Source organism: Scomber scombrus, chromosome 9, assembly GCF_963691925.1.
Source record: "Scomber scombrus chromosome 9, fScoSco1.1, whole genome shotgun sequence".
Lineage (NCBI taxonomy): Eukaryota > Metazoa > Chordata > Actinopteri > Scombriformes > Scombridae > Scomber > Scomber scombrus.
This window is the reverse complement of record NC_084978.1, coordinates 6,606,449-6,877,624: the sequence shown is the minus strand read 5'-3', so window position 1 is coordinate 6,877,624 and position 271,176 is coordinate 6,606,449. Positions and strand designations below refer to the sequence as shown.

The 271,176-nt window shown below is 38.5% G+C and overlaps 4 protein-coding genes across 6 annotated transcripts; 3 read left to right on the top strand and 1 right to left on the bottom strand.

The window, feature by feature from the left end:
- Positions 1-73,295: 73,295 nt before the first annotated feature.
- Positions 73,296-238,498, bottom strand: pcgf1 (polycomb group ring finger 1). 2 transcript variants are annotated; one of them, XM_062425532.1, is made up of 9 exons: positions 238,412-238,498; positions 234,677-234,782; positions 234,403-234,555; positions 234,138-234,209; positions 233,441-233,546; positions 232,767-232,809; positions 229,893-229,979; positions 227,764-227,844; positions 227,336-227,470 (listed from the first exon to the last, which is right to left on the bottom strand). In XM_062425532.1, the coding sequence occupies exons 1-9, from the start codon at positions 238,496-238,498 to the stop codon at positions 227,420-227,422; spliced, it is 786 nt and encodes a 261-aa protein (XP_062281516.1). In that variant the 3' UTR covers positions 227,336-227,419. The 2 variants fall into 2 exon arrangements, with proteins under 2 accessions (XP_062281518.1, XP_062281516.1); XM_062425534.1 differs by lacking the exons at positions 227,336-227,470; positions 227,764-227,844 and adding an exon at positions 73,296-73,306 and having other exon boundaries at positions 229,881-229,979.
- Positions 81,746-83,457, top strand: LOC133986386 (cathepsin Z-like). The gene is made up of 6 exons (XM_062426207.1): positions 81,746-81,864; positions 82,117-82,280; positions 82,463-82,642; positions 82,718-82,868; positions 83,042-83,204; positions 83,350-83,457. The coding sequence occupies exons 1-6, from the start codon at positions 81,746-81,748 to the stop codon at positions 83,455-83,457; spliced, it is 885 nt and encodes a 294-aa protein (XP_062282191.1).
- nanos1 (nanos homolog 1) lies at positions 90,022-92,422 on the top strand. Its single transcript, XM_062425574.1, has one exon. The coding sequence runs from the start codon at positions 90,142-90,144 to the stop codon at positions 90,820-90,822; it is 681 nt and encodes a 226-aa protein (XP_062281558.1). The 5' UTR covers positions 90,022-90,141; the 3' UTR covers positions 90,823-92,422.
- On the top strand, positions 220,014-221,595 carry lbx2 (ladybird homeobox 2). Of its 2 annotated transcripts, none has more exons than XM_062426008.1 (2): positions 220,014-220,338; positions 221,132-221,595. In XM_062426008.1, exons 1-2 carry the CDS (start codon positions 220,014-220,016, stop codon positions 221,593-221,595), a joined length of 789 nt encoding a protein of 262 aa, XP_062281992.1. The 2 variants fall into 2 exon arrangements, 1 of the variants encoding a protein (XP_062281992.1); XR_009925496.1 differs by having other exon boundaries at positions 220,277-220,351; positions 221,132-221,156.
- Positions 238,499-271,176: the final 32,678 nt, after the last annotated feature.

Sequence of the window (271,176 nt, the reverse complement as noted above, 5' to 3'; positions counted from 1 at the left end):
AACAATCTCACAATGCGGTTCATGTTGTACCTCTTCTAGAGCTTTCAATTATACCACATTGATCTTCATCAGCAGATGGAGTTTTAAGTTCCTGTGTCCAATAACAAGCAAATCAGAGCCTGAAAATGAAACACATGAAAAGGTTTTTGTAACTTCACTTTACACACATTCACTTTGACTTCCCATTAGACCATTTTGTTTTAAGGTCTGCTGGTTATAAGATGTCACAATCTAGGTCCTTATTTCATAATATATACACCATATCCTTACACTAATGCTTAGTTTCACACTATGTTGGGTAGGATGATATTAGATTTCCTTTTACTATACCTCTGTCCCCTGTGGTCATTATGCCTTGTGAGCTAGCCGAGAGCACAGAAGAAAAAAAACCCTCGGATCCACAGTGTTCCCCCTTTTTTTTCTCCACAGATTTATTGTAGTTATTTGATAGGAAAACAAATGAGTCTATGATGTGAACGTGGCACTGGCACATTAAGTGGCTGGAGGTTGTAAATCAGACTCTGATTAAATCTGTCTGGGCCAGAGTTGTCCATTTGCCTTGAGTGCAAAACTGACCTGATTTGGGTGATTTTCCTGACAGGTCTGTGGGGGTGTAACTGCACTGTGGCACATTTCACGCCATTAAAGCTATCCGTGGGTCTATTATACTTCAAAGGTACAGTATCCTCAATAGCACTTATATGGCTTTGGGGGGACATTTTTACTGTAAATGGTGAGCATCATATCTTGTTGGCTGTATCTTGTCAGGATGAGGGGAATGTGGGAGTTGCTGACATGTTAGCATCTGCTTTTTACTGTCTATGTGGTCCTTTAAAAAAAATCCTGTCCTTTCTCTGTCGCAGAGTTTTTGGTTTTTCTGTAAAACACGGATTTAAATGAAAGAAAGCACCCCGTGCTTTGTTCTATTCCCTCTTGCAGAATTTCATCAGGCAAGTGCTTTTTCTTCCATTTGAAAAGTCAGACCTGTCAAGGCTAGTTTAAAACTGAATACTTTTTCTCCTATTTCTTCCCTCCTCTGCTGCTGGGAGGTAGAAGGTCATCATGCCGTAGTTTTTCAGGCTGTCCTTTAATAAAGTGGATGTACGCACACAAATAAAGGTTTTAATGAATTAACATTTACCAATGTGCAGTTAGTACTCAATAACATCAATCATCAAGTCATTTGTTGTAAAACTCTTAGTAGGCTGAGTGCAATTTCTGACCAAACAATACAGCCACTGTATTTTTTTTATGAGAATGAAGCATTGCTTATACAGCAACAATTGAATTTATGATAGAGTAGCCCAGGCAACCATTGTTTTGTTTTATGTTTCTTTGGTTAGGGTTTCAGCGTTTTACATCAGTGTTTCATCCTCCACAGGCAGTTATTACAACTTACAGTGAATAATTTCCTGGTACAATACAAAGGCAACAGATGGAGCGATAAGTTCAGCAGTAATAATAAAAAATTATATTCATAAATCACTCTTCAAGACATAGCACTTTTCTTTTCATTCATATTCATTCATTACACTCATTCATAACACATAATGACATTCTAAAAAGTACATCACTCTAATGAAATGAAATGGCAATCATTGCACTATGTGTCAATGAAATTTGAACAAAAGTGCTTTGATTGTGTAACAGCAATTTGGTCTTTTAGCATAATTTGGTACTGAAATTCTTTGAGTTCAGGCTCAGCATTGGACAAGTAAAGCAGTTTTATGACAATTCAACGATGAACTAAATCTTTATTTTATTCAGATTTGTATTATAGGCACGTCAAGTATAGCCAAAAGTCTCTACTGCAGATTTTATTTTTCAACCCTAACTATGGTAACCCCATCAGTAACAATAAAGCTGCAGGGGAAATTCAGATTGTTTAGCAGCAAGAATTACAAACATCTGATGAACCTCATTACCCAGACATTTTTTGATTTGATTCAAGTACACTGCACATGTAATATACGTGTTTAATGATAATGAAAACAAAAAGAAAAGAAAGACAAGATAAAAAAAAACTTTATTGGCCAAGTATGTTGAAGCACACAAGAGATGTTCTACTGTCCATTAGTCATCAATGTACTTATACACAATACCGATGTGAAGGAGTATACACATAGACATAAAAAATACAGTACAGGGTCCTATTCAGGTCATATTTTTTACTGTAAATTGCAGTTTATTGTAAAATAACTAACTGTATATACAGGAATAGTGCAAAGAATGCTAAAATAAATAGTAATATCACAGTTTATTTTATATACTTACTGTAGGGAGTTAGTGTACATGTACGCACATTATTATTACTATTACATGCCATTGCACATTATGTATATTACACTATACCAGACGTAGTGATATTATAGGGTTATTGTACAGGCATTGTTCCTCTGCTCTCAGTTTTCATTTTTATCTCTAAAATTGTGTTTCTTCACCTCCAAATAAATAAAGGTGACAGTGTTCAAATGCAGCCACCTTATGTAAGAGAAATGTAAAGCTTGTCTCTGTTGCTGTCCCCGTTTGTCATTCAAGACAATAACACACACTCTGTGTCGCGATGCTACAGCGTATAAACCAGGTTACAGTTGTTTTGTTTCTCAGTTCAGCCTTTCCGCCTCTTGTAAAAGTAGCTTCACTGATATACAAACTGGCCTTTTAACATAACAGGTTCACTGGAACCATGATGTTTTTCTGCTGTGGCTTGTAAGCTTTCCATTAACCCACATACATATTCGCTTTACAGCTCCTGAAAGGCAATTGTGAAACTGTGATAGGGGGCAACTATATGAATCCAATCAAGTGCTCATTGTATAGCAGCGTGTTTAGTATTCACAGAGCATTTGGTATCAAACCGCATCCTGCTGTCACTAGTAGAATATGGGGCTCGACCTTGTTTTTCATATTATTCGGTGTGCTACACATTATCATATGTTATGTAGCCATTCTTGTCAAGTGCAGACACCATTATAATATGTCGATGTTCAGGAAGACAGAATTTACTATAATTAGACCAATCTGCATGCAAGCTGTGTGTTTTGTGCTGTTAGTCCTTACATTTTAAGATGCAATTCGAATCCCACAAAGCCTTAAGAGTCACCTAACGAACCTCTTAATGAAAGCTTTGATTACGTTTCACTTGTCATAAAAACTGATTTGAAAGCTCCTCTGTCTGCTTTAAATCTCCATAATGAAGCACGACAAAAAATGCTATGGCCATTAGCACATGGATTACAATTTTTAATCTGCTGAAGCTCATTATTGAGCCTCATGTGCAGGAGGGAGATTATTCAGAGGATAAATTGCCGTATTTATTTTAATATTGGACTAAACATCTGTTGTTTACTAGCATAAGATGGAACGTTGCTGTGTGGTGCAGTAACATACAATATCTGGCAAACTGCAATTAATGGTAAATGAACGTTGCAGCATGTCAGTATTCTCTGCAACAATTTACACAGGGGGAAATTCTTTGATCCAAAATCCATTTTGGGATTTTAATATTCTAGTTGAAGTTTTGCTAAAAAAAGAATAGAAGAAAAAACATTTTATTGATCGAAAAGCCACATGAAACACAAACATTTCTGAGTATTATGCAGATTACCTCAAAGGGGGGTTCATTCTTGTACATTTGCACCACTTTGATTTTACAAAGACTTGATGATCTACACTTTCAGTAAATAGACCTATCAAGTGAATTTAAGGGGGAAAAGTACTCTTCGCTTTAATCAATTAATTGTAGTTTCTGTTAAACCCGGTCAAAGCTTGAGCGTATGTAAAAATCTGCCCCACAAGTCAAAACCCAGGCTTCAGCCTGCTCCGGAGACTGGTAGCAATGTTACCCCTACTTTCTTGCCCTAATGATGTCAGTTTGTTGGTGCATGCCTTAAAATACAGGAGCTACTGCCTGTTTCAGACAGAAGCCAGTGTAAGATAAATAAGGAGTTTCTTGATGCAAAGATATTCCTGTAGAACCCAAGACTACGGAAATATGCATTGTATGTCCCTTTTACATAGTTTTAGTGGAGAGATATTGTTTATTACAATTGATTTACAATTGCACATCTCTAATTGACGTTAAGCAGAAAAACAAACAAACAAACAAACAAACAAACAAAAAAACCCACAGCAGATCAATACAATGGATGAGAGTGACTCTCTCCTACTGCAAAAGATAATTTCCAAAAAATGTCCAATAAAAACTTCTTATGAGTCCATTTGTGTGTAAAAATGTTGTTGCCTCCAACCTTTGTCCATGACACATGGACCATAACAAATTATTCCAAAACATAAAGTGAACTCTTCCATCATGGACCAAAGAAAAGGAGACTAACAAGCAAAGGAACTGAGCCTTAGCCTCCGCATATTTTCCATCTAAACTTTTCTGTCGAGTTTTCTTTTTTCTTCACTGTCCCTGTGCAGCAGCTGCAAATATCCAGCAGTAACAACAGCTGACCTTGTAGGTCTTGCCTCTTGACTGTGTTCTGTGTTTGTCTCTGTGTTATTCTATAAATACGAGATAAGGGCCATGGCAGATCCCATGTGTAGCTGTGTGGTTAATTGAGACCTAGCACTGGTGACCCTGGTCTATCTCCAGGCCTTCCACACCACCACCTATCACTCATGCTAGGTAATTGGTAGCAGTGCTGCGACAGCGAGCTAACATCTGCAACAACTGAAGAGCAGTGACTGACAGAGTTCTGTTGAAGAGTCTCTTTTGGACAAAATATTTGCCTTTGGAGGATGTTTCATTAGGAAAGCCCAGAAACTGTTTAAAATGGCACCTCCACTTTCACAGGCACAAAGCAAGACTGTTTAATCAGTCAAAATCACACGGTATACATGAAAGATTATCATTAATAGAGACAATGTAAATCCTCCCCGTACACCAAAATGAAAGGCCTCTTACTCTGCCAGCGGAAGTGAGGAATCAAGATGTCAGAGTGAGCTCCTAAGCAGAGCATCTTGCTTCTATTATATCTCTGGTGTCAATATTATTGAGAAGCTTTCAAAAACTAGTTGCTAGAGATAGTTCACCCATATTACAGTGCATGATTCTTTCTAGGTCTTTCACCTTTTTAAACTGTCATATCTTACTCACATTTCAACCACAACATAAGAAAGATTGGCATAAGAAAACACATTTTAAATGACATAATGCCACCTGGGTTACTATTCTATCAGCATAACATGGAAACACTGATATTGAGTACATAACTGTCAGCATGTTTCATTTTTCCTCCACAATATTGACTCCTGGTAACTAAAGCTAAAGCTTGATTAACGTTTCTATGGTTACTGTTGCAACTCACAGCCCTTGTTTATGCCTGGGGAAAGATTGTGGTCTCTGCTAAATGCTAAAAAAGTCACAAGTGACATTGCCTGCTTTTTTAAACATCCAACCAAAACCACAATATTTTCATAACCTTAATCAAGCATTTGAATATCTAAACCTAAAAACACATGGGATGAAGCAGACGAACCCTGGTTGGGGAAAAAAAGTGTCAGACGGCAGTTATGGTTCCTTCAAAATCTATTTGGCAAAAAAAATCTAAATGTATTCTGTAGGAGACAGGGTTGGCTATTTTGTGCCACAAAATTGCTGTAGATTTGAATAAAGGTTTAAAGAAAATACTGTTTGTATGAGGTTGTGTATTAGGTCTATGCAAACATTAAATTAGCAGCGCATTCAAACATTTATGAATTTAATTTGAAGAATGAAAAACACCACCGCCCCCCCAATCATAATGTACCTCCTCCTTGCATCCCATATTCATAAATCAATAGTTAATATCTTCCTTTAGATCTCCACTTTCCTTTGAGTACAGCGATTTATTTTTTTTCCATTCAATTAGCATGACCCTCAAAAGAATTTGCCCTCCTTTCTGAATGCCATTTTCACCCATGGAAGAGGTGACACAATGAACAGCCCCCAGGTATTTTTTCACCCCTCCTGAGCAAAGGGGGGAAGGTGGAGGGTGTGAGTTTATATGGAGGGGAGATGAGGGGTTGAGTGGGGGATGCAGTATCCCCAGGGAAGGGCAGCACAAATCCAAGGGAACAAAAACGCATCCATATTTGGCAGGGCTTTTGTCTCCCCTGACAGCTGAGTGTACAGAGGGGGGCCCACAATAATGAATTGGATTATATGTGAAAGTAAGAAAGCATAGCTCCTCAAAGGCCAGGATGTTTGTGTGTGAGTGTCTGTGTGTGTGTGTGTGTGTGTGTGTGTGTGTGTGTGTGTGTGTGTGTGTGTGTGTGTGTGTGTGTGTGTGTGTGTGTGTGTGTGTGTGTGTGTAGGGGGGTGCGGTATGCTAATGTGTGTACACTTTCAATGGATCAAAGATGCATTTTTTTTTCTAAAGTTAGCACACCAATAGAGATTAGTGATATAAAAAATAATTTCCCTATTTCTATGCTTGTTAAACGAGCTTTCTGGAAAATGATTGCCTCCTAAGTGCTGTCAGTGCTCCCCTTGTTGTCTCTTATATGGGAGCATGTAAAGACGCCTAAAGAAATTCCCTCCCTAATGAGAAAAGACGAGCATGGCGTTTCAGTAAATCATATATACAGGAAGTGTGTAAATCACCAGTCACACATAGACCTCTAAGCTGATTAAAACACCTGATACCAAACAGCATAGTGCACCATAGAGAGCTAATTTAATCAGCCATCTCGCTCATTCTATATTCCATTACTCTACACTCTTTCAACATGACCTTAAAGCGCAGTGGATTCCTTTTATTGCTGCACTTTAATGTATAAATCTCCCGAAGAGGGAACAGCAGTGATTGTGATTTGCATTTTATTGAGCTTTAGATTGCACTGGGATAATGATGAGATGTGGGGGCAGCGTTAATGCTCTTAATGTTGACCACCACGGTGCACCCTCTTTGTCTTCCATGTGTAGTCACTACTAGTTCTGCAGCTTGTAATTAGTTTCAGATATCTATAGCTTGCTAAAGGACAAGGCAGGGTGACCTCGCTGTGCGCTGCTGACAAGGAAAGAACACAAGGATACGAATAAAATGAATGTCTGTGCGAGTGTGCAGTCATAATAATGGAGGTGAAGTACTGTGAACCAAACATGTTTGCAAACCCATTTGAACTGCTCTAATGTGGAAAAAAATATCTGTCTGTATTCTAACACGTGGCTAATGTGTAAAGCTGGGCAAACAGTGTATGGATTAAGCCCATATTCAGCTCTGAACTCACTATCTCCAACAAAAAAACCTCTAAAATCATCTGCCTCCCTACCCAAAATCTCTCAGACGTGAACAACAGAGCCATCACACGCCTTGCACTGATAATAGCAAATGCTCATGATCAGTCCCTCAATCCACAAATCACACTGCTGTCATCTGGTTGTGGATGAAGGACTCTACAATAAAGAGAGCTTGTTTTGGCAGAAGATTTGTCCCTCTGCCATCAAAGTCCTGAACAAACTGTCTCAGTAGATGCAGACTATACGTATATATTCAGTATGTGTTTATGGCTTGGGATACAGGCAGGAATTTGATTATGTGCGAATGTATTATATGGATATAGTGTTGTGTGTATATCTACAGTATTTTTGTACAGGCCGTGAATACAAATCTCTGCTGAAACAATAATGGCTGTACAAGTGTGCCAAATTTAGCAGAATTGTCTGCCAGATCGGCTGTTATTTGACATTCAGTTGTAAGGAGGTTGCGACACCTAATTGCCAAAATGGCATTTGTGTGGATTGTTTTGGATTTCTGGCATGTCAGAAATTTTGGTCAGCAGTCTTTCACTCAATTTCTACATGGCTGCTGTCAAAATATTTGTTATAAAGTGTTGTGAGGTTGTTTTAATGCCATCAGAGCAGTGTTTTACAAACGGTAGCCTTGAAACTGTGTTGAATTTATGGTCTGCATCTTTCCAGGCATCTGCAGACACACATTCTTCTTTCTTAATCTTACTACTTCATTATTGCTGTCTTTCTCTTCTTTTTTAAACATTGTTTTTTATAATGCATACCATATTTTTGACAACCGTATAACCCATGGTTATCATTAGAATTACGATATTTCTGTCTCTCATAAGTACTCAAAATGTGATGCTTCATCCAAACAAACACTCAGCTCTTGCAGGCTTAAAATTGTGGGCTGTTAGAAGTGGAGAGTTTGGACCTTCATAGCAATTGTAGTCACCCTGAAATAGTATCAGATACAATGGATTCCAATTGTGACAAGTCCCCCCCCCAAAAAAAAGCCACATATCATATTATATACAACAGCTCATGTAGCTGTCCATTTGTATGCTCACCATGTTCTTACAGTTATGGTTTTGCATGTTAATTTTGTTAGAAAGTTATAGAGGGCAACAGAATGTTTAGAGTGCTTATTTCCTGGTCTTAGCAGGTGTGCTTTTTGATTGACAGTAAGTGAACAAGGATTTAGAGCAGCACTCATATGAAAACAGTTAACAGTCTCATAATCAAATAACAATAAAACAGGAACTCTTACCTAACCAAATTATACCTTAATGTTTCCTGTGATGAATCATCTCACTTTGTGGAAGTTGTTTTTCATATAGCACAAGAATGAATGGCAGCTAACACCCTAAGAAACTAAGCTGGAAGACAGCATAAATTATTGGTGCAAACTTTCATGAAAACTTGAGTTACCGCTTAACGCTATCCATCATTTTTTTTCAGTCAAATGTCACATATTTTAAATGTGTGAGGAAACATTGAATTAGAGCTCAGCCTCTCTAATGGCCTGTCTGGTGGAGTTTTTTTGACATTGAGCATGTTGACACTGAGCCATTTAATAAAGGAACGATAAAAGGAGAGGGTGAATACTGCTGGTTGTAAAACAGAACACTATACTTGATGTTTGATGAAAAAAAAGTCTACTAATCAGATTGAACTGGTTGTTAAGCAGTTGGTTGCAGCTGAATACCCTGTTACTATAACAACCCCTAGTGTCTCAGTTACATGGTGGTAAAACTGACACTGTTAGCTAAAGATTATTTCCACCAACATTATTTTTGTTTTAGATAGTCAGTAAAGTGCATAAACTATGCCACTGAACAACTGGTCTGTGATGGCTGGAGTTCTGGTGATAGATGTGTTCAGCTAGTAATTGTTTTGTTCTACGTTATACCAAAAGGTGATGGGCCAATGCACTATACGACAAAGGCGGGAAGTGATTTGTGTTGTTGTTGCAATTACCAGAATGCCATACTTGAGTATATACCTTGCTTCTGTTATTAAAATCTGTAACTATCTTACCTGAACCTGACTTATTCTACTGATAAACACTACAAACTGGCGATGAGATGGACCTACACATTTTTTTAAGTGACAATGGACGAAAATGTACCATTTCCAGACCTTTTTCTGCTGTGCCTGGGAGAACCGGCAATTCATGGGTGAGGATGTTTGAGAATTACCTTGTTATTGGTGCAAGTGGAGGTGCATGGCCAGAGTCAAGGAGATGAGCACTGTTACTTCATTGATTTGAATCCGAAGGACAGTAGAACTTTCATGTTCTGCCAGACACACTTGATAACCTAGCATCAGCTGCATTAAGAGAACACTTCACGCCTACAGTGAACATGGTTGTAGAGCGTCATGCTTTTAGAAAAAAAAGAGTCCAGGAATCCATAGTGCAATACATTGCTCCATCAAGAGAATTGAGAATAAAAATAGGATATAATTCCCTTATTGTCGTTGCACAGAGTACAATGAATGAAATACAATACAATGTAAACCTGATGGTTCACACATAACAAACAGCAATAACAATAGAAAAGGGTTCAAAGTAGGTAAATATATAAATACTATTAGATACATCTAACTCGTAACACCTTCAGTTTTTGGTAAAGAGATGTTGTCAGGTGGCATCCAACTTTCCTCAGGCATTTTAACCATGAACCACATCATCCTTCAGTTGGTGGGTTGGCAGTGATAGGCAGTCGTTGTCCATCTGCCCCTAGCTTCGAGTTCAACTCCTTACACCTGTTCCAGAGCCAACAAGAGGCTCTTCCCACTGCCTTCTCCAATCTGTACACCAGACTGCACCGGGAAACCCCTGCAGTCAACCTCAAATGGAAATAGACAGGCCTGCCACCCTTTGTTCCTGCATTGTAGGACAGGTCCTGGTACTTGGTGCCTTTCTTCTCCACTGCATATTCACATCAGTCTTCCCATGGGACCATTCAATCAGTATGGTCTTCTTTGCATCCTCAGACCATGTGACCAGACCTCAGGGATGTTTGGACGATTTGGGGAAAGCATAGTTTTTTCCCCAGGTCTACTCTTATCTCCAACAATTATGCTACATGCAGGTCGCTCTTCTTGGTGTTCCTGGCGGTGTCTGGCTTCTCCCCATCCCTGATGATCTGAATGGATAGGTTTGGTCTCTTGTGGGTCCGATGCTTTTCCTGTCTTTTCTGCTCCTAGATGTCAACCAGTGCTCTGAGGACCTCGTCATGATGCCATCTGTAAGTGCAGCTTTTCCACCTTGCCAAAGGTATAGACAGGGATGTCTATACCTTTGGTCTCTTTATCGTTGGAGTTTCTGTACATCATTAAAGCCCTGCACTTTGAACTCTTCGACCACCGATGACAGGGGTAGCTGTAACTGACCCGACCTGATGTATAGCTCTACTGACATGAAGCTTGATGGGGTTCCAAGCCCCCTGCTGAGGTGTTCGTTCACTTGCCTCTCGATTCATTCCACTGATGTGAAAGGCACTTAATAGACTGTCAGTAGCTACATGAGTCTTGGTAGGAGATCATGCTGAAAGATCCATGCTTTGAAGTAAGCCTGATCCCTTAATCTTTCTCAACCATTACTCTGCCTGTTCTTCTGTCTTGGATACATTGCCTATGTCAGTGAGAGAGGCATCACCACTTCCAATTTATTTGATTTTCCACAATTTATGGTATAACCCCATCCCCCTGGACTTGGTATTGGAACTTGCTAGCCACTTCCCCATTTCTGATCACCATGCTTCTTGACTTCTTTGGTTTGAACTTCATTCTTGCCCATGTTGCCATGTCATTAAGTGCCTTCAGGATTCACCTTGCTTGTACGTGTGTTGAAGTTGTTTTGGTCAGGTCATCCATAAGGCCTCTTATTGGAGGTTGGCAAGTGTCGGACTCCATTATCAGCCCTCTGGATTCCCTGTCGCTGTTGTGAGTAGATTCATTCTCATGATAAACAAGATGTGGCAGATAGTGCAGCCTGTTCAGATTCCCTTTTCCAGGTGTGCCACTTGGTTGTAAATGGGAAGTCTTGAACCATAACTTGAATCCTCCGTGAATGTAGCTAATAACATGCTATCGTAGACTGTTTAGGTATTTTATTTTATGTTGTAGGGACATTAATTGTCTTGACAAAATTTGATCAGCTTTTATTCCAATTCACTTTTAAAGTGGAGTCTCACACTACAAACCTTTTTTAAAACTACTGTTTTGTCACAATTAAGCAAATATTGACAGCCATTATTTATGTAATCCCTAAATGCCCTTCTTAGAGTATATTTTGATATAAAGGCAAAGTGATTTTTTTTTTTTCAATTGTTAATTTTTTTAATAATTTGGATTATGGATGCTAACACGCTTTAGGTAGCTTTACTGTTAATTTGATGTTGGGTTAGCTGTTATGTATTTTACTCTTTTTTTTAATATATTTTTTTACTTATACCCTTGTGGAAATAAGTTGTTTCTTCTTGATCTGGGGTACAACGTAACTAATTTGACAGTCAATTATACATTTGTAAATCCATTTACATTATTATTATTATTATTAGGAATTATTACTACTAATTCCTTTTTGCAATATTTTGGTCTGTCTCTTATCTTTTTTTTTGTAAACACTAGCATTGAATTTTTTTGTGGCACGAAACACTGAATTTGTTTGTGACACAAAACACCTCTTTGTTCAAGGAGTAATACCAGAAATTACACACTCAAGGCCTCCCTTGACACGGTTAAACTACACTGGAATTGCATATTGTCCTCAGGCTGTAACGCTCTTGAGAGCCCCGGGGGGAGCTCCTCTCCTCTGTGAATTATAAAGGTCATGGCAGTTTCACTCTCTCTCTCTCTGTCTCACTATCTTTGTCACTCTCTCTCGCCACTGAGAAAAGAACATGAGCTGATGGCCTATTGAGAATATTGTTTTCTATCTCTGGGCCCCTATAGAGCATTTCCAACGCTGCCCTTGGATATGCATTGAAAGGCAGCTCACAGCATGGCAAAACACACAACACGCTCTTGTTGATGCCCTTGGTGCCTCTCAATATGCAGACCATAGATAATGGCATTCACTGCACAGTTGGTACTGACTTCCTCGCCCATCTTTTGAACGGGTACACTGCCTCATACTGCGCTTTGTGTTACTCTCTCTTGGTAAACAATGGTAGCTGCATTGATGGAGAGGAAAACATGGATAATATCTACCCACAAGTAACCCCAGGGAGGACGAGCCTGCGTCTTTCTTAAGCAATATCATCATGTATTTTTCAACAGGCAGAAGTAAAGAGACACACAGGACACAGTTTGAATAGATTGAAGTTGTTGTGCCACAGATAACAAGCTCACCGCTCACCCCTTGCTGCATCTCAGCAGAGGAAACAAGATATTTTCTCAGTTTGTTGACAGTCAAGTGAAATGATCATTTACAGAGAACTAGCCAAAACAGATGGTGTCACATTTGAGAAATACACTCTGGTTATATTTGCTTCTTGTTTTTGTTTATTTTTCATTTCTCTGAATCAAATGAGCAGAAATAAAAACAAACAGGGAGTAAAAAAGGGTGGATTGATGTTTTAATCCGTGAGGATTACTGTTGATGTTTGATCTTTGCTTCATATCTGTGGTCTCAACAAGCGCATGAGCTGCAGTGGCCACTTAAAGCAGGCTTCAGTTATCTTGATATTGCAGCTTTTAGTGAATTATACCTGAATATGGATGAGAAATATAACAGTATAAACCATGATACAATATAAAGTTGTCTTGTATCAGAGATTTGATACATCACTTATGCTGTGGTAACCATCTTTTTTAATACGTCTGGGTGTATTAGGTAACTGTGGGCACTGTTGTAAATCCTGTATGTAATATTAGATTTTAGTGTGACTTTTATATTAATGTAATTATGTTTCTTGAAGTGTCATATTCATTAAAAACAGATTCCCATCTTATATTGTCCATGAATAGTTTCTCATTTGATTTTCCAGAGAAAGTAATTACAAGACACTAGTTTGTAATATAAAATTACATGGATGGTGATAGAGGATTTTCCTTTAGGTCAATGGAGTAGTTCAATATTCTGGTAAATAGAGTTACAATTGGAGGCAAATGTTGATACCACTATCATTTCTGTGCTTCAACCCTCCTGGATTTTGCAGTTTTGCAGAGTTTTTGCAGATAGTTGTGATCAATAATGCTTGATTTTGCAGCAGCTTTTCTCAAAAATGGCAATTTGCAAAGTTTTATATATATATTTTTTTCTTTGCACTAAAATTACGGGAATGCAAGTTGAAGAAAAAAATTGGTAAGACCACATTTCTCATATACCCTCTCACTTCCTGCTTTGCTCTGTTTTCTAATCTCATGGCATGGGGTTTGTTTGATGATGAGAGGAGAGGTTGAAGAGCCTTGCTAACTGTAAATGAGTTATTTTTGTTGATAAAGTAAGTTTTGTTTGGAAAGGCTTACTCTGCAGTTGTGCCTTCAGCTAAGCTCCTGTGAATCCGACTCAATCGCACAAAATGTCTCAAATCAAAGCAATTGCCTTTCATCCTTATTGCAAGCTATGGAGATTCAAATTATATTTATATTGTTGATGTCAAATCTTACTTGTAGCACCTTTGATGCAAAGAAATTGCAGGAATTTTGTGAAATTGCAAGCTGCTGCTGCAAACATTGTGGAGATTGGTTGAATTCACATTAATTATTGTCACGGCAAGATTGCAATTTCCTGGAGGGTCTAATTAGCATAATGACTTGAATCATAGGGAAACAGCTAGCATGGCTCTATCCAAAGTGAAGAAGTACAACTCGTACATCTAAAGCTCACTTATCAACAACTTTTATCTCATCTGTTTAATTTGTAAAGTAATTAAGCACATTTCACAAAAAATATTCACCTATTCAATTATCTGGCTTAGTCAGGCTTGGTTTCAACAAATGTAACTCTTTTAACTGTTAAGTACATTAAATCATGGCCCTATGTTATTAAGTAATTGTCAATGCATCCATCAGGAGCAGTTATGATTCCAAATTCATCAATACCCCTAAAGGCGACATATTGTGCACATTTCCAAGTCTTTATTTGTATTTTAGGGCTCTACGGGGATATATATATGTATGACCTACAGTTGAAAAAAAACATTTTTATCTGATATTGACTCTTTATTCTACTTCTCAGTTTAGCTTCTGTCTAAAAGGGGCTGTTTTAGCTCGTGTCTCTTCAAGCCCCCTCCCGAAGAGCCCACTCTGGTCTGATTGGTAAGGTCCTTTAAGCTCGCCCTTGGCAATTTTCTAGCAGCTCCAGAGGCTACGTAAACAAACAGTAGTAGAATTTTACTTCTTTTTCTTGTTCTTTACTTGAAGTGGAAACTTCTCAAATACATCCGTAAAAGGTCAAGCTTGAATCCGATCCAAAATATGCAAGTGGACACAATGCAAACTATGGACCAGATGGCCATTTGACTGGATTGAAGTCAGTTCAATGGGGAAGCAGAGGTAATCTGCAAATGAAGCATTCAGAGCGGGCTGAGGCTCTTGTTTTTAACTTTTAGCGAGCAATTTTACATAATTTCACATCAAATTATGGAATTTTGACCAAGTTTAACTCTACATTTAACACCTTAACAGTATAGAAATTACATGAAATCACACAAAGAATGTTATGTCCCCTTTAAAACGTGCTGTTTTCTCAAATATGTTTATAACTACCTTTCAGCATGCTACTAAGCATTTATAGTGCTTCAAAATTCCAAATGGGGGAGTTATGGTACTATAAAATAAAGCCAACTGCAGTGTTGGATGGCCTGCAGGCATACTGCTATCACTATGTGCTGTATGTCAGACAACAGATATAAGTAGTGTTTTAAATTCTAACCGTTGTTCAACCAGGCAGGTTGACTGAAGAACTGAGTCTTATTTGCAGCAGCAGCAGCCTGGAGGAATAGCTCCACTGGGAGAGAGGGATAAACACATGCATACATGAAAACTTTGATGGCACTTGTTGGGGAAAAGTCAGTCTGCTGTTTATGGAAACTAGCACAAAAAGAAAGATTTACATCTAAAGAATGATCTATCTGAAGGCTAAGAGGCTTTAATAGAGAAAAGCATCACACCCCATTCAACACCATAATGCAAAGGAAATTTGGATGTTTGGAATGTACACATCATTTCGATTCATTTCAAAAATGTATGTCACTGCACTTTTCACATAGAGCGAGTCTACACTGTATATTCTTTATTTTACAGAGATCCAACATTCCCTCACGAGCAAACACTTAGCAACAGCAGAAAGGAAAAATCCCCTTTAACGAGAAGAAACCTCAAGCAGATGCGGGCTCTAGGTGGGCGGCCATCTGCCTCGAACAATTAATCATAATCATAACATACTCATACGGCAAATTATAACTTTAGAGCTGAAAAATGTCTACTGCAGATATGTTTGAGATCTGGATGTGTTGGATCTGTTGCCTTTCTTTTTAGTTTAGTGTCCGTTGGTGTGATAGTTGCTAAACACTTGCTCCATGCAATTTACTGATGAATTGTTCCATTTTTTGTGTTCATGTTTCAGGAGCTGTACACTTGTGAAGTATGCCTACAACAGTTTCATTTTGAAGAGCACACAGTAAATAACAAGACAGAATAGAAGTCTGCTGTTCTGCATGTCAAATGGTAATCACATTAGCAAACAGGGTGAAGGCACACAAAGAAACTGCAGTACACACAGAAAACCTAAACAGACAGTTAGCACCAATATGAATAATATAAACATTATCATGGTAAAGGCAGTAAAAATAGAATTCACAGTTTTAATAAACATAATGGTGTGGATTTACTGCAACATAATGAGCAAATTAGCATAATCAATTAATCATGTAAATCAATACATTTGCTATTGTGATATATAACACGCTCTGTGGGACATGAAATAGCAGATAATTGTGACAAGAACGCTGCTTGTTTATATCCTAAACATGCCTTGCTCAAGGGTCTATTTACACAGTATGTTACCCTCAGCAGCTGCAGCACAGCAGTAATTAAAGTATAAGCATGTGATTGCTGAGAGAGTGAAGGTGTGTAACTCTGTGAAGGTGAACCTGCTCAGGGAACAACACTATGGATAAATAAATAATTAATAAAGTGTAATAAAGTGCAGTTATACTTTCCAATACAACTGAGACCACAATTAATTTACAACTCAGTTATCCAGCACATTGCGCTAGAATATGCTGATGAGAGTACATCTACACATTTAGGAATCTTGCTTGGCTACGGGGTAAGCAGGTTCACAGTTAAAGATTCATAGTGACTGACACTGGCTAAATAGCTGCTGCTTAAATTTGGATCTCCCAGGCTGATTGTTGACTGCAGTTTCATTTAAATATTTATCATATGCATATTGGACCCCTAAGGGCAGCATTTGAAATTACAACAGTCAGTCCGTTAATTGCCAAAAATGCCACACAAGCTTTTGGATCTAGATGTTCCATTTTATTATTAATGAGCCAGAGAGTGCAGTTTGACATTCATGTTTGGCCTGCAGATGCAAATGAGTCTCTGTATAAGAGTCCAAAAATGAAAGCACATGCAGGGGTAATCTGATTTATGTTAAAAGAGGACTGCTGATGTATAGAATGATAGATCCTTTGTCTGATTTTGTTTTCTGCTAAATGTTGAGCTATCTATAAAATCTAGTATTAATTCAGCATTTCTCTCAAACTCTAGAGCTACAGAAAAACACGAGTTTGATTTATTTGAGAGAAAAATGGAATAAATGTAATTGATATCAAAGTCAAACATACTTTAAGGGGAATTTTTATTGACCCCTTACAAAAATCTCTTTCGTAGAAACTGTGTTGCTTGGATTTACCAAATCTTCCCCAAACTTAAACACAATCACAAAGGCATGTATCTGCAATTTGAAATGTAATATTAATTGTAATGAATTGCAATGAGCTCATATCTGCATCTGGCATAAATCATCTCTTCCTATTGGATACTAATGTTTTCTATAAAAAGTTTGCATATGTACACAAGTATTTCCTTTAACCTTAACTCTGCTCCCTATGACTTCAGAATCCATTCCTCACACATTTACAAACATAATGTCTTTCTTTTTGCATTTCAACATGGAAAAGACAACTTGTCTGAGGTTTTTCCTTCAAATTCAGACATCAGTAGACATCCTAATCCACTGAGACTCAAACCGAGTCCAATGCCTGTATGCAGGTAATGTCCAAAATGATGAAATATAGAACACTCACAGGGCTTAAAAGGTTGTTTCTAATGCAGTCTCTAATGGGCTTTCCATATGTTCTTAGACCCTGCCACCTGAATTCCATCACGGCAGCTGAGTGGGGGGAAGCGAGCCCGTTTCATAAACATCTGCCATTACAGTTTAGGCTGTGGAGGGCAGGATGAAAGTCTCCCAGGGTCCCTGACAAGATAACTTGTAAAACCTTGGCTGAGGGTCAAAGGTAGCAGATATCAGAAGAGGTGCATTCCCCCGGCGATCTGTCCTGTAAAGATATATAAATCACCTGGAAAGGTGCTGCCACACATTTGTATCTGTCCATCTCTGAGTCTTTACTTTTTTTTTTTTCTTTCCTATCGTTAGCCTGGGAGATTCACACAGATAAATCCTCCAATGTAACTCCCTGAACTTTGCAGCTTACTGAAGGGAGGAAATGAGGACAGGACAGCTGCTGCTGACATAGTGACAATGATAAAAAACTCCGCCAAGGCCTTAGACCACTACAGCTTAGGAAAGATTGATTATCTAATTAACATCTGGCATGGTGGGGTACTTCACATGTTTGGAGCAGCACTAACAAGATGCAACTGTCTGGTCATGCTTCCTCTGCACATTATGCAATTCTTTACCAGCTGGAAAAAGTTATGCACCGTAGAGAATAAAAACAGCTTTCAAATTGAGTGTTTAGGACACTTCATATTTTCATCATCAAATTGCTATCCAATGCCAATTTCTTATAGCATTATAGCTATTAGCTACTGTAAGAATCTAACGTAGAATCTGAATCTGAATAGGAATGTAGTTAAATTATGTAAAAGAATCACATTCAGAGATTTAAACACACCATGTAATGCATTCCTTCAGTTTACTGCTAAACTCTAGGTACCTTAACTTTATAGTAAAGTCCATCAAGAGCCAGATTGAAGATGGAGTTCTCAAGTTCAGATCAATACAAAATTGACTTTTGGCTTTCTGTAGAGTATACTGTGCACATAAAACATAAATGTTATTCATCTCAATAAAAACACAGTGGATGCAGGCTGTAAAATAGTGGACAGTCTCATCTTGGACTCTACTCAAAGGGCAATTCCTCAACACCAGCTGCATCTTCTTGGTGTCCATGCTTGTGTCTGAGTGAAAAATGAGATTAAGAGTACTCCTCATTGTCAATATCCATGGTCGTAATGTCACGTTACACAGGTCATTAAGCTAGCAGGATAACAAATGATTAGGAGGAGACAACATTTGATCTCCACTCAGCTCTACTGTTGAAGTAAATTTGTGTCAACACAATGGCAATAAGCCGCCCCATGTCAAGTCAGCTGTTCAAAAATAGGATTTAAAGTCTATTGTGTTTCAGCACGCTTGATGTGTGTGAGGGAATTCAGTTCAGATGCTCCTAATGGCTCCCTGTGGTGAGTGCATGTGTGCACTTATTGATTTTATGCTTGCCACTCTATGTCTTTACATAAAACCTTTTAATGGTGGAATCTTTTACCACTGCTGATGCTTTGATTGTAATATTGATTTGTTTTGAATGTTCAATAACTACATACGTTGCATGTTCAATGAAAAAAAAAAACACATTTATTGAACCTGGGAAATAAAGGCAGGATGATTATTTTAACTTTTATTCATTCCAGACATTGTTTGCTGTATATACACTGTATGTGTGTTTTCATTCCTGTAACACACGCATGAAGATTTTTTAGTTTACAGTCATTGATCATCTGAACTGGAAAGTTGCATTCCTTGCCAGTGAGAAACTGGGGAAAAGGTGACTTGTTTGAGGTTACTTTGATGGTTGTTATTGAGTATGTGTTGCGCATTATCCAGTTAAGATTTTCTTCAGCTGTTCTGGTCATTCAAACTGGCGACAAGCCCTTGTATACCTACATATGGGTAAAATTAAGGGTGCTAAACTAATGGGGTGCTGAAAACAAACTCAGTAACACAATCTGATTACTTTTAGTAAAATTTTTACCCTGCAGATCCCAAAGGATACAGACTTGAAACAGCACATGCTAGCTCAGGACAGAAGAGATCAGTCGGAGAAAGAATTTCTTACAGTCCCTAACAGATTACAGCTGCCAATATTTTGTATTCAGATAACTGTAATCCCCTTTACATAGAATCTGTTACTCCTTAACCATTCACCTCTTTCTCTGGGAGCAATTAAAACAAGCTCTTGAAGCTCCGTACCAACAGGAAGCATTAGCAGACTTATGACTTCAAAGGCTAGGCTCAAATATTACACAGTGAGATGTGCTTCGGCCATGGCACTTACACAACAGACAGGTTTTCCTTTCTTCTGAATAATGCACAATATTGGTTTGGTCTCTATTGTTTTCAAAGAACATGGAGGAAAAAACATTTTAAAAAATTAACAATCTCATCTTAAAGAGATTCAACAGCTGAGAGCAACACATGCTGATAAATGTGTACAAAACATGAAAAGGAGACATGAAGTCAATCAGTGGATCCTGAGCAGTTCCCTCATAGGACTGCTAGCAATGTTTTCTTATACATGTGGTTGATATGTAACATAGTAAGTCATTCATGGATTGTGAATTCCTACAAGTCCCTGAAACCTCTCCTGAAATGCTCATAAATGGTAATTCTGGTGGTCTTTATATCCCTTACTACTGGCTGCTTGTAATTATGTGGATAAAAAATAAATTACACTTCCTTTATTAAACTTTTTTTAATGACAAATGTTTAAAATCTACAAGTAGAAATGTTTTAACTTTGCCCTGCCAGCCATAGAGTTTACATTTCCCACTTAAAGCTCTGATTAGTAATTCAATGCTATTTCAGTTATTTTCATTTTAATGCCATAGTACGCTTTGAGGGAGCAATTACCATACTTTGGAAAGTTTCTTATGAGCAAAGGAAAAACTTGGCATCTGCAAAATACAGTCTATGATGTTAACAAAAACTAGTCAGTGGCCCCAAATCACCCCAGCTATTTCCTCCCTTCAATGTCTTCCAGTAAAACACAGAATTGACTCCAAAATTGTACTAATTGCTTAACAAGGTCTTGCATGATTTAGCAGAATTGTTGAGCCCCTATTCTAGCTGTCAGCCAATCCAATCATCTGATCAAGGCCTTTTATTTGGTCCCTGTTCCTATTTTAAATCCAGAGTTGATCGAACTTTTGGGGTTGCAGCTCCTAAACTTTGGGACAGCCTTCCCAATTCAGATCAGATCAGATCTGCTGAATCTGCGGTTTGTTTTAAGTGGCTGCTGAAAACTAATTTTATACGCTAGCCTTAATATGAATATTCTCTGTTTGCCTTTGGTTTTGGTTTTGTTTTTTTGGTCATCTGCTTTAATCCATAATGTGTATCATGCATATGTGTTTGTGTATATTCATGCACGTATGTAGGTATAAATGTATAATGGTATTTGCATGTGTGTTTTATTCTATTTGTGAAGCACTTAGTAACTGTGTGCTTTAAAAAGTGCTAAATAAAATAATTATGGTTATGATTATGAAAATTATTACTACTGTTCTGATCCTAAATTGCAGATGGTAAATGGTAAATGGACTGCACTTATATAGTTCCTTTCTGGTCTTCCAACCATACAAAGTGCTTTTACACTACAAGCCACATTCATCCATTCACACCCACATTCACACACCGATGGCAGCAAGCTACCAAGCAGGGTGCTGGCGCAGTCATTGGGAACAATTTAGGGTTCAGTATCTTGCCCAAGGACACTTCGACATGTGGACTGGAGGAGGCGGGGTGAAGAGCTTTTGTGGGAATATATGATGGGAAATGATCACCAGAGCTTGGCTTTGACTGGTAAAATATTCAAATACTTCAGCCAGCTCTGATCTGGGGTATTTTTCTTTCGACTGGACCGATTATGGACCAGCCCCACAACAGTGAATTTCTGTTGGTCACTGACTGACTGAGCGACTCATTGAGTGATGATCTTGTTTCTTTCTTCTTGCTAAAAATCATATGTGACTGGGAAAGAGCCAGCCTCTGTTGTATCGTGGGCTCTATCAGCTATTGTGGCCGCACAGATGAAAAATGAACTTTCTTTGCTCTGATCTTTTGCCACAGTTTGCAGTTTACAGAGGAGGACAAATGCGCCATTTCCTTTGTTGTATGCCGCCTCTCGCTAGGTTGCTGCATTGCATGCCTCCATGCCACTTGAGACATCCCACCACTGATTAGGGTAATTGCCTGTCTCCCCATCACCCCCACCACCCCCACCCTCCACTCCCATCTTCCCCTCCCCACTCCCAAAATTCAGCTGTGGATCATCCATTTGTCTTTGTGTAATAAAATCCCAAGGGCTCCACAAGCTGTAGCACCCCGTTGCAGGAGCTATTAAATACAGAGACCCAGGTTTCTGTTGCACTCTTATCACTGGCCTTGTTAATCCCAGACCTCTTTCACTCTGCAACCCAGTTGCCACTAAGGTAATAAACATAAATCAATGAGACAGGCAGTCGGATTTAACTGTGAAGCGATGGAGTGGGGGGGAAAAAACTGTAAACAACCTGAAGGAGGTTTGATTGTGTGGGTGAGCTTATGCATTTCAGGTGTTCTGTGTATCTGCTCTCCTGATAATTTGATGCTATTACTGGACCCTGGTGAAGAGACACTTGCAAATGTTGTGTGAGTGGTGTGGACTATACAAGCACAATTTAGGAATTTACTTTTCAAGTAAACTTTCAAACATCTGCTATTTGAATTAATTGAATAAAGACCTCTATGTTTGTATGTAAAGTTTTATTTATCCGCAGCGACCATGTACCATGTAATAGTTGGGGGCGTTCATTTGCTGTTGACACATTGTTGAAATTTGAATTTTAGATTTCCACACACAAAAAGTGAGAATAATTCAGTTTGACTTTAAATTGAATTTCCCTATTTTACTGGATATTGTTGAAAGTAGATAGGACAACCTGATCTGCCCTTGATCTTATTAATGATCCATACATGTCCTTGAGGAACAGTTAGCCTTTTCCCTCTATACGTAATATCCCTGATTAGATGTTAACAATGATGATTGTAATGGACTGTCTTCACTTCACTAATTACTTTGTGCCATTAATATACAAAAGCTCTTACAATCAGCAGCAAGAGCCAGGCAGAAACTTCTAATTGGATTTGTAAAATCCATCGCTTCTGTTTTTTTTTTTTCTGCAGAGGCACAAAAGATTGGATTCACTTCATCAAGTCAGACACATTACTCTCAACATAAACAAGATGATGTAATGCTGAGGATTAACATAGTCATACCATTCAGCTTAATCTGCACCAACAGAACATTGAGAAACAAATGGAAATGTGAGCATGCAGTGGGAGTGGTACGATACAGTAGTTTCTGGTTCACTGAGCTGTAGTGGCTTTTGGTGTTATGTGAATGCACACCATGAACCACCAATATAACCCCTGTTTTCTCACATCAGGAAAACCCCTCTGCTGTGCAAAACATGATGAATGGCACTGTAGTCTACAAGTGGCATCATTTCACCACCTGCATAAGCAGAAAACCAGCTTAGCCCAGCACTTTGAAAATTAGCTTTGCCATTAGGAGGATGTGCTTACAGCATGTTGTAATTCTATTAATTAATACTGTATGTGTTTTCTCATATGGTGGAGGCAGTGTGCATGTCACAGAATCATAATGAATGCAAAGGGTGCCAGTGGTCAAGAGGTCTTTATTTCATGGGCCCCTGCCCCACTGACAGTCTTTTCATATCTGGACATGATATAGAGTCCTGACCTGGGGGACATTTTGCTTCTGGAGTGCAAAGATAGCTCTTTCTTTTGAAATCCAGCAGACCAGCAAATGCAGGAGCCGTGAAGCGGTTAACCCCTCTGTCTTGTGTTTCAGTTCAGAAAAAAAGGGGCTGTAGGTAAAGTGTCATCAAAGCGACACAAAAGAGTCAGAGATTACTGTGGCCCAAATAGGTCAAGCTTGCTTGACAGAAGCAGGAGTGTTGGGAATCCATATCTCATCCTCATCCTCACGCAAAGCGAGGTGATTTATTTGACAATGCATAGGACCTACGGAAAGGAGTTCACTGGGGGGGGAAAGAAGGATTTGACTTTCAGAATTAAAGGCTTTGATGCAGATACTGTATAAAAATTACATTTATATCCTACTAATTTGCTTTGCCCATTACATTTTCAGGGAAATGTAATTGGCTGCCAGGATTATGTTCAAACACATTTTTTCGACTGAAAGAAGTGCTATGTTTAGTCTCATGCTTCAAGTTCAATATTTAACCAAGACTGCGTTCTTCCCTTAGCCTAACCAAGTTCCTAAACATAACCATACAAAAATGTTAATTACACTTTAGTTGCTGTGAGCGGATATTGTAGGAAAACAAATTAAATACATTGTCTGAACATTTTGCAGATGTGTTCAGTATGAGCATTTCAAAACTTTACAGATAGGTCCAGTAAAATATTTCTGCATTATGTTAATAAAAACATAAATATTTTCTGTTTCAAATTAGTAGAATATGATGGTAATTTCAAGTTAGACAGGTTTGTGACTCTTTAAAGGCTAAACTGATCATACTGAGACAACCCAGTCTCACAGCAGTTTGTGAAACTATTCTATAATATAATCTATCGATTTGTGCCCATGGACACGAATTTCCATTTTTTTTCATGTCACTCAGCATGACTTTTAAACTAATGTATTTCAATGGGAAGTGCATTTCTGACTGAGAACTTCTCCAAGAAACTGACAGCTACTCTGAAAAAAATATTGCTGGCTTCAAAAATATAATATGGGGTCACTCTTAACTTATATTTATTTAATAACAACTATGTTCTGTTTTCTTTAAACTACTGTATATGTAAGCATTTCACAGCAAATCAGCAGTAGACGACAGTCCACACTGCAGCATGCCATGCACTCCAGTGAAATCATGTCAAATCATGAAACATTCTCTTTTTTTGCAACCCATCCTCCCGGCTCTCCCACCAAACTTGTAATCCAATATCCATTACAGCATGGAAATGAGAAATAACAAGATTAGGAAACAATTTATATGAATCGTCTCATGTTCACTCACTATTTACGCTTTCTCAGGAGGAAAAAAGGAGACTGTGGTCTCCATGGAAACTGTAGCTGGCCAATGGTGAGTGTTTTCTGCCTGACCGTATGACGTGCTGCTTATTGAGATGGGTATTGAAGTTGGCAGTCGGAGTGTCTGCCCATAATTTTCACAGCAAAGAAAGTGGGAACCTGGAAAAGTGCATGGCCAGAAGATTATTTTTACTCATCTTGCACAGGCTGACAATGTTTGCTTTTTTGGATGTACTTGTTGTTCAGGTTTAAAGTTATGAGTTTGTTTAGACACCAAATTCAGCCAGAGTTATATTTAAATAAGTAGCTGCTGTCATAATCTTTAATAATAACCATAACTTCAAGCTGAAATTACATTTGAAATGTTTGGTTTTATGGTTTAAAATGTGCTGTGGTATAGTCTTACAAAAGTATATCAGTATTAATATATCCAAAAGTGCATACATCTGTGATTTTACCTATTACCTCCCTGGGTTTATTGTCTGTAAAGCACACTGAAACTGCATTTGGAAAAGTGCTACACAAAAAAGTTTATTATATAATGTAACAGGCAGATACAGCTGAGCCCTCAGGAAAATGTGCTGCTCCCTGTTCTAGGCAATATGAGCAGCGGCCTTGAAACTACCTGTCGACATTGATCAGTCACGCGGCGGGCTTTCACTGAGATGGGACTTGCAGTTATTAGAGCGAGAGGCTGTTAGATGGAGAAGCCTGTCGTCCGCTGCATCTGACGGCTCAGGTAAGCCCAGAGGAAAAATGCCCCCCGAGCACATCAGACCTTGCCATCACTCGAATTTCAAGTCAGCAGGCTGGTGTGATGTATTGGCTTTCACCAATGTCCTCTTCAGAAGAAATTGTATGGCTGTTCAGTGACATAGCTGTGAAAATTAGGACATCAAACCATACTGTAGATGCAGTTTTTTAAGGAGACAATAGTAACATTTAATAAAGAAAGAGCACAATTTATCCGTGATTCTGATTTGATTAACAAATATAGCTTAATGTGCAGTGTGTAGGATTCATTGACTGTATATAAAGATGAACATCGTGACAGCTCCTCGAAAATGAAGCCAAAATATTCCCATCGCCACCTGGTGGCTGGCTGCAGTAATTGGTCAAAAAACATGTCAAATACATTTTTCCCAAAGATGATTTATATCTTTTTAGGTAGCTCTTGTCACATCTAACTGCTCATTCTTCTGGTAAGTTCATTTTTAATGAGTTATTTGACGATAAAAAGACACGTCTTCCATATTTATATACAGTCAATGGTAGGATTTAGTGGCATCTAGTGGTGAGGTTGCAGATTGCATTAAACTGATTACCTTCCCCCTCTCAACTTCGCCTTCCAAGCATGTAGGAAAATGTAAGGTGGCTGTGAAACTTGCGAAAAATGCATGAGGCCCTCTCTTCAGCCAGTGTTTGGTTTGTCTGTTCTGGGCTACTGTAGAAAACATGGTGGGCTCCATGGAAGAGGACCCACTCCTGATGTAGATATAAAGGGCTCGTTCTAATTTAATTACTTTGCTCGCTGGATATCTAATCAAACTCATAATCTTTCTGCGCACACATTTTTAGTTTCAAACATTTTAGCTACAAAAAGAAAAGAAAAAAGTCAAAACACATGGCAGCCTTATATTACTCTATTTTTCATGGTGACTTATTGCCTTTTCATTAGACATTTATGTTGGATTCCAGCTTGTAATTAGCTTATAGCTCTGTTGTGAACATATGACTTTATAATGTGCATCTATTACAGGCCATTATAGCTCAAGGGGATGCAAGGAAGTGTTAGGGCTGGAAAATAAGCTTGTTTAGGGGTGGAAATGTTCTGTCGATGCTATAAAAAATTGATAGAGGTTATAGATTGCCTCTATAATATAAATGCCCTTTTAAGTGACTTTTGCAATCTGGTGGACTTCAGTGTTAGACTTTAAGGGAAATTGTTCACAAAGTGTTCAGTGTTGTAGCCCTGTTTTTTTCCGAAATGAGATAAAGGAAATATGCATCAGTTGGTTTCAAATGCATCTTGTAATATTGTTGCTGAACTGTGGTTTTCACAATGCTTCTACAGTTTGATGCAGATTTTGATGTAGAAAATCCTTTAAATCAAATAACAGGCAAAAGGCCCAAAGTTAAATTTCACTGTCCAGTTGAGCAAGTCAAACATGCTGTATCAAAGTTGGAGCTGAACACAATTGTTCAATCAAGTATGTTATTATTTTTAAGCCAAAATGCCAAAGGTTTACAAAGTCCCCGCTTCTCAGTTGTGAGAATTAACTACTTTTTTATTTGAAAAATAGACTATTTGGGGGTTTTGGTTGGTATTACTAAATTAATCTTATTTTCCCTGCTTGTTACTCGATCTCTCAGATTTACCATCTGACCCCGTGTGGTGGTCCCATTTTGCAGGTTAAGAATCACTGCTCTACATAGATATTGTCAGACTTAGATATTTGATTTGTTATTTCATTTTTGCACCGACATTGGATAAGAGAGCTGTTCCCATTTCTCTGTTTTTTTGCTCATCTGTCAATACCAGTCAAGGTATTCAAAGGAATTCAAAATATTCCTTAATGGCTGTGCAGAAAGGCAACACCCAGCAACCCGTTCCTATGCTTTGTCAGTATTTCTCTAAACCTCTTTTCATACTACCCATCCAGCCACTGTCTTTAGAAATCCCCCTGTCCTATAGACCCACACAGCAGGTAATATCTCACTGGGGGCTGCCAGCGCCAATGTCTTTCACACCAACAGCCCCACCAGACAACATTAGAAAGCAGCCTGGACATGTTAGCCTTCATCCATTTGCCAGGCCTCTCCGCTGTGGTCCCAGTTCATCAGGAGGCAGATACCCCCTAAGACTTGGGAACCTATTTAATCAATGGCAGAGATTACAGTAGCCACGACCAGCTGGCGCCTGCTCCACACAAACGTCTTTAGTGTCCATGCAGGAGCCTGTTACCCCCACTGCCTACCCAGCAGCCCCCTTACTATGAAGGGGCAAAGACCACCAATGGACTGCAGTCAAACACTGCCCCTTATGATTGACGGCGCTGTTGTGTCACATCTTATTGTGCGGAGGTCACATAGTTTGCCCTCACAAAGCCGTCTTACAGTGCATTGTAATAGTAAAGTCATGAACTTTTGTGTTTACTTTCACGTGGTGAGTTGTTTATGATTCTACATGTTGTTCAATTTGTTGTTGAGTTTGTTTTTGCTGCATCTTACACCAACACGATCAACTCCACAAGATTTTATACACATCAAATTTGTGATTACATGCAGCCTTCAGTCCTGTTGCTTTGAGATTTTCTCTCGCTGGCATCCTGTCGACCAGCTTTCCATACTTCCCAGCATGCAGCAAAATAACATTCTGAAAGAGACATCTTTATGTCTCGGTGTTACTTTCCAGCAGCAGTGATTCTTAAAATATTCATGGTCATATTGGGCAAACCTTGTGCTCCAAGGTTGTCAAGGAAGTGTTATTTTAGACTCTGAGCACCATACAACATCTCATCTGGACACCATCAGATGAGTCATTGTGAGTTTTTTTTTTTAAGTGTCTTGTTTGTGTTCATTCAGAAAAAAATCAAACAAATTAATTTTTAATGACATCCTGCTGAGTGCTATTGATTTTGCAGGAGGTTGATTCGAAATCCGTTAAAATGGAAATCCATAGAAAAACACTAAACTGTACTAAGTTTACTTTTCAGTCTACTAAATTACTAGTTTTATCGCAGTGTAAGAGTATACTTTGAGTATACAACCAGTTTAAGTTTGGTAGTTACAGTTAAGGATTGAAATTAGAGTTATACAGTTTTAGTATATTTAACTTAATCATAAATACTAATGATTTATTTGAAGCTTCTATAGTTGTTATAATCATATTCATAATGCAGCAAATGACGATGAATGATGATGTGTTGAATGTCTTTACAGAGCATTTAAACATCAACCAGTTTGTTTAAGTTTTATGAACCACAACTTTACAGTTTACATTGTTTCAAGGTGTAGCTGACAACTGCTTCAGTAAAAACTGTATTAAAAAAACAACTGTCAAACATCAAATGGTACATAAACAATGTTAGAGGCTAGCTGGTGAATCCAGAGGAGCATGCAGCTGATAAAGTGTCAGATATTTACCTCAAGAGTTGGTAGAGCTGAAACTAGAGAGTGTTGGACTTTAATTCATCAGGTGTCGAGAAATACAACTTCTAATTCATTGTGATGTTGTGTAAATAGATTGTTTCCTAACATGTTCACCATATCAACTTTTTCTAGTGATAATATTTTAGTGTTGTGTTTACAGCTTGTTTACGCTGTTCCCAACAGCAGGTGTTATTATGCACACTGGTTCTATTATTTACTCATTTCATTCATGTCAGTTCAGGGTCATTGAGTCTAGAAGGAAATCCTGTGAAGGTTGCCACTCATGCACTTGTGAAATTTTCTATAGACAGACACAAAAGGGCTGAGAAGTGACTATGTTTCTTTGCCATCCATTTTTCTATTGTTAGTGAAATGTTCATTTTCTGTATTGTAAAATGTTTGTTTTTTTTAAAACAACAAATAATCCTGTCATCAAACAAAACAAATGTACAACTCTCTTATATTGAATTATAAAGACACACTGAAAAAAGTTTTTATTCAGCAACAATTAGAAGCAGAGTGGCCAAAGCAGAAGTAGCATGAAATTATAAATTATATGGGGCAACTGACTTTTCATGGCCCTACTAAAAATGACCTTGACTAATCTAACGAACTCTCCAGTGGGAGTTTTCTGGTTGGGGAAACATGCAGTGAGGTGAAAGAGTGCCTTGTCTAAGCAGTCAGGTATGAGCTGTTCAGCTTCATGAATGTACATGTTATATCCTCAGCCAGGTGAGGGTACAATCCACAGGCTGTTACCTGGGAGTTTTCTTTGGCCCTGAGGTTGCAGGAGAGCAACAGGCTCAAAGGCATCATACAGCTCTTGTTGGCTGCTGCTACCACTTCACCAAATGATGATAGAGAGCAGCTCCTCTGGTGATGCTTTGAATTTTTATAGGACATTTATTTTCTTTGGCAAAGAAACAGAGGGTACAAGAGAGGCTCGTTTGGTTGTGCTGGTTCAATTTGCTCTCTGACTGCTGGCATCATGTCTCAAAAGAGTGGCAGTCTTTTTTAATTTGAGTTGTGTTGATTATGCTCTGTGCCTTTGCTGTGTACTTTATTTGACCTTTCTTGTACTTCAGATGAAGATTCATAGCAACATGTTGCATGACTCATGACTTCTACATAAACTGGGCAACTATAACACTGCCCATTTTAATTTTGCCCACACATAGAGTATTTGTTTTTGTCAACAACAGAAATCCAGCAAAATAAGGAGGATTTTCTGTCTCATAGTGACGACCGGCTTCAATTAAATGCGCAAATCCAATCGATACTTTATAAATCTAGAGCTTTTCGGGGCCCACAAAGATCTAGGGCTCTGGGCAGCTGCCAATTTTGCCTGGTTGGTAATCCAGACTCAATGATACTGTATATTATTATCATACAGTAAACACAGAGTCTGTTTTAGCTTTCTAGCTCACTAAAAGCAGAATGAATAAAACAAACACTATATATAATCATAACCCATACATTTCTTCTCAAGTATGCAAGAGCACACCCTCTAAATGTCAAAATGTCACAATATTAAGTAATAGTCATAAGTCATAAGTTTTGCCAGTTACTCCTATTGGCAGTAACAACAATGTTAAACATTGAGAACATGACTAACACAAAGTCAGACAGACTGGTCAACAAACATAAGTTGTCACACAATCACATAGGTCTCAAAAATAGCCTCCAGGTTAGCCAAAGTTCCAAAAATCACAGTTTTCAGACCAACGTCATGGTTCATGTCGTACCATATTTGCACACAGCTGTCCTGTGCCATGAAGAATTATTACCAACACTTTCAGTTTTACTTCCAAATACAGTGGTTTATGTAATTTGTCTGAACTGTGAGCTCATGATTCTGTTGGACTTTGTTGTGAGATGTCAACATACAGATATAAGCAATTAACTGAGTACAGTTTTATGATAAAATTAATGAAAACAATGACAACAAATATAAAGACATTTTTGTATTAAACAATAAGTATGCTTTATCTCTTTAACAATTTCACATTTTACTTTTATGACAGGAGTATATTTTAGTTGGAATCCCAGTTTGGCATTAAACTCCTACATTATCAGCTTTATACATTAATGCATTTTTTTGAATGTCATGCTGTGTGATTTATGATGACCACACTTTCTTTATATCCTAAATGCTGAAAGGCAAAGCGCAACTCCCACAGGAACTGGACTCCGCAGACCCATGTGTACATGAACTAAGAAACTAAGGTTACTATCATAAATATTTCATAGAGAAAATTGCGTTTAGTCATAAATACATCACATGAACAGGGGCGACTGGAGCTCAGCCAGACCTCATGTAACAGGGCAACATGATATGCATCACCTCATAAAAGTCACCAATTAACCAGCCCTCGTATATCAGTTCCTCGTCACTTACAAAGTCATTGCCTTCCTTCCTGCTCTCATTATCATCACATACAGTAGGCACCCACAAGAGCGCACTTCACAGTAGTCAAGGGGAGAAGGAGGTATTGTTTTTTATCAGTGAGGGGTTTCCTCCTGTGTTCTCCAGGGGATCCGGGGCAGAGAATGGGGCTGTAGCTTTCCACATATCCCTGTGTGACATCTCCATTGTGCTCGGAGAAAACACCATGCAGCGCAGTGCAGACAGCATTCTGAAGGGTATGAATTTTGACAGGGAGACATATATCAAAGCACCTACTCTGCATATCACAACGTCTTTCCCATCAGGTTCACTGGTTTGAAACAATACGATGGAAAGTAACAGGCTTTTCCGAAAGTGTTTGTGATTTTCATTGACTTCAAGGGTCAGACAGTATTTGTGTCAAAGGTTGCAGAGGCCTTGTGCTCTGTAGAAGTTTAATACCTCAGCAACTACAGTACAATAGTGCTGAGAAAACACATGAAAACTTTACTCTGAATATTTACAAGGCTTAAGATTTTTTTTTAAAACTGTTAAGTATGGCAAAAAAATGCATTCCTGATTTTTCTACCTACAGTGTCTCAAGGTATTTTCCTCATTTCTTCACTGAATAAACAGGCTTTTTAAGAAAATATGCAATGATTGGTATCTAGACTTTTTGAAGGTGCACAGCCAAATTAAATGTTTTTAACTCTGCCCTCCCAGCTGTTTTTTCTATTATATTGTAATGTTTTTACTATTTATTATTGTGGACAAAGCAGCGTTAAAACATGCCAAAATCTCAAAGAAATCTCACATACTGTAAACTTCCTTTACCTAATATGAAAATATTGGGCAAAAAAACATCACAAAGCGGAAACAAAACATCTCATTTCAACACATTGAATATTTGGCTCACTGAGTGGAGTTTTGCTGAAATGCTGGTGCAGTGGCAATCAGGAGAGTGAAGCAGCTCAGATTGAGACAAACAGTGCTGCTGTATTTTTATAGCCTATATCTCCACACAGCAAATGGTGCTGTGCACCATATCTGCTCCCTGCATTATTTACACCTCGTTTTTATTAGGGCAATCTTGACATGTGTGCCCGGTGATCGATGGGAGATTTTTTTTTCTTTTTTCCCACTAGCCCTGTAGGGTAGCCAAAAGTGGGACATGGGCTTGGGACTTGTAACAAAAAAAGAAAAAAAAGAAAGAAGAAAAGGGTAAAAAAAAATAATGATGGGGCTGGGATTTTTACTGCCTTTGTTTAGTTTTTTTCTTTACAAGAAATACTTAGGATGGAAAATGTGTCAGACAAGGAAAAAGCAGATTATAGTGTAGGTGGAGTGAGTTCACCCAGATGGGGTTTGAATGTTTGATATCACTGAAGCAAAGAGCAAATGTAAATACACTTCTTATAATAGCAAATGGGTTGACCCAGGAGTCAACATGCATCCAATTATTTCTTAATTTTAATCACATACAAACCAAATCCCAAAACTGTTATTCATCCATGACCTCAGTATCTAATTTGCAGTGGGGTTAAATGGTTGTTTCAACAATTCAGACTCAGAAACCCTCCGTTTGCAAAGTGCATTAATTACATTTCTGTCAGAGAAAAATGTATACACATGCAGACAAAAAAAACATGCTCTAATCAGCAATACTGCTCAATTCAAGAGGTGAAATACACCACTCATTATGTAGTCAGTGAATTTTGCTTGTTTTTTTCGTTACTAGCATACTTTATGATTGACATATGTGTACAGTAAAAAGGAAGAGAGGAATACTGAAAACCTCACCTCAATAATACATATTTATATTAGTTGTGGTTGAAATGCTATCCAAATAGATCTGACCTTGCCTTAGCTGGAGAACAAAAATGAATTATATATAACCTATACAGACTTCACTTGGCAAATAAGGGGGAATAATACATACTATGAAGCGCTGAAGATGCACTTTTCAAGCCGATAAGCCAGGGGGACATTCACATTGGTGAAATGTCAAAGCCTGAAATCCACATGAGATACATTCCTGGATTTGTAAAGGGATTTTCTTTGAAGCAGATACTGGTGAATATTAATGTCCAGAGGAACTGCGGTTGTCTGGCTTTGTGTAGCTCAAAATAGTCACGACAGCATGGAGAGAAGATGCAATGCAGGTTGTTATTCTTAATATTAATACCAACATTAACCTTGAAATTAATTTTTACTTGACTATTTTCCTTACATGAGGTACAATTTTCTTCACTCCATTGAATCCATTCAGAAATTCTTCAAACGTCCTTGGCAATATTAGTTTATAAAGCTTCAGGGAGGCAGAAAATGAAGTGAAAGGTAAACTCGGTTCATTTCAGTTCACTAAACATTTTATTTGCAGGATAGTTTGTCCATTTTTTTTAGGTTATTACAATTCTTGCCATGATTGATGTGTATAGTTACACAAGGACAGTATATTTAAAGTTGCAATCATTTACTTTTTTAGGGCAGTTCGGGTCAGAAGACCTTCAACAACAAACTTAAAGCACACACAGCTCTAAAACCCCATAATTGCCCTTTAAAGTTGGTACGGCTACTGTGTTAATGTTATGTGTATATAATGTGTGGTATATTTACATTCAGCAACATTATTATTCATTTGGAGTTGTGTCTCTTTCTACTCATTTGTTTTTTGTTGTATTTTGTCTTTCTCCAACAACATCTGATAAAAACACCCATGATAGCTTTACTATGTTCACCTTTCTACACCAGCTGCTCACTAAATTATTCTCATGTAATTAAATGGGGTTGATGAGAACAAACTTTATGGGCCTTGCAACTAAACCAATGAGCTTAAAGAGGCTAAAATGCTACACGTAGCTGCAGAGTTGAGTGGTTAATTATTCTCTGTCATCTCCTCACACATAGTTATTTAGTCCATTGTTAACATAAGAAAATGTGAGGTGAAACTTGCAGTGTTGAAATCATACATGTACAGATGGATTGCATTAGATTCATTACATCAATTTGGCCAAATATGCATCAGATTGTGTTTATCAGATTTCAGCCGAACACATTGTACAATATGGCATCTGTATTGAACTATATTTCAATTCAATTCAGTTCAATTTTATTTAAATAGCTCCAAATCACAACAAAAGTTATCTCAAGGCACTTTTCACATGCAGCAGGTCTAGACCGTACTCTGATTTAATTTAAAAAGATCCAACATTCCCCCATGAGCAAGTACTTGGAGCAAAGGAAAAACAAAACAAAAAAACTCCCCTTATTTGAATGTGTTGATGCTGATGTTGAAATATTCCATACAGAGCTCTTCTATTTCCATCGTGGTCTAGCTATACCAGAAGTTAACACGGATTCATTGAACCTCCACTAAACTGCTGCAGAATATAGTTCAACTATTTGTTGACCTGTGAGCCGTTAACATCCTTCCGACACGGCTCTGTCATCATTTTCTTCTTCTTGTACAGTATGAGCAGCATGATGAAGGTGAAGGCTTACCGTGAGGTGACTGAGTGTGACTCCCACACCTATAATTTCAATCAGATGTATTATATTCTTGCCTCCATCACTTTTGAAACAAGTCACAGGGTCACGCTGCAACAAGGATGAAGTCATGACTTTGATTTCCAATCCCGTCTCCTTTGATTCAGTACTATCCACTGATGGTGATAGCTCAGCTACGAAGCGTCCAAATTAAAAAACACGAGGCTCCTCAGTATGACTGTGTAGTCTTTTATAGTTAAGAAATCCAGTAGAATGGATTCTCATACTGGTAGCGCTGATCTTATATAGATTAAAACCATTATATTTTAATGATGAGAGCTGTGAATTTTTCCACTGTGATCAATGGCTTCTTATCTTATTAAAAAATAAATAAATCATAGAATACAGTAAATGCACCTTGAATTACATAACAGAAGAACTTAGGAGCTGCATGGCATACTTGCTGATTGTTATTACAGTAATGAATAATTGATGTTAATGATAAAACGGCAATATCCTTTCACATAATGCACAGTAAGCTGATGCAGAACTTTCTCACAGGGACTAAGCATACCTGAATGCTCTCAATCTTTCTATCTTGCTGCTCTGTGAGCTCAGTCTCCTAATTAACTTGATATTTAAACTCATTTGTGGTGTTTTAAAAGGTGAGATAAATGACAAAAACTGCCACTGTCGAAGGGAGGATTGTGGAAAAGACAGCTAATCTCCTTTTGGCAATAGGTGGTGATAATGCTATAGTCCCAATGTGAAAGTAAATGGGAAAAAGAAGAATATGCATTTCACATTTCTGTCAATTTAGCTATTATCAGTTCTACACATACACCAGTTCTTACTGTGGCCCTGAGGAACAAACCACTACCAATATTGGACTAAACACAACAGCATCTAAGGCTGTTCTCAAACCTTTGTTGTTTAGTCTAGTTGAATTGGACTTTGGTTTGTTTTCCTCTGTGACGCGATTTGTTTGGACGGAACAATAATTGCACCGAGAACCCTTAGAGGATGTGGTCTTACTCCAGTCCCAAACACACTCTGGAGTGGTTCGTTAGCTCCCACAGCCAGGTGTACTTTTCCTACTTTCGATGCACTCTACTTTTGACATTTGGCAAATAGGAGCTTCTTTGTGTTTCTTCCTTCCCACTGTAGACATAACTAACCATTGAGTGAAGTGAACTTTCTCTTGTGGCTTGTAGTGACTCATTTCGGTTCGCTTGAATTTGTTTTTGTGTGAAAAAGAAACCGAACCATAGAGAAAACACACCTCATCCACTGATTCATACCAGAGCAAACAAACTATAGGGACATAACAGAAAAAGTTGTTGGTCCAACTGAACCCAAGCCAATTCTGAGTTTACGTTATCAAGATTGGTCAGTGATATTATAGCATTTACTTATAGTAGTATAACTGACAAACCTTGATTTTACCCTCAATTTACTTGGATTTGGTCCAATCACAATTCTTGTCCCTACATTTTCCATTTTGTGAAATATTGTATGTTTAGTTTTTCATCTCAGGGACACTGTAAAAACAGTTCAGTTATTGCAGTATCAATCATTTACTGTAAACAGTGACTGAAATCAAATACAGTGTAATGCAATGCAAATCAATATGAAGTGATATCTTGTCTTGGCTTCATGCGAATAATAATACATTTTAAATGGAGGGCAGGATAATTAATTTGGCAGTGGTAGACAAGGGTATTTGGAAGTCAAAGCCTCGCAGATATACCGTACAACAAGGGCAGTTTTTTTGTCTTGAAATTTGAAATAAGACCTTGAAAGCCTTTAATCATGAGCTGGGCACTGCTGCAGAGAAAGAAATAATGATCAAGACGAGTCTCGGCAGACATGAGGACGGTGTACTGCTGCATGTCTGGGCTAATAGTAAGAAAACGGACAGGAGAGAGAGAGACTGGGAGAAGAATTTCAGTGATTTCTTTTCAACTGGGGGGAATTGCAGGAGAACACCATTTTATATAATTGCATCCATATGTGCAGGGGCTCTTGAGATAGCTGTGGTGCTGGGTTCCTCTCCCTCCATCAGATACCAGTGTCTAAAAAATCATTTCTGTTGAGCACAGAGACCCGAAGCCTCCTGCCTCTCCAAGTCATGTCATGCTGCCGTGGATAATAGTGCTACCATGTGGACCTGGTTCAGGAAAAACACTTCCATATGTTGTGTGTGCATGCTTTCCTTTCAAGATTTATGAATGAATAAGCTTCAATCGCTCCCAAGTCCGTACAGCCGGTGACAAGCTCATGTTTTGGATTTCACAATGAAATCCATTCGCTCTTTTGCAGTGTGTTTGTTTGTGGTTTTGCCAAAGTACTTTCTTCAGCCGCGTATAAACGATAGTGTAACTGATGTTCTTCCTCTTTTCAAATTACCCTAAATATGTGGTCGCACCGTGACCTGGTTTTGATTGTTTACTGCAGGGAATGCAAAGGCGTGCACATGGAAATACCCTCAGAAACTTTTACTTCAAACACGCTCATGTATTTCTTGATTGTTCCAAAGATTTCTTTATATTACTTTCATTTGTTTCCACATTTATCAGAGACAGCACACAGATATTGACACAATGAGGTAAATGCTCCAGACTTAACTCAACTCAACATCAACAAGTACTCCGAACTACACTTTGAAATATGTCATTTTGTAATTGCCTTCCAAAACAACTTACACGGTACAAACTTTATGGAAACTACTGTTACATTAGATTTACATCAGGATTTTCACATCTGTCACCACTATGGTTAATATTTGGTTATGTAGAAAGACAAAAATAACCTCAGGGAATGATCATGGTTAAAAGAAACTAAGGTTAACCATGGTGGGAAATGTGAAGCGAACAGTGGTGTCCCATTTTATCAATCCATCCAGCCCGCCCTTTTTCTCTACAGTATAAAATGTTTTGTCTGTACAAGAACATTGTGACAATTTCATTATTGCACCACACAGTGGACTCGTAATGTACATAACTGCTGAAGGTCTTTGTCAGTTAAATGTAAGAGTTGTTCTTGAGCAAAAAAACAGCTGATATTTAACAAACAACTGATGCTGTCATTTTTCTTGGGAGGACACCTTAGCAGGATACAGCCTAAATGCAAAAAAACCCCTATTAAAAATGGTCTATATTGTAAACTATCTCTAGCTAGGACAAATATCATTAACAATAATTAATTTCAAGAGCTAATAACATGATCAGCAGACAGTTCTACTTTTCAGCAGGGCATATTTATTTTAATTTTAGTGTGTGTAGCCTATCATGTGTTTTCTACTTGCTTAAGAGCCATGCTAATGTTGCATTTTAAATACATGGACTGAGCAATTTTTCCTTAAAACTCTCAAATCAAGAGCAACAGCTTGCTAATTTTGAATTCTACCCTTCTTTGTAAAATCCAACCCAAGGTTTATAAGTCTTTTTTTGTCTTCATGAGGGATTTTGACCCAGCCTCACCTTATCAGTTTATTTTAAGCACAGCACAGATGTCCCCAATATGTTTTGAACCATCATTTCAAAGGGAAGTGATGCACTTCCTGTGTCTGTAACCTTTGCTCTTGTGGCTGGACGCTGCTTTGCAGAGTCGCCCTGATCCTCTTGAGGGCAGTGCAAACAGCGAGGTCCACAGAGGGATGGCCTCAGCAGATGTAAGCAGGCTCGCCAGTTTTCTCCAATTGACATTTCCCATCATGCCCACACAGCCTGCATCAGTATTCACAACCTGAGTGGAGGAGGCCACTGGGGAGAGGAGGAAAGTGAGAGAGAGAAAGAACACAACACAGTACAGGAATACAGTGAGGCATTGAGCTTAGCTGGGTCGTTTAACTCCCTATCTGTGCTGTTGGGGATAGCAGTTATCTTTTGGCTGAAGTTACCTCTTTTCCTGTGAATACAAAAAAAATAAAATGTGAAAGACTGGCCATTCAGTTGCGTAAACACAGAACTGGGAGTCAAGGCTAGAGGATTAAAAAAGAGGAAGGAAGACAGACATAGACAAATACAAATAAATGAGTCAAACAGACAGAGAAGTGATTTTAAATGCTGAAGCACCATCTTGGCCCGGGTTGGCCTGACAGCCCAAGGTCTCAGGAAGTGATTAACCCTGCACAGATACCACAGGACGATGAGTACACACATGTGTGTGTATTGGGAGGAAAGCTGGTGGGAGTCGAGTGTGGGCAGCCAATCTCTGAGCCCTTCTCCTGAGGCTCTCCCTAAAAGTGGGGTCATCACCCCCTGATCTTGAAATTGAATTCCAATGATTCTGGTCTCCCCAGTGTAAATCCTCTTCCCTCAGGGCCTTCCACCCACACACAACTGCAACAGACCTACATTGCAGCCTCGAACTTCTCAGTTTCATCTAAAATTTAATTACAGCTGGATTTTTAGTTTGCTAAAATATTGAAAGTTTTGTAAAGGTTTTTCTCTGAGCAAAGATCCGCATTTCTTGATTATTGTTTAATGTAAATCACTCTCCACAGCCTAAAATCCTCACCAAACCTAACCCAGCAGCGAATCAAATAACTTATTTGCAAGTCAATGTTTCTGGTGTTTTGCACAACAGCTCAAACTGCAATTCAATTTAAGCTCAAAGGCAATTTAATAATTTCCGAGATGAAACCAGCAGTGGCCAAGCTCCAGTTCCAATACCTAATTTAGATTCTGATTTTGGATTTGAACCAGCAACAGTGAATCTTAGGGTGCTATGCAGACAAAGCAGCACATTTGTTGGCTGTCATTCACTTTCAGGGGAGAGCGAGGCAGATGTTTCTGCCAAATGAGGCAACCCAGCCAGTGAAGCGAGTGAAGAAATGCGTACATCAGTTTGGTGTTCACCACAGCCCCAAACACACCGGATGCCAAGCGTGAAGTACCACATGCCAGAATGAACACAACAAAGCAGATGCAGCAGAAGTGTTTGCTTCAAGCAACACCCCTGAGCATATTTTGACCTATACTGAAAATCTCCAGTGAACATAGGAGGGGATGTAGACACTTTGAGAAGATAAGTGGTGACCAAATCATTATAGACAGATTTATAGATTTTAAACTGACATAACTACATATAACAACAATAAAGTCAGCCTGCACCTTAAAGTTAGGTTCACATGGAACCAATTTGTACTAGCAAATACATTTAATAGGAAATGTACTGCTGCCCAGATTCTTTCCATTATTAATATAACAAGGACACTTTTGAACTTGTCTGCAAACAGCTGTCTGCCAGCACAAACTGTTTTCATACTGAACATAGTTGCACAACATTTACTTTCAAACTTCTCCATTTGCTTCTCGTTCAATATTCATTCATAACAACTAAAGCATGAGAAACATCGTTATTGTTCTTTTTACGAAGCTCAGAGTAGTTGCTTAAAGTGTCATTTTTACGTGTATTTAAAAGGAAGATAAACTATCATCAGACTCTATATTTCCCCTCATCTCAGCAGTGTTTTAGCCTTTTTCAGCACATCATTTTGGCCTGCCTACAACTTTAGCCTATAATTGTGGTCCACTCTCACCACTCTCTTCAGTATCATTCCCCGCTGCAGAGGGCAGCTGTTTTCAGGGAAACATATGAAGAAAAAAAGATGCTACTTGCCCATGACCAAAGAGGAGACAAAGTTTGTGACTAGCTTTGTGTTTCTCCAGATATTTCACCCAGGAAGCCAAAGCAGAGCTAAAAGGAGAGTGAATATTGGACTTATATTCATCAATTGTGCAGAGACATGACTCCAAATAAGTACAATAACTACCAAGTGTGCCACATCAGATTATGAAAAACGATCTGTTTAAATTGTGTTTACAGCTTCTTTCTGCTGCCCAAAGTGACCTAAAACTGCAGGATTAACAAACCTGCAGCCTAAACCAAACACATGTCAGACACAGAACAGAAACCTGCTTCTAGTGATATAATCCTGTGTTTTATTGTATTCTTAACTCCCCACCCATACCCTCTCCTTTTGACTTCTTAAGTTGTTAAAAACTTAATGGGCAGGTCCATTTTTTGAGGTTTTGATACCATTCTGTAGATTTCCAGCAGTGTTCAATATTTATTAAAATCCTAAAATTCTTGTGGTACGTGTGGTTTGGCATCAAAATGCCATTTTCCCTAGACCTTCTAAAAGTTTTTGTCCATGTGACCTGACTTAGGTTTCAGCATGATTGATGTTTAAAAGATCAACTCTGAGCTCCGAATATCTGGACAATTTTTCATGCTCTAACATACAGCCAGCAAATATGTTAGGAAGGCGCTGTCAGCATGGAAGGGGGGGCATAAGTGCTTTAACCCACATCACTGCATTTTGCTAACAGCTGAGAGGGCGTTTCCATTTCAACAACCCCGGAAAAAAACACAGAAGAAGCTGTCCTTTAATGTCAAGCTTGTTCTTTAATGTTTCAGTACATTCACATAGAGTTGTTTTCAGCAAATGCAAACACAGACACAGAGGAACACATGCCCGAAATGTCGGTTCCCTGCAGTTATAATTATTACACCAGGATCTCAATTCATGAGCTTCAACTGCAATTAGTTTAACATTAACAAAAGTGAACCACTTGTTTCTCCATGGGTGGTGCATTTTGCCATGGAAACTCATGTCACTGGTTGCTTTTAAAAGGAAGGATAATGGCAAAATAGCACATTAGCCAGTAAAACCACGACTGTGTGACATATTATCTTGTATATTTTAAATATTGTCAAGATATCAGCTTAGCAATGTGTGTGATATGAAGGCCCACAGTGCACATTGTCTTTGTTTAATCTTGCAAATAGTGTATCAGCTGCTGTTGCCGTCTGAAAGCTCCTCTAACTTGAACTTTAAGACTGAAGGGACTAGCTGTTTGTTTTCACAGACATCGAGCTCTCTTCTTGATACTCAATATTCCCTCATGGATTTACCCGAGTCATGGTGGAGCACAAGCAGTAGCAGTGAGGTTTGATGCAAGGGCTCACATCATTACACCACCGTGCTTAAAAAGGCGAGCCACAGGCTTAACAAGAGATTTTTACTTCACCTTTGACATTTAGCATGTCAATGAACCGCTCAGTAACTCTCCGCTCTCTGCAGCTCCTCTCCTCATTACCCTCTTTGGCAGGAGAGCATGGTGCTCTTCAACTCCGTCTCTCTGTTTCTATCTCATAATCTCCCCCCCCCCACCACCCAACTCCCCTTCACCTCCTCCCCACACATTCCCTCTCGCTCTTTCTCTCTCCAGCAACACAACCGATTCATTCTGCAAATGACTGCCCCTGAAGTCAAGTGGAAAGGAGAAGGTCTGCTCACGTAGTTGGACCGCTAGGGCTCCGTCTGCAGAGTCAGTAGTGCTTTGCTCTTCCCCCCACTGGCTTGGTATCCTAGGGGCTATAAGGCTCAGCCCCATTCTATTCCAACCTGGATAAAGTATGCTCACTGTCAGCACTTTCTCCAGTAGCCTGGCACTCTGTTTATTTTTGCAAGACACAGAGCTGAATAGACTTTAATAAATACCGTGGCCTGAGAGTCAGGGAGCCATCTGAGCTTGTCACAACTTGTAACTTAGCTAGTGCACCAGCTCAGACCCGCGATTGGGTGTTCACTTAACGGATGAGTGAGTGCACAACTCTCTCACCCGGGCCTTTTGGAAATTGCACCGGTCAGGATACCGCAGGGGAACCACTGCTGCATGCATTCACTGAGCTTCAGATGTGCACAGACAGGCACAGTTGAACCTCTTGCATTTGATATAGTGTAACAAGCTTTGAAAGGAGGCTGGGGAGGATTCGGCAATATAGATTGATTAAGTGCTACATCAGAGGTGTAACTTGTTGAATGCAATCCTGAAATCCATTAGCAGGGGATTTTGTTTCTAAATATAGTCACATCCTGCTGTGTTTTGAATGGATTCAGGAACCTGCAGAGGGTCAGAGAAATTAAAAAGAGCCTAAAATTAGTAACAACACTCACAGAGCACAGATGTGATGACGAAAGATGAGAAAAAAACTTCACAAAAATAAGAAACACTATGCACACCAGAATTTCATAACCTGGTGATTTAATGACTTTTTTTTCATTTACAATGTTTAAAACTGTGAAGTCTGCACACAAAAACTGATAAAAGTTATGTTTGTAAAATCTGTTAACAGAGTATAACTAACCTGTTATGGTAGATCATCTGTCTGTCAAAGTCTCAATAACATGGAAAGATTTTCATGCTCACAGTTTACAGATTTTTTTGATCAATATGTATATATTATCAATATAGTACTGGAAACAAAGTAAAAAGTCACTGAAAGGCTGAAGGTGGGCCTTCAGCCTTCAGTTTGCTGAATGTCTGACGCACTAATGTAAAGATTTGCTGAGTTTGTCAAGTAGTCACAAATTGTGATTTTATAGATTTGTGTACATGGACACACATTTTACAATTTTTGGTGACACTCATGTATTTCAGTTTCAGTCAGTATATTTCGTGCTTACACATTGTTTGACTGACATACACCATCTATGACATCATTATAAGATACACATTTCCATGTTTAGAGGTGGCAGGTTAGGCAGATGGCTCGATAATTAGGTGGCAAGAAGTGGACTTTGCTGCAGGAGCCTGCTGTCATGTTTCCAAACAGAAGTCTGAAAAATGATGGGCGGCCTAACTTGAAGGAAGTAACATTAGTAACTTTATCATTTAAGGGATCATTTTAACCCAAACCATAATCTTCCCTAATCCTAACCAAGTGTTTTCTTGTGCCTAAACCTAACCACACCATAACAAAACACTGTCACATCATAAAACATCATTATTTTTTAACAGTCATTTTTAAGTTTCCAAATCCTGACTGACAGGGGAACAAAAAAACAGAAACGTGGCTTAGGCACAAAAGGTGCTTCCAAAGTAGATAGATAAAATTTCATGACTATTTAACAGACTGCAATGAGATTCTGTTTTATTATAATGTGCTTATATTAACTATACAAATATCACCACCCATATCCAAGTGACCCGATCATATTATCACTGGGATTGTTCAATAACAAATAAACAACCAAAATAACCAAAATATAAACCATCACAAAATTACTCATTTACAATTTATTATAAATGCACAATAAATCCACTCATAGCTCCTTCAATTATGTGAATGTGACACAGTATAATTACTGTTTAGTGGATCCTATTATAGTTGTGACTTTAGATAAATTAAAATTGTCATTTTTTGCCATCTGAAAGTCAATGTTGACTGGGTGCATCTCAGTATGTTCAGTGGTTCTGCCATTTATTATTCCTCTCAAACTACCCGATTGATAAGAGCATTATAAAAGTGTTTTTTAGTGATGATTGATGTTTTATTAAAGTACGAGAAAAAGCAAAGTTACAAAAAAAGTAGTTAAAAGTGAACAATGTTACAATACATATAATGAGCAAATGCTTCAGGAAGTGCAGACATGAAATGAATGAAAGTGCAGCTAAATGTCTTTGAAACATGAAACAGCATTAGGTAAAGGGAATACGGCTATTTAGCTTAGCACTGGAAGGGTATATCATTTCAAGTCGGCCTCTGTTGCTGCTATTGACTTCTCTTTTTTTTGTCAGTGGGTTTCAGGGTTTAACTCAGAGTTGCTGAAAATTCCACAGTGGTTTCATCCGGTGTTAATCTTTAGAGATTTGCATTAGTGTCCAGAGACACCTTTGATCTTTCTAAAGACTTTGATTGGATGTGTGAACGAGGGGGCCACTTTCCCATCATGCATCCACTGGATTAAAGGAGGGGAGGGGGGGTTATTTATAATTTTGGAAGTTGTTTTCAGGTCAGTGCAGGCTTTCAGAAGCAATCAGACAAACACATTTCAGTGGCAGTGGCGCAGAGACAGAGGAAGGGGGCGGGCGCCCGGGTACGATTTCAAACTCAATGAACTTATGACGACAACGCTCAGTGTTTCAGTGGTTTGTCTCTGTAAACTGTGGTTGGATGAATGAAAGTCAGAAAGCACATGGGATATACATGGCAGGGGCAGGGGAAAACCATGACATTTTAAGGCATTTTAGATTATTATAACCAAACAAGATATTTCAAGTCAAAGTTGAGGTTTCTGTCACTCAACAATACATTACAAGATTGTCAGATTTAAAAAAAATAGCTTCATAGATTATATTTTTGACTTCAAGCCACATGTTGTTACCACTGATTGTCACCTTCTGAGGTGTGAAACCATCCTTGAGAGCAATCATTAACAGCCAAGCTTCTTTGCTGACTCAAATCCACCGGGCCTAGCCGACAGCTGGTCTCTGCTCCCCCTCCGTCCATGCTTCACCTTTCAGGAGAAATCAGAGCTCGTAAACATCGTCTCAGTGATGCCTGAAACAAGTTTCCTTGCCACATTAATGTGTGCAGCAGCGAGAGCGAGTCTCTCGTCGAACAGCTGCCACCCCTGCCTGCCTGGCAGCAGCGCCGAGTTAGATTTGCCATTAATTTGTCGCACCTGACAGCCGACTCTGCTGGGTACCCTCCGTCTACACCACTTTGCTGCTTTGTGCCTAGGAGGGACATATCTTGCCCTTGTGAGAATAAGCCTGAAATATGGTTAGGGAAGAGAATGGTACAAAATAGGAGCCTCAGGCCGTTACATTTCACGTGTATCTAGGCCAGGCCACATGATTTGGTAGAAAGTTACAACTAGAACTACCCAATCCAGGTAAGTTTAAGCCCAGATCAGGTCCAAAGAGGGCTAGATCCGAAGTCAGTCAGAGACTAGACTAAATCAAGTTATGCTCAAGACTAAAATAACCATCAACTGTTTACATTTTTACTGTGAGACGAATATTAATATATTTCTGGATATTACGTTGATGGGTTGTATAACACATATTCAAGAACTGCTGTATGATGAATAGAGGCAGCATCATCTCTCTTCTCCTTGGTCTCAGGGGAACTTTTTCAACAGGAATTCGATTCATTTAATCTATGAAATGTCAGACAATAGGGAAAAAAGCCCATCGAAATTCTTTGAGACCAAGAATATATCTTTAAATGATGTGTTTTGTCGGATAAACAGTCCAAAACCAAAAGATTAGCAATTTACTTTCTAAATTAAAAATAGATACTGTTTAATAAACTTCATAAATGATCAATCAATTGTTCTTCGTAGTTAACTTTTCTGTTGATTCAGGGATTCAGAAATAAAGTCTATGTTGTTAAAACTACCTATTAGGTTTTAAATAGGCAGAAACCAGACAAACGGATACAAAGACAACCACAAAATAGCAGTGAAGTAACCGCATTTCTCTTTGCTTGATATTAGTTGATATGTTTATTAAACGGAGATACAGAGTCCAGTATCCATCGAATATCTTTTACTGCATATTTAAACTGTTTGTTTGGGCTTTATTGTGTTTTCTGAAATCGTGTGAGCTGTCAGATCTTTTCCAAAACGCTATATTTCAAAAACAAGCAAAACAACAACAACAAAAACAGAAAACCTCACAGTCATTACTCCACATCTTGTCTCATAAACCGGATTGATATGTAAGAAAGTTGGACGGCTATTAAATTAATGTCACTATTCAGTAATTTACCTCGATATTGTGTCATCTATCTTAATGCGGATAGATGTCAGTGGGATGGAAGAAGCGTCTGTCATTAATTTTTCACATTCTTGATATCCCACTCTGGGATAAATCTCTTCATATTTTGTAAATGGCAGTTAAATTGATTCTGACTCTGATGCATCAAGCAACTTCAGGCTAATGCCTCACCTTAACATAGACAATGATACAAGATGGCATATATCATTGCCTGAAATGACAAGAATCATATTTCAAAGTTCATATTTCTCAGCTTAGCCTTTCTCGGCTTGTTGACATTAAGATCCGTTTCAGGTCAGTGCGAGCGGATGGAGACAAACACGAAAGCATTAACGAAAAGACACAAGTTGAAGAAGATGTTTTGGTCCGTTTTCTTCATTAACGGATGGATCTATTTTGTTATTGATGAGGTTGACATTCACCTTGGTAATGGAACCTGTGGTGAGCTTACAAAAGTTAAAAGCAGACTGTTAGCTTGCAACTAAGAGTGTTGGATGCTTAAAATCAATGGCATTGTCCCATCAAGGGAAACACTTAAGCCCACCCCACCCCACCCCTGATGCATTTATTATGATTATCTTAATGTACTATATGGTCATGGTATAACAGTGTCATCATTATGCAAGGAATACACAAACACATATTAATGCGCACATCAGCAGCAAAAGCAAGAGTACAAACAGTACCCTCGGCTCGCAAATGGACAATAACATTCGACAAAGAGCTGCAATAAATGAGCTGTGAAGGCCAGGCCTCTCACCTGTCAACATGTGACACTTAAAACAGTAATTTGTTCCCCTCGGGGCTGTACTATTCAAGGTATTGAATTTCCCTCTGGACTCAAGATCATTCAACTATCACCTAGACAAAAAGCAATACCTCTAAAAGACAGCTCAATGCGGAGCCAGAAAACACACTTGCATTGTCTCGGCAGCACTTTTGGGCTTCAGCTGAAAGAAAGAACACAGTTACTGTATGAGGCACACATTAGGCTTCTTGTGCTTTCTGCTTGCTTACATAAGACCCTTATATGTCAGGATTTGTCAGACTGTAATTAAGATCTAGCCAGAGATATCCAGTGAATAACATTTCATAGTTGTCATCGTCATATGTCTCATAATGCCTTAATCTTTTATGCATATTTTCCCTTAAAACAACATAACGTCCATGAACAGGCAGTCTTTTGTCATCCGTGAATGTCAACATCCCTGTTATCCCATCAGTTCCCTCTGCCTGAAACCTTAAACCGCCAAACACCTGTTCTTTTGTATGAGCTGGCATTTTACAGCAGGGTTTCTCAGACATGCAGTGGAGCCTCTCCCCTCGCTCTCACTCTCTCAGCCCTCTCATTTGGTTCCCTTTCTTTCTCTCTCCCTCTCTCTCTCTCTCTCTCTCCTTCCCTTTTACATGTCGTCACCCCTACTCCCTCCTTCGCTCTCATGGCCCTTTTCCTTTTTTACACCCTATTGTCATCTTTCTCCATTCCCTTTCTCTCCAGCTCGATTTACCTCATCTCCTTCTCCCCTTCACATCTCTTCGTCTCTTTCAGTTTCTCCCTTTTCTTTTCAGTACTCCTTCTCCCTGCCAGATACTCTCACAACAATACCTGACTCAAGACTCTTTCTCTCTGGATCCTCGTTCCCTTACCTCGCATATCTCACTCTGTCTTGCAATACTCCCCATTTCTCTTTGTGCCTTTCTCTCTGCCACTCACATCTTCTCATTTACAGTACCCTCCTCTTTTCGTTGCTCTCTTCCTCTTTTTCACCCATCCCTCCCCTGTCTTTGGGATTCATGCTCTCTCTGATAAATCTTCTCTTTGTGGTTTTAATTTACCCTTCATGGGCAAAGGTGTGTGAACAGATGAACATTACACGCGAATGAGATGTGCAATAGTTGAACATATCATTCCATCTGTTGCTATAAAAACCTCCAATTCAGACACAAAAGCATCAGTGAGGTTGAGCACTGCTGCTGGACCATTAAGTTAAGAACAAAATGTACAGTTAGTCGTTGCCTTTGAAAATGACACAAGATTTTTTTTTTTCTTAATCAGACTTCCCTTTTGACATTATACATTTTTTTTGTTAATGCCTTACAAAATCCTTACAGAAAACTATTTATAATCCTGTTTCTGCCTGTGATCTGCCACAGCTTTTGTTAAGCCTGGTTAGGATTAGGCAAAACTACTTGGTTGAAGGACAGGTTCACAATTTTTCAAACGTGTCTTAAAACAATAGTCTGGTGCCCAAATGACCGCTAAAAGAGGAACCTATGTTACCGTTATGTTAGATCAATCGGTCACAGTGAGACGAAAAACAAACATTTTACATGAAATTCGGCCAGATTATTACTCTAAATGTCAAAGCAATTTATTTCGCCTGTGTGGCAATAAAGTTTGAACTCTTGCTCACTTGTCCCAGCAGCACCCAAAAGCTTTACAGTGATTATGCATTAATGAACGGCCGATTCCAAGAACAAATCTATAACACAGTAAAAGAAACTTCACCCAACCAAACCTGTCTCCGCTGTTAACTTGCTAATTATATTCAGATAATGTGACCTTTAAAAATCATTGTGTAGCCCAATTTTCTTGTAACTTCAATACTTAAAGATGAAATCCCTTTTGGTTACTCCAGTCCACCCTCTCTCTACCTCTACCTCCACCTTTCCACCTGCATGTAGAGAAGAATTTAGTGTTTGTTTCAGTTTTAGCCTTCATTTCCGGAGACTGAGCTGACATACTTCTTTCCAGCAGACCTGCTTTTACACTTACAAGGTTACACTGATTCACACCAAGATGATAGTTAATAAAAACTGGACTACTTGAGTGGACAAAGAAGCTGCTATTTCATATTATGATACATTCATTCTATCCTTATAGTTTGTCCTGGTGTATTGTTAAATGTTACAATAAGTTTACTTTTGCCACAAATACAGATATAACAAGTAATGAAAATGGCTTATGGGGAAAATAGAAAGTAGGTTAAAAATAAGTCTAAAAAGAACTAGAGCACTTCTTCAGTCCCTTAGACAGTGGTAAGGTAAGGCAGACTTTATTGATCCCCCAGTAGCCTTGTTATGGTGAAGTTATAAAAAATAAAATAAAATGCTATATACAACAAAAAATCTCTGAAATAATCTGTAATTATATAAATCTACAATATACATTAATTCCTTATACTATATTCAAGTGTGAAATGTTCCTAGGATTAAACAGGAAGGACAGTCAATTAACTAGAGTGTTGATGTATTTTTGTAATTTCACAATCCTTTTGAGTGCCTGGAAATGTATCTTTATGCCACATCCTAGCTATGGATGTAGGGATGTTTTTCTTTTTGCCACTTCATGGTCTAGAGGCCATGACTTGGCCATTGAATATTGTGTTAAGATAGACTTGAACTTGAACATTTGTCAACCTCTATCTTTAAGGTTAGAGAATGATTGTTGAGAGAAAACGGCGTTGACTGGAGACGAGCAGCAGTCTACTGTGTCCGAGTCTCACAATTTGTTGACCTATCCATCCAACCCGACATCCTCACTACAGAACACTGTGTTGCTGATAACAACACTGCATCTGCCTTTGTTTCTGACTGGCAGGAGTCACAATTCACTGCTCGAGGTCAGGTAAATGTAAACATATACATTGTCTTTTCGGCGTTTTAACAAATGACAACCACTTTCATCTTTCTTGTGAGAGCAGTCTCGTTGGACAACAGGAACTGGTTAACACATGCTGTCTCTCCCCAGGTGTTTGAGGGCTAGAGTCACAGCTCTGTGCAGACCTGTCAGGTTTATCACTTTGTACATGGGAGTTTTGTCGTGTTGCAACAAGACAGTACCTTCTCCACACTGCTACATCAAAGACACACATGTCCACATACTTTTGGCCATATAGTGTACCTCTGTACCTCTTTTCTACTCCTTCATCTCTTTGCTCTAATTCTAATATCACCTTCAAAATCTCATTCTATCCCTCTCTAGCAATATGCCGATCCTCTCTTTCTCTTTGTGCTTCTCTCTGGCACTCACATCCTCTGTCCTCACATACTCTCTCTTTCTCCTACTCTCCAAAAACTCTTCTATCCTTGGTTGTATGGATGATGAAGTAAAAGAAAGAAGGAAAAAAAAACCCTTCGAACCCTTCCCTCATCTCCTTTCTTTTTTGAAAGCTACCCTTTGTGGAGCTGCCGGGAGCAGCTCCAGTGTCTCCAACCGCAGCCAGGACTCTTTTCATCGGGAGAGGTTTGAAATCTAACTGACCCTATTCATGCACTGCCAGGCCTTTGCCTGTGCTCATGCTACATAATACGCGGCAATGCAGCGACTGGGGAATGTAAGTTATTCAGTGAAGGGGGGAGACAACAACAGAGAGGCACAGAGGGAGTTTGGATCAAATCAACAGGAGATAATTTAAAATGCTGCATTTTACAAGCAGCTGTCAGAAACACTTTTTTTCTCTTTAGTGAATGTCATTACCTGGAGGTCATCAATCCATAGCCGTGCATTATAGCAGTCTTAAATTCTCTCTTTGGCTTTCATTTCTAGTCTGAAGTTTTAAAATTGCCCTCTAGAGGATCTCTTTTCATTTTGGCGATGTGTTACTTAGCTGCCATGTTGTGGTCTTTTTGCATTGCAGCTCCCAGAGACCCTGTGTCAGTTACAAAGTGTGTCCAACTCTGACATGTTTTTCTCCTTGAATCTGCTCCTGATAAAAATGTTTGTTTTATGGCACTTTTATTTATCTGTTGAGACATTAAAATCTCCAATCATCTTCCTCTATTTATCTCCTGTGCATTTTAAATAAATATTGCTCTTGCTGGAATATAAAAAAACAAAATCCTGTACGTGAATGTTTTTTCCAAGAGAAGCAGATTCCTCCCTGATTCCTCTGCAGAACTCCACCAAGCCTGGAAACTGTTCACCATTAAATAAATATGTGTTTTCTTGCTGAAAGTTGGATGAGAAGAGTGACATCAATCTTGTTTCTGTCCATTCAATATGAGGCTACCAGCAACTCACAAATAGTTTAAGTCAAGCCATACTTTTACAGGGGGTCTATTTTTTTGCTGGGATTAGTGACTTCCTATTGCTTTGCTGTCACATTGAGCTTCCCAGATAACCAACAGTGGCTGAATGTTTATGCTAAGCTAAGCTAATCGACTGCTGGCTACAGTTTTGCACTGTATTGAAGATATGACAGTATTCTCAGTCTCTGTAAGAAAGCAAATGAGCATATTTCCCAAAAGGCCCTCCAAAAAGTCTTTTAATTTCACAAATTCAACAAATTTTTACATTTCAGAGCAGTAAAAATACCCCAAAAAACTCAAATGCATTTTTTTTTTTATCATAACATTTTAACACTTTTCTTGAAGTGACCCAGAATATAAAAAAAAATACATTTCTGTACTTATAGGATGTTCTGGGTTAATTCTGACCTGTATTTATTGAAAAACTCAAAAATAACCATTAAAAAGATATTCTTGCATTCTTCTCATTCAATACACTCTTTGAAACCATGGAAACTGTTATGTTTTCCAGTTTTAGGTAACATGAGCCATAATATAGTGTGATTGTGAATATCTTTTTTCCCCGTAATATACACACGCAATACACTCTATCTGCTCTCTTAAAGATTAATTAAGGATTAATTACCCATTTATTAATGACTGATGAGGTATTTATGAATCAGAAAATTGGTATAAAGCCTAACTGATCATGTTAAGTGCATTTCCTGTTCTATAGCCTCCTTATTGCCTTATTTTCCTGTGCGCTGCAGGCTTGATAGCAGCTATTCTGAAAAGACAAGCTGTCTAAGGAAAGTCTTTATGTAATTGTTAATCATTAAAATACTTCACACTCTGGGCACTTATAAGAAGCAACATTATAAGATTTACTCATGTTGGATCTTGATTGGTGCGAAGGTTTTATTTTTCTAAGCAGAGCTGTCAGTCCAACACATGCTGAGCAGACTGGTATTTTGTAATTTCGTTGATACAGCGTGCAATTTCTGCAGACTTTAAGTGATGCAGTGATTGTAGTCCGACACTAAAGGCTTTAGCGAGCTTGTTGCAGATTTAATTACCGTTATGTTAGATCAATCGGTCACACTGAGAAGAAAAACAAACATTTTACATGAAATTCGGCCAGATTATTACTCTAAATGTCAAAGCAATTTATTTCGCCTGTGTGGCAATAAAGTTTGAACTCTTGCTCACTTGTCCCAGCAGCACCCAAAAGCTTTACAGTGATTATGCATTAATGAACGGCCAATTCCAAGAACAAGTAAAAAAAACTTTACCCAACCAAACCTGTCTCCGCTGTTAACTTGCTAATTATATTCAGATAATGTGACCTTTAAAAATCATTGTGTAGCCCAATTTTCTTGTAACTTCAATACTTAAAGATGAAATCCCTTTTGGTTACTCCAGTCCAACCTCTCTCTACCTCTACCTCCACCTTTCCACCTGCATGTAGAGAAGAATTTAGTGTTTGTTTCAGTTTTAGCCTTCATTTCCGGAGACTGGGCTGACATACTTCTTTCCAGCAGACCTGCTTTTACACTTACAAGGTTACACTGATTCACACCAAGATGATAGTTAATAAAAACTGGACTACTTGAGTGGACAAAGAAGCTGCTATTTCATATTATGATGCATTCATGCTATCCCAAGGATATGTCCTGGTGTATTGTTCAAATGTAACAACAATTTTATTATTGCTGCTAATACAGATTTAACAGGTAATATTAGTGGCTTATGGGGAAAATAACATTTTTGGAAAAAAATTGTGTGAAAATAACTAGAGCACTTCGTCAGTCCCTTAGACACAGTGATGAACTTGAGTGTGCCAAAACGTGTTGGTGTATTTTCATAATGTATCAGCATCAGATAAAGGATGATTTTCCTTTTGCAACTTCATGGTCGGATTTTAAAAAACATTTGTATCCAGCTTCTATAGGCTAAGACTTTGCCATTATTTGGGGATAGCCAAAATAAGTTGTGAGCACAACACTTAAGGTATACGTTTTGCTGCTGAACTTGTTAGCAAACAGTTGCCTATTTGCACATCAAGCATGAAGCAACATTATCATTCATTTAGAGCCATATTTCTGTCCTCGTGGTGAATTTAAGTCCAATATTCACTCTTTTTTAACTCTTTATTGGTCTCTATCAAATCCTGAGGGAAATATCTGGCTCTTTAGCTGCTAAAGGATCCACTGTGTTCACCAGCTAGTCTATAGCTAACTGTGTCTGTTTGCTGTTTGAGGCTAAGCAGGTTGTGTGCTGTATTTTTTTGTGCATTTTTTTTTTTTTTTTTTTTTTTTTTACAGCATTTTCACTGAAAACAGCTGCTTGCTGTGGTTGCAAACAACACTATGGGAGCACTGGGAGTGATTCTAAACAGGAAAGTTGCAGATGGACAGTTAAACAACAAGCAGAAACTGGCTATAAAGCTCTGTAACGTTGTGCAGGAAGCCTTAACCCTGTCCCTCGTCTACCTGGCTGCATCGGTCACAGAGAGCAGTGATAGAGTGGTATGTCGCTGTCACCGACAGAGAGCATTAACATTTGTTATCTGTTCACTTGGCAGACTGCAATATAAGCTTTAGCATACCTCATTTGTCTTCCTTGTAAAGCAGCTGTGAGCAGGTTATGATAGCACTGTATCACTTGCAGTGCTCTTCAATGATAGTGGCATCAAGCTCACAGTGTGTCTTTATATTTATATATTTATTTATACGTAAATTTGAAGCAGCATGAGCACAAGCCTCCACCTGGCTAAACGTTTAGACAGCTGATTGAGCATACAATGACCAAACTGCACCATTCTCTCTGAGATCTGTGTTATTCCACCCAAAATCCATCCATCTGAATATAAGCTCACCTCCTGTAGGCTTGAATTCAGGTCAGTCACAATAAGCGAAATGTTTTAATGGAGGAAAAAAGTAACTTCTCAAACCAATCCCGAAAAACCTAAATCTCTGCTACTCTTCCATGCGCTCAACATGTTTTATGACAGTTTTGGTTTTGCCGAAATGTTTCTTGTGACCAAACTGCGACAGGAATCAAACCTGTGATCTTTCTGTCACTGGACAGTCTCTCACACCACGAGGCCACTCGGAGTAGATGTGCAAAATGTGCTTGTGTCAATACAGACAAGCCTAATGGTCTGTGTGTTTAGACTCTCCAATGGGATGACACTGGGGCTTTGGCGGGTCATAATGGGAACACCAATGTGTGAAATATGTTATGCAAAGGAAGCAGGCGAGTGATGTAGCAAAGGGCCACTGTTTGGCACTAAGTCGAGAGAGTCAGCAATAAAAGAGGACTAAAGTAAACAAGCCGCTGACATTCAGTTTTGGCCGCCGCACCACAAGCAACAGGCGCCTTCCAAACTTGGCCGAGTGACATAAATAGAAGGCAGAGAGCTCAGTCACACCTCGGTCACCAAGCAGGAGGAGGACCTCTGAAGAACTCTGTATTCTTCATCTGGAGATTTATTTGTGGGAAGCAAATATAATAAATTATTTGTTTTTTTGTAATAGTAGCTAAGTTACAGGACTGTAAACATCAGCTGACACTGACTATATTTTAACAATAGTGAGGAATAAACTTGGATATTTGGAGAGTCACTTCACCATGACTAAAATGAAGTGTTTCCTGATATATAATGACAATTCTTGATGTATCACATGTGGGGAGAAAAGGTTAAATTCATAGTTTGTATCCCTCTGTAAATGATTTTATCTCCGGACCATTTGAGACTTTCAAATATATCTATATATATGTCTATATTTGCAGCCTAACATGCACATTATAGATATGTGGTCAAATATACAACATCATCATCATTAATTTAACCATTTAGGTCATGAAGGGAGGAGCACATACAGGAAGTCAACCCATTTTCCTTCTAACATCCAACCCTGATGAAGGGAGGAAAAGGAACTTCTAACATATTCTTATACTGCATGTTAAAATCCATTTCAGTTGTTGAGGATGTTTGTTGTGTGTATAGTTTATGTATAATACATACCCAGCTGGACAGAAATAAATCAAACTTCACAAACGTGAAAAACCCACGCTAAAAAAATGTGTTTTTCCTCTTAATATTTTCTGAAAAGTAAAGTGTGTCATGTTGAGTGGGAGTTCTGTGAGTGAGCTTTCATGTGAATTATCATATTCACTCGCTGCCCTTGGCTCCCTTCATTCTCAGTAACAAATGTCAAAAGAAGTCATTGCTTTTGACAGCAGAAATATTAACAGCAAGTGGTGTGGAAGTCACAAATTATGAATAAAACATAACGTGTCGTGTTTGACAAATCCATCACTGCTAATAAAACTATGGGCGTGCTGGGCTTTTGCCAATCATCACACTGACAGCATTAATTGAAATAGCAACATAATTAAAAATCCAATTAATCATGCAGTCATAATGGACAGAAAAATGTAAAAACTATGGATTGACCTTCAAAATGGAATTTGCTATCTGCCCATACACTTAAAAAAAATCTATTCTGCACCTAAATATTTTTTTCCTTTCAAATTAATTAGAGCAGTACATTGTTTGTGCCTTAAGACAAACATGAAAACATTAATTTGGGGTTAAATGGTTTGTGACCGACCAGCCAATTTAATTATGAGCAGTCATTTAGGGATTAGGCCATTACTGGTTACTGTTACTGTATGTAATTTGATGCAGGTAATTGCAAAAGCCTTTAAGGATAAATATTGAAAGCAATTAGAACAGAACCTAAAAATAGCCATGAAAAACAAACAAAAATGAAATTTGCCAAACGTTGCTTTCTTTGACAAAATCTAATAGATCTTTACTAGTTGTCTGAGAGTCGAAATAATCTAATTTTCAGTAATAACTACACATAATTTAATTTTCATTTCCAAAATCAACTTAATCTGTATTCAAAACTGATCCATCTCCCAAGAAGCCCATAAAACTCAACAGCATTTAATAAACAAAAAATAAATATATTGATCGCATCCCAACCAGCAGGAACACGGGTATTTGCCTTTTGTGTCAATCCATCTGATTGATCACTGTAGAGGTGTGGGAATAATCCTATCCATCGCTCCGACATCGACCTCTGGCCCTGTCGTGATCCTGTTTCCAGGATAAGCCTGACTCCTGGGCCACTGACACACAAACCATTTGAGCTCAACACACATCCCAGGAAATACTCATGAGGACACATTCAGCTACAATAGTGTCACGCTCGGATTGACTCTGTGAGCACTGTCATGGCCTGTTGAGCACGAAGAGGGGTTTTGGGTGGCAAGGGCTGTGAAATAACATAGAGGGGGGGGGGGGGTAAAAACACTCGGCGGTGTGTTGACTGTCTTTCCGACACTCCAAAATGAACCACTGTTCTATAGGTGATAAGCAGCTGTGATAAACAATAATACTAATCAAACGACCATGCCGGTGGACGATATTTGTCATCACCTTGTAGATCTTGACACCGATTTGTGTGCATCATTGCCTTGTGATTGCTCCATTGTCTACTTCCTTCTGCTGACCGGGTGATGGAGACTAGTCAAACCTGGAGGCTAAATCATTGTGCATGTCTGCTGAACTCAAAAATAATCCCTTTTATGTCAAAAAAGCTGACCGCCCCCTTATCCAGCAGACACTTAAGAAAAGCAAACAATCGGGTCCGGGAATAGCAGCGGTATTGTTGCGTCCCCACGTTTCTAATAAGGGCCCTCCCTTACTCCTGCACTCTTTCCCCGAGTTTCAATCCAAACCTGAATGAGGACCAAACAAAGAGGAGCTGTCAGTGGTCTACTAGACGTGGTGGATTAAGCAGAGAAATGAAGACCTGCCGTAGACTTCGGCCAAATAGACTCCCTGTAACTAAGAGGCAGTGGCAAGGAGCCACATTTCTTTCATGACGGCCTTTTAATGAGCTCTAATTAAATATCTATGGGCTCAGCAATTGTCCAGGGGTAAGTGGTGGATTGCTGGCCACCGAAAACCTCAGGGGATAACCTGCTGCAGCTGCCATGTCTTTCATTTATATGTTATAACCAGCGGTGTCATGGCAATACTTTTGTACAAAGTCCTCCACTTTATGATCAGTAAACGTCACAAAAACACACAAGAAAATCTAAATTAGACTGTAAATATCTCCAAATAGAGTAAAAAAACCTTAATGTAGGTTGTTTTTCCTTAAAAGACTACATTTTTAAACATTACATCACATTCATTTGGCACAACCTTTTGTCCACAGGGACTTTAGCACAATTAGCTTTGGGCTTTTAAACTCCAATGGAACAAGAGCTAGATAACATTAAAAATTGAGAGTGCATGCCACGCTCACACAAATCCTTAGAGTTTGTTATTCCCTTTAGAAATAACACTCACGCAAGTCTTAAAAAGCAGGTTTTCAGCCTGAAGTATCATCAGGATAAAACATTTTCCATTTGTTTTATACTACTGATAAACATTAAGATGTAAACTGTAAAGAAATATATAAAAGTTCACTGTAATTTAGTCTTAAATGTGTTAATCCACCAAGGGAAAAAAGGTTTTAGTGAAAAGGTTAATAAACATAGCTGGTGGTGTACTGTCACTTTTCAGACTTAATTTAGTTTAGTCTTAGCACTTACACAAATGAAGGCGTGAAATTGGAAACTGGCATGTGTGGGTATGTTTATGTGTGTTTCTCCTTATCTAATCTTACACAGAATCCCTGGATGGTTCAAGATGTCCGCCATGAGCTTGCAGAACAACTGGAAAACATAAGCCAGCTGTATCTTTCTCTCATCTTTCTTTGTAATGCATAAATTCTCCTCTCATTACATATTGTAGAGAAGGAAGAGTTTCAGAATTACTGTGAAGTGAATGCCATGAACAAGCTCTGGAGCTCTCGAGCTTCCGATTCATCATTTTGTGTCACATTCCTGTGCACAATCCGTGTGAACACCTTCCAGCAAGTGCGATTCCTTCCGCCTGACTGTGTTTTATTCATGGGTGCCTCTCTCTGCTCCATTAAGCAGCAGAGGTACCTCTGCTCTGGGAGGATGCATAGCTTGTGGTACAATTATCAAGGAGGTGATCAGATACTATCTGTAGTATGGAGAAATATATTTCAAAGAGTTGGAAGAGCTGGATTATTTATGGGCTATGATACTATTGTTGAGTTTACAGTGAAGTTCACAGTATGTTATCATTTACAAGATATGTATCCCAGTTTCTGTTTCAAAATTAAGATCATAAACAACCAGAGTTCTAGTAGTGGAACAGATGACAAAGCTATCACACAAATCACAACTTCAGGACAAAAAAACATGAAGACAAATCATCAGAGCTCAAAGGCAGACATCATCACAGGCTAACTTCAACAAAAAGCAGCTTAACTAAGGTACATTTTAAAGGCAAGATGGCAGTGAAAAACTACAATTACCACTTGTTTTCAGTCATGCAACCCTAACCCTAACCCCAAACTAACCTGGAAGGTAATAGCCTAGCTGACCATAGATTAGTGTGGCTATAACTAGCTAAGCTAACTAGCTAACCCTTTAAAGGACAGGTTAACATTTTTTAAAGTCCATCTTAAAACAATCTTCAAGTGTCCATAAGAACACTGAAACGGGTTTTGCTTGTTGTAATTATCCCTTCTGTGGATACTGAAGCATTAAAAGATCCCCTCGGTATGTCATCATTTTGAGCTAAAACACATTTAAAACTTTACTATTAAGATAATGTGAGGCCATAGTCAACTGAGTTAGTCAAATGTAGTTGATATCTTCCATAGTTACAGTCCTTTTTAGTAGGGATGTGCAGAGAGCCCTGTATTTGTATTTGTTAAGGCAGCAAAATTATTTGTATATGTATTCGAATAAAAGAGGAAATAGGCATGAAAATCCTGTTTTTGTTTTTATTGCACTTGAACTTCAGGATATTAAGTGTTCATCAATAAACTGCACTCACCACTCAACCAAAGCTCAGCTCCATCAGACCAACAGACCTGCAGCTATTTAAACATCCTTGACACAGAGACAAACAGTGTGTAGCAGAGGACAGAGATGGAGACAGCAATGTAACCAGGACCTTAACCAGCATGTAAACAGGAACTATGCAGGACATCCATTAGACTTGAACTAACTTCTGAAGCCTCACATTCGCTTCAGATTAACTTTTATATACATTTTTTGCACAAAATGCGGCCTGTGGATTTTAACCCTAACCCAGACATAGCAAAAGCAGTACAGTACAAAACAAGAAACACAACACAGAGAGCCGTAACAAGACTGGCATTGATAAGATGAAGGTAGAGGACAATGGAATACTGTAAGGAGATGATGAAAATATAATACAAAACTTATATATAATAAAATAAAATGAAATAAAAGATAATAACAATAAACAAATGACATCACTTAAAAAGCTAGTCTGAAGAAAGACAATGTCTGAGAAAAAAACATATAAATGAATAAATATCTGAGATCAGACATTTAAATAAAAAAGCCTAACTGTTGATGGAAGGATGTATTATGGATGTGTAGGATTTAAGTGACTTTAAGTGAGTTTGATTCGTATGAAGCACTAAAAGCCTGTGGTATTGATTTTGACTGTTCTTTTTTTCCCTTTATCTGGCTTTCACACAACTCCCAACTCTGCGGGAGTGGAAAAGTAAATATCTGGAGTAATGTATTTATATGATTTTGTATTTAGATGCTTACTTTTTTATTTTTTTATATTTACAGGAATTTGTGAAAAAGGAGCTGGAAACTTGGAATAGCCTCTATGTAAAGATGATGTAAAACAGAGCTTCTGTCTTTTTAACAACAACTTACCCACTTAAAAAGTACTTCTGACGTAAATCAACCAATTACATTATTTCTGCTTGAGCAGCTGAGAAATGTTCCTGATTCTAAAACTCACCAAATAACGTTACACTTTTGGCAGAGATAGCTCCCACTAACTGCTGCCTATTCCCATGAGTCTGTCCTGCTTGGTGAAGTGCTTATATAACTAGAGTTATATTTCTGTTAGTGTTTTGTCATGCATTTAAATTGAATTGTTTATGGACTTGTTTTGATTCATTTCAGTTGATATCTGGAGGAGGGCGAGACACGAGAGAGAGACAAGAGGCAGAGGAAGAATGTAGAGCGAGGAAAAAATGGGGGGAGAGAGAGAGAGAGGCAAGGGAGAGGGACACAAAGAGAAAAAAGACGCCTGCACAACTTGTCTGAACTGAATTCTGTCTCATGACTTAAACATTCAGGGGGATAAAATATGCCCACACTGCAGGGATTCTTTTCCTGGTAAAATGTGCAGCTTCAGCAGTGTGAGAGGCATGCATCAATGGAGTATTGTATCAGTGTGTTGTGATCATATTGTGTGCTGTCTCATGGTTTGTAGAGCTGCAGTGATCACACTGGCATTAAGGGTAAAAATGGCAAAACAACACCTCAGTAACACCTCAGAAACAGCTTACTAATGGAGTATAATGAACCACTGAGCACCATAAACCACTATAATTTGTCATGAAAAAAATCAGCCAGTGACTATTTTTACAGAAAGAGGCTGTCCTTTGTATTAGAGTGGTATTTTATGATATTAATCCTGTGACTTGCATGCCCTTGTTTTCTGTATAGTGCATGCAACCTCACAGCACAAATATCCATCCACTATATCATTATTTACTTCTCAGAGAAAATGATGCCAGATATAATCTACTCTTACGAAATACACAAATACATGAGGTTTACAATACTTTTAAAATTGCTTTTGTCTTGGTCAAAAACAAATACCTTCCCAATATGTCATAATACCTTTATTTAGAACATTTTCCTATTGCATGAACTAAATCAGTAATTTATTAACCCACTGGATTATCTGAAAAGAAGAAAACAAGGCTGATTATTTCTTAGCTCATGAAAAAGCTGACATTCAGTGTCTTTTGTGTGAGGTGTTGTTTGACCATAAGCCTCCAGAACAACTTCAATGCTCCCTGACCTTCATCACTCGTTGTTGAACGAGAATGAATTAACACCCTCCTTCATAAAGATACTTCTATATTTGTTGTTTTGATGATGAAGGTAGAAAGAATACAGTGTAACATGTTGCTCCAAAGTCTCCCATAGGTGTTCAACTCGACTGAGATGTGCTGACCGCCAAGGTCCTAGCAAATGATTCACATCACCTCTTAATCCTTTGTGCCCTTTATGGAGACTTTTTGCATTTATCATGTTTTTGTACTGTTTTTTTTTTCAAGCTTTTCCTTTAACTTATAACCTGTGTCTGCACTCACTACACAGACTAAAAGGAGAATTAATAATAGCTCTAAATCACCTTTTAATACAAATAAAATAGAAAGTACTGGTTAACTTTCGATGCCCCATCCCTGCAGCAAATAACAAGCACAGACCTCGTCAGTAACCTAGTAATGCTAGTGAGATGGCAAAACAGTATGCTTAGAAATGCCATCAGCTGCTCTCTGTTGTTGCCCAACAGCTGAGGACCTGTCATTTGGTTGCCAAACACTGCCTGCTTTGCTTCACATAAAATATACACCAAACACCAGCCTACTCGGAGGGCACAGCTACATGGCGAGCACCGCTAACAGACTCCATTTGTGCTTCAATTCATCACAGTGAAGTTTAATTTGCCCAAAACAAGCGACTGGTTTAAATATTGCAGGTGATGATATTTAAGTTAAGGATACAACAAGCAAAAGTGCATCTCAAGTAAAACATGGAAACAACTACATGCATACAAATTGATAGTGTCATAATATCATCCTCATATTTATCCTCGCCTGTCATAAGACATCTGCTCTACAAGTTCAGACGTAGTTTGAAGACAACACTTAACGATCGTTGTTTGTTTCTCATTATATGATGGAGGTGGGAGGCTAAAGCTATGACTAGACTGGAGAAGTATAAGTCAGAGAGTCTATTGCTGCTGTTGTTAATACTCAACAAAAACTGGAATGCAGTGAAGGTCAGATTCCATTAGAGAAGTGTTATAACTCCCCAGGGCGGGTGGGAGGGCACAGAGGAGGGCTTTCACTCGCTTGCCTTGCTGACTTCAGAGGCTGCACAAATTCCTCAGGGGTATTTATCTGTAGCCAGGTGATTTCCAGGCCTGACCATCCTTGGATTGAACCATATGAGGAAGGAAAGGAATATAGCACAGTGCGTATGTGCTCCCTTAGTTTTGAACAAGATGGAGAAGTAAAAGGAAAGGACAGGTTGGTGTTTCTTTAAATCCAGGTGTTTTCCAGGTTTTGCCATTCGTAGACTGAGCTGAGACAGAAAGGAAAGGTTAAGCTTTATCTGTAACCAGGTGATTTTCAGTTGTGACCTACCTCAGACACTACTGACAAGTAAAGTAAAAGGAAGGAAAGGAAAACAGGGATGTTGGAACGGGCAGGAAGGTGTTTATCAGCTCTCAGGTGAACTTCAGTTTGAGCAATAGTGAGAATGAAAGGAAAGGACAACCCTGTCTCCTAGAAAATAAATTGCAATAGCAAATACATTATGCAAGAAACACAATGCTACCTGAATTATGTTTTCTCTTGATTTCTATGAGAAAATGTTGTTAACTAACATATTTGTCAACTTGCACAAATGTTGATACTGAACGTATGAGTGAAATGTTCAGAAACAGCAATCCTTTCTTTTCTGCACACCAAAATATCTTGCAAATTACTTGCAGTTCAGTATCTGTGAAAAGCATCAGCATTCAGCATCGTTACACATTTTTTCTGGTTATGTTCAGGCCCTGGGAGCACTTGGTTAAAGTCAGAGAAGATTGTGGTCTTGGTTTAATACAGGAAAAAAATATTGGATTGTGTGGGTATGTGAAAAAGTAAGGGATTTGAAGCACAACATGTTTATTACTTTAACAGTTAAAAGAAACAACGATGTTTCACTAACCGTAACCAAAGTGCTTTGTGGCCTAAAACTCACCACATGCAGGACAAAAAATGTTACCTATGAATATAGTCCAGGCAGTGATTACATTTATTTGATTGGGAAAACTTGCATATAAACTGTATTTATTGGAAATAGGTTTGGAGATAGGTTTTATAGTGTGAGGGATATTAAAGGACATTGCAACCCAGGTGATTAACAGGCTTGACCCAAGGAAAGGTATTAAGTAGGAGAAGGATGTAGGTGAGGACTGCAGAAAAGAAACAGACTGGGTAAGAACATGGAAGACAGGGGGAAAGGAAAGGAAAGGACATTTTGATGTTCATTTGTAGCCATATGATTTACAGATGTGTCTAAACTCAAAATTTAGCTAAGCTTGAACAGAAGATGAAAGGAAAAAGGAGTGTTTTCTTGTATCCAGATGTTGTACAGGTTTTTCCATCTACATAAATAAAGACATGGAGAGGAAACGAAAGGAGATGAAAGGAAAGGTGAGGAAACAAAGGACGGAGAAAAAGGAAATATTAGTATTTATCTGTATCCAGGAGTTACACGTCAAATTTTACCAAGAAGGAAGGGGAAGCAAAGAAAAGAGAGGGAAAATGAAGGGAAAGGGAATCAACGTGTACTGTATGTGCAATATATGTCCCATTAAAAAAAGAAAAGAAAAAAAAACACCTTTTAACTCAATCAGCCCCATGCAGCACACACACTCACACACACTCATGCTCTATATTACACATCTCTGCTGTCCTTTTGACAGAGGATACAATGCTATCTCTGATGCCTAATCCACAGCAGCATGGGGATACTGGAAGGCTCATGACACGAATTGAACATTTCAACATGGTGTGCAGGAGTGCAAGGACCAGACGTACCCTATCAGAAATCTAAATGACATGTCCTTTGTGCCATTTCCAGTGTACGTTCAGGAAATGGAACATGGGATTGTGGGCGACATCTATTTTATGTTCTAAACCCTTCAATAAAACTCTCACTTCTTTTATCCCCCCACCACCACCTCTGTGATAACAAAAGGGGTTCTGTGTTTGTGGAGCCGACTGTGCCTTCAGTTTGATGCATTGAGACATTAGCATTTAGATAACCCCTCTGAATATAGGACGAGAGGGAATTGAAAACAGGAGCCGAATAAATACCGTGAATAATCAGAAGTTACATTTTGAATTAACATAAGTTTGACTTCTATCCTTTAAAATAAGAAAAAGACCAACAGCAACTGAGCAATATGTTTGTTTTGCTCACATGGCACTTTCCTTGCAAACTGGAGGCATAAAACAAAAATGATAGAAAAACAAATAATGCAGAGGATATTATACATGATGGCTGTAGCCAGAGCTGATGCAAGATTGACTGATGCAGTGAATTCACTTTCATTTTAATCAAACCAGATGATTTGTACACACAAGTCATTTATCCTCCTTTTGACAGATATAATATCCATTCAAATTGCTTGGGCCTACATATAAGTAAAATAATGGTTATAATTAAAGTAATAACTTTCATGTAGAGTTTCCACCTCACTCAGAACATTGGTGCGTTATCCTTTTTATATATTATTATAGAAGAAAAAATGTTATAAATGCTGGATGGCAAAAAGCGTTATGTAATAAAGTGATTCCCTAAGTGTGACCCTCTTCTGACATTACTATTATTAAAGTTATGAAAGCTCAGTCCTTATAAAAACATGTCCGTCTCTCTGAAATTACTTTTATGAATTCACCTATAGCAAATATGTTTTCACATTTTGTAATGCTGCCTTTTTTTTAAATCAACATAAACCTTCACACTTCATTGAATTTCCATTGTTTTTCCCCTCCTTGCAACTAAAGCTCGATTAACATTTATATGGTTATTTGGGGCAACGCACAGCCTTTGTTTCAGGTAATAGTTTGCCATTTGGGGGAAAATGTGTATTCTCTTTATTGCTGAGAGTCAGATGAAGAGAATAATGTCACTATGACGTCTGTACATTAAATGTGAAGCTGCCAAGAGGTGATTAGTCTAGCTTACCATAAACACTGTAAACTGGATGTGTCGGCATTAGCGTGTTTCTCATATGTCAAACCATTCAAGTAAAGGTTAGACAAACAATATGGTTTTGGCTAAATACTGAAAAAGATCAGCATATCACATGATTCAAGTCAGTGAAAGTGACTGCCAGTGAATATAATCTCAACATTACATTTCCTACAAAATCTATTTGGCAAAGGAAATTATTAGTATAAAATGGTATTTTGCAGGTCATGGGTTTGGTGGGAAGAAAATATTTTTAAATATAGTAAAATACTCCATAATTCTAATCACACCCTTATCATAATGTTTTCATCAATAATGTGTAATGCAATTTTTTGAATATGTGATATAAAGTCCGTTTCCATTTGAAAACTAATATTGCACATAATAGTTTCCCCTCTGGTCATGTCTCTCTGAGTATCTGTAAGCTTTGCCCAATCCAAATTGGTCATTTAAAGTAATCATCTCTGAAAAAAAGTGAGGTAAAAACTAATGGTCATCATACCGGATGACAATTATGTCCAGTAAAAACGTTTCACTCATAAGCAGGATCTCACTGGCTTTTGATTTCTGCTCTGATTCATCACTCATGATTCTTCCCATGAGCTCATATATTATTTTCACATCTAGCTCTTTTATACGATGTAAGCCACCAATCAGAGTGTGATGAAAATGGCTGGAACCTCACTGAGATCAATCTGAGCTTTGTCTTCATGCTGAGAGCAACGCAGCCAATATATTCTCGTAAAGGTTTATTCTACTGATGTTGACTGTAAGATGTTATACTGCAAAATCAGATGTTTTCAAACAGATTCCCAGGTTTTTCATTTAGAGATAGGGAGAATAACACACTACAGCCCTGTAGAGTTATCCTTTATTAAAACTGAACCAAATTTAGTGATTTATTTATTTTAATCTCATCTAAACAAATTTCAGATTTCATCCATCTAAGCTGCAGAGAGAAAGGGAAGTGTTGGTGCTGCAGGGAGACCCTCAGGCAATCAGTATTCCAGTCACCTGCTGCACAACATAAAGAGCATGCTAGCAAGCTGTGGACAAAGACACCCCAACACACAGCCCACCAGTGCATATGGAGCCATGGACACACACACACACACACACACACACACACACACACACACACACACACACACACACACACACACACACACACACACACACACACACACACACACACACACACACACACACATAAACACAATCAGCCCCACACATGCTTTCAAAAAGCTTCATTGAAATAAATTGCAGCCTCTCTGGCAAGCTGCACCTACAGCAGTTTCTTGGCTTTGGCAGACAGCGGGGTGGAAGGGGGGGAGGGAGGGAGGGATGGAGGGAGGGATGGGGGCAGAGAACCAGCAACAGATGATTAAAGCTTGACAAAAGGTTAGGAGACGTGACAACATGGCTGCAAGTCAATCAGCAGGGCGCAATATGAGCACCTTGCCCAGATTCCAGGTAATGGAGAAGAGGAGAAGAGGAGGAGGAGGAGGAGGAGACAGAAGGGAGGAGGGAGGGGGGCTGGGAGGGATAATGGAGTGATGTTGCACAACACGATCAACTTTCAAGATCCCTTTGAAGTCCAGAGTCGAAATGTACTCCCCCAGAAAAAAAAAAAATGAGGGCACTTCGCTGGACAACATAGGCGATTAAATGGTATTAGAGGGTTTTCCCCCTAAGGTGCTTGAATAACAACAGGTCAACTCAAGCATTTGAAATGAGTAAACCTGCCTGGGTAAAAAACTCCTGAGGTTTGGAGGGCCTGCAGCGATGGCAGGTGGTAGTTAACATTTTAGAAAGCGTAAGCCCTCTGAATTCCTATGATAAAACTTTTTTTTTTGGGAGAGGGGGATAGGGGGAGGAAAAACAAACAAAAAGAAGACTTCAGATAGACAAAGGCCTCACCTGAATGGGTGTTATGTAGTGTTGTGGTGATGGAGGGAGGGAAGAAAGAGCTCGGGGGAAGACGAATTTCTGAGCTGTCACATGCTACGTTAGGGTGCAAAAACAACTCACTGTGTTATCACAAGGGCATTTTGTCATTGACGCATCCAGTACCAGTAGATTTATGGTGGATGAGTTGAGAGAGAGCTATTACCATTGATAATTGATGGCCTGTAGGTGTGGGTGCATTTGGGCGCAAATGGGATGGCGAATGTGTGAGTGCGTGCATGTTCATGCATGTATATTAGGGGAAGTCAGTGCGAGTCTGCCTCTCCACCCTCAACACCCTCCCTCAGCACTAACACCATCCTCACCACCCCCACCCCTGCCTGTCAATGGTATGGGCCTCTGATTGGGGGCCCTGGGCTCAGTCGCCACGGAAACTGCACCAAAGCAAACAAAGGGGTGGAACGGAGCCGAGGGAATACGGTGACACAAAGGGGCTACCTCACACAGAGGAAGATTTCAGGAGAGACTCACACAAAGCAGAGCAGCCACTGAACAGCGAGTCCGGAGTAGATGGCGTTTGTTGTGCTTCTTGCTAACAAAGCTGCATCGCCGAAATCCACAGTTTGCTGCTGTGCACAAGAGATTTCAAATTAATTCCCTGTCTTTCTCTCTTCCCCGCTTTGGAATTTGCTTTATTAACATATGCAAATGACAGCATTGGAGACACGATTAGTTAAATTGCACAAATCTTCTGTGATTTTCCATGCAGTGCATAAATGGAGTCAGTCCAAAGTCATTTCAATTCATCCTCTGCTTATCGCTTCACATTTTGTCAGTCAAACTGCAGTGGGGAGGACCATAAAATGATAAGGCTTTGATATCGCTTTAATTCCCATTGAAGCATCAGTAGCAAGCAGCATTAGCACCACCAGATGAATTTACATCAGCCATAACAATAACAAAAAGACAATAAGGTTATTAAGATTAGCTATTGTTAATAAAGAGTAACCCGATTACGTCAAATTAAACTCCAGAAGCCAGGAATCTTATAAAACCCATTAATAAGGGTAAGATGTGAGTTTTAAATGTGTAGCATGTCATTCAAATCAATCAGTATTTCCTAAACCAATGGACCGTAACGTTAACTTTTGAGAAATAGAAGCAGACATGGGGACATACAGGAAGTCATTGTGCTTAAGCAGTGGATTACATTTTCTTAGAGGCCTGTGGTTGGTCTTGTCCACTGAGACTCATTAAGAATGGCCTTGACATTAAGGGCCCTCTCTCTTTCAACCTGTTTGCGACCATGATGCTGAGATCAAACGGAGTGCTATAGGTGAGGGCACTCTCAATGGCCTAAAGCTGGTCATTCATCCTTTTTAAAGACAGGAAATAAGGCTAAATGGAGGCCCGGCTCCTCCTTCTGCCTGCTAAAGAGGCTTCAGAAGCTTCAGAGTTTTTGCAGTAAAGAATTTCAAGTGGCCATGGGCCTTTGAGGGGGAGTGCAGAACCAATAAAACCCAGGATTACTTGTGTCAGAGAAACACACCTGCATTTCATACAATGTCGAGGTCTTTTCCTAATCACTAACTCCAGGCAAGCTGCCTCTTTTCCGAGGGAAATTTGACTCAAAACAACTTCTTTTTGGAATATTTTTCACATGTTTTTACTTGTCTAGTATGTATTTTCCAGTGTTTATGCCTGTGTGGTTCAAAGGCAGAATAAAGGCCTTTTGTTTGACACAATCTTTGAATCTGACTTTTCAGCCCAGAAGTCAGCACTCTGTGGTTTTTATCCTTCACTTCTGGTATTCCCTGCACATGAAGGAACCGTTACTGCTACAAATAACCCTGTTGTATGAAAGCTGCATTTGTTCCCATGCCCTTATCAGTATCATTTCTCTTTGTTGCCATTGGTTACATGAACAGGTCTATTGAATGTATAGAAACTGCTTTTGAATTGGTAACAGAGTAACCCAGAGATATAGTCAGTGTTGTGAAAATTACTGCAGTGTTTGTCCAATATGGGTGGCTACTACCAATACAGAGGATTGAGCAAAAGCCACGGTTAGGGCAAATAAACTACAGTTGTGGTATTGCTCAAGTTAGAGAAAGATTGCGGTTAATAAAAAGGAAAACATTCATTTAACTTTTTTTTTTTTTAAGGACATAAATTCCATGCTGTTGCATCAAAGTCAAACACGCTACACACCCATCTGCAGCCCTGGCCTCCAAGCCCTTAATTCCTGCCAAACTACATTAAGGGCACACTACTAAACTTTCTGCATTGGCACTGAGTATTGGCATTGGACGTAAGTAGTAAGGTGCAACATCATCCATCATGGGCATGATTCCTAGGCATACTGGTCTGGGACTGAGGCCATTTTTATAGTTTGTGCCAATTGTATTATCTTAAAGTTTGACCCTTCACATGCCACAAATCTGAAGATGTGTTCAGACAGAATGCAAATAGTAAAGATGGAATATAAAGTACATGAGCAAATATGTGTCTATGTGATCCAAATGTGCAATAAATCATATATTACTGTACAATATTATCATTGGGAATGCTCCACAATACTTCTGTGTTCACAGATAACAATGGCCAGTACTCAGGATGACTATAATAACAGGGCCAGTGTTTGTGTAAAGTCCCTCAAGTAAATAATGCAGCCATGTTGTGAATCAGCCTTCAGCTACACATCCAGTTGTTAAAATGAAAGAGGCTTACAGTGTTATTACTTATGGAGTAGGGTCACAGATTTATCATAACATTTTCAATACATTTTTTTTACTATCAAATTGTCATTGTTTTGTTTTTATTTCATTTAAATGGTGGTTATGGGTTTTTATATTGCAGTAATTCATTTAGTTTTATGTTGACTTCTTTATGTATCTTCTGTCTTTTAACATCGCTGGACAATATTGGACCAATTTGTGACTTCAACCCATAAATCATATTATTATATCATATTTAAATTCTTTCAATTTACCAAAAAAATCACATTTAATCCCAAACCTGCATGACACCAATTCATTAACCTAAAGAGAGAGAAATTAGAGGATAAACCTGGACTTCTCAGCTTTTTTTAAAATCACAGTGAGTGAGCTGTTACTCAAACACTCACAGGCACACTGTGTGCATCTGTTGCCTGATAACATCTGTACATACAGCAATTTGACTATTTGAGTCCGATGTATACAAATATAGCAAGGAGAAACCTCAATCTGTATACACCATTACAAGAAATTACAGCAAGCCTCATACAGTGAATGTTATCGTTTTTCAATTGAATGAAATTTGTACCTTACAATATTGAAATCCAGGATTATATGTGTGGAAATCCAACATAATATTCAAACAAAATCTATTTAAGGACAACCATTGCAGAACAGATCCAATCCACTAGACCAGTGATACATTTTTTAATTAAAGCCATAATTGGTTGAAGCTTAAACTTATGACACAGACTTGCTTCTATCCAGCAGTATCTCCTACAGGAGTTCCTACAGCCGTATACAGAGCAGTATCAGTATCCAGTATCTGGCCTCGGGGCTCAACAATAAGAGGAGCTGTACAGCCCTCATCGCTCAGTCACCCTCACTCTATCCTTCTATCTCACTCTGTTTTTCCCTCTCGCTCTCTCTTGCTGTGACAGCTGTGTGATTGATACCTATGGCACTGGGTGATATGCTGTTTCTAATTTTAGCCTCGCTCACTTGGGGACTCTCACAGCAACAGGTAAATTGGACGCCGAAGCCAGAGTCCATCTGTACCGTAAATAGGCACTGATAAATTATTTTCCATGACAGCCATAGATATGAATGATGTAGCATGTTCTGCACCGAATTGCACACACAATCTATAAGACCAGTTTATTTGTGTAGCTACAGTAAGTGCTTGGGCTTGTGTGCACACTTGCAGCACATTGGTCACCATTCATGTGTAGGCCTGATAGTGGATCCAGGTGAGGACACAATTTCCAACAGCAATTAGGAGAGAAAAAAATATCAGTCATAAAAGCATTTCTTGGAAGCAGATATTATCCTGAATGGGGGACAAAAGATTAGACTAATGCTCAGTGCTCAAAGCGTTAGTATGAAACTCTCTTGGATGATGATGGCTGGATTTACCCCAAGTTTTATGTTGATGTGACATATTACATGTGAACTTGTTGGGCAGTTTTTAATATATGTTTTTAAATGTATTGCAATATGTTGTTTATATTGTATTTATAGTGTATTTATAATGTTTTGTCTGTGTTCTGTGTTTACCTGGCTGTGAGACAAATTTGACAATTGAAAGTTAAGCCAGTTAGCAAATGTGCTGACCTGTCAAAATCATTAAAAGTTGAAAAGTGTTAATGCCATGTATATCATATTATATAAGTCATATATTTTAAATTATCATATGTTTCTTTGGCTCTGCTCAAGTTGGTTTCTCCTCTAGCCCTTCTCAAATGTTTTCACACTGCAACAAAAAACGTGTTGTTCCTCCATTATTTGATTAATAAACATTATTCCATGACATCATCACTCCTAATAGGGAATTGTACTACAAATAACACAATCAATGCAGAGAGCTTTGAATTTCAGTTTCTGCACTGAAGTAAACAATCAATATCAAGGGTTTCTTTTCTTTTTGGCTGCAGTTATGTTTTCACAAAAGAGATGGTAGGAAATCAAACCAGGAGGGAGTTGGGTTAGTTTTTGATATCCCAAGAGCAAAGAAAGCATTGTGCCAAAAAGAAGGAAAGAAAGGAAAAAAAATGTAACACGTGAAATATTTATATCTGTAAAAACATTGCCTGCAGAGAAAGATGACCTCAAATCAAAATCACAGGGACGCAAAGTTGTACCTTCATGAGTTTTTTTTCTTTCACAATTCATTGTTTTTAAAAATGTAATTTTTTTGAGTACAGACTTTTACTTTTCTTTTTCTTTCTTTTTTTCAGTCTAGTCTATGTCACATAACCAGGAGGAAAGTGGGTCATTTTTATCATTTGAATCTCATAAAGTAACCAGGCCAGCAATCTACCAGGTACATGTAGGTCAGAGTCCATATTGGCTCCCGAGTGGTTTCTGACCGCAGCTTTCCCTCGACTGTCACTCGTGATTAATCTGCTAATGTCCGCATGCAAATTCTCTAAATAGGTCTCCTCAGTGTGACTGTACAACTAATGGGTGTCAGCGGAGACTGTTTAGCCATGTCATGCATATGTATGAGCTTGTATATTTAGCAGCCAAGTTGCTTTTGATCACCGTGTGGAGAATGAGTGGGCTGAGATGAATGGTGGTCCAAAGCTGGGGCACATTAGCAGCTGACCACCTGCCTTTCAGTCCAAGAAGAAATAACAGATGGGCCAAACAGACTGCAGCACACTGTTACCACAACATAAAGTAGAGATGCAGATAGTTGAATGTATCATAAGGTGAGGGGGGTCTTTACTATATATATATACTCCAAAACACTATATGGTCTGACATTCATTGGAGGAAAAGATATGTTTTTGTTTTGTTACAGCTATATGTACTATTTCCCAACTAAATGTCACTACAACATGATTTAGTTTAGAAGAAAAATGTAATAATATTAAAATGTTCAAAATTGAAAATATGATCATTCTCTTAAGATGTGCACTCTCAATCATTTCTAATGCTGTATCAGTTACTCAATTAGGTACTGAATTCAACACAGTGTTTGGTTTGGGTTTAGGTAATGGTTCATTTAAGTCCCCTTAAAAATGCCATGATGCAAGACTGACAAAAAAATAAAATTTGAATATTGTCATATTGTCAAAAGCCTAAAGCCTAGAAGAAGTAGTTCACTGGACTACAGGGTTAGGATGCTGACCATGAATGTCACAGGTGAGCATCTGGCCAGAGATCTTTGTTACATATCCTTCAAAATCTGTCTCGCTTCATTTCCTGTCTTCTCTCTACACCAAAAATGCTGGAAAAAAGATCAATGTTGTAATAGTGCATAAAAGCTATAATAAGGAAGATTTTGAGGAGAATGCTCATGATGGTCATGAGGAAAGAAGAGGTCAGCATAGTACATGACTCTGCCACAGATGACTTCACTTCCACTTTTTTTCTTGGTTCCTTTGAACTGTAACCACAAAGATTCCCAAACGATAACTAAGTAGTTGTTTTAACTCAGACCACAATCCTTCCCTAATATTATTCAAGTAGAAGTAAGCCTGACAATAATCATAGCAGTGGTAAATTTAGAAGAAAAAAAAGAAAAGAAAAAAAAACATTGGTAACACTCAAATTATTTTGAAAGGCATTAACAAAGTGTGATCCTGCCAGAAGGGGCATCAGAGGAGAGATTGCTGATTTTGCCTGGGTCATTTTGGAAGGCAATTTAAACTGACCTAGATTGTCAAATTCGAAGGAATTGTTGTAACAAGTATAATAAATTGCTTAGTTTTTTAAATTATTTTTGGGCCATTATTGAAAGAAGGGAGATGACAGGAAAGTAGGTGAAAGACGTAGACAATGATGCACTAAAGACATCCAAGACAGGGAACGTTGAAGTTCATGTTTTAACTACCTGCCTGTCAGGTAATCCCCAGAAAAAATGCTTAATTTGTCAGAATGTGGTTGATGGACACTATTGTTGCATGCAGCAAAGACTACAGAGCTAATCTTTGCTTGAAAAAGCTGAAAACAGTGGTGTATCGTCAATGTGTGAATGTTTGTCCATAATGTTCTCAAGTGAGTTTGATTGATGCACCTTAATTCAGTTTGTATTATAAATTAGTACAGCACAATAATGCCTTAAATGTACCAACTACCCAAATTATGTTCTAAAATACATATTTAATGGTATTATGGATTTGGGATGCACTGTTGTTTTTAGTATCAAAGTATCGTTTTTTGTTTCTTCAAGGGATCTAACATGAAAGAACAGAATCATTTTCAACATGAATGCATCTACACATTCAGTAGCTTCAAATAAAAATTCAGCACAAATTATCCATGCTTCTTTTCAAATTTCCAAAAAAGAAATAAACGTAAGTGTTTCTGGGGATGCCGGGACACATCTGGTGCTGCTGTGTGTCTGGTGTGGATATTTAGTGGTTTGTACCAATCAAGAAATCTTTCGATTAGAACTAGAAAATTGCTTCTGTCAAGACCACTCAACAGAGGGAGATAGGTCTTGCTTGAATTGGGTCTCAATTTGAAAAAAAGAGAAGCAATCTAATGTGGCATCTCAATAACATGAAAAAAGGAAGGGTATGTAATGGTGCCAGGGGACTTTGGATTTAGGACAAGGATATACAAAATCCAGACACCGTAATGTACTTAATGACCTTTATGCACTGAATGTGTGGAACTATCCTTTGTAGTCTCACCACTCTTGATCACACCAATCAAGATTGCCAGTAGCCACTGGAAATTCTGATTTACAAAATACAATCAAAGCTCATTAAACCATTTTGGGGAAAACTCATTATCACAGCACTGTGAATGTAGCCTGCACATGCTCCAATTAGGCTCTCTAAATGTTTAATAAGCACAATCAATGTGCAAAATGAAGTCTGCCACATGAGGCTTCAAACTGAGTTGTAGAAACTGTAACTCACTCTGTGGGTTACCTTTACCTTATGGAGAAAAAAAAACATCCTTTGTAAAGGACTCAGGCATTCCTTTTGTAACCATTTTAATGGCCAATGCCTTCTGGTCAAGAGGTGGTCGCTGAATGGACTAATTCTGCAGGATTAGTCCGCTGTGGTGGTGATCCAGCCAGCCAAACAAATGTGACCTTACGGTGCAGAATCTGTGCATGCAGAACTATACATTGACTCCAAGGGAGGGGGCAGTTCAGTCAGGGGATTAGTGGGAATCAACCATTCAGGCATAGCCCACCAATTTGAGATTTCTTTTTTTGACTTTGAAAGACTTGTTTAACAAAAATCACATCGCAGAAGGGGGGATCTGGTGGCACAACAAGCGAAATACCAGCCAAAGAACAAAAGAGGAAATTCCGGCCAAGGTAAGCCTATAGGCAGGAGAGATAAGTAAACTCATAACGTCTCCCATTTGTGCTCCAGGGAAGTGATTTCGGTTTCCAAGAGCCTAAAAGAGAGTGTTGGGGGATAAAACCAGAGAGAAGTGGACATGCTAGAGCTGGAATACACAAAACACAGGCTTCACATGTGTCAGATGACCCTTTGTTCCCAACAGGGCTCAGTTCTGCAGCAGTGCACAGCCAAATAAACAGTAAATGTTCCAGAGGATGACCTGCTCTACTGGCTTGAGTAGCATATGACAGATTATATTTAAGGAAAGATAATATGTAGAGACACATAACTCAAGTGTAAAGAATACCCATTAATGCAGTCACTGACTAATACATTGTAACATGAGAGTGATTCACCCTGTTGGTGAAAGCCTTTAGATTTGCTGGTGTACACACAGCAGAAAATAAGTGCTTCCTTTGTTCATGCATTTTACATTTCTTGCAGTAACAACAATGTTTTGTAGGGCTGTTTTAGGTGCTTGAATGAAAAGATGAGGATAGTGAGTGAATGACTGAAGAGAATGACACTACATTGATTTTGAAAACTCCACCTGGTGCATGAGTGCACACTGTATTTCACTTCTGCAGGGATCTGTACAACTGAACAGAGCAAACTGTGATTTCCCTAAGCAGGGTGCATGGCAAAAAAAGTGTTTAAATGTAAACAAACCAATCAACCAATCAATAAACACAGCAAGCCCCGAGGTGCTGCTGTGCGACTAATAAACAGAACAACAATGAGGGCGATAGCATGAACAGAAAAGAGCACCACTGACTGAATCTCAAACATCATTAACAGAAAATCCACAGGAAGACATCACAGTGCTGCTCTGACTGTTTGATGGATAACAAATCTCTGGGTAGAAGCACCAAAGCAAGAGCTGAAAGATATGAGGATGTCAAGAGAAAACCTAATTTCCCATCAGCTCTCCAAATCCAAGATTTCCTTCCAAGACACTTGTCTGCATATCCTTTTTTAATTAGTTTCATACCGTGTATTACTGAAGCATTCAGATGCCTCCACTAATGCACAATATAAGGGGGTGTGTATCATGCACATTTACAGATCTATATTTTTACTCTGGGGCTCTACTGGAATATCTTAGCATGATTTACAGTTAAACATCTCTCCATTTAACTTGTACTGTGCCTTTACACAGTCCCTCAGTTCAGTCTCTGTCTGAAACAGGCTGTCGTAGCTCCCCTATTTTTTTAAGGCCCTCCTCCTGACCGCGTCTACTCTGTTCTGACTGGTCACCTGTTGGCACTGCATCTCTGCCGGCTCCAGAGGTTACGCAAACAAACCATGCAACATGTAGTAGCAAGACTTCACTACTTTTTCTTATACAAATATATATATTCTATATACAGACACCTACAGTTTTGGAACTTCAACCATGTTTAACAGGCACGCTTTGCACACTGGGATGTGAATGGACAAATTTAACAGTAACCAGCAGCTAGGTCTGTCATATTGCTGAGGTCTGTCATGGACTATCACGAGGAAGAATTTTGAATTTGGCCAGAGGACTTTCTTAAGGACCAATTTTTACGCACTCATCCACTGATATAAAAAGAACAAATGAAAAAGCCCTAAAGCTCACTAATTAACACATTATATTGCATTTGTTTAATATGTCTAGAAGTGTAAATTGTAAAAATGACCATTTCTGTACACTATGTATGTACATTAGTATATTAGTATGATAGTAATTTATAAGTATGATACTCGCTCTCTCTGAAGATGTTCTACTTGTGCTAGATTTTAGTAACCATCCTATACTATACTATGACTATATTGATACATAGCATCAGTATCTTCACTCTACCTATCTGCATTGCCTTTTCTATCCCCCTTGCTTCTCATGAACCACAGGGGCTGTTAACATTATCGGCTTTATGACATGACTGGTAAAGATCACTGGGATACCTTTGAGCCCCCATTCCTCAGGTTTAAGTCCTCTGACCATATTCTAATGCTCTCTCTATTAAAAACCATTTATGACTGCAATGACTGAAATGTGCTTAACAAGTCTGTCATCGCCACAGCTTTGTTAGTATTACTTGAGCCAATCGAATGTGAAATGGCTTGCTGGGTGACGAAACCCCCGACAGGGAACTTTGAGGCTGAGGGATTTGGTCTGGGTGGACAGGTGGTTCCACTGGAGAGGCAGGAGCTCGGTACGGAGCCTTTGAAATCTTCTCAACTGGAAAATGTGGCTGCTTTTTAGACGACAAGAGGTCTACACTAATGACCAAGTCATTTAATCTAGTGTTGGGTCTTAAAATCTTTTTTTGTAGGACAAGTGGTGAAACATCCTGCAACATCATGAAATCAACTACTGTTTAAGAATATTCAATTTCAATTAAACTGTATTGTATGGCTTATTTTAAACAATATCACCTTGAAGTAAGTTTAAATGCAATGAGGAAAATTACTTGAATGTTAAAATTATGAAATCTGTTGCACATATTATGCATAATACATTTGCTGAGATTAAGGTCAAGTTCAATCAGATTCTTATATGTTTTGGTCAACTTTAACTTTGTTGGAAGGTGATGCAGTCGTTTTTCAAATAATGACACACATTTCAAATGAAAGTTTGCAATTTGAAAATACAGAGAGTTGCACTTGATAATATGATAGTTTCACTTAATGTTGTGTACTCTGTTTTATGATGGTCTACTCCTGATGCAAAACATATTAATCAATTAAATTCCTCAAGTAGAGCTGGTTTATCTGCCAGTGTAGAGCAATGTGGACTTTTTATTTTTAAATTTATGTTTTTCCTGTAAACTGTTATCTGCAGCAATTTGCCATTTAAACAGCTGTCCATGTTTGTTGATCTTTGCTCTTTGTAGTGCAGCTTGGGACAGTAAATACACGTCATGTTATTTCACATTTTGAAGCATCTAAAATATGACTTTCAAAGTTACAGTTTCAAGTCCATTTAGTTGCTGTGCTGGAGTTTCAAATCATATTCACATACACATTCATATGCGGATGGCAGGAGTTGCCACGCAGGGTGCCAACCTGCTCATCAGGAGGAACCAACTATACACACACATTCACACACTGCTGGTGCAGCCATCTGGGGCAATTTGGGGTTAAGTATCTTGCCCAAGTACACTTCAACATGCGGACTGAAGGAGCCAGAAATCAAACCACCATCTTCCGATTAGTGGGCGACCCGCTCTGCCTCCTGAACCACAATAATCAATTACGCATTTCATCAATTATTGACTGTATTTAAGTGTACACAGCAAAACTTGTTTCTCTTGAGCTTTATGTCACCTTTCCTCCAAAGTCTCTAAAGCAGGGGAAGGAATGCTTTGCTTTTCCTTTGCTTATATACACAATTTATGAAACACAGATACAAAATAAAGATAAAATGAGTACACCCACAAAGTATCTATTACCACACTGAACAGATATAAGCTGCCAATGTGTATTCAATATGAATGTAAAACATACACAAAAGAAATGTTGGCAAAAAACGTCTGTTTCCAGTTGAAATTTGAACAACAACACAGGCACGCCACAGCAGGGGCACAACATGAACATGATGCAGCAGTATCCGAGGTAAAGTTACACTACAGTATGATTTAACCACAAGGAAAACAAGAGTTTTATTCCAACAATGATTAATAAGTGTGTGTTATCGTGAGAGAGATTAGCCACTGTAACATGAGGAAACATTGGCATTCTGACCTTAAAAGTCAGGGTTGTGCATGGTTCTTCTCTGTCAATACAGCATATGAAAAGATTGATTTGAGGTGGCTGCATAAACCTGCCTTTGGCTGCTCTGTCCAGTAATCTGACTTTCACTCCTTCATGACGGTTGACAGGTGAGTGGAGAATATGTGGGGGCGAGGGATCTTCCTGAGTAAATGTCACAGAAACTCAACTGACCTCTAAGATTCACAGGGATCACTGAACACGGATATTATCTTTTCCACATGCACACACAGACATACTTATGTGTTCATGTAGCCACACATCCCACACACAACATGCTCTCACATACACAAATCAATCACCTGGCTTGCGAGCGAACTAATGATGTTGTTGACTTTAATGAGGATGGGGACATGCTCGTGAAGGCAGCTAACGATGCTAATCATGGAGATATCACACTGATGCCCCCGTAACAAGCCATCATGTCAGCGAATGAGTCATCGTTGCGTATGACGTGCTTTCTACGTGTATCCATGCGGAGCATTTCCTGATTCAAACTGAGTGATCCAACGGCAAGCAACAGTGGGAAAAAAACAACAAAAAAACAAACACCATCTGCAACAGGATTAAAGGGTTAATTACAGCCTGAAGTTGGTGTTAAAGAGCACAGAGAAAAACATGAACCATGTATCTCAAATAGCTGAAATTTTTGCAGATTTAAAAAAAAAAAAAAAAAAAATCAATATTTTCACAAACAGCTTTAGCTTTCTGGCCACATATAATTACTCAGTGTTTCTTATTTTTTTGAAAGAGCCTGAAAACTAAAAAACAATCAAATCAACTTAAGAAGAGACATAGCGTTCTCATCCAACAGATGTGTGTTACACATCAAAGGAAAGATACACTACACGGTCAAAAGAATGTTGATACCCAAACAACACCAGTACATGAAACCCATATGTGATTGTTGACCATCTCATTCCAAAACCACAGGCATTAATATGCTGCAATAACAGACTCCACTCTTCTGGGAAGGCTTTCCGCAAGATTTTGGGACCTGGCTGCACGGATTTGCTCCCATTCAGCCGCAAGTGCATTAGTGAGGTCGGCCACTGATGTTGGGCGATAAGGCCTGACTCGTAGTCAGCATTCTGGTTTACCCGAAAGTAAAAGAATCTGCCCTCAACTTAACACTTCTTGGATGAAGTTAAGGGAGGGACATTCAAGTCCCTGCTGTGTGTTGTTGGAGTTTAAAGCAAACTGTTGTTTGAAATATTGTGTATTAATATTTCTCTTAATTGGAACTAAGGGTCCTACACATCAAAGCATGACAAACTCATGCTCAGAGAAAGTGTACACAAGTATGTGGATTGGAATGACTACTTTTGGCCATACGTACATAAAGTGAAGCGATGCTTTATCATGGTGATAAGAAAAAGAGCATCAACCTGTCAATAATGGGGGATAACTTGATTTATTGTTTTAACTGGAAAGAAATCACAGAGAGAAAAAGATAGGAAAACCATACATTTATATATGAGAAGAGAGAACAGCGTTAATTGGAAAAGAGTCAAACTTATTGGCATTGCAGACGTTGGTTTCCAGCTCACTGGCAGCCTTAAATATCATTTACCATCCTCCAGCTGATTGCAAATGTGGTATCTGATTTCCTTTCTATATCTAAATATTAATAGTCTCCATTACAGGAAAATTACTTTCATCTCCGACTCACATGGAGGGATTAGATTTTAATCAACGCATTAAATATGACTTTCTATTCCTGCAGATGGGAGAGGATGGCAGGCAGTCAATTAGTATCATGCTCTGTTTGCAGTCTCACAGTGAAGCCTGATAAAGTCTTTGTTATCAGAGGCTGTAAGAGCATAAACAAAAAGAAACACATGTGGAAATGAGGAAATATAATCATTAACATCTGTCCAGGATCATCGCATCAATACAACTTTAAAACTGCTCTTGAAAAGATACTTAAGATATTTTGTACTATTAATCTTAAATCCTGAACAGAAAACTGAATTTATGGAGTGTTTATGTGGATCACCGACTCACACTAGTGAAGATTTAAACTGCCAACGTGATGAGAAGCTCAATCTTCAATCACAGCTGCTCCGAAATATCAATATCAATATCCTCAGAATGATACTAAATTGAAGTCAATCTGTTGTACTCCTGGCAGTCATTTTTATGTTAGTAATCAAATGGGAAAGATGCACTGAGGGGTTTTGGCCAAGAAAAATCCACCAAACATCTTACCTTAAAAAATATCAGTGTTCACTCTACCTCACTTCAATTTCCATAATTCCTTACCGCTTTACAGCAGCTATAAAAAGATAAAGTGCAATACATGAATGCATAGAAATGCAGGTCATGACCCCCAATAAACTTTCAAATCCAAATTCAAACACAGACCATAATAGAAAGAAAAAAAAAACATTGAAATAAACAATGTTGCAAAATAAAAGCACAATATACAGTTGTTCTTTTTAATTTGTTACCTTTAGTTTTAGGCAGTTTCATCTTTGTCTTACAGGTAAAAACTGTATTTCTGAAACTCTTAACTAAAGGGCTGTCAATAACACTTAATATAACACCTGTCTGTCAGATGACATCCAGTGATCCAAAACAAGAAATTAAAGTTGTTAATCCTGAATAACATAAATGATTTATTTCACACATTTACACATTAAAATATTGAGCACAAAATTTAATTTTCCTTTAAATTCAAATTTGGTAAGGCAAGATGAGCTTAAATGACATTCAACACCTGCAATTAAGTGTTAAGTATAATTAAAAGTCAAACATACTTTAACTGATCTGAACCCAACAAACGTCTGCACTGCACAGCAGCAACAACCAGGTGGGTGCCCAGGTGAGATCAATAAAGTCTGATTGGCTCGGCACACAGACAATTAGCTCTCTGTTGATTGGTCTGTTTGGGGTATTTATTCCCCAACAAAATCAGTTTGTAGTCAGTTGGTTGATGTGCTGTGGTTCAACATGCAGTTTGTAATTTTTATTTGTGCGCTCATTACGCCTGCTGTTTTAGCCAGACACTTTGTAAGTGAGAGGCCAATTTGTTACGTACCAGTGCCCAGGAAGCCCGACTTTGGAGTGAAGTGAGTTGTCTGCGTTTGTTTCTCTAGCACTTCTTAAACTCATGTGGTTGTATATCCTGTTTATCTATCACAACCAGCTAAGTTATCCAAATCTTATGACCTTGAGGTTTTTAGTGTTCATTCTTACATTTAAGTTGATTCAAAACAAAATTATTTTTGCTTTAACTGCAATTCATAAGCACACATTTTACTATGGCATACAGATTGAGATTTAGGTCTGCAATTGTGAGTGATTGAGAACATCTCTCTCAGAACCAGCGCTCGTCCTCATGAACTCCTGAATCTTGCTGTTCTCCCAAAGTCCTGGGACTGGAGGAATGTAAACGGTGTCAACTATGCCAGCACAACTCGTAACCAGCACATCCCTCAGTACTGCGGGTCCTGCTGGGCTCATGGCAGCACGAGTGCTATGGCAGGTTAGATTTCCCCTGATACAACTTGTGCTCAGGTCTCCACTGGTTCATCAGGACTAGTCTGCAAACTAAGTCTTGTGACAAAGTCACAGATGGAAAGTTCAGAGACCTCAAAATCGCTTGAGCTGAGACTTTCCAGAACAAATGTTATTTGTGGGTTTCTTTTGTCTTTCTGTTTTGTGTAGATCGCATCAACATCAAGAGGAAAGGAGTGTGGCCATCTGCTTATCTGTCTGTCCAGCACGTGATCGATTGTGCTGATTCTGGCACTTGTCACGGAGGGGACCATGGAGGGGTATGGGAGTATGCCCACAATCACGGCGTCCCTGATGAGACCTGCAATAACTATCAGGCCATCGATCAGAGTAAGAACTCAAAAGTTGTGGTTCATGATTGATCTTTCTGTTATATTATGGTGTAAACTTTTTTTCCTTTTACAGAATGCAAACCATTCAATGCATGTGGGACTTGCACAACTTTTGGGAAGTGCAGTAATGTGCCAAACTACAATTTGTGGAAAGTGGGAGACTTTGGAGCCATTAGTGGACGGGATGATATGAAGGCAGAAATTTTCACTGGAGGACCAATCAGGTTTTGTGAAACTTAACATTTTACTGGTCTTGCAAAACTTCAATGCTGCATTTTAAGTTTTCTTGCTGGAGTGCGAGACTGGCCAATCACAAATTTCTACCAGTGCAAGACCACTTGTTTCCCCAAATCACTTCAGTAGCTTCTGCTTGACCTTCTAATTTTCTCCATCTCAGCTGTGGAATTATGGCCACAGACAAACTTGATGTGTACTCCGGAGGACTGTACTCAGAATATGTTGAGTCCCCTGCCATCAACCACATTGTGTCAGTAGCAGGCTGGGGAGTAGAAAATGGCACTGAATACTGGATTGTGCGTAACTCCTGGGGAGAGCCATGGGTGAGTCATCACATAGTAATAGTAACAGCCTCAGTTCAGACATGGCTCGGTAACTTTAAACATTTAAAAATTGGATTTTTAAAATGAAATTCAGTTGATGCGCTTCATTCATAATCTGACTGACCCTAAGACTTTTCTCCCTCAGGGTGAGAAGGGCTGGCTCAAGATTGTTACAAGTGCCTACAAAGATGGAAGCAAATACAATCTTGCTCTGGAGGAAGATTGCATGTATGGAGATATGATTGTGGCCTAAAGGCCATGGGACCCTACCTGCATGTTGACTCATTGGTACCATTGTAACAAAATGTTTGTATTGTGCATCTTGATTGTTTGCCCTAGATGGAGTCATGTACTGATACTGCCTTCAGATTTGTACCAAAATGTATTAAGTGGAACTCATGGTCAGTTGTGCTCAAGCCAGTTAAATAAATCTGTTTGTGCAACCTTAAAGAATTGTAATTTTTGCTGTTCATGGTCCTACAAATCTGAGGCTGTCAAACTGCTGAATGTTATCAATCAGCCCATCAAGATTGTTCTCTGGCAGAATAAATCTGGAATGCAAAAGACAGCACATGATGGTGGGTAGCTTCTGGTACTGTAACTACAAAGGCTTCTGAAGTGCAAAATTCTCTTTTCTCCCAAAGGAGTAGCTGAAATGCATCTTAAGTGTATAATGTACCACCTGTTTTTCTAAGGGCCAAAGGTTTACCATTTGCCTTGCTACTTCTGCAGCAGTCCACCAAAGGAATCAAAATGCTGTAGCATTTTAATGTAACCTATTAGGGTGGACAAAATATTCAAAATGATGCACTCAGTACATCACCACCCACTACACTACTCTCTGACAATGTCAACAAAAGCTAAAATGTACAACCTTTAACAAAAGTTGGCAGAGCTGTATTAGTGTGCACAGGTGTTCCAAAGTGCTCAGTGAGTGAGCATATCTTGCTCATAAGTTTTGGCTCCCTGCACTTTCCTGCAAATCACTGGTTGTATGCTTTGAAAATGACTAGGAAAGACTTAGCTCCAACCACAGAAGGATACTTGTGTTTACATGGGGATCATGACCATGTTTTAAGGGTTTAACCATTCCTTCAGGCTTGGTACAGCTGAGATCCTATGCACCGAAACTAGCATTTAAGTTACAAGTCTATGCACCCGAAACACTCTGCTTCTGGTATTTGCTAAAGTTGTGAAATTAACTTCAGATCCCCAGAGGGCACTTGTGCAAATTTGCTCTGGAGGTACTTCACTTGTACTAATTCAGAAATGTTTTCTTCCTGCAGTTCTTCCATGAAACCAAATCATGTAGGTTTATTTACCTCTGCCTATTTGTACAAGGTCATGTTTTAAGATGGCAAAAATATAAAATTAAGGGTGGAGAGCTCAACACTGACAGTGGGGATGTACAACAACCTGCCTGTCTTTACCTTGAGACTTCAGGTCACAGCATGACAAACCGAGACTGGTCCCTTCCAAAACTAGAATGACATTTGCCTGTTCTACATCTATGCATTTGATAAACAGACCCGACTCCTTCATTGACTGACATGCTTTATTAGTTTCAATTCTGTCATGCTTCTGGAGTAACATTCAGTTTAATCACCAGTTATCTACAGCGACACACACAACAGCACAATGGCATCTCCTGAGTTCATGTGCAATTATAAAGAGCCCATTTTCTTGCTGTTCAGACAGGGAACAAAAGAAAACAGAGCACTTAGATATTTGGTTCAGGGGGCGCAGCAATAATAAAAATGCATAAACACAAGCTGCTGTGCTTTGCTGCTGATATGGAAATGCTTCCCATTAACTGCATTTTCCATTCAGCATCTCTGGGGAGAACAAAGGATAATCAAACCTTATACAGTGCTGTTAACTTCAAGCCTCCGAACCAAGGCCAACCTTAAGCCTATAAAGCTGTGGCGTGTCCGAGTGGAGGTCCACTGTGAAAACAAATATTGAACATAATTTGGTTGCTCAATATTATGCGATCAAGCCCCCACCCCCGAGCAATCTTTCAAATGAAATCAAATTTGCGCTCTGATTAAATTTCCTGCATGTTTTCTCATTTGCATAATCACAAACAGAGCTCTAATGGCTGTGAATGAAAACACATGGCAATCTTTGGCTTGAAAAGAGAAAGCAGTTTTTCTACTCTGACAAAAAAATGGTATGAAAAATGCAGGTTGCAAATGCACATTAGCCATTTTCATACTGAGTGATTCAGCATACATCTTCATTACAGCAATCAATATTGCAAAATGGATTTTTCAGCAATTCCTGAAAACCCATTATGTATTGTTTCAGTGATCAATATTTTACTCTGTAAACATGGAGATGGAGAGAGGTTGATGTATGAAAAAGTACTGTATAACTGAGGCCTTTTTGTGGTGCTCGGGCTTGGATTATCAGCTTAAATATAGTTGGAGGGAATATCCACTTTTCAAGTATCTTTGAGCAAGGCATTGTAATGATTTATCCATGGCAGCTGCTTCTAGCAGCAGTGTAGGAATACACAGAAAGCTTCCCTCTGTGTATGCTTTGTGTAATCCTTCCCACATTCGCCTCTCCAAGGCCACTGCTGAAACTTGCCTCGTGAAATCAGCAACAGAGAAAAGAGGATAACCAGACAGCCACAGAGCACATTGTAGTTTTTCACAGAAAAAAAATCTCCAATTTAGCCTAAGAGGTTACAGACATTATATCTGATGTTAATGATTCAAAACATGCCCAAATGATAGATTTAAATTATTAGTAGCAGTACAAGCAGATGCAATAAGGGTGACAAAGAGGATCAGATTTCCTTTCTTCATGCATTCCACAATACCATCAATCATTCATTTATTTCGTTGAATATGAATTGAACAGAGTTTTCACCCCAAATCTTGCCAAAATACAAGGCCTAGATCACAGCAGAGAATGTGTTGATTATAAATCACAATGCATGAAGTGTGAGTGGAAGATTAGATCCATGAGATGGTTTAAATCGCACATTATCATACACCTAACTTCAGCAAAAGGCAAGTGTGAGCTGATTTGCATTGCATAATACACCTAAAGCACAAATACCAGAGAAAAAAAAATAGATGTAAGTTCCATATTGCTAATGAGCCCATGCAGGAAATATGATTTGATCATTAAAAACAAAGTGTCGTCCTCAGCCAGCAACCACTTTTACTGATGATCTGTGTTTTTCCACTGTCAAGCAAAAAAACACTTACACAACAATCACTTAGTCAGTGTGATTCCTAAATCGATTTACAGCCATAGCCACCCTGCTGATGTTATGCATCATTCCACTGCTAATCTCACTTCCTTCTCCAATATACTCATGCAACCCCGAGGCAGCCACAGAATTAGCTTTAGTTAATGGATGAGTATTAATCCCTCTTAGTCACAACAAAATTAAGGAATAATGTGGCCATGAATATTTCAGTTACACTGCAGCAACACAGGAATCTGCTCGCACAATCTGCCCCGGCTTGCAAAAAAAGAATTGGCGATTGCATACATTATTAATGCTTCATCATAAAATTCATATTTTGCACCGGCTGAATGGTGGCTCGGAAGGAAAAATCCAATGAGCAGTCAATACTATTTCAAACTAACTTGCTGAACATACAGAACAGAGAGAAATGGCCTCTAAAACATCAGCGTTCATTGAACTGTACTTTTGCTCAGCTTTTATCACTCCGTCTCTAAAGGTAGTGCATCCTTATTAGATCCCTTAAAAATATATGTGAAAAGTCAGTGAGTTTCTGCAGCCTCCCCCTGGAAGTTTTAATTAGAACACCAGTCACTCGTGTTATCATTGTTTCAAGAGGGCCGCTTCCACATTCCTGAGCTGCCCACTTCATCGCAGGATCAGAGGCCCAGCGAGCCGACCGCCAGGATGGCTGCCTCACATTCCCCCTACCTGGACTTTTACCTCAAGGATCATAATCCAGATCAATTCCCCTACTGATTGAGAGGCAATGCACAGGAAATTCATTGACAGGATTATTCCAGAGACATATAATGGAAATTTAACGACTCATAACAGCTCCTGCATAATAAAAACCAATGATGCATGACATGCTGGGAGTGCCCGATTATACATATCATTCTACATGCTATAAGCCCTCCAGTTATGTGCATATAACAAGAATAGAAAGAACACTGAAGAGCCCTAGCATTCCTTTCTAAAGGGATTTTGAGTGCTGTGAAGTACCATCTTGGAGCCATATTGAAAGTGGCTCTTGGGTGACTTTGAAAAGTTTGTTGTTGTATTGTCTCAAGCCACAACTCAGTATTTTAGACAGTACTTTAAATGTAAAGGGACTCACTTTAAAGGGTTGGATTCCCCATATTAAATAGTTCTACTTCCACTCCAATACAACTCTTGTGTTTTCAAAGAATTGAAAATAAATTTGAAAATACAACAGTATCTTCCAAGTTATGTCCTGGTTACTCTGAATAATTCATCCTCTTTAAACAGTCTTCTTTGTAACTACTTTTTTCCGTAGACTGTATAAAAAAAGGAGGACATAATCACTTTGATGTCCCACGTTGGTTTGTGGGCTGCTGTTTTGAAGCCTTTAGTATAACGATTTGACCATTGCCATCTTGGATTCGGCTGTTGCCATCTTAGATTTGTGATACAAGAAGTGACCATATTTGGATGAGATCGAGCTGACAATAGTGTCAACTGCTAGCTTGGTTAGCACTGTGTATTTACAGTTGCTGGTTAACTGTAATAATGCTATTGCTAATGCTAGTTTTTGCAAAAAACAGGCCTAAAACCACTAAAACAAAATTTACTTACTGGAAAAACTGAACAGCCATCTCCTTAGAGGGTCTTTTATCACAACATTGAACAAGACTTTTTTATGTGACCAAAGTGTTACAATTAACTTTGATTAACTGAAAACACATTGTGAAATAGCAGCAGCTACGCCTATACTCTGAATCTGGGGTCATGTCATGGTTACATTACACAATCAACATTGTCGCTGTGGTAGCAACTTGTCAATCATAACGTAGCCATGCCCTAAAGCCTATATTTTGTCTAACTTAATTGAAGAATGTATTGAAGATTTGAAACTAGTGATCGAGATGAGATTTGTGTTTACTGGGGTAATAAATTAAGTGAAAAGTCGGGTCATTTTCTCATAAACTTCCATACAATTGGACTTCTTTCTGAAACCAGTGGTGTCGCCTCCTGATATCCATTAGAAAGAATGCAGGTTTAAGGCATTTCCGCATTGCCGTCACTTTTCAGACCAGGAGCGCTACATGCTTGCTTTAATTAAAACAAATAGTCTCTATAAACTGTTTGTGTAGATGATCAGAATGAAAGAGATGTTGAGAGCTGGAAAAAACATGTTTAATGTTTTCCAGTGCTGTGAATGCCACAAACAATTCCACTCCATTGTGTAATATCAGAGACATATATCTCAAAACGTGGACATATAAAAACAGCATTGCATTATCTGCGTGGCTGACCCTTTAACAACACTTCATAAAATGTTTTTACTTGCCCAGTTTTGATAGTAGTTTCTCTGTAATTATACACATTCTTCATTAAACCTCCACCCAGTAAACCTGGATAATAGTATATTATTATGGTTACTGAAAGTCTTGAGATGCTCATTTCAAGTAGCTTTGTTGCCTCATTGGAATCATATATTAACCCTAATGACATCTGCATGGCAAGGGAAACATCACAAGTGACTTTCATCTTCCAGTCAGTGGCCATCATTACTAAAGGTGTTGTTTGGCACTCTCAGTCACTCTCTGTGAGGAAGGGAGTTTAAATGAACCAACCTGTAACTGCACTATGCTGCCCCCTGTTGAAAACATCTCTGCATGTTGTGTTTACATCATGTTTTGCTGGACTGATGTTTTTTTCTGGATTGTGTAAGGTTTTTATACTAGGATCTGCAGCACATGACAACCAAACATAAGTGTTATACATACAGAGATGTAAGAAGTTGAAGGTGTTTCTGCTTTTATGAAGTGTATAATTTTCGTAGTTTGATTTTAAGTAGGTTATACCAGTTTCTAAGAGATGGCACACTGTGCTGTAATGAAGAAAACATTCTTAATGGTAAAACACACAACAACAAAAAACAGTATTATAATCAACTACCTATCATTATCGAAATTGGTCATTCAAAGAGAAAATCACCCTGTGGATGTCCAGTAAATTAAGCCATAAAACTCAGCATGAGGAAACGTGTTGATTTTTAATAGGTTTGTCTAATATTGATTCAATTTGAACATAATAGGATGCATCAACACAGATTATTTCTCTCAGGACAGTGAGGGGATGGCTGCTGCATGGAACAAAGGGCCTTTGCTTTTGGCACACAAGGGGTTAAGGTGTGTGAACGCCCGAGTTGGCTTTGATGGTATTTACCCACAATGATTAACGATATTGATTCAGAAAACATGCGGAATTGTAACGTTTTAGTATCAAGAGGGAACAAAGAGGCAACCTATCCTCCTCTAATCGATTAGTCCTCGTGCTGAAATAATGTCATTAACTACAGTAAGGCTTTGTGGGCGAAATTATTTTTCTGCGCACTTGCCAAAGTCATTAACTATTAACAACTTTTTTCATGAAAATGCCTCGATCTCTAAACGCCAGAATGATGATTGATTACGAAAAAGCTCCTGCCTGCAAGAAAACAAATCTGTCTAAATGTGGCTTTGAAGAAAGGGAGTCTGCTTTCAACCTGATCAGAAACTTGGTTTTGAAGGGAGAGCGCCCCGCCCTCTTGGTCCTTATAACCAGAAAGCCTGTTTGCAGGACGCTCAAACATAACAGGAACACTGGAGATCACATCGGTATACATGAACCATTCCTGGAGACGAACTCTGGCTACAAAGACTTGACGGATTACACTGGTTGTTTCACCTTTCCACGGCAAGAACACGATCAGAAGTGGCCATGGATTTTCTCAATCACAACTATTTGAATGCGCGCAGCCCATATGACTATACTTTTAATTTCTGGAACGACTATCTCGGGCTGACGACGTTGGTTACGAAGAATAATAAACTCAGCATGCCCCAGAATCCCAACTCCATCACTGAGTCCCTGAAAGCGACCCTGGGTTTGGACGATTCCCCGGCGTGTCCGTGCGTAATCGCGGGTGGCGTTGGAGAGAACGGGCACCTGGAGTGCTGCTGCCCGTCCGGGAGCCCTCCGCCGGCCTCCATCCTGGACTTGAAAGAGCGTTTCTCGATACTGAGCCCCTTTCAGAACCAGCTCGGTGTCCAGCTGCCAGAGAGGGAGGTGGGCTTTGGTGGGAGCTTCGCAGGGTTCGATCTGTTCGGCATGGAGAGGAAGATGAGGAAACCCGCTTCCAGGAGCAAGCAGGAGCCCAAAATCTGCGTCTTCTGCCGAAATAACGGAGCTCCTGAGGAGGTGTACGGCTCCCACGTCCTGAAGACTCCGGACGGAAGGGTTGTCTGCCCGATTCTGAGGGCTTATACCTGTCCCCTTTGCAGTGCCAACGGGGACAATGCCCATACGATAAAATACTGTCCACTGTCAAAAGACCAGCCATCCCAGCGCCCATTAAAGGGAGGGAGGGCTGTGGGTGGTAAGAGGATGAAAATATTCTAAACAGACAAGACTATAAAGTAAATTAAATTGCACTGAACAATTTCCAGATGACTGTTTTGATTTCGGCTCTAGCCTTTATCCCAGTTTCATAAACATATTGATTTTATCTTTTTTTCCTCTAAGATCTCTTATATTTTTATAGTTCCTTTATCCACATAGAATAATTTTATGCTTTATACATTGGATTTATTTTTCTTTCTAGTCTGTAGTCATTTGAGCGTGTGCATATAAATACACCTATGTATCTATAATCACAAAGTGTGAATACATAAAAAAAAAAAGTATTTTGGTCTTGTAGGGAATCACACTGACATTGGCAAAGGGTATGAATGTCATATTTCTACCAAGTATTTTTGTATTGTGAGCTAAGCTCGCTACGATTTAATTTCTTGTCTTAGAAAACCAAAGTTATGTTTGCCATTAAAGAAGCTCAAGAATGTGTCATTAATGAGTACTTATGTGCGTCTGAATGGAGGAGGAACTCTTTGATCCCATCTGCCTGCCTAAAAACTCCACAACATATTTTCCAACTTGCTCTCAAAGTTGACATTCAATCTGCAAGGCAGGGAGAAAAAAAAGACAATGTGGCCTCTGTTTAGGGCTCATATTCTCTGGGGAACATTATAATCAATTGTTGCCAAGCCAAACCTCTTTTCCAGTCCTATGTGATGAGAAAGTTATTTGACTTTACAGCAGTCAGAACGCTCAAATGAGAGATTCTAGCCTACAATTTTTATGTTTACATTCCCAAATAAGGGCGACACACTGGATTTATTTTCTGTCAGGTCTCTCGATCTCAAAGGTGTATTTTTTTGTTTTGGTTTGCCCTGACAATGTGTTCACAAGAGAGTCTCTAGGGCAGGTCTGCTCTGCAATATGAAGTGGAGTGAGTCCCATTTACCTTTCACACCATGCAGGGGGGTGAAAAGGAGCAAATGAATGTTAGTAAACAACAACATGTTATCCCATTATTTCTTTTCTGAAGAATCCAAAAAAGATGCAAAAATGTTGTGAATGTATGATTGAAAGTGTCACTTGCAGGACTGCACATTTCTGACAGTTTTGTTTACCAAAGGAATACAATTGCATTGAAGATAGAAGAGAGATTTGCTGTATTGTATATAAAGTGATGTTTATTCAGTATTTTAACATTACAAGTGACTTCAGAGGGCGCTACCTCAACAGGATTTTGTACTTACATGTAAAATGTCAACAGCAGTTTATTGATATAGTGCTGCCATTTATAATAAGGGTTTTGATAGTATTTTTGATCTTTGTATAACATAATTGTATTTTCATTTTGTTGCATTTAACATTATGGAAGCAAATTTCCAAGAAGCTATAAGCATTGTTCACCAAAAGGTGATTGTCTGTAAATAATGATTATACCCATACTTTTTAAAGTTTAGTTGTTCAATGTTACATTCTTGAGAGTGTGCAAGAGAGTGGATATTGAAAAAGGCTGACAAAATTTGCCACTTTTAACAGAGGTTTTTGATTAAATGAATAAGAGAAAAAGAAACACTGTTGAACTTTGTTATTTATATTTTACCACAATTTCCTGTATGCTGCTGTGCAGAATAACAACATATGAATTCACTAGAGAAATAAAAACGTATCAAATATTTGGAGCTCTGTGGTCATGTTCTTCAGTTGGTTTGCTCAACATCTGACTGGGTGGGTATATAAACCCTCTTTTAAATAGAAAAGTAGTGCATGAGTCTCAAATTACTGTTTCACTAACTGATTTAGTGAACTCCAGACGAACTGATTAAATCAAGCAGGAAAGCGGACTAAAAGCACATTTACAGGAATGGCCCTACTTGCCCTAATTGGCCTGCAAACTGACTAAGCAACACACAGACTGCATGTGGATCATGTAAGTGTTAAACCCTCATGCATATTACATCACGTTCAGCAGAGGAAAACTTCTCTTTAACCTTTGCTTTTGGACAAACCCAAACTGATCTGCTGCTCTCGTATCTGAAAGATTTGTGTCTGAAGGACAAACACAGTGCCACGGTTGTTCGTGGTTGTTTAGGGAGGTCTGCCCACACAAGAATGTCTTGGCTTATGCCTCACCATTCAAACAGATCATGTTTGCACTGAAGTGGATTGAATAGCTGGCCCTCCCGGCCTTCTCCGCCTGCCATCTGTGGAATGGCTGCTCCAGACATATTAAGGGGCTCAAAAACAGGCAGGAAGATTTGCTGCTGCTTCTTGTTTTTTGGAAAAGTCTGAGCTGTACACAGTTGTGCAGCTGTGAGTGCTTATGACTTACTGCAGCAGCTAGGTTTTTTTCAAATGCCCCATCAATGAGGGAAACAATAAGTAGAGTGATGAGCTTATGAATGTCCTTACTGTCTGCAGTCCGTCTCACTAGCAAAACAGCCTCAGACATTTATAATTGCTGCTGACGCTAAGCATACAGCACAAAAAACACATCAAGAGGACTGTACATACATTAGCCTGAAGCATCCGGCTGGTGTCATCCACACCTTGGCTGTTCCTCCCTCCCTCCCTCCCTCCTCTCTCCCCTCCCATGTCTTCATGCATCTCTCCAGCTGAGGCTGTGGCATTAAAAATGGATGACTACTAAGTGCAACAGGGATTTATCTCAGTGAGAACAGTGGTGAAAAAGCCTAGCGGGCTAGCATTTCAGGCAAACACAGTCAGCTAACAGGTCTTATTCCCTCTACGCTGCAGCCTCCATTAGCTGCTCTGCAGACAGGGCCCATATAATCGAGTTAGTTGCACCATTTATAAGATATGTATCTTTCATGATCATATAATATGTCTTAGCTGGCTGTTTTTTATGCAATATAAAATTTGTGTGCACAGCATCTCTCTGCAGGGCTTGATGGACAGAGCAATTCAAGAAAGGTTTTTGTCAAGATGAGATAGAGAACAGCAAAGTTCTTTAAAAAAAAAAAAAAGAAAAAGAAGAAGATAAATGAGGAAAATATTTTAATTAAAAGGCAGCATTATCGGTCAGGTGTCGACTTAGAGTAGTTATCACCAAGAATGAGGCAACTATATGCCCTCTGGCAGGTGATAAAGATATAGCTAATGCTCTGCAGCAGTAGTTAGTCTTTGCTGTTAATGTGATTTACAGGATTCATTAATTCAAACAGCGTCTCATCATGGTGGCTACACAGAATGATTCCTGTTTAAATTGCTGTAGTTTTGTACAGTAGATCAGTGGTTCCCAACTTTTTTGTCCGATGTAATACTGTGATCAAGAGCCACTTCATCATATAGGTTTGATAGATGGGATAGCTTCATGGAGGTGTTCACTGCAGAGAAAACACAGCCATTGCTGCCTCTGTGAATCCATACAAGATATATAGTTATACTGTTATTTTCAATATTTAAGCTTGGTCTCTTTTAATGTTTTACCTGTAGGTTCAGTTTAGTTTCATTCACCCATTAATCAATTACTTTGAGCTTTTTGTCCTTTTTTGCTTACTAGTTTTGACGGACTCTCAATTGCAGCACTTGATGTCATAAGCCACTGTCTAGTGCAGTCATACAATAGTGATTAGGTGTATTTGTCTTTAAATACATTAAAAGTAGCATCACCTAATTTATGTATCTATTTTCATCCGTAAAATAAATATCTGGATATATATTATTAAATCCTTATTTATAGCCTTTCGACTTAACTGAGCTGCTCCACAATCTTCCCACATACCGCCTAGTTTTTCAGCAGTTTTTATACCCCAGTACCCCTGGCTGGAAATCATTGCCATAGATAACAAGATAAACTTCTCAGCCTCAAGGTTAAGACTCTGGTTTCCTTTTCGCAACCTTTCAGTGACCCAGGATGTCAATTTAAGATTCAAGGATAGTTTTTTTTAATACTATCAGCAGCTGCCGATCTGCATCTGAATACATTTATTGATATCATAATATCTCACAGTGCACTTGTAATAATGACATAGAGCCTTCTGTACTGTTTGTAGCTGCCAGGTTGGCTGCAGAAACATGTTTTAAAATATTATTGAATTAGTTGCTTTTAAATGAAACCGAAGCTGAAAAAAGCTTTTAAAGTAAAATATAAAATCAGTTTAGCACAGAGCAACAGACTTGAACCTCTTTATGTGGTGTAATAGAGCTGAAACATTCAAACCTAATCTGTGTGGTTCTCCTGGCAGGACAAAGCAAATAATGAAATGAATCTGCTAAATGACATCATGGCCCATTTACATAGCATCCTTCTCTTTCATTGACCCACATGACAACAGTGTGGAAAGCTGATAATAAGTTACAAATCTGCAGCATTATTTATGGGTTTGCATCTTTTCCCAGAATACACTTGTAATAACAATGCTCCTGTCGCCTAGCAACTCCCACAGATAAAATTGGACAGCAGCTGAGCATGAAAGTCATTCCATAGAGTGAGGTAAAGAGGATACCATCTATAGCCTCCACAAAATTGGTGATTTGGCGCAGGTAGGAGTTTTAAAATTGGAAGAAAAACCCTTGAAAAGGTTTTGCGCTGGATATTCTCAACATATTACCACCCTCTGTGGTTATAGAAGGTATTACAAAAACATTAATACCTGTTTTGTCACACTTGTGTATTCAGAGTTGTTCAAAGCCACTGGTGTGGAAGAAATCATAATGACTAGTATGGTGTTATTGAACCCTCTGTCAACACTGCAGCGCTGACCATTCGCCGGGCTCTGCGATAACAACTCTGTCCCTCTGCAGGCAGATTACAGCTTTGATGCTGTAATTGAAATTTCACAAAGGATTTATTTGAAACCAAAACTCGTTGCTGTTTAAGTGAGGCAGACAGGTTATTAAGTTTCTTTCACAGCATGATCAGCTTATTTCTCAGTGGCTGTTTCACCAGTGCAGATGTACTGTCAGTTGAAATAATCCTCCAAGTCACCGGCGCGTATCCATAGAAGATCTTTGCACAGCAAAAGCAATATCAGATAATCTTAACATTATTCATTGAGCATTATGTTTTGTTTTTAGCACGTTTTCTTAAAAATGTGTTATCTGTTTGAAACAAATACTTGTCTGTCTGGCTTTAGTCACAGCCTGGCTCTGGATTCTCTCAGCATATTATTATTATTGGCATATTCTTAGAGATTCAACAAATATAAAACAAGACAGCAGGGGACTTGTTTTCTGTTCCTATCTGTGCCTCTTGGTATTTATAAATAGTTTCTGGAATAAGGAATTAAATTTCCTCCAGATGTCATCCTCCAATCAACAGCGTCTTATGTGGATAACATCTCTTGGCAGTCAGATGAAATTATTGGCTTTAACACTGGCATCCTTTAAAATAACTCTTCATTGCATTACATTTCCCACGTTGTATGTTGTGAAGCAAAACATTTTATCAGTGTTTCTGTGTGCAACTGTTGCCATTCAGCCTGCTCCAGTGTTAAGTATGGCTAGATCCGGCTAAGCCCTCTATCAGCAGAGATAATCAAGCCTACTAAACATGACAGGAGATATAACCATGGAGGGAGCCTAACCTTGTCAATAAACTGGCAGACCAAAACAGACATTACCCAAGACCATTTCACCCAATTGAAGGGAGAATAATGCTGATGAAAGGATTATTTTATATTTTTTATATTGTCTTTTTTTCTTTTGATGGGATTTAGTGTCCAGCTCCACTTGACTTAACCAGAGGCCTAATAGTTCTTTGTTATTAGATGTTTCTGAAGCTGAGCACTGACTCTATTTCATCTCAGTATCATCTGATACTTGATGGCTTCTGAACAGGCAAATGCACTGTTGTTATATCCCATGAGACAAACACATGTGTACAGTGCTGTTTTGTGAATACTTATTACGTCATGTAATTATGTAAATTAACTTTATATAAGACATATATTTGTTTTATTCTCTGCCATTTAAACATCTGGGCTGGAACAGCAGATGAAAATGTTCACTTTAGGCAAACTGTCTCATTCACAGTCTTTTCTACTGTTAATCAATGAGCACAACCACTGTCAAATAAAGTTATTCTGTGAAATATTTTATTACTTTTAGGATTGTTTTGGCTGGTGACAATTATTCTTTTGAGTCATGATAAGTAGGTATTTATATAATACTGAAACAAAGCATATACAACTTGTGCGTGTAACAAATATCTTCAGAGCTCCATTGGCAGAGCAAAATGTCATAAACTGGCTCAGGAAATGTGATAAGGAGGGAGTCCCCATAAGAATTATTCTTCCAACAAATGCAATTTATTAAAGTCAACTAAAGTCAACAGAAAAGAAGAAAAAACAATATTGTGTGTGCAGGTGAGCGGCATCAGCAGTGAGAGCAATGCATGCATTTGTGCGTTATGTGCTGTGCAAAATCAAGAAAGAAAACAAAAAAAGGTAATGGATGGTAAGGGAAGGATGTCAGGTGAGGAAGAGAGAAGGGAAAAGATTTTATAGCTTCTAAGCTCAGGTGAACTATAGGAGCTGACAACCCTTCCCTGTCAGCTAACTGTCTGCTGAGCTTGGCAAGGACAGCCTCCTCGACACAGAAATGTCACAGATTTAAAAAAAATGTGGGATAACAGACAAAGTTCTGCCATTCTTCACACTTTCAATACGTTTTTTTTTTCTCAATTAAATGGCATCAGTCAGGTGTTGAGTAGTGACTTAAAGGATTCTTTAATTCACATGGCTTCTCATTATTGTGGTCACACTTAAGATTCCCGGTTTAAGCAGATATAGATTACAAGTTCAATTTTACAATTTTAAAGAGATGCCTTGAATTTGATTTGCTTGACCTTTTAGTGACCTTAAGTGTCATTTTAATGTTTCAGCACCAACATTTCCCTTTTTCTCACACTATTTGCTTTGTTGCTGTGTGCTGTCTCATGATAGTATACTACAGTGCTATTCTTAAATGGCCCATTTATAACATCCCTCTATTTCATTGACCCATATGATAATGATGTTGAAGGCAGATAATAAGTTACAGATCTGGTGAATTCATTTATGGGTCTCATCATTTCCCAGAATACACTTGCAATAAGGATGTTCCTGTCGCCTAGCAACTCCTGGAGATAAAATTGGACAGCAGCCAAGCATGAAAGTCATTCCATAGAGCGAGGTAAAGAGGATACCATCTTTAGCCCCCACAGTATGCCCTACCGTAGCAGTAATTTGGTGCCAGTTATCTGCACTAAATTTTGAGGAAAGTTAATCTGCATTTTAATTCCTTTGACTGGTTATTTAAAATATATAAGTTTTAAAAAATATGACGCCTGTACATGATTTTGATTTAGTGACTGGCACTGGCATGTGGATGCAGTTTTTGTTAAAATGGTCCAGGTGTGTGCGATGGATTATCTCTGTGATATAAACTGAGCTAAGCTGTGTAACATGTGACTACCACCTCACTGGGCAGAAGTTTCAACTTCATTCCAGTTCAATGCTTTCTCTTTCAACTGAGCAATAAATATATCTTTATAGAATAAGTAAGCCAGAGCTTTCCATATGTTCACTTATAAAACCTGTGTAAGTGTAATATCTGTCTATGACAATTAAGCATTAAGGAAAGTAAAATGATAATCTATAAAAAAGTGATATTGCAATACTTATATTGTACTTTTTATCTAGTAGTTGACACATGAAAGCCCCTACACACATACATTTTACCCACACAGGTGCTTTTAGTTACTCTGACTGATTCTCCACAGGACTGTGTGGGAGTGCACAGATGCTGCTTGATTGACGTTCAGACTCTCTCCTCTGATTTCATACTAAACACTGATTGTAAGCAGGTTAGTATGTACTCACAGATGTTAGTATGCATACCTAATTAACTTTTTTCCCCACAGTGTGCTGTTGATGTATATTATCTGACAATGTAATGTACAAACAGAATAGAAGAGATACTGGCTGCTGTAAATAATTTATATTGCAGGTGAGATTTGAAATCTCTGAAAAATATTCAGCTTTTTTTGTAAAGTTTATTGTCGATATGCTAATTGGAACTCTGTTGTAAATAAAGTGATGTATGATGATTTTGTAGTGTGCTAACTATAAAAAATAATATTATAACAAATAATAAAAACAACATAATGTAGGCAGTCACTATGTAGTGTAGAGGTGGGGACACATAAAATATACTATGAATAATACAATGTAGCACACACTTTATACTGTAATATGGAGTCAGGACACGGCTACAATTTATGACTCTTTTGAGTGTTTGGAGGTTTGTAACCAGCATAGCTCTCTCCAACTTGTGTTTAGTGTGATGAGCTGGAATAACTCAAAGTGCTGGTGTCAGTGTGTTTGGCCTTTACAACCCTTTACAACAATGTCATATGAATGTAAATCACATGTGTACTAATTAAAATAATTTTCTCAAAGCAAAGCAGAAGTTGCTTGCAAAAATGTTGAAGGTCAGATTCTGACAGACACTTCATTTGTTCCTGTAAACACACGACAGGTGCTGCTAAGAAGAGTCTCATTCATTGAAGGGATCACAGCAACAGCTCGACCCAACGATCCAGTCAGCTTGTAGCTCTGCACAGTTAATGTGTTTTTGTCAGTGGGAAAATTCCAGTGCTGCACCGGGTCCCATGTGGTTGTGGTTTGGGTGAGAGGCACAGTAATGCGTTTGTGACGCAAGAGGGAGGAAATTGCAGAAGCTTCCTGCACAACTGTGCTTTTGTACCACTTCCAGGTGGATACTGGGCCAGTCTGCAGGCAAACAAGACCTCTTCGACTTTGAATGGAGTGCAGGAAGATGGTGCAACAGCACAACCCCAAGGCTGGAAGAGGTACTTTATCTGGGCAGATAAAACATCTTCAGTTTCCTAGAAACAGGAATAAGATACAGAAGCATCTTCTGATGTCTGTTTTGAGGTGTACAATACACACATGAATACTGTATGTTGATGCAGAAAGCTGTATTCAAGGGAATGATTATGAGGGACAGATACATTTTGTAAAGCTTGTGTAAAGCAAAATTGTATTATTATCATTATTATAAGCAAGGTCTAGGGTATTTTAGGGTCAAAGTCAAATCTGAAAATTATTTGTACAGATGATTATTAGTGCACAAAAGGCCTAGTTACAGTGGAAAATAACAGAGTGCTTTACTCTAGTAGAGTCTTATGGAGCCCACCCTGGGGTCAACTGAGGAAAGAAAAAAGATCCATGTGTAAATCTGTGTGCACAGTTTATAGGCTGTGCTCTCAGATTCATAATCTATGCACTCAAATGACTTTTTTCTTCAGAGAACAAGGACATTTACATATGGAGCATTTCAACTCCGACCACAAGTTAGTTCAATTTATTTAGATTTAAGAGTAGATTTGATGTAATATTGTGATTTGAATATTGGCTGATCAAAGTCTGTGTGAAATGTCTACATTAATGGTAGAAGTGAGTTAACTGGACCCTATTCAGTCATATATGTAAGGTTTAGAGGTATTTGACATGTATTTTTGATTTGTTGAGATTTAGTGCGGTCTTTGCGTTTACAAATGTGTTACAAATACTGGCACTGTGTTTATACATCCAGACTAAAAGTAAAGAAATGTCCTAAATAATACAATAAGTGTCATGTGTCCCTAATTGACAGATATGATACCCCCTTTGGTAGGCTGATTCAAAAACTCACTCTATGACTGCAGCAGAAAAACCTGGAAACTGCCAGAGGGAAACTAACAGCTGGTAAGTAAGCAGAGTACAGTCCAAGCTCTCTACTCTGATCCTCTGGAAACTCTGCAATAAAGGAAAATGTTTTATTAAGTTTAAAACAGATGTATTAAATAAATACTGCATAAAAAATAAATGACTATGAGTAAATGGAAGTCTCTAAAGACACAAAGTTTGACTGGCAAGTTAGTCTGGGAAGCTGAAGTTAGTAACTGCTTCCCCGCTAGCCTCAAACTGAAAGGTTGGTTTTGTAATGAAAGCTGTGAAATGTCCAATATACAACATAATGTAGCATTGAATCTACAATTAAATCTAGATAAATTTGAGTTACTGCAAATCCAAAAGCGCGGTTTACAAATGTGTGGGCATGTTTTACAAATCCATAACCACAGATTATAAATCTGAGAGCACAGTTTATAAACCATGTTCACAGATTTACACATGGAACATTTTTTCCTCAGCTGACCCCAGGGGTTCTCCATAGAGTCTTACATACTGTCACTTTGAGTCATTTGTAACTTAAAATGTACTCCACTACATTTAAAAATAAAACATATTTTCTACTCCATACATGAGACAAATGGGGTAAAACTGTATGCCATCAGAATAATCTTAAAGATGTAATCACATACAAATACATTAAGACTTTATGTAAAACTACATTTCAATGATATGCTGTATCCTTCCATTGTGATATTACCATGTTTTGCACCAATGATCCAAGTGTATTTCATGGAGACAGCATAATGTGTTTTACTGCTGCATATTGTGGTACAAGTGACCATGTATTCACTGTCTGCAGGGGGCTGATTGTCACAGGTGGGAGAAGGACTAGAACAATCCCACTCAAGTATACCGTAGGAGTGTTTCTCTACTTACTCACCAATATTATTTATTTAACTACAGTTCAGAGAACCAAATCTTGTGAAATTAATTATCATAGAAATGTAGAATATATACAGCAGCTAGGTTCTGACCTCAACACCTCCGCCAAAGAAACGCAGCACAGCAGGGGAGTGATGATAGGAAAGTGTTGTTGACTCAGAGACTACAGGTGGATGCTGAGGTGGAGCTGGCTTGTGAAAGGCTAAATGAAGAGCGGTGGCAAAGTGTCAGCATTGCTTTCAGGTGAGCATTATGGCTTCAGACATGGCAGTAAAAGACTAAGCAGAGCACTGATGGTATAAGTGCACAGCCATAATCAGAAAGATGTATTGGATAAATGTTGCAGTGAAAAGAAAGTATCCATCCAACATGAGTGTAGATATCTGAACTGGCTTGCAGTTTTTTTGCTTCATTAAAAAGCAAAAGTACTTTTTAATTAGCGCTCTATGTTGCATTTACTTATGAGCATTTTTAAAGGTCCAATGTGACATTGTAATGATAGCCTTGTCCATTTCCCCTATCTTTTAAAGATATTTCTAAGATTGTATCTAAGGTGTTTTAAAATCTTTTAAAATCTAAAAATCATATGATATTTTGAGAAAAAAACAGCAGGTTTAATCCCATTTAAAAGGAAACCCATCTAACTGCCACAACAGTATATGCTACCATGAAAGTTTTCACTTTCTGAAACTGACAAGCCTGCAATTCAAAATCTAATTTAAAAGACAATACCACCATGCCATCTTTAAAGAGATAAAAATGTACAAATACATCACAAGAGTACAAATGTGAGTTTTAGCTACTTTCCTCCCTTGTCTATATTCTTGGTCAGTATAAATGCCTCACTGAATTATTTGCCTGTTGCTGTGGTTTTTGATTGTAAAAGCTACATTTCTATAATGCAGACACATATAGATAACAGTGCAGGGAATGTGCAGCATAGAACATACAAAATCCATTCACATCTTGTAATATAGATCATTTTTTTCAATATAGATGCTTCACCCCAAAGGACTGAACCAAGAAAATGAGAAATGTGTCTGAATGATAATTAACAATGCTTGTAGTATAACTTAATGAGGATCTATTGTGAATTGATGTAAAATAAATATGAAAATGAGTTTTTGGGGTAAATCTTAAATTCCTGTTCTGGCACTGTACTGGAGTTAAATTTTAGTTTGTACGTCATTGTGATGAAACTTCTTTGGGATGAGTTTAGGTAAATATTCCACTTTCAGTGTGTTGTTTTTTTCAAAAGCAACACCTGTTTGTAGTTTACAGTTTTTACATTAAGGTTCATTTTGTGTCTAATTATACTGGCTTGCAATATAAATTCTGATGTGTTGAGTATTAGTGTCCCCAGCTACAAAATACAGAAAACAAAAATTAACAGTAACCTCTTTTCACTGTATTTGGCTCAAATCACAGGGGAGTTTTAGTCAGGAATAATAACCATTCACAATCTGCCATATGCCCTAATATACTTTAGTCTAAATTGTTCTTTTTCCTGATAATTGAAATGCAACAATTCCCATCTGGCACAACCATGACTAACATTTCCCATCTGCTACAGTATATTCATTTTATATTTTCCTAGTTTTTCAAACTAATATCTTGCTCAAAAGTCCCTAATGGCCACCCAGTGCAAAACAAATAATTAAAAATCTTACTTTTGAGAATATATTTTATTATAGAACTTCAATTTCTAATGTGACATTTCAATGCCATAATTGTATTAGAGAGTGATCATACGGGACCCAAGTGTGTGTGTGTGTGTGTGTGTGTGTGTGTGTGTGTGTGTGTGTGTGTGTGTGTGTGTGTGTGTGTTTCTTGAGCTGAGGGTCGTGTCTCCACTGAAGGAGCTCTGTTGTGTCCTCTGTTTATTCTTGTATATTTTTAAGCTCTAGCACCATCTAGTGTTTGATTATTGTTACTACAAGTGAAGATCCTGTATTTTCTTGAAGAGGGAGTTACAGTACCTCAAAACATAAAACATGTATATACCTGTGAAACTAAAATATCTGCCGAAACAAGATTATCTGGATCTATGAATAGGACACTTTTCACTCAGATGAGCCTGACAGATGTGTCCACTGACTTCTTTCATTGCAAACATTTATTTGGATCCCATTTTCTTAAAACTCCTCATATTAGATTTAATTCATTATTATTAGACCTATTTTTTTATTATTATATTGTTGAGCTATTGTACCATTTTTGCATATGCATATGAATAACTAAGTATTAAATACTTTAATACTTTAAAAATAAATACCAAATATTATTATTTGGTATTTTATGTGTTTTATTCAGATTTTTTGTGAGGTTTTTTTCTTATTGCTAGTGAGTTATCTGAATTTTATTTCACACCATTATTGGAATGACAATAAAACCTTGAAATCTAACTGTAATTACTATTGTCCTACCTGCACCAACTATAAGCCTCCTATTACATTGGACTGGAGGATTTCTCTCTAAATTTAACTTCTACATTTAATTTCTTCCATTGTTATCATTTAAGTTTTTCAGGAGAGTCTTTTCTTGTTTTCTTAGATATGGGTTGTGATGGGAACCATTTCTGTTGTGGGCCTATAAAACTAACCAAAACCCAGTTTGTGATCAGAACAATGGTCTCACCTGTTGAGGAGCTTTAGATCTGTTCCAAATCAAAATCAAAATCCCACATCATCCACCCATCATAAATCCAATCAAAATACAATAATACAAGAGGTGAAAAGGGCAAAAGAAAAAAAATCAGAGCAAGCTATAGGCCAAATATACAATCAAATATAAACTATGATAATATTATGAACACAACAGATGTGAGTGCAGGTGAACAGTCTTTCCATACTTTCAGGGTAGGAGTCATTGTACAGTCTGATTACAGTTGGCAGGAATGACTTCCTGTAACCTTTTTTTTTCATAGTGTAGCTGAATAAGTCTCTTATTGTTGGTGCTCCACTAATTTACCAGCAGGTCATGCATAGTTTTTGCAGATTTTGCAACATTAGAGTAACTAAGCTTCCTCAAGACATAGAGCCTGCTCTGTCCCTTCCTGTAGACAGACTCTGTATTGCCTTTCTAGTACAGTCTATTATCGAGGTGGACTCCAAGGTATTTGTATCCCTCCACTAACTCTACCTCCTGTCCAAGAATGCTAATGGTGTTTATTCTAGTTCTGGTCCTGCTAAAATCCACAATCATCACCTTGGTCTTGGCCAGATTCAGGAGCAGGTGGTTGTCCCCACATTACACCACACCACAAAGCGGTCCACCACTTCTCTGTACTCTGCCTCCTGCACACCGCTGACTTCACTCCATAACTCCTGAGTCATCTGAACCCTTTTGCAGATGACAGGACTCACAGTTGTACTGAGTCAGAGCTGTACTGGTTGAAAAGAAAAGTGAGAGGACGGTGCTCCTGTGCTACTGACCACCAGCTCAGAAACACAAATGTAGTCTGACTGTCAGTAGTCAGTAATCCAGGAGGATATGGAGGCGTTTACCTGCATGGTCTGTAGCTTCTCTCTCAGCAGTACAGGCTGGATTGTGTTAAAGGCACTGGATAAATCAAAGAGCATGATTCTCACACTGCTGCTTGTGGTGAGAGAGGACTCAGTGAAGCAGGTGACATCAGTGACATCATCAACTTTAACCTGAGGGTGAACAAACTGCAGCTGGTCCAGAGAGGTGCTCGGCTGAGGTCTGGAACTGGCCAATGTCAGTTTCTCCATGACTTTCCAGGATTATGTGATATGGGGAGATGAAAGCTAATGAGTGACATTTTTCCTCTCCTCCAACAAAAATACGAAATGCAGTTGCACAAGCCTTTGAACTCCCACATGCCAGGTGTGAATATGTGAAACTGCTGAAAATAACAAGCATGCTCTGCTGATAAGTAAAGTGAAAAGTGTCTGATTGCACTCTGAGAGGCTGTTAATTAAAACCACCACCGATGATTGTTTGAAATATAACAGCTGCTTGAAATACACACGAGGAAGGAAATCAGATTTTCTTTTGTTCCCCAGCCAAATTATGACATCTGAATGCAGCAGGAAAATGACTTCAGAGCATTTATGATGTGTGTGCGTGTGTGCGTGAGTCTTTGTGTGTGTGTGTGTGTGTGTGTGTGTGTGTGTGTGTGTGTGTGTGTGTGTATGTTCCCAATCTTGAGTTAAAGAAATATAAAAAGGATAATAAAAAGAGTCACGCACAGGATTAACGTTTGATTCTTAAGTAGTGAGGGAAATACTGACTCAAATATTTTACAGTTTCTATATTTACTCTTCATTGTGCTCTATATATTTACTATTGTGGCCTTGCAGAACTGAAGACATATTGCATACAACCCGATGTACATTTGTTTCCAATAACAGCTTCATCAGAACCCCTAAAACACCAAAATAGATATGCCTATTGTTCGATCATATATCATCATTCCAACACTGCATTTCTGAGGAACTCATCATAATAGTTTTTTCTTCTTCTTCTTCTTCTTCTTCTTCTTCTTCTTCTTCTTCTTCTTCTTCTTCTTCTTCTTCTTCTTCTTCTTCTTCTTCTTCTTCTTCTTCTTCTTCTTCTTCTTCTTCTTGCTCTTCTTGCTCTTCTTCTTCTTATTGTTGTTCTTCTTATTATTATTATTAAAAATGACATTGTGAACTTCTACCTGAGGGCGAACAAACTGCAGCTCTTATAAAATATATTTTATTATTTGTATTATTTATAATTTTATTATTGTAATTTTTATTTATTAATTTTATTTGTAATGCATTTTACATTTGAAGCAAATGCAAATTATACAAGGTAGAAGTATCAATATAAAAGACAGATACAAACATAAAATATCATAAAATAAGAGCATACAAGCAGCAACCAGCAAGGTAATTAAAAGTCAAACATTCTGCAATTATTATTATAATTTAAAAAAACACATCATAGCAAATCACAATACATACAATGTGTATGTATGTATGTATGTATGTATGTATGTATGTATGTATTTATGTATGTATGTATGTATGTATGTATGTATGTATGCATGCACGTATTTATTTATTTATTTATTAAATACTTTTTTTTAATTTGCATTTGGTATGGAAAAAATGCTTGTCCATTTCATCAGCTATTTGTACCATTTTCTTTTGTTTTGTGTTTTGTTTGTCAGTCATTCTGATTCTTAAATCTGACATATGCCTGTCCTTTGTGTGTGCGAGGAATCACAACAAACTGCAATGTCTTCATCTGCCATGAGGTGGCAGCATTATACAGCATTTAGAAGAGGGAAAATCTTTTCCCATGATAGGACAAAGGTGTTGAGGAAAAAGTTGAGGAGTGTAGAAGAGAGTATCACAATTGGTAAGCTGCAGATGTGCCATGCGTAAATGATTATAAAACAATGAAAAGAGTACAGAAATGTTCACATGCACACATACATAGACAGTTGATCAGCTTGATTATCGCTGCTACATATCACAATCATAGACTGTGATCACAATACAACTATCATCACAGCAGTTTTCCAGTAGCAATAATATCACACGTTGTAACTTTGCTTAAAAGAAAAGAATAAGTCTTTATCATCAGTATTTTCCTCTTTTGATTAAATTACATTTCAAAAGAGAAAATATGTATTTTTAAGAAATCAGAGAATGTTCACATTCTCAAATGATGAAATTGAAAACTCAAACTGAAAGATAAAATTCTTTATTAATAATCTTTATTTCCATGTACATTACAGAGACTCAGAGAAACAAGTAGCGTTCAGGGTGAAAGACATAATAACAGAGTCTATCACAGCTCCATATGATGAAGATAATGAAAGCAGCCTGGAGAGCTCATGTGTATTTTTGGTAATAGAAATTAACAGCAATGCTAACCAGGTATTTAAACCTTGTAATTAGCCTGATAGAAAACAGTAATGAGTAACAATCGCCTTAATCCACATTTGTGACCTCAATATACAGTGGTGGTGTTTTTTTTCAAAGAAGATTATTTGAATCTGCTTATTTATATCTAAAATGTGCAGCATTTGTTAAATTATTAACATCATGCAGTCTAATTGGTATGTTTATTGTAACTTTGCATTGTGTACACATATTTCATTGTATATTTATGAACATACAGTATGATTTACTGCATGTAGCGTAATTGTAGCGGTTGTTTGAGCATGGTACTGTTTTCACCATAACACATAAAAACGTTATAAACTGTAATGGGTATATTTGCTATTTTTGAGTGTTTCATTTTATTTTTAATTGTACTATCAGGTTAAGATTTGAGAAGATGGTTTGAATTAATAATGAAATACCACACTACAAGTTTTTAATAATCTATTTATCTCTATAATTACTCCACTTGTAAGTAACACACAATAAAGTGTTACTTTAGGATATTTTTTCTTATTATACACATTCTGAAATAAAATCTGCAGATCTGTGATCTGTCTGATTTGACAGATTTTTCACATAGATTAATTAAGGTGAAATGCAAAAATGCAAACGGCGCTACCAGAAATAAAGAACTTTATTTTTTCATGTTATTGTCTAAAACTAACCTGTTATTATAATACAAGAGTCCACAGTACTATTCAGATCGTGGTTGCCTTTTTTCTGCATTGCCATATTAATAAATGTGGATAATCTATAAAATAAAATGTTCTTCCACTGGCTGGATTCTCAGTCCAAACCATCTGTTGCTTTCTGTTTTATGCCTCTCTTAACTTAACTTGCCTGACTTAACTCACCACAGGCAGGAGGATCCATATCATTTCCAAAGGAATTTAACCATTCACAGTCTCTAAAAACTCCACCTACCTCTAAATAATAGCACAGTTTTTTTTTTTCCTTTTATAGCCCCACTTTCTCTCACACACACGTATACACCCTCCAATGAATGTTAATGCAATATGGTCACAGCCTGGCCAGGGGTGGGGATTGACTTGTTTCCAAACACTTAATTCAATTTGTCATCGCCATTCAGGGAGGCTCAAGTGGTCTAATTTGTGTTAATGAGGGGTAATAAAGTCATAGCCCCCTATATTACTGCCAGGGGGGCGTAAGCGAGTGTGTGTTAAGGGTGTATGTGTGTGTGTGTGCGTGTGTAGGGATGGGGGTTGTAGGTAAGCTATTGACTTGCTTTGGTCTCAGGCGGCCTGCCTGGCTGTTCTCCTTCTTGCATGCTGTCCATCAGGAGACTGCCGCTCCCCCTTTCTCTCTATTGTACCCCTAATTAGATAGCCTTTGTTGGGTTAATGCTGCCGCCATCTGGTCGGCTGTCCGGGGGTGTTGGCCGGAGGGTTGAGGTGGGAGACCCAGAAGGAAGGGTCTCTGTGGTGGGGAGGCCACCTCCCATCCTCCTTTTCTGCCCTCCCCTCATTTAATAGCACTGTCCAGGAGCATCTTCCCCCTTTGGCTGACACCACAAGGACCCTTTCACACTTGAAGAAATTAGTGAAAGATTGATGTCTCCCTCTCCCTCTGTCAGTGTGAGAAGGCTTATCGACACAGCGGTGGGACTTTCTCCCTGCAGCCGCCGTATTGTGTTCCCCATCCAGACTGCAGGAGTGCAGGTTTCAGCAGGCAGATAAAATGTCAGTCTGAAAGGTTGTGAATTGTAGATTTGAGTTTGGTATTAAAACAGCCGATGGCCATAGTCACACTGGACGTCTCGCAGATGTGTACGTGGATGGATGTATTGCAGGTGGTGTTGAAAGTGAGCTGATTCTAAAATAATTTGACATAACAGACCACAGACTGGATTTGATTGAGTGTTCGTCTTTATTGAACTGCAAATAAAGATGCTTTGAGCGTTTTTTCTTGCAGTGTTTTCTGACAAATCTAGATATAAGATGCAGATATTCATTTACTTTAACAGCAGCCAAAGTTGTAAGAGAACTCCATGATGCAATTCAGCTCTGTGCACAGACAAATTCAATGACATGAGTACATTCAAAAGACAAACATAATACAGATGCAGGTCCAGATGCACATACAGGACAATACATGAATAATATACATTGCTATACTCACTGTACCACCTTACCAAGCATTTCTGACTCACCTCATTCTCATTCACTTAATTCTCTGTGAATAGAAAACAGTTTTATTCATGTGTAAAGAGAATAAAACCTTAATGTTGCTTATCTTTCTTAAAAAGACAATATTTGTCTTATATCCACCTTACAAGATTAACTGCAGGCATCACAGCATCTTTTATTTTTTTCCTCATAATTATGAAGACTCTGACTAAGGGTATATGCTCACATTGTACCAAACACCTCCTTTATAGGGATGTGGAAAAACTCTAGCTAAACAACATATTCAGTGCAAGTACAAACCTCCTAAGAATTTCCAAATGGACTTTCTGTATCCAAATAAAACTAAACACAGAAAGTAACATATTGTAGATAGCTGAATAGGGATCTACTTAAGGGGCAGTTTCTCTTTAACACTGTCATTTCACAACAAAACAATGTTAGTTTCAGACAACAAGATGGACAAAAAAGACATGCATAAATAGCCTGATTATTCCCCTTAGTCAATCCATAGCCAAGGCTCTGACATCAAAACTCCTACACAGTTTGGATGAATCAAATCTGGTGGATGAATTCGTCCATAGTGATCAATAAATTAAAACCTGACTTGAGCGTATATATCACAAGACACCCATCATGCAAATAAGTCTTGGGTTTTAAGCAGACTGCGACCCTGCACAGAATAAGTTGGTATGCAGCAGTTCATGGATGAATGAGTTTCAGACGGATGTACTGTTTGTTCACTTCCAACACTGAAAATGTGGCACAAGTGGTGGGAATGTCTTAAAACTGGAAAACAGAGTAAAAAGTAATTATTGCACAACACACAACTCAACCCAATCAATCTTCCATTTGTTCCCTCACACGTATTGATCATTATCTTCTTGCATAATGCAGTATATTATGGTCAGACAGTAAAGATCACACTTGTTACCATTTTGACACATTATTGTGTGTGTGTGGGGGGGGGGGCAAAGTTTGACTGACAAGTGGCCTCTTAGCTTTTCTTCTTTTTAGCACAGCACAAACTCCTCAGAGCAGTTACACAAGAAGAACATTTTCTCAGTGACACTCGACTTGTCTTGTCAATCAGTGTGTTTGTTCTGTTAATAATGTTTGTGTTAGGGATCGTGCATGTGTGAACGTGTGTGTGAGAGTGTGTGTGTGTGTGTGTGAGAGTGTGTTTGTGTGTGTGTGTGTTGGGTGGGTTGTTAAGATTCTGTTGTTGATGTCTTAAGTTGCCCTGCCTCTCTCTTTCAAGCGGAGAGCACAACCCTTACATGACCCTGAGCAGTTGGCTGACTGTGCCTCCTTCACGCCTCTTTCATCCCACCCAGAACAACATCGTCCATCTGCCCCTCCCACCCTCCCCCCGCCACCCCACCCCAAAAGCCTGGGACACAGGCTGCCATGTGCCTGCAGAGACACAGACTCGAGTTTGCTGCCTAAACTTTGATCCATGCTTTCATCACATCCAGAATTGACTACTGCAACAGCTTTCTTTATGGCACATCATCCAAAGTCCTAAATAAACTCCAGTGCACCCAGAACTCTGCTGTTCGTCTGCTCACACGCTACCGCTCCCATGACCACATCACCCCTGTCCTTTAGAACTTCCACTGGCTCCCTGTCCCAAAACGGATCCAATTCAAAGTCCTTCTCCTCACTCACAAAGCCCTCCGTAACCAGGCCCCCTCCTACTTCCATAACCCGCTCCTGTAACGCTAACCTCCTGCTTCCACCACTCAGGACCAATCACTGGACCTGGGGGACATCTTCTGCATAGCTGCCCCCTTCCTCTGTAACTCCCTCCCCAAACACACCTGAGACTGCGCCGATCTGTCCAGGTTCAAATCATTAATCAAAACCCACCTCTTCAGAACTGCTTTTAATGTGTGATTAATGATGTGTGTTACATGTTTTAGTGTGTTGTTTTCTATTATCATTTTAACTGTAAAGTGTCTTTGAGTACCCTGAGAAATGCTTTATAAATAAAATGTATTATTATCTTCAATTATTTTTATTTTTGTTGTTGTTATATTATTATTTGTGTGAGTGCTATAGCTTTCTGGTGAGAATTTGGGAAGGTTTTTATTATTACAGCTGCCAAAAGTATTTTCAAAAAAGTATTTTAATACTTTCTGCTGCTGAACTATGGTGATTCCAATTCATGCTCATTAAATATTTTAAATTTGTTGCTGTGCCTAGTTGGACTTTATTGGAAAATCCCAAAGCATTTTAATAATTTTGTTATGCTTGGAATGAGCAGTGGTAGAAGCAGTGATAGCCACCATGGATAAACAGATACAGGAAACAGCGCCATCTACGGAAAAATAAATCCAGGAAAGAAGACATCTCCCATGAAGAAGACATTATCTCATGGCATCTGTCCAGCCTGTTCACTTAGATTTGTCTCTGCTCATTTCACCGGAATCTTTCTATCAAACAGAAGGCAGAGTGTTGCTTTTTCCATCGGCAAAAGTGAGCCTCACCATACTCTCAGTAAAACTGTTTTAACAAAAGTAATTCAAAAAGTAGAAACAGTGCAAGAAAACATTGGCACCAGCTACTTTTATACATTAATAACTATATTTACAAGCAAAATAACCAGGACAATACATAACTACACTCACATATTAAAAAACACAACCCTTTTGCACAGTGTTAGTAGCATACAGCATATAGTATATGCATGAAAAACAGTACACTCCAAGCATGTTTTGCAGACACTGAGCTTCATTCCAGCCATTTTTACACCGGCAACGTATCCCATTGAAATTCACAAAACACTGCGGACTAAAGCTGCAACAGCAAGCAGCTTTGAAATGTATTATTTTAGCTGTGAAAGTTTTTCTTGGAATTATAAACTGTGCATAACTTCAGAGCGATTTGGGCCTAAATTCCCTAATCCTGAAAGTCAAACTTGATTAAAGCTTTTGATTTATCTTCCAGTGCTCAGTCAAATTTTTTTCTCTGCCACATGTTGAGCACACCCTTCGTGTAATGGTCTTATTAAGAGGGAGTTGGTTTCCAAGCAAACTGGCCCGTGTCTCCAATAGCAAAATTAGGCCTGAATGAAATCAGATACAATTAAGGAACTTATTAGTTCTTGTCATATTCTTGCGGGTAATACAATAAACACAGCTCTCAAATAATCACAACCATCAGGGCTGCAATCATACTAACAATTGAATTCCCCAGAACAAGTATGTCTGCATAACAGTGTCTTGGCTCGGCTTGATTCAGTGTTATTATAGGTGTCTTTAAAGCCTACATCCATTGTTCCAAAGGTGTTAAGCAACACTTCAGAACTGTAAAAACATTTTCATAGCCCCTGTACAAATGGCATTTTATTATATAAACACTATGTCACCAGAGGACATAAAACTAATAATAAGTGTCATCAGGGCTAAATATACACAGGTACTGTAAAACAATAAGAGGAATATTTATTAAGGTTTGTGAAGATTGTGTAATGCACTTTTTGTGTTGTGCAGTGCTATAGGAAGTATTCAGACCCCTTATTACAGGTTACACCATGCATTGTGTCTGCTGCACTGTCACCACTAGGATTGGCAAAAGTCAAAAATCCTACACAGAAGGGGGTTATAAGTTATAGTGATGCACAATACTGCCTTTCATAGTGTCATCCGATTAGAGATGAACTACCTTATTGGATTATTATTACAGATTCATTAATATGATCAAATATTCTTCATTGTAGGCCAAGAGCTTTAAACTGCCTCTCATTAGTTGATGGAGTTTGTTCACAGCAAATGAACAAACTGGTTAATTGCCATGAATGAAGATTGTGAGATGTGTTTTTTTTAAAAACAGAGTAAGTAGACCTTTATTCAAGATTATTTTGAGGAACTACTATTTCCATAGTCAAGAATGAACTTGTAGACTAAAGATCTTTTTATTAAGTGTCATTTTAATGTCAAGGATAAGCTAATATTTACTGTTGAGTTGAAACCGATTATTTTCATTCTCAACTAATATATGAAGTACTTTGTTTAATTATTTGATTAACTGATTGATTGTTTAGTGTATACATTTTTTTTTTTTTTTTAAATGTGTCCGTCACAATTTAACAAAGCCCAAGCTCACATACAAAACCAAAAGGACTTCTGATTACAATCATATCATTAAAATAATAATAATATTTTTTTAAAAACAGCAAATGAGTGAATATTTGTCATTTTTTACTTGATAAATGTCATTCAACAATTAAGTGATGATCAAAACTTTTGCTGATTTTCTGTTTACTGGATTTTTAAAAAATTATTATTATTAAACTTTTATTTAACCAAATTATCCCCACTGAAATGACAAAATCAATTTTTTTTAAATTAAATTAATTGATTGAGCACAGTATTATCAAGTTTAGTTTAATTAATAACAATGAATCATGTGCAGATGATCATGTGTTTTGTATGTACAGTCTTAATCTGAAAAGTAAATCATACACATTAACACTGAAGTAAATGTAGTGAAGGAAAATCATTAATCATTATTATTATTAAAATAATTTTCCTCTAAAATGTAGTGGTGTAGAAATAATAAGTAGCTAAAGATTAGACAGTACAGTCCTTGAGTGTTGGGTCTTTCAACATCATACTCCCTCCACCAGGTGACCCACCAGAGGTTGATCATACTGCTGCTCGTGTCTAGCTGGGCCCACGGTTGTTCATTCTTCAGCCTCTTTCTGCTGCACTGTTGGGCTTGCAAATGGCTGTTTCCTGCTTTTTTCCCTCCAGTGCTCAGTGTGCTGTGAGATATGGCCGGAGAACGGTCAGCAAATCATTTACATCCAACCTCTATAACCTCCAGACACTGATAACATCTTCATATATGGTGAGTTTTCTCTCATGGGCTTCATCTGGATTTTCCTCCCATAGTACTGGCAGCTCAGATAGGATGGCATGCTTGGTGGAATCTGACCAGAGAACCACATCCGGATGTAGGGTGGTGGTCGTAGTGTGTCGGGGAATTTGAGCTGCGTCCTCAGGTCCACAGACATCTTGCAGTCTTTTGCCAAGGCCTGGATTCCTGAACATTTTCTAGCAGCAGGTGTTGTTTGTTCCCCAGCTCTGACAAAGTTGATGAGCTTTTAAGAGCAGGTGTGCCTGTTCGTCTCCAGTCCTTCGTTGATGGTTTGAGCAATGGCCTTCAGAATCTGATCGGGGCGCCAACAATATCCCCCATCTGCTGAGGCTTTTGGACAGCAATTGAATATTTGCACCACATCCTCAACACAATAGGAAAGTTGTTGACTATTTTACCCCCACATGTTGAGGTTAGGTGGTCTGGACAATACGTCATACATTGCCTGGATGAAGAACTAAACTTTGTGGGGCTCAGACTTCCACCAGGTTCATCCAGGTCACTTTCCCTTCAAGAGCATTGTCTCATTTTGTCAAGGCTCCTTGCTTCTTCTAGCCACCAGCTCTGCTCGTTCTTACATCCTCCACAGCTGCCCTCACCTCCTGCTGTACCAGGTGCTAGTTTTCCTGACCGCTGGTGTTTATATGAGGGGCAGGGATGCTGTATCGCTCAGTGAATGAAGGGTGTTATTTTATTTATCTTAAATTAAAGAATATGTTTTATGTTGAATGAATTTTTAAAAAGCTTAACATAACAATAACAAAACTCAGGAAGCCTTTTTAAAAGACAAGTACACACTATACATCTTGTATTAGCTGCGAAGCAAAAGTGTCATGAAGAGAACGTTTTTATCTTGATTTAGGTTTTACTCTGAGTGACTGTTCATGACAACAGTAATAACATATATTGAATGACATACAACAAATCTTTGGGCCAACAAAAACACTTTAAAAGTTGAGAGATATACTATGTGGTGTTAGGGGGGAAAAAAGCCTCTGCTACACATTACACCTCATGGTGGCGTGAACCACTATGTCCTCACATAAACGAGCAAGGACCCCAGAAAAGCTCTTCACCCTTGAGTGGACACACACACACACACTTGAAAACTCACACAAAGACACGCACACACACACACACACACACACACACACACACACACACACACTCTATCTCCAGGCCTTTACGCTCCTGCGCCGCTCGCAGGGTTAAAATAAACGTTACTGCTGAACCATATTGTACCCTCCCTCCTCTCTCCATATCCTTTATTCACAGGCGCGTAATTGGTAGTCAATTTGAGCTCCCCCTTTGCCTATTGTGGGCACATTTTGCTCTGACAGAGTGCGGAAGATTAATGGCTACGAGCAGCCAAGGGAGGCTCGCCTCAGCAAGCATGAGCGCCCTAAATTCATTACACCAATTTCCCCCTGTCCTGTGCTCCCCTTCTCGCACCCACAAGAGAGAAAAAAAGGGGAAAAACAAGAATGAAAAGGGATAAAGGCAAAATAGTCAGATGGTGTTGGTGAAAGAAAGACAGAAAGAGGTGAAGAAACAAAAGATAAAAGAGATGGCTGCATGTTAGTGGTGTGTCTGAGGCTGCGCACAAACAGTCTGGCAATGTGGTGTCAAAAAAAGAGCAGATTTTTTTTTTTTAAGCAGAGTGTCTGTTTAATTTTCAGTCGTTGTTGACTGCTGAAGTAGTTACAGGGACTGGTGGGGCTCATTTCCCAGATTCACACATACTCACACAAACACACTTTGATATTGTGCATACATACAGAATTGTTCTCTTGTGCATGCACTTAACACACACAGCCTGATGTGTATTAAATGTTCAATAGATTACCCAATTTAACTGTGAACCTTACCTTCATCAGAACATCCCAGCAAGCTTTTAACATCCAGCGAGCTGCCGCAGCATCAGAAGTTGTTCAGAAAACTTTGATCATGAGAATGCAGTGAAAATTAAAAATAGCATTAGAAATTAATTTGAAATGATACACAGAGACTACTTAGGCTCTATTTTCACAAAAAAGATGCAGTCAGCAGCTAGGATCTGTCACAAATATCATCTTAATGTTTATATCGTTGCTGCACTTCAACATTGCTGCTATATCAATATCTCATCAACGTCAAAACCCCTGCTGGGATGTAAAGTATCAGCTCTCTGCTTGTGCCAAGCATTTCACAAGCATCCAGGGCACATTTATATCTCTGTCACTGGGTCTGCTGGCAACAAGGCCTGGCTGGCTCGGATGAGCAGGAAACACCTTGAACTTGGGAATGATAAGGGTGACCTGTCCCTATTTACTTGAGCCGGCCCATAATTGCAATGATTTATTTCTCCTGTCAAAGCTAAAGGGAATGCCCCCAGCTGCCCCTGTGCATTTACGCTCCCTGTTTTTTCCCTGTTTTTTCTCTCACTGACACGCATTCTCTCCCTTTTTGTCTCTTGGCTGCAGTGTTCTCTCCCTGCTTTGAAAAATATAAAATGTGAGAATCTGTATGTGCACGTGCAAATCTGCTTAATGTACAGTATGCGCACATGCATTTCTGTGTGTGTGTGGTTGCTCGTAAATGCAGTATGCCTGCATGTATGTAGCTTTCCGCCATGACAACCTATCAGCACGACTGTGTGTTTGACTGTCAGATGTTCTGTGCCCCCGGCGATGGCACCACGCCCCAAGGACTCGCACAGGCCGCTCGAAGAGGATCTATGTCACGCCAGGGCCGAGTCCATTGTCTGGCAGTGACAGGCCTCATGGACGGCACCGTGAGGGACGCCACCGGGAGCCCGGCAAGGCCCAGCTCCTGTAGCTCCACAATGAAAATGTCTGTCACATGTCGCCTTCCCTCCGGCTGTCCTGCCACACCGCAGCCAAAAACACCTCCCCCTTATGTTCCTGACACTTCTTGTCTGCTGTTGGGACTGCAAATGGATGGAAGTTCTGCAGAAGGTTTTCAAATGGCAAAACCAAGACCCTCTAGTGGCCATTTTGGATGTCCTTACTTGTAGACAACAATAACTCATGGCAGATTGCATAGCCACATGTAGGCTAGTTTAACCATATCAGCTGAAACAGGATCTTCCAAAAGAGCTAATTGCACATTGACAAGATTTAATTTAGTTTATAGTTTACCATCCAACTAGCATCTCGTTGTCTTACAATCACTATATGAAATGCAAACTAGCAAAATTAAACTACCTAAAAACAAATAGTTTCTTTAAATAGTTGCAGCATCTAAATCCCCACTTCTTCTGTTTTTAACATTATGTTTGTGTACACAAATAAATAATTGATACCAATTAGTAAGCATTGAAGGTGATGGTAGGTGTATTTTGGAGCAATGCTAGCTGTTTCATAGGCTAATAGCCTCCTGTCTTTAGCTCCATATTTACTGTACAGTCATAGGTAGGTTTTCATGTACTGTATCCTTTAGCTTGAAGTTTCATCAAGGCCTAAATCAACCAACCAGATGTGATATGGGACACCCATTTGATAATCCTGGTGACATAGCTGTAAGCACATTAGGCCTACATGTCACACAAAACCGAGGTGGCTGGTGACTGGCCTGAACTGGCATGTAGATTTATGAGGCCATATTCAGCAGTCATCATTCTTCAAACTAATTAATCAGGCCTTGGTAAGACCATCCTAAATATAAATGGCACTTTACCATACTTTGTTATTGGTAAACATTCAACAGTGAGCAAAAGAATAGCTTGCTTTTTAAAAATTATTATCCTTTTGAAAAAAAATACAAAAGGAATACCAGAGGTTTCAAGAGTGCAGGGGTACCGACACCACCGCACACATAAATTACTATGTGTACTTTCAAATGAAGTCAAAAAACTAAAAATACAAAGGAAAGCTTCCATCATGTGGTTTTGAGTGACTGGTCATTTCTTGACCAAACTTAGTCAAAGTTAATTTAATCTTTGTCAAATAAATATATTAAGGCAGTAGTTTTACACAATACGTACCTTTATTCTTATGCAAAGTGTACGTTTTCTATGGAGCCCGGTTGGCTGCTATGTGGCTTATTTTTATATTATAAAAATACTTGTTATGCTGCATGTATTTTAACAATATCCCAGCTGTTATAACTCTTAAAAATGTTCAACATGCCGGTAAGTGAGGTTTTAGTTTGACTTATTTGTTTTGTACTTTCAGCCTTCATGTGTGGTTTAAAATAAAAATTCAAGTATCATAAAAAATAATAAGAGTTTTACATTTTTAGTTAAATTGCAGCCAAACATCTCCAGGCTAAGACTGAGCTTATAGTTGTGATCAAAAGTTCATGTGAACATCATGAAGAGTCTCAGCTTTACAGCACAGTCAGTAACAACCTTTGATGGTGGCAGTTGAGTCTAGAAGACTTTTTCTTCTTTGTCTCAGGGTAAATTCACTTGTCCTAACCCTCAAAGCTCTTGGCAGATTAACACAGCAACAGTGCTGTGTGATTTGGCCTGCCGTGTAATTTATGTACCTTCTCAGGCTCACGGTTTGCACTCTGCACCTGTTCCAAGCCTACAATAAGCACTGTTTCCATGCCAAGGCCGCTTTGGAGAGAGGGTGACAGTGGAGGTGGGTGTACAGGTCAGTGCTTAAAAAAAAAAAGCTGCACACCATTCTCTTATTTTATTCTCCTTTGGACTTGTACAATAAAGGGATAACTTAAGGGGGTTGGAGGTTTTGGGGGGCACTTCCAGGCCAAATAATAAATCAGTGCAGGGGAGATAGATTCATCGATAGGAGAGCAACATAAAAGGCCTCCATTGTAGTAATGTGGACAAGGTGTGCAGGTTCAATCCTCTGCTGTTCCCCCTTTCACAACTCTCTCAAGATGGATACTGAGCAAGTTTGCAAGGTTCCACTTAGCAGCACCCTTCGCAAAGACCTGGAATCGGAAGACACTCCAAATGTTTCGCATTAAGGTTTCACCATCGCTGGGAAGAGCTGCAGCTCTGGAGTTGGGAATGAGGGGCGAGTGGGTGACAGTTGGGGGTGTGGGCTGTAAGGTTTATTGTGAGGAACACGGCAAGAACTCCAGTGGGTGATGCGATGGGTAACAGCAAGTGTTCATAAAGATGTCACAAGAAAACTTCAGGAGACACAAAGTCTCCATTTCAGCCAAGGTGCTGCCAGCCAGATGTGGAGGCAAGGAGCAGCAACTGGATCACAACCTGCCCGTCATCCATGCCAAATCTGAAGCTAACAGGCAGAACCTCTGAGTTCTTTTGAAGTGTGTGCCAAGAGGTGTCCAGACCCTTAACGACCTGCAATTTATTACAACACCGTCCAGCTAGGAGTGAGAGGTTGAAGTTTGTCCAGTGAAAGGTCTCTTCATTCCCTCTTTTTTTTCTCAGTGCCTCCCTTCACTCAGTTTATTTCTCCCACTCTCTTCTCTCTTCTCGTCTCGCACCTGTTTAACACCTTGACTTCATTTACGACCTTTGTCAAGCTGCCGTTAAGTGTTTCATGTTACTGTTGCCTTCGTAGGGGTGGAGCTGGCTAAGCAAACAAGGGGTTGCATGTGATCTTTGAGGCTTTGCTTCCAAAATGTTCATCCTAATAAACAGACTCACAATATACTGAAAAAGCCAAACAATGGTATAACCGGACAGGAACAATATTGTGGTTAGTACGATATGATAAGCATTCAGCTGTGGTGGAGGGTGCAAATTATTTTACTGTTCTAAAATTTTTTATGAAACCATAATAGAGGGTACTTTAATTCCTATCACAGGGCACAGATGTGATGTGACGCATCCATTTGATAACCCCAGGGACATAGTTGCAGCAACATTACATGTAAGAATGAAGTGGCTAATATTTTGTATTCATTCCTAAAATGTGGTACACTTGTTAACACACATTAGATTTATGAGTAGGACTTAAATTATTTAAATGGTAGATAAAAATGTAATTCTGTATCATATAAAAGACTGAAAAGAAGGCTTATCCCAGTTGGAGACGTGATAACATATGGGATTATTAGCTTACACATATCTGTTATCACACCATTTTATATTTTGAAATGGTGCTCGTACTGCACGCCTCAAGTAGAAAGAAAAAACAAAATCCCTTTTCACTGATGTTAAGTGAAAGTAGTGTTTGACCTAGGAGTGACTCAGGCCAAGACCAGATGGCCTGGTAAATTAATAAAAAAAAAAAACGCAAAGCCTTGTGAAACAAAGCATATGGACTGGAAACAGCAAATTCCAAGGGGATTCCCCCGCCTTTCATTGAGACAAGCGTGCAGCCGCAACATTTAACTGAAACAAAATGTGAGCAAATTGGTACCCATAAACGTGAAATTACTTTTGCTCATTTTAACCGCCCTTATCTCCTCACTGCTGCCAAATAAGTCTTTGAGGCTTTGCACAGGCGTGCGCACAAGAAACAAAGTGATGTATACAGAGAGTGAGGTGGAAGAGGGGAAAAAAAGAAATCAAAGAAAATATCTGGCAAGGAGATTTACAACTCTGGTGAAACGTTTCCACTGCTGCTCGAGCAGAAGCAGCAGCAGTAAGTGTTTTGAACCTGAGGTCTGACAGCGCAGGAAGGGTGGCAGGGGAGGGGGTGGAGGAGGGAGACGCCTCAAAATGGCTTTACGACTCTTGTTATCAGGTCTAAATAAATCAATAAAAATCCCACTTAAGCGAGGCTAACATATTTCATTCTTCAGCTGTTACTGATAACTCCAAGCCATTTGGCCCGCCTGGAGTTTTATATTTTAAAAATCATGGTGCTTCAATTTGTATAGATATGCAGCTTGATGTGGTGCAGGTGTGGGGTTTTGATGTTTGAAGTGCATAAACCTGTGGTGTGAACCTCATGGAAAACTCCAGCCCCCTGTGGTAATAGCAGATTATTTGCAATGGTGATCCGTGATTAATCATGCAGTATTATCTAATCTGTTAACCATATTAAGCAACAGTGTTAAATATTTTCACTATCACATAATATTATAATATTGAGACAACATGCTTAATTTAAAAAAAAAAAAGGCAGGAGAAGCTAAATAAAGACAGTATATTGACTCTACATGTGTTTTGTTTTGAATGATGAACACCTGTTGTGCTCCAGAATGACAAATAATGTGGTCAACTCAAACTTAGCACTTGAAAAAACATTTTAGCCTGATAACAAAGCATTTTTGCTGTCACTAAACATGTGTTTGTAGCGTAAACAACGTCATATCCACTTGTAAAGTGCTGATGATGTGTCTTTTTTTTCATTTTGATGATCAGAAGTGTTTAGACAGGCTGAACTCTTTGGAATGGATAGATACTTTCCACAGTTATGCATCCATTTAGCAATCTGAGAGAAGGAAGTGTTTATTGTGTCAAGGGAATTGCAATATAAACTCAGACAGACAAGGACACCCTCTGCCAAATTTCTGTCTCTCAGGATCAGGGATGCCTGTATAAGTATGAACATGAACTACAGTGGAACTACGATGTGTTTTTCATTGTTATCTTATTTGTTACAGTACATAGGTGAAGTAGGATATTTATTTACACGTGCTCACATTTGTGACGTTGTTGTGTGAGCGCACAATTGTGGATATATGTTGTGTGTATGTTAATAGATATGAATGTGTGTGCTGTTCCTCCCAGTTTACACTTTCAAACACGCCTGATCTAACACATGCCTAAGCCGTTACATCTGTTTCCACATTTCACTTTAGATGTTTGGCTTTGCTCACAAGAGTCACTCAGGCATTTCTTGGGCTCTGAGAAAACAAGACATAAAAACAAGATGAGAATCTTTCTGTTTTCTCTGTTAATTAATTGCATGTCTCAATATGTTTGTATTTATGAAATTATACACAGTTCACAATTTGTGATCATGTACATTTCAGCAAACTAAGTTTTGTGTTTGAATAAAGAAATTATGAACATTGATTAAGCATGCTATATCATGTTCATTTAGCCTTTTTATTGACCTTTTTTGTTAAAATGAAACTATAGTTGCACATTTGATAATCAGGATACTGACAAATGAGCAGCAGGAGGGATACTTGTGTTGGGTGTATGTCAGTACACTGAATGTGTGTTTGTATGTGTGTTACGTGAAGGGGAAGTCCCATCCTTCTATACTGTAAATTACAGCATGTAGTTGTGATAGGACATACTGCGGAGATACTAGAGACAAGATTACTAGAATATGGGGAGTTGGGGAAGACAGCCATGCTTCCCACTCATGCCTCCCACATCCCATGCCTGGCACAGCGGGGGGTTCCTGGATGGCACTGTCGCCCATATGGCCAATCACTCAAGCAGGGCCGAGGTGTTTTCAAAGGACCCGGCAGCAACTTGACGCGGGACTGTCTCCACAGGGGTCAGCGGCCGTCTGGGCAAGAGAGGCCAATCTCCTGCTGGCCTTTGAGAGACAGACATATCAATTCTGAGTTGTAGCCCCCTTCTGCAGCTCCACACCCCCCCCCCGCACCCCACCCACACCAACCATCAACCCTTTCCATGTATAGCACGCGGGGCAGCCATGGTCTGCTAACGGGCCAGGGACCATGACCTTGAGAGGTGGACAAACAAACGAGGAAGCAGTTTGTCATGAGAGAAGGCTGACTAACCAGCCTCTTATTTACGAGTTTATTTTTACCTCTTAAAAATTGTACACAGTTGTAATGACTAAATATCAGACTTTATTTATATATTTTCAAACATTTAGACTTTGATAATAAATAAATGGAACAAGTATAAAAAAAAAAGAGGAAAAAAGCAACTTATATTTTTTGTTGATTTATGGCCCATGGCTGGGAGGTAAACTGGCATAAAAATTGTTGTCCCTTGTATGTATCTAAATTTGATCGGCATAATATCAAAAACACCTCTGCATCAACAGGTGAACCAGCACCTCTCTGACACAGTGTCAAAAACACTAAATGAAAAAAAAAAATGTCACAAAGGCAGGATTCACTATAGAGTTCTTTTATGGGATGGTGGTAGATTATACAGCTTTATGTAATTTAACAGTCACAACATAAACTAATAACTTGGTGCTTCTGGAGGATTTATCCAGCTAAAACTATGATCTGTCTTACACGATATGTGTGACAGTCCGTCTTACCTTTCCTTCACCCTGCTGACGTCAGGAAGTGTGACAAATATAAACACGATAACTGAAACATGATATGTGTTTGGCTGGACATAGTTTGACCTGGTGAGGCTTTTTGCTAACTGTGCTAGGTGTGGACATCTATAATTAACTCCACCTTTGGGTCTATTGATTGTAAAATTGCCAGCACACACTCTGAAGAATGGCGGCCGTCTTGCCTGAAATGTCAATGTGGCTATTAAAAAAAAGTCAATTTGAAGTGCTGTCCTAAAGTTTCTTTTTAATTAATTATTATTTTAAGCGTGTTATGTTGTTTTTCACTAACTGTGCTAGGGCATGTATAGTATAATAATAAAGCTATTTAAATTACTTGAAAGTACATGATTAGAAATAATTGGATCTCGGTAACAGTGATCACATTTTTTTTTGTTTATCAAGATTGAAGCAAATAATTGTGAGTTAGTTTTCGTATTTAAATTTTTTAAAATTACAATTTACAATTATTATTATTATTATTATTATTATTATTATTATTATTATTATTATTATTATTACCAGGAAAAATAATTGAAGCCATTCGATTAAATAAAAATCTTATACTCATGGGACTAGAAACTAATTTTAATACATGTAAATTCTGCAATGATAAGGGCATTTCTTGGGGTTACGAAGGTCAAGGGATGAACCCTGTTGAGAATGCATGGGAGTGTCTATAGATTCAATTTCTCAGTCTCAAGACAGCGTTTACGAGTCTGTGATGTTATCCACAGCGACAAAGTCTCACATCTGCACAGATTTTCAGCTGTTAGAGTCATTCACAGGGGCTACAGACGTGAGCGGGTGTTGGCCTTGAGTTATCAGTGAACTGTAAAGGGCAAATGGAAAACAGAACATATATTTGATTGTGCCATGACCGTTTATTAAATTAATTACTTGGAGATTTACTTGTTTACTTAGAGTAACACGAGTACAATGTGAGAAATAAATGAAATTCCTTTGCAAAATTAGATATAAAATGTCAGAAAAAGTAATGAACACTATTTGTAGATCTCAGGCTTCTAATGCTTATGAGATTTGATGGATTGATGGATCACGTTTTAGCAGACTTTTCCTCCCTCCTTCCAGAATCCAGTTCTTCTGACAGGAATCTAACAGTTTCCCAAGGCAGAAAACATAAACCCAGGGTTTTACAAGGATAACACGGTTCATAGCAAATATGTCCCTTACTCAGATGTCTGGCTCTATACCACACATGGAATAAAAACCTGGTCTGATTTGACTATATGCCAAACCTAGCTGGACTACTTTTCCTCTTTTTTTCTTCTTTTTTTACATGCACACAGTGCGTCCCTTTAGAATAATAAGGTTTATCTGCATTCTGAGAGGTTTTGAATTATTGAGGTTTAAAGTTTTGACATCCCAGTTAGCGAAACAACAAAATATACTGTATAGTCCTCTTTTATTTGTCAAAATAACAGATACTCTTAATGTACTCAAAAGATATTAATTTTAAAATGTTTTATTTTTATTATCAGTTGGTTTTCAGATAGAACCTTAACTTGCTTTTTGTTTGGGATTATAAGGGTCTATCTGCCGAGGCTTAGTTTAAATACACAAAATAAATGTATAAACGACTTAAGGGAGTTATAATTTACAATTTAAATATAACTACACTTGGTTTTCACTGACAGATTTGACCTGATAACAGCTAATCAAGTTCTACCGACGACAAAATTCAAGAAAACTTTTTCAAAATATTTCTCCAAGAATTTGCTGATATTTCACATTGATGTATAAAGAGAACTGGATACAGAGGCATTCATTCCTATGAACGTTTCTTAGTGGCACATCAAGCCAAAAAAGCCACTTCCTGTTGTAAAGAAATACCCAAATAAAAATATACTGTGCACGCTCTATGGGCCCAGTGCACCCACGGAGCATGCTCAGTATACTTAGTAGAGACTTCCCCTGGCCAAGACCGCTAACTTCCAGTTTAGCTCTCCAGCTAACTTGAATGAATGTAAAACAATTAAATTGTGTGGCTGTTCATACTTTTGAAAAGTGATCAAATCAATGGATCAAATTCTGATAGTGAAACAAGTCATTTTGTGGGAGTTCTGATGCTCAAAAATGTATCCACTGAATTACAGATGACTCTTTCACAATGTCAGTCTATGGGGAAAAGTCTTTTTGGGCCCAGTAGCATCGAGTGAGGTTTGAAGGTTTAGAAACTTAAAATTGAGCAACATTTCATTATCTTTTCAGCTCCATTAACCACAGTCACAGAGCAGAGAGGTCACATAGTAAAGAGGCAGAACCCGATTGGTTCTCCTGTCTACAATCCAAGCACTGATTGGTGCCTTGCAGGTGGAGCTTTATAGAAGAGTGGTTGAGAAAAGAGAGTCATTTACTGTAGATGTGTCACATGGGTTTCCCCACTCCACTACCCTTTAGGAGACTAACAACAGGTCAGCAGGTCATTAGTCTATTCACTCCAATGGGAGAAGTGAACATGAGCACATATTATGACCTATTCTTTTGCCTATAGTTGCCAAAGTAAATATTGGACACATTTGTTTAACAACCCACATACTTTCCGAACATTCTGACTCTAAAATGACATTTTTCAGAACGACAAATCAGTCGACCTTAATTGTGTTTGAGACCTGTCTCTATCTCAGTAACACACTCTTGTGAAACATAAGCCTATATCTTTTCTTTGTCAACCTTCATTTAATTCACGTGAAAATAAACCAGAACACCACAGTTACCCGTAAAGCTCTGTATTTGTGTTGTTTGCATGTTTTGTTTAATATTTTGTTGTCATAGATGGTCTCTCATCGTGGGGGGATGCTAAATGCTAACTAACTATCCAGGCGCTATTGTTAATATTAGCTCAGCCATACATCTGACTGCTTCCTGCCTTAGTCAACAAAATGCAATTTCAATAAAGGTTAAACACACCAAGGTTGATTACGGTGTGAATAACTAAACTCTTGATTGGGCCATCTTTTTGCGCTTGCAAGATCAGGTAGACCAGGCTTTTCTCCTCATTGGGTTTACCAATTAAAACATTTAAAAGTTCTATCCAATCTGTTGATGCCTGACTATCATGCTGGAGACTGGGGTTTGTTTCCCACTTGGGCCGAAAAGATTCATGTGTGACACTGGGTGCCGTAGACCCGGACGAGTGTGGGGAAAAGTTTGGGGGGTGAATGTAATGGATGCAATTGTAAAATATAACCCTAACCCTGTGGGAACATAGTGCCTAATTTTGAAAAGAAAAGTTAGAAATGTGGGAACATAGACTTTTACTTTTTTTTTCAAAATTAGGCCCTAAGTAATGTGGGAACATAGAGCTGTGGGAACATAGAGCTGACCCCGATGTGGATAGTGTACTATTTCATACCACTGGCACAGCTAGTAATGAACCATCCTGTGTTATAGAGCATCTTTGCTTATAACACCAAGTTTGAGATTGATTTTTGACAGCCAATAATTCAGAAAAAAATCCAACACAAAATGTGAATACCTTGTCAAAAAATAGTTTCATGTGAATAACTCAGCATTGCCAAAAATGTCACATAAAACGTTTTAATTTTAAGGGGACAAGTGAGATCTTTTACCATTAAAAAATCTTTCTGAACCAGACAGATAGATTACATAACTAATAGTGACTCAAGCAAACCTCAAACAATTGAAAACAATGTGGAAAATGTTATTGAAATATGTAATTCATGTTTGTTTCATGTATAAATATGAGAAATGTTACAATTTTTTCTATCGACCCACACAGATTTGATGTTTTCATCTGCCTCCGTTTTTGGTCTCATTAGTGAAGTAGAAGCTTGAGTGATGGTCAATGATGCTTCAAGTACGTCATGATTCATTTGATAAGTCTGTTTCCATTGCGCTTTGCCACATTGTATTATTGTCAGTACACAAACTTTTCCACCTCAGCCAAACATAAAAACGTTTTTGGGATATTTCAACTGATAAATGCAGATGTCATCTTAAAAAGGATATATTCAGTATGTAATACATTAAACAAAGAACACAAATTAGGGAAAACTGGCAAGGAAAGATAACTTTGAAAAAAACAAAATATACTTAATCATAGTAACCAACAGATAGTAATGAAACAAAGCACCCGTTCAGCCAATTGGAAATGCAACAACAGTTCTCATATGATTCTGTGAAAGTGAGGAGTTGACATTACCTTCTCAGATTTGCAGCTATCACTGCTATACAATGCATACATCTTAACTCTAACATCTGACAGAAGATTAAGCATTTTTTTTCTTAGTCAGTGAACGTTCCAATATTAAAGGCTGTGTGATAGACGTCTTAGTCATTGTAACATAGACTGCAATTGTTGAGTTGTATTTAATACAAAACCTCTGTGCTGTTAGCTCAAGCAACACAAGTGCAAAAAAAGTGCTGATGGTTCCTTGGATCGTTATCTTCATTCATCTGGATCTCAATCACTATTAGCTCCAGGGTGCTTCTCTGTACTATAGCTGACCCTGAGCTTGGACTTTTCTCTGGAGGGCATTCAGTGAATAGAGAATTTTCCCTTTGGGATTAATAAAGTCTCAAATTATTGTTATGTATTCTGGAAGATCTAACAAACAGGACTAGCGCAGCCAGAAGCAGAGTGTCTCCACTGCTATACATGGCTGTAGACTTAACTCTGTTGTCAGCATTCCTCTTCTGCTCTCCTCTTTCAGCTGCCCAGTCGCTCAGTGCGCCCTCCTTTCGGGGTGATCGTGAATCATGGAAATTGATTACGCTGTCACATCTCAAATCCCCCTGCCCAGGGCTTGACCGCAGAGTGTGTGACTGCAGGTCGGTCAAGCCTGCTTAAGGGATGCACTGTTGGCTGCCCTGGAGAAGGGCCAGTCAGCCCCTGCAGGGTCACGCAGCTTCCAACCGTGACGAATGGAAGAGGATCACTCACGTCGGCAGGAAGGAATGAAGATGTCCTGCTTAAAATACAGGAGTCCAGGCATCACCGCCTGTTACTCTCCTGCCTCATTTTTACCCTTCCAGTTCCTCGTCACCACTTTCCTTGTGTCATCTGTCTTTATCAGTGTGCTATGCTAATGACTTCATCTCTGACTACAGACCCTTCCTCACGGACTTCAATTTAAATTCCTGAAGAAGTCTTGAGTAACATCAATGAGCTGCCAGAGGAGTTCTTGGGGTTTTGAATATCTTCTCCTCATCACATATGACAGACACAAGAGTGATTCCGGGAAAAAAAAAGAAGAAACACTAATCCTTCCTAAAGCACAAAGCACAAACAAGAATTTGCTCCTCCTAGAACCTAATTTTGCAAAATTTGGTGTAGTTACATCTGTTTTATATACACGATTAAGACTTAAGATAGGCACCTGTAAACCCCTGAGTGTGAAAAAAAAGTCCACACAGAGAGTTATGATGTATAAAAAAAGGCATGACATTCTTTTAAAAAAAAGAAAAGAAATACGGTCCAGACATTTACATAATTGATTTGGACCATACAATGTTTTCCTCTTGAGCCTATTTATCTCTTACAAACAGTAAAAATATGCAGGATATTCAGTCATTCACAGAAAAAAGCAAAATCACTTTTCAAGAAGGTTTTTTGCTTAAGTTCCAATTGTTTGTACTTCATCATATCAACATTATTTTTCAGCAGCTTCTGGTGCTGCTCTGCCTTTAACCCAGAGTTTCCAACAGACTCCCCTTAATGATTTCTGCAGATTGTTGTTCTTTTTTATTGTGAAGATAAATCTGCTGTAACAAGCTGAAAACACCCATAAATCTGGAGCTGGGCTCAGGTTGCAATGAGACTTTAAGGGTCAATGTTGCTATGGCAACGCATCAATCCTTCTTGGGGCCGAGGCGAGCACTATAAAAGAGGTGAGTGTCTGTGACAGTGTTACTGTTGTTATTGTGGGCTCACCATTAAAGCATTTTTAAATGACACAGACTGAAGGGCCACTTAACCTCTCTCAGGCATGTCTGCACTTTAGGCCTTTCCCAGATTACTGTTGAATCAGCAAATTTCCAACTCTGCTTGTTACTGTACTGTACTTCATATGTAGACATTTATTTAAACTTTATTTACAGTATATTGGAAAGAATTTGCTGAGGACGTAAGTTTTAAAGAATGTCCTGCTTCGCTTTCCTCTGGGAACTGACCTACTCTACCCAGATAGAGTTTAACTGCCTTGCTCAAGGGCTTCTGCACAGAAATTGACGAGACGAGAGGGCATTGTTCACCTTTGCCTGGCTAGATTTTTCCAGTTAAAGTTTCCAACCAACAACACGCCTTCATTCATAACATTTTGCTCTTTTGTTGAGTTAAGCCAGTATCTGCGCATGCTCCACCAAAAATATAGTGTTTTTTTAATGAATTTGTCCAAACCAGTGCACACCAAGAAAATCCCCTAGAGGGAGGTAGTCTAAGATCAGTTTCAGGTGTACTGGGGTAGAGTAAGTAGTCAAATCGGAATCGACAGGAAGTATTTACATGAGCCTTTCATGTTAACAGTGGTGGCATTCTTGCATTATTAGCACAATGAAGAGAGATGTAAAACACCTCTCAGTTGTATGAGCAGAGAATAATATTCAAGTCAGACTTGAGGCCACAGTGGAAGAGTGGTACTAATTGTTTATTGTTTCCAGCCCATATAGATGGTTGTGATACTGTCGGTCCTGCTCACATTGCTTTGCTCTCGTAGTTTACTTTCCCTCGTCAAAATGGCCACCATCATCATTTCCTGGCAGTGGTGGTGAACAGGTGCGCTTTGATGAGGAAAACATTTCGCAACTATAGCACGAATTAGAACAACGGTAAAAGAAATGTTGGCAATGAATACTCAAAGACTCCCCTGAACCCAAGTTTTTGCATAATCATCCAATAACATTGTGTTTGTCCAGCATTTTGAGTAATTTGCATTGGTTTTAAGTTAAATTAATTCCCTATTACAGACAAAAGACAGACCAAACATGCATCAGCCGATCAAAGACAAACACTCTGTCATAATTTGGTGTGCTGCTCTTTGTTTTTTGAGCTTCCACCAGCAGCATCTGTCGGATGGAGCGCACGCCCAACAAGGTGTCTCAGCAAAGAGCCAGAGCCCGTGCTGAAAGACGCATCTCACGCTAAAACTGCACTTGGTCCCAAGCAAAGCATTCACTTGTTCATTTATCTTTCCAGGGACAGTTCACTCTCTCCACAATATTAATGAATGCCAGTTGTTCCTGTGCTTCACAATCAGGGACTTCATATTTGGCCAAGGATCAATCAAATACAAAAGACTTTGCAAAAGCCAGGTATGTGCTTGCTGATTGACCATTTTTTTCTCTTAATTTATTTTTTATCGTTAATGTTTGGTATTAGATAGGAATCCACCTTCCTGTATTTATTACATTGTTCTCATTTGATAAAGGTATCAGTATTTAATATTATACTAGCATATAACACTCATTAATTCTTCAGTTAGTCCTCCAAGGAAATGACCATGTTGCTTTACAATCAATTTATCATGTTAAATGTTGCAGCTGTATGAAATTGGTCCAGAGCGTCAAACTCACCTCAATCAATCAATCAATCTTTATTTATATAGCACCAAGTCACAACAAAAATCATCTCAAGGCACTTTACACATAGAGCAGGTCTAGATCATACTCTTTCATTTTAATTAAAGAGATCCAACATTCCCACATGAGCAAGAACTTGGCGACTGTGGCAAGGAAAAACTCCCTTTTAACAGGAAGAAACCACTGGCAGAACCGGGCTCTAAGTGGGCCGCCATCTGCCTTGGCCAGTTGGGGTTGAGCATTATCAACTTTTAACTAATCACATGACATTAGGTTGGACTGTCAGACATTTAAATCATCACAAATCTTCAAACCATCAGAGCACTCAATCTCCAAATTATGTGTTTTCCTCTGTATTTCATTAACAGCAAGTACAGGAAAGGCAAAGATAATCAATTGAACTTTTCTTTTCACTAATAGCCTATTAATTTCAATTGTATAGAAACAAACATATTACAATTAAGTAAAACTGATCAAGAGCATTTTGAGTCAGTCATTTGTTCTGAAACATTAGTCTAGATTAAATATGATAAACAGTAATCTTGAACAATGAATGGTGTACAAACATTTATTCATCATGTGCGTTTGTTTCCAGGTTACATCCGGACTGGTAAGACCTCTTTTCTTCACCCTAACACTGGGCATTTCCTACAAACATAAAGAGCTTACAGTAGTAAGCTCCGTCCCCTGGCATCAAAGATAGGCTACCGTTAAATTAAACCCTCTGATATTTAGGAATACATCTATGGACAGCCTAGACAGATCTATTAGATAAACATTTACAATCTTCAACAAAAAACATTTTATTTTAAAACAGAAAACACTTCAGTTCTTTATTTTTTTTACTTAAAGAGTGAAACATCACTTTTTCTACTGCAACTCAGGCAAAACTGATCGGAATAAGACTGGCTGTGTACCCAATGGTGGGGTGGACTTTCTCATAGTTGTCCCATGGTGGACTTGACCCCTTACCACTACTTGTCCCTCCACTTGACCCCAGCTCATCCCACCCATTGACCCTCCTTTATCTCTATCCTTGAACCTTCTTCATCCCACCCCTCAGCCCTCTTTCAACCCTCCCCTCAATCCCCGTTCATTCCACCTCTCAGCTCTCCTTCATCCCATTGCACCTGACCCTCATCCAGCCCTTCACAAATCTACCAGGGTTTGATCTCATCCCTTTCCCTTGGACACTCCTAAGTGCCATCAGCTGCCTCCTTCAGATTTAATGGTTACAGTCATGGTAGGTGGCTCCAATCGACCACCTGAAGTTTCATCACCTTCCCTCCTCTGTTGTCTTCAAACTATACCATGTCATCATTGCAGTCCTTCTTTGGGGGTATGAGCATGTCCTCGTCATCATGAATATATTAAACAAAGGTCGTTGGCTATCACTCAACATCAAGTAGTCCATCCATAAACTCACCTTCATATTAACCCATAGTGTCATCAATTGTTTTGCTCCTAAAACTCTCATCAACTCTCAACCTTTTTGTTTACCCTATCACTTAGGCCCATTCAATTCCCCAATGAGAACATCCTCCATTCAGGTATACATCAACAGCATTAACTTCTTTGTCAAACTGCTTTCCAGAGCCCAAGCCCCTTCCATTTCTGATGCTGATCGTAGGCCTATTTAAAGCAGAACCTAGACTCACACCAAAACACATACCCCTGATGGCAGATCTTCTCATCTGTTGCATCCAAACCTTTTGCATAGGATACCTATGCCCTTTCATCGACCCATATCTTGAATCAGTGTCTCTGCTACCACTTCCACCTACGACTCTTACAGCACACAAACCTCTCAGATATTTCCATTTACTCCCCAGATACCCTCATATTTGATTTCACACAAAGCAAGACCGACCAGCTTGGCCTCTCTTACTCCATATTTCTCTTCTGCCTAAATTCATATATGTCAGCCCTTTGGAACCAATCTAAGGCATTCAAATAAGGAATCTCAGACCACACCATCTCAAGCTTACCACAGCTACATCCACAGCTTCTCAACCAACATCCGAAGACCCCACTCTCACCTCGTCATTTGAAGCTAACGTTGGTGGATGATGAAGCCGAAGCCCATGGAGACAAGCCCCCATCCTGAGTTTTGCTTCTTGGGCTCCTCGACATTCCAGAAAAACCAAACCCTTGTTTATAACCCCATGACCCCCTTTATTCTTCCTTTGGAAACTCAACTATCCCACCATACACAACCCTCATCCAACCGTCAAATGTATACTGTTCAAATGGCGAGGTCTTGTTAGTGAGATTCTATGAAAAAGTTTACATGTCTAGTCAAGTGCCTCTGTTCCATCTCCACACAAAACGATTGTCTGTTTGAGGTTAAGGAGTTGTGAGTTTGAAGAAGATATTTCTCAGAAATACACTGGCACAGTAAAGTCTTTAAAGGAATAAAATTGCTGTGCTGAATCATCTGACTGAGTACTTCATCTCCGTCCAGTGAAGGAAGGCCTGTGTAGTATGATAGAAACACCAGCATCTTCAGAGAAATCTGTTCTATCAACAATGTCATATATTCAAGTCGAGGTAAGTCTTTTTCCATCTTTCCTCCCCTCCTCACCAAGACTGCAGGTCTTGTGTGTTCATTTGCACTTTTTGATGCATTGCTCCTGTTGATTAGAGGTTTTTGGGTTCAGGTTCAAGACATTTTTGTCCACTCCCTGACCGATGAGTTACACCACAACCAAAACCCTTAATTTTAGACGTCAACATTTCAGAGCCTAAGCAGCTAGCCACATCAGAATATGATTGCTTTTCAAATACTTTGACCCAATGATGGGATTGCCATGAAACAACCATCTCTTGCCAGAGTTGCTGGATACTGAGTAAACAGTCCTAAATGTACTACAAATCCCCCATCAGCAGCTCCACGCTTGATGACAGCTAAGCGAAACACACATTTCCTGGCATTAAGGGAAAAAAAGAGGGTATAAATAAGAAATTCAAAATAGCTGTGGTTGTGTGCCTTCTTAACAGAGCATCTGTTTGGGATCTGTTTTTATTCTTGCTCATTAGATCTTTCTTTACTACAAAGATGAGGATAGCTTTCTCAAAGAAGCTCAGCACTGTTGCAGAACGCTACAGGATACGTTGATTTTTCAGACAGCTGCCAAAACTGGTTATCACTCCAATCACGCTTTCATCAATTACTTAGCTCTTCCTCGTCATGCAGATCAAACAGCTCAGCAATCCTTTGGTGACATACAATCCTGGACCATTCTGTTTGCGACAGGAATAAGAGACTAGAGAGGAAGAAAGAAAGAAGTGGATATAGCAGATTAATAAGAACCATTCAAAAATGCAGTCATAAATTGTAATCATATGTGTAATCATATGTGAAATGTCTTCATCATCACGTGTTACTGAGAAGAAACATTCATGAGCTTACAGAAATATGCACAAAACATTTGAATACGTGTGCACATGCTACAGTTTTCTTTATTTAAATTATTGCAGAAATATATATTTCCTTTTGGATTTATATATTTATACAACTATTTATTTGTAATATTACAAAGCAGAGGTTCTAAAGCTTTGTTTTCACGACATTGCATACTTTACTGAAATGAATTCCTTACAGAAGGCAGTTGATTTTATTTATCTTCTTTTTTTCATATACACATTTTGTAGACTAAAATTTGCACATTTCCAAGGCTGTAATATCTCATTCATCATGTTCATCTTAGGAGACACAATATTGTCTTTTAGGATTCTCCCCAGGTCTCCCAGTTCTCAATACAAACACTATACTCAAGTAAAACACTGGAACACTGAACATTTTGGATTGTTCAGGCAAAAAAGTGTCAGAAAATCTTTTAATTTCTAAAAGACGCCTCTAATTTTAGCTAATGAAATTTATTCTTTGAGCAGCATATGGAGAGGAGATGATCTGTAATTGCCTGCGTAGAAAGGGTTTCCCAAGAGGCCTATCCATCCAACCCAGTATCACAGCAGTCTGTGGAATAGTAATGAAATTTAATCTATAGATCAGTGTACATGGATATAAATTTTGCTTTTTTTCATGACACTCAATGACTTTCAAACTATTGTATTTCAGCTGGAAACTGACTACTTCCTTCAAGTTAAACCTTCATCGTCACGGCAACAGTAAACACCACGAGAATTGTAGTTAATTATTTTAAAAAACTGTCCGAACTCACGGTTAGAAACATGATACTCGCAGTTGGAAGCAGGAAGTGAACAGTGGTCTCCTGTGGCAAAGGTCATTTTTTGCAATTATCCATCTGCCTAACCCGCCACCTCCAAATATGCAAGTTTGTCACATTATATTTAAACGTCATTGGATCTGCACAACTTCATCGGCTCTATTACAGAAAAAAAGGAAAAGAAATTAGTGTTCATGCACACAAACCTATAGACTAAATGAGGTGACTATTTCATGAACTGCTGTGATCTTGGTCTGATCCATCACATAATATTGTTATTGCCTGGAAGATGAGCTGATGAGATGTCAGCTGTTGTTGTTTAATAAAAAGGATTAAAAACAACTTTGGATCAGATCTCTAAGTGGGTTTCTGTGTTGTCTATTTTATGATCATGATTGTTCACAAACATGTACTTAAAATACAATGGGCATTATGCAACTGTACAGTACTTTATGTGTCCAACATAAAACCCAGCAGGATGTTTGTTGATTATCAGCTGGGTGAGACTCAATCTATGTCCACCGTCTTTTATGTGGTTTGAGTCTCCCTTTTCTTTCAGTCACTGTGGCTCATTCTAAGTAGCCAGTTTATTTAGGGTTTATTTATTTATGTATTTTGCTTTTATTCAATGTTGACAGTGACATACAGGAATTAGTAGTAAAGAGAGGTTATGACTTGCAGCAAAGGTCCATGACCAGAATTGAACTGCAGACATTGGGGCTATGTGTCTTAACTAGTAGGCTACCAAGGCGCCTCAACAGTGTATTTCAAACAAATAGCTGTTGCTGCTTCCAAAAATGTAAAATGCATGACTTCCTGTGCACCAGATGAATTTTCCTTGGAAAGAACAACCAGTCACCTAATATTTGGAACAGCAAACAAAAAGCCTTTCATGAACTGTGGGTTAACTCACCACTGTGTTAGATTAAAAGAGAATACAAAGAGATCATTTTACAAAAATGTCTGATTATTTCTTTCACTTTTTACTGTAACAAGAGTCAGCCCTTGCTTTCAGCCATTAGCAAAGCTGGAAAACTACTCTTTATTAGTAAAGTATGTCTGCTCCCACTTCAGTCCTGTCCCACTGTGGAAGCCCAGAATTTATGTTCCATAGGGAGCGTGCTGGTGAACAGACGACTTACGTGTCTTTGCGCTGCTTCCCTGCGGCCTCCTTTAAAGGCATTCTGAACTGATTTGGGGGATATTGTAAAGCAAATGATAAATTTGTACCCCTGTCAAGTGCGGCTGTGCACTGACGATTTGCTCCAGGAATCATGTAGGAATGCCATATATCCCGACTGATTGCTACTCCCCGCTAGCTGATGGCAAAATACATTACATCATTAAAGGTATCGGAGGAAATAACTTAGGCTTTGTTCCTGCTATTGTTCTGACATCGAACAGCCTGTTTGATGTAATAAAGATGTATGCTGAGAGACAGACACTGAACATGTGTCTCCATACTAAAAACAAATACATATTCATCCACTCCTTGCTTCACTGTGTTTTCCTCCAAAGCCTCAAAATCCTGCAAATGGTTTCTGGCAAGTGGAGATACTATATCTGCCATTGTGAATCGGCCTGCTATTGCATTTAGTAAAATACATCCTTTTCATGAATGTGCTCTTTTGCATGTCTTTGATTTTATGTCTGCTATACAGAGGATATTGTCTTACCATAAAAGAACATATTTTATAATCAGAAAATAATATTTTGTGCCTTAAGACATAATACAAGCAATATAACTTTTGAAAGGCATAATAAATGGAGCAAACATTGAACTGTTTTTTTAAATTCAAAATATATGATCGCTCCATGGCACAATGAATCAATTAGCTATTTGAACAGGCCGCTGGAGGAGTAAATGGTATACCACCCTGAATCCCTTTGTATTTGGAAGAGATTAGCAGGATTTGAGCTGTTCTTTCAGATTAGATGGCGTGAGAAATGTGGCTTGAAGGTTCAAGGGAGCAAAGGGGCCTGATGCCGCCGACATGGCGGCTGCCCCATCCCTGCCTCAGGGGTGGCTGGTAATCCCCTCGGGCAGGGGCAATAAAACTCCAATTTCTACTGTACCTGCCAGCTGAGCGTCTTAGTGCGTTCCAAACACAGGGAGCATGAAATTCCTGAGGAGCCATATCAAAGCACCAGCCCCCTTCATTATGACATCAGAACCTTCTGAAGTCAACAAGCATGAAGGCAGACTGGAGCGCTGCGTGGGTTCACAGCCTTGAAGGGGGATCCGTCGCTATTAAGGGCTGTGCGGGGGGATAGCAAACAGAGGGCAAGAGGGGGAGAGAGGGATTACATCTATCACCATGCATATGTGCTCCCATCTAAAAGGCCTGCCTGCCATTTTTCTGCCCCCAGCAAGTCCCCCAACTGTTATGATAGCCGAGACAGTAATAAAGGCTTTGGCGGTATCATAAACACAGCATGATGTTGGGTATCAAATACTTAAGGGCCCGTGACGAAGATCTGAGGAGAAGCCCAGAATGTTGGTAGAAATGTAAACATGGTAATGGTGATAATTACAGCTGGTTGTGACCACAGTCCATTTGTCATCTTAATAAACGCCTCTTAAAGCAATAAAGTAAAGCTGAAATGCAAAAGCAGCTATAAACTCAAAACGACAGCGTTATAACATCAACATTATTGTCAAAATTAGTTTACATACTGTCAAAAGATGCAAAAGAGTTAAAATGTTACTAACACATGTCAAAACTTTTTTTAAAGTAACAAACCCCCCATATAAAATCTGGCCATTGCACTGAAAATGACAATGAGACAAGTAAGATAAGTAAGCGATATAAATAACTGGGAAATCTTTGAGCAAATATGACATTTTATGTGGTTTCTTCTAAGGCAGATAATGTTTTTCACGTAGAAAAAGTGAGAAATATTTTTATTCAGCTTGAGCCCGGACAACCTGGGCTCTGATCCCAGCTTGTGTCAGTACTGTGAAAGTTTTATTTCCAGTGAGTTTTTCAGTATATTAAAATAACCTTAAATGTAGTTGTTTTATTTGCCTAAGCTGAACTTGCATTAAAAAGAAAAGTTCTCTTATAATAAACATCTGAAAAAATTCATGTTCTAATATATTCCCTCATGGTATTTATGGATTAATTTTCACTTAAAATCTAATCACAATAACACAACAATAAAACTTTATACACTGTAATCTCAAACTGAAGTTAAGTCATTTTAACACTTCACGCAGGTCAATTCAAGTCCAACGTTTTGTTTCTGATTATTCATGTCTCTGTTTTCATCCAGACTGTGTAGTTACCCTGACTTTCGGATACTATATCATACACACGCTCACAGTTTTCTTGAAGGTGTTGACAGAGGCAGACTTCATGCATGGCAGCCATTACAGTCAAGCCCAATGAGATGGCCCATTGGAAATGAACAGATCTGTTTTTGTAAATGACCATCAGCGACTGTGATTAATCATTTGGGCAATAATTAATCATGGGGGGGGAGTTTCAGTTAATGTTTCACAGAGGAGGTAATCTCAGGCAGGGGACTATGTTGGCTCCTTCACAGCAATGTCTATGCAGCACCACTGTGTAGTATTAATGTTTTCTTGTGAATAAAGTTCGGATGGTCAGGTCAGGATGAGCAATGATCAGACAATGTATGATTGCATAAAACTTGGTGAGTAAAAAATCCCTTAACATGGTTAAAAGTTGAGTATGATATATATTTGGGGTTTTTTTTTCGTGAAGCCTGGACTGTGATCCTGAGTTTGAAATAGTTTTGTGTGTATGTGTGTGTATGTTTGAACAAAAATGAAACAAAATGCGAGTTTTCAAAGGAATGTGTTTCTTGACAAATACGATAATTTATTAGAGCACTCATCAAAGCTGAGCAATCCATTTCTTCTGTGGGCTGGAGTGAGTGGACACACATGTTAATAATCTAAACTGTTTCCACAATTGTTTAAAAGGAAATATTGGAGACATTTAAAACCAGGATCGAGTCTGGAGTGGAATGTGCTTTAATTGCCGTCCTTGGCAAGGGAAACAGGCTTGAGTATTTGATCTTGCCCAGTGTTGGCACTGTTCTGTGCAACACGCCTCCATTTTAAACACGGCCAGTCACTCTCTTCCTGCCAAATCAATGAAAGACAATAATTGTTGATGATAACAATGACTGTGCACGCTCTGTCCACAGTCCAATCTGGCCAAATTCTGATCATTTCTGTGGCTTCCAAAACAACACGTAGACCACATTAAGGAGCAAAATGAAATTCCTCATGATGGATGACTTTAGGAGGCCCCTGGACGGGACTGGCCATCCAACGCTGGGATGCGATCCCAAAACTTTGCATAATGGCTTCAGCTGCCTTGTCAGTCACCTGAGCCCATTCCGCTTTTTAATCGAACCACCAGTAATGAGTCGGTCAAACATGACCTGACAAATTGATTTGGATTCCCATCTGATGAGCCTCTCCATGAAACTGTTTCTCTGTACGTTGAGCCAAACATTGTCACGGAAAGAAATGAAATGAAGAAATGCAACGTGCAGAGATGCAATAAAGTTCCAGACAGGCCTTTGATCAATATGGAACTGGTATAAAAATGATTGTGATCTGTCTGATTTAAAGGGACAGATTATCCAATTAAGCTGCAGTGATGAAAAAAAGACTATATTGTTTGATTCGATTGAACTTTAGATGAGCACTGCGGCTGCCGTAATTGCCTCAAACTAATATTCATACACATGCGTCTGATTGCAGCATAATGCATGTGAAAACACACATGCTCAGTTACACACAAACACACACACACACACACACACACACACACACACACACACACACACACACACATACACACACACGTGAACACAACTTTAAAAAATGACATCGCTGAGGATTCCTATGAACAGATTATCTTTCTCATTGTCTTATATTGTTATACATTATTCAAAAGTTACAAAAACATATAGCAGCAAACAAATGATAAATGCAGTATTTTAAATAATCATGAAAAAATATTAGACATACTTATATTAACACCCTCAGACCACCCAAGTTTTTTCTATTATTCAAGATAATGCTTAATTAGATTTTTTGGTAGTTTTTTGCAATGACTAGTAAGGCAACGTCCTCCATGATTTAAAATAATCATAGGGAGTTTATCAGTCTCCCAAACTGTATTCCAGAGTCTGGGGAGGCCACGAGCACAGCATGAGGATTCACTTGGGAGGCATTTCACTGTCACTGACACACAGACTCTTTATCAAATTGTGTCCGACAAACACATCTCACATTCTGCCTCTCCGTGCTCTCCAGACTCCCCGGAGGAAACGTCTTGATGTCCTATCTGCCTGCCTGAATGATGATATCTAAATCTCTGAGCAGCTGCTCTGCCAAAAACAATGAGAAGAGTCAATGGGAAGGGGATCAGGAGCAGTCAGAAACATGTTGGGATTCTCCAGAGACAAGCACAAGGCCCTCGTGGAGGAGGGGGGACAGTGAGGAAAACTGGACTAAACCAGAGTTTTGTTACAATAGTAGGAAATGAAAACATTTGTTCTTTAATTTGGTTTTGCCTTTAATTTATTGATACCTATTTTTGGATTCCTACCTAAGACATTATCAAACAACATTCAAACTAATTAAGTAATTTGTAATGCTTAATATGAAGCATCAAAGTCCTTGACCAGCAAAATAAAAACACTATTTGTTTTATATTTGCAAGATATTGAAGGATTTTTTTTTGTGCTACCAGAACTGTCATGAGGTATAACTCAATTTTTTATTTAGTTGCTCCATTAGATTAAAAAAACAACAAAAAAAACCTTTCAGGTATCCACGAATACTGCTAAGACTCTTACATTAATTACAAAAATATTAAATATTATTAATAAATACGCTGTATCGTAGGTCGATGTAGGTCGAGCTGGCACGCAATAACTTCAGTCCTACTGGTTCAGTCCTTCTTGTGAAGGTTCAGTCCTTCTTGTGAAGTTGAAAGACATTTCCCCTCCTCTTCCCTGCTGAGTGAGGTGAGGCAAAAACTTTCCGAGCGCCATTGGGAAGCTAATTAACAAGGCGGGTGTGAAGAAACTCTTGCTCTTGGTTGTTTTTACCCCCTGATGGGAAACACCCACTCACTCAATCGTTCTACCTCAGAGTGTGCCTGTTACTTACAGAGAGGAAGTTGGATGTGTTTTCCTTTACTGCCCTCCCAACTCCCCTCCAACTCACTCTTACCAGTGAGCAGTCACGCACTGAGAAACTCACACACACACATGCACACAAAGCACAACCGAACACACACATGCACAGATACCCAGTAAATGAAAGTAGGGGATCAAACACAATATTTGCAGGTCTTATTAAATTCTTGCTACAGTAGAGCAACTTCACTGAAAATATAATTTTTGTTGTCCTGAGTGCTTTAATGTCTTATCTTGCTGCAGTAATGTAGAAGTGCACTGTTGGGTGTTGTTACAGGTGTAATAGTAATATTTTTCAACAATGAGGCAAGGCTTTTTTTATTTAAATGCTGCAAGTCTTTCTTTGTGCTTATCAGTTTTAGTCAAATATGTAAAATGTCAAATATGTATTCTGACATGAACAACAAATACCAGAACAATCAGCAAAAAAAACAAAAAAAAAGCAATATGCTGAAAATCAGTGTGTTTGCATGCTAAGCACCCAATAACAAGATCAACAAAGACAAATAAGTCTGAATTGAAAGGTCGACTGCATCTGCGTTTTGAGGAGAGAGCCGGGAGCAGAGCTGGAGCTTCGGGATGAATAACACACGGGTCACACCGGATTCTGCTCTGATCCGGAGCCGTTTACTGGCAGGAGGAGAGCTCAGAGTTTATTTTTTAAACTTTGAGCAGCAGCAACAGTGAGTACTCAGTCCGTCTCTGTGGCCTGGCTAGGAGATTTTTATTGGTTTATATGTAGCAACATCATCATGCAGAAACCTATGTCAGGTCATATGGACTTGGGAAAATGGCATTTTGACTCTAAAAGATACACACTTTAACCAAAATTCAAGTTTTAGATTTGAATACAAATGTAACACTACTGGAAAGCCACAGAATTATATGAAAACCTACAATAAAAATAACAAAAAATGAGCACGTCCTTTAAAGGAGGATACCTGGGTTTATCATTAATATCCAAATATGAGTAATGTTTTCTTTGGTTTATTTTTGGACTTTAAATTGATAAATGAAAACGACTTTGGGACTGTTTCCAGCATTACAAAGTTGTGACACAGAGGCATCCTCTCGCTGTTTTGCTTTTCGTGAGCCAATGTGAATGTCGCCCAAGTCTCAACCCTCTTCCATCTCTGTCTTTCTTTCCTTCCTTTCTTGGGATCCAGCATTTTGTTCATGTGCTGTCCTCCTGTTTCTTTTGGCACCTTATTAGCACTGCGGCTGTTCTCAAGGAGCACATCTGGACACAGATCGATGGGCAAATGGCCACGACTTTTGCTAAGTGCTCTATATATAATCTTTGTATTTTTAAGTCTATTAATAACGCACAGTAGGTTTGATCTATAAATTGTCTTTAGTGCTCTTGAACAGTCGCTGACTGTTTGTAATACCTCTTAGTGAAGTACTTTATGAATTTATACATTTTTCCTGCCAAATGGACGAAGCAGTTTCAATTTATTTCCTTATCTCAGAAATGGTGAGCTCTCAGCGGACTACATGAAAGTATTTTAAGTTCACATTAATTATTGGCTGAATTGTTGGAGCGAAGACTATCTTTCATTCGCTATAAAATGATTAACAGTCAAGGTAAAAGGTGAAAATTGTGGTGCTTTTTATTAAGATTTTATCCAGACTGCTTTTAAAAGGCAGCAGGGTGGTGTAACAAGTCAGCAGACTGTCTTTGAAACAGACTGTTCAAGTTCAAAGCTCCATGACAGCAGGTGTCCTTGAGCAAGACAGTGAATCTCTGCCAGTTTTATGGTGCGGCTTTGTCTGATCCTGACCCTTGAACTGCTTGTAAATAAAGAAATAGTAGTAAATATTTCCGCTTAAGCTATCATACTTCATACAGTTCTAATTCAGGATTAACATAGTTTATCAAATGTTCAGGTTTTGTCTCAAGTTAAAGTTATTTGGTAAGACTAGACCTCACATTTGCAGCATTCCTAACTAATAATTGGTAAGGGCTAATAATGTAATGTAGTAAGGTTATAGTATGTCACACATTGTATGAAATGGAAAAAACGAATCACTCCTCTCCCCCTTTGCTAACTCTTTGTGTTCATCTTTAATGGGAAATTTGAGATAATACTGAGTACAGAGCTTAGTCTGTCACATCACATGACGCGCTGCAACTAATGCAGCCGACAAATGGGAATATCATGGATCCCAGTTTTGTGAACGATCCCTCCTCAGAAACAGGTGGCAGCCGCTGTAACACCAGATGTCCCAGTGCAGCCGTGGTAAAATGGGGTCTGTCGCAATACAGCGGTGAACAATGCGTGACGAAGACCGAAGGTGGTCCAGCTTGTGTTCAAGCCCCAGGAGGGCCAACAATGGGGGTTAAGTCTAGTAAAGGGGGGGTTGGGGTATGCTGACTCTCTTAGACTGCCCCAGTTGTGCCCAGTGTCTGGTGTACATGAAAAACATGATCAACCCCACCTTTGAAAACCATCCCCAGCTCCAATGTGAGGAAGTGAATGCTTTTCAACAATGAGGAAGTCATCTCAAACATCCCCCTAAGCTGCCTTTCCCCTCACCACATAACACTTCATATCCATCGGTTCCTTTGTTCAGATATCTCTGCTTGTTAATGCTATGCCACAAAACCTGCTATGACCATTTGCTCGCACTGTATAAATAGACACTGAGCATTACCGGAGCGATGGAAGTAAGGTTGTGGACTTACGCCAACCTCTGTTGAAAGCTGTCGCCAGATGGCATGGGATCAAACCATAACTTGACTCGGCTGTTACAAAATTAGCCGTAACACTTTTGCCCCATATACAGCAGCTTCAATGGTGTGTTTTGACATGTTGTTAGTATTTTATACAAATATGATGAGAAGATCTGTCCAGAGAAATCTCCGAGAGTGAAAATATGGGAGTGTGACTTGTTAAATAGCAAATGTCTGAATCAACAGGTGTTCTTGAGAGCTGAGAGCACGAGAGTGCAATAAAAAATATCAACGTTAAAAGCCTTTACTGTACACTGATGAAATTGGCTGACACATTTCACCTTAATAGGTGTTTGCCACTGCTGCTGAAAGTTTTCAGGCTACTAGAATCAATTTAATGGCCAAGTTAAACAAAATGTATAGGTCATACTGTCAGTTAAACAAGCTTCATAGCACTTATGAAACTAATGAAAAAATTAGTATCTTACAGCTGATGATATTAAATAACGCTGTATTGTAATCATAGAAATATTCATATTATGACTGTTTAATTGATTCCACCATGCAGTACAACATAGTGGTGGTACATGTTGAAATACCACTGAGCTTTGTGCTAAGCTTATTGTGTAGATGTAGTCTACATGGTTGTAATTCATGTCATAGCTTGAGATGGATCAAAAGGACATGTATTTAATAGTGCATACACTGGCATGGCTTGAAAGGACAAATCACTCTTCAACTACTTCTCATGTCTATTTGTAAAGACGTGTGTGAGATACTTTCATTCTTTCAGGTGCACATGTGCGAAACAGAAATATTGCCCCTGCAGCGGAACTGATGCAAATATTGACCTAAATCTTACTCATGAATTAATACATTTTAAATATTCTTTTGATGATTTGAGGTTGCTTTTCAGAATATTCTTATTTGTATGGCAGTTGTGGTGTTAGAGATGGTTTGTGGTAAACAATGAAGAACAGTTAATGAAAGTAGGGGATCAAACATGATTTTTCACTACACTAATCAATATTTTAGTTATTATCAAAGAATCAAATGACGTCCATATCTGCAGTAAGATATGATAGTTTAATTTTTCTTGTCCCTGCCTGCTGAGACTAATTGTGCATGTTATATAAACGTAAGCTCATAGAAGACAAAGTTGCTGGTGAGGAAAGTTGAACTCCTTAAAAAACTAAAGGAAACATTTGTGTCAGGAATTGTTGGAGACCGAAACAGAGCTATGAAGAGAGTAAATATTCAACTTCTGTCCATCGTATTGACAGAAACAAAACAATTTCATTAGCGTGTTATGATTCATCCAAACTTGTTAGCCAAGTTACAGTATGTGTAATGTGTGTAAATCTTGCAGCTCAGTGGAAACAGTGTGGCATGATTACTGCCACAATGTAGTGCCTCATTTCCCACTGAAGGCTTGCAAAAAATCTGAGATCCTTTAAATTGCATTGAAGAACTTCACATTACTATGTGGTGTTAAAGTTGAAAAAAACCTTAAGCTGAAATTGTAGTCAACAAGAGCAGTGAAGAAGATGACTGCAACTTAGTAAACAAGTATATAAAAGTAAAAATGTTTTATGAGGAAGGAAATGCATTTGTTAAACCTCAAAGACACACACACACAGACTGTGTTGTGGTGAGAACAACTTGCCTTTTTATGGTTTAAATAAATATTTTGTAGCACATTTGCAGAAGAAGCAACAGAGTGTGATTTGATTTGTGTATGCTTCCTGTACACCTAGGACCAATGGTACTTCCAAACTGCAGCTACTGTATTTCATTGTTATTATAGTGTATGGCAGTAATAATTAAAACATGTTTTAATGAGTTTTAATACTATATTTAGACAAGTTGAGATAATAAACATGAGTGGTAGCAACTTTAGCGGAAGTGAATCAGAAAAATTAACATATATTCCAAAACATCTGTAAATCATAATTTAGGTGAGTAGTAGCCTGAGCTCTAAATAACTCATAATGACCATGCATGCTGTCTTTGGCAGAGGTGTGGAGGCATAAAAAGCCAAATAATATTTGACATTTGGCATGCTCTTCACATAGCGGCCTGCGCATAGAGGTGGTGATCCAATTTCATGTTTATCACTTTAGACCTGCCCACTGTCTGGGTGTGACAGTGACATTGTAAAATCAAAAACACTGCACAAAAAGATGCCTTTCTCAGCTTGTGGATGTTCTTTCTTTTCATCTACCCCTTGTTTCCTCCCCTTCTCTCTGTCTCTCTGTGGGACTTCTTTCTCCAGCAGGTGGCTGGTCAGTCAGCAAAGACTTCTCTTGCTGTTTGACACCATGACAACAGGCTTAGAAAACAACACATACATACTTGTATGCAAACAAATGCAAATACATACTCTCACAGCTGTATACTTGCATGCAAACATAAATTACTGTATGGACACACAAACAAATAAGCTTGGATACTCATGCACACAAGGTGACAAACTAAGCCTGCACACACAGTTGCACACTTGCTCACACTGTAGTACTTGCCACAGCTCCAGCAGGGATTTTTTTTTTTTTTTTTTTTTTCAAATCTCTCACCTCATAGCAACATTTTTTACAGCTATAACCAATTTAACACTTCATGCCAGATCAGGCAAACTGTATCTAACTGGCTGGAGTTAGACCAGACGCTAACGTTAAATGCAATACCCTAGCAACAGGTCTTAAATACAAACCTCATTTCTGTCAGCAGGGGTCAGACCTCAGCTTGGTGCCTGTCCCTGCCCGGCTGCCCGCTGGGGAGAGCTGCTGCAACAGAGGATGCATGGAAAGGAGAGCAGCAGCCAGAATTGGGGTCACGACAAATGTACAGAGCAGGACTGTGACATCTTGCCAAGTAAAGACAGCACAGTCCAAGTCTTTTCCACATGTTTAAGTTTAACTATTCCTCAGAGTCTTAGCCCTCTGATAGACACTTTTATTCAACGTGCCTAAAGGAACACTGAGGGGCATTCTGTACATTTCCAAAAGAAAGTAACAGCTGAACGATCTTTTCTTTAAACTTTATGCAACTTTTTCGCACCGCATCTTGTATAGTTACACTAAATGCTGACTTGGTTTTTCAAAATTATGCAGCACATTTTCAAAATAATGACTACATGTACAAATAATTAAATGCTTGCTTTTCTAGTATAATGATCACAAGTACAAACAAATAAATGGCTTTTCTAGTATAATGATTACATGTTGCAATTGCCAGTTTACACATTTTTGAAGAGGAAAAACAAAATTGAATATGTTCACATAAAATGACATAAAAAGACATCTAACACTAACCATTGTTTCCCTCAATTATATATTATATTGTATCAAAAGTTGATGATGTAGAAGATTTATCAATATTACTGTCTCTAACAATGACACTTTGCACATTTTGGTTAATTTATACCATAAAATATAGTACTTTAACTGTTTAAATATTAAACAAACAAAAAAAAAATGGCAGATACTGACAGATATTGCTTTTCATACAAAAAGGTGCACATTTTTGACAAGAAGAGGCTTCTTTACTGTACAAGCCAGGTTATCTCACGAGGTAATATTTTGTCCTTAGGATAGTTACGTGCACTTGCTATTATTTAACCAGTTTCTTTCTAACAAATTCCCACTGTGAGAAATCATAGAGAGCATGTCCAGAGTTGTCAGCCAGAGTCTTAAGTCTCTCTTGCACGTGAGGATCTCCCGAGCAGCACGAAGAAAGGGCAGTTCATTCATAACCTCTTGGTGACAGGAAACTAATCAATCAGAGGTGGCAATTTCCACACTCAGCTAGCATGAAGAATAACGCACCACTTACTCCCTGGGGCTAATAACATGGAGCTTGGTTCCCAAAAAACACCTCATCAAGGCAGGTCAATGAAAAAGAGGGGATTCCAAGCAATTGGCCGCTGTCAAAATATCCCATTATGGTTTTATGGGGGGCCCTATTTTCTCCCTCTCACGTGGAGATAAGGGAATTTTGATGGCCGCAGTCATGTGATTTGGGATTTTGGAACAAAGGCTACATGCATAAGAGCAAAGACAAGTTTGCTTAACAACTATTATTCATTTTTAATTGTATTGCTTACAGACATTACATGCAGGTTGTTCCTAAATATGATTTCTAAATATGCTTTCAAATAAAGTGAGACAACCACTGGTACAGTAGAGTGAGAATAATGTCCTAATTGGTCCAAGTCAAATTACAAAGTCGTTTACTTTCATTGAAGTTTACAGACATCTTAATTACTCCCTTTTAGACATGAACATATTGAAAAGACCTTTAATAGATGCTTAAGCAACTTGTAATAATCTTAACCACATACTTTTGAATTCAATAGAATAGACAAAGAAAGGTCAAACATCTACCTTTTGTTTTCAGGCAGTTCATAGCTTCAGCAGCAGCTGTAGGAGGACACATATTTTGGGAAAGTTAGTGAACAGTTTGTTTTAATAGAAGGGATTTCAGAAAAGGTTTGGAAGAGCTGCAACAAATTCACAGAAATGAACCTCGCCTTGACCTTGTCCCAACCCCACGTCCAACTCTAACCTCCAATAAAGAAGTCCTATAATGTCAAGTTAACTGTGATTAATGGCAGTACCAGGCACACAAAGTCTTTTCTTTGTACAATACCCAGAACCTCAATACAGCTCACAGCATTTCAGCAGCAATCCAAACAAATATTTGAAGATGTCTACTCCAAGAATCTGTTCATTACATCTGTGTTACAAATACTTTACTGTTCTTTTTTAAATTATGGATGATTCAGACTATATAACTGCTAACATTTAATCAAAACTAGGATGTAGGTTACCATGTAGTTTTGAAAAAGTGCTTTCATGTGTTTTCATTTTGTGTTATTGATCATTGTGTGCAAGCAGCTGTCACTTTTCAAAGTGGTTGATGTCTTATTTTGGGGCTGAAACTCTTCATTCCTGTCGACCTTATAGGTTTATTGGCTAATGTGAGAGCTAGCTGTCGAAGTGACACCCATGGCAGGGGAAAGTTTATCATTCTGCTGACAGGCTAAATAACTTGTGCCGAGGCAACAGATAACAAATGGGCTCAAGTTGTGGCTTGAGTGTCTGTATTTTAAAGACAAGAACAACTGGGCTGCAGCAGAAATAAATGGTCTTTACTTTTTGGCTCGTGGCCATTATTCTTGGGGCACCTGAAGTACAACGAAGATTGATAAGTGTGTCTGTGTGTGCCACAGAACATGCACTATTACTGCAAAATAATAAATGTTAACATGTTAAAAGTGTTTCAAAACCTTCACTGAGCCATGAATTATGAGCGGTGACAGTACAGTTGCAAAGAAGAATGCTCTGAACACCAGGCTGTACTCACCATGAAGCATTAAAACCACCATGTAACCCCCATTATAAAATGCATGCATTTTTTCCCCCAATTATTTTTGTCAGTTTTAGTTTGATCTTTAAAAGTATGTATAAATTGAACCAGTCCAATTGTGAGCTCTGTATTTTACAAGTGAACCAGGTTTAAAATTTGGAGGAAAAAAAGAAGCACAAATTCTGAGATATTCTTAAATGCTGTGGAGTTACATAATGTTAAGCTACATGTCTCCACTGCTTTAAGAGTATGTGATAATATCACATATTTATCATGAAGAAATTCCTTTTGAGCTATTCAGCAAGTTTCAGTTGAAGCTTTGGTCATAGAGAATTAAGCACACATTTTACTAAAATTAAAACGTTTCATTTAGGTTGTGTATCGAATGTGGACTTGAAATTTAAGTGTACTGATCCATCCACCATCATAAAATCTACTGTGAATTTCATTACCATCAATCTACCTCCTCCTGCTAGTTGTCTCTCCTACGTATCTATTTATTCCACATTTCCTGCATGGAGCACATAATTTGCATTTTAAGACATCATGCTGATTTGACAGAGTTTCATAAGACATGAGTGGATTGATTTATTCTGGCTCAAATTACTCATCCTTCATAATAAGCCTTCAGGATCTGGTGTCATAGCAGCAGGCTAATAAGCTAAGGCTGTTGATAGCGCCACACTTGCCGTTCACCTTTGCCTCGAAGGTGTCAAACTGTCAGTAAGAAACCCCGCAGGCTTCAGGAGTTTACTGCAACAGTGGCATGACATAAACAAATCAATATCCCTGTAAAGAAAAATAGTGGCATTAACGGAGTACCTTTAGAAGACGCTGCACATTTGTGTAGCTTGATGTGTCAAAGCATAAACAAATGTGCTGTTCCTCTCCCACTCAGGTCTCTACTTACAGCTGTTTCTGCCCATACAGTAAGTGAGATACACCCGTAAGGCAGCTAGGGTGCTCTCTTAAGCCTGTGAAAATGTGCTGCAAGAGATAAATTCCAAGATGTCAGAGAAGCTGTCAGTGTGAAGGAATACACTGGTCATTACCACCTTCTGATCTAACTTGCATGCAAACTCCCCCTCCCTCCTGAACAGGACCCCTGCTGAGGATGAGCTGATTTTCCCACAGTGAAAAACTGTGTTGCATGCAGCCGTTGATCCAAACATTTACCATATCTTTCATATTTTCTCATGCAGCTCTGACAGTGTTTTATCTGACTTTCTTATGTAAACATAGAAGCAACTTAAACCCCACTGCCCAAACCAACAAGACAAGAGATGTAACACATTTCTGTCTCTAGGCTCAAGACTTGCTGTGTTGTTAGAGTTTTCTAAATTGAGACATGTAGAGTTTTCTTGTATTGTGCTATTATGCTTTCACATGCTTATAGTTCTCTGGAAACAGCACTTCTGCCAATGGAAACACTTCAAATAATGCAGTCTACTTTGACAAAGCAGCCACCTCAGCACTATGTTAAAACCTACATCAGTATGTTTCGGGAAGAACTTGCCTCAGCTGTCAGATGTCCTTATTAAGGCTGTCTAATAAGCACAGATTACAAGATTCTTCTGAGAAGTAAGCGATATCCGCAGAGCGTCTCACACATACAATAAGGCAGCGAGCCTTAGTGTGGATTTCATACTCAGGCTGAACATACTCTAAGCCTATTTTTGTTATCCTGATCTCAGGCTACCCTGGACCCCATCCAGAGTGGTTAAAGTCATATCCACCAGTAATGCTGCCCAATCCTATGAAGTCCACTGAAACGTGCAGATTGCGCGACAAGTTTCAAGAGTTTTGGTGACGATTGACACGGGGTAATACCAGTTACGAATTCATAAAAACCTTGTCTTAACACGATTACTGTAAGATTTAAGTGTGACAATTTTGCGATGCCCTTTACTTGTTCATGCGGTCTTGCTCAACCAAAGGATTGCGTTCTCCTTTTATAGCCTCCCCCCCACAACACAACATACAAAATACTCCACACTCCCAAAGTCCTCAGTTAAACTGGATACCTGATAGAGACGAGAGGCGGTCTCAACTGCCCAATGAGATGCGGGCACAAACATTTGTGATAGAGCATTCCGTACACAAAGGAGGCCACGTTTTGTCGTTCTTACGCTGCTATCCTGTGAATTTATGGCCACCGGGGGCCCTATTTTCTCCCTCTCCCGTGGAGATAAGGGGTGTTTTTCTTCTGAAAATCTACGGGGGGTTGGGTGTAGTTAAAGGACACACTCAGCTGCTAGATTAACTCATCAACGCCGCATTGCAGGGTGTCAACAGAAATGTTTCACAAACAAGACCGACAAGGAATGAATACCATTTGGAGGTCACAAGTTGCAACCCCTCAGTCCTTCAGGCCTTTTAAATGTTAGTGTCTGCCTTTCAGGAGCAAGGATGTAACCTCTAAACCTTTGAGAGGGAAAAAGATACGTGTTCGACATCCCTGCCTGATGGCAGTTTCTACTGTACATTATGACTTAGAGTGATCAAGCTCATGAGATTTATACCAAATAAATCAGTGGGGATGAATTGCTCATTGTCATTTTGTAGCTACAAATAAGTTATATATTTAGACCTCTGATGCCATTCACATGACCGAACATTTAATAATAAATCAATGAGACATTTTAAAGACAGTAACCATGCACCTAAAAGAACACAGCTAGAAATAAGATGTCACTGTAAAATCTCCATCTGGTGCACAGATTGGAATAAATCTTTGCTGAAAACAAAAAAAAATTCTATCAAGTGTATAAAATCGGTTCCATTTATTTTCCTACCAAAAATGAGATATGAACAGTGTGAAAGTAGATCACAGCTTCCATGTCTTAAAATGCACAACACTATGACAAGCCCAATAAACAATCCTGAAATACACCTGCAGTACGTACAGTTTCTCGCTTCAGCACCAGAAACATGATTCAAATAAATGTTTGTAGCTGTGCCCTCCTCCTTACGCTCTTTGAAGAGCATATTTTCAGTGAACCAAAAAACAACTGACAACCAGAGACGTAGGATCATCTTCAAAAGAAAGACGTATGTCTGTGGCATGCTGTCTTTTCGCTGCTTGAGCAATGCCATTCCTTGTAGTTTGAGTCATCTAAACTCCTCACAAAATAGCTTCTAAATTTAGACTATGGTGCAAGTTTCAACCTAAGTTTCAAATTTGTTGAGAAGCCTCACTGAGAGGAGTTAAAGGTCTTGAAAAGGACCTTGCAGGATCTTAAAATGTGTCCCTCACTTGTTGACTCAGGGACCTGGCCAGGTTCCTCACCCTCTACATGTCCAGCGGATTGTGAGGCCTTTGCACTTGGCGGGCAGCAAAGCTTTGATAGCTGTTTAGGGAAAGTCATTGTTTTCCCTCTAAAGCTGTAGTGCGCTCGGTTGGCACGGCTGCCATGTTGTGCCTGTTTGCTTTAGATTTGAGGAAGATCAAGCCTCGTGGCTTTTCATTAAGCTGTGTCCCTGTGGGCGGTCGCTGCCCTCTGGATCGTGATAGATTTGAGTACCACTGAGAGGTCTTTTCATATATGCTGTGTCATTGTATGGGTGTCATATGGTCATAAGTCCAAGGTATCCCAAGGGGCTGACGTCAAAATGAGCTACAAAGTCACACCTAAGATCCCTGCAGATATACAAGACTTAAGATCATATCCACCATATTTCATCAGTATGGGGGAGTATGATTTTTTGTGAGGTTCCATGGTCATAGGCAATGCTTTTCTGCTGTTGAGAGATGTGGATTGCACGTGTACTGGCTGACCATAAAGTAAAAGCTACAGTATATTCACCTTCATGTGAGTCTGGTTGGTTGCTGACTTATCAGCCTTCAACATAGTTGGACACTGCCAACATAATAGAAACAACATTCATTGAGCACTTCGATCTTTGTAGTCATTTAAAGGCCCACTCCACTGATTTTACACATCAAATTCAGGTAACTCTGAATTACTAACTCGACAACTGCATTTCAAACAATGGTGTTATAAAGGGTTTTGTGTTGGACTGTTTGTCCACTATGAGCAGTAACTTTGTAGAGTCTCCAATGGTTTACAAGCAACAGCTTAGAGCACTGAAATTACAAGAAGAATAATATATTAAATAGTGAGTTTTAGAGGTGCTGGTAGTTGGTTTGGTCACCACTGGATGAGCCGGCCTAGCTGGTTCCCCATGTTTCCAGTCTTCCACTGCTAAGCTAAGCTAACTGGATTCTGGCTATAGCTACATCTGCCTTGCATTAACAACAGAAATGAGTTTCTGATAGACAGGAAGAATGTGTATGCCCATTTAATAGTGACCAAAATCATAATGGGTCCAAAATTTATGAAATGTTGTTCTAGGACTGATGCTAGTCTCAAATATCACCCTCTACAGTAACTATTTCCAACGTGGCAAAATCAACCGATTTTGAATTTAGTTCAAACTCACTGCTTTTATTCCCTGGAAAAAGGGCTGGAGAGGAATCAGCACAAAGCTCAGATATTTCTGTCCCTCTTTTCTGTCATTGAGGGACACCATGACAGGTCTGCACAGTGTTTACAGTATTGGGTTCCAGGGTGCCGTTTGGCATCGACAGGTTGTGGGAGGTTAAGGGGCGAATGGCAGCATTGGCCCTGTCAGCCCCCCTAGCTCACCAGGTCCCAGGAGCTGGCGCCAGGCTAGCCCCGCTAGCAGCTGGAGCAAAAAATAACTACACTGCAGTTGTTGGGCAGGGGAGAGTGACAGGGAGAGCATGTCACACCGGGGGTTCAGGTTTCAGTGGCTGTCATCAGAGAGCAGTCATTACTTCTGGGCTAATTATCTCAGGCCACGTGTAAACAAACAACCTGCCAGTGTGAAGACTGCATTGTGTTCACAGCTCCAGGCTTTGAGGTTTTCCTCTTCACTTGTTTGATATTGGCACACATTCTGATGTTTGCTAAAGTTTTCAGGTCTGAAAGAACAGTTGATTTTAGGGGTCTAAGAGAAAACTTTTGAGTTATAAGTTGAAGGAGCTAAATTCACCTTTTCTGCCTTTTGTTCTACACATTTTTGAAAAAGATTTACAATACAAAGAAATCACTAATTTGTTCATTAAATGAACAGATAAGTTATAGGTATATTTCAAGACCTTAGCCAACTGTGTTTAAATGATTTCAAATTCAATTTGGCACAGAAACAAGGGTGCACAAATTACAGTATATGAATATTTGTTTTACCTACAGTTGAAGGACTGCAATTCAGTATATTGATTAAGAAAGTGTTAAAAACTTGTATCTGTCAAATATATATAATATAAGAATAGTAAGGTAAAGGAAAGGCTTTTTGTTTTGTTTTTTTTAGAACCAAAGCTGTCCTCAAAATACACCAAGTAGGTTTAATTCTTTAAAATATATATAAGCTATTAAAAATTACTCATGGCACTGCACATTATGTATTCAGAAACCAGTTAGCCTCTGAGATCAAGAGGAAGAAAAGGAAAATAATGTGCTTCCACATAGACAAGTTTTGTTTTTTAATTGTTTTAATTTATACAAAGCCTCTTTCAGTATCTTTAGTGCTCTCTACATCAAATGTATTATTATTATTATTATTGTATTTAACTGCTATTTATCATGATTTTTATTCCATCAACTAGAGTCTAAGAGGACTTATGAGTACACCCTCTGACTGAAAACTCAATCCAGCTCAGCCCAGCGCCTGGACTCACATTCCCCAGCCTTCATGCCACGTTTACGGTTCAGGCTCATGTTTCTATCACACGCCTGCCATACCATACCTGTGTACTGCGCCCACAGCCAGAGACCAGTTGCGCGTGACCCGTGGTAAAGTTGTCTTCATCTCTTCAGGCTTGAGTTGTGCCTTAAAGAGCAGTTGCAATGTAATAACCATAATAATTTTACTGCAAGTACTGAAGCATGGTATTGAAATTAGTGATGCTGCTTCCGACTCTGTCACACTAAATAATATATTTACTAAATTAAACATTGTATAGTGTGGTTACATTCTTTCAAGTCATCTAACCTTTAAAGTACTTTCTGTTATTATATATAATTAGGGAAATAAGGTACATGTACAGTCAGACTAACCCCATAGTAAAAAATTTTTGTGAAAATACTCACAAATCTCATGATATAGACTTTGCCTAATCTATTTAATATTGAACAGACTGGTTTTATGTAAAGAAGGCTGTCATTAGATAATACCAGAAAACATTTTATCTTTTTTCCACAAGGCAATGAAAACATCAGCTGCTTTATGCAGCTACAGCATTTGACCATACTGAATCAGTGGATTTAAGTATTATATATTAATCCTGTGGCATAAATAATAACTAGTAACTTAATTTCACCCTTGTTCACTATGCATAGAGTAACCTAACAAGGTCACCGACTTTGTCCCTTGCTTTTTAAGCTTGCAATTGAGCCCTTAGTTGTAGTTAAAATAAGGGTAAATGTGATAGTAAATGTAAAGGGTGATTTGTATGCTGATGACATTATTTTATATCTGTAAGATGTTTCATAGTCATAAAAAACACATTTTGCATCATAAAATATTTTGGAAAAAAAATGTTGCAAATAAAATCCACTCGGAGAAATCAAATTTAATTTATATTAATGTCACAACTCGAGATGTCAAAGAAAAGGCACCGTCAAGACTGCAAAATCTGAAATAATTTATCTTGGGTTGAAGTTTAGGAATAGTTTAATAGCTGCACATGACATCAATCTTTAAGATTTATTTAATCAACTTGAGGTTAATATAGCAAGGTAAAATAATTTGCCAATTACACTTTGGGGAAGAAAAAATATGGTCATTAATTATGATTTTTTTTAACAAAAGTTAATTACATGCTCAGAATGTAGCTGCACTTAGACCAAAGAGTTGGTTATAAAAGTCTAATAAAATAATCTCTGCATTTGTCTGGGGTGGGAACAAAGCACACTGTTCCCTCAAAAGGCTTACAACACCTGTAAATAAAAGTAGCTTTAATATGCCAAATTTATATTTTCATTATTTAGCATTGAGTCAATTCCATTTAAGATAGATAGATAGATAGATAGATAGATAGATAGATAGATAGATAGATAGATAGATAGATAGATAGATAGATAGATAGATAGATAGATAGATAGATAGATAGATAGATAGATAGATAGATAGATAGATAGATAGTACAAATATATCATACATTACTCACCTTTAAAGCTTTGCCTAGTTTCATCCAGCACATATGGTTTAATCCCATGTACAAACGAAATGACAAAACATTAAATTGGGAGAATAGACAGAAACTGTATCAGCAGTGGGTTATTTATACTATACATTTATATCCAATATTTCACAGAGTGCTGAGACCACTGACCGTTCAGGGGACTTAAAACAGTCTTAAAGCAGTCTTGCATTGCCACGGGCAAACATTTTATCTCTCCAGACATAAAATAACATTTGTTGTGTATGTTATGACACTTTCTAAACTGATCTCAAAGAAAAAAAAGTTAACAACTCCCAGGTAATACAATCATTCAGTGGATATTGGATTGTTTTTCATTAAAGATGCATAAACAAGCACTATACATTCAACCTCTTTAAACGCATAAAACTCTCATCATGCACTTATTGCCCAGCATGCAGTGGGTGTGGCACACAAATCATAACTGATTTAAAATAGCATATGGTGATTGCCGTTGCACAAGTTTGAGGTATTATTTGATGAAGCATGTCGTAATGGAGATGCAAAATGACATTAAACCCCTGCTTGCATGCTGTCACTTATGCCCCTCTGTGGGTTGGTGGCTTGTCAGGTCCAACTACATTATTAATTGCTCTCTTGTACCCATCTTTGTTTGGAAGTGTTCTAAGTGACCAAGAGTTTGTGCTCAAATATTTATACATGCCTTCTAAACTAAATTACTTCATCCTTGAGACGTAGCTAAAGACCTAATTTGCATGCTAGGGCCTTTTTGAAGGGCGCGAGTCAACAGCAAACATTACGGCACTACTCTGTCAAGCAAATGACTGACATTTCTAATGGAACATGAGCGCTCCACTGAATATGGATTTAGCTATGCCATTAGCCCCGAGTACTTTGATGACCACAAGAAATGTGATAGGTAATTAATTTTTAGGAACAAGTTCGCTCATCCCCACCAATCCCTATTAAGGGGCTGCATGATCCCCCATTTGCTAATTGAGTTAGCTGCATCAGCCTGGATTTGAACTTGAGAAGTGTCACAAATCAGACTCTGTTTATCTACCATTATGTCGAAGCGAGAGGCTTAGTTTTACGATATAATTATACCTCGCAAGACAGTGACCCTAGCCAACCTCATTTTGTAATGCAGAACACTTTGGCAGAGTCCTTGATGCATACTGGGCAGATTTCATCGAGCTTTGTCTGCTGTTTTTTTCCCTGCCTGTATCTGGCTGTACCCCTGTCTAATTGGAGCATGAAATCTGCGCACAACAAGAATACTGAGAGAAGTTCGATTAAAATTCCTTATTTCCTCCAGATGGCATTGTCAGTGTGAAGGCACTGAATATCCATAAGGATGTAGTGTACACAACCTTTCTTTTTCTTTCTTTTTTCGGTCAGAGTAAGAAAAAGAAGCAACTTGGCATTTGACGAAAATGACCCAACAAGGCGCATAAAAAGCAATGGGTCAAAAAACCTCAGAGTGGAAACACAAATCCATTTTGTTGTGGCCCTGAACGTGATTTGATCGACACTATCCACTTGCACTGTAGGCCTCGTTGTGCCCTCGCCAAAGACATTTGCAACTGGTGTCAAGGCCCTATAAATCATCCTGTATCAAAGAGGCCATGTAACGCTTTCTACATTTCAACATATGTGGAATCAGAACATGTCTGTCATCAATGTGAGCCACTCTCAGAGAAAAAGGTTTTCTGGAGGCTTTTCCCACTGTAATGTGGACCATATGTGCTATTGATTTGGGAGGTTTTACCTGCCACAGTGAGATACTCCCGAAATGAGGTGAGGCAGACACTGTCATACCTCTTCAATGGTAAAAGATTAGGCCTGTAAACTAAAATCAACAAGGTCGATAACTACCAAGAACCAGGAAAAAAAAGAGAAAAGACCAGCCTTCTTTCTTTTTTCCTTTGTTCTGATGTTTGTCTGATGTAAAGTGCACCATAGAGTTTTTTTCCCCTCCTTTTTTATCAGTATGTTCTCTTTAAATAGTCTCTAAACACACAGTGATCTGGTTCATTTGCATCAAACGAGACAAACTCCCAACCACACTGGCTGGTGCCAGGATGAGACTATTCATCTTAATATTATAAATGGCTCTCACTGTCATCCGAGGTTTTAAGTTCCCAAAGCAACTGATCCTGGTCTTGTACTGGCCATATATCTCCCTTTGAAAGCCAACTCTTCCATCTCCTGCTGCTTTATATTTAAGGTTGGCCCTCTATCTTTGGTTTAACCTGCTTTCTCAATGACTATCATAATTTTGAGAAAGCAAGGAGCTTCCCAGTTTCTGGACTAATTTAGGAATCTCCATTTGTGATCTCAGAGGTTGAGAAGAAATTAGAGAGTAAATCAACTAAAGACATCTTAAATCGTGCACTGTATCCAAGCTTGTTTCTAAAATTGAATGGAAAAAAAGAAAATAAAAGACTGGTTTACACTGAAAAAACCCTGACTGGTTTCTAAATATAAACAACCTACAGCAAAAATAAAGTTTATGTGCATGTTGCATGATACTCCTTTTTTGCCTGGCTGGAATGATTTGCAAACATGTTGGATTAATAGGTGAAATTAATTTTTTATTGTTTGCTTTAGTGTGAATATCACTTTTTTTTCTCCAAAGGAAAGTCAAGATTCAAGGCAGGCAAAGATTATTTGAACATACTGTTTTTATGATTTGACCGTTGACATTCGGCAGTCAAACAGAGATGGCCAGATTGTTGGCTTTTAGTGGTATATGTGGATAGTGGAAATTTGTCATCCGGAGGTTTAGCAAATCGAGCTCAGACTTTAATGTCTGGGAGAAGCGGTTTATGTGAGTTTTTATTTAATGATCTACTCTCAGGCTGTGAGATCTCTGCTGCCATGTTAATAAAATGGAGGTGCAGCGCTCAAAGCAATGACAAATTTAAGAAAAATTCAAATGCATCATCTTTTCTACTAAAAATAAAAAATAAAATAAAAAATTTGACTCTGAAAAATGACTCAGACATCACTGTGAGATTCTGAGACCATAAATTAAAACAATATTTAAGTGAAGTGATCTTCAAAGGGACTTTTATGGCTGTAGTTTTGCAGGGGGAAAACATTTATGTCCTTGTCCATCCAATTTTTTGATAATATTAGTGAGCACTTATTATGAGTACTGTAGCAACTAATCACAACAATGATAATATGTCATGAGAACAATGCTACAATTATATTAACAATGATATTATTCATCGCTATTGTCAAAAAATGATGTAACTCTAACCCTGGTGAATGATACTAAGCCTGTTCTTTGTGTCTTAACAACAGAATAGCCTTGACCTGAACAGGCATCCATTTTTAACCTTGTTGTGCGTAACGGCAGGCGATACCTGGGAAGGAGGGATCATCCTCGCCATTAGCAAATACTCACCCCATTCTGAAGCCGGTGCATGCTGATTACAAAGCTCCACTATTTTGGGACAAACCTCCCAAGCATGCTCTTCCCTTCGCGAGCTGAGGCTGATATAACATTCCCCGGCTCGGTACTTTGTGTCACAGAGAGGAACATGTAATCAGCTCATAAAACGGTTTATGGGTGTGTGTGTGAAATGCACTTTCAACTGTCCTTTAGTTACAGAAATGACATTTATATAGCAGTGACAGCCCTACTCACAATTAATTTATATAAATATGCATGGATTTCTCCTTCTGCCATACTCTTCATCACGCACTTCCGGGTTTAGATTTGTTGCTGTCACAATGATTTAAGTATGATATGTGCTTGAGGAAGTCTGTATACTGTGATGCAGAAACTCAGATAAAGCCACAAATTGCTTCGGCTTCACTCAATACGGTTGAGATCAAATGAACAGAGCTCTATAGGAGAATGCCGCCGCCGCTGTCTTTGGTTCCTGGTAAAGAAATCTCCGGCAGCCGCAGCGGTCCGATATCGAGAAGTGGAAAAAGAGGTATTTCGAAACGATCTATGTCATCCTTACAGCTGCTGTGTTGTCTTGAATTACCTTGATGCAGCGTTTCCAAAGAACAGATTGGATTTCCCTTCGCCACCGTTTTTATCCAGATTTTTCCACAAATGAAGGCAAAAGATTTATTTACAATTTGTCTTCCTGATAGCTGATTTCTTCCACGACAAGCCTCATAGAGTTCAGGAGATGGGGTAAGTGTATAGGTGGTAGTTTGACGAGTTAGTTTTGAAATAGGTATTAATTTCACATATGGGCATTTGTACAGGGCCTGGCATGGTTTATGGACAAGTGTGGAGTTTTTCTTTCTGAAAGGATCACTTCAAAGGACTTGGCAAGAGACAAGTTTGAACTTATAGCTGAAGGTGAGAGCTGCAGATCTTTACGGCTGAGGTAGTAATAAAACTTTGACATTGAGAAGCTCTGTCATTCGAATCATAGTAGGATACTGTAAATCTTGGGTTGACGGTACACAAAGGTTTACAATTGATTGATATTTGATCTACACTATCGTTATGTTAAAAAACATATATAAAACTTTAATATATAAAGATAAAGTTTGCTTTAAACGAAGAAAAACTCCCATTTAAATTAGCACAATTATTAAGAAAATACAGTTAATATTATTATTATAACATCTAAAAATATAATATTGTGGCCGATATTAAACATCTGCGTTTCCTGGCAATCTTATTACATTATTATTTACAACCAAGTGCATGATATGGTTGTAAGGCTAAAACCGGGCAAGTATCATCATAGCTGTTGCCCTATTTTGTGTCAGTTAAGTAAGTGGAGCCTATGTCTTCATGGCATGGTGCAAATTCCTGAGATTAATGTAAATGATAAGGAATCTGCAACTCTCCGGATTCTGAGATCCTCAGGATTAAAGGTTCAAGTTCCATTCGACTCTGGAAAAGGATGACTCACTGTCCAGGCCGGATGGCTATCGGGTGTCTCGTCTCCTCCCAGTTAAGAAAGTGAGGAAGAGTAAAACTCTCACAGCAAGGCCTAAAGCTCAATGGGAAATAGCAGCTTTCCACTCGGGCCGAGAAGTACATCTGTAAGGAAAAGCACAGTCGAGAGAACGAGAAAGGAGAAAGATTAGATTTTTTTAAATATGAAAGCTTTTTTATTTTTAACCTTCCAGTTGTGCTAAATTACCTGATACAAAATGATGCCATGTGTATTGTGTTGTATATGACATTAAAAATAAGAGAGAGGAAAATGACTGAAGAAAGCACAAAAAGAGGATGCCTTATACATAAAGACTGGAAGTGTGCACGTGTACAGAAAAATACAGACACACAACTCAAGAAAGAAATGCAGAAAAAGAAAGAAAAAGACCAGTGTGATGACCTACATCGCTTCAAGGTTACTGTCCATTTCATCACAAGACTGTTTCATTGATCTCTGTCCTTGGTCTGAGTCTCTCCTTCGGCAGTGTCTCCATTAACAAAGTTAACGCTCTTATACTGTGACCTCCTCCTACTCCTCTTGACCCGGGCAGACAGCTGTGCTTACCTTAGCATAAAGTGCCACAATAGGTCATCATTATCAAATTAATCAAAGCTGTCACAACACAGCACAGTGCTGCGGTCAACTCTGCGCTGCGCCTCGAAAAACCACTCAGATCACGTAACACTTGAACGTGCAGCAAAGGAGGCGTGCAGACGTCCGTTGCACACACGCTCTCGCTCTCACACACACACACACACACACGAAAGCACACGATGAGATGTGTTTAAGAACCAGAAAGGGTCCGAGAACTCTGTTGTAATAGTGAACGTTAAACGGGTGTGACTGTAGGTTTTTCTTTATTTTATTGAATTCTTTAGAAAGCAACAACAAATATTTAGCACAGGTTGTGTACAGTACATTGTGTACAAATACTAGAAAATGAAACTGCTAAAACATTTTCTTGTTTATCTTCTTCAGCTAAAATGTTTTGCACTACATTTTGCTTTCCTACAAATATTTTTGACCATCTGAAAATGCAAGAAAGTGATGTGGGTGCATGTTATATTTTTGTTTAATATGTCACTGTCCAGTCTTTGCTGTTGCTGTATATTGTAAAGCAGAAATAAGACAAAAACTCAATAAAAACATATTGTGATATTATATGTGAGGCACTTTTTTTCCCCTCCTTTTTTTTTGTTTGATTTGTTTTTATTGAGTTTGCCCAGGGTAATTTTTTCCCACTCACCCAAATGTTGTTTTCTGCTGAACGAAAAATTCCTTAAATTCTTCAGGTTACAGGGAGTGAAGTAAAATGGTGACAAAATGCAAATGTCCACATTCTTGTAGTTGTAAAATTGTATAATGGAAAATAAACATGAATAAACTCTCAGGATTCTTCTTTTTCTGTTTTTGTTTAATCAGACGTCATATAGAAAATAATTAGCCCTAGTTTCTGGTCTTGATTTGGTGAAGAAAAACCAAAAACCAACAAAACCCCCCCCCAAAAACAGAATAATTGTTGTCATGGCTTAGAGGAATTATTTTTGTTATGTTTCCACACATACATTTGAAGCTAATTACACTCACAGGAACATAAAAGGTTGGAATATCTGAGCTGTGACGCATGAGACCAGTCATCAAGCCATTGTCAAACCACTTGATGTTTTTGACTCATAAATATATCAACCATCTACTACCTTCCTGATTACAACACCCTTACTTTTCATCACGCTATTTCTCTGTCAAAATACTTCTTGTTTGTAATCCTTCCAAAGACATTTCTCTCACTTTTCATGCAGGTGTTCTCTTTGTTCATTTCACTCATTTTGTGAGAAAAGCCTGAGATAACAAGAAGATAATTTCCACCTGCTGTTTAACAACTGAAGCTAGAACATTGCAATACAAACCCCCCCCCCTACCTTCTCCCCGCTCGGTGTACGTACGTGTGTGTGTGTGTGTGTGTGTGTGTGTGTGTGTGTGTGTGTGTGTGTGTGTGTAACACCAAATTGCCAGATTGATTAACTTGTCTGTCAGGTTCTTCACAGTGACAATAAACTCTGTACCTCAGGGAGCTTATTGAGAGATGACATGTCTGGGACCCTCAGGGGCACACACACTCACACACACACACACACACACACACACACACACACACACACACACACACACACACACACACACACACACACACACACACACACACACACACACTGACACACATACACCAGCTCCAGCTCACCCTCCCTCTCTCTAAGCCCTCATCTAGCCTCTCCCATTATAAAACACCTTTCCAACTGAGTCCTTGCCTGTTCTGAAGGCTGCAACTGACCCCGTCTTATCCCTTACACACACACACACACACACACACACCATGTAGTCCCTTGGGGTCTTCTGAGCTCTGCTATCCACACCGTGCTCCATCTTATAAACCGATTCTCCTCATAATTGAAAGGGAAACTCTGGGGCGTGTTTGGCCAGTTAATCCATTTAAGATCATTATGTGCATCGTCAATCGGCTTGACCCAGCTGCAGAGAGGACGAGACAATGAGGGGCTCGAGCAATCCCAACTCCCCCATGTGAGGTCAGAGGGGTTAATGAATGATTATTTCTCACTTTGTAACACAACGGGAAGCCAGTTTAAAGGGCTTCCCTTTCCCCCAGCCCCCTACCCCTATCCACTGAGAGCATCCTCAGTGGTGCAGGCTGGTGTGAGGGGTACAGACCTCAAATAAAACAGACATTGATGAAGGTGTTATATTAAGATTTATGAGGTTTAGCCTCAACATGGCAATGTGAAGGTTATTTATGGACATTTTTTTCATAGAATAAAGGTCAGGATTAATACTGTGGTATACTCGTTCATGATCTTATAATTATTAAAAGTTAATTACATTCAGTAGATTAAGTACACCAGTTTGTACAGCACAAGTCTAAACTGAGGATTAATATAATTTCAATTTTTTGAATTGCTCTTTTTATATGAACAACTTGTGTACCTTTTTTGAGTTTTTGTTTTTGTTAATGTATGGTAGTGAAATATCAACATTTCATAATAAAACACATATACATTAAAACTTTGTATTAAAATGTTTGTATGTTGTTTTAAAAAATCTAAATATGTTGTTGAATGAAACAAATTTAGTATGTAATTTTGGTTTTAGTAAACAAAACTGTAGTTTAGAGTTGCTGTCATCAGTTTTAGATTATAATTATAAATAAGGATTTTATTTCAATTTTTTTAAAATGGTTGAAAATTGAATTTAAACAAAATAAAATCAGTGTTTACTTTTTTTAAGTACATTTTTCTTACATGAATGTACTATGACCTGCAGTTAAATCAGCAGCGTTTTTAGCATGTTCTCCCTGTTTTCATTCTCATTTCATTATGATAAAAGCATATGTTCAGCAAGCACTGTGTTTACTGTAAACTGCAGTGAACATTTGCACTCTTCAAGTGTCCTCTAGCAGCAGAAAACTGAGCCAATTTCAGATATTTATGAGAATATAAAATGTTCCTCCACTGAAAGATTAGCACATACCGTTCTTGCGTATTAATGAAAAGATAAGAAAGCAATGAGTAACATCGGTTGAGCGTGTAAAGTATAGTAGGGATTTGATCGTGATTAAATAAACTTGGCATCACCAAACTCTCTATAAACACCATGTTCTGGTTGAGATCCAGCCTGTATCATCCTTCTCTCTCCCAGACATCGCTGTCTCATATTATGCCTACATAACAGCACAGCCAACAGACAGTTCAATAAATGCTAACAAAAAAAATATTAATAATTTACGAGCTGAAATATGAACCGAGTTATAAACCCGAGCCATCAGAATTTAAGTCAAACGTGTCCACACATCCATCACTTGACATCAAACTATGGGCTGTTTCAACAGTAATCATGTTTCCTCCACATACGACATTAGCAGGAAAATGAATACATGTCTCTGATTAGTCACAGTGTACAATATTTTCATTATTTGAGACTCGGTTTTTTTGAAAAGTGAAAAATACGTCAAACGATCCTTTATAGGTGAGTTTTGACAGCTTGAAATAGACAATAAATGACAATACAGAGAAAATAGATCAAAAGAAAAAACATGCAGCCATTTCTGCCCCTGAGCTCAGTGACAGAAAATAATGTGACAGGAGAGAAATCGACCTCGGGCTATTGTTTTTCCGAGCTCCTGTTTGAAGTTGGAGGGCACTTCCTGCCCAGAGTCCTGAATGAACCATTTGTTTATGTCCTCTTGGTCTGTAAATCACTTAGCGCATCAAAGAGCTCCATTCTGCCCCCATACAACAATAGGGGGTCATGCCAATGTGCAAACATGACAAGGATACAGACCAAGAAAACGTCTTCCTTTCCTGAGGTGATGACAATTGCTCAAAGATTTATGCAATGCTGACATTAGTACGAGAGATTCTGGAAATCATAAAAAGGCAAATTGAAGCTCTTTTTACACACTAAATCATGTTTGGACTCTTTTACAGGACTGTGGGTGTGAAATGTAAAAGTCTGTGTTACTGTTCACAGTTTTAGGGTTTTATTCTCAGTAAAATGTCTTCTGCCTTAGGGGGGATTTTAACTTTCTTTCTCAGTACTGGTTTGAATCAGAGTTATTTATAAGATTAGTCTCTTCCCATGCATATTGCGAATCAAAGGAAACTGACAACATTTTGAACATTTTCTTCAACCGCAAAACCCTGAAGTTTAAAATGAAAGACTGCCACCGCTGCGTAAAAACAGATTTCATATCAATAAAAATGTGACTCATAAATGCTACTTACTGATTCACATTCCACGTTCTTGGCCAATAAAAATAAAAGTTGTTCTCTAAATTTTACTATGCTGTAGCAGGGTGGAGCATATTATTATATTGGCCTTGTAGTCCATCAGAAGGAAACAAGTGTCAGAGTCTTTCTCTGTAAACAGACAGCGCTGAGTCATACTGTCGGAAAAGTAGCCAATTCATTTTCACCTATTTGTCAGCTATCGACACGTCACGCGATCCCAACACATCGCTGACGTCAAGAAGGGATTAACTCGCCTCCCGTGAATATTCTTTCACAGTGGCCGCGTCCCTGGTGTCTTGTAGGTCTAAAAGCCATGCGAACAGGAAACCACAAGGGTAGACTACCAACTACCGCCCCCCCTTTACTCCAAAAGCCCTGGAAGACTGTAGCGTGGTGAGACTCAAGGCCAACAATGTGCCCACGGCCCATGTTCACATCCTCTCTGGAAGCGCTGCCTTTCCCCCAATCCCCTGCAATATTTAGTGGCGGAAAAGGCCTCAGTTATACGAGGGCCGGCAGACCATTGTGTGGCTGTGATTCATCTGAAGCTGTATGAACAGCTAAATTGTTGCGGCTGCAGCCAGAGCCAAGTTATTCCCACAAGGTCCAGCTGAATGACCAGTAGTAGAAATTTGGCTTCGATCCTGGGATGGATGTAAGTCAAGTACAGACTTTGTTAGCACTTTATCTTATGGTACACTAATAAGACATAATACCAAATTAGACAAAAACTAGAAATAATATGTTATTTATTAGACGGTAAACAAACCCCAAATTTGACACCATACACCTAAATTATGCTGTAGTTAGAAACCACATACCGTGCTGTGTAAGACCCAAAATAAACTATACTTAGACACTATTATACCAAATTATACTGTAGTTAGAAACCAAACTGGGGATCCTAACACTAATAGAGCTTAAGTATGTTGAGTATGTGATTTCACTTCAATTTACGGTACAGTTATGTGTTGTAAATTACTCTCAGTGGGATATAAAGCTGCAATGTACTTGCATCTTCCATAATGTTACTGGGTTTAGATAGTAGCACGGCATTAAATGGTCTGCAGCATTTGTAGTCTGCAGCATTTGTTACCAGACTACAGTGCACAGGATCAGCCAAAAGAGGTACAGAAATGTCTCAAGTAGCAGGTATTTGAATTCACTTTAGTTTATGGTACAGTTCTGTTGTAATGTGTCACAAATTACCCTGGAAAAAGTGTAATAAGGGGGTAACACTTGTAAATAAAGATGCAATGTCCTGGCAGCGTCTGTAACATAATGTTACTGGTGTCAGATAGTGGTATTGGATTAAATGGTTTGATGTCTTAACTTGTATGGGAGTTGAGCGTCAAGGAAGTACAAACTCCATTGGCAAACATCGAGGCTACAAGGGATGTGTGAAGTAGCGACCAGATGTGACCCTATGTGGTTTGACTTTAGTGAGAAAGTAAAACTGTTAAATAAAAGCCAATAAATTAATTGTCCTCTCAGTGTTTTGTCTGAGGCTACACCCAATATAATTTGGCATTACATTTGTCTAATTACAGCCTGTGTTGTCTAAAAAAAGCTATGATAAGCCCATGTTGACAGCATTAAATGTGTATAATTAAGACATCATTTGGTAGTAAGGGTAGAAACGTGTCTAACTGCATTTTTTGGATCTGCTGTGGGTTTGTATTTGATTTCTAATTAGACTAATAGAAGTGGTTTCTAATTACAGCATAATCTAGGTGTATGGTTATTAGGGTATAACTATGTTTGTTTACTGTCTAATGAAGAACATTATTTCTAGTTTTGTCTAATTTCATACACAATACGTCATATAATGTCTTTTCAATTTACCGTAAAGTACAGACTTGTGATATATAAAGTGCCACCATTTTTTTTTTTTAAATGAATAAATAATTCACATTGACAGACAAGACTTGAGGACACTGTGATGTCACATAAACCCATATTTCATTATTATTTTTAAAATTAGAATTAAGTGGTCTGCTCTTATTGTTTCCTCTTCCAGTTATTTAATTATAAAGCCCACTATTTGCCTTTGACTGTGTGGCATTATGGACACAATCCCTATGGAAATTATTAACATGCTCTTGACTAATTACATACATCATTGCAAGATTATTGACGAGTTCAAACTGTTTCAATTCATGCAGAGGAGTCTCTAATGAGCCTTAAAATACTGCTATCGATTAGTAATATCTGTAACAAAAGATTTGTCAGTTACCTGTATAATAATTAAGCAAATGTATCAATAAATAAATGGGATTAGGGCATTTGTATGTTTGTTTAATTGTTGGTTGAGGTTTGTTACAACTGGGACCCTAAATCTGTCTAATGATATTACATGTGTCACTGTCATTTAAACAGTACACAAACACAAAAGTATTCTTTAGATACAGCTTATATCCAACTATAGCTAGGCCTATATAAGTCTTAAGACACAACAGTTAAATATTAACCTGTGCCATGTTACAACTACAATCTTGTCGATAGTCAGACTGAGAATTCCATCGTTGAAGCTAATTTCATATCCAACACTTGACAGTTTAATCATCCTTTTAGTTACAACCTCCCGGTACATTTACATAGATCATAAAATGCATGAGGAGATTAGATAATTCCTTACTGAACCTCCTCCATATTAATAGCAACATTCACAACGTTGTGGCACTTGCATTAATTTGTGTGGGCAATGACATTAGCCTCGATTGGCTTGCATTTCAGGCCAATTCGCTGGTGCAGTCGACCGAATCTGTAAACCCCCCACCGCCCCCAATCGTTCTCACCCCTCCCCTCGTCGACTAATGAAAAAGACATCAGCAGGCGTCAAGAAGGTCGCCTGTCCCGTTCGCCATGTCTCCGTTCTCCCTCTGACAGGTTTTGGTGCGTCAGGGGTGGCTGGTCCCCCGGTCAGGCAGCAAGGATGGGCAGAACGGACCTTTCTTGCAGCATCACTTCACTCGCAGCCCGAGGCGACAACCCTCCTTTCCTCCACTACCTCCTCCTCGCCCCCCATCCCTTCTCTCTCCCTGCACCCTAAATATTCAATTACAATAATAGTAATAATAACCTTTATGTGGAAAAAAAAGACAATTATTCAGTGTGGTATAACAAATTACATTCGACTTTTTCTTAAAACCAATGAGCCCATGATTGAGATAAACAGTAAAAATCAAATTAAAAAGGGCTACACATTAATACAACTACAAAAGCAATTAGATTCATGTTAATCAAGTGACCAGTGTTACCCATCTCTCAACCAATACATAATTGTATAGACGCCAGTCCCATATTACCCTGAACAGAAGTAGTTTCGAAAATTGATGGATTTATGCATATATTATATATTTATGCATATATATGATTGCATGACATTCCACCTGTTTGTTATCTGAACACTATGATTCACATTATTGACTTATGACCTACTTATGCCTCTTTCATTATCGATTATATTATCCTTTACAATTTTCTCTGTAATTGTGCATGACAAGACTTTCACAACTATTCATTGTTTATCCAGATTTATTGTCAGTTCTAATACAGCATTCATATGTGGAAAAATACAATTTAATTATATAGCTGATAAACCACACGCTGTTTATTAAAAGATCAATACATACAACTGTTTATTAACCCTATATAGCCAATTTGCAGACTGCAGTTAGCTTCTTACTGATCACAAACTTTCCCAGACCTCCTTATCTTTTTTTCTCTGTATGGTTAATTAGTATTATACATTTTCAACTTCATCCAGTGTCCGTGGCTTAATTTGAGTTTGCATCTGTTATTGTCCACTAACATGGCAGTGACTTTATATGCAGCCATGGCACCTTTAAAATTCACTTCCTGTTCAGTGTGACGACACCATAACAGTCATCCTTATCATAGACCTCGGAAACACAAAGACATCCCTTCCTCTGGGTCTCAAGATGCCACCTGGCTTGTAAAACGTTAAAAGATGTGAGACGCAGCTCGAAGCTAAACCTGTCACTGTCGCATCCAGTGTTGAAGGCCATCACCTTGCCTGGAGAGCAAGGTGACGATGGCTCCCCGGGCCCCCACCAGGTGTTCCTGTGTCCCTTTAATGAAACACAAAGGGCAGCCGGTTGAGATGGAAAGAGCCAAATTGAATCGGGGGCCTCTCCTTTTGTGTGCTGCATTAACAACTCAATTAAATGCCAGCAAGCATCTGCTGCTATGCCACTCTGCCATGAATACCTTATCGACTCTATCGTTCTCTCCTTTTTCAGACTAAGAGGGGGCGAGACACAATAATAGAGAAATAGAGAGCGAGACAGCCAGAGGAAGATAATAATGTGCTGCTACTCTAATCATTCCTTCTGACATTCTTATTAATCCCCAAGGTGAGATGTGCACAGTTGTTGCAAGAATTCAGAGAGATAGCAAGATAGCTGCTTACAAGTACATATCTATACAAGTACTGGAAGAAATATGCATTTAATTGATTTAAAGGTTGTACAATAGAGTCATAAGAGAGAAAAAACATGTGTACAACACTTCTGTGTTTAGCAAACAGGCAGTTAAAATAGCAAGCAAAACAGCATAATGATGAATCACATTAAAACTTACAAATGTAAGAAAAACTATAATAAATCAAACTGTGTGCAATTCAACACAGATTTGGCAGGTCTAAGCTCCCCACAAGTGCACATATCCTGTTATCTGTTGACACAAACCATCTTCCACACCCTCCTACAGCAACTTTAAAGATAATAAAGCTTTCTGTAGGTAACATGGCTGAAGGTTGTGGTGAGACAGAGAGAGAGAGAGGGGAAGTTGGGGGAGAAAGAGAGGAGAGAGTGGGAGGAAGGAGAGACTGCTCATCCCAGACTGGGAGTTCATCCATCATTGGAATCAGTGTGTGCTGTAATTACTGTGTCAAATAGATGGGATGATGCCTGGGAGGTACTGTGTGTGTGTGTGTGTGTGTGTGTGTGTGTGTGTGTGTGTGTGTGTGTGTGTGTGTGTGTGTGTGTGTGTGTGTGTGTGTGTGTGTGTGTGTGTGTGTGTGTGTGTGTGTGTGTGTGTGTGTGTGTGTGTGTGAGCATTTATGAATGTGTGATTGTGTGTGCGTAAGTAGGCCTGCATGCACTGGTATGTCTGCATGTGTTTGAGAGATTTGCACGAGCTAATGTCTTGGTTTTGGTGATGTGACTGTGTGTGTGTGTGTGTGTGTTTTTTTTTTTTTTGGGGGGGGGTTGGAGGGTGTTCAGAGATCTCCCATGGACACCTTATCTTCATAATCACCCCCCCCACATACCCACCAAACCACTCCATCCTCCACTGTCATCTGTCATCCATAGCCGGCGCTGTCAACTGGCGCTGTCATGCATTGCCAACATCGGCCCGTCAGGAGAGGAAATCTTAACTCTTTCAGGATCGGAGCCCTTTGAGGATTCAGGAGGATGCTGCTATTTAAGGAATGCGCTGCGTGAAGCATGGATGAAGCAACTGAAACATGGGAAGCGTAGATAATGTGTAGAGTAGTAGCGGTGCACACAGATTTCTTAGGGTTGTTTTTCTGTGAAATTGCGCTACGGCAGACATTACGTCACAAAGCAGAGAGAATACTATGATGAATAAAGAGTACACATGATAAAGAGTAAGAGTAAAACTGCGTATATTTCATAGTGATACGTGATTTATAGTATGGACACCTTTAGCACACATCTAATCAGCCACAAATAATCTAATCTGGAAACTATACTAAATATATTTTTAGGTTTGTTACCTTTTTAAGGTAATGAGCACAACATCATTTTTTGTACAAGAATGTCTCAGACATTCACATCTCTTTAACTTTATCCACCTAATCCTAAAAAATATTGAATGGAGTAATAGCATCCAATTGATAACAGTGGATTACAGTGCATCTGTTTTTGTTTTCAAACCAAATGTTACTTTAAAAATCAATGCAAAAGAACCCTGATCAGCTAATTGTGGTTTTCTCTAAACACAGTAGTAACAGGGTGAGGATGTAGAGGGTGGGGGTGTACATCTCTCTTGTGCTTGTGTCCTGTCTTCTCGCTTGAGAAGTTATCTGAAAAATGGGGAGCGTGTCTGTAAGCCATATGGCTCGGCGAGAGCAGCGAAGAGGAGAGCAGCGGAGCACGTAAAGAGGTGGAAATGGCGTTAGCTGCTTGGCTGCTCAGTGTTGGCAATCAAAGTCCTGGTGAACCGGAGAAAGATGTAAGCGGCGGAGAGGATCATGAGTCTGGTCACTCTTATTTGGCGACGTGACAGGTCCATCCTGATGGTGGAACAGTTTGATCTGTTAAGCGTGCAGACTTTTCCAACTGATTTCCAATGAAGGGGACTCAGTTGACCAAGCGAAAAATATTCATCTTAACAAGTCAATTACTCTTGTGGAGTCTTTTCCTATTGAAACAAATGTTAACTTTGTCAGTATTGAAAAATAGTGTTCATTTTTTTTAAAGTATAATATGGAACATATTGACAGAATGTCTTGAAATTTTATAAAATAAATAACATGATTTGTTCTTTTTCTGGTACTTGAACTCGACATGAACATGCATGTTTGGGTTTCTCACCCTAAATGTAAAATGCACTTTGCCAATTTTCAGTAAATAATCCCTTAAACAGGCAACGTGCACCAGGAGATACATACATATATACATTTTCTATACCTTAATAAGGGCAATGTATCCTGGTGGAGATATAACTCATAAAATCCAAAATATACAAAATATATATTTAAAATTATGTGTGGAAATGTTTACTTTTCAAATGAGATAACTAGTAACACCAAAGTAAATAAAAAGAACAATTTCCACATCTCATTTTCCACTCCTGCCTGTTTAATTGTTATTAATAAATACAATTTTAAGAGCAAATGTATACAATGTGTTAATAGCAGGTCATTACATCTTCTCAACACAAACATTAATTTCACGAAAGCTACACAAGCATGCTTTAGGTAAAGCCACAAACAGATGCCAAACAATGCTGCCATATCCTTGAGCAAGGCAGTGCTCCAGTATGCTTTATTATTTTGCTGCCAGTGAAAAAGATTATAATTAATTATGCAGGTTTAGTGTGACTTAAATTCCTTGCTTGTCTCTAATTTGTGAAAGCTGAACAGCTCCAAGCGCTGCAGAAGCCTATAAACTGATAATGTTGGCAAAATGAATTGACAGCTTTCAGCTCGACAGTCGGGCCCTTGATACAGCAACGGTCTCCACGCAACCTTCCTTTTTCCTTTGAATGGCAGCTCTGCTACTCTCAGGGGCTATTAGGGAAATGTAACATTTGGTGCCATATGCTTGCAGGTTGTTTGGGAATAGCGATGTGGCCATATCATGACATGTTGTAGCTTACATTTTGCCAGTTAATTACCATCATGACATCAAAAGTGGAAGCAAACTGCAGATGCTGTGCTGGTAAAAAGCTCTCAGGGATGGAGAGAAGGAGGCGGGGCTTTAGGGGAAGATCATTAAAACATAGAGGCATGATTATCCAAGGTGAGCTGAATCAGGCTTGTTAAAAGAGTTGCAAATCTTCTCCTTTGTTTAAAGTTGTGGAATGAAAGTTATTTTTTATAACTGTCAATATATCAAGCAAATGTGGATTAACTAGCGGATCATGTCTATTTATGAATAGTTTGTTAGTTTAGTCTGGTCTCTGAAGAGTTGAAATCCTGATGTCAAATCTGGGCTAACGGATTAGCTTCTGTGTTAAAGCCTGTATTGTACTACTTAATACAATATTGGAATAATAAGTAGTAAATCTCTACTATTATAGCAATACAGCATATTACATAGGTGTTTACATCCCTGTTTTTAAATATTAACATCCCTGTAGTAGACAAATGTAGTGAACCCATGCACCATACTGTTAGAGGAATAAATCAACATTTTGGGAAATGTGCATATTGTTTTCCTTTCTGAGAGTAAGATAAGAAGATAAATACCATTATCATATGCTATGTATGAAGCTGGGATCTCCTCTTTGCCTCACAGTGTTGACGAGATTCAGGAAGTTGATGCAGGGAGTTTATTTTTTTTCACTTCAGTTTTTGTAAAGATTAAACAAATGACTTGATATAATGATATAAATTAAATAAATGTACCCCCCCCCCCCCCTTTGACAGCACCTGATTGTTTGAAGTTGTTTCCCCCTGTTCCAGTATTTAAGCTAAGCTATACTGATTGCTTGATAGCTCTATCTCCATATTTATCATATAGATTTCAGAGTGGTTATGAGACTCTCACTTATTCAAAAGAAAGCAAAATAAGTGTATTTCCTAAAAATGTCATTTAAGTAAGGTAGCGTCATATGGCCTCATTTTTAATAATCTGTGTTACAAATGTCAGCGTAATCTTGAATGAGATGTTTTAAAATTGTTTAGGTGCTCAGCTTTCATGAGGTTGTTTTGCTGCTCAAATCTACAGGTTTGCTGATACTAGCAGTAGTAAGTAACTCCAAAATCTAGTAGACCTTTGTTTTTTATATGTAGAGCTCAGTACGTGTGCACAGAGGGACATGTGTACTGTGTGTATGTGTGTGTGTGTGTGTGTGTGTGTGTGTGTGTGTGTGTGTGTGTGTGTGTGTGTGTGTGTGTGTGTATCTGCATTTAATATCCCTGGAAATGAGAAAGCCAACCATGGTCCAAATAGCCCAGGGGCTATTTATAGTGGGCAGCAGGCTGAGTGGCAGACTTCTCTTAATCAGCATGCTACTACGAGAGGTAATTTAAAGACGCCTCGCCGCTGACAAGAATTAAATTGTGTTTTGATTTTCTCATTAGCCTAATCTCAAGTGGGCCTCGTTATTGTGTAATTTTCCTGCCTTGACACAACATCTTGTTTTGGGCGATGACAGCCGTATGCCGCCGTTTTGGGGACAGGGGCAAGGGTGGCAGCAGTGGGGGGAGGGGTTTGTTCCATGGTGACAGCTAGAAGTGATTTGGTTTTCTGCCCCTTCTGGTACGTCTCCCACCCCCCACCACACACATGCACACACACACACGCACAACAACCGCTTCCAACTACAACTGATGGGAGGATAGTTGACATTCGATGGCCGCAGGGGGTGTTGATGAGGTCCAAACATGTTGTGTGCGTGTGTGTGTGTTTGTGTGTGTGTGTGTGTGTGTGTGTGTGTATGTGTGTGCGTGTGTGTGTGTGTGTGTTCAGTTGGCGAGCGGTGTGCAAATGAATCTTTCAATGTCACGTTGTGGTTGAAGGTTCATCATTTTAGCAGCCAACATAATCCACCTGCCAATGTTTGTGTTTGTGTTTGTGTGTGCAGGTTGTTGTGGGCACAGATCTGCAATGTGCATCAATCTGTAATCTGTTTAATATGAATCATCATTACTATGTTTTATTCAGTATTTTTAAAGATATCTCTCTTGGAGTTCAGTATTTCTGTTGTGGTCACAGTGCAATCTTTTAATTGTTTATAGCATGGATTATAACTTCTTAAAGAAACACCTATTTTTTCGCACAGAAAAAAACCCTTTTCACTAGATGTTCTTTCTTCTTGTGCTTCTTTATCTTACATGACATTCCTGTGGCCACTGGATTATTTTATGATCAAGGTCCTGTAGCTATAACAGCTGCTAATCTAGGCATACAAGTGTCTTTTACTCCTGCACTCACAATAATAGTATAATTTAAATGTTAATGGGAACATCCACTGTAGATACAAATGTGTGCATGTTTATTTTGTCAGACTTCTCTTACCACGTCTTGTCCTTTTTTTCTCCACTCCATATTTTAATACTTTCTGCCTGTCAGGTATTGTTAGCTATTTTATTAATAGTCTGACTTAACTAAAAATATTCTAAGATTTTATTTCATGTTAATGGAGGTGTAAGCATGTTATGATTTTATGTTAAGTCCTTTAAGTTAAATCCTAATTTTGCAACGCAGTAAAACTACAGCAGCTACATTTAGAAAATGTCAGGTGCTAATGAAATTTATGGCTTTTCCTGGATTTCTGTATAATAAAGTACAGAAAGAGCAGTACAGGATGACACTCTGTGGACACACTGGGATTAAAATATTGACAACAGTCTCTATTTTCTAACCCTTGTGGCTGTTTTTCATACAGTCTTGGCAGAATTCTGGCAGAAGTGATAAATCACGTGCTTTAGTATCCTGGATTCTTTTCTTGCCGCAGGTTTCTTGTCGCCAGTCTTTAGCAAGCCAAATGTGAAAAGCTGTGACCTTGCCGTTGCCCTCTACACCTGTTGTGGTGAATCTCGCTGCTAGTCAAGGTATTAGGCAAAGACGGGGCACAAAGAAGACACAGAGAGCAAGATAGTATGTTCATTCTTGTGTTGATGTTTGTAACTTATAGGCATGGTGTCTTTACTATTTTTCATTTATTGTATAAAAATGTTACGGTAGCTTAAATCAGACATTTAAAAAAAAAAGAGTAAAGCTTGAACCTAAGATCTTGAAAATAGTTTCCAAATGTGTATAACTTTACCTTTTTCAACATGTTTTGGTTTCTGCAAAGAGCCTTACATGCTAACTGAAAATCAAGCCATTAACACACCTTACATCCATTCACTGGTTGTATTTTTCTCCTGGGATTCAGTTTTCATCATCTAACAAAGGAAACTGTCGAACAAAAATATTGAAATAGCCTGTTTGTTTTTCACACTTTCCTACATCAAAGTCATACAGGAAAACACGGTCCGAAGAGGTCACAACTACCTGAACGATTTATCAAAGTGAACAATGGTGTGACTTCATCGAACCAGCTAATGCCACATTAGCTGTCATCATCACAGCCTTGGTTCCCACACCGCCATGTAGAGAAAGAAAAGAAAAATGAGTCCTTTGACACATTTTACAGAAAAAGCGGCTCGCATTTACAGAAGTCCTCATCCTTCTTCAGGCATATCCTGTTTGGGTGAGGGGGGTCACGCAATCTTTGACCCATGTGAGCTCCCATGGGTTCCTGTCAAGGCTCCTGTCAGGAACTGAATGGCTACAGTGGACATCCCTGTCTTATGCCTCATCCATAACTCATCCCTGCTTGGATTACAGCCTAACTCTGCTTATTTTGTTTGTATAGGAAAGAAAGTCTCTAATGTACTAAAATGAGCACACACGTAGAAGATGAAACACTGAATAATAACTTAATTTATTGCAGAATGCTGTACTTTCAACATTTCTCCTCTAATTAATCCTCTTGCTGATAATTCTTCCAATAGGAATCGTCAACACTAGTTTACCAGACATTAAATTACAAGCATTTAATTTCCAGAACACGCAATGTAAAAAAATATCACACTGTAAATGACCTGCAAGCTTCTATGGACATCATCTTGTCCATTTCACAGTTTCCAAGTATGCCTCTCTTGGTCTAACAGCTTCAATTTACATAAAAATGAGCCTGCCTTGTGTGAGAATGAAGCAACATCTGTGCTGATCAGAATTAATTGAAATCTGTAATGTTGTGCAGCAGTGCTAATTCGCTGTGTTACTAGCAGCATATAAAGAAGCATTATGCTATTTAGGAATGTCTATTCACCAGCCCTGATTGAGACATGAGCTAAACACTCACAGTAACTGTACTACAGCACTGAAGGCTGGATTGTTTGTAGGGTTTGTAATGCATAATACCACAAAGTAACTTGTATTTAGTGCCATATGCAGTAGTCTCCTGAAAGTAGTCTGATTTTTTTTTTCTTTTTTTCCATAATTACCATTCACACTTATTTTAAGCATTTTTAGTTTGATTACACTGTTTTGACATGTGGAATTATCCTGTCGTATTTTTAGGTAACAAAAGATCAAACAGTCACTTTCCATTTATCCGATTATTAATGAGATCCATCTACAATTAGTCTTACTCGGCACTGCCATTATGTATACATAATGTACACCGGCATGTTATCTGATACAGCGTACTGAAGTCAGTCTTTGAGAATGGATTAAAGTTGTCAACATTGGTGTTAAAAATAGTTTATTTGCACAAGACAGTGAGAAAATAAAGATGTCTACCTTTCTCCTTAGGATGTGTGCGCTCCCTGTCCTCTTCACAGTGCACAATATTACAACAGCCTGGCCTTTCTGTTTCTATTGAGTTACAGCTGATTTCTCATATGAATTTATGTCAAGCAATGATCCTTTGACGGAAATCCACTGCCACAAAAAAAAAAAAAAATCACTATCAATTGAGTGGAGTTTCTTTCTCTTAAGAAATCATCTTTGACTAAGAAAGACTGGATTACCAACTGGGCAATGCAGGCAACTCTCCCTGGACCCCAGAGCTGTTTGTTGTAATTTAAATAAACATTAGTTTTGGAATATTCAACATCAACGCACAATATCTGCTGACAAGAGATGAGCCTCAAAGTGGGTCCTGGTTTATTTCCTAATCCTGAGGCCTTGTCTTGAAGAGGGTATGTCAAAAATGTTGTTTCAAGATGTTTATGAGTTCAGTTTTGTGCTTTCATGTTGCATATTCCTAAATTAAATTTGACATTGCAGAAAGGGTGAGTGGGACAGGGATTTATGGGATCTCACCAGCTAATTTTATACCCTAGGTGCCCTAGCAGGTTACTAATCCAGCCATGGCAGTGAAGACACTAAACAGACAACAGTTAAAGTAGATAAAAGAAAGGTGCAGGCAGAAAAATCTGAAAATAATGTGTCTGCTATCTGATTGCCTGCATATTGTTCCTTGAAAACAAAAATAGAAAATAGATTAAAAATGTGATAAGACACTCATTAGACTTAGAGCTTAATTAATATGTTTTTTTTTACTAATGTGGAATGAGATCCATATAGACTTTAAAAATGGTAAATTTAAAAAACATCAAGATTATATAAATTTAGCATCTTAAATTGGTGACATCACTACATTTTTCCAGGTGGTGTAATAAGGAGTCAACAGAACAATCGCACCCATTTATTCCGTCTTAATCGGGAGGAAGGGATGTGAGAGATGATGAGAGAAAGGGAGTAGTGGAAGGTTGAAAGGGGGGGGCCACTGCAGCAGCTAACGGGATTTGACTCTTAACCCACGTGTGCATTAGGCGGGCGATGATCTGTAAAGCTGTGCTCCGCTGGGGTACGCTAGCGAGTCTCTTTTACGCCGTGATCTATTGCCCCGCTTTAGCTCCGACGATCTATCACATGGAACTGGCAGTAACGGATGAGAATGATCTGCTGGAAAAACTCTCTCATTTGTCTCTGTCGCAGTCAGTGAACTAGAGGAGACGCTAATACAGGGAGACGGCCCGGGGAGGGGATATAATTATGTCTCGGCACTCTTCTGCTCGCTGGCTGAGTATGGAAGGCATATTAGGATATAGTAAAGCCAGGCCTCGCTTCCATCCGTTCTGCTTTCTTTCTTTTCCCCTACTATCTTTTCTCTTTTATTTGCTATCTCTTGACCTCTGTCTATTTATATCTCTTGCTGCTCCCCCTCTCCACCCTCAGCCCTTCATTCGCTTCATCACCAGCATCAACATCGCTTGTCGGTTTTGCTTTTTTATGATTTAGGTCAAAAGACAAAAGATACAGTGATTAAGGGTGTGTTCACGTGCATGTCTGTATTAGTTTACTTTCTATATGCAGTTGCCTGAATTTGACTTCATAATGAAAACATACTTTAGTCTTTTTTAAATAATGAGAAATAAACAGAGCAGTGAAAAAAAACAAAGTTGGCAGAGTCAATTTTTGTTGATGTTTTCACAATAAACAGACCAAATTTGTAATTCAAGCTTAAATTATGAACCAAATATGCAGCTTGAAACATTCAAGTCAAAACAGGAGATTCAGTTCATTCTCGTCTGTGATTTTGACTAAAATCTGGATCATAAAACCTGCTCAGTAAGACCTAAGGTCTAGAATTTAAAGTAAGTCAGTCTTATGTGCCAAATTCTGTTCACACAAGATTACTTTCACCGAATGTCTGTTATCATTTATTTACAGTGGAACTTTTACATTACAAATTCCAGATATGACAGATTCACGCATGAAATAAATCAACGACAATGACAAAGAATTTATTTGCGAATCATCGAATGTCTCCAGGTGATACTGCTGCAGTATGAATGAGGTTCGAGTCAACAGGCTTTTTGGAGAGAGGAACAAATACACAGGACTTGGAGCCAGCACTCCTCTGTGTCTGGCCATCAGGCCTGAATTTCTTTTCTCTCTGGGTTCCAGTTTGGATTTGGTGATAACTACTGAGGCCAGTCAGCACTTGGACTCTGACTGTAGGCCGATGGCTGAGCCAGAGCTGTTACCTCCCATCTGGGTTGGGGTAGATGAGGCTAGAGGCATCGCCTTAAACCTAGAGACCAGGAGGATTCATGTCAGCTACAAGCCAAAAAGGAGACCTTTTTCATACTATTTTATGCTTTAAACAGATCTAAAGCAATGTGTAAAATATCTTTATTTTAAGAAATAACACCTCTAAACCCTTTCATGGACACTGATATATTTTTAATTAAGGTTTTCGAACTTGGTGTTGTGGATACATTTTGTCAGCCAGTTCTTTTCCTCTGTCCCACAGGAAGAGATGCATTTCAAAGAAGTACAAGGTCTTATTTGTGTCTGAGAGACAAAGAAAGGGGCATCACCTACAGAAACTGCATCACCATTAAAAAAAAAAACGATGAAAAATGATGCCCAACTTCCACCAAACTGAACTGACTGACATATGATCACTATGTGTTTGGAAACTCTTAGTTCTCTCAGTTGATCACTATAAACATCAATTACTTAAGCACTAAATCATCTGGTTTGGAAATATGATCGGACTGCAAAGTCTGACTGTTTTATTACAATTTACGCTGTGTGGTTTTTGCTCTTGAAAGGCATTCCCATATTATCCTGAATTCTGAAATAATTAAACTTAATTTCATAATTACCTTTGGTGGACTTTAGAAATCAAATGATTTCATATGTTTCAACCTCATATAAAATGCTAAATACAGGCTTCCACTTGTTAACCTTCAAACTGACTAAGTACCTATTGTAAGTGTCATGTTGTATGGAAGATATCCGCAGCCTGTCTGGTGAGTCAGCTGCCCTGTCGTCTCTTAAAGCTCCTGTAGGAAGGAAACAACCACTGTGTTCAGGGTATAGTTCCCTCCTAAAGCATGGCACAGAGGCACACAGGAGATCTGCAGGATTTGTGTGTGTGTGTGTGTGTGTGTGTGTGTGTGTGTGTGTGTGTGTGTGTGTGTGTGTGTGTGTGTGTGTGTGTGTGTGTGTGTGTGTTTGTGTGTGTAATTCAATAGTATTTGTGCTTGCAGCATGTGTGTCTGTGTCTGTGTACAGTGTTTTTCAGTGCATAGATAAGCGTGTTTACTTTATAGAAGTCTGTTTATGTTTGGAACTTTAACCTCCAAGAGAGAACACAGAACTAGCATATTATGTCTGCAATTATCTTATCTAAATATTTATTTAATAATTAACAATGTATGTACAGTCAATGCAATGTGAAGGCATGATAAAGGGGAAAAAAAAACATTTAAAATGACTTGATCAGGGCATCAGTGAGGTGAGTCATGTTGTCACTGACCCAAAATACCAAAGACACATTATCTTAACTTCTACACCAATAGTCTTTGCTGGACTATATGAACATCACACTGAAAAACACTAAAAATAACACAAATCTGTAATGTAACTTGCCAAATGTAAATCGTTTATCCAGCATTTCATTGACATTATAACTACAAATGCTAAATAGTTTCACAGTGTGTGAGATCAGACAGAGGATTTCCTGTGAGTGACAGAGAAGTACGTCACACAGCCTCATTCATCATTTCAGTAACAAGTGCTGATCTTATCCCCCTTCATTTGTTTAAGTGGCCGATGTCACTTTCAAAGTCTGTTTGACTATACGCTGTATGAGTATATATTTCCAAACGTGTGTTTCAGAAAAAAAGACACAGGCAAAGACAGAGGTAGGCTTGTGTGTGTGGAAATGCATAAAAAGTCACACAATACTGAGAAAAACTTAAACAAAGCAGGTAGAAAACAAGCAATAAAAGTTGTTTCCTCTAAAAATTGTTTCCCATGTTGCGTATTAACCCCAGTTCAGAACCAGAAAAATAACAAAATCACCTCAATTTTTGGTGGATTTCTATTTCCTGTCACTGGCTTATCAAATATTTAGGCTTAATTTCCGAAACAATTCTCTTATGTCTTCTTCACCACACAGCTGCCTCATAAATAACTGAGCTTGTTTGAGATGGTGTTATCTAAACCTCCAACCACCTATTAATTCTGCGAGGACATCAGACTATAAATTAGCTTACTTGTCACCTCTCTTAAGCTCTTTTCCTGCATGTTAATGTCCATGGGCTATGGTGGCTAGATAATAACATACAGAAAGGACAAATTGAGGAAAGATCTTTTTTTTCTCTACCCTTTTTTTTATTCATTTCATGTTTTGAGATAATTTTACACAATTCTTAAACTGAGCCAAGAGTTTTATGCATGATGGTCTCCACCCAAACCATAATGGCTCTTGTCTTCTATCGTGGAACAATGAACTGGCCCTGCTCTCATTCATCACATCGCTCTTCCTCTTTCTGAGAAACAGCAGGCTTGGTAGTAACAAATTCAGTACTACGTCCATCACAGTATCCTTTCAGTAATGTATCCAGTACAAACACATACACATATTATGAACTGTCTATCCCCTCATGTAAAGGATATTTTGACGACGTGTGCCAGGCCTGCCCAGATTATTTAAACTGTGCCTTTTTAATGTGAGATCACTCACCAACAAAACTTTTATCCTAAATGATTTAATCACTTCCAGATGTCTTGATTTGATGTGTTTAACTGAGAAATTGTTGAAGCCAAATGATTATATCCAGCTTGCTAAACTATGTCCTCCAAAATATGAAAGCTTTAGCTTGCTTAGACCCAGTTGTGGACTTGCTGCTGTATATAAAAAGTGCTATAAATGTATTCAGCTATCTGTCAATAATTGTATACGCTTTGAGGTACTTTTTTTAAAATGTTGCATTACAGATTCTATCCTCTGTGCGGTTATTTACCATCCTCCCAATCCCAATTCTTGTTTCTTGTGTGAATTCTCTGAATGTGTATCCTCCATCATACTCACCATCGACAGGATTGTCATTTGTGATATATATATATTTTAATAATCTCACACATGATGACCCCCTGATACTTAAATTCAAAACCTTACTTGATTTCACCCGGCATGTCAGTGAGTCCACCCAACGTTTTGGGGATACACTTGATCTGGTGATGTTAAAAGGATTATGTGTTGCTAATGTTTCTATGATTGACTTCACGTTCTGTCATCACTTTTGTATATTTTTTGACGCCCTTTTACCGGCACCCACAAACACAAAAGAAACTACTGTTGTAACAAAAGGTCCACAGACATCGAAACCCTGCATACATTCTCTGAGCTAGTTACTACATCTGATTTATCTAAATATAAACAGCTTAGTAAATGAAATGGTCGGGTTTTTTTCAATAGCAACCGGACAAATATTTTAAATACAGTTTTAAGTAATGTTCGTGAGCCAAAGAGATCTTGTAGAGCAGTGGAGAGAAAGCGAGAGAAAGCAAAACTGGTGCAGAAGTCCATTGTTATATTTACAAGAAACAAGTAATATATTTTAACTTTGCCATATAGTCCGAAAGGAGAACTAATTTCTCCAAAATGACTGCAGACAGTAGCTGTAAAGTTGCTACGTTCTTGCCCATCAGTGATATCCTGGACTAAATATCTTACACTAGATGTGAGGAATTTGTAGTATTCTTAAACAACAAAATTACTTTCAAGAGTAGCTATTATCATAAATGCTTATAACAACATCAATCAGCTTAGCAAAAACATTTCAAGTGTTTAAATTCACCACAATTTCTGATCAGGAAGTAAAGTAATTGGTTCCTCTCAGGAAAATATGAATTACCTTTAGGTGTTGCTCAGGGAAGCTGCATTGGTGCAATTATACATGTTTCTTTAGGTGATATTATCAGAGAATATAAACTTAATTTCCACAGCTATGCTGATGACACACAACTTGGCACTTTGGTTAAATAAGAAGTCATGAGTCTGGGCATTATCCTGGACTCAGACTTACTTTTTAAATTCCACATAAACAAGGTGACCAAAGCAACTTTCTTTAATTTGAGACATATTGCAAAGGTACAGACATTCCTATCCCAAAAAGACGCCAAAAACATGTTCATGTTCATTTTATTGTTCTTATGCCTTTTGTTTTATTTTCGGTCTTTCACATATTCTATTGTTCTTAGCATAGCTGTCCTTGCTATTTGCAGCTTTTTTTGTTTGTTATTCATCTGATTGCTTGGTTTCATGACGCAGTATTTGTACTTGTATTAATTTGCTTGTTTGTCACCATAAGCCACATGCCCTGTATGACGCCTGCTATATGAATAAAGTGCATTTATTTAGTTTTTTAGTATGAAAGAGAGTAAAGAAGAGTGAGAGTAAGACTAAAAGAGATATCCAAGACAGAAAATCTGCATTTAACGTAATTGAGAATACATAGACAATGAATAGATACAATGAGGGATCATGAATCAGATAGTGGAAATATATTTCAGAGAAAGAGAGGCAAGGTCAGATTATCTACGAGAGTGAAAGAGCGTGTGTGTGTGCTAATCCTGTTAAACAGCCTGACAGTTTGTTTGTGGAGTTGTAAACATGCTGTGGCGGCGGTGGTGATGATGGCAGTGGTGTGCTGATGGTTTGGAGGGGACGCTAGACCGCCAAATGACCGACTGCCTGGAGGCACTTCACCTCGAACACTCTCAGCTGGATTACTGACTTATTGTTGTGTGTCATGATACATCATTTCTCTGCATATCTCACTTCTCTCCAAGCTGCTCTTCTTCCCCCATAAACACCCATGTCACCTCCCAGTTCCTTAGCTTGCTAGTTGACTGATTTGGTTGGTTCATTGGAGAGGTCCTGTATGAGACAGATTTTTAGACATTAAATTTATTCAAGATGTTTGGGATTTTACAGTTTTTAAACAGTTTGAGGACTAATTCTTAATAGCTGCTGTGAAGGTTGGACATCAAGAAGTTTCAAGTCAGTAGTTTAGCAGTGTTTAGAACATGAATGTACTTCAACTTCAAATCTAATTTAAATGCCTACTTTCTTATCAGTGATTTACAGAAAACCCTCTTTTAGGGGTGTTGCTGAAACAGATTATCTGCTTTCAGTAAACTTTTCAGGATAGGTGAGGTAGAGCTGCTATATTGGTTTAAATAGTAGTGTGAGTGATTGTCTGGCTGTATGTGTTAGCCTTGTGATAGACCGGCAATCTGAACGTCCCTTGGGTTTACCCCCCTTCTTGCATGATGTGAGCGGGGATGGCCTCCAGACTTCAGCAACACTGTGTAAGATAACCATTTATCTCAACATGCTTTCCTCTATATATTCACATGCATAAACTATCAAGCACATTTTTGATTCATATAAATAAACTGAACCAAATCATATAACTATAACAGGGTCATTTTCCAGAGCAAATTAATTCTCAAAATATGAATCTGACAGTGTCAAAAAAAGTCTTCAAAATTGCAAAATGCATAAACTGAAAAGAATATCTTGTAGTACAGATATTAGTTATGAGTTGAGCTTGAACAATGTCTGTATTAGTGTTTCCTCATTGAACTCTGCCAAACGTCCACTTTAAGGATGGCTGCAGGTTGCAAGGGAGTTTAAGGAGATCAGTTTTCTCCGGGTCTACATTTCCCTTTCCAATTTGAGTTCGACATTGTTGCTGAAGTGGCAACAACTCTTAGGTAACATTGATCCTCGAACCCCATCTCCACGCCTCTGCACTTGACCTGAATGTGTCCTCAGAGATCAACAGTCAATTAAGTGCCCCTTCATTTTTTTTTTGTTGTTTTACCCTGAGAGTAGAGAGGAGCTCAGTTTAGCCTTCTGCACTGCTACTCCGCTAATTGGAACCAGGATCTGTAAAAATGGGAACTTAAGTAAAACATGCCATAAAATTCTGAAGGCTAACCATAAACTAACCAATTTCTTTCATTCTTTTAAAGGGAACTCTAACTGAAACCTCCACGTAAACTTTTATGAGGATCCCTGGGGTCACCCGTAAACCCGTTAATAGAGATGAGATATGAGCGGGGAGCTTGGGCCTCCCATTTCGTTTGCATTTCTTTCTCCCTTTTTTTTTTTTTTAACTCCTGTTCCATTGCATTCTTGGTAGAGGTCAAATGCTGTTCGGAGGCAAACACTGCCAAGTCTCCACTGTCGTTTTTAATCAAAGGGCAAAAATGAAAACTTGATCCACGTGGACAGATTTTAGCAGATAAATGTCAACACATTCAAGCTGTTGGTCCAGTTTACGCTCCTCACCCTCTTTGCACCCTGCTCGCTTTGAGTGAGGGGTGAGTTTGTTGGTGCAGAGGTGTGAAAAGGTGAAGCTCACACTGTTTTAGTATCCATCGTGCAGGGAACTTTACTTTTATGTTCAGCTTGAGGCAATTCATTAGCTTCACTTACTGCATGATTGATGAATTAACATCACTAACTTAGTGCAGTATTATATACTAAAAATGTTCTTTCCACACTTGTTCTGTATGATAAGATCGTTACATTGAAATACAGATGCAAATATAATACATAGCAGTAAATCCATACAAATTAGCTGGTTGTCAAATGCAGAATATGACACCGTGGCTCAAATTGTCATGGTTAGAATTTTAACCAGCACTGAAAGTAAAGTGAATTACATCCAGGGAAATTATAAGTATCAAGATATTGCGATTTTAAGGCATAGCTACAAATCTTAAAAGCCTTCGAGACCATAACAAAAACATTGAAGGTGTTACATATATATATATATATATATATATATATATATATATATATAAGAATTGGCCATATGTTGAATTCATACTCCACATCCATCAGCTATCGTCTGATTATGATTTAGCCTCTGGGGGCAACAACCATTTTTTGGGGAGCTACCTACACCGGATGTCCAGGGCAAGACTTCCTCTACTTTTCACCAGTCATTCTTTAGAGTCTGATAAGCAACGTGAGAATGGAGTTGGAGCTGAGCAATGACGTCCATGACTTGAATGTTTCACAATTAACCGGTTTACACTCAGCGAACCATTTAAAACCACTACAATGGTTTTGTTTATGGTAGTGGGTATGGCAAAAGTTTGGTATATGAGGTCTGGCATGTTCACTGCTAGCCAGAAATAACCTCAACAATGGCCAGAAGATCATCCTGGTAATCAGTCCATTGGTCTCTATAATGTAAAAGCTTTTCAAATTCCTGAGCAACATGGGTATACCTGCTGCATATTAATTGAAAAACCAAGATATACTGTAGATGAACACATTGCCAAGGGACTCGTGTCCATCATTTTTGGTTCATTGAAACATTAGTGGCAAATGATAAGTGGAGAGAGATTTTACAAAATAATGTCCTATTAAGTCTTGTTGGGATTAGGGAAGTAAAAAGAGCCCATTATTTGTATTTGTATCTGTATTTGTTGAGGTAACAAATGTATTTTTATTTGAATAAGAGTGGATCTTGTTTTTGTTTCTATCACACTTCTCATTTTAGGATATTAAAGTGTTCTTAAATAAACGATTTTTGCCATTTTTGAAGGTTATTTTGATCATTGATTGACAATAGAGACTTTTATCTTCACACCTAACAATAAAAAATTGCATTCATTAGGACAAAATCCTCTCAAATGAGGGACTATGGTCTATTGTGCTTTTACTGGGGGGTTTCTTCACAAGAAAAAGGTTGGGAAGTCTTGGTTCAGGGGGCATGAAGTGGTTTATATTATTTTACTACTTCTACTTAAAACAAAGAAGTGTTACAGAACAGCCAACACTTTTTTGACACTATTTGCCAATGTTGACATTTATCATTGGTAATACTGTGTTACAGGAGTGAGGGACAAGACACTAACCCTCCTTTCAGAGAGTGGTGTAGATGTGTAGGAGACATTTTCATGGTTGGTCAGGGAGCTGGAGTCAAAAGGGCCTCATACTGTTATTTACTGCAATTCTCTGGATGACTGTGCAATACTCTACTGTGATGTTTTTAAAGTGCTTGGAGACAAGTCAGTGTATCCTGTTGGGCCTGCTGACATCTCAAGCCGGCTTGTGGACGTGCACCATTCTGAAACAGACGCCAAAAATCAAGAAACACATCACAAATTCCCTCAATGATCCATCCTCTGTCCTACTCACTGTGACTGCTACCTCTACTGTTGGGATGGATCCCAAAGATCTTTAGGCGTATATAGGTCTATGGTTTTCCTGCACATTAATGCTGCAACATACAGTATGTGCTAAATGTTAGAAATGTGACCTTTGCTAAGATGGTAATGCCAGATAAATAAATAAAAAAGACACAGGAGAGCCTATTATCATCAGAAAAACACCTCCACGTCCACTGAAAATACAATAGGGACAACACAACAGAAATAATCCCAGAAGTGATAATAGCAAGCCATGTTCTATTTACAGTACAGTGCAGGACAGTATGGGGTCTTGAAGAAGCACATTATGTTTAAGGTTTTATCTGAGGTATTTCTGAGCAATAAATCTGACCAGAAGGAAGATGAAGCATTTTTCCAACTCAAGGCATTTGGAGATATCGCCCTCTGACTTAGCAAGCAAAGGTTTAACATAATGAGACAAGTGGAATTACATGGTGTCCTAAACCAGTTAGTATCACTGAATTGACCATGGAGAAGAGGGTTTCAGGAAGATTGGCACTTTAATTATTTTTTAACAAATATAAAACACACTGAAGGTTTAAAAAAAATAACAATAATGCTATATACAGTATATTAATGCAATATACGTGTTTTATAGGTACAGAGTTCAGACTGTAGTTTTCAGAAACAGCCTACTGTAAACATGTAGGCCTAGTGCAATATGCATGGGGCAAGGTAGCTTTGTTTCAATGTGTAATATAATGACACAGTGCATGTTCAGTAGTTTAAGTTGTTTGGATTTCTGAAGCTTTAATTAGGATATTTCATAACTTAAACAGTTACACTTTAAAAAGGACTCTCTCTTGTTTCTGTGAACCCATTTCACAAGATCATCCAATTTGATCCTCGGCAAGTGTTTTGAGAGAGAGCACTTGTTAGTCATGTAGAACCTGAACCTGAACCACTGTTATAATGTAATACTGCCGATTCACACAGCTGTTTGTCAAATGCCACAGTTTTCATCAGACCCTACTGCTGTCCTATGCATCTTGACGTTTCTTGAGCTATCCTGAATTGCACGTTGGCCTGCAGATGGCCTGTGAGGTCTTTGCTGTATCTATCATAGTCTGTGAATGTCATAAGTAGAAAAGGGAAGAATGTCGTTCTGGACTTAAACTGTGAGCACCGAGTCCACATCAGTCTGTGAACTGCATATGGTGCCAGAAGCACATGCAGGTCAAGTTGCAATTTCAAGGCTTCAAGGCTGTATTACGCTTGTCTAAAGTGCATCATCTTAAATTTCCAAAATTGGCACATCCTCTTATTGTCACCACCTCCTCCTATAATATCTTAAAAGATCTTGTTCTTAGAATCAATGGCAATGGTTAACTCTGTACTGTCATTCATGATGTATTTGTCTATGATATTGCACAGGTGTTCATCTAACCATTCTTGCTTTGCAGTTGCAGTTGCAGATGTGAAGTGTGTTGGGATTTGGTTTGACTTCATGGGCAGAGTCCATGTTGAAATAATGAAGGGCTGCAGTTATGACGGAGGCGTCAGTTACATCGTGTATGATAAGTCACAGGGCCTGTAATGTTCTCCGAGGGATGATTTTGTTACGTTCCATCTGTTTACCAAATCCCACAGTTGGTGTAGAGTGCCTACGTCTGCATTTGACTATGTGTAGTAGACGCAGATGAGATCACTGAAATTCATTTTATAGTGAAAGTCAGTCACGGCTGGAACAAGGATCTGATGTCTGTCAAAGATTGTGTCCTCATTTTTCATGGTTCTCAATGCAACATCAACATTTTTGCTTTGTCAGTCGGTCTCTTGTTAGAATGACCTGAACAGCCGGCTTCTAGACAGTAATGAGGGGTATGAAGGGTAATGACTGCTGTTGATATACTTCAGGGCCACAATCGTGTCTGTTGATTTATTTTCATTTGTTTATAGCAAACCTAGTTGGACTTTGTCAATTTTGGTGGTCATAACTGTTAAGAAGTCATGTAGCAGGTGCCACTTAACATTATTTGTCAATTGGTTGAATTCTGCTAAATGGGTGACTATAATTCCCACTAAATACATTTGACAAATTCTGTTCTCAATTGTTTCTTATTGTCCACATTAGGAATGATATCATATGCGGGAACCTCCAGGATAGACTTGGTTCTTTTTTGTGTTTTGCACTAACTTATTCTTGGTTTTCCTATCATTAACAGCCAATGGTGGAATATATTTTGATGGTTCTGTAATGTGTGGACTGACTGTACGGTCAAAATTGTCGATGCTTATTTCAAAATGCTAAGCCAGGTGTAACCTAAAAAGTGAGGATATGCAATGATTACAAACAAATAATAGTTTTAATCTTGCTTCCCTATCACATCCATACAAGTCTTTTAAACTAAAATTACATATAGTTCCTTTAAAAATTCTTTGTACCAGTAAAACATATAAAGGGAAAAAAGGAAATAAAATAAAGAGTCCAAAACATCTGTGTCGTGTAGTGTGGGGAATCATTATCTACTTACGCTCCAGCCTCGGTCTCCTTGTTGCTTTACTCAAAGCATGAATTTCAGATACCGTTGAGAATAATGAGAACAGTCTTGGGACCTGTTGCGGTTATTTTGACAAATTGAGCCTGTAGTTGTTTTTCCTTTTACTCCCCCATATATTGCAATCTAAATCACTACTCGTACTGTAAAAGAGATGATTTGGATCTTTAGTTTTGTGCTTTCTGAACACTGTAACCGCATATCCTGGGAGTGAAGTAAGTGGTCACTGACTCATAGCAAATCTATTAGCACAGGAATGATGGTGGTGCTGAAAAATCTGACAAAACAATTGGTTAATTTTACAAATGATAATGATTTTTTTAGAGTCAGATGGCCCCTCCGGGCAACCAAAATATAAGCCTCGGTAAAACGTCATGTCACAAGAGTTCATGAGTCTCTGATGCCTTTGGTCGCCAAGACAGCCGCCCACATTTTTTAGTGCGACGCTAGCATCTCAAGTTACGCTGTAGCCTGAGCCAAGCAAACGGCCTGAGACCACCCTTCAATTAATCTTACCCTTGTAGCGGCTTATAATTTGCCATTACAAAAGCCATTAAACCTGGGGGCCTGATTCGGAGCTCCTGGGACTGCTTGGGAGGAGGGGATGAGGATCGGACAGGCCTCCAGTTGGCCCCTTGGACCCCGGACGAGCCCCCTTCTAGAAAACAGACAGGTACTTAAAAACAGGGTGAAAAGATCACCTTAAAGAAAACAAGGATGATTAATGGGGAAAAATGAGGGCCCTTTAGGTCGCTTTCATCTGGGTCTGATTCAGGTCTTCAGTGAGCCATTAACCCGCAGCACAACTGTCCACCGCCAATGTGAGAAATGAAGTCCCCCTGCGCCGGTTCAGACAAATGTTTGAACCGCTGCAGAAAATTTGGAAAGGGTGGGACGCAGGGAGTGAACGTGGTTATGTTTGCTGCGTTATCCACTGATCTCATCAGTGATTTAGTAAGCAGATGGAGATAACTGTTACAGTGATATGCTTCACATACAGTATGAGTGCACATCCTGCTGTTCAAACCTATATCAGCTTCAACACAACTATGTCAACTGTATATAAACTGCATATAAATGATGTAATATCACATGACAGAAAAGAAAATAAGATGACCACTAAAACTGAGACTAATTATTTTGTAAATACAGCATGACTACTCAGAAACGAGCAGAAAACACACAAAGTTTTCTTCTGTTTCTATGTAGTACATCACCGTTGTTTGGGAAGCTGCAGTAGTTCTTTTGGCTTTATACTCGACATAAAATAACACAGATGAACTACTCATTTCTGCCTCATCCAGTTTTAGCAAATAGCCCATCAGTGCCAGGTGTGAAGGGTTTGCCACAAAAAGCATCCAAGTGCCAGAAATACAGACAAGTACAAGCAAGTGTCCATACGTTTTCTTTTCAGTGATTAATTATTTACTGTACCTGATGTAATATGAAACACTGTGGTGTGATAAATCTCAACCATCTGGTGCTATGGGAGGTTCACACAAATGATGAGTAATTTCATACAAATACCATTACACTCAGCTCTCAAAGAGACAGAAGCCCAATTCATGCTTTAATGGTAAAAGTTAGTTTCTATTAAAGTGAATTAATGATAAAACAATTCCAGGTGAAAACAGCCAAATAAAGTGTATGAGTCCATATGATGGAGCGTTGTAAGAGCACAGCGAGTTTTGCAAGTAAGCATGAACCGATTCTCAAGCCGAGGACAAACTGTGTCACTAGATTTTTGACCAGTGGGGCTTCCTTTGCTCCTTGCCTTTTTGAAAGCAGCTTGTTTTCAATTTTAGCAATTTGCATGCCTTGTCTGAGGAGCACAGAGTGGTGGATTTGACCTGGTAGTGAATTATCATCCTGCTATACAACCATACATAACATTAGGTTATTAGTGTCCGCAGACATAAATGTGAAATATATTTGGTTACCATGTGCCTCTCGTGTTCTTAAGTACTTAGAAAAACCTAAAACAGCTGGACAAAATTATGAAAGCAGTGAATGGACAAAAAACTGCGTTTTTGACCGAAAATGTGCTCCACGCTTACAAATATGTTGTTACGTGCTGCAAAAGCTTTACTTGAAGGTTGGATTATTCATTTTATCATCAATAAACCTTCATACATCAAACAAATGATCTACAATCTTGTGACTATATCTACGTCAGTGACTTTAAAAGCCTAGATATAAAACCATGTCATGAGTCAGATTTTTCAAAAAGGTGGTGATGGTGTTCATCTCTTTCTTTCCACTTCTGATTTAGGCATTAGCAATTATGTTGTCACGCAGCCTCCAAAGGTGGGTATAAATAATATGGCGTTGAATGGGAAGGCCGGAGTGTCGGTACGGTTCGTGGCAAGTACAAAGCCCACACCTGGCCCCGGAGTGAAATCAAATCTATCCTGAACTCTGTCTCTCCTCTCATTTTGCTTCAGCAGTTTTCCGTGAGCGGGGTTCTGGGTCAGGAGTCAGGAGGAGTGATTTGAGTTCAGGTCACACAGACAGACAGTTTCACACAATAATGTGTTTCAAAGCTGTTGCATCACTGTGGTAAAAGACTACCACATTGAAATGCTTATTTATATATATTTTAAATTTTCACCATCACAACCATGACTTTAAAAAAAAATCCCAGTCCTATTAATCTACCATTTTTCATGAAATGTATATAGTGAATACTTTACAGTTACAAAGGCTGAACCTTTACTAATAATGTGCAGTAATCACTGGCCATTAAACCACTTTGTATAGATTAACACCCAGTAAATCCTCTGCAAGTCAGTGTGTTTTTAAGGAGATCAATAAACCAATTCTTCTTGGTTATGTTTTCCTTGTCTACAGCAATCAGTTCAGTGCTGATTAAATCACAGCAAATTATCTCCCTGGGATTTATCTTGCCTAAATTGAGTTTCTTTCACCCTCCTGGCCACGGGAGAGTGGGCAACGCCTGCTGGGAGAGAGAAATAATCATTCATTAACCTCTGACCTGGAAGGAGTGTCAATTGAGTCACCCGAGTGTGTTTTTTTTCCCGGCGACCCCTGAGCGCCCAGCCAAGGCAAATTGACAATTTACACGCTACAGCCCAAACTTTATTAACCTGCTCCGTGGTTTGATGCAGTCACTTGATCAGCTGTTAAAGCGAGGCCCAAAGATCATCCGAGATCTGAATTACATGTGTTCAAAGGGGAAATTGCGTGTGCCTGTTTTCTCCTTCTGGCTTTCAGGGTGATGTGGAAACAGACCAAAGGCAAACAGTGGGTGAGCAGACGGACTGCACGTGAAAACATAACTTGAGCTTAATTTATGGAGTGTGACGAGCTCAAAGGGATGGACATGTACATGATCTCATCTGTCATTATGGTTCTTAGCTGTCTTTCTTTCTTTCTTTTTGAACATCACATAGTTGCTGACCCAGTGTGGAGTTTTCAGCCTCAGTACGGTTTGACATCTTCATATGGTCACAGTAGGAGTGACAAATTACAAATGATTTTTTCTTTCTTTTTTTCAGTTCACCACATGGATCTCGTCATGTGTAGGCATGCATCTGATTTTTTAAAGTGTTTCCTGCTTCACGTGTCTAATCGCGAACCCCCTCTGAAAAGGCTTTATCACATTAAGCAGTGAAAATTTGATAATATTGCGCAGCACCAACTTTTTTCTCAGCACTGTCTCTCAACGCTTAACGTACTAAAGAAAAGCAGACCACCAATAAAATGGAAAGCATCTCTTTTTAGTCACTTATTTGAATAACTCTTTACATTAGATTTGGGGATGACCATTGTCTGAATTGAACTGCCAAGCCTGCCGATGCTATATTATATGTACTGAGCTATAAAGGAGAACTATTTGAACATCAGTGCACAAATCTCCAGGATGAAAAAGAAAAATAGAAAGGTATTTTCTCTGACTTTAAAAGCATTACCTTGGGTATCGATTGTGTTGTCGATGGTATTCTTGTGATATGAGTCATAACGTTATTTCTGTCCCTGCACGGTAGCAGAAAACACAACCAAGCTGCCCCGAGATCTTTCCCTCTGACATTATTAGGAGCTACAACTGTGTGAGACTCAACATGGTGTAAAAACAAACCAAATGTCAGCACTGTTGCCCAAGCGCCTCTGCTATAGCCAACAGCAAATGTAATGAAAGCTTGGAAGGGTCTGTTAGTACGCCACTGACCTTTTATACATTTATTGTTCTCCTGACATTTCTCCAAGATGGAGGAGGTGAAAAACAGAATGAGGTGCAAGAGCAGAAATCATGATTTTCAACTTCCATCTCCCCCCGTTAGAGAATGACTTTCATTGATCCAAACTCTTGGACTTTACCAGGGTCGATGCTCTGTGATTGCCAACACTAACTAACTTGCTGCAGCTCTCTCTGTAGACATGATACAGTTTTTATTAGCTTTTCTTTCACTTTAGTGTTACTGGAAAGTGAAAAAAGAAAGAGTAAGGATCTGTCCACTGGCCTTTTTTCTTTTTCCTTTGGAACAAAATAGTGAATGTCAAATTGGCTGGTGTTTTTCACGATGATACACTGTCTGACTTTGACATCACTGTAAAATAGGTTTAGCAGAAAAACATGCTAACGAAATAAATATTTAAACCCAAAAAAAATAATGGAGTGGATTTTTGGCTACCTACTGACAACTACTAAGTCGTGCTTGGGGAGGGGAAGAAGCTACAAAATGAATATATTTGTGAAATTCTGCATTTTAAGTCTTCTCTTTTTTCTCTTCTATGTTGGAAGAGTTTGAGTTATAACTCAATTTTAAGAGCCAGATCTGCTTTAGAGGCAGAAATCTCGAATTTGTTCGACAGCAAAACTACAGAAGCACAATTTGAAGAATAGTGAAAAAAGCAAGAGAGTCGATAACGTTATGATACAGTTAGCACAGGTAACACAGTTATAATTAGCTATAAACCAGTAATACATGTTTGCAGAATATCCAATTGAATTTGTTCCATTCTTTTAAGCGTTGCATTATTACAAAAAACTAACATGACATGCGACATGCAACTACAACATATTTGCAACTGCTAATGGTACAGAAAAGCATAAATCCTTATACAGGCCTTATACACCAAACTAACGTTATTGCTTATTTAACACCATTTAGATAAAAGTTTGACACATATGTGAAATGTGTAATACCTCTAAAAGAGTCTTTGGCACCAGTATTCATGGAGGTAATTGTATGTTGGCTGACATAGAGATACAGTATGGAGGTAAACTAGCTGGCATGGCTTGCTAACTTTCGAATATCATGCATGCATGCATTGGATGCAATCATAGTCATCTTATTTGAATTTAGAAAATATAGTAGTCTGTTGTCTCCACCAGCTGATATTTTACACATTTCAGCCAATGAGGTGCCTCTAGCAACACAATATATTTGCATTGAACACCCATTTGATGTCCCTGAGTGCAGAATATTACATTTTATTGTAGATTCTGGTGTTTCATATTCATACATGTATGCATTGTGTGTTATAATTGTGTTCTGTTGCAAAGTAAATCAATTCCTGCAAACTTGTGATACAATGGTGAGATAACATTACTTTCTCTTTGTGCTGTTGTAACTGCTTTTATAACTCGTGTTAGTGCATTGCAAGTTTGAAGTGTAAATTTTGGGGACCATTCATTGAGTAATGTCAGACTAAATATTTATCATGTTATTTTTCAGCATGCAGAGAAGGTGTTTATTTAAGAACATGTTATGCCTGTCTACTAGTGCTGGGCGTTCTGTCTCTGAGGGGAAGTGATCTAGAGAGGAGGAGGAAAACAGCTGCTTAATAATTCAGGAGGCTGAGATTAAAAAGTGAGTTTGCTGGGCGCGTTATTAAAAGGCGGCGTAATTACCTCACAACTCCATGTCACCGCTTCAATAAGAGGCACTTTAATCTGGTTACGGCCACCTCGCGTGTAATTGCTGAAAATGAACAATGCCTTCCACCCAAACAGAGGTCCAACTGAATGAAACCCCCCCTGCACACCAGATTCAATAAGAGTAAACATCCAAAAATGATAACTGGAATCTGGCATGCTCCCTGACACAGAGTTAGAGACAATAGTGCGCTTTTGCTCGTGCATGTATGCTGCTGTTATTAACGGAGGTCCCTATCGGTGTGAGCCTCTTGTGTTGACTTATACTTATAAGGGCTCACAAAGGATATAATTCAGTTGATATATTAGTAATTTATCCTCATTTAAAAGCAGGAATTAATTAGGAGTTTTCTACCAAACTAATAGATCTAACATTTGAGAAATGATGAGGAAATTACACTCTGGAAAAAACTACAAATAAAAAGATAAAGTTCTTATAGGCAAACAGAACAACTTATTTGAGAGATACCGAAGGATTAACTTAATTTGTAAGGTGATTAAGATAATGATTAAGGTCATTTTTAACAAAATGTTGTATTATATCTTAAAAATGAGCTCATCAGAAGAACATCACTCAGATTGGCTGCTTTCCTGTAGCTTGACCCTGTCAAATCAACAGTGTATGTGTATGTGTGCATCCATATTGGGACTGGACTCCTTCCCTCCACAGGCACTCCATCACAAAACAGAGGGAGTTGCTACCAGATGGTTAAACAAACACATCGCCCAACTGCCCATAACTCAAATCCACTTAGCACCCTCTTGTCAACATGTCTCTCACTTGTTGACTACCTCTCCCGTCTTTGGTGTATGCAGAGGAGAGGCGAGAGGAAGGAAGGGAGGAGGGCAGGAGAAGAAGAAAAAAAATAATGCGGAAATAATGAGAATCAGCAAGAAATTCCTGGGGGGGTGTGTTTAATTTTAATCACCAAGACTATCCATCCTCAGTAGCCCTTCATCCCTCCCCCTCCCTTCCTCCCTTAGGTGTATTGAAATGAAGGGGAATAGCAAGCACCTGGAGTGACAGCGCGTGTAAAGGTCACAGAGACAAAGTCCAAATGTGATGTTTGACTCAGGCTTTTTTGAGAGCTCTCAGGGAGGCGCCCAGGACTTAGGCCAGGGGTTAAGAGTTTGTAGGTCGTCAGGTCACACAATTTTCCCTTTTCCCTTGGCCTCATCCCTGTGCTTAAAACCTCAGCGGTGTACTTGAGAGCGTAATTTATTATCCTGAGTGCTGTCCAGCTTGGACAAGAAGTTGGGAGCAGAGAATTAAGTTTTCCACTATTGAGGATATAACATCTTTCCTGTCTTTTCACTATAGACATTACAGCTACAGTTTTTTTTAATAGCCTTGATTTTTTGTCTAAACTTGTGCAACAGTACAATGATAGCAGATTTATTGAAGTTGTTTTCTATCTTCAAACATTGGACTGTGAATGTATTAACTTAATATATAGTAGGGCTTTATCTTTTCTTGATTGTTCATCATGTTTTATTTAACCTCTTTGTCATGTCGGCTTCCTGCCAAAAGACATTGCTTTGTCTATACTAGTAATTGTGTATTTTTAGAGCGCATATCAGCCATGAAGATTAGTGGGATTTCCTATTTATTTCTATATCTTTTTCTAACTCATCTTGGTTGTAAGACAAGGCAGCACTGTTTTGTTTTTCCTAAGGATTTATCTCATGAATGCCATTCCAACAAGTGGTGTGACTAAGTGAAAGATTGAAGGGGTATCCTGAATGATTTCTTCACAATGTTGATAGCGCAGCCGTGCAACGTCTCAGCTCAGGTGAAAAGGTGAAAAGATAAGCATTATCTTGGACACATGATTGTCAAAGGCATGGATAATTGACATGCATGCCACTGATGTCCAAAAGTAGGCCTGCTGATGACAGCCAAACTGCATTTGGCCCCTGGAATGCACAGAGGCTGTTCTCAGACATCTGAACATCAAACGGCGCTCAGCTCTGTCAATCTAATAGCTCTGGATACGGGATTTATTGGCTCTCACAGGCCAAAAGAGAGACGAGGGGCGAAAGCAAAACCAGATTTTCTCTCCCATATCAGTTTCTACTCTGTCAGTCAAGCTCTCATAAGAGCACTCAGAAGAAGAGATGTGTTAAATTATTGCTTAAGATTAACTTAAAATGAGTTCATAAATGTTGCTGCACTCAACTACAGACAGCCTAAAGAGTATGTAAAATAAAACAATATATAAAACATATAACCCGGTAGATCACAGAACATGCAAGTGTTTTTTATCATAGAGCTCAGGTCGACGGTAAAGAACACTTAACAACAACCTGCTTCACATTATGCACATTTCAACCTCTGTTTATTGCAACAAGTCCTAACTGGCAACCGAGGAGCTGATAATATGTCTGGCTGTTTTGGCTTTGACATTAACATAATTCCAGCTGGCTTGTGGTACAAACTGGAGAATGTCAATACATTTCTCTACACTGTGTGCAACCTCTTCTGCCAGTTTTGCCCTTGCTATTCTTATGCTTCCTCAATAAATCAAGGAGCTTCTAACTAAGCTGAAATGTTAAGCATTAGATGAGAAGTGTCTGTTGACGATGGGTAACATTTGCAAAGTATTTCGAGGAGGGATTTATTGATCATCTTGGTGGGTCTTCTAGGATCGTGTTGCACATCTCAGAAATCATCTTCACCCCTTGCGTCATTAAATTTTACTCATACTCGTGACATAAACATGACAAACATTCAGCCGTAAGGCAAGCAGGACAACAAAGTTTCTTGCTGATGAAAACGAATGACAGGCGGCCAAATATGGGGAAGGCAAAAAAAGGAGAGCGGGGCCAAAAGCTAAGGACACAAGTCAGGCTTGTCGTCTTCAAGCGTTGATAAAGGCGAAGTTCTCACGGAGAAGGACGGAACCAAGAGGAGTTCTATTTATCTCTGTTAGCCCTCCGAAAAACTCCCTGTCCCTTCTTAGATAGCCCTGCCAATGCGCCATGATGTCATCCCCCTGGCGTGCGGTGATTGATGCATCCTGGCTGCCAGCTCTGCACTAGCAGGGGCGGGGGGGAGCGGGAATAGGAGGTCGAGGTGGGGAAGGGGTGAATTTTCCACAGATAGAGACATCCAAATGTGAACAGAGCCCAGCATGGGGTAGGTTCAGAGCTCAGGCCAATTCACTGCATACCTGCAACACTGTGAGTGTGCTGTTTTTAATGTCCCAGCTCCCTACGGTCGGTCAGTTTTGATGTTTCAAAGACGTTCACAAGCTAGTGGTGATGGTCTTCCTAGCAGTGGTTTGATGGAGAAGCAATGGGGGGAAAAGGCCCGGCTCTGATTATGTATGTCCACTCCATCTTCCCTCTGAGTTCTGTTACATATCAAGACCGAGGGAAGGAGGGAGGGAGCAGAGAGATGGAAGGGGTTATTGTGAGTAGAAGAGTAAGTGCTTCACAGATAGTCATGGAGACGTGCTGAGATGAACTCAACAGGGAGCCCCCGTTCTCTTGTCAGCGGGCCAAGTTAGTTCTGGTGCTTTAACGGCTCTATCACACACTTCTTTTATAGCGTTTCATAGATACTCGCGTCTGAAGGGATATACCACAGAAATATAACATTTCTTTCAAACTTGACATTGTTTCCTAGTGTGTTTAGGTATTTTGAGATACTGCAGCATAATATTTCTGATGCTTTAAATGTTTTTTTAAATAATTTATGTAAATGTTGAGGCAAAGGAAGCAGGAAATCCAGCACATAAATATAAATCATTGGTAAACGTGAACATGTAAACACACACAGCAAGACCCAAGCCCACGCTCAGATCACCGTCTTGTTTAAAAGGTGCTCTGAGCAAACCAGCACAATGCATTTATTTTAATGTAGCTCATTCCTGTTGTTGAGAAACATAATCACTGCCTGGATTTTGATACTGCTTACAGGGAACTTTAAAAAGAAAAATGAAGCACTACATTTATGTACAGCAGAGGAGTCGTACAGAGGAGGTTGGAGTGGACAGTTGGTGTAAAAAGTGCATCATTTTCACACTGGAAGTCTGGGCTTTGTATCCTACGTGTGGTTTGGTTTCGGCAACAAAAGCACTTTGGTTAAGGTTAGCGGTTGGGTCTCGTCTTCACTGTGGAATCTATCTGTATTAAACATGGAAATATCTCATATTGTTATGGGACAACAATGAAGTACTCTGTTGGTGAACATTTTACTAATGCATTCAGTATCAACAGTTTGTGTCTTTCTAGATATGTCAACAACATTTCCTTATTATGTTAATATAAAAGATAACTGGCATTATGTCCCCCCCCCCCCCAAACCATATTTTGCAAATCAGTAGTTTATAAATGTAATTTCTAGGTGACTGAGTTGCAACTCCTCATCAATGTGACTTTTTAATGGCATGTTTCCCAAAGGCGGTCATTATTACCTCAGGATCAATATCATTTAAAAATAAACATCTACGCTGACATAAAGTCAATGATCCTTCACTGAACGTGTAAATGAGTAAACACAACCCCACGCTTTTCAACTCAGTATTGACAGATTCACAATTAATTAGGGTCAGTTTTCTGTTCTCTATATCAATGGATTACAGAGGACTTAAACTGGTGTTTATTTAAAATTAAAGGTGCTTCTAATTTGCTTAAAACTGATCACAACATTGTTTGACTTCTATCAACAGTTTGCTTCTAAATATACTGTATATATGAGCTACTTTCAAATATATGAATATCAACAGCATGTAACAGGTAAAGTCAAGTTGTTTTGTGTTGTCTTGTCACTATAATGTGTATTTGGTTATATCATTTTGAGTAAACACCAATTAATTATTGAAAATCATTTGTATTTTATCTTTAGAACACTAGAGCTGTGCAAATATTTAGTACACCAACACTTTTACTGTATATTGTACATATATGTACTATAATATATACCTCAAATACAGAGAAGATACAGAGTTGTAGAGAGCAAGCCCCTGGGAACACCACTACACCTTCACCTGCATCGTTAGATCAAGATGGTACACTGTACAATTACACACCTCTGACCCTTGATACCTCTCCTGCAGCTACTATGACCCACAGGCTAATGGTCAAAGGCAAATTTATATGATTGGTGGATTTGCTAGTCGCCCCACATCTCAGTTTACTGAATAAATATAGGTATTTGCCATCAGGTTCAAGGTGATATATATTTCATGCATGACCACCAAGGAGAAGAACTTTAATTTAGATGTACTATTTTCTTCTTTTTTTGCTGTTTTTGTTGTTGTTAGATATATAAGCATATACAAAGTGATACATTTAAAACTTAACCCAGGGACACAGGGTTAGAACTGGGATTCTTTATGTTACTGTATCTTTATAAACTGAGATATTAAGCCACAACATTACTTCAGACTATTAAGAATATGAATTTTACTTCAAAACCACTTAAAAAACCTTTCAAATATCCTCGTATATCACCCGTAACTGCCATATGAGAAGGCGATCTCCAGTCAACTTGAAATACTGATTATTCAATATTTCTTTAAATGGCAAAATATTTTTGATAGGTTAATTGATTTTTTCATAATGGTTTTGAAAGGGAACAGTTAAGAGATCCTATGGGTTACATTTAAATAACCAAACTCTAAACCCAATATGCTTCTTCATTCTGATCAATCTTTCTTTTTTCAATTTTGGTTTTGAAAGAGTGATTTCGGGATCGTTTATCAAGTCCTAAAATTATTCAGTGACCTACAGTTTTGTAGGTGTCATCATCAGCATCATCTTCATCATCATCATCATCATCATCAAATGATGTCAACATTAAATATAACCAAACATTTACTCAAGCAGTAGCATTTTTAATTATCTTTGCTAGAGTTTTGTTTTTTGAATGTGGACCCAAATCTGTTGTGGACCCAAAGTTTTAAGATTAAATGACTTGATATTTTTGTTTTAATATCTACATTATTGCGGTGCTGGTCTTTAGATGCAGAGTCTATCTTTCTATGTGCATCTGCAAGCATTTAATATGTTAGCAGTGTGCTTGTTTGTGTGTGCATGCATTAAATTAGCGGTGCATATGTGTTTGTTTGTGCATGTTGTGCTGTGTTGACATGCAGAGCGCTGCACATGCGTCCACTGCTACACAATCAGTATCGCCCCCCTGCTCCTTTTCACTGTGGTCCGGCAAGTGAGACTGAACATGAGGCGCAGGGAATTGAGGTGCATTGATCTGTCCTCTGCAGCGTCTCCCTGGACTGGTGAAATCATTAACCTCACTGGCACAGACACAGGAAGCAACAACAGAGTATCTTTGAAAGGTTAATTAAAAATAAAAGCACAAGGGGAAGGGCATGGGTGTATTCACCAGGGAAAAGTGCACTGACTTCCAAATGAGCTCACTCCAATAGCTTAGTGGGCTTGTTTATGGTCAGTTTACAATAAAATGTAAGTCCCTGTTTTCTGTTTCTTCATGAAACAGACCAACCAGGTGAGTCCAAGTGGAAGCTACTAAATATTATTGAGGTTTCTTTTTTAGTCATGAACAACAGATGGAAATAATATTAGAGAAACGTTTGACAAGCATTGAGAGATTGACAAAACATAATGCCACTCATTTATGTTGAATTAGTCTCAACAACTCTTAATGAAATACACCAGCTAGGTTTGGATATTGAAGATATCGGAGAGAAATCATGACACGCAAAGCATAACGTAAGTATATGGTAAAATGGTAAATGGACTGTACTTACTGTATATAGCACTTTTCTAGTCTTTATGACCACTCAAAGCACTTTTACACTACATGACTCATTCACACACATTCATACACTGATGACAGGGGCTACCAGCAGGGTGCCAGCCTGCTCATAAGGAGGGAGACTAACCATTCACAGACATTCACACACTGTTGGCGCAGCCATCGGGAGCAATTTGGGGTTAAGTATCTTTTATGTAGGAGGAGCCGTGGATTGAACTGCCAATCTTCCAATTGGTGGAGGAGCGTTCTACCTCCTGAGCTCAGGTTTATTATAGCTTGAGACTTATTTTCATTGTTTTGACCATTATAATAATCATCACTTATCATTATCATCACTCATGATAACACTGTACTCACTGAAGCAATTGCTAAGATCTGCAAACAGGTAAAATCTGACCAGATAGTCAGAGAAGGATGTAAACAAACCAGCAATTTAATCAGATTATCTAATTCACTTTATTTAGAGGTAAAACTGTAAGGTAAGTAATAATCCCTCATTGCACAAAGAAAATTAGTAAAAGTATGTTAAATCTATAGTGGATGTTTACAACAGACAGTTTGGATAAAAGTACTCCTGTTGAAATTCATTTTTCCTTCAAGAAAAGTTTGGCTAAGCTGAAGGTTTGTTTAAAATATGTATGATCCTGACTGCTTGTGTGTCTATGTAGCTGAATGTTCCTGGATATCAGAAATTAACTTGGTTCTAATAATGTTATTACTGTTAGAAATGATGGACAAAAGTTCAAAGACCCAAAGTTAAAATTAACCAGAAAACACTGTTCAAAATGTGTTGCAACTTATTCATACTCAACCATTCTCAACTACCATTTACTTAACAGTCTTTCAACATTTATTTTTTTTAACAGCTTTAATGAAATAGAGAGAAGATGAGTGAAAGCTATTCATTTTAATGAGTTGTTGATGTGAAGAAGAGATGAAGATAATGGATGGTGGACATGTCAAAGAAGTGAGTTGTTAATGTTAAATTACTGCGCCATGGACTGTGCAAAAAGTAATAAAAATCTGATTGCAAACTGTGAGTGTGCTACACTTTAGATAACAAACAAGATCATCCTATTATTTCTACACGTACAATAACTTTAAAAGACAAGCAATAACATGGCCAGACGTTATCCAGTCAGATGCCATTCAGCTGAGAGACCTCGTGTCTGTCAGTTCCCAGTAGGTGTGACAGCCTCAAGACAAACAATGACTGATGCTTAAATGTCAATAAGATGTCAGATCAGCTCGTGTGATGAGGTTTGTGAGTCGCCATCGATAAAGCTGGTGCCGAGAAATTTCAGACTATTCCAGCTTCACGGGACAGTGACACAAAATGATGTGAGCATTTTGGCGGACCTCGTCGACAGCGATGCCCCGAGTTCTGCCTGAATTCATACATTCTTTATGAATGTGTTATTGAAAAGTCTCATTATGCTCATCAGAGAAATATTGGGACCAACATTTCTTTACCCAATATTGCGTACAGTACAAGAGACATTATTTAAGAAGGCACTTCATTGGATTACATCCTCATACAGCAATGAGTTGTTTTATTAGCTTTCTGCTGTTGTTTACAGCATAAATAGGTTAGGTGTTTGCAATTGTGTGAAAATGTGATGTGGATCAACTTGATAGGCCTGTTGAGTGGTGTTATTGCAGTCTGCGGTCCCTGGGAACACTCAGGAAATGATGCTCCCACTGTCAGCACTGCAAAGCCCCTCTGCCTCTGGATCTATGGGTAATTACTGAGACTCTGCTGACTCAGGACACACACACACACACACACACACACACACACACACAAACCCCTACACACAAGCAAACAGCTCACATGAACACAGACACGTGGGCAAAGTGTACACCAAAACTCACACACATGCTGCAGATGATGCCACAGACTGCAGATATAACTCATAGTTGTATAAACTGGCACAGCTGACCTAAAGGTAGAATTCATCTTTTAGGTTGAGTTAAACCGCAATGGACAGGGCCAATGCACTGATTGGTGGACTAGTTATATAACTGTTAGGAAAGAAAACAGCAATGAAGCAACTCTGAATATATTTCATTCATTCATGATTTGCATGATTGTGGAAAGTTAGCAAGCCAGCTAATAAGCTTAATAGCTGTGGAGAAATATGCGGGTGGAGTGCAGAGCGTGTGACCGCCTACTTTTTTGGTTTGATGTCAAAATATTCTTTGAAAAACTTGAATTTATTTTTAACATAAATATGCACAAATCTGTAAAGATATCATACAGAAACGTCTTCAATAACAGTATAATCCAGTTGATACACTCTACACTATACATTCAACAAGAATTATTGAGGTTCCTTGTCCAAATAATCTGCGTCTCATTTCATTTTCACTTCACACAGACTGTCCAATTTAACAGAAAATGTATGTGTGTGTGTGTGTATGTGTGTGTTTCTTATTATTTTCAAAGTCTGATAAAAATGCAGACTGGGGTTTCTGGTTCCACAAACACTTCTGAGGTCCTGTTCACACTTGACACTTGAAAACAGATTGGACAGTTCTAAAATCAGGTTTGAATTGTCCAAAATACACAGATGACCAGGATCCAAACATGCAGTTAGCCACATTAGTGCAGATTGCATGGCCTCCATTATTGCTGCTTCAACCATAGACAAATTAATACAGACACACTCAACATTTTCAGGGTTTTTTTGATTATTTGACCATTGCACACATCAATTAGCCATTTCCAATTAGGCCCTATGCAATATCCAAATCAAATGTTCTCCTGAGTAAGAATATGTACTCACACTAAACCAAATTAATTTCCAGATTCAGAAAAAATGCTCTGTTGACAACATCGGAGGATGGTTACAACTTCAACATCCCACTCTTTTTACTCCTGGACAGAACAGTCAGCGTGCAGAGCTGAGCATCTTACTGTTTGTTAAAGTTTATTAATATTAAACATGTTCAAGCACACCAAAATCCTTTTCTATGACTCACTGTACAGTTCTGATCTCCGGCTGTGCTCATGACACACAGTTGCATAGCTCTGATGCCCTGCCCAAATTCCAAATTGCACCAAATATGACACTGCTCTTCCTTGGGTCTTTAAGCAATGCACCCGCTAAGTGTGAAGTAGATGGGCTGAAGGGTTGTAGAGATAAGAGAAAGACATAGAGACAGAGAGAGAGAAAGAGACAGAGAGTCCTTCTTTTATAGCTAGATTTGGAAGTACAGTACAAAAAGGACAAAAAACTAAATATGTCAACAATAACTAAAATGTAGTGACCATGTTAAAAGAGAGTGTAGAGGTTTAAAGAGTCAGAATATGTCTGAGCATTAACACGACACTTTTTACCTTAGTCACAGTCCAGATGCCTTTCTGATTGAGTCTGGGCGGCTCTGCTGTCACCATTTGGGCAATATGATCAGAAAACATAAGCCTAAATGAACATGTGTGTGTGTTAAAGGTAAAGTATCCATGTCTTTTATGGCTCCTGCTCCTTGGAGAGTCTGTTCACACCAATGGTAGGGTTGGCTAGTTTGAAAATGACTTATTAATGTCTCCTAGCCTCTTGCTTAGGACTGACATGAGCTATAAACCCTATTTTATTTGACTCCACCCAATTATATTTAACTTAGCCAACAGTGTAAGTTCGTGTCCTCACCTGCTCTGCTTCTGAGAATTATTTTGTAAGGAAAACTCAAAATTTCCTTCATTATAACAACAAAAATTGAAATTACAGATTCACCAACTGCATGGCAATACCCATGTGACCTCGTGATGTTCTCAGCGAGAGAAAACATCTCTTTTTCTGAGATGAAATATTTCCCAGGTTTATTAGCCTCTGGAAATTGGCTTCATTGGGAGGCGGAAAAACAAATCATTTCAATACATACCCGAGTGTCCTAATGTTCATTTCAATGCTGTCACTTAGAAGGGGGGAAGGGAGGAGGCACAGATAGAGCGCATTGTGCCGTTGACAGGATTGGCTTTGTGTGTGATGAATGGGACTGTCACAGACGGTGACAGGTTTGTGTTCAATACATGTGGATGTACAATACGCTCTGCATCCCGTGACAAGCTGGGAGGCTTTTTGTCCCGATAATCTCCATATCGTTTCATCTCTGGCTGCTTATGGCGGATGTGGTCACTGAGGGGTGTGCCACGGCCACTGCACACAGACTGTTGATCCCCTGGAAGCAAAAATGGGACAGAAAGTTGAGTGATGTGTTCAAGTGCGTTGTTTTTTTTTTCTTGTTGTTTTCAAAGTGACTGAGAGTCTTAAGAATATGCAGATTGAAGTTACTGGTTTTACAAATATTTCTAAGATCCTGCACACACTTGACACTGAAAGGTTTGATTAATCCAACATATACAGTATTATGTATATGTCTACCAGGATGCACTGAATAAGCCAATTTAGGAGGTAGAGTACCATAAGGACAAAAAATCACATGTATACCACAACAAAATCACCATACTTCTCTTAAATCCAAAATGTGTCAGTTTTTGTTTTTGTTTTTAACATTTAATTTGCCACCTTGCTTGTGGTGTACACTGCAAAATAGTAACTAAATCAAATGTTCTAGGTTATTTTTATTGTTTACATTTACTCATGATGTTAAAATGGCAGCAGGCCACAGCATCTGACTCACTAATGCAATGTACAGTTCACCTACTGTAGCTATTTATAGGTTTGTGTGGTCAGTTTGAACAAGCACCAAGAACCTTAATATTATTCTAGCTTCCTCCTCTCTCCCTTCACCTCTTCCACTGGGCTCTAACATAAGTCTAACGCAAACCAATATGATTTTTTTTCCCCCTGGCAGTACATCTTCTCCTACAATAAATATGTATAGGAACAAAACTAGAGATGAAATATCTGCAGTATCTGCTAGAACATATTATCTTCTTATCATTTTCGAAGTGATTAATAATTCGTAAAAACTTCAGTTTCCTTTACTTAAAGTCAGTTTAGTTTGCTGTCATTTGGAAGTGTTCACTGAAACACCCAGTGACAGGGAAAAGTGATCCAAGATTAACTATTTCATCTGGTGAGAAAAAAAAAAGCCTACTAAGAAGTTAATCAAAACAACATCGAAGCCAAGACGAACAGTTAATCTGCAACTGGGCTGCATACAAGAATCTAGCTGATGACAGCAACAACATGGAAAATGGTGAGGTTATAATAAAATGAAATGGAGGAAATGGAGAAATTTATTAAAATGTCTCTACTGCAGGAAATAAAAAATCATAGAGGAAGTGACTATGCTTGAGTGGGAGGGTGAATGCATGCATGTCTGCCTGTCTGTATGTGCAGTATGTTAAAGGGGAGGGGTGTGAGGCAGAGGGTGCGTTAATATGGAGAAGGGAACAACAAGAAGAGAAAAGTTATGTGTTGAGCTACTGTGGAAAAAAAACATACAAAAAGGCAGTTTATCACACAGTCTGACATCTAATTGAATTGGCAGCTAAGAAATCATAATCTGATTTCTGCAACAACGAGCAAGGGACGAACTCACTCTAGATCTTATAGTAGGGCGTGCAATATGAAATGATTTGGTTTGTTTCATTCAGACTCCTGATTCTAGTCCTGATAGAATGATTTTAACTCACGAGAGGAAAAAAAAACCCAAAACACACACATATGCACAAAAAGGTTTGACAATCCGGGGAACGCAGGCGTTTTCCTCCAAGGATTCATTGCTCACGGTTGGGATGGAGTGTGAGCCTATTCTTAATATTTACTACTCACTACCGCGACAGCGTAAGTTATGGACAAGGATTGGGCCAAGACCTTGCTTAGTGTGTTCACTCCCTTAATATTTATGTTTCCTCAACATTTTTTTCCTATTGCTATTTTTCCTGTTTTCCTGTCCATTAAAATATCTTAACCTGAGAATCGAAGGAAGCCAATAAGAATGAAAGTGCTGTTGAATTAAAAACAAAGTACAAAACAAGGTTTATTGGTCATAAAATACCACAACTTTTTTTTTCAATCGTAATCACTTGTTAGTTCAAAAGGAAAGGCCGCAAAAGGGGTCAGGATGAAGGGATATACTTCCTACTATTTATATTATAATTATTATTATTTCACTTTTGCTTTTGAACTTTTTACATGATTAATAATTTGTTGTCAGTTTCATGTGGAGTAAATTAAGTTGCGAAACGTCTGGATGTAATTTTTAGCGATGGCTCTCCTGAAAGCATCATCATTTCCCAGGAATACACTTGAAATTCCTACAGCACGTTGAGGGAAAACATTCTCCATTTGATGCTTTCATAAGAAATTAGTTATTAGCATCATTACCAAAACTCCACTGTTCAGATCTGATGGTTTTCTCATAACCTCTGAAATCATTGTGGCTCCAGCAATAAAACTAGTTTTATCATCTGGCTATTAGTTTTAATTTTTATACATCATATGAATTATTTCAGAGCGGAGAGGAGCAACTTCAATTGAAGTCTTCACTGAAAAATAGAAGGCAATTATAGTGATTTAACTGCTAGCCACAAACATCCAAACATGCTCTCAGTTAGTTTAATAGCTTATATTTCACCTATGTGGCCGCATTAATTATTCCATGAAGTCTGTCACAATTGGGCCAGATCGGAGTGTGTTTGCCAATAATTCTTAGTGTTTGTTTTATCCCGCTATGGTGAGAGGTGGTTTCTGCATTAGGACAATTCATTATTCACACTATAGCTTCAATCACATAAAAGTATATTACATCTGCTTTCAAAATGATTCAAGTCTCTGGCAGTTGTATTGTCTTATGTGACTATCTCGATGCATCACGTTGTCCAAGTAGGCAATAGAAACACCAGGAATTACAGCAAATCATTTTTACACCTGCTGCTCTCTGCTGGAAGTCCAATGTGAGGAGAACAAATCTTCAGTCTGGAATAAACACTAAAGTTCACTGAATGCTCTTACTTTACAACTCAGTGTCTAATATTATCACCATACTGTACATATGTACCATAAATACATTGAACATACCCATGCTGTGTTGAAAGATACCAGAAAAGTGTTGTTTGCAGCAGGATTTAAAGGCGCACAACACACATGTGATCATTTGTCATCAATGGCAGACGGTCGTTTGAAGTTTTTAAGAGAAAAAAATGCGAAAACTTTTAATGCACAATGAAGATAACGTGAAAAATATATAAATGGACACTATAAGCAGGCAGATCATCAGAGAGAAAGAGAGAGGAGAATTATTGCAGCTTAATATACAGTGAGGTATTTGCAATAGAAACACATTCATAAATATGTGAGGTGTGATAGTGGAATTTATTGATAAAAAGCTCATTTAAATGTGTCAAAAGGAGCTTAAAAACAACAGTTACTGCATAACAATCAAAACTAATCACAAACTGTTAAAAACACAGTGAGCACAACCGGAATACATGCATTCATCTTCTGATACTGAGCTAGACTCACTCCACACTTTATATGTTCTGTTAAAAATGCAGAAAAAAGGGTCTACTTACCAAAAAACACCACAGGCAAACTCAAGTCCAACATGAACACTCATCATTTGATGTTTAAATCCTGGAAGTTTCCCCCCCGAGCAAGCCTAACCTCTGAATATTGATAGAGCACAGGTAAATTATACACAGCGCTTTCACCTTTAACCTCAAACTTTAAATAAAAGATAACACAACCTCAGTCACCACATCCCCTCCTCCCCATGGGAATCATTCGGTAATCATCAAGGACAAAATGATGAGGCGATGACCACATCCAAGAGTCTACAAAAATGCTTTGGAGGAGAGCTCATATCCTGATTAAAGGTCATATCACATGATGCATCTTTGTCTTTTTCACAATTTCTCTGTGCCTAAAATCTGCTAACAGATGCACCCCAGACCCCTGAGTTTTTATTCTTCCCAAAGAAATTCTGAAGACTTAAGTGACTTTAAAAAGTAAATGTAAAAATGAAATGTGGAAAGGTTTTAAGGCTGTTTTTCTGCAGCGATGGTCAGGAAGACCTCTCTCACCTTAGACATTAATAAAATAAATGGTGTAATATCTAATGCCAGCAGCAAATAAACACAAACAGCTATTACTGATTGATACTCACTGCATTATTGCTACAAGCATATTTTCTCCCAACACTTTGTTGTGGTTTGAATTCTTGAAAAACAGGACCTCTGGTCAGAATGACATCACATAATTAATGTGATTTTAAGTGAAAGCACTCCTTGTGTTCTTCATGTGACCCAATTAAGCATCGTAAGTCTTACTGAGCCTGTGCTTTGTGCATTGTGAGCGTTTATTACCTTTTGTGGAATTGCTTAACTTCTCAAAACATGACGCACGGGAACACAAGATATAACGTTTGTCTCTGCAAAGTTCTGCCTCTCAGTTTTGGATATGTACTTATCCTAAATATTGTTTGACCTTCCCAGTCCCTGGCTATTACTCCCCTGTGAGTCACCCTCCATCACCCCTCATCACCCCCCTCTCCCCCTCCCGCCCCCTTTTTTTTCCACAGATGGATTTTTTGTTGCATTAATCCCACAGATCAGGTGGGTTTTGTCAACGTGTTAAACTTTAATACTTTGGGTCATTTATCTTTACGGCCAAACCCGGGGTCTGTCAGCGACCAGACGAGCTATTTCCTCATTTGGTTTGGGAGCAAAGTGGTGCAGGAGAAGGCAAAAGGGGGGAGATGGGGGTGGTGGTGGTGATGGAGTGGAGTGGATTGGGGGGTGAGGAGGGGGTGGGGGGGGGGGGTTGCTGCTCACCACTTAATGAAATCCTGATGTGAGGAGGGAGAGGAAGACTTGGTGGAGGGGTAGTGGGGTGATCTGGAAGGTCGAGGCGCCACACCATCTCAAGAAAACAACGTCCCTCAAGAGAGGTGGCTTCACTTACTCATTTATTTTTTTCTTGTTTTAAGGAGCAACACAGGCTCGTAAAGAGCGTTCGGCGATGTGCCCCTCATTACCTCTCGGACGGTGCATCAGGGACCAGCCAGGCGCCCAAGTGGACAAGGATAGAATTGCACGTGATTAATTCATCGAAGGCTCCCCTGGAACGTGGTGTTCTCACAAAAGCATTTGTCTTCATTTGCCAAGATATGTACAGTGACATGAGAAGATAGGCCTTAAGAGTCCTGAATGGGCGCCATGTTTTTTTTCTCCCATTTTAGAAAACAACAGTTTGGGCTTTTGTAAAACATCCTTTAGCACTTTGTCTCACGACTGGCCGTGTTCATGTGCTACTGGATTTTACTTGAAAGCACAGTCTGTGATCTAAATGGCAATAAAAAGGCCTGTTTAGCATCAAAACCTTAAGTACTTTTTATATACTGATACTGTAAAATGTTTGGATAAATCAGTTCTATTTGTTCAAATATGAGTTTTAAAGTGTCTTGGAATTGAATTATGATCATTCGACCACAACTAAATGTTTATTTTCTATCTGAAACATAACCTCTTTAACCCCTTACATACTGTTCATATTCTGGATCATAATTAGTCTCTACACCAATTCACGTTCATAAATTCTCCATCAGTCATTAATAAATGTTTGAATAATCTTGTGGAAAAAAGACATTTACAATCACTATTTATGGACCATTTGTACATTTGCATATATAAAAATGTGTATTACCTGTACACAAATTTGAAAAAAAGATGCATTTTATTTCTATGTTTGTATACTGTGGGTCACTTTAGCAAAAGTGGCTGGCTGAAAGAAATGAAAGGGTGTTTTTACAGCTCTCAAATGTTAAAAAAAGGGTCATATTTGACCCTGAAGAGTATGTAAGTGTTAATAATGTTTGCATGTATATCAGATTATATGGTCAAATTATTTATTTTCAATCATAATATAGTATACTGTATATTTATACTTCTACTGTACTGCTAATAATAATACTAATGCTTCTACAAGTACTACAAATGACATAGTATTGTGTCATTGGTCATTTTGGTTGCTCCGCCTAGGCGAGTTGGCTTTGGGCCACAAACTACACACACCCACTCACCAAAAATATGAACCTAATATCTCGTATCAGATTCCTCGCTGTACCTCCAGCCGCTTGGCCTATACACAGTAATGAAGCTAATCAAGAGTCAAACAGGAGAATCATTCAGCCATAATGCTGTAATCCTGCTTAAAGCCCCCCTCATATCCTTCTTTATGATCTTAAACGGGCCCTGGTGAGCCATTACCGAGCAACGAGGACGACCACAGCCCGTCCCCGGAGAGAAAAGGGGGTGTGGATGAAATCACAGGCCATGAAACAAAATGAAGCCACAGAGGTCTACTATAGCTGAATTCTCTTGTTTATTGGGGTATCTCTGCCGCCCTACTGGGAATCTAAATGGTAAAGTATATACGAGAGGAGATCAGTGCAGTAGATCAATGAAATAGAATCACAGCAATGCAGAAACTCAGCTGATTCAGATTCATGCATGTAGGATGGAAAATAGTAAAGTTCATGATGTTGGCTCTGAGCTCTGACCTCATTATTATTATTATTATTACTGTTATTAACAGTGTAAATACAGTATGGACTAATGTTGGCAGTCAGGATACAATAAATGACTGCAGTATTTTAGTATGTTGTATTAATATGAAATGATACTGGGTGTGTGCTGATGGAGTTTAGTCACACTGTAAAACTTTACTGCTATTTTTTGCCAATTTAATTCTACTTAATTCTTACTTTATTTCTCGGTTGTCTGACCATAAAACTGAACTGTTGCACCATCTGAATCTGCATTATTATTTTGCATAAGCACGTATTAACTTCTTCACTTCTGTTGTGCATTGCATTATGGTAAATGTATTCATCATAACCTCTTTTTAAAAAACAAGTGGTTTTAGTGCAGTTTTTTTTAACCTGCTCTTATTTTCTTATAACTGAAGTGTACTACATATTTAAAAGGTAGTATGTTTTAAATGCTGTTCCACCTTAAATTAAAGTGTAGTGCACTGTTAATTCTGAGCGTAAATAAACTATACTCTGCATACAAGGAAACATGATATGTGTGGTTGTCAAGGGTGTCATTTAAAGGTGAAACGATTAGTCAATGAATTGAACTTTTTCAAAAAAATTGATTAATTGTTTCAGTCACATTTTGAGCAAAAATACCAAACATTGACTGGTTCCAGCATATCTTTCTTTTGTCATACATCACAGTAAATTGAGGATCTAGCGTTTTGGTTTTGTTTTCACTATTTTCTGGCATTGTATAAAGAAAATGATTAAACTGAATGATCAAGGAAATAACCAGGAGATTGATCAATAATGAAAATAATCTTTAGTCACGGCATATAGTGACGTTTGGATAGAGTTAGACTTCGGGGAATATTCAAATATCAAAGTGTGTGAGTCCAAGTTGTTGCTAAGATTTAACTGTTATAGCAAAAAGGAAATATAAATCTAAATGAGCATAAATTTAACTGAGATGTAGACAGCAATCATCAAAAAGAGCAACACTGGCTGTGCTATTAGTTTGACGGCCTGTCTGTCTGAGACTGATCAAACAATAAGATCATGTCAGTCATCATTAATCACTGCTCAACTCTCTCTCTCTCTTTTTCTCTCTCCCTCTCTCTTCAGAAATTTAATGAATATCAGGAAGTCTGTGCGTTTTTATTTTCTCCATGACGCTTTGACACGACGTCTTAAAAGGCCAAAATACAAAGATGAGAGGATGGAGAGCGAGTAAACGATGTAATGAAATCTCTTTAGATGGAGACTAATGGCCAATGAGAGCCGACGACGTCACTGCATCTCCTCCAAAACGGGGTGTGAAGCTGCTGTGTGGATGAAATGAACACCTGTGCGTCGTTTTACCGATGGAGAGACGTCAAGATGCGTTCGAGGACAGCTTGGAAAAAACACATCTCCACGTGTGACACCGACTCCCACACTGACGTAATTAGATATGAGCCTATTAATTGACGCGGTGATGATGCAGGCACGCACACAGGATTTAGCAGGTCCTGATGAGAGCGCTGTGAATGATGCCGTGCCATCACCATTACGCACAAGCCTTTAAAAAACAAAACAAATAGCAAATGTGTTTATGTCTTATGTTCCACTTTTATTAGCTTTAAATGCATTCTTTCTAAATATGTATACATATTTTTTAAATTCTTATATTGTTTTTTATTGTCTGTCACATGAAATTACATGATTTTGATGTTGTGTAAATGTGTAGGCTACTCGTAATCTCAAAAAGAAGCTACTGGTTTGGTTAAAAAAAAAAAATCTTACACACACACAAGATCCAGTAGGCTAATTGGTTAGAAAAGTAGTGCTGTGATATCTCATCAACACACACTTTCACTTCAATCATCCGCACAGTGCGTTTTACAGTGGAAACAGTCCGGTTAAGAATGGAAACAAACACACCCACGGCGCCCTGAGCAGCCTTCTCCTGTATCATGTTATACTGAGAGGCGTTTACAGCTGTTTTGTTTCATAATACAGGACTACACGCTGCGCAGTGAGAGCTGCCACATTACTACAGTAGTGCAGACAAAGCGCAGCCTGTAAGGCCAGATGAAACTAAATAATAATTAACCCCAAAATAAATTACTAGCTTTCTTTCTACGGATAAAATCTTTATAACATGTATATAAAAAATAATCCTAAAAATATCAAATGATGATTTTTATACTGTTCTTGTCCTACTTTTTGTTTTAATCTCCATATTTTTTAAGATAATATTTCCAGAGATTTATAGGCCTAGTATATCTGTAGTGCTCTAAATTGATCTTATTTCATTTTTTCCACTGTGCAATTTGCTGTAATATATTTCTTAATATTCCCACATGAATCCGATATGCATTACAAATATTATTGCCTTTTAAGAGAAATATTCATTGCCAAATATAAAAGTCTCATATCTTTTTTTAATAATGAAAATGTGTGAAAATAACTGCACCTTTAATAGCTATCTATATAATTTGATTATTTTATTGTGAGGTATTTTGTATGTTCCTCCATACTGAACGGTTATACATTTTTGAGCCGATCGAAATCGATTAAAACCAATCGAAAATGCATTAAACAAATGTCTCCTCTCTGCTCTAGTTTTCTTTTTTTTTTGTTCTTTCTTTTTTTTTTATTCTTGTGCAAACACACCTGATTCGCAGCTTTGGGAGCCTGCAGGGATGGTTGCATGCACAGCAGCAATAAACGGTAACGTGTTACAGCTCTGTAACAAATTACATTTTCAGGAATATTATTGCAGTTGTTGCATTTGTCATCACCTTCTTTGAGTCTCCGATTTGCGACTGAATTGGATACTTGAAGCCTTCGTGTCTATTCGCTCCGGACCGCTCTGAATTTAATTTGGTGATTAATGACAGACAGCCTGACCTTTACCGGGTGGGAGATTTCCCACTGCTTTGATTTTATCGAGCAAAAGGATGACACGAACATTGCACATTTAACCCTAATGATGATTATCAGGAGATTAATGTTTTTTTAAAACACAAGGCAAAAAAAATGTAAACGTTGTGCAGTTATTTAATGAATTGGGGAGGGGGGGAGAGAAACAAAAGTCTAATGATGTTCGATTTAAAGTGGCTCAATGTAACGCGTTATTTTTTAAGAGTAAGACACCCGATGCTGATAGGAGGTAAAAGCGAAGCGAATCATCCAATTAAATCACCTAAGAGCTGATGATTGATGATGTCAGCTGCTCTGCTTCTAATTAACGCTTAAATTAGGTCGATTAAAAAAAACTTCGGACCAGCACTGCTTCACTTCAGGCCTTAAAATCCATTGGAGCATTGTTATAGGAGGTCTAAAGATGTTCACGCTTAAACCAAATGTAGGGTTAATAATCGACAGCAGCGCGAGGCCTGGTGGTCTGCAGGGGCTGGTACACTTTGATCTTCTGGGGATTTAATCCACAAACGTATCAGTTTGAAAAAAAAAAAAAAGATAATAATTTAAGGAAAAAACAGTACAACATGTTTTTTTCTCTTTAATAATCAGACGTGACCCGGATAATAAAGGCCTGCCTGGAAGATGTTGGTAAATAGATGAAAAATAACAGCATAATTGAGATTTTTTTTCCTCTCTCATATATCACACGTCTGTGTAAACGAAAAGCAAAAAATATTATGCACCTAAAGCCACAATTAAGTAAATATTTTCATTTTTATTCAGCTAGTTTTTAGTCTTTTTTTCCTTTGTGTGCCAAATGTGAAAAAATAAAAACTATAGCAGCTTTAGTCTGAACTATAGCACCTACACATTTCTAATCTAATTTGGGATTCAAATGTAAAAAAGTGTCAAGTTAAATTACAGCCGTCGTGATATTAATATCTACTCAGACCAGACTGAATTTTCAGCTGCCTGTACTCTCCTCAAAATGAAGTTTCTGTCTAAATTCCCAAACTAAATTTGCCCCCCAAGACTCCTGCTTGTTATGGGGAAATATATATTCAAAGCAGTCACAAAGGGTGGACCTCCAAGGCAGCTAATAGAATTTCCTGCTGTTTTATAACTCTGTCCCTAAACCAATGTCACCATATGCTCCTGTTGGCACAAGGCTCTCCGCAGTGGCTTCCTGGGCGGCAGGCTTTATCCAAATGGGTCAGAATAAACTGTTTGTCTTGGAAAGATGCTAATAGTGCTCCAGGGTTTGTTTTATTCAGCCTCTGGCTCGTGTCAGCAGTTGACAGACGATGGATCATCTGCAAAAATATGAGCTAAATATTTTTCTTTCTGTATTGTAAAATCATCACAAGAACCATTATTCATCCCGAGAAAAAGAAAAATCTGTGTTGCCTCTTTTTTATTATTATTAAATGTCCTATTTTCATCTCAGGTGTTTTGAACAATGCTGAAATCCTTCAAATGCTTCACACATCTCTTTAATTTTTACGTATAACAACTCAATTACTATTTCGTTCAGTATACAGCTCATTTATAATCCCTAAAACGCATTTAAACGAACATAAGACCCACGTGGCGACAACAGCCAAAGGTGTGAACTCTGACAAGCCTTAAATAAAATAAGGTGTTTTCCTCTGGACACACGTACCTGCTGCTCTCCTCGGCGTCCAACTCGCTCCCCTTTTTCTCTGTCTAATCCGTTTCTCTTTTTACATCCTAAACCTCCTTCAGCAATATTCACATTCTCCGTCCTCAGACTCTGAGCCACAGCACGGCGTCACCTTTATTAGCCGCTTGTTTCACGCTACTGCATTAAATTACACTGTAACTCGGATTTTACCTGCAGGGTCACACTGACGCACGGTCGATTTACCAAAGAAGAGTAGCCGGATTTGTATTAAAGAAAAAACGGCAAAATAAATAAACACCATAAACAAATACAACTCTTTCTTTCTCTTTATCTTAAGATTTTGTAGTTTCAGTCATATGGTATATTTTAAAATAAACTCACTATGTCTACTATAGCTTGCTGCTGTTATTATTAGAAGCAGGTAACAACAAAAAATAAATAAAAATGTCCATCACCTGTTATGTTGAGCAACAACGTGAAGAGCTTCTGTTTACTTGCATGCAAAAAATGTTTAATAGTCTTTAAAACTGGGTCAGTAAACGTGCTCATTGTGGCTATTTTATGCCAAATTCCCGTGCAACACAGTGCCTAATGCGCACATTACGCATAACGTTCAATGCGTAATTACGCACGACAATAACAAAACGGCTGGAGACCATTGTTGGCTCGGTGCAAACTTTTTCCATAATGCAAAGATGTTGGTGGCAGTATTTTAATGGCCATCAACTCTCCCTTTCTTGAAGAATACACCAGCAGAGGGAAACAGATGCATAAACATTCAGGGCATCTTTCTCCTCGGCAGCAACAGACTCCTCCTATTCCCCACGTCCAATTAGTTATTATGGTCCGGCCCTTTAAGACGCAGCAGCGGGTCAGCAAGTAGTGTAGTGTTTCTCTAATTGAACTTCGCCCAATCAACAATAACTCGTTAGTAGTCGCTTTCTTTTCTTGCTGCTCGAGACAGCTTTTTTCCCCTTGCAGGGATTCACCCCCTCCAGTCTGTTACTTCCTAAAGATCTACATGGAGCTTGGCAGAGGAACTGCGACTCTCTGAGGGGAATACAGTGCGGCTGCCTTCACAACTACGCCCGAAGCATGGTTATTTTGGAGGAAAGCTCTCAGGCGAGCTAAGTTGCGGCTTTCGGCTTTAAGTGTCAAAACATAGAGGGGATCTACGAGAACCGGCGAGCACCAGAGGAAACACTTGTGGACGCTTAAAACTGCCATTTGAATGAAATAATCAACTTTTTTTGCAAGCAGCGATTCTTCGGGACTGCGATGACCTCCAGTAAAGACATGAAGGCAGGTTCCGTGTTGCAGTCCAGCGGCGAGGAGAGGAGACGGGCTCCCTTGGATCAGCTACCACCGCCAGCCAACTCCAACAAGCCTTTAACGCCGTTCAGCATTGAGGATATCCTTAACAAACCCTCGGTAAAGAAGTCGGTCGCCAGTATCTGTCCGCCGAGAGTGCTAGAGAAAGTGACGGGCTCCAACTCGGCAAGGAACGGGATCACCACTCCCTCCTCGCCGCTGTGCGCGCTGGAGGAGCTGGCCAGTAAAACGTTTAAGGGTCTGGAAGTCAGCGTTATCCAGGCAGCAGAAGGTAAATACTAACAGTATGTCGTTTTTTAAACTTAAATATACACTTTTAAGAAGGCAGAGTAACATGTGTTCTGAAGGGTAGCATGAGCAAAACTCAAAGCAAAACTCACAGCTGAGATCTTTGCTAGCTGGGTTTGTTTTGACCTGTAAGTGTGGACATGCTAAGATACAGTATTGTTTATAAAATACAGGATAAAGAAGAGGAAAATGCAGCATTTACGCACTGAAATCTGCATGCATATCATCTATAAACTACCAAAACTTGCTTACATTTCTTGGTTTACATACTGTCAAAAAGTCAAACAGCCATTATGGCCTAGTGCTTGTATTGCTATGATGCATAAAAATGAACATACCAACAGATAAAGTTAATGACATATTAAAATTATGTATTTCGTATGCGCTGCAGAAATAAATATCTTAAAAATCCTGACATTTTGTGAAAATGTTGTTAGACTCAAAATAGGGGAAATCTGCCACTAGATTAATATTTTTACTTTTTTTTAATTTTTTTTTTTATGCATTCATTTTTGTAACAGCGCTTAAAATATTTACATGGATGTAGAAAGGAGTCTTGATTAAGCCATGCTCGTCAAATTAGTGTCGTTGCAAAGTGAAATCAGGTGAAAGAAATGTAACGTTTAGCTTTAAGGTGAAAGACAAAGCCAAGCTTGTAAGCCGATGACAGGCCTGTTGTGCAGTGCCCTCTGTTGCCGCTGTTTGTTTGGAAGGAAAGTGACCCTTGCGGTTGTTTGATTCCTCATGTATATTTTTCTTCTCGCACCCCTTCCAAGGTCGTGAGCACGTAAACGCTTTCGGACAGAGGCAGACGTCGAAAAAGAGGAGAAAGTCGCGGACGGCCTTCACGAATCACCAGATTTACGAACTGGAGAAGAGGTTTTTGTACCAGAAATATCTGTCTCCTGCCGACCGAGACCAGATCGCGCAGCAGCTGGGGCTCTCCAACGCGCAGGTCATCACTTGGTTTCAGAACCGCAGGGCCAAACTCAAGCGGGACCTGGAGGAGATGAAAGCGGACGTGGAGTCACTAAAGAAAATCACCCCACAGACCCTGCAGAAGCTCGTCACCATGGAAAACATTGATGAGAGCCAGGGCGAGGGGACCGAGGCCAGATCACCTAGTATCTCCCCGACCTCCCAAGGACACCGGGCCTTCCCTCAGTCCCCCTCCTCATCCAGAGACCAAACCACGGATGAATTCTCGGAGGACGACGAGGAAATCGAGGTGGACGATTGACAGTCAGGGTGCTTGTGATTTTCATAAACAACAACAACAAAAAGAAAATTTAAAAAAAGGGGGCATTTTTTACCCCCAAACTTTTGCACGGATATTGACAAAAAAGGAGAATACGAACATAAACATTTCAGGAAATGTTATTTTTTTCTTTTCCTCCTCTTGTTTTTTTTCTCTGCTTCTCCATTTTTATTTATTAATCGGACTAAAGCCTTCCAAGTCTGTCAATTAAGTTTCACCGAAATATTTGAGGAATATGAGGTTTCCTTTTCAGGCAGACCAAACTGTTATGGTACAGGAAGACTGAAAAATTGTGTAAACATTTTAATATTTCACATTCATTTTTGAAAGAGGGGTGAAAAGTTGTGCAATTATTTTATTTGTTTGTTTGTTTATTCGCATTCTTCTGTTGTAGGAATCGGATCTGCCAAATATTTACACCTCCCTCCCTCCCTCTCCTCCCCTCCACCCTTTATTTTCTTTACCTGCACAGCCCGTGTAAAGTCAACGGGACAAGCCCAAAACCCCCCCGATGTGTGGATGTGTCAGTCCATCCCACATTAAGTGTAAAATGTTTTGTTTTTTTGTCTCCCTTTTTTTTCTGAGCGAAAAGTGTTTCTGCAAGCTTTGCAGGCCTGTTCGCCACGCAAAGGAGGCGTCTCTATTAGTATCAACTGCAAACTTTTCCACGCTCTGAGTTCTGTATATAGGTCAAACATCCTATGCGATAATTTTATTGTAACATTCTATTTAATCAGCATCTATGTAAATAAAGGTTATATGATATTTCAAGAAGCCCTGGGTGCGATTTGGATGTGTGATTTTGCAGCAGATCATGAAAAATAATTTAAAAATCTGAGGGATGGCACTGAAATGTGTCATTATAGGAACATTCAGATTAGACTACAAGTAATGGGATTTTTTAAAAAGGGAAGCTTGTGCATTTTAAAGTCACCACATGTATTATGGAGAATTAAACGTGCTGTTAAGCTCCTAAAGGAATATAATATAGGTGTATGGTGACCTGTAAGCAGGCAGTCAATAAACCCCTGTAGGAATGCTACATGAGATAAAGTCATTATAAATTCACATTCATTTCCTATAAGAATACTATAACCAAGGGATTCGTGGTTGGAGATTAACAACTCACGTTAAATATTCACCCTAAAAAAACTGCCCTGCTTGGTAAAAATGGGCCCTTTTGAATAATTGACCCCTGCTTTCAGCCTTGAAGTGCCGTGACTTCAATTAGCAGCCGTCCGCTGCCATTATTCCCATTCTTTCGCTTGGCTTTGAATACATCTTGACACAAGAAGGTCCCGGTCTGGCTGCAGTGTTAAGAAAAGCTTGCTCCCACCCATGTGCCATATGTTTTCTTCCTCCTTCTATGAATCGTCTTTAACACAGCTAGTCGACATGATTGATTAGGTTAACCCGCCTTTTCCTTACATAAAACAGCTTCCACCGAGCCGTGGGCAATAATGGCACGCATCTGCCACTCTCTTGACTCGGGGTTTGTTTGGAAAGAGAGAGAGGAGAGAAGAGAAAAAAAAAAACCTCTTCCATGAATAGCAAATGGGTTAGTGTGAGAGTCCTAATGAATAAACCTCAATGGGAGGCAGTGGAAATGCGACGTGCTGCTGCTGCTGCTGACCATTTGCAACAGTTTTGTGAGGGATCAAGAGTTTGGTGTGTGTGTGTGTGTGTGTGTTTGTGTTTGTGTGTACAGGTGTGTGTGCGTGTGTGCGTGTGTGTGTGTGTGTGTGTGTGTCGAGCTGAGTGGAGGTGTTATTCAATTTAAAATAAATAAAATATTTACTGTAAAACAAGTTAAATTATTTCCGTCGTTTCCAGTAGTCTATAAATAGTAATATTTTATTACCATCTTTATGCGTATAAACGCGCAGGAAATCTGTCTCGGGGTCATGCTGTTCACTGATCCTCTTTAATTCTTTACTCATAAATATGGACACAAATTATTTATTGTTAGGGGATTTTTAAACCTGGGCGGATAGAAGATGTCATCATTAGAGAGAGAAAAAAAGGGAATTCACGTTGTTTTTTAGTTTTAAGACATATAAACTCATTTTTAAATACCTTAAACTGTCTTCTTAAACTCAACCACCTCTCTCTCTCTCTTCGTTCTCAAAATTAAATATCACATATCATCACTTTGTTTGGAAGGCAAATCAACGCGATATTAACACAAGCTGATGTTCACTGTAGTTTGTTCATGATTCATAAAGCGTAATGGAAACAGCTGGAGTCGTGCCGGTTGCCTCCTCTCTCTGCCACTTTGCTTATAGAAAATACCGATTTCTAAGGCTGGGTGTGAGACTAAAAGGAAACTAAAGAGCTTGTTAGGAAGGATTTTTTTTGTTTGGTGGTGGTAGAAACTGAGCAGGCTGGCGCAAACAATAGAAGTAATCGGCTGGAATCGTGGAGGTTGAAAAGTCAAGTAGGCCCTTTATTATGGAGCAACTCTGGACTGGCGGCAGGAACAACACAGTGGATGGAGCTTTAAATAAAAGGCAGTGAACACATGTGTGAAGTCCTAAACTCAACCCTCTAATCCAACCATAACGTCTTAGATGAATATAATACTTTAAGAAACAAAATAACACTATGAGTGACTTGTAGCAAATTAAATGTGCTTAGTAGAGTCCCTATGTGGTGTCATTATATTAAATATATATTTAAAAATCTCAATTACATCCCTATAAATGTCCCTGAATGTTCATTTTAATGCTTCTAATTAGATTGTTTTAAATGTAACCTCATATGGTGGAAATATACTAGCTTTATTTTTAAATTGTGATACATTATTATAACAGATGTATGAATTTCCACATTAAATTACTACATAAATAACTGATTAATTTTCACAGCCAGATTATTGTCTTGGATTGTCTCTCAAAATGGCATAAAAGCTAAAATCTCAGAAACTGAAAGAGGTGAATTATACACACATTAGCAGTCAGTGCATTTCCAAAACTGAACAGGTTTGGGGGCCAATACATACTAATGCTAATTTCCCCCCCAATGTATTATAATCAGAAAAGTTAAACCCCAGAGGTGCCACGAGTCAAGTGCCATGCTGCAATCTAACTGAGCCCTGCAACAGGAAGCTGAAAATCTTTATTTTGGACCCAAAGGTCACAGCTTTAGGGGATTATTGTTTTTTTCCAACATTGGGGAGCCCTGAAGGGACATGTGCAGGCTATATAAGAGTGACAGGGGGGAAACCCATAATATGCATGTATGTGTGTGTCAGTGTGTGTGTGTGTGTGTGTGTGTGTTGCTGCTGACTGGTGTGCAGCTTTTTCAATGAGACTATTTTATTTTTCATTTAGAAACACTGCCACAGGGGGCTGATTTGAAATACCCACCGGTTTATATTAGTGTGTGTGTGTAATTCACTTCTGTCAATGTGTGAGATTTGAGCTTTTATGCCATTTTGAAAGACTATCCAAGATGTTATACAAAAAATACAAAAAAAGAAAAAAATCTCATCAGAAAAAGCCAAATTTGTATTTTTGAAATCTTAAAAACACCACACTGTCATTTAAACCTTTGTTTACAGCTGCCTTATTCCATGTTACTGACCTCTGTACTGAAATGCAAACCTCTTCTGCCCTTGATGAAGACGTAGTCACTGTCACTATGAAATCTAAACTCTTATTTCTCACTTTTGACCTTTAAAAGACACATAAACACCAAGTAGTAACATTTATCTTTATATGCCAGTCAAATAACTACACAGACCAGCTTTACCCGCACAATGCTGTCTCAATTACACACATTCATTCAGCACATTTACTGCATTACACCGAAGTATTTTGTCCATACGATATTCAAGAAGCTGCTAGTGCAACTCTGTAAAGTGCTGCTGAAATGTTCTGGCTGCTGCTGCTGTGGTGCGGTCCACTTAGAAAAAGTAGAGACAGAATAAGATACAAGGCTTGTTTATATTATCAGCCAGTGTCAGGTTATCAGAGTCTTTCCTTTCACTCTGGACAAGATCACACACATTAAAGCTCACCTCCTGCCCCTGATGCCTGTAAAAGCTCCAAGTGTGCCACCTAGTGACAGAGCAGAGGGCTTCATTTCTAATCCCTGAAACAACAAAAAGAACACACACACACACACACACACACACAGAGCCGGTTACAGACAGAGACAGTGGTCAGTGAAATCCTGCAAAGATTAAGAGCTTGCGGGTCTGAACGGCACATTTTTGATTTCAGAAAGCTTGAACACAGTCAAAAGTATCAATTCTTGTCAAGACTTTATAGCGCAGACTGAACATAAATTCTTCACGCACAGCTTTTTCTCGCAAGCTTCTAAAAAGTGCTATAAAATATCACCACAGTTAGTATGTCACATAAACATTTAAAAGACTCGGTGGAATGCCAGTTGGCTTAGTTGGGTTTGGATGTTGGGATGGCAACTATGCTGCTTAAATCAAAAAGAAGAAGAAAAATCATCCAGATAGTTTTTAAGTAAAAAAAGGGACACAAAATAAACCCCCAAATGCTAAGATGAATCTAACAAAACACACAAAAACTATAAGAAGAATACTTGATTTACAAATCCTGGAGCAAACCTACAACTGACTGCATAAGTACTGCATCTTGGGACAAGATTCATTTATCAACAAGACAACAACCTCTCACAAAGCTTAAGGTGGATTTAAAATGGCTTCAAAATAACAATAACTGGCCACATCAGAGTTCATATTTTGTGTTAAGGTTTTAAAATTATGGTTCAGTCACAAGCTCTGTGCAACCTGACAGAGTGGGAACAGTTTTGTTTATTAGGAAGGGGAAACAATGCTGTATCCACATGTCAAAAGCTGATACAGACCTATTCTCCAAAGGTCAGGACTATAACTGTAGCCAAAAGTTAAAAAAAGTTGGTGATTTATAGTTTTACTTAATTCACATCAATTTGAAGAGTTTTCACCTACAGTTTTGATTGGTGACACTAAAAGGAAACAATAAAACATGAACAACTCCAAGACATTGATGACAAAAACGTGATGGAGAAGCAAAAACTCAACATATTTTGTTCCGAGTGAGTAGTTTTAGTAGATTTAGCACCCTGGAAGCGAATTAAGACCATGACATCATGTTGGAGGGTTGCTTGTATGCTTCAGATCATTTTTTTCCCCAAACTGTACGGGGTAAAACTGACATCATTTTCCTTACCATGTGTTAAATAGTCTGGCACCTATGTTTCCAATCAAGATGCCTAAAGTGTAATCTTTACTTTAGTTCATACATTTTTCCTCAACATGAATTTAAAAATACTCCACATGAAAATAAATGGCACTTTCTGTTGCTAAGTCACTGCGTTATTAAAAGGCATCATTAATCACACTACATAATGTTACAAAAATAGCTTGTCATGAAAAGCAATCATTTCATTGTTCTCTGTAAAGCTTGTGTTATGCAAGATATCCAAAGTATAAGAAAACTAATGAGGTATTAAAATTGAGTTCACTTGATTAAAACTGCTTAAGTGAAAACTAGGAAATAAAGATAAGGATGTGTTAATATTACAAACCTGTCCAGAAGGGAGGATCACTCCATCCAGCATCTATATAAACTTTCATAACGTGGTGTTTAAATATTTCTGCATATCTGTACATACATTAAAAGCATGCCGGACCTTTAGTAAACAATACAAACTATTATTTTTCCAATTTCAAATTTATTTTCAAAAATACAAAACACGGAAAATAAGTATATGTACACAAACACTATTAAAATAGAATATGTATTGTACAAAATATGTACAGCTGTCCTCAGACTGAAAACAAATCCTATCTGGTCCTTTTGTCCTTGATGGTGTAGTGAAGGACTAACGGTTGGGCCTGGAGGGGAAACAGAACAAAAATAATATATGGGATGAAAACATTTAAAGTTAAGTATGTTTGCCTTTTAACATCTTACATAATAATTAGTTACAAGTTAATTCTCTCACTTTAATATGTCAAATCCAACATTGTGCTATAAATGTTTAAACCATCATTGGCTTTAAAGCTTATTTGAAATGGTGTAGAAATTAATACAAATACCATCTAGTGATACATCATCAATTCACTTTTTCCTCATTTTCTGAATATAAAAACAGCAAGGGGGATGCATGACATTGGCTGTACCGTACCTTTCCAAACCAGTGTAATAGCCATAACCGTTTCATGGTCATGTGATCGGGAAGAGACTCATTATTAAATAACATCTGGACCTACGGAGAGACCAAAGAAACAAATGTGAAGGGAAATCTAAAAGGAACATCCGTGAAACCTGCTTGCTGTTAGTAAAATACGGGATGAGGGATCACAAATACTGAAATTTGTCTCGATTACATTTTCATTTAATTCCCTGCCGAGCCGATGGCCAGAGTAATGTGGCTGATAGACAAGTCTGTTAACTGTGGATTACATTCTCATAGTCATTAGGCGTCAGCCAATCAGATAAGAGAAAATGGATGTTAATACGAGCTGTAAATGGACGATGACCGCACTGGAATCGGAATGCGACGGGATCAGCCAGACTACATTAGGAGTGATCAGGTTCGAGTATTAGCGGTGGTTTAAATGTTCCATTGCAAAAAAGTAATGACGTCCATCCGCAGCATTGAGAAGGAAGGTCGCTTCCTGACCTGGGATGCACCGTGTTTGTTGACGAGTCCGCCAGCCCCACCTAGCTAATTTGTATATAAAGATCTGATTACAGTGCAGGCACAATTGCGATAATGAGATTTTAATACCAGGTGAATGCTAACACAAAGACCCATAGACCGGACGTCATTACCCAGATTATGTATCCAGATACAGATCACATCACGATACCAGGTGTAAATGAGGCCTCTGATTCTGCCCAATGAATGTTTTTAGGGTGGCAGGAATTTAAATCTCTAAAACATTGTTTAGAAAATGGTTAAATTCCATCTTTTAGATTTTTGATTGAGTAATTTCAGCCAACACTATGCCAGCAACAACACAGCATTTCCGTTTAATTGTATAGTCTGGTGTCCCGCCATAGTCTAATTTGTGCCACTTTTTGTAGTTTAGTTATTTGAAGAAACACAATGCAAACTTGAAACAATGTAGAAAAAGATATTTACTAAAAAATGTCAAAATCGAAGAGTATTGAATAAGTTCCTAACTAATGAACTAGTTAAACTTGGATAATCACTTCTGTTGTCTTTGTTTCAGAGCAGCAATGTGAACATTAGTCTTTTTTGATGGTTTGTTTGAAACATTTACGAACTAGTACATTTTCTCTCCCATGCTTTGTGGGTGTGACCTTATTGCTGTCATCACCATTCATACCTATACAACCAGTAGTTAAATTACTAATTATAATGCACAACAATGTTGATATAACCTCTTCATTTTGCCCTTCGAGTGCACCAGAATTATGCATTTGACTTAAAAATTTACAAAATGTACAAAAAAGCCAGACCTCCCCTAGAGGATCAGACTGAGGTCCAACCACCAAAGTCTCTTAAAATTCGGAGGGAAACTCTGCGACACAAAACAATAATACTTGGGAGCGTATGAAGCACGACTTTAAAGTATAACCACTAATCAAGAAAAGAAAGTTAGAGTGTCTTCAAACCATCATCCAGTTTTTTCCAATTTCATTTACAGTGAGCTGGTTAGATTCATTTCACCAGTCAGCTGATTATCTAGCATAAAGCATCCATGTTGCTATGGTTACCTGCAGGTCACCTAGGTTAATATGTTGGCAATTACATGAAAATTGTACTTTAAGAGTTGACAAAAACATGGTGTCCCAACACCTGATATAAGAGGGTAATCTGCTGATTTTCCATAGCTGTTGTATCTTTGAACACTGAGCACACTGAGTGGGAAGTGTTGACAGATAATATCTTTCTACCATACATCATATTTGGGAAATTTTAGCTGATAAGGCCTGATAAAACCTGAATGAACATCTGCAGACTTTTTATGGATGCTATAGGAATTGTCTGGAGAAACACACTGCTCCCAAACCAACCTACAATTTAACGATAGTAAATGGATGTTTAAAAAACCAAAACAATAGCGAATGTACAATCATTGGAAATGTAGTTCAACTTTCTTATAAAACTTTTCGTACAATGTGGTTTCACTGACGTATGTCTTTTTTGAGGGAGTGGATTATACGTTTCACCCACCGTTAGATCGTTCGTCCTCTTTAACGAAAGACAAAAGTGTGGATTACTTTGATATAATGAGCACTGTTTAGTCTAATTTAACGCAATCAAAAGATTTAGTGACTCACCTGGTGTTTTTCCACGTTTAGCCGATGACAAAGCACTTTCCGTAGGTGTCTCACTTCCGCTCGGACAGAACAGCGCACAAACTTCTGCTGCAAAGAAAACGGTCAAACAGTTAAGTTCACATGTGTTGTATGATTAAGACACTTCAAACCAAAGACAGTTCTTATAAATCATGAGCGGCCGTACAGGTTTGTTCCCTGCTCCAACCCCTCTGGCCACCAGGGACCTTGGTTAGAGAAAGTTCTTGTTTCTGGTTGGGTTTAAATTATATTGCCGTTTAAGGAGCCCAGACTAATCCATCATTTAACAGGCTACTGCTGCATGGAAAACACAACTCATTTCAGTATTTGGATGTGCCGTTAACTTGCGCAGTATAAAAGTAGCTAAAAGTAACTTCTTGTTCAGAGATACAGACTGACAGTTTTGCTGTTTCAGATAAAATAAAAAGTCTGCCAGTTATAAATGTCTCATTAGTTTAGCTTGTAACAGTAGAAGTAAAGGCAGCTGCTGTTTTAAATTTAAGCATTAAAATATCTTTTTTTTTTTTTTCATATGTCCTTCCAACTTTCAATGTCACAAACTGCAATAAAAAATCACTAAAAACATTGAGCAAATAAGAAAAGCACAGCATATTGACAGGGTGTGGCATACTCCTGCTACAATTAGATTTACAGTGACCAAAATCCTAGGTTACTGCTGGACCTTTTCCGGTCCCAACTGACTTATAACATACTCTCAAGTTATCGAGCTAAATTTCCCCTTTTCCCTCTAAAAAAGCAGTGAAAAGTAATATTTTATTTATTATAGAAGGGGATGCAGAAGTTCCTTTTACTAAGTTTCCACTTCAGGGAAAACTGTGGATTGTGATTGGACACGCAGAGGGGGAAAAGAGCACTGTAACAAAGGTTAAGAGTAAATTCAGATCCAGGTCATTATCTATTTTATTAGTTCAAGCAGTGGTCAAAGTGAAGCACGACTGTATATCAGGAGCCAGGAATGTTACCAATGAAGCTCAGAGCAGGTGATGGCATTTTCTCACTCATATCATATAACATTAGATACAACAATAAACAACATTTTAAATAGTTGAAAAAGGTGAAGATGGATGATGATATCCATATGCTTTAATTAGTCACAAATTCACAATGCTGAACCTCAAAATTCACAACTATGTTCGCGTGTGACTTTGTACACGTTTCAAATATCCTCACAGTAATTTATGACTATATAAAAAGCACTAACCCTCTTTCTGCATTAGAAATATATCCTAAAATGACTAAGGAAGTTGTCCTTTTCACAATTTGCAATGAAAAACATATTTAAAGCCAAATGTTGTAATGCTGACTTGATTCAGACCTTTATAAAATCTATCAGGACCACAAATAGATGTGTTAAACAAGGTCGCCCTCTGCTGGTCAATCAAAGTCCTTGCAGCAGGTGTAAAGATGCCGGTTGGGTAAAGTGTGTATAAGCTAAGTGGATTTGTATATGATATGGGTTTTGGTTAAGTTCTTCCCTCAATAATCTTTGTTAAAGTCTTGATTTAGCCCAATCAGGACCTTACGCAATCCCATTTCCCTTGTTAAACACGCCTGTCTTTCGATAAATGAGCCTGTCAAGAGGATCCTGCCACATAAGGGAAAACCTCCGGAACAACTGATTAAGTAGGCATTTTTTTCAGTTTAGTGGGTTTTGGAGTTGCTTTGTGAGCAGTGTTTGAAATGCCTTCACATTTAAATAGCAAAGAGGTAAAGTGTGCATGTACACGCACGAGGAAACAGTACATGAACGGATTTACTGTACAATCTCATGCAAAAATCAGTATGATGCCATTCATCGCTAAGGAAACTTCTGACATCAGTGTCATCATTAAAACTGCAAATACGTTCACATGAAATTGTTTTATAATTGTCCTTATTTCTAGATTTGAGCAGTTTGCCACAAAAAACTGCAAGTTCTGTCAGTTTATAATTCATAGGGGAAGTGTCTGTTTATTATTTAGAGAGTTACAACTTAATTATAAGTATTTTAAGTGTTTGGTTCCCTAAACTATGTCAAACAAAGACTGTGAAGTATTCGTTGAGACCAGTTAATCCAGGCCTGCTTTGAACATGAATTCAGTGCTCTGTAAGTCCTACAAGTCAGCACTAAACACTACAAACACCAAGTCTACATCTTGGCCCTCTAGCTTTAAGATGTCAGTGAAAACACTGCAACACTCCTCAGTAAATCTCCTACAACTGAGAACACAGTGGTTTGGGTAGGGAACTTGAGAAGGATTATATGGATCACTGCTGTACTTATTATACTTTATTTTCATTAGTTATTTTTTGTTGTTGCTGGGCTTCTCTGTGCCTCTCTCCACTTTCTTTCTCAACCCAACCAGTCAAGACAGATGGCCTCCCACCTAGAGCCCGTTCTGCTTGAGGTTTCTTCCTGTCAAAGCAGAGTTTTTCCTTGCCCCTGTCGCTGAGTTCTTGCTCATGGGGTAATGTTGGGTTACTGTAAATTAAAGAGTACAGTCTAATCCTCCTCTATGTGAAAAATACCCAGAGACAACTGATTTGGTGCAACATAAATAAAAAGGGACATGACTTATCCCGTCTGTCTGTGAGGATTCATCAGAGGCCAGAGTAACCGGCTCTGTGTGATGATTTCTGCTGTTGCTGCAGATGTCACTCAGTTAAGGGTGGAAAATTACTTGTTATGGATTCAAAAAAATGCACCCTGGAGACATGTTTCCACGGTTGTGAAAATCTGTGAGACAAGTTCTTTGAAAGCATCCATAACCAGCTCGATTATTTCTATAAATACACAGACTTTTACTGAAATACAATGAAAGATTCATCTACGAGTCTTTGGCTTATGTGACTTACCTGGAGGGTAAGTTTCGTCTTATCTTTTCCAGCAAGTGATGAACTGAACAGATAGAAGAGAAGAGACAAAAGACAACATTTATAAGTGTGTCATTTAAAATAGGCCAGTAGAAGAAATGCATCATTTAATAAAAATTGGAAATGCACAACATTGTAAAAGGCGAATTTTGTACAGGAAAGGCAGCAAGACATGGCGCTCTGTGCTCTATCTTTAGCAGTCCTTTGTCCACATGTCATTGAGAAGGTGAACAAAACATGAGGATTTAATGGAGACTAATCAAAGTAAAATTGATTTCATGGTGCAGAGGCTTGTGACTTTTGCTTTGGGATTTTTCTGAAGTTGAAACATATTTTTGGAACAACTGATAATATACAGGACAGAAAAAACTACTAGCTGCCCGTTATAACTGGAATACTTTTATTTGAAAAGGTTTGTAGACTGTAACCTCTCTTTTAATGACATTTGGTGATTGTATTTTCAACCTGTAATAGATTCTGCACAATTCCTTGGACACCTTTTTAGCTGAAGTACTTAAAAAGTGAAAAGTTAACGTGCATTACAATGATACACACAGTGGAACCACGGTAATTGCGACTTGTTTACTTTTGCCTAAAACATGGATTCATCTATCAAATATACACACAGATCGCTTAGAGAAAACAGTCCCACCTACCTTAACCTTTCTAAACACAGCGAAACCTGCTCATCATATCTGTAGAAGTGGGCTTTGGAGTGGTCGAAGCTTGTGTACGGTAAACCTGTCGCATCTGGCATAGCATCTAGTGAGAGGAAAAAAAGATTTTCAAATGAGAGTGGACATCATCATCTTACTATAATACAGATGCAGTTTGAGTCTGACAGGTAATCCGAATCCATGCACAAAAAAACCCCACCACAATATGTGACGGGTAACACAGTGAAATTGATGTATTTCAGAATCTAGTTTTCTTGCTCCTTTTATAAGAGGTGGTATATTTTGAATTTCCAGGTTGTCTCGAATCAACAAAAGAAAAAGAAAAAAATCATCATGGATTAGACATCTCGGAACATCCTCGATTCCAGTAGAGCTCCAATCAATACAAGGAGTTTAACCAATTTGTTTAATAGCATCTATTTTGCTTCAGTTTGTCAGTAGACTGAAAGCACATGGCAGGATGGAAATAAAGATAATAAAGTTTACTTGGGTCCTAAGCCAAAATAAATAAATAACTAAATAAATAAGTCCTTTATTTGAGTTGTAGTACAAAAACTCGATGCAATGAAAGTTTAGCACCAAAGATGTCAGATAAAATGAAAAACATGCATCATAAATTCTGTCTTAAATCTAAAACTTCATCACAGGCAGGGAAAACTGTAACTTTAAGACTTACCGTCCCCAGCAGGCTGGATAACTCTTTCTAGGCCGCGTGACTGATAAAATTCCTTTATTCTTTTATCTTCACCTGTTCAAACGTGAAAATAGACATAATAATAATTCATTAATACATGACAGAAACTGACAAAAATTTAACAATTGTACTGCTGTTAAGGCAATATTTTATTCTTCTTCTGTTTCTCTTCAGCTCTGAATTTCACAAGCAGCTGACATTAATACCGCCTCTAATGGGTACTTAACTGTTCTTAACACTGACTTACTTTCTTGTAGTCCAGGCACCAGTTTGTAGACAATGTCTTGCATCACTCGATCCAGTTTGAGGTTGAGTAAAGGCTGTGTTTCATGTATTTTTATGTTGCACATTGGACAATATTTGCTTGTTTGCAGATATTTGACAATGCAGCTTTTGCAGACTGTGAAGAAGAAAAGAAAGACATTTAATTTGCATTAGCCTGGTGACAGAGAGACATTTGTACAACAGTTCATTACATAGGAAGAAAAAATATAATATTGTTGAGCTCAGCTGAAACTCACAGGTATGCAAACACTCTGTAATCGTTGTGGCATCTATGAAGTAGCCCGCACAAAGGTAGCAGACAATATGTTCGTTCAGGTCCTTGATCTTCAACTTGACCTCCTCCTGTAAGGATGAACAAAGTCTTATGTTTTATATGTTTTTAAAAGTTGTTTTCATTTTTTAAACAGAATATTCTAAACTTCTAAAAGCTTAATTTTCTGCTTTTGCTAGAGTAAGTGAGTGTATCCAATGGTGTCTTTCAGCCAATTGAACTTGCTGAGTTGTAACTAATTAACCCTTACATACTGTTCATTTTCTGACTCATAATTAGTCTTCATACAATTCACATTCATAAATACCCCAGTCGTTAATAAATGTTTTATTAAAACATTCACAATCACTATTTTGATTTTTTTTTGTTATAAAGCAAGTCTATAAATGTGTATCAGCTGCACAAAAATGTAAAAAATGATTCATTTTAGTTCCCATGTTTCATACTTTGGGTCACATTAGGAAAAGCTGAAAAGAGATGTGTATATGGTGTTTTTAAAGCTCTTAAATGGAAAAAATTGGTCAAATTTGACCCTGAACAATATGTAAGGGTTAAGGACTGTTGGTATCATGATAACACACGGTTGTATGTGGGCGGGTCACACAGGGGTCACACAGGGGTCACACGCTGACACCTGTGCAGGTTCGGGCTCAATGAAGAAGGCAGCGGGATCTGGTCCACCTTATAAAGTGTTTGTAAGTGATCGCTCAATAATGTATCACAGAAAGGTCAAGAATGACTCGTGACCTTTAATCTTCATTTACACAGCTGACAAACCACACGTTCTCCGCACTGCACTGCTTCCCACCCTCCTACCCACACACTCATCTGAACATTTCTTTTTATGTATCAGGAGAGCTTCTTCTCTTCCTCTAAATTCAAAAGGTAAAACTACTTGACATTTTTGCTACTTCTGAGGCAAACTGGACAAGCAGCCAAACTCCATGATGATATTAAACTTAATTTGACAGATTAGTCTCTTTGTACACAAAACAACCGGTTGATGTATGAACCTTATCAGCACTGATGATTCACCAGTATGACTAAGATGTACTTCAGCATTTCCCAAAGTACTATAAGGAATGTGTGTCTTTTTAACATTGCCTCGCGTTAATTTTACATCTTGTATTCTTTCCATTGTATGTCTGAAATAAAACACTTTGTCTTGTTGTTAAAAATCAATCAATCCATCAATCAAATTTAATTTGTATAGCACTTTTCATACATCGTAGTGTAACACAAAGTGCTTTACATGGTCAAAAACAAAATCAATCAAATCAAGAACCGAGGAAACATAATCATAACTTCATAAATGAATCTGCAGGAAAAAAGGTGCTAAACTTGCCTTTTTATGGATCCACTCACATACACTTTCATGCTCTGTAGACAAGCACTTTATTAGGAACACCTGTGCTATCTAATGCAATCTAATACAACAGCTCTGCCATAAATTCAACTTTTACTAAGCTTATACATTTTTAGAGATTGACAGTCAGAAAGGTGATAATTCTATTTTATGTTGATTAGAGCTCGTAGTAGGTGAACAAAATATTAGGAACACTTTTCAATATAAAGCATTCCACTGTACAACCACCCACTATGACCTCAACAATAAACACTAAGTAGTATCACCTTTATGACAATGTAAACAAAAACTGAAAATGTACTTTGTAAAAGTAGAATTTATAGCACAGCTGTTGCATCAGATTGCATTAAATTACACAGGTGTTCCTAATAAAGTATGTTGTATGCTTGTAAGTATATAAAAATGCACACAGTCCGTTTTATCTGTTCTGTATGTAATCTGTATGTAGTTAGTTTAAGTTTCAAACTCAATTTAAAAGCCTAATCAGGGGCTATTATGTGTCGACATTTAGCTTAATTGTCAGAATCAGAATCGGCTTTATTGGCCAGGTGTGTTTACTCATACAAGGAACGTCACTCCAGTTACTAGTGGCTCTCGATGTACTTACACACAACAATGTTCAGGAAGATATACATGAACATACAGCCAAAAACAAGAACAACATGCTGAACAGACTATCACTACAAGCCAGTAGGTAAAAAAGAAAGTGGATATAGAAACAAAAAATGGATAATAACATATATAAAGGTCAAACAGTTTCCATAGACTGTAAAAAAGGATATAAGTAGTGCAAAAAGGGCAAAGATAAATATTGGATGGTTAATTTAATAAGTTACTTTGTATAAATAGTAAGTAGTAAGTGGTTACGTACAGTATATGCATGTGTACAATATTGGATGGATGATGTTATACTGATTTTATACAGTTTATAAGTCTGAAGAGAAGAAACTGTTCTTGTGTCTGGCAGTTGTTCCATTTAAATAAAACAATAAAAGGAACAAAAAAACATTCATGGCCTGGGTTTTAGAGCCATATCAACAAAGGATTGCACCTGCCCAAGTGCCTTGGAGCACGATCTACACCTGCTCCAGAGGTGCAGGGATTAAAGCAAGAAAAAGATTTGTGAGCCTGAAAAGTTATCCAGGAGTAAATGCGTACAATGTGTTGAACTTTGTATTGTATGAATTTAAAGCTGCTCTATGCCTGAGAAATGTAAGCCCTGGAGGTACTGCTGCTTAATATCTGAGCCTGACCTTTGACCTCTATGTGGAGGGGAAGGATGTAATCAAGTTTTTCCTACCAAAATAATTATCTTACAAAAACTAGGCCAACTTGTGAACGGACAGGGACGTTTTGACAGAGCAGGGTTCAAATCTGATTTTGGGACGACTGGGATCAATTATTGCCAATATTTAGCTGCAATAGCATTTGCAACGGCTTTTGTTGAACACCATAGCCAGAGCTGTCAACTTCAAGTCTTCTCCTTTTTTTTTCTTACATAAAGTAACCTGAATGGAATTGCCAACAAGAAGCATTCACATTTCACTTATTTGTATGAGATTTAGTCTTTTTTAATAGCTTGTTTGAGACACCTGAGCCAGACTCAACCAACGCTGAAGGGTAAAAACCACAAGACACTGCCAACTTACACGTTACGTTTTCTTTCTCACATTAAAAGAAACGTTATACGAGATTAATTAAACTTAAGTAAATGTTTAAAGAGGATAATAATAATAATAATAATAAGGTTAACCCAGTGTGTCGAAGTCCGTTACCCCTCTCAATTAATGTCCCCCTCCTTTTTAAAAAATGCGTTTCTCAAAGAACAACATCCGAAGTTAGAGTTAGGTTATGATTACGGGGTATATTTTTCGGGGGGTTAAAGTAAGCTTTGGTTACTTGGGCATCTCAGATGACAACTGATTGGGGTTATGGATAAAAAGGGGGGGGGAACAGATTTCGACGGGGGAACACATTTCGACATAACACCGGAGCACCGTCCCAGCTGAGTAGCGTAGCTGTTGAACTACAAGTGAAGTCCTGGTTGAAGTGATTAATATAGCGGGATATATATTACCCTAAAACTCGGCTAGAGAGCAGTCGGTTAACGGGATTTCAGCACGTTGCTCCGCTGTTAAAGCAGAACAACACGGGGTGGACTCCCGCCTAGTACGCATGCGTGTACTGTCCTCTCCAGCATCGCTCTCCATCAGCGCCGCGGAGACGACAACCATCTCACGTTTCACCCGCGTCTTTAAATCGTCTTTACCGCCGTTTCACTCCCCGTCTGCTCCCAGCCCGGTGCGGGCGGGCTCGTACAACACGGCCACTCACCTCATTTCTCAGCGGGTCCAGTTTGTAGACGGACTGTAGCTGATTTCGTAGCCGCATCGCTATGGCCATCGGACCTTGCTCCGCCATCTTTGGGAGTTATGCTTACTTCCGGGTAAACCGGAAGTTGAATTTGTGCAAGTTAAAGGAGGCGGGCTAATGTTTGAGAGGCTTCTCCAGCTGACTGTCCATATCAACAGTGATGGAAGAAGTGTTTAGATCCTTGCAGTTTTTTTCTGAATGTTTAAATACTAATAGTGATTCTTGAAGCACAATCTTTGAAATCATTAACACTTGTAGCCAATGCATTTAACTTTAACTACATCACTCATAATACTTCTTCTGTAATACTTTAACTCCAATTGTGCCAAACTGAGTGCACATTCTCTGCTTTACACTCAGTTTGTAATAGTATAATCAATCATCTCCAGCTGACTGTCCATATCAACAGTGGTGGAAGAAGTGTTAGATCATTACAGTTTTTTTTTATTTTTTTATTTCACTTTAATCTGTGCAATAAGAATACCACCTCTGGTATATTACCACTCAATACCAATATTACTCTTGTAAATAATGTCATTATTATTTTTATTACATATTTTTACCATCATTGTTCGTATTGTTTTTGTACTTATTATTTATTGTTCTTTATTGTTTTCTTATTGCTGCTCTTATATTCTATTTTGCTGTCCACTTGCTGCAGTAACAATGCAAATTTCCCCATTGTGGCACTAATAAAGGAATATCTTATCTTATCTTGAAGCACTATCTTTGAAACCACTAACACTAGCCAATGCATTTACCAATTGTGCCAAACTGAGTCCACATTCTCTGCTTTACACTCAGTTTGTAATAGTATAATCAATCAATCACTCAATCACTCAATCAATCAATCAATCAATCAATCAGATTTTATTTATATAGCACTTTTCATACAATAAAATGTAGCACAAAATGCTTTACACAATAAAAGCAGAAGCGAAAACCAAAAGCCACACACACACTTTCTCTCACACATAACACATGCATACACACTTGAAAGAAGGCCACTGAAGCGCTATCTTACTCTCAGCAATTTGCAGTAAGGAAACACCAGAGACTAAATAAAACCAAATAAATAAAAGCAGCTAAAAGTAAATAATTAAATGAATAAATAAAATACAAAGTTCATTAAAAAAAAAAGCAAAACTGTAAACACAACTCACTGCTTTACACTCAGTTTGCGATTTAATAACACATTTTTAGCAAAACTATAGGTATTGGCCAATTTCCTTTTCACATCACCCATCTCACTTCCAAATCAGAGCTCGAGCACTGTGTTGTGATGTGATCAGGGGTGTCAAACTCATTTTAGTTTAAGGGACACATACAGCTCAATTTAATATCAAGTGGGCTGAACCAGTAAAACCATTGCATAATAACCTAACTTAACTATATTAAACCACTTCAAACTGATAAACAGCCTGTGCAGCTTTTTTTATGAAATCGGCTCCTCAAGCCTGTCAGCCTTCACAAGTGCATCAATATTAGGAGTCAAATCCTGAGCAGCTGCCTGTTTCAGTGTCATTAAAGTGTTTATTTGTGAACCTGGAACACAGTTTTCCTTTTTATTGATGACTCTCAAGCTAGATGTCCACGAGAAGATCAGAAGGCTCAACTTTTCTGCATTTTTCATACTTTTTAAACTTATCCAGTGGGTCGGATTGGACTCCTTGGAGGGGCTTTTCTGGCCCACGGGCCGCATGTTTCACTCCCCTGGTTTAGATCCTTAACACAAGTAAAACATATGCACTGTATAATATATACTGTGCACAATATTTTATTACAAGTAAAACATACTCAAAAGGTTCTTAAAGTGGGGTCCTGGGAGCCACAGGGATTCGTGAAAGGGATCAAGGGGTTCCCCAGTAAAAAGGGGAATCATTTATTTTCACTATAATTCCATCCATAAGTAACACAGTGACAGAATATATATGACTATTTTGGTGATGGGTTTCCTACACTTTCTCTAAGAAAACATTAAAAGCAAAAATCTTATCATATGGGGATCCAGGGGCAAAATCTTATTAAATCTGTGGTCTAATTCTTGTCAGTTTAGGGGTCCCAAACATGAAAAATATATTTATATTATTATATTAGCCTACTTTACATTATTTCTGTCACTAACAAATACATGTAAGAGCATTTTAATGTTAAAATGAATCAATGTGGAGCCACTTTTAGATACTTTGGGTAGATTACTGGTACTGCATCATATACTATCAATGTGTCATATGTTGTTTAAAACAACAACAACAACAACAACAAAAATAACAAAAGCAACATTAATAATAAACTTTATTTATAAAACACATTTCACACAATGTGCATAATACATTATAAAAAGAAATATATTAGCTTTACTAAAGCTGTCAAATAAATATAGTGGAGTGAAAGTGCAAAGTAGCATAACATGGAAATAAGTAAATTGCAGGTACCTAAAATTTGTACTCAATTACAGTATTTGAGTAAATGTACTTAGTTACTTTCCACTACTGCAAGCTGCCTGTAATAGTTTCAAATGCAGTTCAAAGTGTTTTATGTAGAAAAGGAAAACAAGATAAATGTATTTTTTAAGTGTATTAAGACACTATTTATGTCTAGCATTGTAAAACAATTCATTTTTTCAGAAAAGCAGAGCAGGTTTAGGATTAGATCTGTGTCCAACCACATGTTGGTCTCTTTTAGAGGCAATAGAGGGCACTACAGGCACACACTTCAGTCAACTGTTTGCAGCAGTTGGTTGGCTGCTGATATCTATTTAGAGCCACATAAAGCAGTGTCATTCAGTCATTCATGCACTCAGGGTTTTATGTATGTGTTAAAAAACAGATGGCATTAAAACTGGTGAATTAACCACCAACATCTTGCTCCAAGGCTTAAATAAAGCTTCTGTGTCTCAAACTAGTCAAAATCTGGCATTTGTTTTGTTAATTGACAAATCTTTCCTCATGTTTATTTGACTGCATATGTATGTCTATCCTCAGTAGGATCACATAGGCTTGCATGTACAGTATATGTATGACTGTACATGCAATATTTATTATGTTAGAAGCTTCCTGATAATGTGCAAATATAGTTGGCACTGGCCCAGATTAGAATTATGTTTGAAATGGTGTTGAAACACTGCTGTATTTGAGCCATGTGCATAACATAGGGGCTAGATGAGAGTGTGCTAAGATAGCACATCCTAACCCTCAGTGTAACAACTAAACCTAAAAGTGTTTCAAAGATAAAGGATAAAATGTAGTAGTACATCTGCAGTGGGAAAAAACATTGTTAGACTGGTGTTCAGTCCAACACACAGAACTAGGAGGGACTTGTAACCTGAATCCTTTGACATCCATAGACCTACAGTACTCAGGCATCATGAAAGGTGGGCTGCTCTTGCCACTGCACGCAATCCTATTAGGTTTGGTAAATTATGTCCAATACCATGATGCGTATCTCATTAAAATCTCATCAGTAATGTATAGTATCAATGTAAAGTGCACTAAGAGCTGAACAAATAACCCTATAACAAAGTTGCAACAAACAAAACAGCAACTAAATCAAATAACAAGAAAAATGTAATAAAAAAGCTAAATATTAGTGCCAAATTCAGATAGCCTACACTGTAAAAATGTATTTGTCTCCCTTAGAGAAGATGCATCTCTCAGTTCACACGGTACACACTGAGGAATAATGTCAGTTACAGTAGGTTGGAAAACTTCATGTCATGATTTTTTTAAGTGGTTAAACTGGGTTTAAATGGCTCTATGCTTGCATTAACAAACCTTTCACTCACAGGAGAACCCCCAGACTTCTCTCCCCTCCCTCAACAACAACCATGGTGAGGCCCTTGAGAAAAGCAACCGTCGGCTCCGCGGCCACCAGTAGAAGACCGCGGTTGTCCTGGGCAGCTCCCAAACCTTAATATGTGTGTGAATATGAGTCACAGTGTTAAAATGAAAGTGTGTGGCCTCCACAAATATTTCCCTAGATAATCATGTGGCTCATGTATTTGGGACAAAGTTATTTAAATCAGCAGTTTGTATTGTATTGTAATGTTTTTGATATTTACATAGGTTTTTTCAGTGGTGAGATGTCATATGCATTTATATGAAATATATATCAGACTTTTACTGGGCTAGAATCAGTTTATTTTTTTCAAAAATGAAACATAAAAGCTTACTGGAAAAATTAATTTTCAAATGGGGAAAGAAAATGTATGCTTGGTGTGGCTGAGTTGCATCTGAATTACGGTTTACCCTGTTTCAACAGGTCGACATATTGGTATTATACGCGGTGGTCCCCTTGATCCCTCCCAGAGGGCTTCCAACCTGTGGACCACCCAAAAGCTGCCGTCCTAAACAAAGACTTGCGCTCCATTCATCCTTTTGTAATTTCCCAGTGTAACGGATTGACTGGCAAGTTTGTCTTGTTCCTACCACCTCAGTGAGTCTGTAACTGCTGAAATGACGATGTGCAAGCCATTTATTGAGACTGTTAAATCTGGCATGAATGCTTTGTTTACGGGTGTCTATCAGTGCTAATTAAAACTCATAATTGATACAGTTTTTGTTTAGATTAGGCCATTTCTTTCATATACAATTAAAAAACTGTAACCACAGTTCAAAATCAAAGTGTATGAAAATGCAAATATCTAGAAAGCATAATTAATTCTTGACAACAATAGATCTTATCTTTTTAGGAGGGAAAACTTGTAACATGTTTAACACTTAGAATTTTTTTTTCTTCTTCAGATGTCTGAAGTACAGACAAGTGCTTGCCGTCAAGATCAAAATCTAATTCAGTCAATATAAATTGGAAAATAGGAAAGGCACAAGCACTATATTTCCATTCTTGGCAGCCTTTTTGAGTTTGAAGAGCCGTTGTGATCAGTCTCGCTTCACCGAGCCTTCATAGTCGGGCCTTGTGTCCCCTGCTGTCTGCCATTTCCTCTTGCCATGTAACGTCTTATCTGCTGGGTCTGCGAGGTCACTGCTTATCTGATTGACAGGGCTTTGACTCCACGCAATATCCAAATAACCTGAGGGCCTGGAGGCGCAAGAGAATCACAGCACGGCAAAATCCACTGGTCGGGAGAGAGTGAGTGAAGAGGCAAAAGAGCCAGCGAGAAGGGAGAGGATCAAGTCGGATCCAAGCCTTTCATTTATTGTCATTACTTCATGTCAAAATTTGGACAATAGAACCTCTATTTTCTTGGAGTGTCTACAAATCTGCCAATTATTTCTCCCGTCCTTCACTTTTATTGGAAATTATTAGTTTTATCTGTTGGATCAAACACCTGCCAGGACTACAAAGACGGTGCTATTATGAAGAATTTGAGGATTATTTTTCATTGAGTAAAAGTGACAGAATGAAAAAAAAATGTGTGAATGGATAACAAATTTCTTCTCTGTGTCTGTCCTCAGGCTTGATTGTAACTATCACTCCGCCTAATGAAATCATGCATAAAAAAACTGCTTCAAATTGCAGGGATCTGAATAAACCGAAAACTCACAGAGATGATAGAGACCCCATTTACCCCTGTCCTGGAAATCCTGTGCCAAAACCAACCAAACAACCACCCTGCAATGAAAATCTACATTCTGCTATGCCAAAAGGGAGGCCCCAATCCCCTCTCTCTCTCTCTCTCTCTCTCTCTCTCTCTCTCTCTCTCTCTCTCTCTCTCTCTCTCTCTCTCCCCCCCCCCCTCTCTCCCCCCCCCTCTCTCTCCCCCCCCCTCTCTCTCTCTCTCCCCTCTCTCTCTCTCTCCCTCTCTCTCCCTCTCTCTCAGAGCAATCAGAGCATGCAGGGGTGGACTGCAGCTTTTGTCTCCTTTGCTCCAGCAATTGGCCGCCAAGTGGCAAGCTAATGACGAGAGCCCTCTTGGAATGACTCCAGAGCAGTACAGCTTGTGCTCCTTGATGGGCAAGGGCATAATGAATGATGTAGGGCAAGCCCTTAGGCCTCCCCCTGGCACAAAACCCAATTTCCCAATATCCCAATCTGAATGAACTGAAATGCTGCAAAAAAACATGCAACAAAACATGCACAGGAATTTGTCTCTAGAGAAAGCCAGGACATGCTGACAGAGTTGCAGAATTGTGCATTACGCATTGGCATACTCCATACAAGTCACAAACAGTGTAAAGAATAAAAGATACAAGAGACAGATAGCTATACATAACATTATTCCGTATAAATTCAACATATACTGCTCTGTGTGTTCTACTGATGTGTGACAACTGAATCAAGTTCATTTATTTTTCACTTATTAGTTTATTTGGCAGCAACAATCCCAATTGATCAACACAAAAACGGTCAATGATTTAGTTTAGATGGCTTATTTCCATCTATTGTTCTGAAGCAATGTTCAAAGCACCCTAAAACTAAAAAATGAAATAGCATTTCTCACAAAGACCATTAATAAAGGAGCACGGCAAAAGACAATACAGTGCACATTCATCAACCACACACACAAAAACAAGATCAAATGGATCATATGACGCAAAAATAAATGGAGTGTGGTAATGGGGCTAAAACAATTGCACCGATTTTGATCTTCTGTATTAAAGATGCATCTTGAAACAATATAAAATCAGTTGAAACAAGTGCATCTAATACAAAGCACATAAGCAAAATCATGCAACAACAGCAGTCACCTACAGTTCAAGCTGAACAAGGACTGATGGATAGACTAGGCAAAGCAACAAGCAGTAAAGAGAATATCCAACTATGGTAATATTACAGTGTCAAAGCAGCACAACACGTTTATGTCTCTCTTTATTAGTGTGAAAATGTCCTGCAGGTTTTATTCCATTGTAGTGTATTGATCTTTGTATAAGAGTATGAACTAATGAGGAAGGTTTTGTGTGTGTGTGTGTGTGTGTGTGTGTGTGTGTGTGTGTGTGTGTGTGTGTGTGTGTGTGTGTGTGTGTGTGTGTGTGTGTGTGTGTGTGTGTGTGTGTGTGTGTGTGTGTGTATGTGTGTGTGTGTGCTTTCCTGCTTACTTGTTTAATTGGATACATTGGATGACTTTGACATCAGCAGTTGTTGCACGTGCCCACTGCTCTGGAGAAAACATGCAAATAATTTTTGTATTTTTAAAGATGAACAGAGAGATTTGGCACTTGTTTGCGTTTTGTTGTTGTTATAATAAAATACCTTGTCATAACAAATACTTTTCATTTCATACTTGAAACAAAACTACGGCTTTCACATTTTAACTGTCAGTAAGAGTCGAGACGCTTTGAAATCTGTAGTCGTCAGTTCAGACAAGCTAGAGGCCAAATAATGAATGACACGATTGGAAGATGCTGAGATAAGAAGGGTTTGCCAATAAGAACAAGTTGGCCTGCCAGTGTCAGAGAAAAATAAAGCTCCGTATTAAATCTTATTAATGGGGCACAATAGAGCTTTGTCTGACATCTATTGAATTTTCATCATTCACGTGTGTGTACGTGTGTGCAGCTTTGTGGAGAGTGTATCTGTGTGCTCAGGCCTGCACTATGTGTGTGTGTGTGTGTGTGTGTGTGTGTGTGTGTGTGTGTGTGTGTGTGTGTGTGTGTGTGTGTGTGTGTGTGTGTGTGTGTGTGTGTGTGTGTGTGTGTGTGTGTGTGTGTGTGTCAGATGCACACAAATTCACACAAAATGCAGTGAGCCGTGATAACTTTCTTGGTTATTTCAGGATTATCTAAGGGCTGTGACTTTCCTGGAAGAGCATGAAACATGAAGCCTTTAATTGTAAAATAACAGAAATGTTGTGTAAAGTCATTGTAAAATCATAAGAAAATAATTTGAATCCTATCTGTGGAAATGTGAAGTGAATCCTGAGACCTAACGAGCAAGTGGTAGAAATGAAGCACTCTGTATACACTCTTGCCCCCCTCTCTCTCTCTCTCTCTCTCTCTCTCTCTCTCTCTCTCTCTCTCTCTCTCTCTCTCTCTCTCTCTCTCTCTCTCTCTCTCTCTCTCTCTCTCTCTCATTCACACACACACAGATGATGAGGTGATTGGTTGCATGCGCTCATAATCCACACACTCATAACAAAAAGCAAATCACATTATTTCTGGATCAGGGTATGTTGCATAAGAGAAACTCTTTTTGTAAAGATAAAACAGGGTTTTTGTAAAGATAAAACATTTCAATAAATTTTCTACTTCAGATTTTCCTGATTGTTCGTCTATAACCTGACGTGGTTAAAATGTCACAGGGCTCACTGAATCTATTCACACAAGAGTCCCTATTCCTCCTGCCCACATGGAGTTCTCTTTGAAATTTAAGACCCACAAAGAGCTGAGACACACTTGCTCCTCTTGTCATCCACTGTATCTGCTTTGTGCAGGGAGGTGCACGCTCTCTTATCACGCAGCCATCTTATCTTCATGGGCATTTAAGAGAATAAGGGTGAAGGGATAACAAAGTCAGCCGAGAGGAAGCGTCGCCCAAATCCCAAAGAATGATGCAGGCTAGGAGAGAGTTACCGCTACAGGCCACTTCCCGCAGGGTTAGCCCGATATCTCTTGGTTTGCCAGTAATGGAAAGCCCTATTATCTACTACTATGATGGAGCTTTCTCCTTAACAACAAAATAAACACTCTCAATTACATTTTCTTTTCTTTGAACCTTTTGTTTGAAGATTTCATTTTTCATATGAAACTATTGACATATAGACAATACAAAATTCAGTTATAATTTAAAGGTACCCTGTTAGGTTTTTGACCATCACTGGTGCTACAGAGGAATGATTTGATGAGCGGGTTCCTGTTTTGTATGTCATGCTGTTCTATCACATGCATGACACTGAACATATACATAAATCACTAAATGTAAAGAATAACACCACAGGAAATGCAAACCCACTAATCTAAATTGCTAACTGTGACCTCCAGTTTCATACATTTGGGTTTGATTGGAAATATTTGATGTCTCAAAATGGTCTAAGTGCTATTTCGGAGGCTTAGAGAGTAATTACATTATGGGGGTAATGCTTATTAATTGGAAGATGAGGGTATATAGTTTGGTCAAACAATAAAGACACACAAAACTACAATTTAGGGGCTTTAAAAAAATAAATAAAAAGGTTTTCTTTGGAGACAGTGAAGAGTGGACAGGAAATGAGGGAAGCGACATGCAACAAGGTCCCTCGATGGAGGATGGAGGATGGCTGAGGATACTGCAATGATATAGTAAGTCTCTTGAACCTCTTGGCCACATGAACCAAATTATTAAGCTCAAATATAAAAATCCTGCTGATGGGAGTGTCAGATCAGAAAATGTGTTGCTCTAGAGTGCATGGACCAACAGCGTATTTTGTAGTTTAGTTTGGAGGACATTTTATACCGTCTATATAAATATCGGTATCAGTCAACCAACTCTAACTCGGTCGAAACTTTAAAACATGGTGGCCCAATAAGACTAGCTTGCACCATCCAGATAAATGCACATCAAAGCCATACACTGCTCCAAGATGTGAGTTTGTGTGTGTGTGTGTGTGTGTGTGTGTATGTGTGTGTGTGTGTGTGTGTGTGTGTGTGTGTATGAGATAATGGCAATCCTTTGATGCCCAAGAATGATTTGGTTCAGGCTCTCTGGCGCATTATTTCCTTTTTGGCCTCCTATAAAGAACTTTGATGAGGACCCAGAAGAGAAGACCCTTATTGCCTGCACTTACTGTGTCAATAATGGAATTGTTTTGGAGACTTCATCCTCGTCTCATCTTCTTCTCTTCCAGGCTCACATGCAGGCAGTCTTTCATCTATCTTTCCTATCTTCTTCCGTAGCATGCAACTGCTGAGATCACCAACCCATGTCGCCACTTTTCGCTGCTGGAGGAAGCGGAGCTATCTGCACGAGTCGTCTTGCTGACGCTCACTCTCACTGACACACAGTGGATGAGAGCTGATGAGTGTTGTGTTTACATAACACACTCGTAACACGCACATGATATGATTTATGGGTACTTGTGGGTATTTATGGGAATGAATGAACATTTACATGGTATTTACTAACATGCCTTTATTAAAATAAAAATCATAAAAATACCTCGAGACATTTAAAGACATTTAAAACCACTATGTAAAGATTTTGTAATGTGATTTTCTTCCAAATTATTCTAATCGTTTTTATTTGTGGTACAATCTTAGTTAAGGAAGTGCATGCTATTTGTTGCTCTTTGGGGTGAGAGGCTGATGTTGGAAATATTCAATTCTATGATGTATCTTCAATGTGCCTGTAAATAAATGAAAAAAATATGTTTATCTAAACTTTGCATCCTCTTGGAAGCATGATGCACGAAAAGTACTTTAACAGTAATGATCATCCCATGAATATAAAATGCCATGAACAAGCATGTTATATTTCCCCAATTAGATTGACTAATTCTTATATGAAAGCTGCAATATTTAGAAGTTTTACATTCAATTGATGGATTGTGTTATACGATTCTTTTTGAAGTATTCCTGGATGGATTAGAAACATATGATGGTCAGATTACAGGCATTTTTTGAAAAGAAAATATTTTGCAGACAGATTTTTTCCTTCCATGCTAGTTGGTAATAGAGTAAAAGCTATTAATGGAATTTTAAAGATCCCTCTTTTTTTAAATAGACACAAAAATGTCCTTTGTAGAATTTAAAACCAACTACAAACAACTATCTTGTGCATGAAATGTCACATCAAGTCTTGGTCCCCATTACGTGCACAAACCAGAGTTCAGTCCCTAATTCCTCTCAAAATTAAGAAATTGTTAAAGGCCATACATCATTCAGGCCCCGCCGAAGAAAGCGGCTGCTTCGAGTAATTACAGGGAATCAAAGACTAAGTGGTCCAAGATCAAAGGAAGGCATTCTTCTGTAATCCTGGGGTGTTGCAAATCTTTTGGAATCTGGTCGCTGCGTTCCACCACTGTTTGACATCTATTTACTGTATAAAAAGGAACGGTGCCATCAATTATGGGCCTGCTAGTGCTATTGTTTACTTTTGCCAAGCCCTGAGTGCTGGGTCCCGCTTTGTGAAATATAGATCTCCCCTCTCCCCTGTTTGCTCTCCACAGTCGAAGGTGTGCTCTCTTGCTTGCCCTTGGCTTTGGGTTGGGGGTTGACTGGCTGCTTCCTGGTCTGTGATGTAGGCTGAGAGATTAAGGGGGATAGCGTTTTTGCAGCTCACAGGTTTTGCGTGTTTGTTCAGTGTTGAGATGTGGAAACTGACATGTCACTCATGTCGATCAAGTGGCTTCAGTGGATGCACACATGGCTGTATAGTTTTCATTAGAGCAATATATAAAATAGGGACTGTCAGTGGCTGTGATGTTAGCATTAAACTATAACCTGTAATTTGACTAAATGTATTGCTTTATAATGAAATACACAGGTTAATCTCTACTTTCTATTTTTGTGCTTTCCAGTTTGGGATGTTTAAAATCAAACTCACTCATTATGAAGTTAAATTAATAATCCATTATTTTACATAAATGTAATGCAAACTGTATAAAAAGGGAAGAGACACCCAAAGAAACTCAGACTTCAACTGGGAATAAAAGGAAGAAGACATCTCAGTACAGCCCACACATTTTGGTTGTCATGTTCTTCGGCTTCTCCAGCTCCTTCAACACCATCCAGCCCCCCCCCAATAAGCCATAAGCAACAATACAAGTCCATTTTTCTTTCGATATTTTTAGTTGGCAGCCAGAGATAGCTGATTTTAGACTTTGCAATGTCTTTCAGCTAGCAGAGTGCACAAGTAAGATAAAGCTTTAGTGCTCAACTCAACAAGGAATTGAACTGAATTATATAAAAGAAATGACTGTCTGGCCTGGTAATTATCTGCCATATCAAACAACATCTTTGTGTCTGGATTCTGAGCAAGGCCATGAACTCCCTCCTGCTCAATGCACGATATTTAAAAAGAAAAAAGAAAAAAGGGCGGCTGGTGGGACAGTTTTGGTAGCTCACTTCTCTAAGGGACATATTTTGTAACCATGATGCCTTGGGTTTGTCACATATCGTTCCCATCTCTTATCTGTCTCTGCAAGCAGAAACTCCATAATAATGATCTTTAAAAGAATGCATTTGGCTCCGTTTGCTCAAATGCAACCATATAATCACAACATCCTGGGTTGCTCTGATCCTTGTTGCGTGTCATCTGTGCCTTTATATGATCAAATAAATTCTTTCCTTTATTTGATATTAAAACTGTGTTTGTCACAGGAAGATAGAGAGATCAAAAGATGCCAGATATTGAACCCAGCCTCTAACCTGGAGTCAGACTGGATGTACCTATTGTCTGGTCGTATTCCTCTGCTGCGAGGTTTGGCCACAGCTGGTAACGGTGGAGGTTTGGCAAGGACAACCAGTCCAGTGCACACATTTCCCAGCTAATGGAGAATTTGTGAGTTAGAGTCTTTAATTTTCCAATAGGTGGGTGGATCAAAGATATGATATGATTAAAGGAGAACTAAAGCACGCTGTTCCATGTCAAATAAGTGGACAAGGGATTCTTTCAGTAACATTTTGTTGTATACAGTCACCCTCTTTGAACCCAGTAATATTTAAAGTATGTGATTTTAAAGGTAAAATGCCAATATGCTTTCCCTTGTGTATTTTGTCATTAAGAAAGTGCCTTTTATTTTTATATTCTACCAATCCTTTGCCTGTGGCTGACTAAAAATATACACCACATACACTATATACCACTTGTATTTAATCTGCATGGAGTTCTCAGTGGATTGACAGGATAATTTTAAAGCTGCACTAATCAGTATTTTTATATCAATGATGAATCATGCATTACGTGTAATGTGAAAGGGATTGCTCATAGTGTAGAAACCCACAGAGAATTATCACCCAACTCTGCAGACAGAGTACAGAGCATTTTAGTGGTTCAGTAGTTCAGCTCATTGTTTTGGTTTTATGGTCCACAACTTTACTGGTTTGGTTCTGTCTGATTACTCTCAGTCAAAAAGGTTTGGATAAAATCCCTGTTCACCACCAGCGCAGCACCAAATTGTAGGCAGACAACATAGCTGGTGAACACAGTGGAGACTTTGGCATCGTAAGAGCCACATATTTCTGTCAGAAGTTGGTGGAAACCAAAACAGAGCTAAAAAGAAAGATAAAATTGTACTTATATGTGTACAGTCATCACAAGCAGTCCATATTAATGCTAATATTGCTTTATGTCTGCAGGATATGTAAATCACACATTGAACACACAATAAGGTGGTATTTCAGTAGTGTATTTTTATATTTTCAGTAGTTGCTGCCCCCAAGTGGCCAAAAAGAAATCAATGAATATGGCCTTAACTCTTTAACGCTATTTTATGGACATTTGTTGCTTTCTGTTCAGTAAATAGTGTTAAAAATTCAAGACAATAATTAAGAATTAAAAATTTTCTCGAATAAGCATACAGCAGTCTACTTGAAACTGGATGTGAATAGAAGATTATGCAAGTATGTACATTACATTAGGCTCTTCAGAAACCAAGTTGAACAATACCTTTGGCTTCATATCTTCATTACGAAGGGAGAAGAATGTGTTTGCTATGAGTTTTGGCCGTTTTGTCGACATGTTCATTATGGTTCTTGTATCATCAATGCTTTTTCTCGTCATCTCATTGACTTGGTTTGCACATAGTTATACATATGATTGTCAATTGATCGGTGACTATCAAAAGATGTTTACTCTGTAAAAAAATATTAGATTATTTCCTCATAGTTGCCTGGTTTTGTGCCTTGATGAAGAGTTGTTCATCTCTAGTAGGAACTGGTCTTATTCTATACAAAAAGAACGATATACATTAACTCATGCTTAATCAATAACATTTAAATCCTTCTGCATTCCTGCGTAATCACAGATACCTGATCAGCACTCCCACTGTGAGAACTTTGATAAGACAGAGCAGCCAGTCCATTGAAAGTCCAGTAAATCTGCTTGACTGGAAGCTGAATCAACTGTAGGTGGTCTAATCATCTCAGCTCCTCACCCAGACTCATCCTCACAGGCATGTTTTCCCCCCTATAGTGACTTCACTTGAGTCTGTGACACACACACACAAACATACACATCCCACATATGTGATGTTGCTGACCCACAAAGACAAATCAGAAAAGCCTCGGGGCTCGGCCTGCCCGACCAAAGAGATGAGGTCATCCGACAGAACCTGATTTTCCCTCAAATTGCACCTCTGATCAGCGCGTGTTTCCTGCAGCAATTACACTGACCCCAAGTCCTCATTAGCAAATAGTGTGGAGGAGGAAAAAAAAGGACAAAAACCACTTGGTTTGAGAAGGGCAGGATGTTTACTTCAGAGAGGGTTGCAATGTTTTTCTATTCCTCCTCTTTATCTCCCATCATGTCTTCAGGGTTCTTCTCAACATCACCTTTTGATTAGTGAGTCCTGGATTCTGCATCATGTGCTGGAAGTCTGAAGATAAAAGGGCTTAAAGTAAGGTAGGAGTCACAGTGCCATGTCCCTCACAAGAAGTCTACATTTTTGACTCATGGATTTACTGATTCTAAAAGGAGATTTCGGCTATTTAAAAGAATACCCACTATTACAAATCGATTTGCAGACATTAAGTGCAGCTTTGTAAAGTGCATTCATTTTGTTAGTTATTTTGGGGTCTTTACTTGTAAGAGTCAAATCACCTGCAGCATTTTTCTTACATAGTTTCTTTTCTTCAAAATGAGGCACTTGATGGAACTTTAACTCATATTACCATGAATGTACAATTCTGAAAGCATACTTTAATGCTTTTTAGGAGGATCGTATTTCTCCTTAACATGCTGAAAGCCCTCACACACAAAGACAAAGACAAACACACACACAGTCGGACAGTATGCACCTGGCTTTTTCGAGGTCAGATACAGGACACTTTTGGTACCATGTTTGTGTTATTTTTTGCTGCACTAGCTGCATGGATCTATGGATAACAATGTCGGTCAGTCCATTACTTTATCCACAACACATCTTTTTAATGACTTGATTGTACCTGCACTCCAGAACGACCCCCTAGGAGGGTTTTATTAATATGCTGCGTCTATTGGCAGTAATCGTAAAGAATAATTATGTTTTATTACAATTATTACAATGCTGGTTAGTTTTAGGCGCAAAAAACACTTTGCTGGGTTATTTGAAACATGGTGTGGGTTAAACTTGCTTCCTTAAATTTACACCACCGTCATTTTGTTTTTACCTATACTGTCATTTTTCTTTTGAGGACAGGCTGCTGTCTAGACTGAAATGTCTCAGTTACTATTAAATGAATAGCCATATTATTTTTTACAGATGTTAATGGTCCCAAGAGCATGACTACTACAGACTTTTCCTTTAGCACCACCATGAGGTTGATATTTTTGGTTTTAAGTGACATGTCTCAACAACTATGGATCAATACAATGAAATTGTATAGCATTTAGCTCAAAGCGAGGTTGTGCATAAGTACTCCAACCAATCAGAGCCACTTGTTGAGCAGCTGTCACACCACAAAGCAACGTTTGCTCATCCTGAAAGCACTACAATATAGCTCCTGGTGCTTTTCTATGTTTTCTGTCTATTGTTGTTAACTTCACCAACTTCATTTTGTTAACAATTTTGTTGACACAGTATTTGTACCATCAGCTCCTGTCCCATAACTGTCTGAAAACCATTGCTCTTGTGTGGAATAGTTTTTACTTCATGAGGAAGTTAAATGAAAGTTTATGGTGCAACACTGCTAATAAGCTCAATCGTTTCCTTCATTTTGGACCAAAGTGGTTGCATTCATAAAAATACAACCATTTTAGCCATAAAAGTTAAAAACATTTTGAGTGTCAAATGGTTATTTTTCATAATCAATTGTAAATATTTTGTTATTGGTAAGATAAGATAAGAAAGATCACTCTGCTTTTGTTTTTCCACTTGCTTCAACAAAATCTATGGGCAAGTGTCATCTCACCCAGTTCTGGTTTTCAGATATATATGATTTTAAGGAGGAGTACAAGTGATTTGTTAAGATGTACAGTTTGGCGCTGTAGGAACCTGATTCATCCCCAAAACATGGGGGCCCTCCAAGTAAGAACTGGAAACTGTTATAATTCATTCATGCTGCTCCAGGCCAAACAGCTCCCACTTGAGTTAGTATGATCTACGAGTCACATGTAAATGTACACCGAACTAATTGGTGGTGCAACAGTCAGGGGTTTTAAATCAGTGGTTATATCACCTGTTGTTTCAAATAGGGAGGGAGAGAGGAGAAACACCTTCTAAAAAATTTTTATGATTTATTTCAGTTTGTCAGTTTTGAAAAAAATGAGTTTACTGGGCACTCTTTTAACTTTGCACTGTGTTTTCTCTGTTTTTACTACATTATGAAATGCATGAAAATCCACTTCAACTTTAAAGTGGCCTATATGTTTATATCAATTATCTGTGCAAAGGCTCTAAAAAGGTACTAATAAAGATGAGGAAAAGAGTACATCATACTTACCAATTGAACTTGCCAAAAACAGAAATGCAGTTAAACATGTCGCTGCAAACATTTGTTTGTACAGCTTTTTATTTAGGCTATAATGTGGCAGTGGGGGCGCATATGTTTTTAAAAAGGAAAAAGTAATAGAAACTTTAAATAGCAACACAATAAAAATGAAATAAAACAATGGATGGAAATGTTTGATTGGTAATAAAAGATAAGATTTCCTGTAACAGAAGGTAAAAAGGCGAGAAACTGCAGGAAAATGTACAAACTTTTCCATACTGCATACATTTTCCAAACATTACAAACACTCTTAAATAATTGTGCAATAAAATGTAAAAAGCCCACAGGAGATGTATTAGTTAATTATTTTCATGGCCCTAATGCCAGCAGGAAGTTAGCCAGCTCAGGCAGAGAAGGACTGCAATGCTCTGTGACCCCCGAAACTTTTGGACAACTTGTACTGGAATGAATGGGATGCAATTATAGAGCAGGGTATTCACTGCTTTCTTAGAGCCGTGGTTCCAAGAAACACAATTGTTTTGGGGTGGGAAGAAGGTGGGGGATTGCTATCTTGTTGTTGTGATAGCGACCTCTACAGGTTGGACTGTTTACAGCAGTAAACTTTATGCAAAGAGGGAAAGTATTTTGCCTCTTGTTCTTTGCATCCCGGTGTTCTTTGCATTTCTGACTCATTCACGACTGCCGTCCAGCCCTGATTAACAGTTTTGACACTCGAAACATTTTGCTCTTCTCGTCGATGCGCATTGTTCATATCTTACAGCATCATTGTATCAAGACTGTCTTCTCACAGAATTTGACCCAAAAATGTCAAACAACGTATGCTTTCATTTACCTTTACTGTGTGAACCTGACACCATACCTCAACTGTCATATCAAAAATGAGTGGGGATACATTAAATATTTGACCTTTGCTTAACAAAATATTAACATATTTCTGTAGTGATCGCGCGCTGGCCGCCACGCTCCTCGGAGAAAAGCAGAAACTCTCACAGTTTGTTTGGATGACGCTGAATTTAATGTCCACGCTGTTCTCTTTGATGTCCAAAGTTTGTGTTAGTGTGTAAAGAAAGCTAATGCAGCCCATACCTGAACTGTACCTGAATGACAAAACATGCTGGAGGAGCTGTTTGAACAAAAATGATCATATAGCACATCATTGAAGACAGACGCAAGGTTGTCTTAAAGATTTCGAGACTCCCTTAATCAGTGAGCTGTAACATTAAGGGACTGCAGACTGTGTGTTTTGTGTTTAACTCAGCAGCTCATAGTTGATACTGTATGCTCAGTAAACCACCATCTTTTAATTTCCATTTTTCACACATTGTAGAAGAGTCCACTCAGTCAACCATCCCAAACTAAAAGTTAATGAGCCAGCTGGTTATGAAATCCCTGTTTGCTTCCATGCTGCTAATTCTAGCTGCTACCAAATGTGTCAATAAGATGTGACATCAATAATTAAAATAAGTAAATACATAATTAAATAATAATAATGAGATAGGTAATGACATTCCCAATCAAATCTACAATTACATTTAAATACTGTTGATCTTTTTATGACTACATGGTATCATAGACCAGCTAGTTTGGCACCGTGAAGATGTTACACAATTCCTATGTATTTGAGATTGTGTACGGCCAATGACCGCAAATTGGAAGACAAGTGTAAAGTTTACATTTATTTAACTACATATATTTTACATTACTGCCAACTATATTTAAGATTATACCATTAGAGTTTTGTGTTTTTATGTTTTGTGTGTTTTCGGACAAACATTCGTATTATCTCCAGTGCAGCATGAAAATAAAACTGTAAAGCCTTGAAATGAGACGTTGGTTAGGTTAAGTTACTATTCCATGATAATGCAGTGCAGTCTGTTCTTATAAATGCATTTCTGTGCAAAACCAAATTATATATAAAAGATAACTGGGAGCAATTCAGCCAATCTGTCTCTACAGTATAGGTGGAAACAAGATTGCCTCCTCTGCAAACATACAGCTTGATTACCAGAATGGAAACATGTCCCTCTTCACTTTACAACGTTACCTCTCATTTACTCATCCCCACACACACTTCAACATATAAACAAGAGGAGCTGGAGACCAAACCACGAACCTTGGAATTATTGGACAACCTGTTCTACCTCCTTAGCCACAGCTCAGTGACCACATTTATGTCCGGCATAAAACAGACTTTTCAAGCCAACTTGGACTTTTCCAAAAGTCAAGTCCCATCTCAACACAAGCAGCATTCTTACAGAAAACTATACATGGAACTATACATGAAAATTACAAATCCCAGCTATTTCATGGTACTTATAAATGATCAAAAGATAGACAAAGTATTTATAGTTTATATAAACATCTTTTGAGTTGTCCTGGTTACCCTATGAATATTCTACACCAGGCTTAAGTCTAAGGCCCTCTTACTTACTGTGTTTTTGAAAGCACTTATACTTGGTGAAACATACCTGGCTTCTACCAAACACACGCTGGCAAATGTTTGACAACTCTCAGCAAGTTTTCTGTTCCTGCATTGCTTTTTGACAGCGCAAGTGGTGTTTGAGACAAACAATACAAATGTCCAAATGAGTTGTCATAGTCAAATACATATGCCATGTTTCAGTCAATCATCTTCTCTAACGTGTAACCTTACTCCTACGTGACAAGCTGACTTTTGTGTTCTTTCAAATTGTTTTTATCCTTTTCTGTGCAACTGACACATCAGTTGACTGGTACGATGATCAGGTGCCTTGCACATGCTCGTGCTTGCTCTCTGACACACGTTGAAGACAAGTTGCCAGCAAGACAAGCAAGCAAGACCGTGGTGCTGTCACTGCAGACACCTGAATAAAAAATGTTGCAAATAGTTTGCAAGCAGATATGTGCTGGCTCGTTGGCAGAGTCGCAGGGCCTGCGTGGTTCAACAAGAGACAGCTGAATCCAGTGAGTGTGGAGACAGAGGGAGAATTAAATGCTACCAAGATAGACAGAGCAAATCATGCATGAACACAGATATATGAATGTATATACAGTAAGTAAATGCATGAGTGTGCTTGAGACATCTCAAGGATTCTCAGTACTGAAGGTGAGGCTTAACATGTTTGAAAAATAATTTATTTTGCTTTTCCTTATTTTCTGTCATATATCTAATGTTACAATGTTGAATGTTCATGTTGAAACTGGCCAAGGTGTCAAATAATGAGGTGAATGCATGCAGAATTAATTTCTGTAAGCAAAAAGCACCGGCTTCAGACTGTTCTGAACGTTTTTTTCATGTTTTCAGCCAGAGCTGATGTTGGCTTGTAATTTCTTTAAATGGTCGTCTGCTCCATGCACAACCTGTGAGTTCAATGCTCCTCTCTGCCACCATTATGATGTTTGTCCATTGTTTTGGGGTTAGTCAGTCTGAGCCTTGACTCCATTACACAGCGAGGCAATGTAAAATAAGCTGTTTACATGTTGGAGGTTTGCTGCTCATCTGCAGCTCTTCATTAATAAACATCATCATCGTTGTGGCTTTTTCTGCTTGAACTATAACTACCTACATTATTTCTGTTTATGTGTACTATTTATAACTGATCTGCTAACCAAAGAACTCCAATTATGTCTATATTTCTTGTTATTTTGACCAGTGTTTAGCACTACTAATGAAGCTTTGCTAATTCAATAAGGAAGATGTTTCACTTCCTCTACATTCTTCAATATAAAAGTCTCACATCATTTAGTAATTTAAAAGCTTTTAATTTGAAGCATTAAAGCAGGATATATTGGGTTTGCATCAGCAGTAACTTAACATGACTCTGATACAGCTGCCCATAAACCTACTTCTGGAAATCTGGAAGTCAATAAGAATAGATTGAGCTCATCAGGGGACAGAGGCTGAACTGAGGCACTGCATAAGGGCCAGTATTAGATAAATAAGGAGGGTTTTTTTAACGATGAATCATGGAAAGAATTCCTGAGTGCAGTCTTACCAAAGGTTAGCCAGAAAGCAAAGAAGACACAACATGTAAATAAGACCATTTTGGAATTACCACATGAAACACATGTTACTTCTCTTGATACAGGCTAATGGACTTTCCCACCTTCAGCACCTGGGCAGAGTTAAAGTGTTTTGTAAACCTCATACACTGCTCATTAATGAAATAAGTAATCATATTACTATAAAATGTTACTGCCCAACATGTCACTTTTACCCTTGTCATTTTAGTATAAAGAAGAATTACAATGTTTATTTGATTCATTCCCACTACGTAATGTGAACTACAGAAAAAAAAGCAGCATTCAGAACAGCACATGCAAGAGCTGGGCATAGATGGAGTCACTGCTCTCTGTGACATCGAAGTATGAGATGAGAGGAATCATTTCAACATGTAATGTGCATGTAAAGGTTAAATTGTTCCAAAGTTGATTCTTTTCATACCTTTCTTTTGAATGAAAAACCCTGAATCTGTGACTGAGTGCTTTACTTGACTAATTCAATGATTCATTCATCTGGTCACTTAAACATTTACTTGATTAAGGAGTAGTTTACCATGGCCTTTATTTCTTAGCTTCATGTTCAGCTTTGTTTATTATAGAAATGAACAACTGCCCTTACAATGTCACCATAAGATGAAAGTACAACTGCCTTGTAATTAAACACTACTGGACAATGGGGAGCTGTTTCCCAGTTCTGTTGTGACTACGGCAGCCCTGTTATTCTCCACCGAGATGGGAAAAAATCAGTTGTTTGTTTTTGAGGAAATCACACTCCTGCAACCTGGCAAAGCCAGATGAAGGGTAACGTTTTAATGTCTCCATCTCCATCTCCAGAGAACAATTATTTTCTGGACGCTCAGGAAGAAGATATCCAATGCCACCCAAAGACTGCAACAGATGACTCAATATTTCTGAGCATCAAAGACTGCAATGTGAAATGTGGTGTCTGACCTGTGAGGTTGCTGGACTCCATGACATCAGACCCAGTATCACGTCATGGTCAGCCCCTGAGTGCTAATTAACACCAGACAGAGGGATCATAGACAAAGCTCAGGGCATTACCATTCATCACTGAGCAGATTAGTTTGTTTATTTGCAGATGTAGAAGGGAGAATAATAACAGATTGTTCAAATTGGAGGAAAGACAACCCAAAGGATATATAAATTAACAGACAAAAAAAGGTGGGTAAACTTAGTGTGGCAGGGTTTACCGCCTGCAATATTCCAGCATCCCTGCACGTCTCCTCAGCTGATTACACAGCAGCAACACACTCCAGGCCCTCCTCTCATGTGACCCACTGGTCCGTGTAGTGTCATCAACCTTTATGAGATGGACAAGCCCAGAACAGAGACCTAAAAGCCTGCACATGAAAGAGACTATGTTTGCTTTTCTGCCTTTAAATGGAACCAGCCAAGACAAGAGAAGAGAAATGGAGAAAAACAGATGCAACAGGTTCGCAGAGGATCTTTCTCTAAACAGTGAGCAACAAGTCCTCCCTGTGCTTTTAAACATGAATTAATGTAAATTCCAGGCGTATTTTAAGTCTGTCTGTGATGCCTCGAATCACCGGCGTGATGGAATTTCGTAGGGGTGCAAGAATCTTGCTGTAATGGGCATTCCAGCGCAGCAACATTACCACTATTTCCCAACAATCAATCATGGTCATGGTGTGCCTCAGAAGGAGAGAGAGAGAGCAAGAAGAGCCTGTGTGTGTGTGCGTGCGTGCGTGCGTGTGTGGGGGTGGGTGGCTGTGTGATTGTGTATATTTGTGTGCATGTGGGTGTTTTTAAGTTTGTCTGAAGCCAAGAAGAACACAAGATATGAAGTATTAAACAAGTCTGATAGTTTATCTTATGCAAAGTAAATTGTCAGTGAGAACAGTATTAATACACTTAAATGAATATGATCCATTTACAGCACCCATTTCCTAAACTAAATGCTACCTAAAGCAGGCCTGAAGACAGGTATGGCTAAGAAGGATGAGTACATATTTTATACCATATAACCAGTCTTATAGGACCAAGAGTAGATTCTTACACCCTGCGAAGTTATCTTAAGCAGTATGTCATGTAGGACACCATGAGGAAAAGCATAACATTGCCAGGCTTAGTAGTTTAACTCCTTCTCAGGCCACCCATGTTGTTGGCCATGAAGCCATGTAAGTATACTAATAAGTTACTACAAAATGTGTGCTTTAGTGTATCTTGCTTGTACTAGGTTTACCTCACTGTTTATAATGTCTTATTTTCATTTTATTTCTAGGGATGCGGGGTGTTGCAAAGCATTCAACAACACTATGATACTTGCATTGGAAAGCTGTTTTTAGTCTGTCTATGTAAACTGTATCTGTCCTATCAAATAAACCACAGATAAATAATAAATGTATGCAATGTGGTCTGGATTAACATGTCCACCTTATTGCACGTTACATTATTTTTACACTAAGGGGATTTAAATAAACACCCAAAACTGCTAAGTAACCAGACTTTATGAGGGTTAACACAACTTGAAAAGTGAGACAACCATTAGTGTGAACAGCTCTGCAGAGCACAAATATATCTATGAAGAGTTATATTTATGTTACCACTTGACCCCTTCACCAAAAAAAGATAAAAGGAAACAAGACATTCAAGCTGTGGCGCTAAAAATCCTTTAAGAGAAACCACATAGCAATCGTATCATTCCAGCATTTTGCACATTTTTCTGACTCATATCTGTACTATTAAAGTGACCATTCTCTTTGTGTTGATACTGTTACAGTTCATATTGGATACTGATAAAGGGAAATACAAGTTATATATTTTACTTCATGCATAACTTCCTTTATGCTCTTTTAATGCCCACCATTCATTAAACACACAAAATATGTATAGCATGTGTTTCTGTTGTATATCAGAAAATCACTATTTCATGTAACACTATGAATTTCCCCCATGCTTAGCAAAGTATGTAGCTGTTTATATTATCTTTCCTGCTCATCATCATAACTTCTTTACAACAGGATACCAGGCCAGTAAATAATAATGTAGTAATGTCTTTGCAGTAAATTATTTGCACACTGCAGATTGTGCTGTAATTTACTGTATATTCAGTATCTCAAACATGAACCATTAGCATCTTATTAAATTTTACATCACTTAAATCATCTTATCTAATTCTTTTCTGTCATTTTATCAAGTTCCCAGTGCTCTTATCCATCCAAATGTCGAAGCATGTACATACACACTTTTTAGTCCTGCTATAGCTGTTGTTGCAAGGAACTGCAGGACTTTAGCAGGAAGAATGGGACTGAGACCTTTCATTGGCAGGATGGTCACCTTCACTGCCTGGCCTATCTCTACTTTCATATTTCATTGCTGAAAGTAGGAATCTGTAATCAGCAAAGTCGATTTTATGCAATACAGCGGCTGCTCACATGTTTAGGTCTGATTTATAAAGTTTTCTACAGGCAGTCTCAACCATTTCTTAAAAATATGATCTCACTCCAGAAGAAACTAACTTCCTGACTGATTCATCCAGAAGAAACTAACTTCCTGACTAATTCATCCTGTTTAATCAAAGGACATAACAAACGTTTATGGGCCCTTCACTCTTTGAAAGAGATATCTGTGAATGTGTGTGTGCGTGTGTGCATATAGGGCGTTTGCAGAGTTGACGCATTGAGGTGTTGGGCAGCGCCTAACTATTTGACAGTGACATTGTACATACGCACCTTATGACTTCGCTGACGGCCGGCACATGTGCTCCACTTGCCGTCAGATCACGTTCGGCCCAATCTGAAGAGAGGGAGGTGGACGATGTTGTGAAGCAAAACAAGAGGGCGTTCACCGTCATGTCCCACACATTCTCAGCTAATCAGGAACTGCCCTGCTTGGAGACACAGTGTCCACTGACTAACAGCATGCAGTGATAAGGTCACTAAATTAACTAAAGCTGGAATCAAGAATCTGAAGACATTTCTAATCCGTGACCAACAAGATTAGAGAGTGTCCACTCAACATATGGGGCGCTGGAGGAATCACTCATGGAGCTGAGCATTATTGGACACAGAGAGGAACCTAAATTACAAAGCTTTGCCTCCAAACTGAAACAATCCACCATTTACCAGTCCACACTAGCGCCGGGAACATTCAGGTGTCATGTCGCCTTGGTATAATGTTACAAAAGTAAGAAGTAAGGAGAAGGCCAAAGCTCAGTGTCAGAAGCAGGGCATGAGGCTCTTTTCTGGATGCAGTAAACACCAGAGCAGTCCTATTATATATACCAAACTTGGTGTGGGGGTTTGGGTAAGAACTAGATCAGAGTTAGGGCGAGGGTCAGGGATGTAGCTGCATTTAAAACTAATGTAGCATGCAGTGAAGAAAAAAAAGAAGGGAATCAATTGATGTTGTCAAGCATGTAGCAGCACCAATGGGGGAGAGTGTCAAAAAAATGGAAGAACAAAGTAAGTTCTGTATTTTTCTAAGTGAGAAATGCAATATTTGGTCTGTAGTATCATATCTGAAATTAATACAATATTTATACTTGTACTTGACTTGTCCCTGATACACACTGAATACATGTGTTGCTCATAAGCTTCACTTGCTGCCATTATATCGTTCCTTCACAAAAGTCTCATTTCATCTCCAGGGTACAAAATATTATTATTTTTATTTTATTTTATTTTTTCATTTTTTGCAAAGAGTCAAGGATGTTAATCTATTTTCCAGGGGTCTTAATACAATGTAACTGGATACTATTTTACTGCTGCAAAATTTGTTAGTGCTATTTGCAAGTTTCACTGACTAAGGGATCACATTTTTTATTTTCTTTGTTCCTAAAAAAGTGCTTTTCACCTTAACAGTGATGAAGAGGTGACTTTAGATTCTTTTTTAAATGTCATGGAGACCTCGTGCAATGTCCTTCATACATAAAAAGCACAAAGACACAGTGAGAAGAATTTGTGTTTGGTAAAAGCAAAACGAATCTGTGTCTTTTCCCAAAGCAGAGGCAGTCTCGTCTCTGAAAAGGTTCCATACATGAGGTAGCGAGGAGAATGCCACACAGGCTAAAAAGACGAACTGGGGAGAGGAGAGAATACACTTTCTCCCTCCCTCTCCTTGCTCAGTGATCCAGCACAGCGAACACAAAAGCTACTGTTTGCCAGTGTGCCGAGGAATCCAACCAGTTGCCTCAATGAGAAAAAAGCCTGAAAAGTGCTTCCCATAGAAAACATGGGTCTGTAAACAATGCAAAGGATCAGAAATCAGCAAGACAGGTCGCACTGGAAAGTGAGATATGTTATTAGACCTTAAAAAACCATTTGGCATTAACTTTTACTGAATGACATCAAATAATAAATAATTGTGTAACTGTTGCAGGATATGAATATAAATGAGATAACACATACACATATACCTGTAAGTGTAATAAGACAGGTGTTTTAAATAAAACTTTAGCTACAAAACCACAGACAGAGAGTAAAATGTGGTTACTATTCAAATCTTTTACTGTGTATAAAATTCAATATTTTCACCCAAATCACAAAATTTAGTGTGATTGACTCTTTTGGTATGCATGCACATAATTACATCCAGCCGTGTACTATTTCAGAAACAATGTCTAGGCTACTCTGGATAATCACAGCAACTTTTTAAATTATTTTTGATGGATAGAGAATGAAAAGTAAACTCCAAAACAAGCTCACATCAGTATTTAATATACTGCATTAACTTATTACATTCTATAATACACAGTTCCCAGATGTAACTTACACATTCACCATTACATTTCAGAACCTTTTCATACACAGTTAACGATCAATCAGCTTGAACATTTTTGTCATCACTTTGAGTGGCGAGAGCTGGATGTACTCAAGGAAACGACCAGCAAACAAAAGGTGAAAGTAGCTAGTTGTGCAGAGCTGCAGACTTAAATGATGACTTTCAGTGCAACTGGCAATAATCCTTTTAAATATAAAGTATCAAGTTAAATGTATGCTAATGTTGTAGTTAGGCCAGGTGGACCTATAGTACTCTTTCTATTACATACACCAGTTAGTGTAGTTTAGTGTAGTTTGAACCAGAGTAAGATAATTTTATTAATTCTTATATTTCTTTTGCTGTTTACACCACTACATAATACTACTACTACTACATGGTGATATACATAATACAACATTTCCTTCTGAAATGTAACACTTTGTTAGTTTTCTTCTCTTACAAAATGTGGGGGCTACAAGATATATATATATATATATATAATGCCCTAAAAGCATTTCGCTGGATGAAAAAATGCAGTCAGTCCAGTCCAGATTTCTTCCCTCATGCTTTTAACCCTGTTGAGAACCACACACAATCCACGATAAATCCACCATGCTTTATACTGCTTTTAGAGGAGCATAATTCTTGCGGGCTGGTGTTTTTATCACCCAGTGTTTATCCTGGGAACACATCCTTGCCCGAAAAATTTCACGTAGGACTAAAGGATGACATTTATCTTCATCAGAGGGAGATCTCTCTGCAGCTTTGTGCCTTTAAACAGTACTTAACGTGTAAACCGAACATCTCAATCTGTGGAAAAAGAAGCACTCACAAATGAAAAGGAAATTATTGGCAAGATAAGACTTGACAATGTGGTTTACAAGTACCACTGCATTCATAATTTTCATCTCTATCAACACAGTTTCATGTTGCGGCGTACACCTTGTCAAGGTGTGATGGGTGAGATTACAGGGTTTTAGTATAAGATTTGGCTTGTTATGTTACAATGCACATATTTAAACCAGAAAAAAAATTAAGAGATGAAGTTATTAGTCGCAGATCTTCTATAACATTGGGAGCTGATAATGCGCCCCAATATTGAAATAATGATACTTCTTTAGAGAATACATAACTTTAGGCCTTGATTTACAAAACACTTATACAGATTACATCTTCCATATTTAAGAGATTATGCATGATGATTATCAGATAATTTGTTTTTACTTTCCCCGACAAAAAAGAGAGACATATGGCATTTCAGGGATAGGCATTTGTTTATTTTATTTTTTACCTGTAGCAACTGTCTCTCCTGTGTTTTATTTAGTCGTGCATTCCAACTGGACCACATTTAGAGAAAGGTTTATCATACCTGTCATACTTTCTGAGCCATTTCCCCTCCCTTATGAAGCCTAATATGCTCAGTCACATTCTCAGGATGAGACCACACAGCTTCTTATACAACACATAGTTGCAGCCAAGCCATCTGATTGGCCGATGATGCGTTCCAGCCGTGCCAGTAATTCCCACAATGCACTGGTTGGATGTTATGAAAAATGGAAATGGTTTTGATACTAATTCATGGTAACCAGAGAGCTCAGAGACGATCTGTCCTGCTTTCTCCACCGAATCAGTCTCATATACGTAATTTATTCATGCTGACTGTTGTAAAGAAATGGTACAAAGACAAGTCACAGTTGTACTTAAAAATAATGTTACAGAATCCTACTTTGGATTTTATTGCTATAATAAAGAATGTATCCTTAAATTTCACTGGGACTGCCTGCAAAGTTTATTACTCTGCTCAAATATGTTTTTTTTCCATTGGACTATTTTGTTATTCTCGACACATGCTGTCCCGATTCAGTGTGTTTTTTCTTTTTTTTCTCCCATTTTTGTGTCAGTGCAGTTCTTGTCTATCAGAATCAAAGAAGGAAGTGGCGTGAAATTGTAAGTAGCTCTTAGATGTAGGCTTATAGGTGGATGGATGGGTCATCCACTCGTGTCTTTGACATCAGAGGTCGCTGTTTGTATCCTGTCTCTTACCAACTGTCAGTGTTGCTTTCTTCTAATAATGATTGTGATTTTCCCTTAACTTTAAAAAAGTAGACACTATGCCTTACCTTACCAATTAAACTATGATTTGTAACAGATTTTTAATTCATACTGGCAAACGAGGGGCGTCAGATCAGAGAGTGTTTTTCATTTTTGAAAAGCAAAGAGATTTTGGAGGAATTTGGGTGAAATTGTATCTCTACTAGCAGGTCATCAGTAACTTACAAACCGACCAACAGGTTTGACGATTACTATTTTAATACCCAAAAAGGGATTAAAGTAAAAGGTCACAGAAAACACTATGAAAACAACAAAATGAACTGTGCTAATAACATTATGAGCCTGCAGGAAAGTTCAAAATTATTTCTAAAATAAAGTTTTGTATTTACTAAGAATGAATTCCAAAAATACTGACCAAAACTGGTGTTAACTTTATGTGCAAAATAATCATCAGAATAACACAATATTTACGTTTATTTTACAAGACAAAAAAAAAAAAACAGACACTGGCTGGAGTTAGTCAGACAGACACAATCTTCAAAACCTCAAATTGCTTGTGGTGTAAATGAGACTGTTGTGCATTGATACAATAATACTTGAAAACATAAAAACTACCTCCAGTGGGTATGTGTGTTGTAGATGTTTACCCTACTTACTTATGCTGTTGCTATAACAACATGTGGTAGATGCTTTTAGGGTACCGAGGATACTGATACTAGTGACATTCTTTTCATACTCAACACAGGTGCAGGTGAAAAAACTTGCTATGCACTTTTGATAATGTGATAACAATCTCAACGTGATCACCATACTGTCAGATTTCTAAATGTTAGTTAGATACACAATAGACTTTGATGTAATGGTTATGTCATTCAGATGGGCCTGGATCTAATGCCACAGAGTTAGACCGTGACTTTTTCACATACCAATCCAGGAACAGAACACTGAAGACCAGCTCAACAATGTGCCATTAATTTTGGATCACAGCATTCTGCTTATCAAAATATTTTGCTATGACTTTCATCAAAATACTTCAGTCACCTTGGATTCTGTCAAAACATTTCGGGTGCATCGAGTTTACCTGACGCCGTCTGATTCCATCAGAATGGATGTCTAAAATACTCCGACGTCACAGATTTAGAGAGTGTTTTGTTAAACAAAGGCGGGTTTGATTCGGAGTAGAGCTCGGCACTCCACCTCTCAGGCATTACATAAAGTGTGAGTTTCGACTTGGCATGGTCCGCCTGTAACAACGATCCATGAGAACATGACTGAGCAGCACTAAATCCATGACCCCACTTACACTTGTGCCCCATATCACTCTGTCACCCCCTTCTATGCCTCATTCTCTCCATTTCAATCTTCACCCTTCCTCATTTTCCCCCTTTGAACAGCTCATCCTGTGTTCAACTGCTGTTGATATATAAAATGTTCACTGTGATGAGTCAGTGGTGGAAGAAGATCTTAGACTTTAGTAAAAATAGGAATTGTTAAGATTATTATTACTGATGCATTACAGTACAGGTTCACAGTTGTTCAAGCCTGTCTTAAAACAATAGTGAACACACTGTAACCATTCCTCCTGTTCATAATAGCCATTAGAAGATCCCTTCATAATGCATCTTTCAAAGTAAGTGAAGTCTCCTAATATGAAAACTCCTAATATGCTAATATAATAAGAATGAATCTTTCAAAATCATTTTCTTTTTAATTCCAAACTTGTTCTTTTTGTTACTATCTTTCAACTGCAGCTGAAAACAGTGCTGGGTTTTTGTTTTTGTTTTTGTTTTGAATTAAAAGACTGTAACTGTGAAAGATATCCACTTTATTTGACTCACATATTATCTTCATCACTTATTGTCATTGCAAGTATACAATGAAACTCTATTTGAGCAGTCAAATTACAGCATTAAAAACTAAATAAGATATAAAATATATACACATAACATTAATACACACACACACACACACACACACACACACACACACACACACACACACACACACACACACACACGCATGACCAGATACACATTCATACCAATACCCATAAATCTTTAAAATATGTGTTTGTATGAACACATGCTCATATGGACACCTGGCTGTTCTTTTAAGACAGACTTGAAAATTGTGAGTTAATCTTTTCATATGTAGGCAGCATTTTAATGTTACAATTGATTGAGGTAGAGTTAATATTACTCAAAACATACTCAAGCACTTGTTTCTCAATATTGTAGTAAGTAAAGTTTTTGTAAGTAGCCTACAGTACTCAAGTAGTAAAAGTGGCTAAAGCATCGGCACTGCTATATTGATTTTATTTAATATTAATTTTATTATTGTGTCATGCACAAAGTGCCCAGCCCAAATGGGCTTATAAGACACCATGAAAAGAAAAACAAAGAGGCACGAACCAGATACCAGATACAGGTAATGCTAAACAAATAAACCATCCTGACGCTTTCCCCAAGCTTTAGAGACACAAGTTGCCAACTTATAAACTTTCAAATGAAACAACTACATTTGTATTAATTAGTGTTAATAATAGTACAAGGATAGAAGATATTAGTCCTTGCAGTATTAGTAGAAATAGCAGTACTTCTAACTCAGTAATAGTGGTGGTTATAGTAGTTGTAAAAGTAGCAAAAATAGCAACAGTCATAGTAATAGTAGTGGTAGTAATACTGGTAACCCATTAGTGGTAAAAAGTATCAGATATAACAGTCAGTAACATTGAATTGGTGGTAGAAGTAGTAATAAATGAAATAGTTATGATAGTAGATGTACTTCTACTTCCTGATGTTTCTGCGTCTGGCTTCCTCTCTCTCCTGCTTGCTAAAACTTGCAGTACTGCAGGTCCTGCCGGTACACTTTGTACCATATCAGCTGCAGTGATCCTGTGGCTTCATCCTATTTGTTTTGTGTCTTACTCTCCCTCTGACATCCTCTCAAATCTTTTCCGTCACTTATTTAATCACACATCAAAGGGCCGCTCCGCTTGATCACAGCCAATCAAATCATATCAAAATATCATTGCTGTCACCGGCTCTGTTTTTGTTACGAGTGATGACGCTCTCATCTGCGCTCTTTGCATATTTTTGGTGGACTGTAGCCAAGTCAAGTAGCTATAGTGGTATAAGTTCATATTGTTTTAAGTCACCCATACACTTGTAACTGCCACTCCGAGCATGTAAAATATTGTGAACTGTGCATAGATGCATATTTAAAGATTGAAAGACACCATGGATGGTGAAAAAGAAATAAAATATAAAGAGAAATTGTAATTGTAACAACTAACACACTCAACACACACTGAGCTGCACAGGACTTAAATATTTTAACACCTGGTTAACATGCCGCAAGAAATATGTCAGGGCTACAGAGGCTATTGATACTGTTCTTGTTGGGTTTGTTAATACTCTACAAGGATAGAGCTGAAAAAAGTCAGATCTTCTTTTTAGTAATTGTGGTGATCTAACAAATCTGTTTTTAGTGCAAACCTTTTCTCATGTAGTGTATACAATAACTGCACAGCTCAGTCATTGTCTCTTTTTTAGCAGCTAGAACAACTGTTTTAACCTTGCAAGGCTTGCAACCATGCAGCTATCTATTATTAAGATAATTTTTTGGCATATAGCCCTTATTGACAGTAGACAGAGACCAACATGACAACATATTGAGAAAGAGACTTGGATGACGTACAGCAAAGGTCCCCAGCTGTAATCAAACCACAGATTTTGTGGTTATATGGTTTTCATATTAACCAATAAACCACCAGGATACAAGCAAAGTGGGATCCTTCTCCCTGTGATTGATTGTTCACTTTCTAACTATATCACAATAAATACTAGGAATGTAAACATGACTATTTAGGGTATGTAATGGATTCACAACATGACTTTTTATTTTACAACTCATCTATCTAGTGTTGTGACGTTGCAACAAGAATCATTGGATGGAATTTTATGTCCAAGGCATCCACAGCTGGAGTACCAGAACACCTCAACGGGGGAGGATTAATCAAGTGTTCCAATGTTGGCCAGAGAGACGCTCCACTGGAACAACAAGATGGAGTGCTTTATTCAAGGACACAGCACTAGGCGATGTATTGAAATAGATATCATTGTAATGATGTAGAAGTCGACGAAACAGGTTCAAGCAAAGTGAGAAGTCTTAAAGCTGGAGTGCGGGACTTTTGTCTCCCCCTTCTGGCAGTGAGAGTAAACGTGGGTGTGGGGGGACTTGGTTATGATTTCCTGACACAGGCATGCAGTATGCACTCATGTGCACCCTGAATGACAGACACAGAGAGAGGGCCGGTAAAAACGGATATGTTTTGACTGTCCACCGTCCGCCGGGATTTTTGCCAGTATGTCTGCTGGCCAGTACACCACAGGCCAGCAGACATACTGTTGTGGCAGTAAAGTGGTGGATAAATTGTTTTGAGCGTTACACAACATCCGCGAAATGATTCCTTTCACTGTCAGGATTTAA

Bases quoted from the DNA above. Each gene is read 5' to 3' on its own strand.
- pcgf1 (XM_062425532.1), bottom strand. From the start codon at position 238,498: ATGGCGGAGCAAGGTCCGATGGCCATAGCGATGCGGCTACGAAATCAG. The intron at 232,810-233,440 runs GTAGGTGGGACT...CTATCTGTTCAG, and splicing joins CTGTGTTTAGAAAGGTTAAG to TTCATCACTTGCTGGAAAAG. The intron at 227,471-227,763 runs GTACGGTACAGC...TTTCCCCTCCAG, and splicing joins TATTACACTGGTTTGGAAAG to GCCCAACCGTTAGTCCTTCA.
- LOC133986386 (XM_062426207.1), top strand. From the start codon at position 81,746: ATGCAGTTTGTAATTTTTATTTGTGCGCTCATTACGCCTGCTGTTTTA. The intron at 82,281-82,462 runs GTTAGATTTCCC...TGTTTTGTGTAG, and splicing joins CAGCACGAGTGCTATGGCAG to ATCGCATCAACATCAAGAGG. The intron at 82,869-83,041 runs GTTTTGTGAAAC...TCTCCATCTCAG, and splicing joins TTCACTGGAGGACCAATCAG to CTGTGGAATTATGGCCACAG.
- nanos1 (XM_062425574.1), top strand. From the start codon at position 90,142: ATGGATTTTCTCAATCACAACTATTTGAATGCGCGCAGCCCATATGAC.
- lbx2 (XM_062426008.1), top strand. From the start codon at position 220,014: ATGACCTCCAGTAAAGACATGAAGGCAGGTTCCGTGTTGCAGTCCAGC. The intron at 220,339-221,131 runs GTAAATACTAAC...ACCCCTTCCAAG, and splicing joins CGTTATCCAGGCAGCAGAAG to GTCGTGAGCACGTAAACGCT.